Genomic DNA, 282,293 nt, shown 5'->3' on the forward strand with positions numbered 1-282,293 from the left:
GGGGGCTGCAGGTCTGTCAGCACTGGGAAGCTGAAGGAGAAAATGGAAAACTCAAATTCATAAATTTCAGCCCAAGGTGTTTATAGAAGCCTGGGGACTTTCTATGACCTTCCTAAAAGGCTTTGTTTCTAGCTCAATTGCAGGAGTGAGATAGTCAAACTCAATCATAAAGTTTAATCCTATAGGTAGTCAAATGACAAATTTTGTTAAAAATCACAGCTTCTCTACATTCCTAATGGGAAAGATAGGGCATTGACCAGCAAAGAGAGGGGCCCCAGCAGCTGGAATGAGGATGTGGGGGAAATTTGGAAGGATTTGAAGTACCCTGAACCTCTCACCCCCACTGAGTCTTGCTTGCCCGAAACAGTCGCTCCGTCCCCTCTGACTGATGCAGCTGTTTCTGCCTGTTTGGAAACTCTGTGTGGACCCACGATGTGCAGTTACCTTGCAAGGGGAGGAGTCACTACGTTTTTTATCTACAGAAGGAAAAAAAAAAAAAAATGACTGGAGGCAGATCCCAGCATCCTGGGTGGGGGTGGTAGTGGTTAATTACACAGTCAAACCCTGGAAGGGAAAATGTACACACCCAAATTACGACATGACATTATTAATTTGAGTCACCAAAAATCTGAAGAATTCAGGTGAAAACAAATTACGAGAGAATAAAGCCAAGGAGAAAGGAATGCAATATTAGATTGTCTAAATTTGAGAATTCTCAATTGAATGTCCCAGGCTAAATCACTAATTCTACGTTCTAATTCTGTCTGGTCTACTAAAGCATGGACTCCACATTGGTTCTCTCTAAATGGAGTTGATAAGCTAGAAGTTCCCTGGACATAGGGAGGAGATGTATAGAAGTTAGGGGGAGTGGAAATATGGAAATAGATTTATGTGAGACATACCCACTTATTCTGAGAGGACCCAGAAGACATTTCTCTCCCTACTGCCTTGAGAAATATATATTTACCATGATATCTAAGGGGCCATGCCCCTTAGATTATGGTTAAGGCCAAAGATTAGGACAGAAGATGCTAAGTATCATACATTCTAAATCTGGAGTCATCGACCCACCTCCATGCAGGACATGTAGGGGCGTATCGTCACCACTGACACCATACCTGTTCCCTGAATGTGCAGTGACACCTGAGAGACAGGTGTTAGTCTTTGAGGGGTGCAGTATTTATGATGAGGAGCTATTCCCTCCCTTCAAATGGGTGGAGAGGGGAGAGGCAGAGAAGACTGTCATTCCACATCCTGGTTGGATTTCTGCTTAGCTGATCTGAGCAAGGGAAAGGAGACCTGGGGAAAGATGGTGGGGCGAGGGTGGGCAGTGAGCTTGTACTGCTATCATTTGGCATGGCAAAGACCCACGAGCTTCCCGATGGTTTGGTGGGCATAGCAGAAGGGAGCTGGTCTTGAGTTGTATTGTTAGTGACCCCGCGTGAGGACCGCCTGCCCACCAAGGTCATCCTGGCAGCTAGAGACCAGTATTGAGGACGCTGTGCAAGGATTAAGGGGTGGTAGGGAAATAAGCCAAGCTGGAGTCGATCTCTTGGGTCAGGGAAATGCACAGGGCAGATCCCCAGAAGGCACCCCCTCCCCCTAAGCTCACATACGAGGGTCACATTTGGTGCCTGCCCCACAAGGGGCTTGATGACCTGCCGGGGAAGCAGGAAAAACTGATAGACAGAAAACTGCAGCCTCACCCAGGGAAGAAGGGAGATGTTTGTCCTTTTCCTTCCTGCTCCTCTACCTAATCAGATAACTGCCAAAAACTCCAGGAGCAGCAAAGGAGGCCTGATTTGAGCTAAAATGGAAAATCATGGCCCCTCACCTCTTTCACGCTCCTAAATCAGTTCACAGACATGGAGCAAAGGGAAGGGCAGGTACCCTGAGGAAAGATCCCGCAATCCCCCTGTGGTAATGCACTGAGTCTCCCCCGAACCTTCCCCGAAGGGACCTGTGGTCACTTACCAGGGTAACTGTGTATTGATCGGGTAACTGTATTACCCAGATCTTTCAAAGGTTATTAGACACCAGCTCTGGTATAACATTAATTCTTGGGGACCCAGAACACCACTTTTTGCATTGGTCAATGTGAGGCTTTGGAGGCCAGGTGATAAATGGATTTCTACCTGAGTCTGTCTCATGGTAGACCCACTGGGGCACTTAGCCCACCCCAGGGTTATCTTCTCAGCTCCTGACGACACAATCGGGATAAATAACCCGAGAAGCTGGGAGAATCCCTGCCAGGCTCCTGATCTGTGGACTCAAGTCTGTTGTCTGAGGAAGGACCAGGAGGGAGCCTCTGGGGTCCTCTCACAGCTGTGACGGGCTTGCAGCTTTGAAAGGGGCCAAGAGCAGGAGACGTTTCTGTGGCTGGTCCAAGTTTCAATGCAAGCAGCTCTGCCCGGTGCCTCTCATGACCCAGCAGATCCAATAGTGATCAGTGTGTGTGCTGGGTCAGAGTTCCCTGTGGAGCCATTGGAGGGTACCGGCTGGAGACTAGCAGTGGGGGCCCTCTGGGGTTTTGGAACAGCCTCATCACTTCTTTGCCCTGTAGCTATTCATGTAAGAAACAACTCTTGACTTTCTGCCAGAACTTGTAGACTGAGCACAAGAAGACACCAGGAGCTCACGCAACTCACATTGCCCAACATGAAATGGGGACGATCTGACCAATAAGCAGAGAAAAGCATGTCCAGCACCACCACACCGCCAGGGGGAAGCAGTGCATTTGGGACTGAGTCAAGCGGGGCCTGGAGACACATGCCAGTTGCACTGGGCTCACTCCCGACACACCTGTCCCCGTCCCGCTGCCACCCCGCCCTCAGCACTCACCTACGGCCTCATGGAGAGTGCCCCATTACCTGCTGATTGCAGAGGAATAAGTGAGTCTGACTCACAGATGGCTCTGTACAGTATTCTGGAATCACACAGTGAGGGACTGCTGTGGTGTCCGAGGATCCCTTGGGGCCAGCCTTGAAGGACAGCAAGGAAGGCAAGTCCTCCCAGGGCCAGGACCACCACAGATCCTCCCAGGGCCAGGACCACTGCAGATCCTCCCAGGGCCAGGACCACCGCAGATCCTCCCAGGGCCAGGACTACCGCAGATCCTCCCAGGGCCAGGACCACCTCAGAATACTTTGACCACTCAAATGAGAAGAGAGGACCTGAGGTAAACATCTAAAATGACTCATGAAGAGTAGCAAGCGGTTTGGCCCGAGGAGCAGGGATTTGAAAGGCACTACTTAGGAGGTTTAGAGAAGGAGTCTGTGAGTGGACCCATAGCCCCAAACCACAATACCCTCTAGTCTGCCTCCTGCCTCCCGTATGTCCCCACTCTGTCCTCCAAGTGACCTTGCTGACTGCTTGGGCTTCGGTTCTGGCTCTGTCACTTAACATTGGGCTTACACTTTCTTAGACTTTCTTTTCTTTTCTTGTCTTATTATTTTTTACTTAACCTTTCTGTGCCTCAGCTTCCCAACCTATAATAGGCAAGGCTTGCAGCACTACTTACAACAGCCAAAACACGGAAGCAACCTACATGTCCATTGACAGGTGACTGGATAAAGATGTGGCGTATCGACACAATGGAATAAGACTCAGCCGTAAAAAAGAATGAAATGATGCCATTTGCAGCAACATGGATGGGCCTAGAGCTCATCAAACGAGGTGAAGTGAGTCAGACAGAGAAAGAAGAGTACCATATGGTATCACCTATATGTGGAATCTAAGATATGACACAAATGAATTTATTTACAAAACAGAAGCAGACTCATAGACACAGAAAACAAACTAATGGTTACCAAAGAGGAAAGGGGGTGGGGGATAAATGAGGAGCCTGGGATTAGCAGATACAAACTGCTATATATAAAACAGGTAAACAACAAGGTCCTACTGTACAGCACAGGGAACTATATTCAATATCCTGTAATAAACCACAATGGAAAACAATATGCATATTTATGTATAACTGAATCACTTTGCTGTGCACCAGAAGCTAACACAAAACTGTAAATCAACTATACTTCAATAAAAATAAAGTAAATAAAATAGGTAAGGCTGGTGTGAGGATTAAATAATATATAAGTATTAATTATTATTATTGCTATATTTATAGATAATAAAACAGAAAAATATCGGTAAATAATACAGAAGCAGAAACATAAAAGCAGAATTGGGTCTGATGCAGAGTGAGCGCTCAGTACGTGCTAAGCAGGCGCTCTTTTCCCTGCCCTCCCCGGTTCTCCGTGCACGTGCCCAGGCAGACTGGGTAAGGGCACTCTGCCCCACCTCTGTGTATTTAGTCCCCAGCAAGTGCCTGGCATATAGCAGGCTCTCAGTAAGTACTTGTGGGATGAACAAATAGAGTCTGGACTCAGAATCAGAGATACAGTCCCTGTGCTGTCATTTACTAAAAAACCTTGGACAAGTCACATAGCAAGTAAAAACTTCAATTTCCTGAATGACAGCACAAATATTTAGCTGAATGGTAGGAAAGTACCACTCTTGTAGGTCAAAAACAACTGAATATTGGCAATTTCATATGCTTCCACCGAATTCTTACACCCAGGGCTGAAGGGAGGCCCAAATGAGGTGATGGCTGTGAGAGAGATTTATAAGCTGTAAAGTGCCCTACAAATGTTCGCTACTGATTATCATCAGATGTGTGTGGCAGCCCAGAGTTGATGTATTGGAGCAGAAGAGTCATTTCTCTTAATTCTGTTTGTATAATAAACAGCAATTTGGAGAAACAGACTAAAATTTTAAATTCACGCGACAGATGGCATCAGAGCTGGATCTGAACTCAGGATTCTAATTAAAAGGGCCCTGGGCTTGGATGGGCCCCTACGGGAAGGCAGGCGCGTTTGAGGGAGGCCTTGCAGAGAACCATGGGTCTGAGGGGCAGGGGCCTGCCTGTCCTGCAGCCTGTGAGAGGTTAGCATTCCGCGGCTCTTGGAAACCCCTCAGGGATTTATCCAGCACTCTGGTTCCTCCAAGAGCACACGCTATATTTGTTCACACTCACTACACACCTCTCAGAATCCCAAGGTGACAGCCTCCCCAGAATTCCTGATGCAATAGGAGTATTCCTGGTGAATGTTAATATGAACAGGTCCACGGGAGCCTACAGTTTCCAGTTTGGACCACTCCCTCCATCCCCAGTGACTCTGCGGAAAGAGATCTGATTATAGACTGGGGTTCCTGCCGCAAATGTCCTTCTTGTTGTCCTTTCACTGGCTCAGATGGGTGACCATGTCTGATACTATATGAGGAGTGGGGATGGGCTTAAGGACTCCTGAGATCCAGCAGAATTAACACTGAGCTGCCCTCAAGTCAGAGCCCTCCAATTGCTTCTTTTGTGTACATTTTGCCCTCTTTACGTCTCTGTATGAAAAAGACTTAAACTTAGTCTGAGTTTAAGTCATAGAATCACCCATCATTCAAGCTGGAAGGGTTCTCAGAGATCACCCAGATTAGCACTCTTGATGTCATGTGACGTGTTTTAAACTCTGGGCTGTCAGTGATAAGAATATAAGTGTACGACATAAGATAGTCCTGGGCTCATCTGAATCTGCCCCTCACCAGCTGTGTGACTTGGGGAGCATCGCTTGACCTTTCTGAGCTTCAGTTTCCTCCTCTGTAACAGACTTCTCAGTGTCGTAGAGAGTCGAATAACATGTAAAGTGCCCGTCATAGCCAGAGTGCTTATTAAAAGTTTCATTTCACTGTGGAATAAAAGACAACTTTCTTGAAGAATCAATGAGCAGGTAAGATTTTTGGCAGCACTAGTCAAGGGGGAAGAGAGGAGAGGCGGGCACGCCAACAAATCTGATGTCACACTGATTTATCTTGCTTTGGAATATGACTGGCAGTTTTTTTTTTTTTTTTTTTTTTTTTTTTTTACCAATCAGATTAAATTCAGAAAACATTTACCAAATGCTTATTATGTGCCAGACTAGGTTAAGTTTTGTGGGTGCGGAGTACACTAGGACGGTGTCCTTACACTTTGGAAGGTGACCCTTTAGCTTGGGAGACTGACGGGCGAACAAGTAACTGTGATGTTGTTCTGCAGAAGAGGTGCTCCAACAGAGGTATGTACAAGGGAAAGGGCATTCCAGGCAGAAGGAGCTGGTTTGAACAAGTGCCTGGAGGCATGAAAATCAATTTGGAGAATGTATCAGGTAGGCATAGGCTTGGCAGCTGACAATAGAAAGCTCAAAATAGCAGGGGCTTAAGCAAGCTTGAGGTTTATTTCTCTCTCACATAAAAGAAGTGCAGAGCCAAGCAGCCCAGGGCTGATGTGGCGCCTTCTCGGTCATCGGGAACCCAGGTGGTGCAAGGAGCTGCTGAGACCATGGTCTTCAGAGCCACATTGTCTGGATTTAAATTCTTAGGCCACGAGACAGTGAAGAACTTATCTTTTCTCTGTGTTTCCTCAGTTGTGAAATGAGGATAATGAAATTACCTGTCTCATAGAATTGCTGAGGATTCAATGATTTCATATATGAAATCCATTTTGAACACATGATGGTGCCATATATATTTTAATATTCTAATATTCTACTCTAACATCCTTAGCACTTGGCTTTCATTTGCAAGGTCACTTCATGGTCCAGAATGGCTGCTGGTGCTCCAGCCATTACACCCCAATTCTAGGTAGCTGCAATAAGAAGGGGAAGGACAAAGACCCTACCCTCCATCTGAGTCAGCTTTCTTTAAACGTTTTCCAGAGTTCCCATACATCACTTCTGCTTATATGCCACTGGTCTGAACTTAGTCACATTGAGACAGGAAGGAAGGGGGAAGGGCACAGCCATTAAAAGAATGACTGAACCAATCAGCACCAAGATAATGGTGGAAGATTCAACTCCCAGTAGACCTTGAGCTCCATTATACACTCATTGTAATATATTAGCATTATAAATGACACATCCACAGGTGCCATGACAGTTCCAAGGCTGACAATAAAGTTCAGAAAGTGGGCGGTGGCCCAATTCCTGGGAATCCCACTCCCTTCCCCAGAGTAGTTGGAATAATCCTCCCACTTGTTAGCATATGAAGTATCATGCCCCATTTTTCTGTATCAACAGGGCCTCATTTAGTTGTAAGGGAGGCTTGGAATCCTGGTCTTTTAGCTAGGTTCTCTCAGAAAGAGAAGGAATACAGATTTTGATTGGTATGATGTGATTTATAATAAAAAATGTCATTTGGTCTCCATTTCTGGCAAAGAACTCCTAAAACCTTTGAAATTTCCAGTGATAAGAGCAATAAAGGTGTTTTGTTATGTTAATGAGGTGACTTTGGGAATGTCCCTAGGTGATGAAGGCTGAGGGCTGGTTGCCAGGGAAACCAACAGAGTGATTTGAAGTTTGGAAGTTTCAGTCCCACCCTCTGACCTCCGGGAAGAGGAGAGGGACTGGAGATTGGGTTCTATCACCAATGGCCAATGATTTAATTAATTGTGCCTATGTAATGAAGCCTCCATAAAAACCCAAAGGCTTTGGAGGGCTTCCATGCTGGCGAGCACGTGGAGGTTCGGGGACAGTGTCACGCTCAGAGAGCTGCATGGGAGCGCCACACCCTTTCCCCATACCTTGGGATATACATCTCTTCCATCTGGCTGTTCCTGATTTATATCCTTTTATAATAAACTGATAATCCAGTAAGTTAAATGTTACTCTGGGTTTTGTGAGCTGCTCTAGCAAATTAAATGAACCCAAGGAGGGGCTTGTTGGAACCTCCAGACTATAGTTGGTTGATCAGAAGCCCAGGTGACAACCTGGATGTATGATTGGTATCTGAAGCTGGTGGGTGGCGGGGAGGAGTGGTCTTATAGGACTAAACCCTTAACTTGTGGGATCTGATGTTACCAGGGTCAAAACTGGGTTGATTTGTAGGACACCCAGCTGGTGTTAGAGAATTGCTTGGTAATGTGGGGAAACTACCCACCTTCCTCTCACTGCCTAGAATGCTTCCAATTGGCAAGTTGCAGTAGCTGCCGGGGAATAATAGATAAGCCCCAGCAGGTGGGCTCCCACACTGAGATCCCTGACACATCACAGGTATAGTGAGAAGAGGTGTGAGCGAAGAGATGTATTCGGGTTTTTAACCTCAGTGGATATCTGTCTGCCTGGGAGCAGGGACCGGATTTCTGGTTGGGGAAGGGCAAGTGCGTGCAAAGGCACCACCTCTGACAATCAGTCTCTCTCCACGTCCTCTGTAGCGCTGTTTTCACACTCTTTCTCCTCCAGCAGATTCCTGTTGGTCTGCAATCGGTGTGCAATATGTTACCTTGAAAAATGAAAGGTGCCACTTCTCAGGAATGTGCTCTCCTGCCCCCCTCCCCTCTTCGCAGACAGAGCCCTGGAGAACACCAGCATCTAGGGAGAGGAAGAAGGAGAGTCCATGGGTCTGCTTAGGACTCTGAGCACCCAGCTTCCTGGTTCCTTTTATTGAATAAACGCTACTTTGCATAAGTGAGTTTGCCAAGCACGGGGGTGGAGTGGGCCAGGATTGTTTCTCAAATGAAGCGAGAGGGACTCAAACATGAGTGTTCCAATGTTTACTCCAACTGTGGTTGGTGGCAGAGCAGTGATCCAATCGGAGACCCTTCTGGAAAGCATACCTGCTCTGGAAGCTCTATCTTTATGCTCCGGGTCCCAGGACCTTCCCCATCCTTTGAGAAGGTGGCCTCTCTGCTGAGCCCCTTCCAGGCTAAAAGATTGGGCTGGCTTTTCTTCAGGACCCCAAATTCTCTGTCCTCAGAGCACTGTTTCTGACCTGTCAGCCCCTGCTGCCCTCACCCAGGTCAGCAGGCAGACTGGCCACGATGATAAAAGCAGGGTGCCCAAGCTACACTTAACTTTAGGGAGACTGCAGTGTCTTTGTTATCTAATGCATGTCTACCCCAAAACTAGTAGCTTAACATGAGAATAAAAACCACACATCATTGTCACTAACTCAGTTTCTGTGGGTCAGAAGTCTGGGAGAGACTTGACCAGGCAGTTCTGGCTCAGGGTCTCCATGAGGTTGCGGTCAAGGTTTCTGTGGGGCTGCATCATCTGAAGGCTTGGCTGGGGCTGGAGGAGCCATTTCCAGGGCCACTCACCCATATGAGTAGGTGGTCCTGCTCTTCGGCAAGAAGCCTCAGTTCCTCTCCTTGTGGACTTCTGAGGGTGTTTGAGGGTCACATGGCAGCTGGCTTCCCCCAGAGCAGGAGAGCCAGGAGGAAGAGAACCTGGCAGGAGCTCTCCTTCTGATGACCTCGCCTCAGAATCACCTAGCATCGCTTCCACTACATTCTATTTTTGAGAATTGAGTTACTAAGTTTGGCTCACATTCAAGGGGAGGAAAATTAGGCTTCACCTGTTGAAGGGAAGCGTACCAAGGAATTTGCAAAAATATTTAAAAACCACAATATAGGGTTGAGGCCTGGGGGAGGCTGGGATAAAGGAGACCACCAGTAGAATTCGATGGAAACTTATTAACCTCATCCACAAGCCCCTAGGAATTTAAGCAACTGTGGAAAATTCTGTTGGGTTAGGGTCTTACTGGAGAATCCTGTGATCTAATCCAGAAATTTCCAAATGCCAGGTGGCTTTCATGTTGTCTCAGAAATGCCTCTATTTGGTTAATACTGATGCCCAAGAGGCCTCAAACCGCAAATTGGCATTGCTGCCACGGTTCATTGCCTTCTCACTGGAAAGCACCTTTCCATGCTGTGGAAAGGGAAACTGACACCCCAAGAGGTGGAGCAACTTGACTTCCAGTCCCCTAGTGAGGCCCAGGGAGGAGTCTGAGAAAGGTCTGACCTATAACCCACCTCTCCACACCATAGAATCTCCCTCTGAAAGATCCAGAAGCTAGCATTTATGGGAAACTTCCAACATGCCAGCAGTGCGCTAAGTGTTTTTATGCTATTTTATCCTCCTCCCAACCCACTAAGGCAGGCATGGATCCCTCCCATTTTACAGATGAGAAAACTGAGGCGCAGGTTCAAAAGATTATGCTGTAGAAGTAACCCAAGGTCATTCAGCCACTACCAGGTACTGTGATTCTCAGCTAGCCCTATGGACTCCAAAGCTAATGTTCTTCATCTCCACGTTCCCCCACCTCATAACGTTTCTAGCTTCTGGAACCACATCTGTTTTGCTGCCTCCATGGTACCTGGACATCTCTTAATTCCCTGTCAAAAAGCTGGGTTCTCCAAGATGTAGAAGCCAGAGAGCCACAATTCCTTTGTAGGGAAGCAGGTTCCTATCGCCAGAATCCTGTAAATGGGAGCCAGAATCCATCCCCTCTGGTTACTTAGAGCTCCCACGTCACCAACCCCCTTTACTAATGCCAGGACCTTGGGGTCATGAATGGCATGATCAGCTCGGTTGCCAGTCCTGGCAGCAGCGGCAGTCAAGGTCAACAGTGATGGGGGCCGATGGTCTCTTACTCACCTGCCCGAGTGCACTGCCCATGCATAGAAAAGAAACAGCTTTAATTGCTTTGTCAGACAAGGGGACCACAGTAGGCTAGTGCCTTTAGAACTGTGTGTCCACCAGGGATGGGGGTGTTTTATGGGGAGGGTCTGGGGTGCAGAGCAGGTGAGAAGGATCAGGGTGTGAGGGTCTTGCATTCTTCTTGCTTCAGAGGTCCACTCAGATGCAATTGCATCTCGCGTCATGGTAATCTTGTGTTCACACAACGGTTTCTGGAGTTCAGGTGGTCATTAGAACATGACCTTCTTTATAGAGCAAAGGAGCCTCGGGGTAGAGGGGAGCGAGAGTGAGTGTGATGGGAAGGTTAGGGGATGTTTAGCACAAAAGCAGTTGAACAGAGATGGGAATAGTCAGAGGGAGAAAAAAACAAGTTGCAAGAATTCCAAGTTGCTGGGGAGGGTATAGCTCAATGGTAGAGTGCATGCTTAGCATGCACAAGGTCCTGGAATCAATCCCCAGTATCTCCATTAAAAAATTAAATAAATAAACAAACAAACAAACCTAATTCCCCCCCCCACCACCACCACCTCGCTGCAAAAAAGGAGAATTCCAAGTCAGAGTGAATCCGCAAACAGCTTGAGCCTCAGGGAAGCCATTTTGGAACAGAGGCTAGTTTACCGCTTCGCTAATTGATTGGCCGGAGCCCTGGGATCCACACCCAGGAAGCCAGATCAGTGTGTGTAGGGGGGTCACATCCACACCGCCTCTAAGGGGCGCTCATGGACAAGTGCTGGTCCTGTAGGAAAGGCCGTGTTTCTAGACATTGAGGCTTCTCAGCTCCTCCGTGAGAGGTTAGTCTGATCAATTCTTCCTGCGTACTGGTGACTGTGATGAATCCCCCTTCCTCAGATGAGGCCAGTTTGTAGCCCTGAAAGATGATCAAGAAAAGGGGCGACTCCAAGCCTAGAGATAGGATTCTACTCTGCTGCCTTTGAAGCATCAACGTGGCCCCATCGCGCTGCTCAAATCCCACCACAGAGCCAACCACCAGCCTGGCCTCTGTCTGAGACACTTCAGGCTCCTCTGGTGCAAAGCAAGAGAAGCTCCTTAGCCCACTGCACGACCTCTCTTCAGCCGATGCCCGTGGAGGTGGGCTGCTCCCCAACACCCCTCCCCTTCTCCCCCCGCCATGCGGTCTGCTTACCTAGAGCCCGCTGTGTCGGGCCCCTAATCTGTGTGCCAGGCATGCCCTTCTGTACTTAAATATTTTAAGTAAATATTATATAAACTGATGCAGTATGAGCACACACACAAGAGGTGTTTCTAAGAAAATTAAGGTGAATACTCTGGAAAGAGCCCATAAAGGCAATTTACTTTTAAGAAAGAAAGCAAGAAAGGAAGGAAGGAAGAGAATTTCTATCTAGGTGTGGTTGAGTCATCTGTAAAAGACTAGTGAGAAAAAGGTTGGGGAGGTGAGTTCTGAGTCCCAATGACCCTGCACTCAGGTTACTATGCAAATGTTTTCAAGTCCTTGTGGGTAAAACAGAAATCTTTACTGACGCCTTATGAGTGTGACTCACGGAAGACAGAATGAAAAAACAGTGGGTCGATCCTTACGAAAAAGCCCATGACCTTACATGGAAGAATTAGCAAATGTTCACTTATAATTTTCAAGAGAAACCGCTGTTTAAGGTAGAAGCTGTTTGGCTGAGTCCCAGTTCAAATGAGGCTTTTGCCCCATGTAGGTGGCAGCCCGAGCTTATAGAGCCTAACAGGAGGCCACAGCCCTCACCGAAGGCTAATTAGAAAATCAATGCCTCCAGGCCCAATTGACAATGCAAATCATCCCTGTGAACTCCAGTGTCCTGGCTGCATTAGGCTCATTAGAGCCTGTCAATGGGAAAAGGGCTTCAGATTTCCATAAAGAAGCAGAGATCTTTACTCAGCAGACCTGGACTTAATCAAAACTTCCAATTACGGTGACCCCCCCGCACTTACTCCGGTTAACAAGTGCTGATGCTCCGTGATAGACGTCACACTCCCGCCTTTGCCAATGACCCCCCTTGCGGTGATGCTCGCTCCTGTTAGGTCCACCTCTGTGCCTCACCTGGGTCAGCTCAAGGTTGCAGAAAGAAAACCTTACCGTAAAAACTTCATGACCCTCAGACTGGTACCCAATACCACCTGGTGCCTCCACTGAGAGCTTTTTTCTGGGGAGAACTTTTCTTCCACGACAGGAGATGCCCATTTGATAGCATTTCTTCTTGCCTCAAGCCTCCCACGCTCGCTCCTTCACTTCTTACTTTATTGGGAGGATAGAAACCATGTGATGTGCACTCCCTCATTTTCCCAAAACTTCTTCCCGTTCTCCCCTTCTTCTCCTTCCCCCTTCCCCTGGTTATGATCAGGAAAGCTCTGTGAGGGCCAGGACCCCTCTGTTTCGTCCTCAGCACCCAGTACAGCGCCTGGGACACGGGGGGCTCTTCAAGATTGGTGATGAGTGAAAGAATCAGCTGTCCTTTCCTGGTTGACCAGGCCTTCTGGAGAGGAGGGAGGAAGAGCCCTTCACCTTGGCCTAAGCATCGAGATAAGATAAAAATGAAATCATTGCTGTCATTCAGCGTCACTGGCAAGGATGCTGCACTGAGCCCACCTTTCCAGGCTCATCTCGGTCTTATTTCCATCTGTCGCTTGCATCTGCGTGCACTTCTCCCAGCAGGTTACACTGCGCAGGTCTGAGTCCTCAGCGGGTCCACTGCTTGACACATAGACAGGGTCCATGAGAGGGTGCTGAGCTGTTGAGTGTCCCCCAAACCCCACGGTCCCTCTAGATCCCTCCCTTGTCTGCTCTTCCCACATCCAATCCGCTAGCAGACCCCTTCAGTTTTTACCTCTATGACAGGGATCAGCCAACTTTCCCTGGAAAGGGTCAGACAGTAAATACTGTGGGCGTATGGGCCACATGGTCTCCACCTTAACCACTCAGTTCTGCATTATGGGGTGAAAGCAGCCACAGACACTACGTAAGTGAATGGCACGGCTGTTACCATAAAGCTTTATTTACAAAAACAGGTTTGGACAGGATTTGGCCCAGTTTGTAGAACCCTGCTCTATAGTCTATGTCAAAACTGTTCTTAGCAAAAGAAAATAATGTTGAGGAAAAAGAGCCGTCCTTGGTGCCTTCTATTCTCTTCCAGAAGTAACCTGGGGAGGGCTGGTGTAGCCTTACGTGGCCAAGTGCACGTGTTTGTTTATATACACCCCAGAGCACCTAAGCTCCTTTCCTGGCCTTGGATAGAGCTCCCACTTTGCCCTTCTTTCCCAACAAGCTCATATATTCTAGACACAAAAGCTGGTGGCCCAGCACTGCTTGAATGCCCTTTTCCAAGTTACTTAACCATTAAGGACCTCTCTTGTGTCATTTGCAGAACTGGAGGAGCATCGCTGCTTTCCCCAGGTATATAAAATGCTTAGCACGAGGAGGGAGGGTATAGCTCAAACGCTAGAGCGCACGCTTAGCATACACAAGGTCCTGGGTTCAGTCTCCAGCACCTCCTCTAAAAATAAACAAACAAACCAAATTACCTCCCCCACCCTGCCACCAAATTAATAATAATAACAAACAAAACAGTGCCTGTCATAGAGCAAGTGTTTAACAGCAGTGTTCGTGTTGGTATTGTTGTGATCATTATATATGTTTGAGAACATGAGCCCCTGAGTCAGTCGGCCAAGGTTTGAATCCCAGTCTGTCACTTACATATAACCTTGGGGAAGTGCCTCCTTTTACCAAACCTGCCAGGGTGCTATGAATATTAAATAAATTGTATACAACATGCTTAGAAGAATGCTTGGCAAATATGAAGCACTGTGGAAGTGGTTGCTGTCATCATCACTATCAGGACCAGGACAGAGTCCCAGAACCCTCCAGCCTTCAGCATCCCTGGCGGCCAGGCATCATGCTCAGTGCTCAGTCCCTTGCAGAGCAGGATCCCAAAGCTTCCGTCATGGTCCTCTGCGTTTCCAAGAAAGCATCTTCTTTCTTGCCTGCTTTAAACCAGTGGATGATACCTTTCTCTCCCCATGATCTGCTTCCTCTCTTGCCCCTTCACCCTGAGGATACTTGTGTCCCTGGTATTTATTTAGCTCCGATAAGCAGGCTGCTTGTACTGTGGTGATTAGAGTCATACAAACCAGGTAAGCATAGAATTCACCATATTAGCTCCCTTAGAGACCTCACTCACTAGCACTGCTCACAGCCTGGCAGGTGAGGAACGCAGGAGGGCAAGGGGTCGGGGTTCATTCCTCTCCTGAGCCCTTCCTGCATCTGCTGAAGCAGCTCACCCTTCCTCCACATTAAGTAGCCAGAAGACTCCTTTCCCCCTTGTTTATACTGGGTAGACTCCACTCTACTGACGTGTCTCCATTGGGATACCTGTGATTTTCCCATCATGTGAGGGCGCTGAGGTTCCTTTAAAGGTCAACGGATGTGCTTTAACTCCAACAGATTTCTAGAGACGCAGATCTCCCCCGCGAGGAGTGTTGCCTGATTAAGTTAAGAACTAGGGCAGGTGGTCAGACTACGTGGGGCAGGGCTGATAGAAGAAAGGCAGGTAACATTCGGTACCTGCCCTTGTTCTCCATTTAAAACACGCACTTAATTATCTTGCGGCACGGAGACTGTTTTTAGAAGCTGTGAAAGGCTCCATGTGAGGGAAAGGTTAAAAGAAGTAAAACCTCCCAGTACAAATCGAATGCTTTGTCATGAACAAAACTTATAAATTCCCTTTCTCAAAACATTTGCTTGTTTATCTTTTTTCCCCACCTCCAGGCAGCCTCCAGCCTTTTCACAGGTCTGATGCAGGCTGTACGCAGTTTCTGCTTAGATTACAAATGTTAATTATCTCCTCGGCACCTCTGCCTCTTTGTTCAGAGCTCCAAGCCTCGGAGATCAGCTCCATTTTCAACTTCCCCCACTTCCCCCACGTAGCTCTGAATTTCTTTTTAAAACAGGTACTCCTTCCAGGGTCTTCCCTGGGCTCTTTCTAGTTTGCTCACTCAGGTTCCTTCCTCCCCACAAGAGTCTTCATTTTATCATCTGACTTCTAAGGGAACTGGGGCTTTATTCCTTTTGAACAGCCACCAAACAAAACAGAAAACGAATCTACCCTCTCAAACGGAGCTGTGCATTGTAAAAGCAGGAACTGGACCCTTCCAGTCAATGTGGTGCACTGAGCTGATAGAAAAAACCCTACCTTCACAGCCGCCCCCCCCCTCTCTAAAGTGGACGTGCTGGATAAAATATAACAAGAGAAAAATTTTAAACTGAGCCAAGCTCAGCATTAAGGGAGAGAAATCCCTAATGCTAGATTAACAAGGAGGAGACTCAAAGTCAGGGTGGTTAGCAGCCTCTAAACCAAAATGGCTCATGGAATTACAAAGCCAGCTGGGGGTGGGAGTGATGATGACTGCCTGGGGCGGGAGAGACTCGGCTGCAGCCCAGGGAGCAGAGTCGAGCAGTCGTGAAGGTAGTGATTGTGAAGGGCTGACCCATCCCGTGAGACAAGAATAGGACAATCTCTACCAACAGTCTTGGAAGTTGATGAGGGAAGCTTGATGTCCTGTCTGGCCACGGATGTACGAAGAGTCATTCTCAAGACATTGGCATAAACCAACTGGACAGGCTTGGGTTCTAAATTCCCACTATGCTGCATGGCACAGGGACCCCAGCTGAGAGATTAACAGCAAAATCCAGCCAGAAACTGTTGAATCCTATAGGACCCTGCAGATGCCTTGTGAGACGGGACACTTCCACAGCACAGGACATGTGGGAATCCCATGGGAAGTCATCCCCACTGAATCCTCACATCCTCACAGTCAAGTATTATATGTCAGATTGAGGAATATACACCCCAATATCTGGGATTAATGAAACATTTGATAGAAACTTTATTAAGTACCCCAAAATGTTAAAATAATGAAGAAGGAATAAACATCAGGAAAATATGAATAAGACCATATAATAAAAAAATGTAATTGTCAGAAAAAAATACAAAAATTCTAGAAATAAAAATACATAATAGTCAAAACTCAAAAACTCAATGGAAATTTGAACAGTAGCCTTTTCAAAGTCAAAGAGCGAATTAGTGAATTTTCACACTAGATCTGAAGTAGTGATTTAGAATGAAGCTCTCAGGGAGATAAAGAGATGAAACCCAGGCTCAGTAGCACAGAGGATACAATGAGCAGGCTAGAAACAATATTTAATGAGAGTTATGGAAAGAGAGAAAGGGGTAAAGAAAATGCTCAGGGTTGAGAACTGTCCACCTGGAATTCTATACCCAGTTCAACTGTCATACAGAAATGAATGTGCAATAGAGCTGTTTTTAGACAAAGATGGAGTTTGCTCCTCACAGACCTACGTTAAAATAGACTTTTAATGAAACTGAAGATAAAGAAGTAGGTCTTAAAAACTAATAGTAATATTTAAAAAACATATGATCCTAAAGCAAACCTGTGGCTAAGACCCTCAGATTCAGCCCAAAACCTTAATTTTACTTAAATGGAAACAGACTCAGAGAGGTAGAAATGACCTACCTGAGGTCAAACCCAGACAAATTGTATGCAGCAAATCCAGGTCAAATTGTGTGAAAGAGGCTGAGATACTTAAATGTTCTGATGTAATTCTCCAGCCGTCTGTCTCAGAGTTTGTTTGGCTTGGATGAAGGGGCCCTCGAACCCCCAGCAGTTACAGAAACTGAGAGGCAGGGCGCGTTGCTCCAGCACGGGGTTTGTTCAGTTATGTTCGGCGCAACATTTATTGGGCTGCTTCCTATTGTTTTGTATATGTGTGTGTGATTAAAGACATACATTCTATGTTTAAAAAAAAAACACCAAAAAATGAATAATGAATAAGGAAATTGGTTTATATGTTGGTAAATCTGAGTATCAGATATTTTAAATATCTAATTTGGGGTAGTTTATTTATGAAATGTAACTAACATATTGTTTTCACTGAAGATATCATTTGTATGAAATTGCCATTTTTATTGCTTAGTAATTCTTGAACACTGGTAATTTCATGTGGCTCAACTGAATAGATGGCCGTATCTTGAAAGACAGGAGGGGGAACTCAGATGCACAGCATTGTAAAGACCTTGTCTAGCTCAGGAGAAAGACAGAAAGGAGTCATGTTAGTACATATGTTAAGTACATATGTTAAAATGCTAAAGGTATAGAATTCAACAAAAGAGTGTATAAAAAATTACGTGTAATTCCCAAAAGGAAAAAAAAAAAAAAAAGAATGTATAACTCACCAGTCAAATTTTTAAAAAATGAATTAAAAAATCCTGGATCAATCCAATGGTAGGCAGGAAAGGAGGGAAAAAAGTGACAAAGAAAAGATTTAGTAAACGGGCTTTGAATTTGGTGAGACTGGAATTCAAAACTTGGCTTTGTCCCTTCCTAGCTCTGTGGCCAATGCCATGGGCAAGTTACTTCCTTGCCTTCCTACCTGAGCTTCATTTTCTTCAACTGCAGAATGATGGCCATCAAATCCCTGCAGCGTGGTGGTGAGCAGTGTATGACATGTGAAGTGGACGGCTGTGGCATACAGTAGGTGCTCAGTGGTTGTCAGCTCTGCCCTGTCTTCCGGTCCTGCACCACCCTCACTGCCTTAATCACACACGTTAAGGGAGCTTTCCCTTCTAGTGATGTTTGTCTTAGGGTTTTTTCATCAGGGTTCAAAAGGGAAGAAAGATGAAAGCTCTGTAAAGTATGAAATGCTCTATGTTGTTAAAGGAGACTGTTGATTCTGTTTGAAGCCTTTGAACCCGTTTCCAGGTCCAGTGATGCCCTGGCTCTCATCGTAGTGACTTCCACTTCTCCCTGGTTCACTGAGAAGGAGCTTTCTTTCCCCCACCCACATTCATTTATGCATTCATAGAGCTGAGTGTCTACTATGTGCCAGAAATTGAGGGTGCTCATGTGGTTTTTAACACTACTGGACGTTAAGAGTCCCTCTGAGTGGCTTGCTAAGAAATGCCAGTTCCCCCAAAGATTTAGATTCAGTGGTAAGGAGTCCCGGAATGTGCATTTTTAAATTAACGCGCCAGCTTCCTCTGCTGCAAGTCATTCTTGGCTCAGACTGAGAAAGGTAGGCCTAGCTCTTCGGGGAGTCAGGGGGGCTCGCCCTGCATCTCCTCTGTGCCTGCCAAAGCCTTCAGGCTTTCTGTTGAAACTGCGGAGCAGAGAGGGAGGGGGTGTTGGAATCTGTTTGGTGGCTTCATCCTCAAGAATGTGGGCCTCCTTTACCTCCCATCTTCCTCCTCCTCAGAGGAAATGAACCTAATAGCAAAAGCTTTAGGCCTGATGGATCCTGTCATTGGGCCAAGCGCCTGTGAAAGGCATGCTTGTAAGGAGTGGAGCCCAAGACTCCCTGCAGGGCTGCCACTCTACCTGCTCTTTGAGTCTGCTGTGGCCGCTGTGTTATGAGCCCTGACATTCCTGTCCACTCTGGTCAGATGTGAAGTCTCCAGCCACGTTAACTCAGTATCTGCCCGGGGCTGCCTGGGTTCTGCCTTCACTATCCTCCAAGGAGATCAGCAATTCTGCTTCTTGGTTTCACCGGACTGTAGAGAGAGGGCGAAGCCAGTCTTTCCAAGGGAAAGCCTGCTGGACCGCACGCACAAGTGTGTGATGTGTCTCTGTCTGCGGGGAGGCCAGCACCAGCGTGATGCAGAGGCCTGGAGTCCAGGTGCTGAGGTGCCCTGGTTCCCAAGCTGTTCTGATGGATCTCCTTCAGCCCTGGCCTCTGCAGGTGGCCCACTGTTTGTTCTGGGTTACCCTTTTGTCAGCTGCTTGGAGTCCAAATCCTTTCCCTCCTCCACACATTTTGCTCTTTCTAAATGTCTTGCCCACATCCCTGGGCCTGACTGGTCCTTAGCTTTTCACAGACATGGCCCACAACATGCAAGTTTCTCTTTAGGGAGACAGTTTATCAATTTACTGACTGTTAGACTGTAAAGGGCTTTCAAAATCATCTAACAGAACTGACTGCCTTGCTTCAACCTCCCCCTCTACATTTTACAGATGTGAAAACGATATGCAAAGGAAAAAGTGACTCCTGTTCATTTAGGTCACAAACATCCATTGACACCTCGTCCTCAACACCAGTTAGACCCAAGGCAGAAATGATAGCAGTCAGGTGCAGACGGAGGGGGAGGGCTGGGGGCAAAAATTTAGGGAGGAGAAGCAGCAGCTTCAGAGCTCTGCACACGGCCTACGCCGTGGCTCTCTGTGTGACTCGGTTGGCTGTCTTATTCTTCCTGTTTCTAAAAAGCACAGAACATCTTTCTTTCCATAGGATCTCACTTACTTTCAGAGCAGTCTTGGACGTCAAGAGGGACGTGGCTAGTTCTCCCCTCCTACATACCTGAGAAATCAGCTGAGTCCCAGAAAACTCATTGGATTTGCCCGTGGTTGTAGGGGCCAAGACTTTGAACCCAGGTCCCTGACTGCCAGCTCCACGCACTTTGCATCTCTGATTGCTCCCCTGTGAAGGGCCACTTTGTCAGCCCAGACTGGCAGTGCCCTTCCCTTTAGGGAAGAAGCAGGAAACAAAGGCACCTCCCATTGGCCAGTCTTTCTCCCAAGGTGGAGGCACGATTTGTCCCCATGGCAAAGAAAGTGAGGACCATGACAGGAGCTGCCACCGTGGGAGGGGAATGGCCCTTGTGCAGTGTCGCTTGGGGTTCTGGCCAAGTGGCGGGGACATGCCAACGTTCAGTTCCGCACACAGAACGTTGGGGGAAATCCCTCGATTGTCCAATCTTCTTGTGCCCAGCTTTCCCATTGTCACATAACCACAACACTGAGGTTTTTTTTCTTCCTCATTTTTTTTGGTCTCAAGATCCATGAAAATGTATTGTCTTCTTTCCACTATCTAGGCCTAAGAGAATCCTTCAGAACAGAAACCAAATAAATAACAAGAGGCAATTCAAGGGATTTATGTCCTAGTCTGTCACCTCTGTGCGCCTCAATTGTCCCAGCTGTTCCATGAGAATAACAAAACGTGCCTTGGCCCCCTCAAAGGGCTGATATGAGACTCAAATGAGAGCATAAATATGAAAGAGGCATGGAAACAGAGAGCACCGTATAAATACACAGGCATCATGGGTGAGCATCCATTAGCATCACAGCAATAAATCCTTAGCTCCCAAAGCTTCCTGCTAACCACGCTCCTCCTTCAGAAGGCAAATGCTGGTGAATCAGGCTGATCTCAGGAATTTCTCTCTTGATAAAGTATCTTCTGTCCTGTGCAGTTCATTCAGCCCCATCACCTCCCCTTTCTTTATCTACATCATCACCTTGAGACTTGGTCTTCCGGAAATAGTCACCTTGAGGGCCTTTAAGATCCCTGTTCATCAGAGAAGGCATCAACCATGCTCACTAGGCTGTGCTTACGGTGGGAAGGAAGGAGAGTCAGACGTTTCAGAAAGCTCTTTAACAAGAATTTTCAGAATAAAACTTAGTTATTTAGAAAGCTCAATTTACCAGAACAATCCATTTCATGAATGTTCTGTTAGTCAGTCATGCTGCCTTGTTACCTCCAAAAGCTTTCCAATAAGTGTTTGTTGGACTGAATTGAACTCCACAAACCCTGTCTTCTCTCACCAGGGCCGGAGAAGGATGAGGAATGGGATCCAGCCAGGTGCCTCCAGCCTGTGCTTCTCTGAGCCAACTGGAGGGTCGCCTCTGCCACTGACAAGGTCTTGGTGGGCAGCATTCGAGAGCCATCCCCTACAGGGCCCTGAAACAAGCAGTAGTCCTGGGGGACAGCAGCAGCCCAGTTTCCTCCTGGTAACTGGAACCAATCGCCTTAACTAGTTATGGAAACTCTTGCTCTGGCTGTTGGTTCAGTGACAAGAGGAGCCCCCAGTGGCCAGGGGGGAGTGTCAGCTTCCAATTTAATGGCACTGTGGCTATGTGTGTTCCCTGTGCAAGTATTCCTCCCCTGGGAGCTGAGATCTCAAAACCTACCAAGATGGAAAGAATGCACACATCAAGAAAAAAAATTCTGTAAATGTCTTCTTAGGTATAATCGTGAGCGGTGTCATTTTCACCTCTTCCACTTGGTTTTCAGATCTTTATGTTTTGGCTTGGAGGGAACTGGCACCACTGTTTGGTCAAGTTTAAAGCATGTATGGCATCCTGTAGGATGACGCCCCAGGCTCTCAGGGTGTTGTCACCCAGCTCAAGTCATAAGTGAGCCTCTGTTTGCTATTCCACTCTCTGTCAATCTCCAGATAATGAGGTCCATGGCAGGATCACTGAATGCCATGGGCATGAGCCTATTACTGCACAATTTTTGCATTGATATGAGTCCCTTTGTTGGAGGCCAGGCTGTATAAGATATCATGACAGTGAATAAGGGAATCTGTAGATCCCCTGGTTCCTTGATGACAGTGTTGGCAGAAAAATTTCAGGCAAGGAAGATAAATCTGTCTATAGACCAGATATCTATTTCCATGATGACAAAGAACTGCCCCTTCCAAGGTGGAACGAATGCAATAAAATTAGGTGATTAGCTGGTCCCCAAGGGAATGGTAGCCTTTCCAGGGCTCCGTGTTGCCCTCTGCTACTAGCAAGGTGGGCCCTCAGCCATGGTGATTGCCAAAAACCGTGGTGAGAGGAAATCCCGATTGTTGTGACCATTTCTGCCACTGTGGCCACTCTATACGTGGGCCCATCAAGCAAGCAGCAGGATCAATAGGGAAAGAAGCTGACTATTGCCACAAGGCTGGTCATCTTGTCTACCTTATTTTTTGAAGCTTCCTCTGCAGTGAATGATCACGGTGATCACTTCCTTGGATCATAAATAACTCCACAAGATATTATTCTAAGAGTTTCATCCACATATTTCTTCCCCAGTTCTCTTTGTCATATCAATCTTCCATTCTTGGTCTTTCCAAGTCCCTGACCAGTCAAAATAATATTTTAGCACTGCACACTAGACTGTATAGATTTCTTTTTCAGCCCATCTTTCCTTCCAAGCAAAGAGATATTCTTGTCCAAGTTTCTGCCCACTGAGAAGTTTTTTCCTTCATCACTGTCTTTCAAGGCTGCCCTTAGTGGGGCTGTACTGTATCAGCCACTCACCTCTGGCTGGTGCCAACACAGAAACAGGTTTACCTATAAACCAGGCTTACAGTTGGTCCTTCTTCTGTTAACTGGCCATGGAGTTTCCCATGAGACCGCTGATGTGGGTTGAGGAAGAGATGGTAAAACAGTAAGAGTAACTGCAATGGGATATGGCATTGTAAACTGACTATACTTCAATTAAAAACAAACAAAAAAAGAGTAGATGCAATGGGAATCTCAGTCAACCGACCTGCACCACCCAGACCCACTCAGGCCTGGCTTCCTATGTACCATCCCCATTTGATAATGGAATGATGCTGCATACACCTAACTTTTATGATTTGGCAGATAAGATAACACCATAATGAACAGCTCAGGTCACATCATCACTTGGTATCCTTTGGTCAAAGATTCCGATACTTCGAGGACGTTGTATCCACTAGGTCATGAGGCCTAAGTGGTGGAGCAACTTGTGCTTCGGCCTGGGCTTGGTATAGAGTCCTCTGTTGCTCTGGGACCCACCCTAAAATGGACAGCCTTATGGGCTGCTGAGCAAATGGGCCACAGTGGAACACCCAAATGTTGCTTTCAAAATTCAAAGAGGCTCATCAAGCATTGGGCCTTTTTCTTTTTGGCGCACAGGGCAAAGTGGAGCATTTAACTTCTAACTTCGGAAGGGCTAGCCCTAGATGATCTAGCCCACCGGATCCCTATGATACAAGAAAAATGGGGCGCAAGAGGATGGCCATGTCCAAAGCCCTAGGCGAGTCCCTGGGATGCACCCGCATTACGTAAGGATCCTTGGCTTTGCACAGGAAAGCAAGAGTGAGCCATAGCTGAGTAAAAGTAGATTTATTCAGAAAGATGCACACTCCACAGATAGAGTGTGGGTCATCTCAAAAGGCAGAAAAAAAAAAAAAATAGGGCAGGAGAGAGAGCCCCAGGATCCAGGGTTGTTGGTTTTTACCGGCTCAGTAGCTTCATATGCTAGCAGGTGGGAGGATTAGTCCAACTACTTTGGGGAAGGGGCTGGGATTCCCAGGAACTGGGCCACTGCCCACCCTTTGACCTTTTATGGTCAGCCTTGAAACTGTCATGGCTCCTGTGGGGGTGCCGTCTAGCCCGCTGTTGTATTTCAATGGATGCATATTGAAACTCGAGGTCTACTGGGAGTCGAATCTTCCACCATCTTGGTGCTAATAGCTGTGTCATTCTTTTAATGGCTGTGCCCTGCCCCTTTCCCTCCTGTCTCACCCAGACATCTCACCACTGTGTCAGGCTTCTAAATTTTGGGAGGTTTCTCTTCCTATCCTCTGACACGCCCACAGCTTACCGAGGCTTTAGGGGTTCTTGCTGCACCCTGCTCACCAAGTCCATTGACATGACGTCATCAAAGTAATGGACCAGCACGAAGCACTGTGAGGTATCAAGGCTCCTTTGGATTATATGAAAGCAGGAGAGTCGCTATAACCCTGAGGACCGTGAGTATAGACCCCTGTCTCAGCCAGGTGAAAGCAGGCTGCTTCTGATTGTTCTTACTAATTAAGATAAAGAAAAAAACCATTTGCCAAGTCAATAGCTATCTGCCAGGTGCCATCGCTCTCATAAAGACAGCACATCAGAACAGCAGCTGCGGTCAGCAACAGCTGCCTAATCGAATGTAGCATGATCTATAGTCATTCTCCACGACCTACAATGCATTTGCCCTGAACAAATAGGTACTAAACAGGGATACGACTGGAACCAGCATCCCTTCATCTTTCGAGGCTTTGATGCTGCCCCTAATCTCTGCTGTACCCCAGGAACGTGGTGCTGCTTTTGGTTCGCTCTTTTGGCAACAGGATGGGTGGTGGCTGGCTTTCCAGAGGCTTCCTCTTGGCCTTTCTCACCGAGTAGTTCTTACCTCATGGATCAGGGAATTAAAGCAAGGACTCTTCCAATTGCCTTTTTTCGTCTGTTCCATGGGCCCACTAGAGTTATTGAAGGACAGCTCACGCCAAGATTTCAGTTATCATCAGAACTCCTAAGTTCCTGCTCTGTCTGATGAACCATGGTGGGTTTTAGGATCCCCAGAAATTAGCATCAATTCAGAGCTAGTATCCAGTAACCTCATAAGGGTTGTGTATTTCCCTTTCTCTTGTGCCCAGTCACCCTGGCAATTGGCCCCTTAGGTACCTCTGGGGAAGGCGTGGAAGAAATTTACAGGACACGCTTTTGGTTACATTTTAGGCTTCCTTAGAGGAACCTGGCCTCTCTCAGTCAAAGGGTTCTGAGTTTGTGAATGACCTTATCTCAGCAAACTGGCTGGGAAACTAAGAATGATCACTACGGCTGCTTGGATCCGCTTTCTACCCACCACAATAATAATTTCCCCAATTATGTAGATCTATGCTGTCTAACAGGGTAGCTACCAGTCACATGTGGTTACCAGGTACTTAAAATATTACTGGTCCTAAATGAGATATGCTTGTGTGCAAAATACCCTCTGGATTTCAAAGACTTAGTACAAAAAAAAGTAAAATATTGCATCAAGAGGGTTTTATATTGATTATATGTTGAAAAGATAATTCTTTAGATATGAGTTAAATAAAATATATTAGTAAAATTATTATCATGGTTTCTTTTTTACCTTTTTAATATGTGGCTACTAGAGAATTTAAAATCACAGATGTGGCTTGCGTTATATTTGTATTGGACAGTGCTGATGTAGACCAGGCAATCTTACAGCAGGTTGCACACCTGTTTCCTTCCTTTGAACCCTATGATCACTTAGTCACCACCATAAGTCCATGTGGGACAAAACAACCTGATTACTATTCTACACTTGTGGTTAATTAGCGGAACCGAGCCTACTTTGTTTCCAGTAGACTGTCACTGGGGGTCTCATTTTTGCAATTAGTGTTAGAGATCCCAGTTCAGTGGCAGCATCTCCCACTGTTGTCTCTGACCTGCGGAGGATGGCCACCCCAGGGCTTTTCAAGGATGCTGTCTTCTTACTGATGAATTTTTAAATGCTTTTGTGAGGGGAGTATCCTCTGTGCCTTAATGGAGGGATTAATCAGGTTGCATGGAATAGATACATTTCAATTTCCCATCTCCTTAACCTTTGGATTCCTCTACAATGTGCTAGAGAAGTTTGTCAGTACTCAGCCTCATCAGACACAAGGCACTATTAAGTCCAGTATTTAATTACTCAACCAAGAAAACTATTAGAGCCACTCCCAGGTGCTTAAACTATATAATATCACACCTTGAATCCAAGGCAAATTCATCCATATTGACAAATTTGATCCAATCCAACTATATTTCATCCTCCTTGGCCTAATACTCTTGGCATCTATTCACATATATATATTCCCAAGGTTTTTGACAACACAAGTGGGAATGCAATTCCTTCACAGTATAACTGTCTCCTCCTGGAGAAGCTCTTTCAAATTCTCCCCTGGGCTGTGACGAGATGTGACTGTCACTGTGAGTCTGGTGGCGGTGAGACAAGCTGGGGCTCAGTCTTGAGGACAATGGGTGTACCTCTTGGAAGACAACTGCCCTGTATGACATAGGTAGGTCTTTATGCAAAGGACTGCTTTCTCCAGCAAGAGAGTCAGAGGGTCTAGGGGTTCACCTACCTCCGTTCCACTTGTGTCATTCCAAATGTCCTTACCCCAACTCAACGTCCAACTCCTGCCAAGCAGTGCTGTAACATTAGCATAGAGACCTGATAAAGTTGTACATCTCACAGGCATTGCAAATCCTCAATCCACACAGTTGGACTTTGGGCCTGACCCACAGTTATGTCTTCTCTGAGACTGCAGGAGATAAGGATTCTTTTAAGGCTACCACAGCAACTTCCTGGGTCTATACTCATGTCTTGAGTTGGAAGTTTTAGGTTTAAATCTCCTCGACCTCTTTCTCCCTCGTAAACTCTCTAGCACAATCAGAAGTAACAAGCTCTCCCTACAAATATTGTAATTACCAGGGTTACCGTGGTAAGTGAAGCAGCCATTTGGTCACCTAAAACTTTGTTTCCCACGGACTCTCCTTCCTACATTACTCTCAGTGATAATTTGAATAATTTTAGTGCTGCATCATGGTTCAGTTTACCAGGGTCCCACTTCATAACTGATCTAGCAATGAGGTCATTTATGCAGTCATTAAATAAGTGAGAGCCTGGTCCCTGAATCTTACTTGGAAGGCTGTTTTCTGGTACTACACTTATTACCAACTATCATATTATGATATATGGTGGTATAGATAAAGCTCTCTCTCTCTCTCTCTTTTTTTTATTGAAGTATAGTCAGTTACAATGTGTCAATTTCTGGTGTGCAGCACAATGTCCCAGTCATGCATATACACACATATATTCCTTTTCATATTTTTTTCACTAAAGGTTATTACAAGATGTTGAACATAGTTCCCTGTGCTATACAGAAGAAACTTGTTTTTTAATCTATAAAGCTCTCTTAATGAAGAACTGTGATGAGGTCTGAGCAGGGTTAAGGGACCAAATGAAGGCTGCCAAGGTGCTCAGTGCTGAGCAATGGTGTAAAGCCATCACTACCCAGGGCTGAAAAAGCAATGGAAGAAATAGCATCACCAAAGGAAAAAGTGGGAGGTGGAGATATGGAGCAGGGGACACATGGCAAGAGTTGTAGTCCACGGAAGGTCACAGCCACCGCCAGAGACATGACACAAGTGCCAGGGAAGGGGCAGGTGAGAAATACCCATTGGCAGGCCCAACTGGAAGCCAAAGGACAAAGGAACCCAGGTGATGCAATCCAAAAAAAGGATGAGCATCCTGGGCCTCACGTGACACAAAGAAGGGCTGAGAATAGAGTTGAGAGAGGAGGACAAAAAAGTTACCAACCCTCCAGGTGTTGCATTTTACGTGAACAAACTCTTCACCCTTTTAACCTAATGTCAATAAGGTGTGTACTATGATAATCCCCATTTTACAAATGAGGAAACAGACTTGCTCAAAATTATACAAATAGCATGTGGCAGGGCTGCAGTTTGAACCTGGGCAATTTGAACTTGAATTTTTAATTCATGCTAAGTGAAATCAGTTAGGCTGGAGTAGAGGGTTCAATTAGAGAAGTGGAGACAGAGATGGGCGCCAAAGCATGGAAAGCCTAGAAGACTGGTCTAAGGAATTCTTCAGCACTCTCTCCACATCTCCTCCCACAACGCTTTCTCAAGCCCTGTAGGAATTAGGAAACCCATCGACCCTTTGCTTCCTCTTCTAAGTAGCCTGAGCCAGAGAGTCAGCCTCGAGGAGCCTGCCGAGCGCTGCTGGCTGTGGTGGGCCCTGGTTGTCTGGGCGTCCGGTGACCCATTTCTTTCATGTAGCAATTATTCCATCATATTGTTCGGAGGGAGCTGTTGTGGGACACAGGGCAGACCGCTGAGCTGGTGACTCGAGGTGGAAAAAGAATTTACCAGAGATAAAGGAGACGAGCGAAGGAGTTGACTAGCGTGCGCTGCCACAGACAACAGTGGGTCACACAGACAAGAGGTGCCTGTGTGAGCCCCGAGGGGCGGTAGTTGGGGTGTTTTATAAGGCAGGGTGACCAGGTGGCTGATCGGCTTGTGCACAAGTCTGACGGGTTGTAGGTGAGGTAAGAAGTTTAGGGTCTGGGAAGGGTGGTGGTTTATGAGTCTGATAAGGTGAGCTGAAATGAACCAGCCTGATGAGACGTTATTTAGGGCTATTAGTTTGTCAGGGCAAACAATAAAGAATGTACCTTATCTGTTGAGGGACAGACATATGAGAGCCTGGAAATGGGGGTCATTGGACTTTGAAGGACATCCATTGGCCCCACAGGAACCTCCTTCCACCCCTCTCAGCTCACGTGGTTGGGGCTGAGGTCCTAAGCAGCCCCGCATGTTGCATTGCCCCAGGGACAATAATTAAAGATGCATGCAGGACCCAGGTCAGGTCAAAAGGTGCCAACAAAGGTCGATTTCTGAAATTTCATGAGAGAAACAAGAACCTGAGAGGAACTGAGGTTACAGCTTTTGCTGCCGGGTTTTCTACAAATGGAGCCAAGACTGAAGCCAACGCAGAGGACGACAAACTAAGAGGTGACCAAAATCATGTCTTTGGGCCAGGTTTGAGCCCTGAATCCAGCCATAGCCACAGATGGCCCATCCTTGGACTTTTGTTACATAAGCCATAAATTCTTTCTTTTTTTTTCCTCTTTCTTTTTAAAAAATATGTTTTATTTATTTATCATCATATTGTTTATTTTTTTGGCTGGTGAGGTAGGGGAGGTAATTAGGTTTATTTATTTTGGGAGGAGGTACTGGGGATTGAACCCAGGACATCATGCATGCTAAGCATGCACTTTACCAATTGAGCTACACCCTCCCCCTCTTTTTCTTTCTTTCATTCTTTTTATTTATTTTTTATTAAGAGAGTTTTCTGCCTTTGGTAATCAGAAGGCAAATGAGAGGAGCAGGCCCTAACCTTCTCTGGAAGGTGCTCCATCTTTGCCCTTTATCCCACAGATGTTTAGAAGCCTGGGGAGTGGGGCCAAGAAGGAAGAGATGTGTGTGAGATGGCAGAGGGTGAGAAGGCCCGGGAAGAGAAACGCACCCTCTGGGATCAGAGACAAGATAAACGCTTGAATCAACACACACCCCCACAGAGGTATATTTAGTAAACTTTCTTTCTCACAGGGCTTGAAAGATCAAAATTGCTTTTTAAAAAATAATAAAAAGGAAACAGCCACTGTGGTTTCTTCTGACACCAGCCCAATTTCTTGGCTGTCACAATACTTCCAAATAACATGTGTTACGACTTCGCTGGGCTGTCTCTTTCCCCCTCAAACCCAAGGCGAAAAACAGCAACAAAAGCCTGCAATTCAGCTGCATAATAATGTTTGGTCAGAGGCTTCCTGAGATCTCTAATATTCCGTGAAGGTTTATAGCCGGAATATAAACCTGATGTTTTACCCCACAACTGCAAGATGGCTTCCGGCAAATATAATTCAGGCTAATGGCACAAACCCAGGTTAACAGCCTGAACTACTGGGTTTGTTACATAGCCGTCTTGGGATAACCTTTGAAATCCACCTGGTCAACCTTTACAACTAGAAAAAGTGCAGGTCGTCATTGTCTTCCTTGTGGGAGACGGGCTGCTGGAGTTGCAAGGTTATATTTCCCTGTGGCCCTGAAAGATTTCTCCCTCCACCTGCTCAGACTCCTAAAGTCTCTCTTTTTTTCTTTTCTTTTTTTTTTAAAGACATTTGTCTAAATATTAATTTGATTTATTTTGATGAGCTTTAAAAAAAAAAAGGAGCTATTTCCCTCTTTCACAGACCCATAAGCACCCAAAAAGGATATCTGTATTCATTCACATGTATTTATTCATTCACATTTTTTCCTCCAGGTATAGCTCAGAGGAAAAAAATGCAGCTTCTTGTATTCAAGGTTAGTCTTTCCATCTATTGTTTTGATCCCATCTTACATTTAAGACTTAGTCCCCGCTTATTCTTGCTCTCTCCCATATTTTTAAAAAGCTACGATTAGCTTTATTGAAGTATAATTTATATACGGTAAAATGCAACAATTTTAACGAATGGGTAAGTTTAGACAAATGAATACACCTGGGTAAGCACTAGCCCTGCAATCAAGATGTAAAACTGTGCTGTCTTCCCCGAAAGCTGCCTCCTGCCATCAGTTCCCCAGCAATCACTGCTGAGAAGTGACAGATACGATTTCTGTCACCATAGATTAGTTTCAGCTGTAATAGAATTTCCTATAAATGGAATTGTACGGAATACATTTTTTTTTTTTTATGGTTGACTTCTTTTGCTTCTAACGCATTCTGAGATGCATCCTGCTGCGTGTATCAGTAGTTCACCCTTTTTCTTGCTGCGCAGTATTCCATTGTATAGATAGACTACTGTTTATTTATCCACGTACCTGCTGATGGATTTTGAGGGTGTTTTCAGCCTGGGGCTATGAATATGATTATATAATCTTTGTGTAGACATGTTTTCACTTGTCTTGGGTAGACACCCAGAAGTGGAATTTTGAGTTGTGTGGTAAGTGTATGTTTGCTTAATAAGAAACTGCCAAGTCTTTTCCCAAGGCGGGCATACCACTTTACGCATCTGTCAGAAATATGTGAGAGGGCTACTCACTTCGTATTCTTACCAACACTTGGTATTGTCACTCCTTTTGCCATTTTAGTGGATGTGTAGTGTCCCCCTCAGCATAGTTTTTATTTTTAAACAACTTCATTGTGATATGATTCCTGTACGGTAAACCACACATATTTCAGATGTACAATTTGATGACTTTTGATAGATGTGTACACCAATGAAACCACCACCACAATCAAGATAGCTAACATTTCCATCGCTCCCCAAGAGGTGCAGTTTTCAAATTCCCAATATTCCCTTCCCACCCCCTTTACCCCCGGGTAACCATGAGTCTGTTCTTTATGTCTGTGAGTCTGTTTCTGTTTTGTAAGTAAGTTCATTTGTGTCTTTTTTTTTTTTTTTAGATTCCACATGTAAGTGATATAATACGATATCTTTCTTTCTCTTTTTGGGTTACTTCACTTAGAATGATGATCTCCAGATCCATCCATGTTGCTGCAAATGGCATTCATTATCTTTTTTTTTTATGGCTGAGTAGTCCATTGTACCCTCATTGTAGTTTTAATTTTCATTTTCCTATTGGCTAAAGATGTTGAGCATCTTTTCATGTGTTTGTTGGCCATTGTATCTCGTCTTGTGAAGTGTCTATTCAAATCTTTTGCCTATTTTGTGTTCTCATATTACAGAGTTGTAACACTTTTACAACTCATAAAGATATATTGGTATCTTTATTTTAAAATATTATATATGTAAATATACATCTGTTAGTCTTTTCATTTTCTTAAAGGTATCTTTCAAAGAGCACACATTTTAATTCTGGATGGGTCCAGTTTATCTCTCCTATATGTCTAACCCTTGCTGGCTCCTTCCCTTCAGCACATAAATGTGCTCAAGTCCTGCAATAACTACCAAACCAAACTAAACAAAACCAAGACAACCACCACCTCCGCCTCCATCTCCAAAAGCCCTTTATTGAACTCGCATCCTTTACTAGTACTGCTGTATCCTTCTTCCTCATGCACAGCCAAGCAGTTCAAAAGAAAGACCTCATTTATTGTAGGTACATCTTCTGAAACCCATCCCCTCTTTAGCCTGCTCCCACCACTCCACTGTGAAATCTTGGGCAGAGTCATGGACCCCAAAGAACAGCTGGGTTCTAAGCTCTAGGAAAGCAGGTCCATATGAAATTCACCACCCTCGGCTTGCAAGGGCAGGGCTGGGGGGCAGAGCCTGGGTGGAGGTGGGGCCTGTGTGGTCTGGCAGACGTTGGTGGGGACTGGGAAGCCCTTTCACCACTCTCTCTTGGTGTTTCAGTCTTACTTTCTCTGGGTTTCCTCTAATGTCTTTGTGTTCCCATCTAAATAACCATGACATCAACGCATTCCCTCAAAGATGACTGATGGGGAGTGACCTTAGGAGAGCGCTTGGTGAGAGTAATCTTTCCTGGCCTCCATTCTGGTGATGCCACCGGCCCCAGCCCTTGGCTTCTCCATCACTCCACTCTCGTCAAGCAGGCTCCTGGAGCTTATCGTCCCTGACGCCCCTGCAGGTGCTGGCCAGCGCCCACACTCTTCTTCTCCTATTCGTTCCCTGTCTTGCTTGGCAAATTCACACTGAGTACCCGTTGTGCACAGAGCTCAGCAACAAAAACGCTGACTTCCAGTTGTGTGTCAGATGCCGCCCTCAAAACGCTCACGGTCTTGAGGGTGAGACAGCTGCGTCATGTGTCATCACGGTGCGACGCATGAGAGCACAGCCCAGTAACAGCCAAGGCAGCCTGGGGGACTTAGTGCGGGTAAGGAGCTCCACGCACTGGGACAACCCCCACCAAGGAGGGTGAAGGCAAGTGTCAGGGAAGTGAGGTGTGAGGGCACAGGCCTTTACGGTCAGCGGATGAGGGATGCTTAGGGAACCTGTGGGAAGCATCACAGGATGTAAGTACTGCAGGACGTTAAGTGTCTTCTCTTTTAACAGAAGTGGGATTGTAGCCAAATGTATGGCTGGACTACATTTCCCAGCTTCCCCTGGTGTTGGGTGGGGACACAGGGCTAAGTGGTCAGCAGCGGAATGTGAGCGGAAGCGGTGTGTGCCACTTGGAGCCAAGGCTTTGTGACAGTGGGTGTGCCTCCTACATGCTGTCCTCCCTTTCTGAGAGCTGGACAGGGACGATAACAAGGCTCTACGGAGACAGTAAAGCCACAACATGGAAGGAGCTTTGGCCTTTCGTGACTGTGGAGCAAAGCCACCCTGCAAAGCCAAATAATCAGCCAAGATTGTTTCATGAGCAACAAATACACTTCTAATGTGTTAAAACATGGGAACTTTTGAGTAATCTTTATTGTTGCAGTATGGCCTGCCCTACATAATACATTCTGATTATGATGCATTTGTGAAAACTCTACAAAATACTCACGTATGGCTAACCCTAACCCTAACCATAAACCTAATCCTAATGTTAAACCCTAACCTTAATCCTAACCCTCACACTAACGCTATACTCAACCCTAAACCCTAACCCTAGCCCTAAATCTAGCCCTAGCACTAACCCTAACCCTAGCTTTAATCCTAGCCCAAGCCCTAACCCTAAAGGAAAAAAAAAACCAAACTCATGTATGTGTAAAAAAGAAGTGGAATGAAATATACCGAGATGTTAATAACGGTGGTTATCTACAGGTGGTGGGATTATGGGAGGATTGCATTTTCTGCGCAATTTTCTGCCTTTTCCAAATTTGTGACAACGAGCATGTATTATTCTATAGTCATGACAAATATAAATTCTCTAAATTCAGGCAGTTACAGAGATAATAACAAGCTGAGAAAGAACCTCACTACCGGAAGGCATGTGGAAAGGCTATTCAAGTACAGAATTAAAGGACAGAAAAAGCAGCGGGAAAAAGCAAGAAAATAATTCAGTGCCACATTCACTGAGGACCTGGTTATGTAAAGAGAAAGAGCAGGGACACGACAGAGGACAGCCCCAGTCCACGCCCAGCCTGCCTTCCCACCCGCCTGCCCACCTCAAGCCTCTGTCCACCTGAAGCCACGCCCCGGCACTACTAGCAAGTGTCAGGAGGGAGGTTTTGTTTTACCTTCTGTTTGTATTTTCCTTCATATAGTGTAGGGAGCTGAGGCTATACATAAAGATAACAGAGATTCTAGGACCAGAAGGTGAGGATAGGAAAGGGGGCACAGGTGGGATGTAGAGGCCGCACGTGCTTCCTGAAACCTACTCCTCCCTTGTCTCCATGAGAACATGAAGTCCTGATGGTCCTTCCACCCTCTGGACCCTCGGGCCACTGGGTACTTTTTCTCAGCCCACCTTTCAGCTCCTCAAGTTCCATCCTTAGGCCTCTGCTAATACCACACTCCCTTCTGAAATGGTCTTATCCTCTCCAGCGCCTCCCAAGCTTACCCTCCATTAGCTCCAGATCCAGAAGGACAGCGGCCTCTGTGGTGTCTCCATCAAATTCCGCCACTTTCCACTTCCTTCAAGGGACCCTATCTCACCGCCATCCAGCCCAAAGAAACCTGGGTGTTTACATCTTTTTTTTTTTAATTGACATATAGTCAGCTTACAATGCATTAGTTTCTTTTGAGTGTATCCAGTTCCCTTCGTCACCATGGCCACGGCCTCTATTCGAGCTACCACACTGCTCTCATTTTTCTATAACAGTCCCCTAATCCATGTGCAGAAACTCAAGACCCTCCACTTTCCACACAGCCCCAAAAATGTATTTTTCCCTAACTTTAAGAAATTGTGAAAGACTTCTTATATATAGAAAAAGATGTTGGGAATAAACAATAAAATCAATATCTGTATACCTCCCCCTTACCCAGGATTAACAAATGAGAACATTTTCTGCCTGTTTTCTCACAGATAAATATTTCTAAAACATATTTACAACTTTTACAATGTCACTTTCTTCATTCAAAAGTCTCAGTGGATCTAAATTGCACTCAGCATAACTTCCAAACTCCTTGACCTGTCTGTCTTTTAAGACCATCTGCAGTATTGCAGTGGTTCAGAGCGTGGGCTCTGGAGTCTACCACTTACCAGCTTACTTAAAGTAGCTTATTAGTACGTAATTCTCTGAGCCTCAGTCTCCATGTCTGTAAAATGGGGATGATGCCATGGGGCTGTTTGAGGAGTAGCTGAGACATACAAGTTGTCGAGCATAGTACGGGGCACCTGTTAGATTTCTACTTCTATCCCGAATTCCAAGGCAAGAGAGAAAAGTGAAGAAAAGATGAGGGAGGCAGGGAGCTTTAAAAGAAACAGGAAAGGGAAAGGAAGAGGAAAAATTGAGTATAAGGAAAGAGGAAAGAGAGGGACTGAGAAGATGAGAGGAAGGACATCTAAATGGAGAAAAGGAAAAGAATGAAGGAAAAACATAGCAAAGGAGGTACTTTTCCCTGGACAAAAGAGGTCCTTTCAGGATGAAAGGGACTGCTGTGTCTGGGAGGATTTGGTGTGATCATTAGGGATGAGGAACTAGGGGTCAATGTCAGCGAGGGCTCCCCAGGCACCCCAGTGCCAGGGCTTGGTCACTGGCCCTGGAGCAGCTCCAGCAGGGGACAGTGTGGAGCAGCTCCAGCAGGGGGCAGTGTGGGGCCCTTGCTCCCTTCGCCCACAATTCACCTGCTCCCTCTGGACGCTGGGGAAACACCAATTCTGTTGATGCCAAGTTACTTGGATAGATTCTGCTACTCGCTGTTTGAGGAATAGGACAGGCATAGAGCTTTCTGGAGATTAATTTTTGATTTATTGGTGGTAACAATGATTTATTCTGATACACCCCAGGGTAAAGAAAGGGCTGTAAATATTTTAAATGCTGTTAGCTGGTGACAAGAAACATCGCTGGTTGGAGAGCAGGGCAGATGGGAATTTCAAATGCTTTCCCTAAATTACTTAAAAGCAAACTGTGAACACTTGCTAGCTTGTTTAAGATGGAGGCTGGGGGCAGAGGAGAGAAACGTATTGCATTGTTATCTTATTAACTCAGACAACATCTTATGTTTTCTCCGCAGAGTCCATTTGCTTTCCCCACAGATTGGATTGGATAGGCTTTCACAGCCTGCTGAGGCAATTTAAGGAGACAGCTTTCAGACTCTCACTCCTGAAGAGAGGAGTGATCAGGGACCAGAGCCACTGGACCCACGCTCTCCCGCAGGACCCAAGGAGCCCAGGACTGAGAAGCAGGGTGAGATGGTGGGGAAAGCCTTGGACCACGAGTCCCAGCCTGGCTGTACAACCCTGGGTGGGTAACTTTGACCCTGAATCTCAGTTTCTCCACCTGTACCATGGGATGCTGGCTCTGCTGGTGTGGCAGGCTGAAGACTGTGAAGTATTTGGTGTGATTCATGGAAGAAACAGCCCCCTTATGTTTGCTTTTACAGCCTTCTCTCACCTTGGTTCTCACATAAGCCCTGATTCTCAGGCAGAGAAGGGATGGCTATTGGCCCTCATGTGACACGGAAGCTGTGGCTGAGGGAGGGGAAGTGGGTGACGGTTAGTGTCAGGCCCTCTGGAAGCCGGGACTAGTGCGAGGCAGTAAGGCGCTTGCCCCAGATGTGCAAAATTTAAAGAGGTGCCAAAAAAGTCAGTAATCCATATGAACAATACTTTAATGCAATATTTTTAAAGATCAAAATTAATGCCAAAAATCCACAATGAACAAAATATGCAATTTTAAAAATAAAGACAGAATCAGTTCCCATCTCGTGAAACAAGCTTTCTCTTCCCCCTGAGCACAAAGGCTGGGATTCCCTGGGGCGGAGGAAACACTGCCTGCCGCTCGGTGTTGGGATTTTGTCCCTCTTGGCTTCTCAGTTCAGGTTATGACTCTTTCTTCTCTGACCTCCAGCTTTGCCCCCAGAGGCAGGAGAGCTGAGCCGCCCGCTTACAGGCTCTGGAGTATAGCCCTGCTGCCCTTCAGCCCCTGTCCCATCGTTTACTAGCTCTGGGATATTGGGATGCTTGCTTTACATTCTGTAAGCCTCAGTTTTCTCATCTGTGCCTGCCTCCTGGGGTTATTGTGAAGATTAAATGAGATAATGTGCAGAAAGCATTTGACAGAGGCCTAGGTCCATAGTAAGCACTCAATAAACATTAGTTAACATGTTTAGCCCTAAAACGGTATTATGTCCTCAGCCCCAAAGTGAGACAAATTATTTTCTAAAGAGACACGATAGTACCTAGAAGGAAGGAGAAATTCACTCCAGGACAGAGCTCCCTCCACTCCTGGAAGCCACCAGCAAGACAGTACTATCTGCTTGTTCCTGCAGCTCCTAAAAATTCCGGGCATGGCCTGGGCCTCTCAGCAGCCCTGCCCCGAGAGAGGCTCAAGGCTGGACCCTGACCTGCTGGACCACCTGCCACAGTGTCTGCTAATCCCCGCCATGCGGAGCAGGTGCTGCAAGCCCAGTGACAGGCCACCGTGGGAAAGCAGACATCAATCAGGGAGACTGAGATGAGGGTCCTGGTGGTGCAGAGCTCCCCGTGGACACTGTAGCTGGTCCTGCTTCCCTTTCGGAGTTGGGTGTGTAGCGTGGAGCTAAATTTATGGCCCGTCTTTAGCAAGCGCATAATCCTTCCTTTCGTGCATTTGGTTACGAACCTCCATCTGAGATGCACGTTCTTCCTTTGCCTTTGTCTCGTCTCCCCTCGCTTGTTTTAATTTACTTTAAGCTGCCTTAAATCCATTTCGAAACAAGGTGAGGAATAAATAAATACAGCCTATCTGTATTTAAACAGCTTCCCATTGTATATGTATATATTCTTGTGTCTCTTTTCCAAAAATGACTGCCTGCTGATGCCTGCAAATGGCTGTGTTTGTGTGTGCTAATTGTGTAACTGACTGGATTTGAAATTGAGAGCTCTGATGAGTACCTAGGAAGCAAGGAAACTGAGTGTTTTCATTTGCAGTATAAAAGGCTGGGTTGGGCCCAGGTGTCTGCCCTAGGAAGAGTCTATTAAAGGCAGTGGTTCTCAACTGGGGCCAACTTTGTCTCCCAGGGGGCATTTGGCAAGATCTGAAGACATTTCTGGTTGTCATAACTCCGGGTGCAGGGGAGGCATCTGGCATTGCTACTGATGTCCAGTGGGTGGAGGCCAGGGATGCTGCTAAGCAGCCTACAACACGGCCCCCAAACAAGAATGATCTGGTCCCAAATGTCAACAGTGCTTGGCTGAGAAGCCCTGACTTAAGGGGAGGCTAGTTCTGGGAAGAGGGGGAAGGGCAGAGGCTTGTATACATAGAAACCATGCAGGCAGACTTCCAGCAAGAGGGAGCAGCTGAGGGCCCGTCCCCTCAATTCCCAGGCGTCCCTAGGGCTCCCAGGGGGTCACAGGAGAAGCGTCCTTTCTGGGAAAGGATGGCCTTCTCAGTCCAGGAGGGACTGGGCTCCAGCTGGCTGGGATGGAGAGGGAGCCTTTCGCTCAGCACCGAGTAGATTCCAGTTGCCCTTCTGCCTTTGTCCAGTGGGATCTCAGCTCCACCAGGCCACCCTTCCCACCGTGCTGGCCTGGGGAGCCCCAGGAGGGGGCTCGTGGGTGGGAGAAGCCATCGAAGGGGCACCTCTCTCTGTGGGGTGGCGTCAGGCTGGCCAACTCTCTTCTCCAGGCAGCCACGTGCTCTGTTCTGCTAACAACCTGCGGCATCCCCGTCCGCCCCTTCTGGGACGGGGGCCATCAGAGCCCCTGAGCCAGTGCCGGGGCGCTGCACCCGTGGTTTCTCCACGCCTTGTCATTCCGCAGACTCTCCTGATTGTAGTGCATCACCCGCTTCTTTCAGGGATCCTGGCCGGCGCTCTCTCATTCATTTACCGAATGTTCACTGAACACCTACTGTGTATCCAGGCAGTGTTGTAGGTGCTCAGGCTACAGAGGTAAACAAAGAAAAGGTCCCGGCCCACCATCCTCTCACCTTCCACCTGCAAAAGCCTCACCCCTAGTGGGACGGAGCATCAGTGTGTCCGGCTCAGCGTCACACCTGTAGCGTGTGTGGCCTGAGTGAGGCAGCTTCCTGAGGCTACACCCCGAGACCAAGAGGCCATGCTGTCATCCTGCCTGCTACAGCTCTGCCACCAGCCAGCTCTGCACACCTGGGCCAGTCACTCAGCCTCTCTGGCTTTCATTTGCCTTGTTGGTAAGTCGAGGGGTTGGACCAGATAACCAAGTTGCAGATTTTCTGCACTGGAATTAAAACGTCCTGGCCTGGGTTGCTGCCCAGATCCTGGGTTGAGGGCAGCAGAAGCAGGCATCTTGTGGTAGCTGTGTACAGCCCAGGCCTTCAAGCGGGGGGCCTGATGTGCGGGGGAAGGGCTGGGACCTCCAGGTCCTGCTGTTGGCTGTCCTGGCTACCTTCTGGGGTGTGGAGATGGGGAGAGCTCCTCTGAGCCCTCTGAGGCCTTCTGACTCCTGCCCACCCTCCCCCGCCAGCCACATCTCTCTCAGGGCTATTGTGTTCTCCCAGGCCCAGGTGCTGCAGGCCAGGAGGCCCCGGGCCCCCAGCACAGCAGTGCTTCCTGCTGGTGCCAGCTGGCAGGCCGAGCAGCTTCCTCCCAAACTCGCACAAAGCTTTCTGGATGCTACCAGCTGGCAGGGCTGGCTAGAGACCAAGGAGGCCCCCTGCCTCAGGGCAGTGTTGCCTCCACCAGCCCAGACTTACAGGCCTTGCTCCTGCTCTGACGAACCTTCTGGGCTAGACCTTAGCAACCTCCCTTTAGAAAGTCGGCGGAGATGGAAGATGGGGCCATGGCGGGTGAGCAGTGCTCAAGTCAGGCATGCTGAGTCTGCGTGAAGCATGGTGCTCCATGACTGGCGCCTTCATAGAGAGAGCATCGCGCTTAACCTCACAAGCCCTTGGTGAGGTGGGTCTTTGCACAGCCCTTTCTCAGTGAAGCCTTGGAGCTTAAAGAGCTGACCTGACTGTCCCAGGGTCACACAGCTAGCAAATGGTCACATGACTAGACAGGGTTCAAACCCAGGACCATGGGCTCTGACAGCCTCCCTTCACCCCACACAGTTCACTGTACAGAGCCCACCCCATCCCTTCTCCCTGCAGGGTCCGGCGCACAGCTTTCTGGCCAGGCCCACCCCATCCGATGCCGGCAAATCAGGTCTTGTGGAGCATCTTCCATGACACCTTCCAGTGGGGCCAGGGTCTAAGGAATGTCCCACCAGCCTTGCCTCGACCTGGGCTGCGGCTATATGGGAGGCAAAGTTTGCTAGCCCAGCAATTGGGGACAGGGCCTCTTCTCCCCTTTGAGTCTACAAGAGGCCAAGATGAGAGAGTGTCCTTTTCTCTCCATCAAACTTCTTTTCTTGGCTGGATGAAGAGTCCCCTCCTCCCTCCCTTCTTCCTTCCTTCCCTCCCCTTCTCTCCCATCCACATCTTCCTCTTCTCCAACACACCCAGTCATTGACTTCCCTTGTGCTCCCAAGAACCTCGTGCACACCTTGTCACAGCCTTGTCACCTGGCTTTATAACTGCTTCTTATTGTCTGTCTCCCCCAGCCTCTTAGAGCTCACATCCCTGCCCTGGCCCAGTGCCTGGTAGGCTAAGGGCCCTTGAGAGAACCCAGCACCTCCGTTTGCTCCCTCCCACAGGTGCAGGGACTGCTGCTCTGTGCCCGGCTCTGGGCTCGGTGCTGGGAGGTGTTCAAGACCCAGAAGACTCCTCCCTGCCTTCAGACTCCTGGATATACATGAGGAGATCAAGACAGTCCATGGGGACTTTACAGTGACCTTAAAAATAGTCAGACTTTTGGAAAGAGAGTATGAGGACTGAAGCTGTCAGAGAAGTCACTAAGGAAGAGGGGGGCTCCTGAGGGATGCATGGAGTTGGATTGGTGAAGGGGGGTTTCTTCCTGGGGTGGGGGAAAGGAACGGACAATGAGGGCCAGGTGTGGAGGGGGCAGCTCCCCAATGTTGGCCAGATCAGAGGGTTGGCACCGGGGGAGGGGTGGGAGAGGAGGAAGAGGACTGAGGGCACTTCCTGGTCCACTCCTGCTTCTTAAGCACCCGCCCCTCCACATGCTGATGGAGGCCCGCGGATGCACACGCTCACTTTCTCCTCACGGCAGCCCTGTGGGGAGGCAGGCCAGGTGGACAGCAGAGCTCACAGAAGCTCCGAGAGGTCCAGCAAGGGTTCAAGATCAAGAGTCAAAGGGCAGAGTCAGCCTAAACCAAGACCTCTGGGTTCCACAGTAGGGGGTGCCCATGGACAGCAGCAGTGGCCCACGGGGTCCGCCCTCACTTGTTCATTCCCCAAGTATGTCTTGAACACTGGACGTCTGGGTGCCAGGGCTTTGCCAGGTGGGTGTAGCGTCTGCCTCCACAGAGCCTGCAGTCTAGTGATGAGACAGGCTGTCAATTTTTAAAAACTCTTATAAATATTTCTATATATATAATTACAGTATGTACTTTATTTTAAACATAAACCTCAATTTTTACACATATATATGAATTTTGAAGAAAAAGTGCAGGGTGTTATGAGAGCAGGTACCAGTGGAGCAGGGGCCTGGATTTCTTTAGAGGAGGTCCTTAAGGACGATGGTTGGGAACTTCTCCTAAAGCTCTGTGGGACTTTGTTCTTAGATGTAGTGATGCGCTGGTAAGTGGTTAGTAACCGGCTGGGGTGGGAGGTCGGGAGCCCCAGTTATTAACAATGTCAGTTTCCCAAGTGTGACTGTGCCCGCCGTGGCCGGTTCCCTGCTAACAAGGCGAAGTCACTGAGAGCAGACCGCAGACATGCAAGCACGGGCTCTCACGAGCTCCAGCCAGGGGCTCCAGCACACCACTGGATATGCTCACTTGGTGGGGGTGGGGGCTTTGAGGGGGCTGTTGGGGCTCTAGAGCACCCCAAGTTACTCCTCCATGCTCCCCTGGCCTGTCCTCCTCTCTGGGGAGATGGGAGAGGGTTGTTCCTGGCCTCTTACCTGGACCATGTTTGGGGACTTGCATTGTGGGTCACCGGCTGACCCCTACAGGTGAGCACGGAGTCTGGGCCTGGCAACCCTCTCACCCACCGTCGTGCTCCCAATCAGTGTCACATCTGGTGATTCTCCTTCCAGGCCTCTGTGCTGTGCACGCAGCACACAAGGACAGTGCCCTCACCCAATCTTCAAAGCAACCCTTGCAGCCGGAGGTCAGGATGAGCCGCATGCCCCCTGCAGACAGGGTCGTGACACTGCCAGTGCCTTCAGTGTCAGGGGTTGACAGGGCAGGCAGCTGTGTGATGGAGAAAAGAGCACCGGTCTTGGAGCCAAGACCTTGGATTTGAATCTCAGCTCTGCTGCTTCCAGACAAGTCATGTCACCGTTCTGAGTCTCCTTCTCCTCCTCCGTGAGCTGGGGGAGGGGCTGGTACCAACCTCTGGGCATTGTGGAGGGCAGGATGAGATGACCTCTATGAAGGCACTTTCTTGGTGCTGGACACTTGAAGCCTGAATCCTGGGCCTCTGCGTGTAATTAACTGTAAACTGCAGTGACCATTTATATTCTACAGGATCATGGCATCTGGGCACTGGAGTGGGCTGAGGGGGTTGTAGATTCCTCCTTTCTGCCCTGTTGAGAGGTCCCGTTACAGTATCCCTGATGGCGGGTGCTCTGCTTGATCTGATCTAGAGGCCCAAGTGCATCACACGTGGGAGCCCCAGATGGCACCCAGGGTTGGAACGTTCTTCCTTTCACCGATCTGAAATCTGCCTCTCTGTGTCTGTCAGCAGCCCTCCCCTGGATGCACACACACACTCTGACACACATCAGCAGGGGCATAAATATTTATGACATGTGGCTAATGCAGGCAGCTTATAGGATTCCCAGAGCTTCAGATGGGAGCTTTTTGCACAAGAAGCCTTTTATCTGGGGAGGGGTCCTGCACAGGGAGTGGTGGATGCAGGCAGCAGAGAGGAGCCTCGGCCTCTCTGAGTGTTTGGGAAGCCTGCCCCTCACTGCGGCAGCCCCAGTGTCTGAATTTGAAGGGAAGGTCACCTGGTAGCCACCATCTTGGTCTCTGGAGATTGATAATCAATCATATTTTGGAGGCTTTTACTCAAGAAGCCCCTTCCTGTCTCTGCAGGGCCAGCCTCAAAGTGAATAGGCCCCTAATCAGAGGGGTCTAAACGCATCTCACCTGGCTGCCCTGAAGCTGAGCTCTCCCAGGTGGTAGAGCAGAAGGTTCTCACTCCTGCCCTCACTGGCTTCCAGGTTTCCTCCAGAGCTGAGCCCAGGGAGGAGGTCTAGAAGTCTGTGCTAACTTCCAAAAGGCCCTCAATAAAGTCACCCTTCCCCACATCCCCGGCACAGGAAATGCACACATTTCAAAGACTTCAAATGGTGCAGCAAGAGCTTGTACACATGTGGGGTCAGTTCCTCCCGCGGCTGGCCAGCCGATACCCCCAGTGTGAACATACATACTCTGGAGCATCCTGAGGAGAAGATACATCATCCTCTGGACTCTGAGAGGGTGGTGAGGAGTGGTGGGCAAAGGGCTGAGAAGAGGGGTGGGACAGTGCTCAGCCTGTGCCTGGGCTTCAAGCTTGGAGCCACCCTGCCCAGGTGCCCCTCTCCTGGGAGCATCCACAGGGCAGAGCCTGAACTGGGCGGGGCGGGGGGAGTTTCCCTGGAAGGGAGTAGGATGACTTCTAGCTGGGCTCTTGATAAAGCAAGAGTTCATCAGCGCAGAGCCCATCTTCCATCCCCTTCCAACCCTACACCCTAAGCTACTGCCCCTCCCAGTCTTAGATTCTACACCCCTTTTGTACAAGTATCTCATTTCATTCCACTTCTCCCTTCAGCAAAACGAGTTTTATTTCCCCCACCTTGGACAGCTCCTCTTGCTGAAGAAGAAGAGGAGAAAGAAGGGTGATGAAGAGTGTGAGACTAAGAGCTGGGCTGGGCGCCCCAGATCCTCATGTATCATTTAGGCTGGACCACAGAACCTTCTCCACAGGAAATTGTCCCTCATTCCACCCAATCCCAAGATCAGGGCAATCCCTGCCCCGCGTTCTCGTAACGCCCCGGGCACCTTTCTATCACCACGCTAACGACATTGTATTAATTTTGCTCATGTGACTGTTTCCCCCCGAAGACTGTAAGTTCCTTGAGAGCAGAATCTGTGTGTTGTTTATTCATCTTTGAATCTGGCATGCCCACCACGGTGTCCAGCACACAGTAGGCACTTCATAAACGTTTGATGCAAGCTCCCCTGAGCTTGTGAAATTCTCGAGAAAAGAAAATGAGCTTGTGAAATTCATAAGAAAAGAAAATGAAGCCTCAGTACCCATGTATCAATGGTTAAGGTCGGGGGAGGGGGGAGGGGAGGGCAGTAATAGAGAAAAGAGACCGGCTGGCATTTGTCCATGTTTCCCCGGACACTGCGTGGGTGGAGCCGAGGGCGGCGACTGCAGCAGTGGGAGGACGTGCAGGGTTTTGAGCTCTTGGGGATGAGGCCAGCTGCAGGCTGCTGTCTCTGCGGGAAAGGACCACTCTCCCTGCAGCACAGAAAGTGACCGCACCCCGAGCCCCCCAGGACCAACTGCCAGTATAAGGTGGGTGAGAAGTAAAGACAGCTGAGCGCTCAAGACCTCTTTCAGGAGCATGCCGCTCTGGTCTTAGCACTGAGCAGGGCACAGAGATGAGTGAGGCCCAGGGCCCCACCTTCTAGGAGCTCCCAGCACCTCTGGGGAGGTGAGACTTACAGTGCTCAATGAGCAGCGCAGCCAGGGTACAATTACAGACTGCCTCATGTGGTGTGACTGTGAGTGTCCTAGGGTGTCAGGGATGAGAGGGGTGACTCATTACCACAGCCGATGGCATTCCAGGTGATGTAAGGAAGCACAGACACCTCTAATGGCACATGTACAGAAGGTCTGCAGATCCCACTAGCCACACGTTGAGAGGGGGGGAAGGTCACCTCCATAGGCTGGAGGGAGGGAGTCAGAGCCTTGCATGAGCTTTAAGAAAAGACAGCATTTAGTTAGGGAGAGAAAAGCAGGGCGAACCCGCGGCCACTCCATCCACTCAAGTCTGGGAGGAGGATGAGGGTGCGTGGTCTGCACCGTGGAGACCTTCCTCCCAAGGATGACCTTTTTTTTTTAAGTTTCAAATCAAATCATTTAGGAGAGAGGGTATAGCTCAGTGGTAGAGTGTATGCTTGGCATGCGCAAGTCCTGGGTTCAATGCCCAGTATCTACTATTTTTAAAAAGTTTTTTAATAAATAAATAAACTTAATTCCCCCCCAAATAAAATAAGATTAATTAAAAATAAATTTAAAATAAAATTAAAGCATTTAAAAACTGTAAGTAGTTTTAAAGGGTATTCATTAAAAGACTCAGCTCCCTGCTACCCTGACTAGCTTCTCAGATTCCACTGGCACCTGTCTCTTGTGTTATCATTCCAGAGATTTCTAAGAATATAAGAGTTTATATTTTAACACAAATAGCAACACACTAACTTGTTCTTTTTTTAAGTTAGAAATATGTAGGTGATTATTTCATTTCAGTCCCTATAGAGTTGCCATATTATTTTTGAAAGCTTCATAGTATTTTATTGCATGCATGTGACAAATGAACTTCACCAGAGCTCTGTTGATGTAAAATCAGGTTATTTCCAAGTATTTCCTATTGTAAAGGGCATATAAATAATATTCTTGAATATATGTTATTTTACACATGTGGTATATGTACAGAATAGCTGCATCAAGAATGTACATTTTAAATTTGAGATATTACCAGTAAACTCCACAGAGATAATGCTGTATGAGAGTACCTGTTTCCTTCCTTTCCTGCAGTGCTAAACTTATTTGATTTTTTGCCAATCTAAGTAAAACTGGTGTCTCATCATAGTGTTAATTTGCATTGTAAATGAATTGACCATCCATACACATGTTTAAGAGGCATTATTTTCCTTTCTTTTCTGTGAAATATTTAAATCCTTTGTCTATTTTTTTCTATGAAATTGTTGGTCCTTTTCTTATTGATTCGCAGGAGTTCTTTATTTATTAAAGTTACCTGTTCTTTATGATTTTGCAAATACTTTCCTAATCTGTCATTTGTAGCTTGTAGCTTTTTTATAGTGATTGCTTTATCTTGGTGGTTTTTTTTGCCAAGTAGAAAAGTGTGGTTTTTTTTATATCTGAGCTTATCCGTCTTTTCTTTCGTGATTTTTCTGGTTCTTGTAGAGTTTCCTTTTTATTTTTAAATATTTGATTGATGATATAGAACAAATTTTGTAGGAATGATTGCTTTTTTCATGTAACAGTGTAGCTTGGATCTCATTCTCACCAGGTTATGAAAGTCATTTCATTCTTTTCATTATGTGAATAGTTCTTCTATCATATGGATTTATTATAATTTATTAACCAGTTGCCCAAATTATAGCTAAATCATTTCCACATAAGATGCCATGATAAGCAATAATGTAATGAGTAAGCCCCTTAAAGATATCTAAAACGTAATTTAGTTTAATGCTTCTGAAACTATCACGTGCTTATGAGTCATATGGGGATATTGTTAACAAGCGACTTCTGATTCAGTAGGTCTGGGGTGGGGGCCTGCGATCCTGCATTTCTAACAAGTTTCCAAGTTATGCTATGACACTGATCTGTGGATTCGCATTTTGAGTAGCGAGAGTTTAACCAACTTCTTGTATGAGTCTTCAGCTCCTTGTAGCAGCTCATCCACAGGGGAGCAAGCAGCACTCACAGGCCGCCTCAGACCATCTCTGAATGGATGCATTTGAGGGTCTTCTTATTAACTCAAATCTGAATTTCTTGGCCCTAATTCTATATCCTGGATCTGAACCATCACTCACACACCAGCTCTTCAAATTTCTGCTAGGCAGATTTCTTTCCTGTGTCTTTTCTTCAAGCAGAAATCTCCTCTTCACCTGCTCCCCATAAGGCAGGAGTCGTTGGGAGGGCAATGGGGGACATGGGGGATGTGGGCTGCCCTGCCCCGGTGTCCTCTTTTTGAACTCCAGTCTCTATTGTAAGTTTTTCCATGTCTGCTTGTCCAGGAACAGTCATTAAGTCTTCTCAGTGCTAAAGGTCAAAGTCATGTCTTGCATCTCCCTGTTCTGAAAGACCCTCTCACACTGACGGGGGGGGGGGGGGGGGGGTTGGGGTTGGGGAAGCGATCGCAGAACTGGAGATAGGATGTGCTGACAAAGGCTTAACAACTGCTCTCCAGAAGAGGAAGGGGCCTCCCCGATCGGTAGCTGATTTCCATGGTGTAAATTCTCCCACCATGGCTGATTTCAGGCTAAGCGGTGTGCTGTCACTGTGCACAGTGGCACAACGTTATACAGCATTTCCACCCCACAGACTGAATAACGTAAATAACCTCAGGACAGAGGTAATAGACTGTATTATGGTAATTAGAAAGTGATGAGTTTTTAGTGTTTATTACCTTTTTAAAATATAGTTTATTTCATTGTAATTTTTAACAATGGCTGTGTGTTAACAATTGGCTTGCAAAATATTTTGGAAGTTCAACCATTGGCTATTTTTTTTTCTTTTGGTGGAGGTACAGGGGGTTGAACCCAAGACTTCGTGCATCCTAAGTGCGTGCTCTACCACTGAGCTATACCCTCCCCCAACCTTGGGCTCTTGTAAGCATGTATAGCTGCAGCGCTCTCCTGGTGGGCGCCTATCTTGAAAGTTGCAGTCTCTCCCCCGTCTTGAGCCTCCTGGGAGAGAGCAAGCCAGGCCTTCTTCTCTGGAGGCCCTTTGCTCTCTGCCGCCTCTAAGACCCCTTCACCTCTTGTTCCCAGCCTTGATGGCCGAGGCTTCATTTCCAACATCAGTGTTCTGCTGCCCTCTAGTGGCAACCCCTGCCCTCTGTGGCTGCCTCAGAGCTTAATCCCACAGCAGGACCCAGTGGCTCCGGCTCTGGGACAGGATCAGAGGCTTCTGGGGGCAAGTTAAACAGTCTCTCTCTCTCCCACTCCAGCCTTCTGGAACCCAAGGGGGCCCAGCCCAGCGAGTCCAGGGCCTTCTAGACCTGCTAGCACCGCCTCATCCCTGATTTATGGTTTCTCACTGCCCTCTGCCGTTCCGGCGGGGTGGTGATGAGCTGGGCAAATGACTCTTTCCCTGGCACTGTGGTGCCATCTAGTGTCTCTTCCCTGTCAGCGACATATGCACCTGCAATGACAGCCGAGTACTGGGCACCTCTGAGAGGGAGCGGCTCTAAGGGAATTCTGACTCCAGTGCTGTCGTTTGCTGTTGTTTTTGCTTTGGGGCCCCACGGGGAACTCTCGCCGGTCATCTGCATTAGAGCTCGGGCTTCCTGTAATCTCAGAGCAGCTGAGAAGAGGCGGGAAAGAGAAAAGGCCGCGTCAGAGCAGCACCCAAGCTTTCTCTACAGGGCGGGACCTTCTGGCTGGAATAGCCCCAGTCGGAGCTGAACTCTGCAGCTGGGAGGACCCTACCAGCTACTGGGGCTTCAAACCGTATTGGCCAAGGCCCTCAGTAAGAAATACGTTTTGTAACATAACAACCCAGGACACCCTGTGTAGAGAAGGTTCAGGGAGCAATATTTACTATATTTACATGTGCAATGCATTTTGATATCTCCGTAATTTTCTATCTTATATTTTCCATTAAAAAACTTTATAACAACTTAAAGTAGAATTCACCGCTCACGAATGAGTCACCGCCTGCAGTTTGCAAAACATTGGCCTAGGCTGACCTCCCATTTCACTGAGAAGAAACAGCGGACCAGGAAAGAACACACTTGACCAATAACAAATCAGGGGCAGACCCAGATCTAGAATTCAGGTGTCTGAGCTCGTCTGCCCTCACTCCGCCGCCTCCTCTGGGCTCTGTCCCAGGCTTCCCTTTGCACTGAAGTCCAGAGGCCTCACTCTCTGTGGTCCAGATCCAATTAGGACAGACCATCAGGATCTGACTGCAGGCTCCTCTAAGGCCCGGAAGTTGGGGATTGCCATCTGCTCTCTCTCAGGTCCTCCCATGTGAACTTCTCCTGTTCCAGCACAAGGTGGCAGTACAGAGAAGCAAACGGCTTTGCGTCTCGAAAAGGAAAAAAAAGGCGTGGTTGGCTCCTTAGCATCTTTGTCTGAGGTCAGGAGCCTGGAGGTAATATTTTACCGTTTGGAACTCACTTTCAAAGGTTCAAGGGTATGGGGTCTACTTTTATGACAAAACAATCAACAACAAGCGTTGACGGAAATATAAATCTGTACAATCTTCCTAGAAAGTATTTTGTCATTATGCTTAAAAATGTTTAAATGTTCAAACCCACAGATCCAGAAATTCCACTAGCAGGAATTTAATATAGGTGCTAATTATACACACAAAGATGTTCACCGCAAAATGTTATATTTTTAATGGAAAAACCTACATAATATCAACATGGAATTAGTTTTAAAATTCTGGCACCACCACCGCAAAAAAATGTACACTGTGCAACCATTAGATATAATGACGTAGAATGTATCAAGCCATTGATAAAATAGCGTGTGTGCTGTGACCCCATTTGCGTAAAGTGTCAGGGATTCTCTAGGTAGTGGGGTGAAGGCGGGGTGCTTCCTTAAAGAAGGGAGGCACTTGCGGAAGTTTTCAAACCATGTAGCCTTCCTCAACCCCTCACCCCAGGAAACTCCGTGATTTTCTCCTCCGGGAGAGAATTGCCGGAGGTGCACACGTACCTATTTGTGTGTGGGATGTGTGTGTGTGTGTAGGATGTTGGTGGACGTTCACCAGAAGGGGAGCAGGAGTTGGTTCTGAGTGGTGAGATTTTCAAGTGGTTTTTCAGTAGTAATAATATTACTTTGAGTAATTATGATAAAATATAGTTTACTTAAGCATTCACCCGTTCAGTAACATTTGGGTTGTTTCAAGTTTTGGGCTATTACAAATAAAACTGCTACGAATGTTCACATACAGGTTGTTGTGTGAGCATATTTTCATTTCTTTGACATAAAAGCCCAAGAGTGCAATTGAGACTTGTTTTATGGGCTGGTATATGGTCTGTCCTGGAGAATGCTCCACGTGCACTTGAGAAGTGTATATTCTGCTGTTGGGGAGAGTGTTTCATAGATGCCGTTAGGTCTAGTTGGTTTATGGTGTTCTTAACGTTTTCTATTTCCTAAGCTGATCTTCTGTCTAGATGTTCTATCCATTTTTGTAAAAGGGGTATTGAAGTCTCTATTATTGTTGAATTATTTTTCCATTCCTGTCAGCTTTTGCTTCAGGTATTTTGGTCTTCTGTCATTAGGCACATATGTATTTATAATTGTTATATCTTCCTGATGGATTGACCCCTTTGTCATTATGAAATGTCTCTCTTTATATCTGGTAATATGTTTTATTTTAAAGTGTATTTTGTCTGGTGTCAGTTAGTATAGCCATTCCAGCTTCATTGTGGTGGTGGTTTGCAGGATCTATCTGCTTCTTTCAGTCTGTTTGTATCTTTCAGTATAAAGGGTATCTCCTGTAGACAGAACATGGGTAGATCTTTTTTTTTTAATCATTATGACAATCTGCCTTTATTTGGATAGTTTGGTCTGTTCATATTTAATGTTTTATTGGTACAGTTGGATTTATACCTGTTATTTTGCTTTTCATTTTTCTATACATCCCATTTTTTTTGTTTCTCTTTTCCTCTTTTACGGCTTTCTTTGCATTAGGTGAATCTTTTTAATGTAACATTTTAATTTCTTTAATGATTTTGAAGCTTTTGAAAAATTATTATTTTAATGGTTGCTCTAGGCCTTTTACCACATGCATTTCAACTCATTACAACCAGGTTCAGAGTTACACTAGCTTAATTCTAGTGACGTTAGAAGTGTTACTCCTATATGGCTCAATTTCCTCCCCTTTTGTGGTACTATCGTTATAGCAAGGAGATTTTTTAAAGTACAGATTTCTACATCAAACTAAAAAGTTTCTGTACAGCAAAGGAAACCATCAACAAAATGAAAAGCAACATATAGAATGGGAGAAAAATATTTGCACATTATATATCTGATAAGGGGCTAGTATCCAAAATATGTAAAGAGCTCACATAACTCAGCAGCAACAACAACAACAAATCCATTAAAACCCAGCAGGGGATCTGAATAGACATTTTTCCAAAGGACGTGCAGATGGCCAACACAGTCATGAAAAGGTGTTCAACATCACTAATCATCAGGGAAATGCAAATTAAAACCGCAGTGAGATATCACATCACACCTGTTAGAACGGCTAGTATCAGAAAGACAACAAAGTGCAAGTGCTGGTGAGGACGTGGAGAAAAGGGAACTCAGTTCGCTGCTGGTGGAAATGTAAACAGGTGCAGCCACTACGGAAAACAGTATGGAGGGTCCTCAAAAAGTTAAAAATAGAGCTACCACATATGATCCAGCAGTCCCACTGGTGAGTACATGTCCAAAGGAAATGAAAAAATAAACTAAAAAAGATATCTGCATCCCATGTTCACGGCAGTATTATTTACAATAGCAAAGATGTGGGAACAACCTAAATGGCCATCAATCAGTGATTGGGTTGAGAACGTGTGAGGTATGTACACACAATGGACTATTATTCAGACATAAAAAGAAGGAAATCTTGCCATTTGTGACAACATGGATGGACCTTGAGGGCATTCTGCCAAGTCAGACAGAACAAGATAAATAAGTCAGAAAGAAAAAGAGAAACACTTTATGATTTCATGTATAAGTGGAAGTTTTAAAATAAAACAATTGAACAAACATAACAAAATAGAAAGAGAGCTATAGATACAGAGAACAAACAGGTGGCTGCCAGGGGGGAGGCGAGTGGGGTAAGGAAAGAAATAGGTGAGGGAGATTAAGAAGTATAAACTTCCAGTTGCAAAATAAGTGAGTCATGGATATGAAATGTACAGTGGGGGGAACACGGTCAGTAACTATGTAAAATCTTTGGTGACATAACTAGACTTAACTTGGTGATCATTTTGAAATGTATAAAAATATGGACTCACTATGTTGTGTAACAGGAACTAAAATAGTATTGTAGGTCAATTATACTTCAAAAACAAACAAATTCATGGAGAAAGAAGTCAGATTTGGTTACCAGAGGTACGGGCAAGGTGGGAGGGGAAATTGGATGAAGTTGTCAAAACGTACAAATTCCCAGTTATAAGATAAATACATACTAAAGATGCAATGTACAACATGATAAATAAAATTAATGCTGCTGTAAATTACATATATGAAAGTTGTTAAGAGAATAAATCTTAAGAGTTATCATAAGGGAATTTTTTTTTCTATTTCTTTAATTTCGCATCTATATGAGATACGTGTTCACTAAGCTTATTATGATAATCATTTCATGTGTGGGTAAGTCAAATCATTGTGCTGTCCACCTTAAACTTATGCACTGCTGTATGTCAATTAGATCTCAATAAAACTGGAAGAAAATGAAAAAAAAAAAAGAATATATGGGAAAATTTAACTTACACAAAAATTTCTATGAAGTGAATTTTTTCATAACTTACATGACGACAACTAATTTATTCTGAAGTCATTGGGTGCCCAAACTTGACCTGTCATAAGGCAATTAATTATAGCTGTATTCATCTCACCTAGTATGAGTGTTCACGCATTTCACTGCAGAAGTACTAATGTGTTTGATTTACAAGATGCTGCCCCAGACGTCACTGGGGTTGTTGTATAATGTATAGTATCTGCAACAAATTGTCTTCCTAAAAGCCTGAACAATGAATTCTAAAATACATCTGGCTTATCTTCCCAAAAGCTTCTTTTACAGAAAGGTGTTCACTTGTATTTCTTCAAGTCCTTTTGGTCCAGGAGGAATTCCAGAGGCTTGAAGTTCATGGCCATGGTGAAACCAGAACTCCCCATACGGAGCCTCTGAGTGACCACTGAGATTCCAGCTTCAGCTTCTGTGTGGATCAGTCAGACTGTGGCCCTTTGAACGTCACCTGCTGCAGAGCCCTGGACCATGCTTCACTGGGGGAAATTCCAGGGCATCCTGGCACTGGGAAGTGATGTGATCAACCTTGACAATGATAGCAAAGGGGGGGATATTAGTTACTAGATACGCTCACACTCCTGTGGGCAGTCAGCCACACCTACATGACTGGCTCCCAATAAGCTCAGGTGAGCTTCCCTGGCTGGCAATATGCTGTATATGTTGCCACTGTCTACAGAAATAATCAATAAACAACCTATAATAGGAACATAAGAGTTTTATTTGAGCCAAACTGAGGAATATTGCCTGGGAGATGCAGATTCAAGAAGCACTTGAATTGTGTCCCACCAGACTACTAAATGGGGGAGGCTTGCAAAGGCAAAGCCCACAAAATTACACAAATTATTTGTCGGGAATTAGAATTAGAGCTGGCAAGGAATAAGGGTATTTGTTAAGTAAGGATTGGTTGGGGTCCAAAATGGCTGCATAGTTACAAAGGGGGACCTTGAGGCCATAAGTTGTAGCTGGCAGCTGCTAGCAAATATGTTTTGAGAATGGCTGGTAGTGTCCTTGAATCTGATACAACTCAGAAAATTCCGGTTCTGAGTAATGCAGGAACGTGTCTGACACCACGTTGACAACGGCCACCCACCTCCATTTTGGATGCTTGAACCACAGTTAAACCATGTTGATGTTTAAATGCATCCTTTTCTGTGATGGTTAAAGCGGATGTAAAATGCATGTGTGGCAGGCCATAAAACAGGCTGTTTTGGTCAGCCTAAAGTTCAGGTTAAATCACGTACAAGGCTGAATGACTTCCGCATACCTCAGTATGTGAAAATTTCTTCCACCACCACAGATTGTTGCTGGGAAAATTTAGCGCTGTCCACGTGTCTCCTCTGGGAGACAGCATCTGAAAGTCTTTTCCTGCTGGTCTCCTGGGTCCTGCCCTATGTGTCTGTTCCCTCTGTTGATGTTAATCTGCTTCCTTTCACTATAATAAACTGTAACCATGAGTATAACAAATTTTCTGAGTTCTGTGAGTCTGTCTAGTGCATCGCTGATCCTTCAGGTGGTCTTGGGGGTCTGTGCGACTCCAGTCCCAGCTTCTTCCCCAAATCAGACTCCAAGTGGACCCTGAACACCAAGCCCTTCTGTCCCATTCTCAGTCTTCCACGTGCCCCCCAACAGTGACCAGCTGAATGCCTTCTGCCGATCAGTGTGCTGCAGCTAGCTGCCAGCTATCTTCATCCCCAAGGTCGGGGCCCATGGGAGCCAGTGCAACTCCCTGAGCTCCCCTTCAGCCCAGCAACTGAACACTAAATGCTGGTGGGGATGTGGAGCAGCAGGACCTCTCATTCATTGCTGGCGGGAATGCAAAATGGCATAGCACTGTGGAAGATAGTTTGGCGGTTTCATACAAGATTAAACAGTCAGATGGTTCCATTTCCATTTGTCACCTTCGCTTTCCGGCTCCTGAGCTGCTTCCCGGCCACAAGTCCAATTTTGGAACTAAAGTTTGATTTGGACATGGCAGTTTCTTAGCAATGACTTCATGAGATCCTATATAGAAAACTTGCCCCAAACCCCATGCAGTGGGAGTGCTGCATGGTCACAGCCTCCAACAAGTCACTTCCCTTCTGCAGGCTTCAGTTCCTTAGCTTCCCTTGGGAAGACTGCTCATAACATGTGGTGTCTGTAAGGGCTTCATCAGCTGCAAAGTGGTCTGCATACTTCAGGAAAGAATATTTTCAGAGAGAGCACAAAGTGTTCTGTCCTGACTAGCTATGGACAGAAGTCAAAATTCCTGTCTATGTTTCCTTTGTCTCCACTTTCCTTAGGAAAGAAATATTTTCTTTTATTACTAGCAAAGAAAAAGAAGATTTCAAGAAGCTTTGAAAAATAGAATGTAATACACTGTATCATATGTCGTGAGGGAAATGCAAATTAAAACAACAATGGAAAAAAAAAACTCAGCAACAACAGCGAGGTACCACTACACGCCTGATAGAATGGCCAAAATCTGGAGCATCGGCCCCAAATCAACGGAGCACGAAACGCCGGTGAGGATGTGGAGCAACAGGCCCTCTCATTCGTTGCTGGTGGGAATGCAAAATGGTAGAGCCACTTTGGAAAACAGTTTGGTGGTTTCATACAAGATTAAACACACTCTTACCGTGTGATCCAGTAATTGGCTTTTACCCAAAGAAGCTGAAAACTTTTTCCCATATGAAAACTTGCACACAGATGTTCACAACAGCCTTCCCCATAATTGCCAAAATTGGGAAGCAACCAAGATGTCCTTCAGTAGGTGAATGGATAAATACACTGTGGTCCATCCAGACGATGCTATGTTGTTCAGCACCGAAAAGAAATGAGCTATCAAGCCATGAAGAGACATGGAGGAACCATGTATATCACTCTGTGAAGGAAGCTGGAAAAGCTACATACTGTGTGATTCCAATTATACGACATTCTAGAAAAGACAGAACTATGGAGACAGTAAATGCATTCATGGTTGCCAGGAGCTGGGTGAGGAATGGGTGAATAGTCAGAGCACAGAGGAATTTTTAGGGCAGTGCAAACACTCTGTATGATACTATAATGATGAATACATGTCATTAATACATTTGCCAAACCCACAGAATGTACAAAACCAAGAGCGAGCCCTAAGGTAAATTGTGGGAGACAATGATGTACGTCGTAAGTTAATCAATTGTAACAAGTGTACTGTTCCGGTGAGTGATGGGATATGAGGGATCTCTGTACCTTCCACTCAGTTTTGAACCTAGAATATATATATGTGTGGATATATATATATATATATATAACTGAATCACCATGCTGTACACCAGAAACTAACACGACATTGTAAATCAACGATACTTTAATTTAAACGACTTAAAAAATCTTGAACCTAAAACCTCTGTTAGAATATAAAATCGTAATTTAAAAATAGATTTGGGCGCAGGGGACACACTGACTCGTGTTTTTATGCGTCCTTTGCCCTGTTTCTTTATGGGCGTATGTTTAATTGGCTGCAACTATAGGAATGCTCCCTTCCCCTCTCATTTGACGTAATCCTCCTCCCACCTTTTCACCAGGGCAAGTCGGCCTTGGCCGCAGGTTTTACTTTCACTGTGACCCCTGCCCCCATCATTCTAGGGGCTTTCCTGTCTTTTTGCCCCCTCCTGTGGTTGCCCCAGCAGGTCCCTGCATGGCAGAGCAACAGCACTCTGGTGAAGAGTTTCTCCAGAACCACCAGAGCCCAGGTGATGAGATGGGTATCATTGCCCTCCTGACTCCAGCAAGTGTCCCAGCCTCATCCCTCCCAACACCTCTAATGAACCAGAAAACAGAAAATTAACTTCATGAAGATGCATATGGCATTCTCCAGGATTAGGGTTCGTCCTCATCCCTTCCTCTCAAGACACCCTCATCCCTCCTCCCTCTGCACCCCTTTTTGTTCCCCATCCAGCAGACCAAACAGAGACCAGAAGGATTGGAAAGCCTCTCCACCAACCACCCCAAGGTCATAGCAGAGTGACCGAGTCCCCGCTCCCCCTCAAACCACCACTCCACCCCTAGGAAGAGAAGCAGTTCACAAAAGCTAAAACCTAAAGCTTTAGCTTAAACAGTCATCAAATGTTGCTTTCTGCATTTGCTCGAAGACATTCAGCTTCTGGTTAAAAGCACACACTCTGGAACCGCAGCCCATGGGTTTGAATCCGATTCTTCAGTTTGCCAGCTGGGAGGCCTCAGGCAAAGTACTTCACCTCTATTTTCAGCCTTGGTTTCCTCATGGAAATCAAATTCACTGATGTAATGAATCAGTGTGTTTAACAGACATCAGGTGTTTACACGAGGGACAGGCACACAGTAAGCACTAGCTGTGTGAGCTATTTTTCTTTGATGTAAAAATGTACAAAATTACTTACCAGCTAGATAACTAAAATTCTGCCATCCCATTTCTGTCTCCAGCAAGTTTGAGCAAAACTCCTGAGCCCTGAGGATATGCCATGTTCTAGAACTTTTGATACAGCACCAATGACCCCATGTTGTAAAGCATGGAAGTAGGGAAAAGTGGGCCCCAAACCAACTCCAGCCAAAAATCCCTGTAGCTGGGGGTTTGGCCCTGCTTCCTCCTGCACTGAGGCTAGAACCCCTTTGCCTGGCATCAAAGCTTAGGCCAACCTTGCTTAACTGTAGGTTTCCATCTGGGTCTCTTCCTACTGAACACCCTAAGGGCCTTGACTAATTACTAAAGGAGCCTTCCCCGTCCCCTAAACCAGTATTTTGAAACATCCGTTTTTATACCTTAGGGCAAGGCACCACAGTAAAAACTGAGAGAGATGAAGGATTTTCCTTTCTTTTGTAAGGGGAGAAAAGGGCTATCTTGAATGCAATCCCCTTCTCAGACGATTTGAGAGAAACAGAAACATGAAGGTTGAGGACCTAGAAATCAGTTCCCTCAAAACTGCTCCTGTGCACATACTTGGAAAGTCTTCTGCTATGTACAAAAATAGATGTACCCTGTCTTGCAGCCTTCTGTTCTAAGGTGCAATATCTTAAATGCAGAGGGCACTTACTACATTTAAATGTATTTATCTCAAAGAAGAAACAGCAGAATCAAAAGCACGGAGACAGGAAACCCAGAGCAGGTTTGAGGAACAGAGGGCAGTCTGCTCTGGCTGAAGTCGAGGGTGCAAGCAGAGAGAATCCTAGGAAATGAGGCTGGAAAGGAAGGTTGGATCAAAGCACCGGGGGCTTGAACGCCATGTCAAGGTGTTTGGGCTTCAACTTCATTCCATAGTCACTGAAGAGTCTTGAGTAGAAACAGTGGCTGTGGGATGATGGCAATAATCCTTTCTTGGGAATCAGAAGAGCTGGGTACAAAGTTTGCCCTGGTATCTGTGGACTTCAGGGAAGTCCCTCTGAGGCTTTGTGTCTTTGGTCAAGTTCCCTAGAAGCGGAGCCTAAGGCAGGGATTTGAATGCACGACTATTGAAGGTTTACTCTCAGACACAGAGCACGGGAAGCAGGATGAAGAGAAAGTGGCCAAGCCGGTAAAGATCTTGGTCTGATCCACAGCGGCTCTGGGTGTAACTCACTCCACGGCACAGTCCTCCCTGAGGTAAGGGGCCAGGCTTAGCATCCTGCGTGATTTATCACTGGTCATCATGCCCTGCAGGTATCCCCGGGAGCGGCTGCTCCTGTTAGAGAAGAACAAGGGGAAGCCATTCAACACCTGGCAGCTGGCGATGGGCGCACCGGGCTCTAACGGGGCAACAGAGTCCACTACAGCTGGTTTCCGCTTCTTTAAAAACAGATCTAACACATCAACCTCGCTGGGCTTGTGGTGGGAGCCATGAAATAGAAATTCTAGACTAGGAAGTGGCGACAACGGGGAACAGAACCGTGTGACTGCGCAGCTTCAGGGCAGTAGTGCCAGAGCCAGCCTGTGTCAGCTCACAGGACCCCACTGCTAAATTTTCAGGAACTTGGCTGTGACACAGAGTTGAGATAGGAGGAGAGAGGGTGGCTATTTCAGGGACGACCTAGCAATTCACACCAAGATGGCGGAGATTCAACTCCCAGGAGGCCTTGAGGACCAATATGGCGGGAGGTTTGACTCCTAGTAGACCTTGAACTTCATTACACATTCGCTGTAAGACATTAGCATGGGAAATGGCACTCCCACAGGTGCCATGACAGTTCCAACTAAACTTAGAATAAAGGTCAAAAAGTGGTGGTGGCCCATTTCCTGGGAATCCCAGCCCTTCCCCAAAATAGTTGGAGTAATCCTCCCACTTGTTAGCATATAAAGTTACCAAGCCCATAAAAACTGTCACCCTCCACACACTCTCCTTTCTGAATGAGACGGACCACAATCTGTCTACGGGGTGTGGATCGCTCTAAATAAATCTACCTTTACTTAACTGTGGCTCGCTCTTGAATTCTTTCCTCCATGAAGCCAAGGACTCACGCGTGGCAGGGTGCGTCCCAGGAACTCAACCAAGACCTGGGACGTGGCCATCCTCTTGCCCCACATTTTTTTCCTGTATCAGAGTCATTATTTAAAATTAAATTATATAAGCTTATAATTAAATAATTCTATTAAAAACTAAAGTAAGAAATAATTCAGTGGGGACGATATAGCTCAGTGGTAGAGTGTGTGCTTGGCGTGCACAAGGTCCTGGGTTCAATCCCCTGTGCCTCCACTAATAAATAAATAAATAAATAAATAAATAAATAAATAAGCCTAATTACCTCCCCACCTCAAAACAAACTAAACAGAAATAGTTCAAAATGCATCATTCCCTAATTATTCCACTACATTTTTCTGCTGCCTATGATACTGATATTATTCACTTCTGTGGTACGGGAGTGATAGTCAGCTACTGTGTGTCTCTTCCCACCTCCACATGCTGTGACTTCATACTGGTACCTTGACATTGACTATGGTAGGAGAATTGACACCATGGAAATCAGAAAATGCTACACATCAGGGCTTCTCATTTTTCCCCCAGTGAACTCATTGTTAAATATTTACCAGCACATTCCTTGCTTCAGACAGACTCATTCTCCCCTTAACATGCACACAATGGCCAAATATTTGACTGTCCAAGGAAGATTCTCCCTGGGCAAGGGGAGAGGTAGGTGAGAAGCTTTTGTTTGTTCCTGGAATTTTTACAGCTGGGTGTTAGTAAGGGAAGAAACAACACCTGGGGGAGTTCGCCTCCCGTCCCCCCACCAACCATTTTTGCAGGTAAGATCCAACTGGTCATGGTACCTGGTCCCTACGTAGCAGAAGGAGCTCATGGCATATGAAAATTTCTCAGATGCTATGAGTCACCTTAAGTTATGGCTGTTCATCAATTCATTTCAAATGCTCTCTGCATCTGAGAGGTGGGCACCATTCATTCCAGCCCCAGCAGGAGGGAGCGAATGACAGGGACTCACTACGACCCAAGAGCTCCCCAGCAGGAAGATCGCATTTCCTCATCTCCTCACACTTCAGAACTGAAAGATTTAGTCCATTTGCAACCCTGAGAGAGAGAGAGAGAGAGAGAGAGTGCGCGAGAGCAAGATTTCATTATGGAGGCTGTTTTATTTACAAAGTCATTGTTATCTAATAGAAAAATGCTTTGTTGTAAATGAACTCTCAGAGGACCCTTAATGGGAAGCCTGCACACATAGTTGTGAAATTGTGACAAATCTTGGGTTTAGGGCTTAGAAACACACATCAGCCAATCTGCCCAGTCAGATCTACTCTCCTGAGTCCACCCACCCAGAGGAGGTGGGAGGAAGAAGGGCCACCCATCTTGGGCCTGGCCTCTCCCACTGAGCTTACAGACATGACAATGTATTGACGGGTATTTAAAGCAGAAGTTTCCTCCTGCTCATTTCCCAGGGGGTCTGTGCTAATAAATTGGCATTCATAAGATAAACTAATTGAGGGTGGCCAGGCCCACAGGCCAGGTTCTCAGCTGCTACCTCCTGGCTCCCAGCTGATGCTGACGCTGGAAGCCAGCAGGAATTGTGCTGAGGGGCAGAGGGTGGTAGAGGGCAGAAACAGAGAAGCTTGGGTTCTGGAGCCTGGGGTCTGGAGTGCAGAGCCCTGGCTTGCTTCAGAATGGAAGTTCAGCCTGCTCTGCTTTGCCCCAGCCTGGCGGGTCTGGTCCAGTGCAGAAGGAAGCATCCTGTACCATTTGGACCTATGGCTCCTTTAGCAGAATGCAATCATAGCCACATAGAAGGTGGAAAGGACCTGCAAGATAACAACGACCACATTTTCCGGATAGAAAACAGAGACACGGTTGGACAAAGAATTTTTGTACATTTGCTATGTGCAAGAGGCAGTGACAGAAAGACAATTTGGAGGCTGAAATGTTGCAATGGGTAGGACATTTCGATGGTTTATGGAAAACAACAGGGAAGATTGTTGTAAATCTTACCTAGAAAATCAGAGACTACCATCTTCTATGGTTGCCACATAAAAGACAAATATCTGGGGGGTTGTGTTTCAGTAGCCAGATGGTTATTTCTGTCAAGTATAGTTATTTCTCCAAGAAATAATTCTAGCCAGGGAAAGTCCATTTCAAATATAAGAAAGGAAACAGACATTAGTTTTTAGGCTATGAGGACAGACAAACCTCTCTATATTTCCTTTCTTTGGTCTGTTCATTCTTTGTATATTTGATGATACCCAATAATAATTTATTTACTTCAGCTAACCTGTGTTTATTCATCAACAGGGCATTCTTTATACTTATAGATGTTCTCATGACTGCCTTAGACCATAAATGTCTGCGTGATTCTCTGAGCTAGCACAGCACCACCTACTGGGAGGGACTTGATTCATCAAGGCCCCCTCGGAACAGCTGAGCAGGTTGTGCACTGCACAACTCCAGGTGGCACCAGTCATAAGGTAGTCCAGTGCTGTTCAGCGAACTTTCTGTAATGATAGAAATGTTCTTCAATCTGTGGCTGAAATGTGGCTAATGTGACTGAACTGAATTTGTAAGTTTAGTTTATTTAAATTAAAAACCACCTGTGGCTAGTGGCTACTATCACTGGACAGTGTGATCTGTACTCACAGCAGCTCTGCTTTTATTCATGCATTCATTCATCTACTGAACAAATATTTATGGAGCTTCAGCTGTGAGCAGCATGCTATGCTAAGCTCTGTGGATGCACCGAGAGTAAGACACAGTCCCTGCTCTCAGGAAACTTCCGGTCTAGCTGGGGAGATGTGTCTACAAAGAAACACGCTATGAGGGGAGCTTTACCACATGCACTGCTGCCCAGGTGAGAGGCTGGGCCTGGCAAAGGGAGAGATTTTTTTTCCACTGGAGAGATGTGTAAACTGAGTCTTAAAATAGGAGGACACCCCAAAGATAGAATGAGCCAGAGGTTTCAGGAAGAGGAATTGTTTAATACGTTTTAACCATTTGGTTGCCATGACACGGATACGTCTGTGGTTAGCAGGGCACAATCCCTCTCAAGACTGCACAAATGCATCTGTAAGATAGCTGCATTGAAAAAAAAGAAAAAAGAAAAAAACCTCTGGGTTTTCTAAATGCCAGGATTCCCAGCTGGGAAGGGATCTTGTTCATTCCCACTTGGGGACAGGATTATGAAGCAACCTGCTTAGAAATCAGTCTTTAAAGGCTGCTGGAAAGGCCAGGTTTCCTATATTTAGAGAGATAAAGAGTCTGAAGCTGGGCTGTCTTCTTGCTGGCTGGCTGGTTGGAGGCAGCAGCAAGAGAAATGTCTGCGATCGTTACTCTTGTCAATAAACAGGTGTGGTCATTCATTGCAGTAGAGAAGGGCTCGAAATATTCTACTTTCTCTAATATATTTGTGTAGCTGAAATTTGCCTTAAATGATCATGGCGGGTCGACTTTAGATGGGGACACACGCCCTATACAAGAGTAGGCATTGGGGCAGCTGCAACCTTTCCCTAATTCCCAGATCACGGAGCAGGGGTGGGGCCGCAAGGCAGGCTTACACTTGGGGCTGGTTACCCTCTCTTTGCGGGCCTCACCTCTCCTCCACCTGCCTCCCTGTTCACTGCCCAGTCTACCAGCAAAGGGACTTCACTTGTCTAGGGTGGAAAACTGATTTCATATCTTGGGGAGGGCTCCAGATCTGGGAGCTAACAGTGTGAACACTGTGTGTGTTTTTCAAGTGGTCTTAGGGGCTCAGTTCTCCTGCTCTCAGCAGTAGATTTTTTTTTTCCTAAGCAGAAAGTGAGCAAGCAGGGAGAAAGATGGTCTCCAGCCTGGAACGAGACTCCACCTTTCCGTTCCTTTGCCTAGTCTTCAGAGTAGGGGGCTGAAGAGAATAGATACTGAAGAAGGTGTCAGATGTGGGGGCGATTAGGGGCTTGTGGAAAAGACCACCAGCACTGTGGTCTGGCCAAATGGGAGAAGGATCAGTGCCCATTTGGTTCCCTCTTTCCTTCCCTTAAATCTAGGTACACATTGAGATTTGAACTTCCCTCCTGACCTAGGGAGAGGGGAGGAGATGTTGAGGGAGAGGCAAGAGAGGAGATGAAGGCTTCCAGCTTCTTGGAGAACCTATGGAAAATCGGAGCACCCTAGTGGCTCCTCCCATTGCTTTTTCTGCACCTGCTTCCCTGCCCCTCTGCACTGCCTGGGACACAGATTTCCAGAGCGTTCTAAAATTTGCTCTTTCTGTACTCCCTCTGAGCATGCCACTCAGCTTGCTTTTCCACGTCCTCGCCCATCCACCTTGCTCTTCCTTAGTGTGGCCATCACTCTGTTCTCGTTCTTGCACAAGATGCCAGCGCCTGTCCCCCAGGGACAGTGTAGGGAGCGTCAGGAAGTGGGGAGGGGGCATACTCGGGAGTCCCGGAGATCTTTGTGTAACTCCCAGTTCCAACATCTTCAAAGTCAGGGGGCAGCCCCCAAGACCACCCGCACTTCTGACACCAGCTACAAGCTTGGCCCTTCCCAAGACCACCCCCAGGTTCAATAATTTGCTGGAAGGACTCACAGACCCCTCTGGACACGAGTACACTCACAGTTACGGTTCATTACAGGAAAATGACACAGATTAAAGTCAGCCCCAGGAAGAGGCGTGCAGGGCGGAGCCCAGGAGGGCTCCACACGCGGAACTTCAGGTCGTCCTGCCCCAGTGGGAGCGTGGGGACAGTGCTATGTCCCAGCAGTGATGTGTGAGGACATGCACAGAGTACTGCCAGCCAGGGAAGCTCACTTGAGCCTTGGTGTGAGCCCATTCACTGAGGCTCAGACATGGAGACGTGGCTACCACTCACGTGGTTGATCTGAGTCTCCAGCCCCCTGGAGGTGGTGCCCCAAGCCCCCATCATAAACCGCATCATTGACATGACTATCTACTGTGGCTGACCCTCCCTCCCACCCCCAAGGTAGACAAAGACGCTCTTGTCACACAGGACATCCCAAGGGTTTGGAGATTACTTCCCAGAACCCAGGGCAAAGGCCAGACCTCTCTTTGGACAAGGTTAATCCTTTACCACATCCCATCTGTGTGATGTTACAATTTTACTAACCTCACTGGGCCTCTATTTCCTCATCAGTAAACTGGAGACAATGATGCCCATCTCACTGGGCTTTTGTGCTGATTCAGTGATCTGACTCATGGGAAGGTCCACGTACATGAAAGGCGTCAACAAAAATCAGGTCCCTCCTGGTTTCCTCTAGGTGCTCTGTCCTCATCTCCTAAACTGGTCCAGAACATCAGTCCCTCTCTATTCTTTCAGCATCTTACACCAACTTGCTTTTATTTTTTTTTCCCCAGAAAAGGATAATATTCTACATGTTATTAAGCTGCCCCTCTTTTTAAAAGATGTGTGTGTGTATTGTTATTTTTTAAAGTGGCTTCATATCTCTCCATTGCACAGATTATCACAATGTATTTGACTACTGCCCTCTGAATGGGCTACACTGAACATCCTTGTGCATACGCATTTTTGTGATTTGTGGCAGTGGGTCTGCCGGCTAGATTCCAAGAGGTGGCTTTGAGGGGTCAAAGGCTGCATTAAAGTCTTGCTCTGTATCAAGTTAAACCTCCAGCAAAAAATTCACGGAACTGCCCATTTCCCCACACCTTCTGAGGACCATGCAGAGAAGGGTGACTCACTTCTCACCATGACAGAGGACACAGGGAGGGAAGTTTCAGGTCTGGGGTCAGCAGAGTCCACGCCTCCTGGGGTTTCAGCTAGAACCAGAGATACAGACTCAGGAGAGAAAAGGAAGCAGGAAGGCCAGATAAACCTCTGGAAAGAAGAAAGCAGCCATGTTCTGCCCTTGGCGTTGAGTCAGCCTGTTCCTGACACACTCGGAGACCAGCCTGCACTGGCAGGAGTTGGTCTCTGTCCCAAGTCTATCACCAGTAGGTGGTGCCCCTCCCCTGGTCAGGACAGACCAGCATCCTGGGGACATGGCGGCCAAGGAAACATCTGCTTTGCCAGCCGCAGGTCCTCTGGTGGCTCTGTACTCCCCTCAGGCCCAGAAATAATTTCTTTATGCTCAGGCCATGAGACTTGAGTTCTGGTTCAGTTTCAGCTAACAAATCACTGTGTGAGCTTCTGTTTCTCTAGGCCTCAGTTTTTTTTGTTTTTTTGAAAAAAAAAAAGGCAACGAAGAGAAGGCTGGGTAATAGCTAACATTCGTGCAGACCATTTTGGTTGACAAAGGGCCTTATCTCATTGGTGTTCACTTTACCCCCATTTTACAGTTGAGAAAAATAAGTCTTAGAGAGGTTACGTGGTCTACCCAAGTTTATCTTGCTGGTCAGCCAGGACTTGCTTGGCAAATCCTGTGTTCCTTCAACTTGACCATACTGGAAGATTCTAATATTGTAAATCTAAGATTTTTAGTTCCCACCCTAAAATAATTAAGTAGTTTTAATTAGGTGCTTTGAATTATTCCTTGAGCAGGTTACTTGAGTTTTGGTTTTCTGATCTAGAATAATCATAAGTAATATTTATTGAGCACTTATTATATGACAAACACTAAACTGCATGAGATGTTTCGTTTATCCTCACAACTCTCTATGGTACTAAAATTATCCCCATTTTACAGATGGAGAAACTGAGGCTTGGAGAGATCAACAGCAGTGCACTGGGCATAGAGAAACCAACAGAGACGGGAACACATCAGAAGGCTCTAGGAGAGAGTCTTCAAGAAGATAAAATTGATAGAATACCTGACAGGTCTGAACAAAGGGACATAGACAGTTGATAGAGAATTTAGAGTTGAATTATAAACAATTACTATATATCAAACAACACAAATAAACAAAAAACAACAATTCTTAAGTCCAGAAAAAAACCCCAAGAGTTTGGAGGAAATGAAAAAGTCAGTGGTGAATAGGATGTAAGTAGTTATAATAAGTACTAATTCTGATATAAACAATGTCAAGATACGACTAAATTGGGAGGCTGGAGAGGAGGACAAGAGGGGTATATGTGAGGTGAAGGGGGTCCTTCATAGGGTAGAATCAAGAGATAATGCCTAAAACAGAAGCAAGAAGTAGCAACATAGCATGTGATTTAGAGATATGGAGGCAAATAGCCAAAGAAACAGATTAAAAGAGTAGAGAGGGATGACTTCCGGAAAGGGGAACGCATGAGGGAAAACATATTTTATAAGAGATCCTATAGAATGATTTGGCTCTAATTCAACTACATGCTTGCATAGCTTTAATACTTTTCAAGAGAAATAAAAGGAAAAATAAATAAATTGCCCCAATTCATCCATATCTGAGTTGGTGGAGGTGGGATCTGAATCCCAGCAGGATGTCTCTAGAGCTAAATGTCACTGCCACTGTGCCATAGTACCTGACGTGTCTCCCTCCCAGCACTGTGAAAAGCCAGTGGATGCTCTAAACAAGAAACCCAGCAGCTGACATGCAATAAATGCTTAGAAAAGGGCAATTCTTTATTCCGTGGGGACACCCACAATTGGACACTTCCAGCAGGGAGAATAAGAAGGGTCCTGCCTTGGGTCCAGGCCTGAGGGGCCCTGGTGCTTTGAAGCATCTTCTAATTTTTTTAAGTGTTCTCCCAGTGCCTGGGGCTGGCTGGGGACATCTGGACGGGGCTCCTTCGTTTCCAGATTCTCCCCTTCAGAGAATTTTCTAGCGCTCTACATCCTCTCCTACATCTCTCCAATGGAGTTGGCCAGACAACCCAAAAAGCTCCAGGACTGGCTGCTATAGGGTCATCCTAGGGCCTCGTTCTGGGAGGATGCACCATTTTATTCACAGGATTGTGTGAGATTCGGTTGCCAGAACGATGTTGAGACAAGATTTTGAGTGAATTCAAATTGTTTGTATTGACAGGGACCCTGCAAAGTCTTTTCCCCAGGGTCCCTGACACCTAGGGGCATCTATGCTTTTAGGTCTTGCCTTATCAATCCCTCCCTTTCCCATCACAGAGCCTTTGCCCAATAGCTGTAATTGCAAGTCTCCGAGCAACTGTCTTGAAGAGTGGGGCATGTTGTCAGGTACTTGAACGATTTCATATATCACTGGCAGTCATTCGTTCCTTCAGAAAGTATTTGTTCAGCACCTGCTACGTTCTAGGGCTGGGGACAGCATGGGGACAAGATGCATCCCTGCTGTCCCAGAGCTCACAGGCTGGAGGGGAGACAGAGAGGCAAGAGGGTACAGCTCAGTGAATGGGGTACCAGGGCAGGAGCTGGGCTGAGCCGCACAGAGAAGGGGCCTGAACGTGGTTCTGAATGGGACCTCAGGGGGAGCTGCCAAAGGAACTGTGGTTTGGGCTGGGGGGTAGACTGGAAGCTTCTTCCAAGTGCTCTTCGTAGCCTGAGAGTCTGCGATGTCCCACTCCAGATCCTTCCACGGTTTCGGGTGATAATGAGCTCAGGCCGCTGCTTGTGCACGTCAGCCAGGGCCTAACAGAGTTTCCATTTCTGAGCTGGAAGGGACCTGAAGCGATCATCCAGTCAACTTTTCGTTGTTCAGTGGAGAAAACTGAGACCCAACAAAGAAGTGTCTTACCCACGTCAGAGAGTCACAGAGTCAGGAGGGGCCCTTGGGCCTCAAGCCTCCCAGTCCTGGGCTTCTTCCACCTTAACTCAAGGCTGGGACAAGGCCTGAGCCTCCTTCAGGGAGATGAAACTTCCCATTTTTAAAAGGGGACCATTCCACCCCCAGCAGGTGTCACATTTCTCACATCCCCAATTAGGGACCCAACAACCCTTCAATCAACAAACGTTCCTGGAGAGGCTATCAGAAGCAAGTCTCCCCGGGAACACATGCTGTCCGACAAATTTCTGCCCCCAAGAAGTCACAGTCTGATGCTGGAAGGGCACATACAGGACAAACACGTGATACCCCGGGTCTCCAGCGCATCTCCTCCCGTGTGCTTGGTGCGCAGTAGGCGCTCAGCGGACGGAAACGGGCACTAGTTATTCTCATTTTCAACGCGAGTCCGCAGAGAGGCCCGTGGGTCGGTGAGAAAAGAAAGGAGGCGCTTTTCTTCCTGGTCCAGGCTCTGCAAACCGCCCCCCAACGCGCGGGGCGGGGCGGGGCGGCGTGGGAGCATCCCGCCCTCCTCCTCTTCAGTCCGGGTCCTCGCTCGGCGCGCGAAGGGAGGGGCGCGGGGGCGCGCACGCAGGGTGTCGGGGCGCGCCGGGCTCGCGGGGACGCGCACGGGCTGGTCTCTGCCCTAATGCGGCGGCTGGCGGCGAGAGGCGCTGCAGCGGACGCGGGGGAAGCGGCGGCGCCGGCAGCGCACAGCGCCGACTGCGCCCAGGGCCGGAGCCCTCGCCCTCGCAGGTAGGTGAGCGCGGACACCGGCGAGATGGGGCTGGGGGTAGGACGGGGTTCATGGAAACCCATCCAGCGACACCCCCTTGTTCCCGCCCTCCTCTGTCCGTCTCCGTCCCCTGACCTGTCCCCATCCCCCTCCACCCACATCCCCGACCTCCTCTCCACAACGTTACCTGCCCTGAATCCATCCTATGTCCCTGTCTGGACCTTGCCCCATCCAGCTCCCAACCCCCTGCCCGCCCCAACACCTTTTCTGTCTCATTGGCCGTATCCCCTCCCCCTTCCTGCCCCCTCACTCTTTTCCCCTTTCCTCCTGCGCCTGCCTCCTCTGCGAGCCCTGCCCTTACCTGTTTACCTCCACACCCCACTTTGTATGACCCCATCCCTTCTGTTTTTCCTGCCTGGCACATCGGCCCCTCTCCTTGCCCTCCCTGTTCTGGTCCCCAGCTCTTACCCCCATCACTCCAGGTGCCTGACTCTCCATTAGCTCCTTCACAGTTTCTATCCTTCCCAGGTCCCCTCTGCACACCCTGTCCTAGCCCCTTCCCAGCTGCCTCTTGGTTTCCTCTCCACCATAGTCCGTCTCAGGAACCCCATTTTCTTCCCCTTGGCTCTTAGCTGGCCTGCCGCCCATCACCTTCCCCACCTGCCCTTCCTGGTGCTGTTCGTAGTCACACGGCTTGTGCTGAACCCCCTCACCTGCCACTGGGCCCTCCTTCCCTGCTTGGGAGGCGTAGGGCTCTGAAGGCCCTGTGTACTCGCTGTTGCAGAATACACTTATAACCTTTTTCTGTATGTTTGATCCTATTCATGGCTTGGGGGCAAAGGATGCTGGGTGTTAGCAGGCCTCTCTTATGTTCTTCTTCAGCTGCCCTCTGCCCCTAGTTCAGGTTTGTTTCCTAGATGGGCTGGGGGAGGAGGTATTAAGCATAGGGAAACCAGGATTGGGAAGAGGCAGGGTCCAAACAGATGGCTGAGCATTCTCTTCCTGGTCTTGATCTGAGCCCTGGGATGCAGAGGCCTGGAAGAGGAGCCCCACTAAGGGCTGGAGAATTTGGGATTTTAGAAAGGATTCTTCCTCAGCCTCCAAGTCAGCACTTTGGCATCGGGAGCTGTCATGAGTGGCCCATGGGCTGGGCTGAGAGTGGGCAGAGTGCTGAATCACCTAGACTCTGGTCCCCATGGCAGCCCCTCTCCTGCTCAGAGCCAAGTTCTGCTCCTGATTCCTTCCTTGGCATTTGGCAGTGGTGTGTGTGTGTGTGTGTGTGTGTGTGTGTGTGTGTGTGTGTGTGTGTGTGTGTTGGGCAGATACCCTCTTCCTCAGTTAGGGGAGTGGGTGACAATGCCCCTTTCTTGTCAGTCTGTCTCCCTGGGATGAGGGCTTGGTGTGTTTTATCTACCCTTGGAAATGTGAAGAGCCCTGCTGCGCCCCTGTCAAATCTCCTGCAAGGGCAGACCACAGGGCTTTGAGACCTGGTTGGGCAGGAGTTGAACTGTTTGTGTGGAGCTGGAGACTGGCTGGTTCAGAACCCACCAAAATTGAGACATAAGTAGGGGAAGCCCAGGGAAAATATGTGTGGAGAGTGGGAGCCCCTGGGGACGGGGCCATACCAGCTGTGGGAGCAGGGGGCAGGGAGAAGCAGCAAGGCAGAGACCTATCTCCCCCTGGTTTGGGGGTGATTGGATCTGGTGGAATTGCGTGGCAGGAAGAATTGAAGATGGGGGGTGGGTCTACCGGGCATCTAATACATTCTACCTTTTGTCCTGACAGAGCTGGCACTTCTGAGAGAGTAATTTCTTCCTCTTGTGTTTGGTTTCAGCTGAAGGGGTGTGTGTGTGTGTGTATGTGTGTGTATGTAGAAAGAGAGAGAAAGAGAGAGAGAGAGAGAGACAGAGAATAACACAGATGAGGAGGCTCACTCACACTTAGCCCAGAATTTGTGTTTGCCACCGTGAAACAGCGAATGGCAGCCCAATTTCCATCCTGGGGACCTTAGCTAAAATCCCAAGGCTTAAATTGGAGGTTAAGAGCAGATTGCTGACGGATCCTGTCCCTTCTCCTCAAGTCTCCCTCACTTTAAAATCTGAGTGGACTCCTGATTCAGCTCACGAGCAGCAACTCTGAATGGGACTCAGGCAGTGCCCAGCAAGGGCGGGTGGTGTGCGGCTGGGGCACTGGCTGTCCTCTGCTTTGTCAGCCTTCCGTGCCCTCCCATCATGAGTGGGGGTAGGGAGGGGAGCCTTCCTGGCATCAGTGCTCCCAGGTCTGCCTGCTATTCTTGGTCCAGGGAGGAGGCATCACCTGGAGCCGTTGTCGAGAGCTGATTGGATTAGGGTTCTGACGTTGAAATGCTTGATTGGGGCTCGGGTTAAATGGGGGATTCTGATAACAATGTACGTGTTTCTCAGTTTTGTGCAATGAATCTCACCCCTCATCCCTTGTTTGACATCACAAAGGCTACACAGGGATAAATTGAGGCACTCAGAAAGGGAAGCCAGCTCCCTGCAGAGCTGGAGCGAGAGCTGGCTAGCTCCCTGTGGGCTGACGCAGACCATGCTCACTGGCCGGATCTCTCAGGGGCACACTGAGGAGGTGGCTGATATCTGGGGGTTGGGTTCTGGCTTTGGATATCTGCGGAGGGAGGGAGGTGCAGAGGAGGGCCCTATTTCTGCAGTGACTGAGAGACAGGATTCCAAGGCTCCAATCACTCTGTTGCAATGTGTTCCCTTTTCCTGGTGCCACTCTTCTCCAAGACCATCCAAGAGCTGGGGTGGGAGGATCATCACTCAAAAAAAAAAAAAAGAAATTCTAGAGAGGCAGAGAAGTTCAGTACCCAGTCTGTTTGGCCTCGGGGAAGAAGGAGGAAGGAAATGAGAAGAATTTAAGGCTCGTTACATATTTATTCACTCAGCGACTGCTAATGAAAAGTGCTGCTCTGCTAGGTGCTGGATCGCAGAGATGAAAAGTAAGACAGGGTCTCTCAGAGTTGCCAGTGTCATGGGGAAGAGAGACAAGAAATCAGACAAATAACACAGATAAGCTTGAGTGCAGACATGGGGACAGGGATGTTGAACAGCAGCATCTTTCATTCTCGCGGCATCAGTCCCCCCTCCTCTGCAGCTAGGAGATGCCATCAGAGTGATGGCTCAGGGCTGACCCTGAAGTTGACTGTGAAGAAGGAGGTGAGATGCAAGATGTCACCAGACCTCCGGCTTGAGGGGGAAGAGAGGGTTCTGGTGTAGCTACACCCTGCTGGGTACTGCTTCAGCCTGATGGGAGGAACTCTGGGACAAGAGCGAGGCTGCTTAACTCTCCTATTCCCATTTCCTAAGCACTTGCATTTTAGGGGCAAAGTGTGGTCAGAATATGCTTAGAATGTCAACGTGAGTTAGAGGAAAGAAGCCCAGTTTCTGCCCTCAGGAGCTCCTATCTGGTGGGGAAACAGCAAAGACACGCACAAGTATGTGCTCAGAAACCAGGTGAGGAAACACATTGTGAGTTCTGGTGTGTGTGGAAGGGCCTTGGAGTTCTGGGAGGTTAGAGTCAGGTGGGAGTCGTCAGAGAAGTCCAGGTAGGGGAGAGGAGGTGCGTGGTGATGGGGGATCCTTTAGAAGTTATGCTCTTGAGCACAAGTCACCACAAACACCCAGCTGAACTGGGAAGGAGCCTAAGAACAGAGGCGCCCAGCCTCACCCTCGGAGCAGCCCCCTCCTCCCCACACATCTGATGTAGTTCATTTTTTTAGTGTGTACGGACCCTTGGGATGTATCCCAGGAACTAAGCATGTAAGTCGAGTTGGAGAGACAGAAATGAAAAACAAATTATAATTCAGTACAGGAAATGCTCTAACAGAGGTTAGCTGGGTTCCTGGCATTGTAGGAGCACAGCTTCACGGTCCCGGTGGGCGGCAGGACCTGGGTGGTTGCACCGCACTGTTTGGATGGACTTGCGCTTTGGCTCAAGCAGCCTGATGTCAAACTTTTGAGCATTTACTCCAAACGCCCAGCTGGAGACCAAGCCCAGCTGCAAGGGCAGATGTTACATGCATACGGCCTGGTCCTTGGGGCTGCAGAGGAGGGCTCTGGGAGCGAACGGCTGCGCTGGCTGCTTGAGTAGGCACTTTGACATCTTTGCTGACCTGGTCAGATTGTGCCAGCCAGCTTGAGAACTCTTACACCAGCCTCCTTTCCTTAGGTTTTGAGACAAGTCAGGAAAAATAAAAGTGACATGATACAATAGTCATCATTAGAGAGCGCTTACTATGTGCTAGGCACCTTGCTATGTGCTTTATATGCATCCTCTCATTTAATCTTCATAAGGATTAACCCTACAAAAAAAGTATTGTTAGAATCCTGGTTTTACACACAATGAAACAGACCCAGAGAGGTTGTAATTTAAGATTGTAGAACAGGTAAGTTGCAGAACTAGAATTTAAACCTATATTACTTTGACATCAAATTCCATGCTCCTGTCCTGTAAGCTCACTGCCCCTGGTAGGACTGGAATGCTTTATCCACTTGTGCAAGGCTCTCTAGGGAAATCTGTTAGAAGTTAGCAGGCATTTTTGAGTACCTTCTGAAGAATACAGAAATCTGGTTCCTGCTTTCAAGTAGGGGAAATAAGATGGAGACATGTGAAAACTCTTGGAACGTAACGTAAGATGTTGGACAGTAAAATTCCAAGGGAAGGAGTGATGCCTCAGTGTGGCTGTGGGAGTCAGGGAGGTGACATGGCACCGTAGAAACTTCTCAGCCTTTGACATCTGACAGACCTGCATTCAAATCTTGGTTCTTTCACTTACTGAGGATCCTCAGTTTCCCAGTCTGTAAAATGGGGGTATTAATATGAACCTTGAAGAGCTGTTACAAGGATTAAATAGAATAAGGCAGTGAAGGGCCCCACACCCTCCCAGGCTGGCAGTAAATACTCACCACATGCTAGCTGCTCTACACAGAGGGGTAGGAATGGACCTTAGCCTTGAAGAATTGGTAGAATTTTAAAACGGAAGGGATGATGAGAGTTTTCTAGATGAGGGCACCCACCAGGGGCATAAGCAAAAACTTGAGGGGGTTCAGGCTTTTCAGGGAAGAAGTGACATGCCTCACCCTGCCTGCTCTCCCCAGGTCCCTGCAGTAAATTCTTACATAAAAGTACATCTTCACGCAGAGCGTGAGGGGCTTATGTCTTACTTCTGGCTCCACAGTTAACAGAGATTAAATATGTTTCTCTCTCTGTAAAGCTAGAAGATTGCTGAAAGTCTCTAGTCCCAGAAGCCCATATCTCTGGGATTATGTCATTGATTAATTTCTTGTCTTGCCTTTCCTTTCCCAAAAGCCATGCCATGAAAAAGTTGGGAGTGCCTAGGGCCCGGTGGGTCATCCCCTCCTGGCCCCTGTGGCTCCCCTCCTCCGAGAAGCAGCTGCCTGAGCATCTGCCTTCTCCTTCACCTGCTCCTCCTCACTCTTCCCCTCCCAGGCTGGGCCAGCCCCTCCTGAAAGGCCTCCCTGGCAGCCCCTCTCCCCATCATTATGATGCTAATCGTGCTGTTAATTTTTCTGAGATGCAGAAAGAAAGCTCCAATCTGTTCTAATGAATTTAATTAGAGAGGGGCTTGGAGGGCTTCAGAACCTCTTACCAGGATCACAATAAACAGAGTTAACGAGATAAACAGCTTGGGATCAGTGGCTCAGGGCTAGGAAGGGAGGATTTCTGACTCAGTCCTAGAATGAGGAAGCCCCTGGCCCTGGCGGCGGAGGAAGGCTGTGCGGGCTGTTTTCCACCAGATGGGTTCCCTTTTGAGCTCCTTCTGCCCGCCCCACCCAACTCTGTGTATGCAGTTGCATACTAAGTTCTGCCCTTGGGTGACATGACCCTCTAGAGAAGTCTTATCCTTCTCGTCATCATCACTAAACATTTTTTGGGCACCTGCTGTGTGGGTAAGGAGTACTGCACCATCTTCTAGAGCAAATTGGAGCCTCATGAGACCTTGTCTCTCTCTACCCCAGAGGAGATAAGAGATATATGTTCAAACATAAGAAATATTTGCTAATTCCAGACAGTAAATGCCTGAAGGTTGACAGGAGATTACATAGGACTTCGAAGACCTGGAAAAACCTCTTGCAAGAGGAAGTACTTGAGATGAGTCTTGAGACATCAAGACTTGAAGACCTAAGAATCAGAGCAGCTGGAGGAAGAGCAGATTGAAAGGCAGGGATGCGCAGGGGATGTTTGAGTCAGGACGAATAAACGGCATGGCTCGGGAGGTGGGTGCATGTTGTTTGGTAGTGAGGGGCGTGTCTGGAACAGCGTATTGAGATGTGATCCTAGAGGACCCTGAGTGCTGGAGCCTTCACTCTCCTAAAGCGGGGTCTCACTGCTTTCTTCCTCTGAGCACTTGGGACGATCAGCTTGGGGAAGGGTTCAGGACAGGATGATTCTGCCCTTCATGCTGAGTTCACTTTCTTGGATCCAGCTGAGGCCAATTGGGGTGGGTTGACCAGATACTAAATTTTGTTCTCGGATCTTGTGACTTTCTGGGAAGAGAATGAATGGCTGGCAGAGGAATTCCAAGGACTTTCCCCACTAATGAGAGTTTCCTGCTTCTTTACTGATGCTGGCCAATTTGCTTTGGCAGTGGCTTTTTTTGGGCAAATATTCTGTGGAATCTTCCAGTTCCAGGGTCAGTGAGTTTCATAACTCGTCTCTTTATATGATTAAGAGTTCTCTGAAGGTGTGTGTGTACCTGTGCATGTGCCCTTGTGTGTGCATGCTGCTTATGTTACTGAAATTCTTCCAACTGGATTCTGGTTCTAGTGTGATCACTATTTGTAGTGCAAAAGTTTTTAAACATTTCTGGGCCTTAATTTCTCCATGTGCAAGAGGGAAAGAGTCATCCCTGTATCCTATTGTATATAGATCCGTACTCTGAATTGTATATAAATCCATAAACTGAATGCTTTGAGAATAGAATTTTAAACATGAGGAGGTATTATAACTGTCATTTCTGACAAGAAATACAATATTGAGCTGAAATTTTAAGTCAATTCTCTCTCCCGCTTGGAAATTCTTGACTTGTGAGAGACTAGCCAGAGTTTTATTTGGGGGCACCAGCAAAGACGATGCTGTTTGTTATTTTCCATGACTTATCTGGGCTTGTGCATAATTAGCAGTGGAGTTAGTACATTGCTGTCAGGTGTTGGCTGGCCTATCCATGTGTGTTTGTATGGCAGACATTATTACAATGCCACTGTTATGATACCCATTGTGTGGTATTTTTCCACATGTTGGATGTGACATGTTCTTTATGAAAGAAAATGCCTCTGAAGCCACAGGCAATTTTCCTATGCTGATGAAGCAAGGACAGAAACTGGAGCTCTTTCTGATCATCGTCACAGGCTGAATGGAAATGAAGCCTTTGCGACTCATGTTGGGAGTTAAATCGGAGTTCTCTGGCTGATCCCAGCCCTGAGCTGAGCCTTGGCTTGTTTTTACATAATATTCATTCCATCTGCAGTTAGTCTTTGAAGCCTCTATTTTGTGCATAGCACACTTCTGGGTGGCAACTTGTCTTGAGAGAATCTTCAACTCATAGAATGTTAGAGATGGTTTAGTCCCATATCATTATTTTACTGATTAAGAGGAAATGGAGATAAAGAAGGATGGCATGACTTGCTTATGGCTGCATGGCTAGTTGCAGGCAGGGCTAGTTCTTCCACGTACCAGACCACTAGGAACTTTAAAAACTACATAAGAACCTAGTGACTGTACAAGAGGATATGTAATTAAGTTCCCTAAAGCAAGATTTAGACTAGAAATCCTTTGGGGTGTCAGAGAAGAGAAGATACCAATGTAGACTAAAGTCCTTTGGGGAGATTTTGAAGAGAATCAGGAGCTGGTCTGGGTCTCTAGGGACTGGTAGGATTTGAATGGATAAAGTTAAGCAAAAGACATTTCTGGTGGGGTGAGGGAGCGTAATCAGAGGTTTAGAGGAAGGAAGGTATGCTTGGGCGTTGAATTGGCCAGGCTGGGACAGTGGAAAATGCATCTTGGGGGGCCAGTTGAGACCAGACTCCAGAGACTCTTGACTCTGACTAAGGAGTTGGACTTTGTCCTGGAGTTGGTGGGGAGCATTTGAAGCTCTTTTGCTGAGCTCGCTCTTGCTCTGAAGACAAGATTGTGGTGTTAGGAGAATTGAACGCGAAATCCCTTCATAGGCACCTAATGGTATCTGGGGATAGTTCCTTCTGTTGGAGTGTTTGGGGAAAGGGGGAATCCTGAAACTTTTTCTTGGGCACTGGTAGGGAGCTTGCTGCTGTCCAGGGTCCTGACCTGCCCTCTGAAAGATTTTTCTCCCAGTGATGCCAGGTTAGAAGGTAAAGCCAGAGAATGCTTAGAAGCACCCAAAAGGGATCTGGAAAACAATTCTGGCTAGGACTGGGTAGCATGTGGGCTTTCTGGCAGCGAATCAGTTTGCAGCATCTGACTTCACAGTCCTTGTGATGAAAGCAAAAGTTTGGGTTGGGGGAAACGAGTAATGGCCCTTTTAAGGAGGAGAGAGCATGTGTGTGCACATATGCATGCTAAAATGACCCAGTTTGTAGCCCTGTAAAATCTGCCTTAGAGTCTTTGTATTTACACGAGTATCCCAGTACATTGCTTTTCTCGTTGTGAAAATGTACTCTTTCTATTCAATGTTTCAGAGTACCTAAAACCTCTCCAGCACACATGGAGGGAGCAACAGAATTTCCCAGAAGACCTTACTCTGCTTCAAATGAAACATCTAAATGATCAACAGTAGTGCTGTCCAATAGAGCTTTCTGTGATGATGGACATGTTCTGTATCTGCACTGTCCAACATGGTAGCCACTAGCCACAAGTGGATACTGAGGACTGAAATATGGCTAATGTGGCTGAGAAGTGAACTTTTAATTTAATTTAATTTTAATAGCCATGCGTGGCTAGTGGCTGCTGTATTAAACTGCACAGCTCTAGCATCAGAATCCTTGTCATTTGGCCCTCATACCTAAGCCTCTTTGACTTGGGGTGAAAATGGACTTCTGGATGGGGATGAATTTGACACAGTGCTGGAGAAAAACCCCATGCTGAATGTGAACTGCAAGTCTGCTCCTGGGCTGTGAATTGTGCCCTTTTTACTTGTCCCAGTGAGAACAACCATACATGATGCACTGCGGTTTTCCTTTCAAGGGCAGGGAGAAGGCTCCTTGGATTCTGGCTCTGGTCCCAAGGACCTGATCTGAGACTTTTTGGAGCCTTGAGTGGGCCAGCAACACAATGTGTATGGCCCTGGACAGTTGACTCTGCGCTGAAGTGAGGGACAGATGATTGCTGTTATATCAGCACATCTGACAGTCAGCAGAGTGAAGTTCATGGTCTTGATCTATCTCCCTTTCTGACTCAAGGCATCATTTCATCTTGTTTACCTCGTTTAATGGATGAGGTGTGGGTCAGTGGTAGAGGTACCAGAGTGGGGAAATGTGTTAAAATGCCAATCAATAAACAAGTAACAATAACCTGCCAAAAGACTGGGGCAGAAATTTCCATGTGTTGGCATGTGCCAGTGCACAGAGATCTCTGTAACCTTACCCTAAACACATTTGGTTTTTCTGGGTCTCTGGTCTTAGGCTTGCTATGTAGAAGTCTGGTTTCCTAAACCAGATTGTGTGTGCTTTTTAAAGCCATGCCGTACAGTTTTCTTTCATAGAATCTCAGTGTTCTGATAGTAATCCTTAATAAATGCCTGCTTGTGAGTAGCTCTTTGTTAGCCTGGAGCTGTGGGTCTGACTCCTAGAAAATGTGTGCACATGAATACAAATAATATTTATCAAGCCGCTGCTGGGAAAAAGTCTCTGTACGTGGTACTGTGGGCAGTGACAAAGGAGGAGCCGGGGATAGTTGATCTCAGTCTAATGGGAGAGCAAAGGCAGGCACGTGTGAAAAATCATACACGCACACACACAACCGATAGACAGAAACAAAGACCGAAGTGGTGGCAGGATACAGGGCTGGGGGAGGGGTGCAGGATGCTGGAGGGGCCGTTTTATGTGTGTGTCTCTGTCTGGCCATCTCTCGAGGATTCCCTCCTTCATGAGGCTGCGCTGGTACCAGCCACCTCCATGCCTGCAGTGACAGTGCTGCCTTTATGGTGGGTCAGGCAGCTCGCTGTCTCACGGGGGCTGTGCTGAGGCGCTGCTGTCCTGAGCTTGCCTCTTCTGTGGTGAAGAGCGCTTGGGGGGTGGGGTGGGGGGAGTGGGAGAAAACTGTGAAGGGGGAAGGAACTCCTTTTCCTTCTTGTCACTTAAATGGTGACAGGGTCCGCTCTCAGCTTCCGTCCTTGTCCCAGGAGGGGCTCGTTTGGACTCCGGCAGCTCTTGTACGTGCAGATCTGTGATGCAGGCTCAGGTGCAGATCTGGAGGAGACAGGAAAAGCTGAGCTTAAGGATGTGGCTCTCCACAGTCACCTGAGCCCCCTGCTCTGCTCCCAAGGGGTGTGCACTGCCTGGTGGTGGGCAGGTGGGCTGCATCTCCCGACTGGGGCTGGGGAGGGACTTCTCTGGTTGACTCACAGGGAGGAGTCTGCCCTTTTCCGTCTTCCATGCGTGCATGAGTCACTGGGGATCTTGTGAAAGTGCAGAGGCAGAGTCAGCAGGGCTGGACTGGGCCTGGATTCTGCATTTCTAACCAGCCCCCAGGTAATGCCAGTACTCCCAGTCAGCAAACCACATTCTGATTGGCAAGGCCGTACACGTGTGTTCTCAACCTGGCAACACATTAGCCTCACTGGGCAGAGATTTTTAAAGATGCTGATGCTGGGGCCCACTCTGCACCAAATAAATCACGATCTCTGAACATTGGATTTGGGCACAGGAGTGTTTAAAGGCCCTCCTGGTGATCCTAATGTCCAGCCCAGGCTGAGAACCACTGGCTGTCTGGATGGTTTTTCTCCCCCACAGTACCACATACAGAGACTTATGCCCAGCAGGGGCTTGATAAAAGCTGATCTGCTTTTCACCTGGCTATTCCGTCCTTACCCTAGGAGACTAAGAGCCTCGAGGGCACAGAATGTCTCGTGTCACCAGCCCTGCCCCGCCGCAGTCCTCACTCGGCAGGTGGGCTCACTCTGTCCCTTTGGCCACTGCTCCCAGGGATGTACCATCAGCCATGAGCGACCAAAGAATGTGGCTGGTCTAGAGGAGGCCAGTTCTAACTCCCAGAACCAGCCAAGGTGGGCACCTGGTGCCTAGAACCATGCCCGGCATGTAGTAAACTTTCAAGAAATAGACATTGAATGGATGATTGTTCCAGTGTGAGGTGGCAGAAAGGGCACTGGATTAGGGGTCTGAAGAGCAGACGAATTAGGGATCTAAAAGGACCAGAGCAAGTTAGCTTTAATTTTCTCAGTTGTGAAATGGGGATAACGTGCCTACCAAATAGGACAATTTGAACAGAGTAATGTAGGAGAAAGGGCTCTGTAAGAGCTCGTGTTGTGCAGGTAAATGATTGTGCAGGGATTCATTTTAAAAGCAGCTGGCTAAGCTCTCGGTATTGGTCTTCCAACCCCTGCTCTAACAGACCCTCCCAGATCCCACGGTGCATGCTTCTGTCCACAGAGCAGCAAGGGGCAAGGGAGGAGCTGTCCACTGGACACCTGCTCTGGGTCAGGTGCTATGCTGGATGTTGGCTTTTATCACCTCCTTGATTCGTCACACCTTTGGATTGGGTGTTCTTATCTCCATCACATGGGAACAAATGGGGGCTCAGAATGGTCCTGAAGCAGGATATCTCCAAGTGACAGAGCTGGAACTAGATCTGACTCCAAAGTCTCCCCATCCTGGCTCACTACCAAGCGGGCAGCTCTGGGCTCTGACACGGGCTGACAGCTCCTTGTTTGAGAAGCTTTCTTGTCTGGGAGCCACGTGTGCTGAGAGTGAAGTAAGAACCTGGGCATCACAGAAACTCCAGTCTTCACTTAGGGAATGGGTCTGATGGTACAGGAGTCCTGGCCACCATGGCGCTGGAGAGTCGCTGCTTAGAGTTGTTGTCAGGCCCCAAGGCAGAGGCTGTGACGCCTTCCCTGTAGAAGAGTCACCATCTGTCCCCACCATCCCCTCCCTGCTTGACAGAGCCACTGAACCCAGCTCTCGTCTGTTTTGCTTACCTAAGCTTACCTTTCATTCTGGTACTGAAAGAAAATGGGAACCACAAAGGGAACAATCTCATGAGCCTCCCTTTATCTGCAGGTGGAACATCAGCAGAATATTTTCATTGTCTGGTGCTCACGCTCCCATCCCATGGTGTGTGTAGAGGGGTCTCCTCCAATAGACTTAGGCCCGGGAGGGGGTCCCAGTGTCTGTTATTCTCCCGCCCACCAGCTTCAGCAATGCTGCCCATGTCACAAGGGCACATCCCGCCAGGAGTCAGCCTGGCTAAGCTGCTCAGTAAAAGAGGAGGGAGGATTGGTTTGCATGGTCTGACCCGCTGGAGGGATCCGCCTAGTCCAGGTGCTTGTCTGTCTTTACCTGGAAGACTTCGTTAACTCAGGACCTTATCAGGTATTAGCTGAGACTAACTGAATCCACACTGAGGAAGAGAACTGTACAAGTTCACTGGACCGGGAGCAAGCGTGACCGCGCAGATGCTGCAGGTATCCCGTGGTGGGCTTTGGGTACAAATTTCTGATGCTCCTCACTGAGAAATGACTGGCTCTCTGTTCATATCTGGCCCACATTTGTCCTCTTGCTGCGTTCTAACTTGGCTGATTTTTCTCTTACGTATTCCCTGAAATTCTGTGCTGAGCTTCCTGCATCAGAACCAGTATTGCAACATCCAGAATGCTCTTAAACTTTATGAATTGTTCAAAGTTTATTTTTAAGTACAAACAGTTTATCCGTTGTGTTGCTTCAGTATGTCTCTGCTAAATACCCATTTTATATTTGGGTTTTTCTTCTTCTCTTTCTCTTTAAGAATCTCTAGTGTTGAGTTCTGTTTCCTGTCTCTGGCTCTGCATGGTCAGCTTGCTGCCCCTCTTATGGGAATGAAGACTTCCAGTTAGGCCTGGGCTGAAAATGCATCCCGTCACCCGAAAGCTTGGCCACCCACGACCTGTCTGTGTCATTTAACGTTGTTAAACACCCCATCTGACTGTAGAGGTCGGGGTCTTTGTGCTTCATCTTTTCACTCCCGTGGACTACGGCTACTCCAGGGCAACCTGCCCTGGTAGTTTAGGGATTGGCATGAGTCTGCTGGGCTTCTGGGACTTGGATGGGTTGGCAGGTGGGGCCTCAGGTCTCTGGCTCTATTCCTATAACATTTAGCCGCCTTCACAGCTGCGGGGGCCTCCACTCCGCACTGACAGCTGGGGACTGTGAGATGTGCACGTTAGGGGGAAGCCAAGGTGAAAGGAGATGCAGCACAGGACTGTGAATGCTGTGTGGCTGGGCCCTTCTGGAAGGTTCTGGAAGGCTGATGTGGGGCAGGAGGGAGGCGAGGGTCAGGGCCCCATTCTGCATCAAACTGGGAAAACCCTCTCTGAGCATATCCCCTCTTTCCTTTGTGTTCTTAAACCTTGAAAAATAAAGAGAAGGCTTTGGGATGGCATCCTAAAAGGTTACAGTGGGGCTTCTGAGAGCAAGAATGCTTTGTTCCTCCATGGGCTGGTGACGTCATCTGGGGTCAGCCCAGATGCTGGCATGTTGGGGACAGACCAAAACAAGCCAAGGACTACTCAGTGGTGGCTAAAGATATTCCGCTGGCTTGGACTATTTTTGCTCCAGATCATTCATCTGCCTTCTCCTCTTTCTGCCCTCCCAGGTCTGTTTTCCTCCGTTCCCAGTGTGGGATGCCCAAGGGCATGCATCTGGTCTGGGACGCAGAAGTGTACAAGAGCAAGACTGCCTGGGTTCCAATCTGTCTCTCTAGTCACTAGTTGAGTGATCTTTGGCAAATGACTTAAATCTTCACTAATTTTCGTCTATGAACCAGGGAGTTAAATAGTACCTATCCTGCATGGATTTGTTAAGGTTAGTTTAGATAATGCACATGAATTTCTTTGCTTAAAGCCGAGCAAATAAGAAGTGGCTGACGAAAGTGAGCCGTTGTGACTTCCCTGCCGTCAATTCCTCCTGGTGGCTTCCTGCCCTGCCTTAGTCAAGACACCTAACGGCTTTGGGGAGCAACCAACGATATTTCTGAGCCTCAGATAGGTGCTCATTTGTGTGCTAGGTCCTGTGAGAATTACAGTGGAGAAGAAGAGGCAATCTTTGCCCTCAAAAACCTCGCACTCTAACTGAGCAAGCACACTAGGCATCCATGTGTGGTGAAGACCGCTAACTACACAAGGTGATAAAGAATAAACGCACAGGCATGGTTTGGACCACAGAGCTCTTGGAGTCTGAGAGAGAGTTCATTTTCATCTTGAGCCTGGGAGACTCAAGGAGGAGATTTAGGATGGAGCCTTGAAAGATGGAGCCTTACTCTTTCTGTGCCCCTAACGAGCTCAGTAGGGAGAGTCTCCAAAGGGGAGGGAGGGTAATTCAGAAGAAATGGACAGTCTAGTGCCTTTAAGCCCTGATTTCCTAATTTCATGCCGGCCACATCTATAGAGAAAAAGGATGATGGGCCAAAAGGGATGACTTTTCTGAGGCACAGACACAGTGAGGAAACCAATATAAAGTTAAATCAACAAAACAGAGGTAGAAGTGAGATGCACGTATCAGGCCAGGGTATGAGGGTCCATTTCGCATATGAAGCCACTTTGGTTTCCTTGTTTTGCTTCCTATAATCTACTTGTATCCTTATCATACCCTTGCCACACCAGGTCAATACACTGAGCTAATGTGGTATTTCCACTGTAGACGTGGGAAAACCAAAATGTAGAGAGTTGGGGGACCCGGGGAGGAAGCAGCATCAGTCAGGGCAGAGCCAAGCCGAGTTGCCTCCCTCCTGACCCTTGGCCTGTGGATTCCTCGTCTCGCTCTCTCCTGGTCTTCTCCTGTGACACAGGTCTCAGGTGGTGGCTAGTGTAAGGCCAGCCCTGGATCCCGAGGTGGGGGAGGGAGGGCAGGCCACCACCCAAGGCAAGACCTTTTCCCGTTCAAGCATCTCTGGCCCAGAACACCATGTGATCATCCCTGCACCCTCCCAGCTCTGGCAGGGTTTCAAGTCCTGGTCTCAACAGCCACGGGACTTGGTGGCCAGGCCTGGGAACAGCCCATTGTCTTCTTGCATCACCGCTGGTTGTGTGGCTGCTGGTTAGCTTGCTTGTTCAGTTTTAATTTGTTTTGTGTGGGCTGCTCTGAGCCCTATATTCAGCCACAGCTGGGCAGCTGGCACCTGCTCAACGTTTGGCCCAGTCTAGCCTAGGATTCTCCATGGTACTGATGGAAGACTGCTGGCTGTGTGTGTGCGTGCATGCATGTGTGTGGTGGGGGACAGGAAGGTGTTAAGCCCCATGAAAAGCAGACTTCTTTCTCTACAGGGGGCTCGTTTTTTAGTGGAGATAACTCAGGACTGATGTGTGTCTTTTGGGAGCCCCTGTGGTTTTCTTCTTGCACGGGTGTGTTAATGGACCTTGGTTATCAACCTGGCCACCAGTGGGAGGACAGGAGGTGTGCTGTGGTCATGGGTTCTAGGCATTAGTAGCCCATGACCTCCCCCCATCCCTGGTTATGGTCGTCACAGCAGCAGCAGCAGCAGCAAGAAGAAGAGTGAGGTTATCATAATGACAGCTTCCAGATATTCAGAGCTTACTGTGAGCTAGGGGCTTTTAATAGATGTCTTATTCCACACTCACCCATGATGTATTTCTGGTGGCCTTGCTTTATGGGCAGGGAAAGGGAGGCACAGGAAGATTGATGGGTTTTTTCTCTGAGGTCGCTCAGCTAGTGAGCTGTGCGGTGGGGCCTCAACTCAGATCCTTCTGATTCCAGTTGGACTCATCTGATTGAGCTCTTTTTGGTGGGGGGGATTAGATTTTTTTATTCATTTTTTAAATGGAGGTACTGGGGACTGAACCCAGGACCTCGTGCATGCTAAGCACACACTCTGCCACTGAGCTATACCCTCCCCCTAAGCTCTTAACCTTCATGCTGTCTGAATGCTGAGAAGATCCTTCCCCGCAAGAAAGTCCACTGTAATCCTGACCACCACCCTGTTCCCTCCTGCTGGAGGAAGAAGAGGCAGAGGTCTGACCAGCTGATGGGTTCCTTGGTTATGGGGGAACCTTAGTATCTCGTGGGATTCTTAGACATCTGAGCTTGGGGAGACCCTGGGGTTATGTCAAGTTATGTCAAGCCCCTCACTTTGCATAGGAGGAAGACGAAGCCTGAGGAAGGGACTCACTCAAAGCTGGACAGCAACGTAATGGCAACGCGAGGAGTAGAACCCAGTCTCCCGGCTCATAGCCCTGGTTTGTCTTGCCATCGTCTGTTAACAGAGCAGCTTTGCTGCCCCATGGCCCTGCTGCCACCTCCCCAGATGCTGCTTTTCCTGTGAGCAGGAGGCATGGGGGCAAGGAGTGGTGGTGGGAGTTGTCAGGTTTGTCTCCTTCTGAGGCAGGCAGAAGCTCACAGGATCCCTCCAGAGCCAGAGGAACGCAACTGCATTAGTCTCAGCTGTGATGCTGGCAAGCGCATGAATACAAAGCCAGGTGGAGGCTGGTGTGGGCCTTGGGACTCACTTCTGGCTCTGCCTTTGTCTTCCCATTAACCCACTGGAAACAGTGATCATTTCCCCAAATCACAGAGGGGTACACTGAGACTGAGGGACCCAGAACCCCAGCCAGGGAAGTCTGGGAACTTACCCTGTCCTCGTCCATCCTCTGTCCAGGCACTGACACTGCCTCTTAGCAGGGCTCAGCGGGACCCAGTGGGTTGGATGCAATCCTACAATTCCCTTCGTCATTATTTTTTGTAAATCGTGTTAAAGTAAAACATGCATACAGTAAAGCACACGAATCCATGGTTTATATTTCATAAATGTTAGCTTGCTGATTATAAAGGTAAAAGTTATACAATTTGAAACAAATGAACAAATAAGGAAACCTAGTCACTTAGAAATAACAACTGTTAAGATCTGATGTTTATGTTTTCAGTTGATCTTATTCTGGTTTGAGAGTCATTGCTAGAAGTTGGCTGTTGGGGACAGAGGACAAGGACAGGGTCCTTCTTAGGATATTTCACTGGTGGTCCCAGCTACAGCTTGACTTCTTTTTTTTCCCCTTTTTAAAAAAATTTGAAGTATAGTCAGTTTACAATGTTGCGTCAATTTCTGGTGTGCAACATAATGTTTCAGTCATACATATACATACATATATTCCTTTTTATCTTCTTTTTCAAAATAGGTTACTAACAAGATATTAAATATAGTTCCCTGTGCTACAGCCTGACTTCTGACCTTTACCTGCAGCTTAGAAACATTATCATCCCCACCCCACTGTTAATAAGTCAAATAATCAGCAGTAACACCGTGCAGGCCATTGTTTATTGAATGGCCTGCATTGTTCAAAATACAAAAGTCAGGTTTGACGCTTTGGGAAGAGAGTCCTAGAGCACTTGAGGTCAGGTGTGTCCCCAGGGAGACCAGTTGGCTGGGTAAATGCTGGGTGTTTACACACATCTGAGTTGGAGCCTGCTTCTCAGGCCTCCCTTTGGGGCTCATGAGCAAGGCTTAGAGGGCAGCAGCCACTGAGTGGAAGGATGCGGCCCCATTCTTGGGCTCGTCAGTCTCAACTATTTGTGCCTGAGTCTTCCTACGGAGATCGGCTTCCACTGGGCATTGAGTCATTTTACATGAAGTGTTCAGAAGGGTACATGGTGCTGCCCGAGCTCTGCCAGTGTTTGCTGATCCCACCGTTGTCATGCGCACCATCTCACTCTCCAGGCTGAAGCAGAAACTGTCAGAGCTGCAAGGGACCAAACACGGGCTGCTCTGTGACTCTCAGACTTAAGCCTCATCAGGGCTTCTTAGAACACAGGTTGCTGGGCCCCACCCCCACAGTTTCTGAGTCAGGAGTTCTGGGATGGGGCCCAAGAACGTGCATTTCTGACAAGTTCACAAGTGCTGCTCCTGCTGCTGGTTTAAGGGCTGCACTTGGACAACCACTAATCCAACTCTTTCATTTTTGCAACGGTGGGCCTGCTATGGTCTGAGAGTCTGTGTCCCTCCAGAATTTCGTATGTTGAAAACCTAATGCTCGAAGTGATGGTGTTAGGAGATAGGGGCTCTGGGAGGTGATTAGGTCGCGAGGGTGGTGCCCTCATGGATGGGATTAGTGCCCTTATAACAGAGACCCTAGAAAGCTTAGCTCATCCCTTACACTGTGTGAGGACACAGAGAGAAGGCAGCTGCCTGCAACCTGGAAGGGGGTCCTCACTAGAACTTGACCACACTGGCAGCTGCCAGAGCTGTGAGAAGTCTGTTGTTTTTAAGCCACCCCATCCGTGGTGTTTGGTTGTGGCAGCCTGAAGGGTCTAAGACCACACCATGTCCTGGTCCATTTGTCCTCCGGGAAGTGCAGCAGCTGGGGGGTGAGGGACTGCTCTCTTAACGAGACAGAAGCTGTCCCAGCTCTGTGGAAAGGGGACAGGAGCAGACGCAGCATGACTCAGGGCTGAGGGATAGGGGCAGGAGTGCAAATCCTGGCCACCCTCCCCCCCACAATTTCAATTGTTCATCCAAGAACCACTTATCAAGTGTCTCCTGTGGGGAAAGGGCCACTCCTGGTGCTGCGTGGGGGGACCAGGCCAACAGGACAGTCTGTCAGTCTGTGTTGCCGCAGCATGTCCCCCTCTCCTCCTGTCTGCTCCGTTGACAGGGCCTCACCCTCCAATGGACTTTGGAGTCACCCTGTCACTGCTGGGTGCACAGGGAGAGGAGAGGGCTCTGAGTTGGGAGGCCAGATGCCAAGCCTCCTTCTGCTCTGACTCATCAGGGGACCTCAGCTCAGTCATCCTCTCTAGGCTTCAGCTTCTTCATCAGAAAATTCCGTGCAGCAGTAGGTGGGGTGATGGTTGCACAAGACTCCTTCCGTAGCCTGATTCGAAACCTCTGGGGGCTCTCGGATGGCTGATGTCGTCTGACTTCTTGTCCGTTGTTACTCAGTTAAGATCCTTACTCCATGCTTCCCTCCTTAATATGAAACAGATTGGGGCTCTCCTGGTGCGTGGGGTGTGAGGACTTTGAGAGCAGGTGCCGTGTTCCCTGCTGGACCCTGCCGACTGCAGGGCTGGTTTTGCCCTGAGAGTTTCACTTTGCTTTTCTTAGTCATCTATTGTTTCGTTTATCCACAATGGACTGTGAGTGGAGACAGGACACATATGGAACTTCACAGAGCTAATGAGGCGCACAGTAATAATCCTACAAATGTGCCTGAAGATGTTGCTCACCAGATTGTATTCATTTAACCAGAATTTTTATATAGCACATCAAGATGTTTCTAGTACTCAAAAAAAAGTGATAATTATCCCTAAAGTGGATTTTCATTCACTGGAAATAAACACTATTTACACCTATAACAGAGAAGTGCATGCAGATTAGTCTGAACGTTTCTCTCTTGCAGAGACAAAATTTCAAATTTACAAAGCACGCAAGATAAGAATTTCCAACTTTATGATGTGAGAGCAGCTTTTGACTATACCTTAACATTCGATTAAATTGCTACACTATAATTTGATCCCCAGGCCTGACATGATATAATATGCCATCTAAAAATGTGTTAACAAGTAATGCTTTTTCTTATCTAGTTAACCTGAGCTAAATTGGACAGGATATGCCACTTGCTAAATTGGGAAGGAGGAGAGTTGAATTTATGCAGGTAATAATCATTATTAAAGTTGGTGTTAAAACTACTCTTTATAAAAATTTTAATGATAACCTGATCTAAAATGGCATATTTTTAAACTGAAAAATATGCAAAAATAACCAAATCATTTTAGCACTTTCTTGGTGTGATTACAAGATAGCAAGATGGGAAGCGTTAACAAGAACAACCTCTAAGATTTCCTCTGGCTCTGACGCACTGGGATTCTAGGATGGCATGGGGTCTGAAAACCACCATGAAAACCGGAGAAGGTAGTAGTTTGACGGGGGTGGGTGGTGGACGCAGTGTGCCCCCTTCCCCGCAGATTGTTGTTGGAAATGGGATTAGACACGTTCTTTGAGAGTCCAGATGTCAGAACTACAGAAAACATCATTCTGTCGAACTAACCCAAGAGCTTTCTAACCATTAGACTCATTGGATCCTAGAATTGGAAGGGGCCTTAGACATCATCTGATCCTACTAGAGCTGCCCCAAATAACTGAACTGAGAAGCCTTGCGTGGTGTGAGCGCTGTGTCTCAGGGAGCGTTTAAGCAGAGGTCAGTTGCCCCCATGCCTGGGATGTTGGCCTGCCCCTCTGGCCTCCATGGCTAGAGCCTGCCCGTGGGGCTCAGAAATGAGTGTGGCCAGATGGACACTACTCTCGCCCCTTCTCTCCCATCAGCTGAAAGTTGCGTTTGGCAAAGATCACTCTGGGGATGGATGAGTTTGGGGCCATGTCCTGGGACTCCTGGGAGCTTTGCTGTGACACCATAGGGGCTTCCCGCGGCCTCGTAGGCGTGCCTCGACTGGGTGAGCAGGCCAGAGTGTCTTCAGTGGCATCAGAGTTTTAGCCACATGTCTGAAAGAGGCACTAATGACCTAGACTAGAGGAAAGGCCCTTGGACTTGGGACGCATCTGAGGCCCCACCTAGCCTAAAGCATCTTCTGTATGTGATGATGTGACAGTGTCAGTACACGCTGTCTCCGTGCCGCTTCCTCCCAGCCTGGCTTGCTGCTTTTCTGACCACTGAAACAGACGGGAAGCAATGTCGTGGAAAGCCCAAACCCTGGATAATCTACAATCCACGTTTGGTTTCCAAATGACCTACTGCATAGCATTTTTACACAGATTATCTTTCCTAATTTTTCTTTTGTTGAGGCTGAAAACAAATGCTTTTATATACTTCAAGTCCATATTAGAAGGGAGGTCCCCACTACATTTGCTGCAGATAATTGATTGCTTTTAGTTCCCCATAATCACATTAGCTTATATTCTTTTATGTTAATCCTCTTCAGCTTTGGTCATTTCCTCTGTGTGTGTGTCCCTCATATCCCCCACTTAGACTTGACTGGCTTCTCTGAGCCCCAGCCTAGAGCCTTCTTTCTGCATCTCTTTATAGTCAAGGCTCAGTAACCGGCTCTCATTACTTTGGGGTGCAGTTAGGATGAAGCCAGTTGAAGCACAGGGTTTATAACCCTGAGCTGGTCCTTTAGGCTCTGTTTCTGTCTGGGGGAGGCGTTTGCTGCATGTGTGTGTGTCCTGAACACAGCTGTTCATACAGCGCACACTCCTGATGAGGTGTCAAACCCATGCCAGCCGCTCCGTATCTCACTGACATGCTGAGAGAAGACTGATGCTCTTGGCTTGCCCGCTCGGAGAGTGAGAAGGGAATCCTCATGGTGAAGGTGCGAATGAGTTTCTCAGCTGGGTTCTCAGGACACCCTCTTTCTGCCTGTGGCTGTCACCATCAGGATCCTCTAGGCACACCTGGCTCTCCGTTGGTGGCCGGAAGAGGGATGGGGAGGGGCTGGAGAGGGGTGGGCCAGAGGAAAGCGGATTGGCTTCTTCTCTGCTCTTCTTGGTATGGAGGTGGGGGGGGCCGAGGCTCCAAGCAAGCTTCCTGGGTTTCTCTCAAACCCCGACCTGACCTGACCGTAGTGGAATCTGGCTACTAGATTGTTTGCTTACTGCCGCTAGGCTGCCTGCTTCTCACTCCAGTCTGCAGCCTTTCTGTCTGACCTGTGCATAGATGCTCACTGAGAGCCTCAGTTCTCGCCACTCCTCTCTCTCTTGTTCACCCAGTCCTTGGGCAGTGGGCTCATCCAGGGGGCCTGTGAGCCAGGGGTTGCGTGTAGGTAGCCTCATCTTCTCCCGTTTTCCCCACGGGGCCCCTTCATTTTGTGCCTGCTTGGTGAGTGCCTGTCCTGGGGGAAGGGGCCAGCTCAGCACCTGGGAGCCTGGCCTGAGACAGCAGAGCCTGGTTGGCTTGCCTCCCCCCACCCTCCCGACCTGGGAAATCCTCTAAGCTGACCTAATTACCTGCCACAAGGAACAGCGTATTGATTCCTGGCAGATGTTGCAGTTTGAGGAGGGAGTGGATCCTTGGACAGGTGGGTGTGTGCCACTCTGGGATTAACCTTTTGTTTGCTGTCTCCCTGGGACAAGTGTCTCCTTTCACTTTGCCATCCCTGTGGGCGTGAACCCTTTCAGAGCTCTTCCAGCCTGTCTGTCCTCCCTGGTCATCCATCCGTCTCTGGTACCCAGGAATCACAGGCCCAGCTCAGCACAGACCTGCCTCACCTGGGACGTTTCTGCTCCTCTGTCTTGGCGGGGAGCATCGTCAGGAGATGGTGTTTTCAGCCAGAAGCCCCAGTCTTTCCTCCTTCAGGGTCCCCTTCCACCCCTGTCCACATAGGAGCTGTTCAGTCCCCTGGGGAGTCCTTGGTGGGAAGCAGTTTTCCACTGAACCTTCTCCAGGCTTCACTGTGCTGACAGCTGCTCTTCCAGACCCCCCAGCTTGGGGGACGCTGGAACCCTGGGGGGTGTTGTGCAGGGCAGTTCACCTTGCTCATCAAGCAGCTATGGAGTGTGTGCTTTATGTTAAGTTTATGGAGCATGGTCTCATACAATTCAGCGTGCAGGGTTCTTTACCTGCAGGGCCTCCCTTGAGCTTCCATATAGTGGTTCAAGAACTCTGATTGGGAGCCTGGATGAGTACCCTTGGGACTCAGGCTCAGTCCTTGAGGGAGGCATGGAGCCAGGATCAGCTCTCAGCCCACCTGACTCCAGCCACAGGCTTTCGCCACCACCACAGAGGCAGCATTAGTGCTTGGCAGATAGACCGTATGTTTGCGACTTAGTCCCTTTCTCAAGCTTATAATCTCAATATGGGAAGAAGATTTACACGTGGAGAAAAGGACTCAAGAATGCCATTCCAGGGGGAAGGTATAGCTCAGTGGTAGAGCACATGTTTAGCATGTAGGAGGTCCTGGGTTCAATTCCCAGTACCTCTATTAAAACACAAAAATTAAAAAACAAAACAAAACAAAACAAAGAACACCATTCCGTTAACTTTAACTGGCACCTGGTTAACAGCAGTGGAGTTAGGAGGGAGAAGTCCATTGGTGACTAGGGTCGCTGGGGAAGGCATTGTGCAAAAGTCAGGCTTTGAGGTAGATGTTAAAAGATCAGTAACGTTCTGATGCATGGAGAAAAAGAGAGAAGATGATACATAAGGAGGCAGAGGGAAAAGGCAGAGTGAGGAGACCTCTAACTGCACAGTGAGATGTGTGTAGGGAGCAGGGGGTACTGAGCGATCACTGATCGTGTGCATGTGTGTGCATTCTGGATGTAAATGTCTGTCAAACATACATAAAGGTAGAGAGACTAGACCTCCCATATACCTAGGGCTTAACTTTAAGAAGTTATTTATTAAGATGCAATTTGCATGACATAACATCTGTATGGATTTGCCTGTTCTGGACATTTCATCTTAAAGAAAGCATTTAATATGTAGCCTTTTGTGTCTAGCTTCTTTCACTTAGTTTTCACTAATCCACATTGTAGCATCTATCAGGACTTCCCTCCTTTTTATTGGCTGAATAATATTCCATCATATGTATACACCGTAATTTGTTTATCCATTCATCTGTTGATGGACTTTTGGGTTGTTTCCACCTTTTGGCCACCGTGAATAGTGCTGCTGTGAAAATGTGTGTATGTGTACTTGTTTGAGTACTTGCTTTCAATTTTTTGAGTGTATGCCTATGAGTGGAATTGTGGGGTCATATGGTAATTCTGTGTTTAACCTGTGGAGGAACCACCAAACCAGTTTTCCCAGTGGCTGCACCATTTTACATTCCCACAGTGATGCACCAGGTTTCCAGTTTCTCCACATCCTCCCCCAGAGCTTGTCCTTTGACTTGAAGATCACCCCTCACAGTTTTACGCACTGGACTCAGTACAGCAGGGGCTGTCTCCGTCTCACAATGGGGCCCTAAGGCCACCCACCTTGTGCCAGGGGCCTTGGATGCTTCTGTCTGTTATCATTCTATGTTGCACACTGGTTCTGCCTTCAGGGCAGCCTTGTGTTCACTTAGGTTAGGAAACTGGGCCCTGGGAAGTGGGATGACTCTTCTGTGGTCGTCCTAAGCGAGAAACCCAGGACGGCTGCAGTCTCCCACATGGCCTGGCCCTGCCTTCCCGGCACCAGGTCTGCTGGCTGGTTTCTGGGCTGGGCTGTCCTGTCTCTCACGTACCTCTGTCTCCCAGCTTCAGGCCCCTGGAAGCCCCTTGTGTGAACACATGGGATCTCAGAGTTCTCTGGCTCTGCTCCTGAGATGACATTTTCATTCTGTGTGGCACCAGTATGACGGCAGGCTTTAAGGAAGTCCTATTTGGTTGGTGTATTTCTCGGGCTGCCGTAACAAAGTGCCACGGACTGAGTGGCTTAAACAACAGAAATTTATTTCCTCATAGTTCTGAAGCCTAGAGTTTCAAGGTCAAGGTATCGGCAGGGTTGGCTTCTTCGGTGGCCTCTCTCCTTTGTTTGCAGATGGTCCTCTTCTCCCTGTGTCCTCTGTGCGTTTCCCTCTGTACCTGCTCTTCTATAAGGACCTTCTATAAGGTGCCTCTGTCCGATCATATTGGATTCAGACCCACCCTAATGACCTCATTTTACCTTAATTTTCTCTTTAAAAGGCCAAAATGCAGTCCCATTCTGAGGTACGGGAGGTTCAGACTTTAACACATGAGTTCGGGGGACACAGCTCAGCCTGTAACAGGTGGGTAGGGCAGCAAGGGTGCATGATGGTGAGGGAGGCAGGGAGGCTGGGAGGGAGGGAGGGTTAGGGGGCCGTTGTGATTTTTCTGGGCTCCCGTTTGGTTTCGGAGTGACTCTCTTTCAGGCAAATATGGAACAGGTGGAGGAGGGGAGATTAGTAGTGGCAGCGAAGAGGGCGCTGGGGGCTTTGGGGAGGCGGGAAAGCAGTGTCTGAGATCAATAATTTATTCCCGGATCCCACGCAGGAGGGCGTCGTCATGGCAACAGGCCGGCTCTGAGTGGCTGGCCTGCCGGTTGCCTCTCAGGGCTGCCTCTCCTCACTCTCCCCTTGCCCTCCCTCCCTCCCGCTCTTTTTTCTCAGCGTCTCAGGAGCCTTCTTGTGAGGTGGAGCCCGGCTGCGTTCAGTGCGGGACTCTGGGCTCACAGCAGCTCCTTCCCCACCCTGAGTGCCCCTGGGTCGATGACTAGGGCCACAACCTGGCTCCTTTTTCCTGGAAAGACCCCCCAGAGGTCATCTCACTGGCTTTTCACGTGCCGGTCCTCTCGCCTTAGTGCAGGTGCTCCGCCTGCTCCTTTTTCTCTCAGCCTGCTTCACACCGTCTCCCGACACCTTCTAACAAGTGAGAAGGATCAACCTCCAGCCACGCCCACTGCGCTTGGTGCCTCCGTCCCTGGAGAGATCCCTTCAAGCAGGGCAGCTGGGCGCTGCGTCCCCCTGCCGTAGCCCCCAGGGGAGTCGTCCTTGCTCTGCCCATCACTGGCTGCCGAGGCCGGTCCGTCGTTCCTTCCTCCTGGCCTGAGTGCACGGGAAGATGCCAGGAGCATGCGGCTGACCAGAAAGTCTGTCCTCCCCACCGTACTGTAGGCTCCAGGGTGCCCAGTAAATACTGGCGCTCTGTCGTGCAAGAAGTGAAAGCAAGGTCTGAAAAAGGCCTCAGGTAACGACTGAGTCAGAAGCAGGCCTTGCGTGCGTGGGTCTCTTTCCACGTCTTTTCCTGGAAGCTGGGTCTCTGGTCCAACAGCTGCACTGAGCCTCAGCGATTAAGACCATTGAATTTTTAAAGTTATTTTTTCATATGTGTTCCCATTCACTACTCCCCTGATTCACTGGCTGTCACAGCTAATAAGGGATCTGGGTTGGTAATAACCATTTAAGACTTAATGTTATTAGTCTTGTAATTGCTGCTAAGGGTCTTGTCTGGTCTCTGAATTTGCAAATCCTTGCTCACAAAGATTAGGAAAACATACCCCTAAGCTGGAGGCTGCCAGCGGGGCTGGGTGGTTGGAGAGCACCCTCAGCTGCCTGGCTGGTGTGTGAGTTTCCTGCTAAAGCCTGGAGCTGGGCAGGCAGATAGGCCCGGGGAGCATCTGTGAGTCCCTTGGGGACTTGGGGAAAGAAGGGAGGGGGTGCCTTGGCGAGCTGATGACCTGGGTTGCCCTCATGCAAGCAGCTGCTGGTGGGGAGGAGAGTCTTCCCTCCAGGGGAAGGAAGGCTCCTTCCCTGCCCCCTCCCCAGCCCACAGGCTCACAGGCTCACAGGCTCACAGGCTCACAGGCTCACAGCCCCCATGACCCAGAAGAGATAACAGTGATGTCCTAATCAGATGGTCCTGATGCTGCAGGCAGAGATTAGAGCTGACAGGAAAACCAGCTGCATTAGAAATGGCCTCCTCTGGCTTTATCTCAGGAAATGTCCCGGCTTCTCACCACAGGGGATCTTTTTTCACACATGGCTTGAGCCCTCATCAGAAAGCATTTATTACGGGCTTGATGGTTTTGGGGGGGTGAAGGGCCAGGGCAGTGGCTGGTTGTCACTGGTGTGTGGGCCAGTGTCCCCGCACCCTCACCTCTCTCCCACCTGTGACGCTCTCAACACTGCCGCCAACCAGCCAGCGCTGCCACCCTCCGAGCTCCACTCTCCTGCCAAAGACGAGCATAGAAACTCTGCCTGCTTTTTTTCTTTTTCTTTTTTTTGTGGTAAAATACACATAGCATAAAATTGACCATTTACCCATTTTGCAGTGTGCAGTTCAGTGGCATCTCATTCATTCACAGTGCCGTGCGCCATCACCACCAGCTAGTTCCAGAACACTTCCGCCACTCCCAGAGGACACCCCCTGCCGACAAAGCAGTCCCTCCCCAGTCTCCCCTCCTGCAGCCCCTGGCAACCACTAATCTCCTTCCTATCTCTATGGATTTGCCTGCTCTGGACATTTCATATAAATGGGATCATACAGTATGTGGCCTTTTGTGTCTGGCCTCTTAGCATAATGTTTTCAAAGTTCATTCACATTGTAGCAGGTGTCAGTACTGCATCCCTGTTGTGGCTCTGGAATATTCATCTGTATACACCACATTTTGTCTTTCCATTAATCTGTTGATGGGCATTTTGGTTGTTTCCTGTGCATAGTGCTGTTATGAACACTTCTGTACAAGGTTTTGTTTGAGCACTTGCTTTCAGTGTTTGGGGGTATGCACCTGGGTCATATGGTAATTCAATGTCTTTTTTTTTTTTAATTGAAGTAGCATCAGTTACAATGTGTCAATTTCTGGTGCACAGCACAATGTCCCAGTCATGCATATACATACGTATATTCATTTTCACATTCTTTTTCATAAAGGTTATTATAAGACATTGAACATAGTTCCCTGTGCTATACAGGAGAAATTTTAAAAATCTACTTTTATATACAGTGGCTAACATTTGTAAATCTCAAACTCCCAAATTCATCCCTTCTAACCCCCTTTCCCCAATAACCTTAAGATTGTTTACTATGTCTGCGAGTCTGTTTCTGCTTTGTAGATGAGTTCGTAGTGTCCTTTTTTTTTTTTTTAGATTCCTCATATAAGTGATATCAAATGGTATTTTTCTTTCTCTTTCTGGCTTACTTCATTTCAAATGACAATCTCCAGGTCTATCCATGTTGCTGCAAATGGCATTATTTTGTCCTTTTTTTGGCTGAGTAGTATTCCATTGTATAAATATACCACAGCTTCTTTATCCAGTCCTCTGTCGATGGACATTTAGGTTGCTTCCGTGTCTTGGCTATTGTTTATAGTGCTGCTATGAACATTGGGGTACTTGTATCTTTTCAAATTAGAGTTCCCTCTGGATATATGCCCAGAAGTGGGGTTAATTTGATGTTTAACTTAACAAGGACCCACCAGATTTGCCCACATCTTTACACGTGCCAATCTCTGTCTTCTTTTGAAAGAGGGGGCAGCCTGCTGCCTATGCTCATCCTAGGCTAGGACCTTTGGCAGCCACTTTTGGAAAGGTTCTGGTTCCTAGCACCTGGTCAAACACAGTGATGTGGGTGGGCACAACTAAGAAATCTAGCTGTGAGACGGAGTGATTTCTCATTGTTATTAATGGTTTAAGCAGATCTTACTCATTCATGCAAGTATTGTCCTGCAGAGCTGCACCGTTTGAGGGTTGCACACTTGTTCCTGTGATGGAGACAGTGCTCAGAATCTTGTTTCATCCTCCCTGGGAATAGTCGTCAGAGATCTTCCCTTGATAATCACTCTTTGCTTTGAACACTAAACAGTATTTCCAACTGCGTCATCCACCATCTTTCCCATTGTTAGCTCTATCTTTCAACTTAAGGGGAAAAAAATCAAATCTACCCACATAAGATAAAAATTTGCCACCTTGGGGGCCCATCAAAAGAATATGCCACAGACTTTGAGAGCAGTTCCCAAAGAGAAGCTTCAGAAACGTTCTGGGCACAGGCAAGTGCATTGTTGGAATATGTATATAGCCTCCCAAGGGGACTTCTTTGAAGGAGTCAGGACTCATTTGAATGTATAAATCCTGGTGTTTCATTTAAAAGATCAGTCAGAAAGCCTTATAGACGTACAATAAAAAGACAATGCAAATGGTTATTGAATTATTGTACACCTCCAAGAAATCAAGAAAGATACGCATTTTAGGAGTTTTAGGGAGACAAGAGTCCAAAATGCAACCCGGGAGTGTGGTGGGATGGTTAACACAAAATGGTCTTGCCCAGCTGCTGGAGAGGAAGGGGTCAGAGGGCAGCCTCTCCCTCTTCACAACGGTTAGTAGGGCAGTTAGGTAATCCCAGCTGTCAGTCTGGCTGGGAAGGGGACCACGTACAGAACGCCCGTTGATCATTCTCCATCTTTGGAGACGATGTCTAGAGAAGGGAGGTTGGTGAGAAGTATATGTGAACTGGTACCTTGGTGAGTTGAATTTTTAAAATTTCAAAAGAGCACATCTCTTGCTATAGCCTGGATAACCCAGGGGTTCCCTTTAAAGGTTAAATATTTTAGCCAGCTTTGGAAATCTGGCAAAGAACTTTGGGCAAAGCTCCTAGGCCAATGTGCTGGATATATCTGACTTACTAGATGGTAGTGTTTTTCTTCTTTGTTCAAAAAGCGGAAGTGAGCTTCGAAGAGGATGAAACTAAAGAAATCTAGACAGTGGCCTGGAGGGAAGGTGGTGGGTCTGAGAAGCATAGTCTGGTTCTTCTGAAATTTCAGAGGCAGATTGAAGCCTGGTGACACTGTCCCCATTATACAACCAGGACCGAGAAGTGGATGACAAGCTCAGTGGAATTTCAAGACTAGATCCCTGTACCACTCCATCACCACAGTCACTCACTCCAGGGTTTGAAGACTATTGCCCTCTGGGGAAATAGTGCTTCTGAAGTCTGTTTCATGTCTTTGTCACATTTATTCTAACAATCATTTATTTGGGGTCAGATGTTGATGGGTTTGACAGCAAAGCAGGGAAGGATGCTGCAGCGATTTTTTTTTTTTAGTTTTTTATTTTAGTAAGTATACGTGTGTGTATATATACATATATATTTGATATAAAATTTTCCATTTTAATGATTTTAGGTGTACAACTTAAAATTCACAATGTTGTCCAACTGTGACTACTCTTCTATTTCCAAAACTTTTTCATCACCCCAAATAGAAACTTTGTAACCATTAAGCAACAACTCTCCATTCCCTGCTACCCCAGCCCCTGATAACCTCTAATCTACTTTCTGAGTCTATGAATTTGGCTATACTAGGTCCCTCATGTAGGTGGAATCATACAATATTTGTCCCTTTGTGTCTGGCTTATTTCACTTAGCACAGTGTTTTCAAGCTTCATTGGTGTTGCAGCACGACTCAGAACTTCATTCCTTTTTATAGCTAAATAGTATTCTGTTGTATGGATATACCTCATTTTGTTTATCCATTCATCTGTTGATGAACATTTGGGTTTTCTCCACCTTTTGGCTATTGTGAGTAATGCTGTGATGAACACAGGTGTATAGGTATCTATTGGAGTTCCTGCTTTCAGTTCTTTTGGGTGTATATGTAGGATTGGAATTATTGGATCGTATGGTAATTCTATGGATAACTTTTTGAGGATCCGCCAAACTTTCCCACAGTGGCTGCACCATATTGCATTCTCACCAGCAATGTAGGAAGGTTCCAATTTCTCCATCTCATCAACACTTGTTATTTTTTTTTCTTTCTGATTATAACTTGCCAGTAGGTGTAAAACTATCTCCTTGTAGTTTTTTCTTTTTAATTTTTTTGAGGAAGGTAATTAGGTTTATTTATGTACTTGATGGAGGTGCTGGGGACTGAACCCAGGACCTCGTGCTTGGTAAGCATGCACTCTACTAATTAAGCTACATCCTCCCCACTCCTTATAGTTTTTTTTTTTTTGACCAAGGTGTTTTTTTTTAATCGAAGTATAGTCAGTTTACAATGTTGTGTCAGTTTCTGATGCACAGCATAATAGTTCAGTCATATATATACATACATATATTTGTTTTCACATTCTTTTTCATTAGAAGTTACCACATGATATTGCATATGGTTGCCTGTGCTATACAGCAGAAATTTGTTGTTTATCTATTTTATATGTAGTAGCGGTATCTGCAAATCTGGAACTCCCAATTTATCCCTTCCTACGCCTTTTTCCCCTTGGTAACCATAAGTTTGTTTTCTATGTCTGTGAGTCTGTTCCTGTTTTGTACATGAGTTCATTTGTCTTTTTTTAAGATTCCACATATAAGTGATGTCACATGGTATTTTTCTTTCTCTTTCTGGCTTATTTCACTTAGCAATGGCAATCTCTAGGTCCATCCATGTTGCTGCAAATATAGTTTTGATTTGCATTTTCCTAATGGTTAAGGGTGTTTAGCATATTTTCATTTGCTTTTTGGCCATTTGTATGTCTTCTTTGGAGAAGTGTCTATTCAGATCCTCTACCCATTTTTAAGTTGGGTTGTTTGGCTTTTTGTTATTGAGTTTTAGGAATTCTTTATTAATATTCTGGATATTAAACCTTCATCAAATGTGTGATTTGTAAATATTTCACCCATTCTGCAGATTTTCTTTTCACTTTATTGATAGTGTCCTCTGCTGTGCGTAAGTTTTAAATTTTCATGAAGCCCAGTTTATCTATTTTTTGTTCTGTTGTTTGTGCTTTGGGTATTTAAGAAACTGTTACCAAACTCAAGATCGTGAAGATGTACCGCTAGTTTTTTAAGAGTTTTATTGTTCTAGCTCTTATCCTTAGGTCATTGATCCATTCTGAGCTAACTTTTGTGTGTTGTGTGGGATAGGAGTCCAACATCATTAATTTGCATGTGTAAATCTAATTGTCCCAGCACCATTTGTTGAAGAATCTGTTCTTTCCCCCGTTGAGTGGATTTGTACTCTTGTCAAAAATCAGTTGGCCATAGATGTATGGGTTTCTTTCTGAACTCTAAGTTCTGTTCCATTGGTCTGTCTGCCCTTACGCCAGTGCTACACTGATTTGCCTGCTATAGTCTTATAGTCAGTTTTGAAATTGGGAAATGTGAGTCTCTGGTTTGTTGTTCTTTTTCAAGATTGTTTTGATTATTCAGGGCCTTTTGCGGAATAACCACTGTAGTACATCCTTTTTTATGGATATGAGTGCTGACTTCTGCTGGGTGAATGCGCAGAGGTAGCGCTGCTGGACCACAGGGTGGAAGTATGCTGAGCTTTAGCGCACACTTTCAGTCTTCCAAAGTGATTTGCTAATTTATTCTTCTCCCAAGAGTGTATGTGTTTGAGTTGTATCACATCTTTATCATCATTTGGTGATGTCAGTTCTTTTGTAGACTTTCAGCCTTCCCAGTAGATTGCCTCGAAGTAGGAGTCAAAGACTGCTGTTGTCTTCAGTGCTTTGTTCAGGTGAACTTTGTCCCAGCACCCGGCCTTGGAGAGTGCTACCTGCTCCCTCCCCCATCAGCAGCAGCCAGGGTCTTGCTCCGAAGGCTGGAGATCTGGCTGGCTGGCTGGCGGGCAGGCAGAATAGGCTGCATCTTCATGGTGCAAAAGCTCAGCCTGCGTGAGGGAACCTTGGGATTCGGAGTCTGCGTGCAGGATTGCTAAAGGAAAATTGGTAACTGGACTCCAGCCTGGCGGCAGTGGCAGGCCTATGAATTCTGGTGTGGATGAGGCTTTTGGAGCTGTGCCCAGCCTCTGAGAGAGGTCAGGTTCTTAGGTAACCATGCTCCGCAAGAATGAAGAAGCTGGCAGGACTGTCCCACTTGACCTTGGGCATTTGTTCCCAGAAGATGCTCCTTCAGACAGTGCAGAGCCTGGGTCAGAAAATGGCAAGTGGGTTTTCATAGCCCGACAGCACACTAGGGCTGGGGACTCTCAGACCCATGACTTGTACTTGCCCAGTTCTAAGGGCCCCAGAACAGTGAATGCTGTTTCCGTTTGCAGCTTGCTGGGTAGCTAAACTCAAGTCGTATAGGTCAGTAAATATTTACTGCAGGCTTCTGTGTACCAGACATTGAACCAGGCACCTAGGGAGCTACAAAGGACAGGAGGAAGTTCCTGACTATAAGATCTTCATTGTCTGGTAGTGGAGGAAATACTTGCACACATCATTGCAATGGAAAGAGAACAGGATCTGTGCTTAGATGAGGGACAGACATAATTTGTTTGGAAGCCAGAGGCAGGAATGGTCACATCTAGCTAGAAGATTGGACTGGCCTCCTGGAGGAGGTGGCATTGGCACTAGTCATTAGGGGATGAGTAGTATGTTGTTAGGCAGAGATGGGGTAAGGGAATTCGAGGCAAATAAACAGAAAAAGCAGAGGTGAAGGTGCTATCTCAGGCTTTTGGAAAAAAACAAATGTAGGCAGATTACTGAATGCTGACAAGGAGTTCCCTAGATGTCAGCCTGGGAGAGGTGGGTTTTCTTCTGCAGAAACAGGGAGCCCCTGCAGGGTCTGCACGCAGATAACTCATTCTGTGTTGTTCCGACTGGGGAGCAGCAGGCAGACCATGGGACTGCCCCATCCCCTCCTGGTTCTGCGCCTCCACACACCTGTACGTGCGTGTACAGGCACACACACAGATATGGTACACACATCAAGATACAGGTACATACCACAAACAGGAGTATAGGAACTGGGACAAACACACGCGTTGAAACCCAGAGACCCACACATCAGTACACACAGCCGTATATCATAACCTGCACATATGTGTGTGCACTCACATACGTACACAGTGATACCAACCTGTATACCCAAGGAGACACACAGTCTGTGCCGCGTACATGCACTGGGACACCTGGAGCCATGCAGAGACAGGTACCCAGACATACGGAGTCTCACTAATAACCTAAGTCACATGTACCAGCAGACAGACACTCTGAGACAGTCATACACGTATGCCCACCGAGCCAGGCAAGTCGGCATGCTCACTTAGGTATACAAACATTGAGACATTTTCACACACACAGGGCGTACCCATGGCAACTGAAACCCCTCCCCAGAGACTCGCAGGTACGTGGCTTCATGCAGACTCACAAGCACACGCTCCCACGTAGGCACAACCACAGACAGACCCAGGCAGCAGTCACACCACAGCAGAGGGGGGCCCAGACTCAGGCCCCGCTGCTCTGGGGACTCCTGTCATTCTCATCCCAGGCTCCCTTCTAAGTGACTTGCTTCTCTCTGGCCTCTTCCAGCCTCATGTAATGCTGGGGCCTCAGCGCTGGCCCAGCGCTCAGCGGTGCTCTCAGCCCACCTGCCGCTCCGCGCAAGGATTTTACAGCCCCTCTGACAGCGGCCACCAGCTACTGCTTCAACACTCAGACGAAGTCCTTCATGACGGCACATTTCCTGTTGGAGTAGAAATTGCTTTTCATTCTGGAAAATGAGGATTATGTGCCTAGAGATGAGACTGGACCCTTAACCACAACAGTTAACAGTTCGCAGATGCGGTTTGATGTAGCACAGGGAGCTACATTCAGTATCTTGTATACACGAGAAATTGACACAACAGTGTAAAGTTACTATAACTCAATGAAAAAAAGGATAAAAAATAGCTTGTAGTCACCTATAATGAAAAAGAATAGGAAAAAGAATATATATGTGTGTGTGTATAACTGAATCACTGTGCTGTACACCAGAGACTCACACAACATTGTAAATCAACTCTACTTCAATAAAAAGAAAAAAAGCCAAAACAAAAACAAAAACAAAAAGCCAAATATGGTTTGAGGGCCTCAGGCTCACCCAGCCCTGCTCTGTCCCCACGATTTGTAATGGGCAGTCCCTTGGCCACGCTCTGGCAAGGTCAGCAGTCCCCTAGGTCATTCCACTGCTGTTCTGTGGGTGGGCTGGGCTTGGCACGCCAGGACTCTTGGAGGGGGCTGTGGATGGCGGGGGAGTGATCCTGGGGGTGGGGGGTGGAGCAGGCGGGAGCTCTCCCCCAGGCTCGCCAGCTGTTCTCACCGCCCTTCTGGGCTGGCGTGGGCTGTCCTCTGCGAATGTGACCCACATTCCATGGCCAGCCCCGCAGCTCTCTGCTCTCTACTGCTGACCCTCCCCACTCAGTGCTCTCCTCTGGTGATCTCTCTGGGTTGAGAAAGGAGCTTTTATCTGCAGGTGGCTCTGAGGGACTGGCCAGCATGGCTGCCTCCATGACAAAGAAAAAAAAAAAGCCAAGGGGACTCCAACGCAGTGGATGGCGGGGTAGGGGCAGTGGCTACCCTGTGGGTGCCCAGCCACCCCCTCAATCTGGATGCTTGCCTGAATTTCTCAGAGTCTTGCCTCCCTGTACTCCTCTCCAGTGTGAGATAAATGTGGTCTCTTTGCCCCTCTCTGCCTGCTGATGTGGAAGAGGGGCTGCCTCTTCCTCCCCCCTGAGAGGCACTGCTCTATCCAGCTCTGAGCCTTATGCCAGCACCTCCCACTCTGTGCCTTTTTCAGCTCTCCTTCCCGCACTCTTACAAGCTCCACCGGCTCCGTGTTCATTATAGGCAAGAGAAAGGGCTCAAAAGCAGCCTCTGGGAAAAGGCCCGGCCCCGGGCAAGGTGTGGGGCTGGAGGCTGCCAGGGCCAGGGGGCTGGGCTGTCGACTGGACCCTTCAGTACGAGGCAGCAGTGGGATGTGATGGTCAAAGGCAATGTCAGATGGGCCCCCCCCAGAGGAAAGGCAGCATCGGGGACGCGTTGGGGACCAGGGCTGCCCTGTGCTCTGTGCTGGGGGTGGCACCACACTGTTACAAACTGTTAACAAAAGTAATTGATGTTCTTTGCAGGAAAATTAGAAAATATAAATAAGCACAAAGCAAAAATGCAAATTATCTGCAATTTCACTACCCAAAGATAGCCATCCTTATCCTATTTTTATAATCTGCCCTTTTCACTTAAATTTCATGTTATTAAAAATATTCTACACTATTTCATCATTTGAATAACTGTAATATTTCATTGCTTAAGATGGTAGTAAGAATCCAAGCCTTTTTTTAAAAAGCATTCATCGTATGTGTCAGGCACTGTCATCAATGAATCTTTGTAACTTGAGTTGATACTTTTATTTTTTAAATTTTTTTGTGGGGGGAGAGGTAATTTATGTTTTGATTAATTTATTTATTTTAATGGAGGTACTGGGGATTGAACCCAGGACCTTGTGCATGCTAGGCACACGCTCTGCCACTGAGCTACCACAAGTTGATACTTTCATCATCCAAATTATACAGATAAGGAGAGAGAGGCACAGAGAAGCTAAGTAACCTACTCAAAGTAACACAGCCGATCAATGGCAGGACTAGAGCCATCATTTCCACACTCTATAGCCTGTCACGCTGTGGACGTGTCATTTCCCCTAGTGACGCTGTTCACGGTGTTTCTAATTTTTTCCCATTATAAGCAATGTTCTGATGAACCTTTGTGTGACTTACATACTCTTAATTATTCTTGATTATTTACTTAAGATCTACTCTTGGAATGGAATTTAATGGAACAAAGGGCGTAAACGTTTTAAAGACTTTAAAGTGTATTTCCAAACTTCCCTGCAGAGGGATGTTATCTGGGTTCACGCGCACCAGCAGGAGAGGAGAGCTGGGCCTTACACTTTAAGGGAAAGCCTGACCCTCGGGAGTTTGACCTTCTCAGGGGAAGCCGGACAGTGCAGAGACTGGAAATGGTTTCATGAGGGGCAGCTGAAGGGACTGGAGATAATTTGCCTGGAGAAGATTCGGAGTGTTGGAGGGAGGGTGAGGGCACACTCATGGCTGTCATCAAACGTGTGATGGGCTGTCAGGTGGGAGAGGGAAAGGTTTGTCCTGAGGCCCTAGAGCAGAAGTGGACCGGGGGGCTGAAGTTGAAGTTCACGGAGAGCCATTGTCCTGTGCGGGGCCAGCGCCCTGGCCTTGGATTTGCAGGGTGGGTGTTGAATAAATGTTACGTGACCTGCTGCGGGCCCTGGTTGGGTTCACACGGGGGAGGGCCGGTACCACCTCCACCGTACTGTGCTCCCCCACAAAGCATTATGTCTCCGCGTCTTAACTGGGGGGTCTGCTCCCCATTGCACCCTTGCCTCAGGGAGCCTGGCCCGGCCTGGTACATCTCTCCGTCTACTCCCGCGGAGCCTGAGCAGCACAGCCTTGCTTGTGTCATGGGCCACACAACTCCTCCATTATGCATGAGGGGACCCAGCGGTGAGCAAGGGGGGTGGGGGTGGGGGGATGAGCGGTTATTAATAAACAAGTGTATTGTGTGGAGTTCCATTCACGGCCCTCTCAGAGGACGTGGTGGGCTTGAGGTCATAAAGCCCTGTTTATGCCACGCAGGGCTGGGGAGGTGGCAAGTGGGAGGTGGCAAGGAGCAGGGAAGCCAGGAGTTATTTTGATTCCCCCGAGGGCAGGGCTGCTGTGTTTGCTCTGAGGCCAGCATCCAAGGGGAAGGTCTAGCTGGGATTTTTGCTCAGGCCTCCATCTGCCCCCTGGGATGGCCTGGGGTCTAAGAAACGCCTAGTTTCCCATCCCCACCTGTCCCCATGGAGGCAGACTGAGGACACACTGGATGAACTGGACCACGACTCCTTCAGGCCCTGCCCCTTGTCCTCCTGTCCCCCTCTCATTTCTCCTTCCAGGTGAGTCCTTCTGCTTTGCCCTCAAAAATCTCCCAAGTGGCATGTTTTAGAATTGCATAGTTTCCTAATGATGCTGGAATTGTGCTTGTGTGTAAGGTCTGCGAGAAGCTTCCTAGCCAGAGAGTGGGCCAGTGTGGCGTGAGGATCAGGAACACGAAGCAAGCAGGCTAGAGGGGAGAGGAGCGATTGCGATAAATGAGCTGAAATTTAAGAGAAAGAGAGGCAAGGGCGAGGGTGGGCAGGGAGCTTTGGCCTGACGAACAGGGGTGTCTGGGAAAGTGAGATGCTGAAGGGCGTTCTGGCAGAGGGAGAGCTGGGGGCCGTGGACCTGATTGGAGAGCCCACGTTAACTGTGACTCGGCCCTCTCCTCTGTTAGTCTTTCCTGAGCCTCTCCCTCTCTCTCCTCCAGTCCTTTGCGCCTGGATCCACCAGCCCAAAGCAGCCTTCTCCCTCCAGCTCAGCCTGTCTCAGTCTTGGCATCTCTGGATCTCAGGTCAGGAATGCAGAAGCTGCTGGTTGGAAAGAAGTGAGAACAGCCCATTTTGCTGTCAGTGGGCTTCTAGGGATGGAGGGCAGTCCCAGTTCAGGGGAGTCTTGGTCCCCTGTCACTTCATGAGGAACCAGAACAAGGGAGAAGTCAGGTGCCTGGGTCACCTGACTCCGTCAGAAGCAGGTGGTGTTCCCGCTGACCTCTGGACGTGGCTCTCACCAGGAGCTACCTTGAGTTAGGAAACCCTTTCATCTAAGAACAGCTCTGTCTAAGAGATGTGTGCTGGTTTGGTTGTCAATTGGGAGGGAAAAGGAAGGAGGTGGTGGGAGGCCTGTCCTGCCCCCTTCATTATGCGGGGCTCCCTGTGGCAGGGGTTTGGACCAAGGACCCTACTTAACCTAGGAAGATTTGAGACTGCATTAGGGCCAGAATGGGCTGATACTTGCTTTTTGAGTCATCACATCCTTGGCTCAAACCAGAAGGGATAACCTCCCCTAAAGCAGGCAGGGCCTCCCTCTAGGACTCGGAGCGTGCAGGCTGTTCCCATATCCATGGCACAAAGCAAACAGGGCAGGCTTCCTTGAGCACAGCGCATCCCTGGTGTCGCCTGCCCTGGTCCTGGACTCAGTGTGGTGGGGTGATGGGAGGCTTTGCTGAGACTGCAGCTCCTCCTGGGTGCTCCACTCCTGCGGACGCTGTGGTCACTCGCTTCCCTTCCCCTCCCACAGTCTGAAAAAGCTGTGACTATTTTTAGAAGCATCTGCACACTCTTGGGAGCACTATTTCTGTGATTTATCTTCTGGGCTGGATCCTCATCTACTTAGCTGGAGAAACAGCTGGACGTGGGGGCATGTGTGTGGTCAATCCAACCGGAGTCAGACCGGCTGGGCATCCTCCACCAAGCTTTTTGGGGGGCTCCTACTGGCTGTGTTTATGGTTGTCAGCTGCTGTGGGAGGTTCCTGGAAGGTCCAGGAACAGAGACAAGGGGCTTCCTCATGGAGGCAGGCTGGCTGAGTCACGCTGTGAACACTCGCTCTCTGAGGCTGCTGTGCTCATGGTGTACCGGGAGGAACCGGCAAGATGGCCTCCCCCAGTGATGGGAACACCAGCAACAGTCGTAACAGGGGCGACCATTCATTGAGAGCTTCCTCCAGGATCGGCACTGCTGGAGCATGGACGTCTGTCGTCTCCTATAACCCTTCCCACACCCTGCGCTGTCCTCTCTCCAGCCCAGCTGTTTCTCCAGCTCTCGCACCCTCTCTAAGTAGAAGAGCATCCAACCTGTGCTGTGCTTTGCTGGGATCCAGAGGAGCAAAGCATGTTGCCCAGCATCACGCCGTCCGCCCTGGCTCCAGAACCTGCTCTCTCGAGCCCTTGTGCTGCTCTGCCTCCCAGTAGGAGGCAACAGTGTGTGTTCTTTTGGTGACCACAAGGCTTGCGGTCAGATACAAGGAAATTCCCTGACAGTGAGAGGGGGCTATGTGGAGTGTTCTTCCTTAGAGATCTTTGAGAAACATCTAGTTCTTCAGGAGAGGGAGGAGGCCTTCCTGTAGGCCAGACTCTGGATTGATGGGCACTCGAGGGTTTTCTTTCCTGGGCTTTTGGCAGCTCTGTTTTCTGGACCCCTGATCAACATGGCCTGTTCCTGAAAGATGCCAGACTGTGTGCCTTCTGGGCAGCTTCTGGGCGTCTGGGCACAACAAGTGCCCACCTGGGATGTAGGATGTAGGAAAGGCTGGGAAAGCTGGAGAATTCCCCAGGCCTCGAGAGGAAGCCCTACAAGGGGCAGCTGCTCCTGGGAGCTCTGGAACAGCCTGTGGGTTAATAGACTTCCAGGCAGTTGTGCCTTGTTCACTTAGAAAACAGGACTTAGCTTTGCCAGGGCCCCTGTTCCCGGACCTTTCCACACAGGACACAAGCACCTGTTCATGTGTATTTAGGGATGGCTGCTGGGGCTGCTCCAAGCTGAGGCGGCGTAGGGGCCAGAGCAGAGAGCCCCTTGGTAGGATCAGTGAGCCATCTGGGCGGGAACGGGGGCTTCTTTTGGCAACCAGCTGCAGGGCTGTTTATGTGGCTTCTCCCCCTCTGTCACCCTGATCTGTGTCATGGGGCAGTCTCAGCAGGGTAGGGGATGCTGTCTCCTCCCCTGATTCGCTGCAGTGAGGAGGGGGTGTAGCATCCTGGAGGCAGTGTGATGGAGGGATCAGACACATGGGTGGTGGCGCCAGACTGTCTGGGGTCCAGTCCCGGTTCTGCCCCTGGCTGGGTGACCTCCTGGCTTCCTTGTCTGTCCAGTGCGGTATTAATAGCACCTGCGTCTTGGCCTTTGTGAAGATAAATGAATTAATCCATGAAATCCTTTAGCACAGGAGGAAGGAGGAGTAGGGTCCCTCTTTCCAGGACCATGTGACCACTTTGGTCTCGCTCTCCCACCCAGGGCCCGGTTATCACACGCTGGGCCAGGCCGTCATGGAGGTGGTTCTGTCCCCTGCCACTCACCTGGGCTCCGCTGAAATAGCCCAGCAATCCCCTGGCTGCTTCCTGCCGCCACCCCTTTTAGCTCTGGGAGCCAATGCTGGTCGGACACTCAAGGTCTAGGTCTCCTGCTCCCCTGGCTGCCTTTGGCCCCATTTAATTCGGGTCTCGGAGGTGAAAGCTCTCTTCTGTTTTATGCCAGGTTTCTGACTTTACCCATCTTCCTCACAGCTCAGCTGTCCCCAGCAGTCTGGGGGCCTGGGAATCGAATCATGACTTCTTTCCATCCCCTTTCTGCCCTGTGATGGGCTCTCCGGGGCCCTGCCTTCAGTTCCTGCACTTCCAACCCACCATCCTGCACCCACCTCCCTTCCTCCGCCTTTCTGGCTCCTGGTCCTAATGCCATCTGCCCCAAATCATGTCCTTTCTCTGCCAGCACCCTTCTCCCCACCTCTGTCTTGTCCCTGGTCTGAACCTCACCAAGTTTATTATTTTTATTTTTATTGAAGTATAGTTGATTTATAATGTTGTGTTAGTTTCTGGTACATAGCATAGTGGTCTGTTTATATATATTTTTTCTTATTTTTTTTCCTTACTGTAATCCACTGAATATAGTCCCCTGTGCTATGTAGCAGGACTTTCTTGTTTATCTGTTCTCTACGTTAGTAGCTTGTATCTGCCAATCTCAAACTCCCAATTTATCCCTCTCTCCTCCTTTCCCCGCCTGATAACCATAAGATTGTTTTCTGTGTCTGTGAGTCTGTTTCTATTTTGTATATAAGTTCATTTGTATAATTTTTTTAGATTCTACATGTGAGTGATATCACATGATATGTGTCTTTCTCTGTCTGACTTACTTCACTTAGTGTGATAATCTCTAGGTCCATCCATGTTGCTGCAAATGGCTTTATTTCATTCTTTTTTATGGCTGAGTAGTATTCCATTGTATATATATATACCATACCTTCTTTATCCAATCGCTTATTGTTGGACATTTAGGTTGATTCCATGACTTGGCTATTGTAAATAGTGCTGCTATGAACATTGGGGTGCAGGTATCTTTTCAAATTGGAGTTTTCTCTGGATATATACCCAGGAGTTGAATTGCTGGATCATAGGGTAAGTCTGTTTTCAGTTTTTTAAGGAATCTCCCTACTGTTCTCCATAATGGCTGCACCGAACTACATTCCCACCAGCAGTGTAGGAGGGTTCCCTTTTCTCCACAGCCTCTCCAGCATTTATTGTTTGTGACCTTTTGAATGATGGCCATTCTGACTGGTGTGAGGTGATACCGCATGTAGTTTTGATTTACACTTCTCTGATCATTAATGATATTGAGCATTTTTTTATGTGCTTATTGGCCATATGTATATCTCACTGAAGAAATGTTTATTTAGGTCTTCTGCCCATTTTTTCAGTTGAGTTGTTTGGTGTTTTTTTTGTTATTGAGTTGTATGAGCTGTTTATATATTCTGGAAGTTAAGCCCTTGTCAGTCACGTCGTTTGCAAATATTTTCTCCCATTCTGAAGGTTGTCTTTTCATTTTGTTTATAGTTTCCTTTGCTGTGCAAAAGCTTGTAAGTTTAATTAGGTCCCATTTGTTTATTTTGCTTTTATTTCTATTGCCTGGGTAGACTGCCCTAGGAGAACATTGGAACGATTTATGTCGGAGAATGTTTTGCCTGTATTCTCTTCTAGGAGATTGATGGTGTCCTGTCTCATGTTTAACCTCTTCCCATTTATACTTCTCAGGGACTCACGTACACTTTGCACACCTAAAGCAGACATCTGTTGACATTTAAAAGTACTTAAATGCCCACATTTTCATTTCTGTATAAACACAGCAAACCCTCTGGTGGGAAACTTAAAGGAGGCCCCTGTGATGTAGTCAGCTCGCATTTATAATCCCTTTTGAAAAGGAAAGGTAGCTTTCCACTTTGCTCTGAACTGAGCAGGGTCAGGGTGAGGGACTTGGGGGGAGGAGGCTGGTGTAACGCTTTCCGGCTGCTCCCAGTCACTGCCCTGTGCTTTTGCTATATATCTTCATTCAGTTCTTTCAATAACCTGAGGAGGCAGATACCACAATCCCCATTTTATAGATGGAGAAACAGAGAGGTTAAGTGACTTGCCTACGGTCACACAGTGATTAAGTGAAAGAGTCAGGATTTGAGTGTCTACTTGTTTCTCCTGGAATCATGCAGCCTCTAAAGAAGGTGGGTTGGATGGGGATGTTAATGTAAAAGTATCTGAATTTTGGTTACCCTGGAGCTGAATTTCTGATTCTGAGCAAATCCAGGCATTCTGTTTATGTCCCTTCCTCCTAACTCTCCATCTCTTGGCTGTGGACCTCTCTGCAGGGAGGAGGGGAGACCCCAGCCTCCCACTACTCTGTCGGCCTCCAGAGTAGACCAGGAGTGTGGGGACACTGCTGAAGCTGTCAGCTTCCCAGAAGCCACCCATGCCTGAGAAGAGACTATATTTTCCCAGAAAAAGGGGAAAGAAAAACGAATCTGGAAGTGCCTGAATGATACAGTATTAGAAAGTTCAAGTGCTTCTTCTCCCTAAAAACAGGCTATGAAGGCACGTTCTGCAAACTTCTTGCAGATTGTCCAGGAGGCCTGAGTGCTGGGAGCCTGCTCAGTTCACAGGAGTAACTGCTCCCAGTCTCCAGCCCCTTGCTCCCCTGCGGGGGGTCTTTGTAAGGGAAGCTGTGAGTGACATGGTAATGGGCCTCGCGCACGCACCTGCGGAGAGCCAATGGTAGGGACCAGCCGCCGGGGGTGGGGGGGGGGGGTGGCTGCCAATCCCCAACCAAGACAGGATGTTATTAACTAGTTCTGAGGGACCATTTGGAATTCTTACTTCCATCAGCCCAAGAAGAGGTCTGATGGGGTCTTTGTCTGCTTGACTCTGAAATTCTGGGGTTGGTGGGGAGACGTGGAGGAAGGAGGGGTCTGCAGGCTTCTTAGACTCAGCATAGAATTGCCCAGTAAATACACAGTCATTTGGGATGTATTGTCTTCCTTCCTGAGCCTTTAAGATTTACCTCCTAAATTACTACTAAAGCGTGTGGCTCTTACCCGGGCTCTTAGGGTTTTTTTTTTTTTAACTTTTAAAATGAATTGTATTGAGGTATAATTTACATTCAGTAAAATGTACTCATTTTAAAGGTGTAGTCTGTTGAGTTTTGACAAATATACACACCCATGCTACCCCCACTCCTATCAGGATGTAGAATATTTCATCGCCTCTAAAAATTCCCTTATCTCACGGGCAGTCAATCTCCCCAGGGACCTGGCCCCAGGCAACCTCTGAGGGGTTTCTGTCATCACAGACTGGCCTTGCCTGCTCTGGATACCTGTTTGTACATAGCTGGTCTCTTTGTGCCACTTCCAGGGTTTGATAAGCCTCAGGGGAGAAGAAGAGTTCTTTAAGTCACACCTGGGTCCCACCCCTGCCAGGAGATTTCCCCAGGTCCCTGCACCCTCTCCAGCCTTCTTCCCCGAGCCCCTCAGCCGACCCCCGTCCTCGTTTGTGGGCGCAGTACACATTGGCCAAAGGACCCTCCCCTTCTTCTGCTTGAGTCTGGGAGAGGCGATCTCAGGGGATTCTGGCCTCTGGCTGAGGAACTCAAGATGTGGGGGATTCCACTCTTAGCTGGGAAGTGGATGTGGGATCCGGGAGGGAAGGCCTACGGTGTAGGGGTGGGGAGGCAGCCGGGATGTCCTCTCTCCTCTGCAGGTTTTGCTGCCCCAGTTGCGGTCATTCTTTGCATCGAAGTGGGTGTGAAAGCTGCAGGGAACATTCATCCTGGAGTGCCAGGGTCCTTTTGAGTGGATTGAGGGGCAGGGAGGCAGAGGAAGCAGTCTTTGGAGGGCAGTTTCTGCAACAGGTGCTGGAGGGAACCGGCCAACTCCTTACACCTTGGTCAGGTCCAACCCAAGGGGTCTGGCACTGAGGTGTGTGTCCTGCCCACCCAGCAAGGAGGTGCCAGAGGACAGGCAGCAGGGAGCTTGGCTTGTTGGCCGCTCTGTGGGGCTGTCCCACACCACACTCTTGGGCGTGTGCTCAGGTCTGCAGCTCACCCTCTCCCTGGGCAGGCAGGAAGGCCAGCAGACGGGACTGCTTCTTACACAGCAGTAGTGATCCCAGGTGGCAGCCTGCTGGAGAAGGACACATTGCTAAAGATTTGCTGCAGTTTTTCTCACTTTTCTGGGACCCAGTTGACCCATGTTACAAGAGGGCCTATTTTAAGGGTATTTTAAGATTGCTTTTAGTCCTTGGGGAAAACCCAGACCAGAATGTTGTCATTATAGTATTTTTTTTTCTTTTTCTTTTATCATCATTATTATTATTACTTCATTGTGGTAAAATAGACACAATGTCAAATTTACCATTTTAACCATTTTTAAGTGTGCAGTTCAGGGGCATTAAGTACATTCACATTGTGGTGCAACCATCATCACCATCCATCTCCAGAACTTTCCATCCTCCCCAACTGAAACTCTGTACCCATTAAACACTAGCTCCCCCAGCCTCTGGTCACTGCCATTCTACTTTCTGTCTGTCTGAATTTGGCTACTCTAGGGACCTCCTGTAACTGAAGTCAGTATGTGTGGGTGTCTGGCTTGTTTCATTTAGCATAATGTCTTTTAGGGTCATCCATGTTTTGGCAAGTATCAGAATTCCATTCCTTTTAAAAGCTGAATAATATTTCATTGTATAAATAGACCACATTTTGTTTATTCATCTGTCAGTGGTTATCTGGGTTGTTTCTACAGTTTGACTCTCATGAATAATGCTGCTGTTACGAATGTTTGTGTACAGATGTCTGTTTGGTCATCATGGTATTTAAAAGTTCATCAGTGCCTCCTAGCAACAACTCTTGCTTAAACCTGCTGCTGACCAAGGGCTGGGAGTCAGATGCATTTCTCTTCCCCAGTCTGCCACCCTGTCCCTTTATACTTAATGCCTATAGCAAATGATGTGTTTCAGATACTTCAGTCATGGATGAGTATTGGGAACTCAGGTTTCCCAGGCAATGGAGTTGAGTTCCTTTTTCTAGAAGCTTTCTTTTTAGTGTGTCTTACTTACTTTTGACCACTAGCTCTCTTCTGGAGTTTTGAGTCCATTAAGCTTCTTAATAGAATATCTTTGTTTCATTAAGGAAGGAAAAGAAACTAAATTTTATCAGGCATCTACTAATGGCTAGGTACTGTTCAAGGTGCACACTTCACTTCCTTTGCCTCCCTGGGCAGCCCTGTGAGGCTGGGACAAAGCCTGAGTTTTAAGGACAAGGAAGCAGAGGAGAGGCTCAGAGAGGTTAAGCTACTTGCCCAAGCTCACAGAGGCCAATTTCCATACACCGCCTCTAAATACCACCTTGATCCTTCAAATGCAAACAAGCCAGAGAAATTTCCTGGCTCTTTTCTTTCACAGTAGAAATCCAGGCCTGGAGTTCCCCCTGTGATTTGAAAAGGGGGACCCTTTGGGCTTTGTTGCCCTAGTTCTGTAAAATACAGAATTATTAATCAAGGTTTTGTTTGTTTTTCCAAATATACGAGAGTAGAGAGACGAGGATCATGAATCCTCATGTCCCCATCACCCGGCTTCCACAAGTTGGACACTTGGCCAATCTTGTTTCATCGGTCCGGGTTCTTGTTTTTTATCTGTGGGGTCCCCCCAAGTGGAGTGGCAGCAGCTGGTGTTTTCTGGAAGAGGGAAGAGGAAAGGGCAGTCTGGGCATCGTGAAACTAAATCACTTCCCAGCTGGAAGAGTGTTAATTGCCACCGGTTGGAATCCCCTCTGATGGTTCATTATTCGCTTGGCTACAGAACACCGTCCAGGAGGCAGGGGGAGGGGGACACATCTTTTGAGAGGCCTGGCAAGACCTGGCGGGTGGCATGCAGAGAGGCTTCCCTTTCTTAGAGCTTCTTCCTCCTGCTGGGTGATTTTATTGGAATTTTTCTAAGTGGGAGGAGAGAAGGTTATGTGGGGATAGCCGTCCTCTGAGGGGAACAGCCAAGGCAGTCTTAGGATGGAGCAGGGGCCAGTGGGAAACCAGCCTATGGGCTCTTCAACTAGACTTATTTAACAGACATTTGAATTTGAATTTTTAAAAATATCTGCCATGTGCCAGGCACTGAGCTAAAAGCTGAGAATCCAACTATGAAATGTTGGTTATCTGCTCTTGAAAAATTTGTGGTCCCCAAAAATAACAGCTAATAGCAACTAACATTTGTGTGTGCCAGACACTTGATGTACATTATCTGATTATGAGTACAGAAAACCTGTAAGATGGGTACAAGAATGCCTACTTTATAAAGAAAACTGAAGCTCACCGCATCCCACGCAGCGAGCCAGGTGCTGGAGCGGATTATGCCGCGCTGCCCCGTCTGAGCAGGATGAGGAGCGTAGGGAGGGGAGATCACGGGGTGGGAGAAGGTAGGGAGGACAGGGGACCATCTCAGGCTGCAGGAATGTGCTTATAGAAAACCCTTCCAGATGTGCTTTCTCATGGGATTGGGGCAGCCAAATGGTACATTTTTCCTCTCCACTTTACAGAGGATCTTGGGATTTATTTTTGTTTTGAAGACAGGGCAGTTCCTTGGGAGGAGGGGAAGAGTGAGGACTGGACCTTGAGAAAGTTCTCCCCTGAGGCAGCAGGAAGGGATGGAGAGAAGAGAAGGAGCTAGGTTTGCTCTGTTTTTATTTAAAGGAAGACAGCATCTTGCAAGGGAGGGGAGGTGGGAATGAGAGGAGTCATTTTAGGTATAAGGAAGGGGCAGTTTCTGATCTGGTTCAGCGTGGTCCAGGTATCAAATGGCTTGGGGTACTTGTTGTAGGGGGCGGGTCCCCAGTTGCAGGAGCAGCCACCGCCCTCCAGGGGTGAAGCTGACTTGGTATGCCCGGTTTCCCAGTTTCTCTTGCATGGAGGACTGCTTTGTGCGTTTGGACATATTTTTTAGGGTCAGATCAGCTGCTATCTCTGTAACAAGAAACAGTAAATGATTTATTTTAAAGGAAAACCTGTGACTGTCTTTTCCACTCATCCCAGGAGGCCCCTCATCCCTGCCCATGTTTTAACCGTAACCCATCGGATAAGGTAAACTAGAAGGCTCTGCCTGTCTGACCAAAAAGGGATGTGAAACTTTGAAATGAGAGTCCCAGGCTGGGATCTCCTTTAAGTAACAGGGAGAAAAGGAAAGTATTTATTAGCATTTATTACCATTTTAATTTTTTTCTATTTCAATTTTTAATGCTTTTTTTTTTTGGTCATGAGACGGTGTGAAGTGCCACCTGGCTCAGTGGTGGGTGGATGGGGCCTCCCAAGTTTCTTCCAGCTGTGTGATTTGTTTTTTTTCTAGTTGTTCCCACCCTGAGTTCCAAGGTAATATAAGAGTGAGATTTTGTGTGGATCAGCTTCAACTAGAACCCAGGAGAACATCCCATCTTCAAGTCAGCGTGTAGTCACCGTTTGCACCTTGTAGACAGAGGGAAGAAACGGATGAAAGCGGATGAGGACACCTCTTTCAGGAGTTGAGGGCTTTCCAAACCCACAGGAGAAAAGCGTGTCTCCTCTCAACACAGCGGCCAGAGTGATGCTGCCTGCCTTCCCTTCAGGGACTGCTACTCACAGATGCCGGTTGCTATGGATACGGACAACTGAGGCTCCCCTGGGGCAGTGGTGGTGGCGGTGGAGGCCTCCAGGCTGTTTGTTGCAGTGATACAGGGCCTGGTGTCAGTGTGTTCCCCAGGATGGTACCTCAGCATGTTGGGCAGGGACTGACCTTGAACCAGCTCAGGGGACCCCAGGTGGCCCAGCCTTGGCGGAGGGTGGGGGAGGTGGGAGGTGTGTGCGCCTGAGATAAGCCACATCTGTGGGGAGCCGCTGCTCTTTACGTGGCAGGTGGGGGGCAGTTCAGGGTAGGAGGCCTGTTCGTTGGTGACAGATGCTCTGTTCCCTCCTCCTTTCTTCTGATTTTGGAACCTGGCAGAGCTAATACAAATAGCTGCCTAGCCTGAGTGCCTCTGGATTGGAGACGTGTCCCAGCGAAGCTTTGCTGTGAGTGGACCCTTCCTGAAGGCTGCAGGGAGGTATCAGGAAGAAGGAGAGACTTAGTTTGTGTCATCAGGGAACTCCCGGTTTGAGAAGGGAAACAGCTCCTGCGCTCAGGGGACTCCCAGTCCGATGGGGACAACCAGAGGCACAGGGTAGACACAGGGTAGAGGACAAAGACAGAGAAGGGAAGAACCAGTGACCTCCCTTCACACTTCCATGAAGTCAGATTCCCCCCCACGGTGCACACAGCACCGTATGTGGGCTCCTCGCGCCCCTTCCGTCCCCAGGCACCCTTGCTGCTGCCACACTGGGCTCTGGGCTCTTCCTCAAGATTCCAGCTGGCTCCTGCCTTGGGGCCCTTTCTCACTATTCCCTTGGAGCTGTTTTCCCCATCACCTGACTCCTCCTTCACTCTGCTTCCTGGCCACCCTGTGTCACAGCCCTTCCTTTCTTCCCAAACCCCTCACTTACCCTCTTTCCCTGCTCTATATTTACTTGCTCACTGTTTGATTGCCTGCCTCACCCACCTCCTCGCTCCTGGAAGGTCCGCTCCTGTGGAGCTGGGGCAATGTCCTGTTTACCCCTGAGTCCCGCTGCTGAGAGCATCCCCCGGCACAGGTGAAGTGCTCAGTGAATATTGGTGACTGAGTGACAAACTGTGGAGCTCGGTGGATTGCGTTAGATTCTGTGAGAATGTTTACAATGTGCTTCTATATTCTCCCAGTTGTAAAGAGAAATCTTCTCGGTTGCTATTCTCATTTGCATTTGAAAGGCATTGTTCTTAAAATTAGATTTTGGTTTCTTAAGACAGCACCTCTCACACTGGGGTGTCCAGACCCCTGGGGGTTCTTGGATATGCTCATAGGAGTTTGGGGATTTTTTTTTCCCTTTGGAAGATGTCCGTATATTAATCAAGTTTGGGAAATCCATGTGTAGCTGTTGGAAATCTTGCACCCGAACGCTCATGAGGTCAGGCGCATCGGAGGCGGACTCTGGAGGACTTTCTGGAAAACAGATCTTGAGCAGCAGTTGGAAGAATGGGACGAGACAGAAATTGAGTGACTCGCTTTGAGGGCCTGGTTTGTAATGCTGAGAAGACATGGGTAAAGCCCTCTCAGGCCACTGGGGAGCATGTGTGCCTGGTTGAAATGGAGTCTGAACTTGGATAGAACAAGGTGAAGCACTTAAGTCGAGGGCACTTCCTGCTCTGAAAGCCTGAATTTGAGTGACAGCTGTGCAGGGCTGGGACCGCCCTGGAGCGGTCACCCATAAGCTCTGCTTTCTGGCCCCTTCCTCATCACTTACGTCTCACTGAAGTCATGTTGGCATGATGGCCCCTCCAGGGAGCACTGCCCACCCCACCCCCGCCTCCTGTGGCCCATGCAGCTGGGGCGTGGAGGGTGGACGGGAGTCAGCTGGCAGGTGGAAGATGACCCAGCCCTGGGGAAGGCGGTCCCCGGCTCACCAGCTTGCAGCCCTTTGTTTAACTGGGAATCAACCAGGCCAGAGGTCAGCATTTTCCTTGGGAGACTGTCAGGGTTTGCCTGTGGTTGAGGGGGAGTGGGGTCAAATTCCCAGGGAGTGGGCCAGGATCTGGCCCTATCTCCCGCATCAGCTGTCCACTGTCTGCAGCCTGGCCGGTGCCAGCAGCGTATGATCGGCAAGGCGACTTCGGCAGTCCAGTCACAGCCTGTAGACCTGAGAAGCCGGGCAACCCTTCACAAGCCACCAGAGACCCACTGGTGGCAGGGGTGAGGTGCCCAGAGAGTTATAGAAGAGCCGACCCGGGCCTGGCTGTCCCGACACCCAGCTCAGTTCTCTTTCTGCCGTCTCCTGCTTAGGACAGGAATCCAGGTGGACAGTGAGGTCCGGGCAGTGATACATCAGCACCTTGGTTTCCGCCCGTGTGGCTCACTCAGAAGTACTGCGGTTTGCTTTGGGACGTTAAAAGTCAATGTATCCTGCTCTCTGCTGGAGTAACAGTTATTCTCCTTGGACACGTGGCTGTGATGTGTCTTCCTTACCCTGTCAGGCTTCAGGCAGGACTGTGTCTGGGGGACGATCAGCCCTGCAGTGAAGTCTGTGTATAGAGTGGCCCCCAAATGAAAAGGCACCTGGGGAGAGGACGGCTGTGCCCTGCTCTGTCCACATCTTCCTCGTTCAGTCTTTTACGGGCAGTCATCTCAGCGGTGGTTCCTAACATCATCACATGGGCTTTGAGGTCCTTTCCTCCTGCGGCCTCCCCCCAGGCCTGGAGGGTGGGAGAAGGTGGGGGTTAGGAAGGGAGCAGGCAGACCCGGCGGGGGCAGGGAGAAGATAAAGTCGGGGGTGTTCTAACTCCTTAATTTGAGATCTTGAGGAATGAGCCATGTCTAAGTGCTAAGAGCTCTGGTCTTGGAGTCTAGGAGACATAGATTTGTACCCAAGTCCCTCCTCTTAACCTTGAATGGGCTACTTAACCTTCTTGAGCCTCAATTTTCTCATCTGAAAAGTAGAGTTAATAGCTCCTGGCACAATGCACTGTGTGAGGATTCACTGAGCTAAAACACACCAACAGAGCACTTATCCGAGTGCCCAGCACCTAGTAGGGATGCAGGATAAGGTAACAGCATCCTCTCAGCACCATAGGTCGGCTGAGTGCCTACACAGTGCCCAACACCGTGCTGGATGCTACGGAAAATAAAGAGAACCAGACGTCAGCACAAAGTCTGGCTGAAGAGAGAATTACCCATAAAACAGAGGACAGTGCACAACATGCATATAAACCTAAAATGGGGAGGTTTAGATCATGAGGGTGTTGGGGAGAGAAGATGACTTTAAAGGCCTTTTGAGGATTAGGAAAAACCTTGATATATATTCAAAATAACATACCACTTTGAGTATCTCTCCCCGCTGCCCCTCCCCACCCTTCCCGAAGTGAACGCTTTGGAATAAATTGTGTGGAGCAAGGAGGAAGTCCTCTGGCTGAGGGGCCAGTAGCCTGGGGAACAGAACCCCTCACCTTCACGCTCGCTTCGCCCTCGCAGGGGCATGGTCCACGGGCATCTCCTTCCCAAAGACCAGCGTCTGCGTGGCTAGACAGACAGAGTCTTCCCCATCTTTGCTCTCACTGGACTCTGTGGGATGCTAGAAATATTTTTCAACCCACCGAAGGAGAGAGAATCAACCAAGGCTGGTGCCAAAATATTCAGTAAATTCAAAAAGTCTTTTGTTTGACAAAGAAAGCAGCTGGGCTGGAGCCTCCTCTTCTGATCTGACATCACAGCCTGGTGGGCTGGGCCTCCATTCTTGTCCAGCCCCCACTCCCAGGCTCAAAGGTCTTCGCCTATTCAGGGTTCTTTAGGAAAGTGCAATTCTCTTTCCACCTGTTCAGCAAATCCATCAGCCCCTCTGGCCTTAGTGGCGTCACCCGTGAGATGGTGATGACAATTCCACTTGCTCTGAAGGGCGAGTTTGGCTGAGTAGGGTGGGCTTTTGCTCCACCTCCAGCTCTCAGGTCTGAGCTTGGATGTGGCCCCTATCTGGATGGGCGCTCTGTGATGCCAAACACAAAGGTCTGTCATCATCCAGAACACGTGTGTGCTCTGCCTTGGAATCCACCTTTGAGCCTGTGGCACATTCATTCAGTGTCCTCAGTGACGGGCACTCTTCTTCCTTTTAGCAGGAATTTGATTTCAGGGAGCAGCCTAATCAGGACAATATAAGTATATGACCTGATTGAAGATCCTTTTAGTTGCAAACAAATGATGCTGATTTCATTCAGTTTCTAAACTGACTCAGGGAAAGGTTCCAAATAAAATTTCAAAAGTGTTTTCTACGAGGACTGCATCCTCAGAACACAGGTGACGGGCTCTTATTATTTTAAGGACCGTACTCATTTGGACATTAATTCTGACTTTTTAAAACATGAATTTGCTACTTTATATTTACCCTCATGTTTTTAAAAAGTGATTATCCTCTTCATTACTATTCATTTCCTAATGCATTTGTTTTATGTTGTTTGGATAGCTGTGCTTTTTATTTCCTTAAAAATGTGGCTTGCCCAGTTCATTAGCAGTGATAAAAACATAAAATGTTTTAGCTCAGTGGTTTTGAAACTGGTCTCAGCTTGTTCAAACCCAGGTGGCCGGGTCCATGCACAGGGCTGCTGATGCAAGAAGTCTGGGGTGGGGACTCAATAATGAGCATCTTCAATATGCTGCTCCTGGACCATATTTTGAGACTCCCCTGGCCTAACTGAAAGTGGCTTTGGTCATCAAATCCAACCCCTTCTTGTACGTATCAGTAAACTGAGGTATCAGGAGCAGTGACTCCATTACCAAGTGTTATATAATTGAATTAGTGACAGAGCTCAGTCTGAAACCCAGGCATTCAGTATATTCAGTCTAGTGCTTCTCAAATTGCTATTTCTTGGTTGGAGACAGGTTAACATGAGTGTAAGTTTTTCAGATTGTGTAGGATCCCTCCTGATTTAAAATAATCTGGCTTCTTTTCCCCTTTAGTACCACTGTGTCAGGATTTTTATTTCACCACACAAATAACTCGTGTTTGACTTGCTTTTTAAAAAATTATGATAAAATACACACAACATAAAGTTTACCATTTTAACCATTTTTAAGTGTTCTAAGTATACATTGTTATGCAGCCGTCTCCACCATCCACCTCCAGAACTTTTTTGTCTTCCCCAGCAGATACTCTATACCCATTAAAAAACAGCTCCCCATTTCTTAGTCCTCCAGACCCTGGCAACCACCATTCTCCTTTCTGTCTCTATGAATTTAACTATTCTAGGTGCTTCATCTACGTGGAATCGTGCACTATTTGTCCTCTTGTGACTGGCTTTTTTCACTCAGCAGTGTCCTCAAGGTTCATCTATGTTGTATCATGTGTCAGAGTTTCCTTCCTTTTTTCAAAATTGAAGTATGGTCAGTTACAGTGTGTCAGTTTCTGGTGTACAGCAAAATGTTTCAGTCATATATACGTACATATATTCATTTTCATATTTTTTTCATTATAGGTTACTATAAGATATTGAATATAGTTCCCTGTGCTATACAGAAGAAATTTTTAAAATCTATTTTATACATAGTAGTTAGTATTTGCAAATCTCAAACTCCAAATTTATCCCTTCCCACCCCACCTTCCTTTTTAAAGCGAATAATATTCTTTTGTATGTATACACTACATTTTGTTTATGCATGCATCCATTGCTGGACACTTGGGTTGTTTCCACCGCTTGGTTATTGTAAATAATGCTGTGAATATGAGCATGGAAATATCTCTTCCAGTCCCTGCTTTCAGTTCTGTGGAATATATGCCCAGAAATGGAATTGTTGGATCATGTGGTAATTTTCTGTTTAAGTTTTTGAGGAACCTGATTTGCTTTTGACTCTGGGAGCTTGAGGCTAGAAATATGGATCTGCTATTAACAAATTAGTGAGTACACAGAGCTGGACCAGTCCATGCCTCTTATCCATCTGGTGCTAATGTTGGAAGGTGAATCGGCTGCCCTGAGGCCTTGTGATAAAGAGACTCTGTTACTTCCAGTTTACTATCGGAGACTGCAAATGATCTTCTAGGTTTTCTCTCTTCCACTCCTTGGCTTTGCCCTGACTTCACTGCTGCCCGTCTGCATTCATATTTGTCTCCCTCTTTGTCTTTCGGCCTTTATCTGATAGTTTGTATTCCTGTCCATCAAATCTTGCCAGCCCCAAAACACTCCTACTGCATTGCAGAATGAAGTCTGGAACCAAAGGGTCCAACCCCATTGCACTGCATCTTAAATTCTGTAGTGAAATATGATTGTCATCTGGGAGGCAGTATGCCAGGTAATGGGGTGGGAAGACCTCACATGCAGTGGAGATTAAGAAATACTCCTAGAATTAATGAATGAGTGTGACAGGAGGGCTAGGATGCTGCCAGGCAGGGTTCCAGGGCTGGACATTTTGTAAGAATAACCAATGATTTGGATTGGTTTTTACCACCACCCAAGAGTCCTGGGCTCCACCACCACCAGGGAGTCTTGTGCTGCCCTGGAATTAGAGGTGTCCACTGGGAACCCTAGTGCTTTCTGCTTCCAAGTAGGTGCCAGCTTGAAGGTTGAAGCATGTGTCTTCCTGGGGTGCACTCTTGCCTGAAGGGATCCAGAATAGCGACTCCTGGAATTGTCAGCGTTGGGGGCTGAAGGAAAAGAAAGAATGGGCTCTAGACTTGCCAGCTCCCATGGTTCTAGCCCGAGTCTGCAAAACCCAAATATCTCTCCAGCTGACTCGAGAGGATATTGTGAAACTTCAGAACTCAAATTATTATATTTTTAAGTTTAAGGAAAATTAAGACCACACAACATTCTCTTCCTGGTTGATTTATAAAATCCTTCTATCAATCAGGTTAAAACAATAGCAACCCAGGTGTAGAACTCCTAAAAGGCGTGTTATCAGTTACCACTTTTCCATCCTACCCCAGGTGAGCAAACTGAGTGGCTAGGTTACTTTTAACATTTTTTTTCTTTTAAATTATAAAGCAGCAAGATGCCCATGGTTGAGGTCATCAGAAATGACTCTTTGGGTCTAGTTCTAGTGCTCTGTTATTCAGGTTAACAGAGGGGAACAGTGAAGCAGGTGTGGTAGTTAATCCACAGAATTCCTGTTGGCTCAGAATAGCATCATTTTCACTTGTTTTTTGTCAGTGAGATGATACTGCCTTTCTGTGTAGTTTCATGGTTTATAGTTTACTTTAGCCACGCTTCTACACAGCAGTAAATGTCTTGTTTGATCCTGGGACTTTGTGTTTCTCTTCCTCCAGGCCATTTTCCCAGAAGGAGGTAGTCCAGACATCTACCTCCAAATGTGTATTATCCTTGTTTCCTTTCAGTCAGCTTAGAATGGGGACTCGTAAGAGCTCCCAGATCCCAGGAACAATCAGGGATGGTAAACGTACTGGGTGGTAATTGGTGATCTCTCTCTGGTTGCTGGGAGCTGTCATCAGGTCTTCAAGAGTACAGATTTGTAGAATCCATTAACATCAATGCTTGCTACTAATTGTACCCAGACCCCACCTTATCTCAGCATCCTGCTGCTGCTTAAAAGGGTAATTCCCCTCTGGGAACTGAATACCCTTTCCTGTTGCTCCCTGCATAAAAAGGAGAGGATATAACAGAGTCCTCAGGGCTGTAACAGGGTCATCATATCAGACCAGCAAGGTCTTTGTGGGCCTCCCCTGTCTCTGAGAGCTGCCCTCAGACATCCGCTTAGGGTGCTGCAGAACACAGAGGCAAATGTGGCTGACTTGCTGCGTGTTAGACCTGGGAAGAGCTAGTCAGTGTTTTCAATCCCCTGAGACACCTCCTTGGTAACATCCATCCCTCCCAACATCCAGCCATTCAGATAGAGTTTGCTCAGCTTATGCTCGCACTGGGAGTGGTCCCAGGGCCAGAGGCCTGCCATGTGCCTTCACAGAGGCTCCAGGATGCTTGAGGAAGCCAGACTGCTCTACATGAAAACCTAGGCAGCAATTCAAGGCAGGCCTTAGGGCACCCAACCCCAGCATTTTATAGGTAAATAAAGGGAGCATGTGAAACTCAAGCTCTTCTTCCTAAACTAGGTGTGAAGTAATACCAGGAGAAGTGAAGTATTTTGAGCATCCTAAGTAAAAGGACTTAAGAAAAACAGTGCCTGTATCTTTGGAAAATGGGGGGCCCTATTCCAAGAGGGGTGGTAGTGGGGCATGGTGATGCACACATGCTCCGGTGTTTGCCCAGTGGCCTGGGGCCCTGGTCATGGGCCGGGCCTCCTTGAGCAAGCGTGGTGGGATGGCAGAGAAGGTATTACCTCATTTGAGAGCCAAAGAAATTGGGTCTTCATGGAAGCAGCTGGACATTAGATGTGTAATGTCCTACTTGAGAGGGAAATGCAAAGATCTACCCCCTGGAAGGATCCCAGATTACTTGGCATCTGGCCTGGAGTCCCCAGAACACAGAGCCTAAGGCTTTTGTGCTACAGCTTTATCAGGGAGTCCAATCCCAGAGAACAGAAGTAGGAAAAGGCAAGATGCAGGGAGGGAGGGCGAGCCAACGTGAGGCTGCATTGTTGATCTGGCCACTTGGTATCAAGCCCAGCCAGTGGTTCAGTCTGTCTGGACAATCAGGAGCAGAAGGCATCCCCTTTCAAAGGGTCAAAGGCTCATCCCACTGGGCCTAATTGCCCTACATCTCTGGCTTGTACATGCCTGGGCTTCCTGCGTAAGGCCTGCTGTGTCTCAACTTCCAGTGTCAACAGGAAGCTCTAGGGCCGGAAGCAGGAGTTACAGGAAGAGGGCACATGTCAAGGCGCTGCTGGGTGGTGCCCGTGTGAAGTGGGTAGCTCTCCCAAAGCTGGTCACCACAGCAGTGTCTGGGGCTGGGAGGAAAGGTCAAAGTCCCTAGAGAAAGGTGGGGCTGAGAGGCACTCAACGACACACCTGTACCCCACAATGGATAGGAGGCAAGATGGATTTTCTTTTCAATACCAGCCAGGGTGTGGGGCATAGAGTGGGGCTGCGGGGCAGGGGGTGGTACCAGAGCATGATTGGTTTCCCTGTGAGAGATGGAGAGGAAGAGGAAGGATGCCCAGGGCACCAACAACAGCCACCATTTGGTCTGCTGCGGCCCAGCTGCTGGTCACACTAAGCTAGTCTACAAGGAACTTCATCTTCTCCAGTCCTGGCCTCCGTGGAGTCCTGCACCTAACTCAGCCCTTGGAAAGAGGTTCTGTGGACTCCTCTGTTACTACTGAGCACCAAGGCCGTGCCATGCATCTGTGTAGGCATGTGATACTTTTTGGGGGGAAAAAATAAAAGAGCCCCATAGCAAGCAATACACAAGCCGAAGGAGGGAGACTCAGGGTTGGCAAAAATGAATCATTTTGAATAAAGTGAATGTCTGACACTGACTGCCCATTTGAACATTGCGTTTACTAAGTTACATTCACCCTTCCTTTTTTTTAAAGTTTACTTTATTGAAGTATAGTCAGTTATAATGCATCAATTTCTGGTACAGCATAATGTCCCAGTCATGCCTATACATACATACATTCATTTTCATATTCTTTTTCTTTAAAGGTTGTTACAAGATATTGAATATAGTTCTCTGTGCTCTACAGAAGAAATTTGTTTTTTATCTATCTTTATGTATAGTCACCCTTCTTTATACTCTTGAATAGTTAACCCCTTTCCTCTTTGAACTCGTAAGACATTCAGTTCTTTAGTAAAAGGAACAACACTGTCTCCTGCTGTTACCAGTTTTCTGTTGCTGCTTAAGAAGCCACCCCCAAAATTTAGGGGCTTAAAACAACAACCATATCATTTATTCACAATTCTGTGGTCAGCAATTTAAGCAGCACTTGGTTGGGACATTGTTCTAATGGTCACGCTTGGAGTCACTCACGTGACTGCAGTCACCTGGTGGCCCAAAGAGGACCGGATGATGTCAAATGACCTCTCATGTCTGGTCTGGGGCTGTGCTGTGTAATCCAGAAGCAGCTCACTGCACATGGCTGTTGAGCACTTGAAATGTGGCTGGCCTGATTTGAGATGTGCTGTCAATGTAGAATACACTGTATTTTGAAGACTTGGTAACTGTATCGAATGTAAACTAGTTCATTAATAATTTTTATATATTGATTGCATGTTGAAATGATAGTTTTTTAAATCTTGGGTTAAATAAAATGTATTAAGAGTAATTTCACCTGTTTCTATTTGCCTGTTTCTTTTTAGTTTTTTTAATATGACTATTAGAAAATTAAAAATTACATATGTGGCTTGCATTATATTTCTATTGGACAGCATTATGCTATATAAATGAAGTATGTAGTTGCATTACAAATGGAACAATGTTTACAAAACAGAAACAGACTCACAGGCATAGAAAACAAACTTATGGTTACCAGCAGGGAAAGGGGGTAGGAAGGGATAAAATGGGAGTTTGAGATTTGCAGATACTAACTGCTATATATAAAATAGAAAAACAACAAGTTTATACTGTAGAGCACAGGAAACTATATTCAATATCTTGTAGTAACTTACGGTGAAAAAGAATCTGAAAATGAATTCATCTGTGTTGCTATATGACTGAAGTATTGTGCTGTACACCAGAAATTGACACAACATTTTAAACTGACTGTACTTCGATAAAAATATATTTTAAAAAAAGCCCAAATGGAATGATGGTGTAATTTCAGTTTACACATGTGAATGATGGAATAGGTGAGTGGTCCTACCTTTCACCTCTGGCCCATACATTTCACTTTTGATAGAAGGATACAGAATTATTTAAGGTTGGGGAGCCTGAGCGAGGATGCAGAATTTTGCTTTGTAACACCTCTGTTTTGTGAAGGAGGGAAACAGAGACCCAGAGGGTAAAGCGACTTGGTGAGAACCAGAGCCCAGGACTCCTGCCATCCAGGCCTTGGCTATGCTGCGCACGACCCTCACTGACATTTGATTGAATCCCAGGCTTCTCAGTGGACCATCTGCTTTCCCAGCTGAGGTGCTTTCCTCTTTCTAGACATCCCCAAACCCTTCCCGACCCCCATCACATCTCATGCCTCCAGCCACAGGCAGCCCCACATTTTATATTCAATACTGAGCACCAGAAACAGATGTGGTAGCTCAGAGCCCTACAGATTGACATTCTGCTGTAATCAGTCGGTGTTCACTCACCTTGCCTCACCAGGTGGGAGAAGATGGGGAGCAGGGCCCCCAAACCAACCTGGAATGAAGAAGAGTAAGTAGAGACTGTGACTAGTGACAGTCACTAGGCTAGGTTAAAGCACACCCACCTAGCCTTTTGACCCCGGTGCTCCAGGTCCTAAGGACTTCTGCAACTTCTGCGGCCACAGCAAAGCAGAACTGTACCATATACCCTGCCGAAGCACAAAGATAAGTCCTGTTAGGCAGCAGGAAAACAGTTACCAGGTTTTGTAGTGATTCTGTTGAGACTTGAAATAAAGCACAGTAGGAAGCATGAATAGTGAGGGACAGAGTAGTTAGAAACTTGGGAGACAAAATAGATAAGAATTGGATGTGGGAGGCTTGGGGAAAGAGAGGAGTCTGCTTCTCAAGTCCAGCCAGGTGGTGTCATTCACTGATAATGTGACAGTAAGGAGGAGGAAGAGGTTTGGTAGAGAAGATCCTAGGTCTGGTTCAATGACGTGTTTGGTTTTGTCTTATTTTGTTTTTAATTGAAATTTGGTCACTTACACTGTGTCAGTTTCTGGTGCACAGCACAGTGTCCCAGTCATGCATACACATACATACATTCATTTGCATATTCTTTTTCATTAAATGTTATTACAAGATATTGAATACAGTTCCCTGTGCTCTACAGAAGAAATTTGGTTTTTGTCTGTTTTTATATGTAGTGGTTAACATTTGCAGATCTCAAACTCTCGAATTTATTCTTTCCTACCCTCTTTCCCCTGGTATAAGATTTTCTACTATGTCTATGAGGCTATTTCTGTTTTGTAGATGAGTTCATTAGCGTCTTCTTTTTTCTTTTCTTTTTCTTTTTGATTCCACATAAGAGTGATGTCATATGGCATTTTTCTTTCTCTTTCTGGCTTACTTCACTTAGAATGATGACCTCCAGGTCCACGCATGTTGCTGGAAATGGCATTATTTTAATTCTTTTTTAAATGATGTGTTTCTAAGGTACCTATGGGAGATCCAAGTGGAGATGATCAGTAAACAGCTGTAAATGTGGGTCTAATTGTGGGAGAGAAGGAAGGACGTGAGAAATGGATTGGAAGTCTTACTGAGTCGGAGGTGATTAAAACCGTTGGCAGAGATAAGGTTCTCCAGGGACTTTGTGTAGACTCAGAAGATACTGCTTGAGAGTGAGGCTCTGGGAAATAGCTGTGTTTAAAGTACAGGGAAGGCCAAGAAGTGATCTTGTTAACAGGGGCTGGTACTTAATCTGTAATTGCTGAAGAAAAGGAAAAAGAGATACCTGGAACGTAGTGGGCCATGTGTTTAGAATTTTATTCCCCAAAAGGCTTTGTACATAGGAGACGTGTGGTAATATTTGTTAAGTTAGATTCAGCCGCTTTGTATTGCACTGCACTGATTTGAGCTGAATTGAGTTTACTGCTTCCGTGGCTGCTCGAGCAGTTTTAGGCGTTTCCCCTGCTCCGCCCAGCTTCTCCCCTTTCCCCTCCGCTTGTTCACTGAGTCCAGTATATAGCAAGAACTTTGTTGCTCAATGAAATAGTTCAAGGTTTTAGTGAAAGGCAGTACAGATTATCTCACCAGTTACCATTTGCCGGCCTTCAGATGACTGTGAACAGAATGACCAGATAACGGAGGCTTAAGTAAAAGGACAAATTAATTACCTCTCATAGTAGGCAGTCTGAAGGTTGGTGGCTTCAGCTTTGGGGCAAGACTTACCTTATGAAGGACCTGGCTTTTGTGGTCTTTCCTCTTTGGTATCTTTTTTTTTTTTTTTTTTTTGATTTATTTTTAATGGAGGTACTGGGGATTGAACCCAGGACCACGTGCATGCTGAGCACACACGCTACACTGAGCTATACCCTCCCCCTGTTTGGTATCTTAAGTGTGTTGATTCTTAGTCCCCAGGTTTATCACTTCATGATTTTGGGATGGTTGCTGTACTTCCAAGCATCATATCCTAAAATAGTCAAGTTCTTGGTAGGAATAAAATGTCAGGTCTCTGCTGTATCTTTGACAGAGCTGAAAATCTTTGTCAGAAGTTTCCCTAGCTGACTTCCTCGTATGTCTCATTGGCCAACTTGGCCATCCCTAAACCAAGCACGAGCAAGGGGGATGGTGTTACTGTTGTGACTTAGCCAAATCGTGGCTCATCTCTTGGAGGCAGAGGAAGCTCCACCTACCCTGGTACCACCAGAAAAAAATTGGGGTCCTAAAAACTAGAGAAGAAGGAGGAATGGATGTTGGGTAGGAAACCAAGGGTATCTTCCATACCCATATTTCTGGTTCTTGTAACTTAGGCTTGAAAACATTCAATCCAGCATTTATTGAGTGGCTACTGTATAGCAAGAAATTTCACCACTAAGACAGGTAACAGGTCAGATTTTAAGATAACTGCGTAGACGCTTCTGCCTACCACCTTTTTTTGGCCTCTGTTATTCATTGGAGGTCTTTCCTGCTTGGGATACTGAACCAGCCCTCTGGGTTCTGCTCCGTTCTAAATCAGTATGACAGCCAATTTCCTCACCATCATGGTTGGTGCAACTAATTGACTTTGAAAATCCTGTATTCTCATCGTCCTTGTTCTGTTTGTCCTCTGTACTCCTGGTCTCTCCTTCAGCTCCTCCCCTTAAAATACTTTACCACCAGCTTTCCCTTCTGTCTTTGATCAGTCCCCCTCAGTCCCGCTTCCATCGGTTGGTCTCAGTGTCATCCTCGAGTTGGTTTGCTCACTCTCTTCTTCCTACTCCACTCACCATCTTCCACCTTGTGCCTTGCACAGCTCCATTATTAAGGAGTCACCTGCTCACCTCTGCTGACTGTTCCTGATTTGAGCACAGTCCCTGGCTTAGAAAGTTCCAGTGGGTCCCCGGTGCCTGTTACATGCAGTCTCCAGCCTGACAGCAGGATAGCTATAGAGCCAACAGCAGTGTTGTCTGTGCAGAAGAGACTTGGGTGAGAGAAGAAGGTGTTGAGGGGTTCGTTAAATTCATCTGTATTACTGGAATCTTTTACTGCAAAAATGTACTCTGTGTTACTTGCAAAATTTTCTTTAAAAAAAAGAAAGAAAAATCCTCTAGCCTAGCATTCAGAACTTTCCACATTCTTTCCAGCTTCTCTCCCACTGCTCTTCTGCACGAACCTTCCTCTCCATTCAAATTGGCATCTTTCCTGCCCTCAAGACCAGCCTTAAGTTGTTGCACAAAACACAATCCAGAATCGAATGACTCATGCCTTTTCCGCCTGACTTACTTCACTTCTACCCCTTCCTTAAGCTTCCGAGACCTAGACTGTCTAACAGCTTTGCTCAAAGCCCCCATCTCCCCTCCTGGCAACCCCCACTCCTCCCCATACGTCTCCCACATTCTCTTCCTTCTCTGAACTCCGATGCCCTTTTGCTGTTGCACATCGGGATTCTGAGCACGTCGGCCCCTTTGTGTCATTGGCCTCTGCTCTTTGGATACTAACAGTGCATCCATTCTCTCTGTCTCTGTGCAGTCACATTCTGATTTTTGCTGATAACACTGAATGTGGCTGGAGTGACTGAGACAGGATTTCACCTTACAAAAGTGAGCTTTAAGATGTGGTCTTTAGATCAACTATTCTTCAATTTTTTTTAAAAAGTTAAAAACAAAAAACAAAAAACACACTTCGGAATAGGGAGTGTTGCAGGGAGGGGAGAAGGTAGGGGTGGGGAAGATGTAGTCACCAGAAATGCACTGCCTATAATCTGGAACACCTGAACTGTCCATTTGGCTCTTAGATGTTTGCTTCATGGTAATATCTCTGATATTGTAGCCTTGAGGCATTACTTAAATGCCACATTGTTATTTACTATTTCTTATTTATCTCATCCTCCTAAAAAGATTGTAAACGTCCTGGACTGTATTCTATTTTACTTATTTCTATTTACCTGCACAGTGTCTTTCCTAGTAAATGTTTATTGGTGTGATTTTTAATACTATTTCCTTACAAAATTTTCTTCATAGTTGCATTTGCATCAGTGCTCAAGATGTCTTCATTTTTTAAATACTTAAGACCACACATTTGAATTTGAGGGTTGGTGTTTCCAAACCCCTTTATATAAGTAAGTGAGCGTTCTAGTGCTGTAATCACCTACTGGGAGGTACAAAGTCTTCAAGTGCCTTCTCCAGGTTTCTACTTTGCTCCCGAATCTGTAGGAGGTTAAGAATGAAGGGAATTGACTCTGCCAATGGGATAGGTTGCCTGGAAATGGCCCGATCCACTGGTTTCCTTAAAATGATTTTGTTTAGAAGCTTCTGAACCACACACAGCTCTGCCCACTCTGGCCTGAAGGCGACAGCATGGAGTGGGCCAAAAGGAACAAAGTGGAGGCGGGGGAGCCAGAGTAGGGGACTCAGAAAAGCTGAATGCAGAGAACTGAGGTTCATTGCCTGCAGTTGCTGCGAAATTGGTGGGAGGGGTGGCATTGCAGCCCTCGCCTGTGGCTGCTACTTGTCGGGTTTGGTAATTGTATTCTGAGTAGCTTTTAGACTGGCATTTAGACAGGCCTAGAATGTGAATTCTTGCAGGGGAGGCAGGCAGCACAATCCCTCTTTGTTCCTGTTCTTTGAGGACTAAGGAAATAATTTTTAAAACAATACCCTCCTTCCTGGGCTGTCACTTGTTTGTTTGCTCTGAGGACTTCTCAGTAACTCTTTGGTCTCTGTTATGCGTGTTCAAACTCTGGGCTCCTAACCACAGGCAGGAATTGGTAGAAGGGAGGGCTTGGGTTTATATGAAAGACGGGGGATGTATTCACTGTGACCTTGTACGTATGTTGGACACTCATATAGGGCCATGGACCAGGGTCTCTCATTCACTTGTTCCTTTAGGCATCCGTTCAATAAACACATTCCACGCCTTGGTTTTGTGTCCAGGACCATTCTAAGAACTATTTGGGGGTGGAAAAGAAGCAAAAGACTTGGTTCTTGGCTTAAGAAGCTGTAGGCAGCATATAATAATATTATTAATAATGGCTTACACCACTTACTGAATCTCTTTTACTCTGACCAGAAATCAGGCTGGAGACATTATAGATAATTGCTCAGTTTAATCAGCCAGCATTTCTTGAGTGCTTCTTGTCTAGGCACTGTGCTAGGGACTGGGGTGGGGAGCTTCGTCTAGCAGGAAAGACAGATGATGTTAAACAAGTGATGATGGGTTTGCGGATGCCTTGTCACTCTCAAGGGTGCTCCTCCCAGCAGCATCCGATCACCGGCAGCTTGTTAGAAATAACAAATGTAGGGCCACCCAGACATGCTTTATTTTAACAAGATCGCTGGGTGATTCATTTATATGTACATTGAAGTCTGGGAAGTGCTGGCCAGCAGGCTGGGATTAGCTCGATCTCCTTTCGTAGAAGATGAGGGAAGACCTCTCCAAGGCAGTGACTTTTAAACCCAAATGTCATGAGAAGCCAGCAAGAAAGAAGATGACAGGTGAGTGGGTGGTGGAGCGAGTCTCAGGCAGTGGGAACAGCCTCTGAGCATCTGGGACAGTGAAGTCCAGTGTGACAGCCCAGCACAGGGATGGGCAGGAGCCAGGTGGGGAAGGCCTTGTAAACCAGGGTAAAGAATTTAAATCCAGTAAGAATGGATTGAAGAGAAATACTGTCCCCAATTTATAGAAGAGGAGACCAAGGCTCAGATAAGGTGAGTAATTGGCCCATAGCCACACAGTAACTCACTGGTAAACTGCTAAGAGCTGAGATTTATATCCAGCGCTCTAATTCTAAAGCCCATTTTCTGAACCACTACATAATTTTGTCCTCCCGGGCCATTAACAAGACAAAATATACACACCATATAATTTTTAATGCATCTCAGTATAATTTAGGATTTGAAGAATGTTATAATGGCTTAAATAAAACACAATGATTAAATCTGGAATAAAATTAAACCTGTGAACCAAGAGGAGATATAAATTCCGCTTGAGCACAGATTTTTTTCCTCTAAGTTTCTTAGGAGATGTGATATAAAAGGAGGCACCGTAAGTTACACAGATAACCCTTGTTGTCTGAAAAACTGAAGGAGACCTCTTTTTCAGGAAGAGCCTTTTTCTTTTTCCTATCATTAACGGTAAGAGGAGGCATGAAATGATTAATTGTGAGGGTGGAGCAGTCTGTGATTACATGAGGGTTGTGTTGCTAAGCTGAGTGAGCCCTGGGAGCCTGCCTTTCTGTCTGCTCAGGGGTGGGCGGCAGGGCTCACGGGGGCAAGAAGGCAGGAGGGAGGGGCAGGAAGGGAGCAGAGAGACCCAGGGCAGCCAGTGTGGTCCACGTCTCAGTCCAGATCTGTGAGGTTTGGGCATCAGAGGATGATCTGAGTGCCTGATCTCCTCCCAGGAGACTCGCCGCCTCCCGTGTGGTTCACTGAATTCTGAGAGGTCCAGTTGGCCATCCCAGCCACTGCAGGGGAGGAGAGGGAACAGGCCCCTGTCCTTGGTTTGGGGGAGGCTGAAAGAGGAGCGCCTGTGTTTGTGATGTCCAGGCTGAAGGGGAGTAACAAACCCGCCCCGGGGAGCCCCCGGGCTGATGGGAAAGAGAAAGCACAGACGTAGGAGGGTAACTAAGAGCACAATGCTCCAAGTTACCAAGTCTATTTTAACAAAAGAAGTCAGAGCACTTCTGGCCCCACACTGCCACCAGAGGACTTTGAAACCTGACCGCTGGCTGCCGCTTGCCTTTTCCTGGCCAGCGGCACGAGCAGCCGTTGGCCATCACATCTGCAAAACGAGAAGCCGGCGAAGTCAGTGATGTCACAGATGGTGCCCGTCTTGGTTGGGTTGGTCTTCTCTGCCCAGGCTTCGTTTCAGGTGGCACTTACAGCCTTGGCAGGAGGGAAGGAGACGCTCCTGCAGGTAGCTGGGCGACACCCAGGTGTCTCTCCACTTCCCTTGTCCAACCCCAGCGTGGTTCACAGCTCACACTCCGCTGCACGGGCTGAGGTGGTGCACCGGGGACGGGCCCGTTCCCGGCCCTGCAGAACAGCTGTGACTCCCAGGTGATGTTCTAGAGCGCTGGCTAGCGTGCGGTGTGTTCCTCTGTCCTTGGCAGAAATGGACTCCTTCTGTCTCCCTGCCCTTCCTCCACAGCACCTCCCCCTGGAAACTGTGACTGCCCGTGTCGGGCAAGAGGGGAGACCCTGAGGTCTCCCGAGAGCGACACTGATTTATCAGGAGATTCTTGCTTTGTCCCACAAATGACTTATATGTCACCTTGAGCAAATTCTCCTCCACTCCTTTACTCTGCTACCAGGACCACCGTTTTCCCATCAGTGTTGAACTAAGGAGGCGAGGTGGACAGGAAAGACCACGGGATGTGAAGTCATGAGGCCCAGGTTCAATTCCTGGCTCTACTGTTCCTAACTGTGTGGCCTTGGGCAAGATGAGTCTATTTTCCCTCAGATAAATGCTTTCGTAAAAATCATTTGAGCCTTAGTGTTCTTACCTGAAAGATGGACATGATGACAATAATATCTACCATCCTGGGAAGTTATGATGATCAATTATAGTGAATATGTTGAAATACTTTGAAAATTGTAAAGCATTTAATAACCAGTGTTAGCTTTCAAAGAGGAGGTGGATACCGTTACCTTTCCTTCTCACATGGTAGTGGTGGTGATAATATTGAACAAAAGGTCATACACGAGAACAAAAAGTCTATTAAAATATAAGAGATGAGTATTAGCCAAAGTAAATACTGAGTCCACAAGGTTTGGGAGCCTGAGGGGCAGGAACAGCTCATCTGTGGTCAGTGCTGTGTAGGGCTAAACAGGGAAAGGATAAACCGGGCAGGTTTTAGGCTCAGAGAACGAGTCTGGTGAAAAAAGTAAGACTCAGAATCGTGGCAGTAATACATAATATGAACTGTTGCCTTTCAGACCAAGTGCTGGGGAGAGTCAAAGGAATCCAGGAAGCCTGCATGGAGGAAATACTTTTTATTATAGCTACATGGATGAGTATATTCACCTACTCAACAGATGCTTTTTGGCCACCTTCTATGGGCTGGGCACTGTTCTAGATGGCAGAAATATGGCAGTAAATAGACAAAAATCCCTGTATTTCAAGGAACGTACATTTTAACAGGGAAAGACAGGCAATAAACCGGGAAAATAAGTAGTTAAGATGCAGTACATTAGGAGGTAGCAAGTGCTAAGGAGTTACAGATGAGGCAGGTAAGGAGGATAGGGAGTGTTGCTGGGGCAAGATGGTCTGTGATTTTAGATAGGGTGGCTTAGGAACTCCTTACTGAGAAGGGGACGTGGAAGCAAAATCCCAAAGGAGGAAAACAAGATAGTAGGCAAGAGTGGTGGTGTGGATCAGGAGAACAGCAGAAGAGGAAGTGAGGAGAGAGCGGATTCCTTTTAAAGGAAGAGGCGATAGGATTTGCTGATGGCTCAGCTCTAAGGTGAGACAGAGAGAGCGGAGTCAGAGATGACCCTAGGGTTTGCCGTAAACACCAGGAAGGGTTGTCATTAACCGAAATGGGAAAGGCTGCATTGGCGGGGTAGGAGGAAGGTGAGATCAGGGGCTGAGTTTCAGACTCTGAGGCACCTGTTAGAAATACAGAGATGCCAAGTCGGCAGTTAGGTATGTGGGTCCGAATTTCGGTGGAGAGGTCCTGGCTAGAAATTTACAATTGGGAGTTTTCAGTGTATTGATTGTATTTAATGCTGTGAAACTAGATGGAGTCACAAGACAGAGAGCCCGAGTGGAGAAGAGACCCCAGGACGGAAGCTGGGGTGCTCCAGCATTAGGAGTTCCAGATGCCAAGCGAAGAAAGTGTTTCCAGGAGGACAGGGTGATCACTTGGGTTCAGCAAGAAAGATGAGAACAAGGAATGTGTTTACCATGAGACTGACACTACAGAGGTGACCTTGTTAAGACCAGTTTTGCCTGAGTTGTGTGTGGAGATCTTGACTGGAATGGGTTTAAAAGAAGTTTGGAGAAGAGAAATTGGAGGCTGTAAGTGTAGGCAGGTCTGTAAGGAGTTTTCTTGTAAAAGGGCATCCAGAGCCAAGAGAGAGGGCAAGGGAAGGCCCCAGGCGTTAGGTTGGGATAAATCACGACATGTTTGTAAGCTGATGGGAAAGATCCACTAAACAAGGAAAACCTGGTGAGGCCAGAGGACGAAAAGAATTGCTGGAGCACTGCTGCTGAGTGGGCAAGAGGGACAGGGTCCAGACACGGACACAGGAGAGAAGGTGGCGCGAACGGGACAGAAGCAGGCGGGTGGGCAAACGGAGCGGTGGCGCCCGTGGAAGGTCTCGCTTGTTGCTTCTATTTCCTGTCAAAGAATAAACATGGCCATCAGCCAAGAGCAAAAGGGTGGGGAAACCCCAGTTTCTTAAAAAATAAAGTATAAAAGAGAAAAGAGAAATGGAACCCCGGTTTCTTAAAAAAATAAAGTGTAAGGGAAGAAGAGGTGAAACTTACAGATGAAAAGAGACATAATAATTATCAGCTAATGTGTGGACTTTATTTGGATTCTGATTCAAACACTTAAAAAAAATGACATTTGTGAGCCAACTGGAAATTTAGACATTGAATGGATATTTGATAATAATAAAAGTTATTGATAATTTTGGAGGTATGATGTTCTTGAGGTTATGTTTTATAAAAGGGTCGTCTTTTAGAGACAGATGCTGAAATATCCACAAATAAAATTATACAATGGCAGGGGTTTGCTTCAAAATAACCAAACAGGGAGAAGTCTGTGTATGTGTGTATGTGTGTGTGTTAGATAATGTGTGATTGGCCTTGGGTCAGTAATTTTCGATGTTGGTTGATGTGCGTATGGAAATTCATTATACTTTTTCCTGCTTCATAATAAAAATTAAAACCAAGGGAAGAAGAATGGGGAAGGAGTGGTTAGGCAGTTAAGGAGAAAGGAGAAGGTATGAATTGCCATCTGGGGGTGGGGTGCATTCGATTGTCACATGCCATTAAGGGTCCACTTGAGAGTCAAGAGCATGAATTTAAAATGAAGCCAGACAGCATGGAGGTACGTGTGTCCCCAGCCATGACCAGCTGCACGTGTGTGGGCGCAGAACAGGCGGAGCGTCGTGGGCGTAGCCCACCAAGTACAGGAGGTGCCCCCATGACACTGATAAAGTCTTGAAGGACCAGGGTCTCGTCTTTGCTTCAGTGACTTCACGGCTGATCTGACTGGCTGATTCCCCAGCCCACTCACGTGGGTTGACTAAAACTCACACTGTACCGCAGGTACTTTAAAATGATTTATTTGGAGATGCTAGGTGGAGGAAGGAATGGGGATTTATTGTTTAAGGAGTACGGAGTGTCAGTCTGGGAAGATGAAAAAGTTCTAAGGATGGATGGTGATGATGGTCGCACAACAAGGTGAATGTACTTAATGCCACTGAACATTACTTAAAATGGTTAGAGTGGTAAATTTTGCGTTATGTATATTTTATCAGTTTTTGTTTTTTTTTAAAGATTTACTTGGTTGCATCTACAAGAAAAGAAAATAGTGGGAATAGAAGTGGTTCCAATTGCCCTGTGTCCCGTGCTCCTCCTGCTCGGTCCTAAATAGTGGATAATCTTGGTCTGCACATCCTCTCCCCATGTGCTTGTGGCTGGGACAGGTGCACTGTTAATGCCCCTCATGAACAATGTCAGATCCCCGTTTTCACTTGTTAGCTTGTTCTGTGGAGGATGTCATTGAGGTCCATTTGGGAATCAAAGCATCATCTAAAGATGCAATGTTCCCGCATCCCTCATGATGATTCAGCCTTTGTAGAGTGCTGCCCTCACCCCCTCCCGTCTATCAGTCTGTGATCTTTCCCAAGACTCTTCCGTCTGAAGCAGGAGCCAGTCTTTCATTGGATCATTTCTTCTAGGTCCTAGTCACAGGACTAGGGGTCCAGTGGCTATGACATGCCTGTTTTATCTTCCTTACGAAGAGATTTCTATAAATTAAAACATTTCTCTGGCGAGGTCATGTTACCATTGCAAATTTGTCTCTCGTTCACAGTATAATTTAAAACCAAGACATATGGAATATATAAACTAAGTAGGGTTATACCTCTTTTTCCTCTTCGGCATAATAACAATTTTCTGAGGTAATCACAAAGAGAACTTTTAAAAGTCCCTTGTATGGTTTGCTCATCTTTGCATCTTCCACAGGGCCACTCACAAAGTAGTGGTTGGACTGTTGCTCTATTGCTGTGAGCTAGGCTTCGGCATGGCATCAAAGGAGTGTGGGCTCTGGGGATACCCACCGACTTTGGTTTGAGTGTGGGTTCTGCCACTCACACAGCTGAGAAACCCTAGGCAAGTTTTTTTTAACATCGCTAGGCTTCAGATTTCTAATGGGTAAAATCAGGATAATATTGTCTTCCTTATAGGAACGTTGTAGGGGTTAAAAAGGATGGTTACTGTAGGAGAGGATGTCTGTTCTTAATTTTCCCTCATTGCTGCTGCCTATTTTGACAAACATGGCTAAGAAAGGATTGGAATGTAAATAGCTGTGTGACCTTAGAGAGATCATTGACCATCTCTGAGTGTCATTCGCATTTCTTATCTGTTTCTGCCTCACTTTTCTCATCACATTGAATGATGGAATTCAGTTAGAGATTTCTGAGATCTCTTTCTTTTAGGTAATCTAGGATTTCTTTGACTCATTGGAGCAGATTTTTTTTGGAGGAGGGTAAGACGGGGGAACCTCAGGTATATAACATTGGATTAACCATAATTCTCACTCTCATCATTGGTCCATACATTTCCTGCTGGTTTTCTTTCTTTTATTCTTTCTCTTTCTTTCCCTCCCTCCTTCCCCCTCCTTCCCCCTCCTTCCTTCTTTTCTTCCTTCCATTCTTCCTTCCTGTTCATCTATCTGTTTACTTATTTATTTATAATAATATTGTAAGTACCTGCAAACCACCTACAACAAAAGATAGGTCTTTGATAATTATCGAATATCTAATCCTGCATCGCACCACAACCACCAAGCTATCCTGTCTATCTCCTCCACTACCACAAGTAATCATTATCTTTTTTTTAATTGTGGTAAAATATACATGACATAAAATTTGCCATTTACACCGTGTTTAAATGCGTAGCTCTTTAGTGTTAAGTACATTCATGTTGTTATGCAACTAACCTTCAGAACTCTTTTCATCTTGCAAAACTGAAACTCTGTACCCGTTAAAGAGTAGCTCCCCATCCCTCCTCCCCCGGCAACCACCATTCTGCTTTCTGCCTCTGTGAAATCTGACTAGGTGCCTTGTGCAAGTGGTATACAGTATTCGTCCTTTTGTGGCTGACATTTCACTTTGCATGATATCCTCAAAGTTTATCCATGTTACAGCACACGTTAGAATTTCTTTCCTTTTTAAGGCTGAATAATATCTCATTGTATGTTTATTCCACATTTTCTTTATCCATTCATCCGATGATGGACACTTGGGTTGCTTCTACCTTTTGACTGTCTTGGATAATACTGCTGTGAACATGGTTGTGCAAATATCTCTTTGAGACCTTGCTTTTAATTCTTTGTAATATACAGCCAGAAGTGGAATTGCTGGATCATATGCTAATTCTATTTTTAATTTTTTGAGGAACCGCCATGCTGCTTTCCATAGAGGCTACACCATTTTCATTCCCACCAGCAACATAGGAGGTTTCCAGTTTCTCCACATCCTCACCAACACTTGTTATTTTCTGTTTGTTTGCTTGTTTTGGATATAGCCATCCTAATGGGTATGTGACAGTGTCTCATTGTGGTTCTGATTTGTGTTTCCCTAATGATTAGTGAGGTTGAGCATCTTTTCATGTGCATATGTCTTTGGAGAGATGTCTATTCAAGTTCTTTGCCCACGTTTTAATCATGTTGTTTGTTGTTGAGTTGTAGTAATCATTATTTTGAATCCTCTTTTCTTTCTTTTTTCTTTATTATAGTTTCATTGCATAGCACTCTAATTCACTTATTTTGCCTCCTTCATAATATTTCATTGTTTGCCTCTACCACAGTTTAATTATCCATTTCTATGTTGATGAACTTTTGGGCTATTTCTAGGTTTCTCCCATGGTGAACAGTGCGGCTAGGAATATTTTTGTACATGTACCAGAGTTCTTATGGGTGTTATATCTAGGAGTAAATTTGCTAAATCATAGTTTGTGAATGTTCAACTTGAGGGGGTGATCTTAAACTTTTTCCAAAGTGGTTGTACCCTTGTATAAGAAATCCTATGGCTCTTCAACCTCTTTCAGCACGTGATATCATCCGATTTAGTGTAAACTGATGTCTCATTATGGTCTTGATTTGCATTTCCCAGAGCACCAATATGTTTGCTAACTATATGCATTCTTGCTTGTCTCCTGCCTATATATCTATCGGATCATTTATCCTCTTATTTACTTATAGAACTTCTTTTGTTTTTTTTTTAATGGAGGGACTGGGGATTGACCCCAGGACCTTGTGCATGCTAAACAGGTGCTCTACCACTGAGCTATTACCCTCCCCATTAGAACTTCTTCATATATATATTATATAAAATTGAGGTATAGTTAGTTTACAATGTTGTGTCAGTTTCTGGTGTACAGCACAATGCTTCAGTCATATATGAATATACATATATTCATTTTCATATTCTTTTTCACCGTAAGCTACTACAAGATATTGAATATATTTCCCTGTGCTATACCCTTTATATATTCTTGATCATGATCCTTTGTCAAGTGTGTATATTCAATATCTTCTCCTAGGTTTTAATTTGTCTTTTCATACACTTTAAGGAATTTTTTCCAAGTCAGGTTTATTGAGGTATAATTTACATAGAATAAAATTCACTTTTGTTAGGCTGTACATACAGTCCTATGACTCTTTCAAACATGTACAGTTATGTAGCCACCACGATAATCAGATACAGAGCATTTCCGTCTTCCCATAAAGTTCTCATGTACCCTGTTTTGGTTAATCCTCCCACCCCCAACCCCAGCTCCTGGTAACCAGTGATCTTTATTAAGTACTTAGAGTATGTGTTTCCTAGAATGTCATAAAAATGGAATCATATAGTCTTAGTCTTTTGAGACCAGCTTCTCTTACTTAGCATGATACATTGGAGATGCCTCTGATTTGCTGTGTGTATTACTAGATCATTTCTTTTTATTGGTAAGTAGTATTCCATTGTATTGTGTGCACAGTTTATTTATCCACTCGCCTGTTGGCAGGCATTTGGCTTATTTCTAGTTTTTGGCAATTATGAATAAACTTGCCATAAATATTCACATGTAGGTTTTTGTGTAGAAATATATATTCGCTTCTCTTGGGTGAATATATAGGAGTGGGATTACTGGATCATATGGTAACTATGTGTTTCATTTTCTAGGAAACTGCTGAACAGTTTTCTAAAGCAGATATACTAATTTTTGCATTCCCCCCAGCAATGTATGCAAGTTCCAGTTGCTTCACAACCTCCCCAGCACACGGTAGTGTGAATTCGGGGGACGGGGAGGTTTGACTATTATTCTAACAGGTGTATAATGGTGTTTCATGGTCTCTCACTGTGGTTTTAATTTGCACTTCCCTAAGGACTAGTGGTGTTGAGCATCTTTTTGAGGGCTTATTTGCCAAATGTATCTTCTTTGGTGAAGTTGGGCGAAGATCTGTTTAGATCTTTTGCTTACTTTCTATTGGGTTATTTGTTTTCTTGTTATTCAGTTGAGAATTCATTGTATATTCAGCAACCAGCCCTTTATCAGATTTGTATTTTTGAAACCTTTTCTCCCAAGCTGTGGCTTGTCCTTTCATTCTCTTAGCAGTGTCTTTCAAATGGCCATGCAGCCCCCCGCACACCCCCCCAGCCTGTCCTGGGTGTTCCTCCTCCTTGCTGTGCAGCAGGCTTCATGCTGAGTTCCCCACTATCACCAGCAGTCACCCTGGGCACATGTTGAAGATACTGGTTCTTTACAGTGTTTACTGTTCTGTCTGGGCTGGTCTAATTTTGCTGGAACGGTGAGTGAAAGCGCTCATATCCATCATGAACTTTCCAGAGTGAATGCCCATCTTTCTTGCATTTAGAGAACCTCTTTCTGTTCTCTTCTTGCTGCAGGCTTCAGAATGCAGATCCAGCTGTACTGAAATAACAGTGCCCGATTTTAGCTGGATTTTTTTTTTTGCACATTTGGAATGTGAGACTCAGTGAAGCAAGTTATCAAGGAAGGCTAACAAATCTCTTTTCTTGGAAATGTCATTGTTGAACACTCAGGATGCTCTTAGAATTGGGCAATTTTTTTCTGAGGAGAAATAGCTTTTTAAATACAGCTGAGAAAGTGTTTTAGTTTTTAAAAGTTTGATCAAAATTCTGTAATCTGTGCTAGCCTGTAAGGGAGTATGTTAAAAAATTATTTCCATCCAGTCTGTATTACTTTATGTGGTAGCAGATTTTTCTTCCTAATTTGTTCTACCAATGCCTAACATTAAATTGAATCTGCCAAGAGAAAGACATGAGGTATAAAAATTGGAAAGAAGGCGATAATATTATAATTATTTACAGATGGTATAATTAGTTACGTGGAATAGAGGGAGTCAACTGAGAACTATTTTTAATTAAGCTTTTTATTTTGAGACAATTATAGATTCATATGCAGCTGTAGCAAATAATAGAAAGATCCCTTATATTCTTTGCCCAGTTTCCCCCAATAGTAGTATCTTGCAAAACTGTAGCATAATATCACAACCAGGATATTGACAATATACAGTCAAGATAGAAAGCATTTCCATCATTACAAAGACCTCTCTTAGTGACCTTTTATAGCCATACCGATCTCCTCCCACCACCACCCCTCTTCTTTGACCCGTGGCAACCACTAATCTGTTCTGCATTTCTATAATTTTGTCATTTCCAGAATTTCGCATAAATGGACTTACACAATATTTAACCTCTTAGGGTTGACTTTTTCTACTCAGCATAATTCTTTGGAGATTTATCTAAGTTATCGCACGTTTCAATAATTCTTCCCTTTTTATTGCTGAGTCATGTTCCGTGATGCGGGCATACTGCTGTTTGTTTAACCATCCGTCCATTCAAGGATACCTGGGTTGTTTCCGGTTTGGGGCTATTATGAGTAAAGCCACAATAAACATTCTTGTGTAGGTTTTGGTGTGATCGTAGGTCTTTCTCTCTCTGGGATAAATGCCGAGAAGTGCACTTGGTGGGCTGTACGGTAGTTGCATGCTTATTAGTCTTTCACGAAACTGCCAGACTGTGTTCTAGACTGGATGTTCCATTTCACGTTTCCACCAATAACGTACAAGTGATCTAGTTTTCCCACATTTTGTCAGCATTTGCTATTGTCATGGATTTTTATTTTGGACATTCTGATAGATGTGTAGTGATATCTCACTGGGTTTTTTTTTCTTTTTATTGTGGTTTTAATTTGCATTCCCCTAATGGTTAATGATGTTGAACATCTTTTCAAGTGCTTATTTGCCATCTGAATATCAACTTCAGTGACATGTCTTTTCATGTCTTGGGCCATGTTCTAATTGGATGGTTGCATCTCTGCTGCCAAGTTTTAAGGTTCTTTATATATTCTAGAGCTCGTTCTTTGTCACGTGCATGGTCTCTCCCACTCTTCATCTTATTTTGCAAAGTTTTAAGTGTTGAAGTCCTGTTTATCTAGTTTTGCTCCTAGGGATCATGCTTTTGGCATCAAATCTAAGAATAGTTTGCCTGGATTTTCTTTTGTTTTTATTCTACAAGTTTGATAGATTTACATTTTATGTCCACCATCCATGTGCAGCCCATTTTTGTATAAGGGCTTAGGTTAAGAATCTGGCGGGGTGAGGGGGGTGGCTGTGTATCCTGTGGATGTCCAATTTTTCCAGCACCATTTGTTGAAAAGGCTATCATCCTCCATTGCTTTTGCATCTTTGTCAGAAGTCAGTTGAGCATATTTGTGCCAGTCTGTCTCTGGGTTCTCTATCCTGTTCTGTCGATCTACATGTCTATTCCTCCACTAATACCATATCATTATGATTACTGTAGCTGCATAATGAGTCTTTCAGTTGGGTAGATGGATTCCTCCTATGCATTTCTTCTTTTCAAAATTATTTTAGCTATCCTAGTTCCTTTGTTTTCCCATACAGATTTTAGGATAACCTGTCTATATCTACTAAAAATCTCGCTAGGATTTTGATAGTGGTTGCATTAAACCAGTGGCACCAGTTTGGGGAGAATCTACATCTTTACCATTTTGAGTCTTCCAATCCATGAACATGGTATGTCTCTCCATTTATTTAGATCTTTGATTTATTTAGTCAGCATTGCATAGTTTTTGGCATACAAGTCCTGTACATGTTTTGTTCATTTTATATTTAAGTATTTAATTTTTAAAAAATGTATCTGTGTATGCATAGACAGTCTCTGGAAGGATGCACAAGAGACTGGTAATAGTGGCTCATGGGGAACAGAGGCTCAGTGGGACTGGGAGGCTGCAGGACAAGGTTGGGAGAGAAATGTACTTATGTCTACTGTTCTTCTACTGTGTAGTCTTTTGAGTTTCATATCATGTGAAAGGATTACCTATTCCAAAAACAAACAAAATAATTATTTTAATGTTTAAGTAAGAACCTTAAGTGAGAGACAGAGACAGAGTCTGTGTTCCCTGAACGCTCAGACTAAATATCCAGGGGGAGGAGGCCCATGAACCAGGACTCAGGAGATGTTTGATTTTGTACTTCTTCAGAAATAGGCACTTATAGGATCATAGAATTGTGAGGTGAAAAAGTGTTAGCGGTTCCCTGGACCCACTTCTCTTCTGTGGCAGAGGAAGGACAATCTGGAAATAAACAGTTGCTGAGAAGAAATCTATAAGTGCTCCCCAGACGTTAAGATAGAAGAGAGAGAGCAGTTTGGGAGCTGGTGAGCAGCCCCAGGCACCCCCTCCCCTCCTCAGCCTGACCTGCTTTGCCTTCTTCTTGTTACTGAGGAGCATGTTCATCTGTCTACTTTGCCCCCTGACAGCCCAGGCCTCATTCCAGGGAAGCCAGCAGGTATCTGACCTTCTGAAATCTGGAGGCAGTGCCCCAGACGTGCCCAGCAACCTGGCCATGTCCCTATGCGTCATGGAGGCACTCTTCTTGCAGCCTGCAGGGTATCAGGTGTCTTTCTTGATCCCTGATCTTCCCCAGAGCATCAGGTGTTCCTCCTGGAAACTTCCTATCCCTGGGCCAGGTGGACAGTCTATGCACTCACTTCTCATTTAGCCTGAAGTCCTGAGAGTGGTGATAAAGGTATTGAGGTGATGGTAATCTCACTCAGCTTTAAGGGTTCTCTGTCTGTCTGTCTTGATGTCTGTCCATCTGTCTTCAAATCACAATTCTCACTGGATCCTCACAGCAACCCCATAGGGCAGATCAGATCCTCAATTTTCAAATGACAGTAAGATATTTGTACAAAGATTTGTTTTCCAAGTACTTTCCTAAAATTATCTCATTGCAGCCCCCAATACCCTCATATAGGAAAGGAAAGTTTTATTAACACAGATGTAAAAGATGACAATATTAAAGAGGCAGCTGTGAAATAGTGGGCCTTTGGGAGGACATATGGGCTTGAATCCTGACTCAAAGGACTCTTCACACGTGTTTCCTCCAGTGTAAAGTGGGGATAATAACACCCATATCCTTTGTCCTCCTACTGGGTTGTTGTCAGGATTAAATGACTATGGCTCAGAAGAGTTTTAAGAATTAGCATTCTAAGATTTCTCATTTGTCAACCCGTTTTGTCATTCAAAATTTATTTTTATTTTGAAAATGTTTTACAAAGAGAAGAGAACAATATAGTGAACCTAAAGTACCCATCACTCTCTTCAACAATTACCAGTACAGGGCTGGTCTTGTCTCAGCGATATCCCTACCCACTCCTCCCTCTTTTGCTTTATTGTCCAGATTTCAAAAATGAAGTATGGCCCTAACATCTTCCAAAGGTGACTCATAGGGTTTAAAAATATTATTAGAGATTTGTAAGATTTAAACATATTTGTTATGTTTCAATTTATTGCAGTCATGACCCTTACTGATGCTCAGCTTGACCAGGGAAACCTTATCCTGGGTAGCTTCTGAGTCTTTTTAGCCTAACTCTTGTAATCGTTCACATTTGGTTTGCTTTTATGGTGCGACAAGATGTTCTAGACTCACCTTATGTATTTGCTGCATCAGACATTTCTCCAAGAAAGTCTGATTCCTCTGGAGGGATGGTGTATAGAGTTCCTAATCTGATTGCTAGGGGTGCTCACTCCTACTAGGATGATCCTTGTTTCTAGACCTTACAGAATAGGAAGTGTGTGGGGGTCTGTGTGTGTGTGTGTGGATGTAAGATGAAACATGTGGAGCTCATCCTGATACTCCCAGCTTAGCCAGGACTATATAATTTTAACCTGATCTCATCAAGCTTACATTTGTATCTTCTTTCAGCAGGAAACTCTTGTTTCTCAGTAACATAAATATTATTGCTCATTTGGTTTATCCCACAATACACATACAAAAGTCTCAGAATAACGATAACAATAATAATAATACCATAGTATCATCAATAATACGATTATTGGAAACAGTATAGGACTTTTGTTTGGGAGGGGCAGGTGATGGGGCAGTTCTTTTTACTCATAGGGTATATCCCTCCAAGGACATGCAGTCCAACTACTGTGGTTTAATTTCTCTATGTGTAGTTATTGTCAACCAACTGGACGCATGGACTCATTTGTTGCTTTTTCATTTTAGGGATTTATTTTAAAACTATTAATTGTGTCTTACAATCCAAAGTAAATCCACAAAACAAGGTATATTTAATGTCTCTGTTTCCTCCACCTCATTCCTCCCCCTCCCTATAGGTCCTTTAAATTTTATTTTATGCTTTAACTTTTTATCATCTTTTTAAAACATAAGCAAATACGTGTATATCTTTGCATTCATTCCTCCTTTCTTAAATAAGTGGTAGCATATTAAAACCACTTTTTCCTACCATGTTGTTTTTTTTTTTTTCACTTAACAATAATCCTGGAGGTCACAACATAGGCATCATATAAGAAACATTTCAAAAAGATTCCTTGAACTTAGACTGCTGGGTGAGAGTAAATGCATACTTATTTTAATAGATATTACCGCATCTCCTCCTACAAAGGTAAGTGTTACCGTTTCCTGCAGACGCCTTTTAATGTTAAAGCAAATGACGAAGTGAGATATGTTATCTGTACGGAGAAAGGCAAAAAGATCACCCAAAAGGACTGGAGCTGGGACTCGAGCCCTTGAAATACCGACTGATGGCCTAGTGGTGTGACCCTCTGTCCTGTACCTTCTCGCCATTTTACAAATGAAGAAACTGAGACACATGTAGGGAAATGATCCACCCTAAATGATATAACAAGCTAGAACTTAAAACCCAGTATCTCCTAATCCTAAAATTAGATCTCCTTTTAATATGACATAGATTTATTTATGGTGAACTCATTTTGATTATCTGTAGATAGGAGAGAAAAACATAGTAGTTCTCCTAAGTGAGAAAATTAATGAGATAATTATGGGTAAATTCTCCCTTGAGAGTAGGAGGACAGATTCTTCAAGATATGGCTTAACTCCTTTAGGTGACTAAGGATTCAACAGTTTGATTATGGTGTTGGGCCACAGTAATGATCTTATGGAGAGAGAGACGGTCCTCCTCCCCAGAGTCCAGCATGTTTAGGCACCTTGCAGAATCTTCCCATTTCTCGCAGAGTGCTTTGAATTTCTGTGAACAAAGGTGCCGTTATGCTCTGTAAAACTGCCCAAATGGGTGTGGACAAAAAGATGTAATTTCCCAGTGAATGAACAAGCTGCAAAGCACAGAGCCTTTTCTTTTTCCTTCCTGGAGTGACCCTGGGGTTTTTCTTTGTGCTTGCTTTGCAACAGGTTGATTGACTTATGTGCAATTTGGGACACTGGAGTTTTCGTTTCCTGCTGCATACTGGAAGGGAGCCTCCTCTGGTGTTACAAGAAGGAGGCTGAATGAGGCAGAGACGGTGAGTGGGGCCTGGGCCTGGGGCCTGTGTCTCTAGGGGAGGGGTAGTGTGGGAATTCTTGCCTCCTGCCCCTTCTCTTTGATGAGACAAGTTTCTTTGCCAGGCCCTTGGGTCTTCCGAGGGGACATCTCCTTCCTTCTCCTCGGAGTCAGCCGCAAAGCCAGAACTCAAGGCTCTCCTTTGCAAGGAGGCTGGCACTGGGGAGACACTTGCTCCTTTTTCTCCAGCCGATGCTGTGAGCCGGCATTAGCCCTGTCATTGTCCCAACTGTCCACTGCAATTAAAAAATTGGGAGACAGCTGTGTTTGTGGCCCGCATTCCCTCTTAGCCTGGCCTGCACACCTGGGAGCCTTCTGAGTGACAGCCCCAGCATATGGGGGGCAGTCCGAGAACCGCTCCTCTGGGCAGGGCATTGGGCCTTGGCAGATGGGCAGCTGTCCAGGGCACAGTAAGCAGCTGAAACACATCCCTGAAGCCACACCCTGTGTCCAGGGTCTACATTGTTCTGTTACTGGTTAGAATTTCCTGCTATTCCCAGCAACTCCTGTTTTAGTCTTAAGGCAGAGGTGGCAGGGGAGGACATGCAGGAAGCAAGGGCTACAGTTGTAACCAAGGAGTAATTGGCATTGAATCAACAAGCTAGCAGCCCAGAGGCTTCTGAGCCGGAGGCCTGAACAGAGAAAGGTTTCCCTTTTCCTGAGTTTGGGCATCTCTGCTTTATTGCTCCAGCTCCCTTTCCAGACGTCTTTTGTTCTCCCAGAAAGAGCAGGAGCTTCGGGCTGGGAGGATGCAGGCAGGGAGGGAGTTGAAAGTTAGAACAGAATATGCTGATGACAAGGCTTTTGGAACTGGACAAAATCTAGCTCTACTTGCTTTGTGACCTTAGGAAAGTTTCAAACCACTCTGAGCCTGATTTTCCTGGTTTATACAATGGGAATAATGAACTTCTTGTTGTAAAGATACAACTAAAGATTAAACATATAAAATACCACAATAAAGTTGTTTTAAAAATTACAAATAAAAAAAATATATAAAGAGCCCTGCACTGCCCGGCATATAACAGGTTTATAGTAAGTGTTCAGTAAATGAAAGGTATTACTTGTCATATCCGCAGCAGCTCAGACATACTTGTATTATGAAGGTAGTTTCTATGTGGGTTCCTTTAGGTCTACAACTTGCCATAGACCAGTGTTGGGTTTCGGGGAACACTTGGTAAATCCATCTGGCCACAGGGCGTTTCTACCTGATTATTTTTGTTAAGTATTGAACTTGAACATAGTGACAGTGGCGGGGGTACATGATGGCGGGAGGCATCTGATTGCAAAAGTAGTATCCAGCTTATTGTAAAAGGCATGTAAATCTATGTATAACAGCATGGGAACAGATCCCCAGGTTTGTGACAGAATCGGGAGTTCGTCCAGCTTTGTGTCACTGTGTCCCCTCTCTTGGCACTTTTTCATGTCCCCTCCCTACTTTCTATCTCTGTGTCCTGCTTAGACCCCTCCATACTCCTCCCTGGGCACGCACACTGTGGGTCACCTAAGCAGATCCCTGCCTAAGGGTCGCTTCACTGATGATAGCAGCATCGCTGCCAGCTGCACATCTGGCTGGAGCTGGAGTCACGCCCTGCTGCATCCTGCCCGATGCAGAGCAAACCTCTTCTAGCTGGCACCTCTGGGCACTTCAGATTTAATCTGCAAGCCCTAACATTGGTTCAGAGCTTTTATTTTTATACTGCGTTCCTTTATATTAGTTGTGTCCTTTGGCATTCAAGACAGTTCTGTGATGTGAGCCAGGCTGGTGTCACCATTCCCGTTTGATTGATGAATAAACTGAGGCTCAAGGAGTTATTTCTCTGAGGACCACAGAATGAATGAGCAACAGAACTCACACTAGAACTCAGATGTCCCGAATCATGGGCCATTTTCCTTGCCGAGGCACCCACCCATCAAGAAGGGTCAAAGGGTCAGAAGACTTTCAGACACACAGAGAAACTTGAAAAAAAGAAAAAAGAAAACAAGAGTGCCCACCTATAGCTACTGAGGGAACGAACAGTAAGTTCTGAGAGGAGGATGGCTGCTTTAGGTTCTTGAGAGGGTGGTAACAGTCCTTGTTACTATAATCAGCACTGGAGAACTCCCTGGGCGCAGGGCTTTGCATTTCCTGTTCAGTCCTCCTCACAGCAACCCTAGGAAATAGGGCGCATTATTACCTACATTTTACTGGTGACAGAAATATAGAGAGATGAAGGAACATGCTCAGAGCCCCAGTAGTGAGCAAGTGTCAGCATGTGAATTCGAATTCTAGCAGGCCAGTTCTGGGACCTGCACAGTTGACCGTTTGGGTTTTCTGGGTGCTTTGGGGCTGCATAGCTGTTTTTAAGAGAGCTTCCTGCCAGTTCCAGGTAGGAATCTGATTTTGTCTCTCCATTCTGGAAGCCTCATAGGAGCAAGTCCTCTGTTGCCTGTCCTCCTTCCCTCCAGCTCTTCTCCTTTTGTTCTGGGCCACTGCCATCTGGAGCTGCCCCAGGCATCTGCTCCCTCCCCAGCACACCCCTCCCTCCCTCCTCCTCCTGCAGCCCCAGTGTGAGACACCTTCCTGCACTCAGACTCATCGCCCCCCTCCTCCCTGCAGTGCTCCAGCTCCCGGTTCTCACCGGGCACTCAGAGCAGACACCTGCCCTCTGACACCAGGCAGAGGAACCATCCAGCTTCCCCAGGCTTTCAGTTTCTCAAATGGAGCCATTTGATTTATTGCTTTCACACTCCTCAGCCCCTCTGCCTGTTGGTGAGAAGCTGGGCCTTCTCTCTCCAAAACCATTGCAACAGGCCGCTGTGGCCAACGTGGGCTCAGGACATACCACAGGCAGCTGACCGGGGAAGGGCCGTGGAGCTGCATTAGGAACTGTTTTGCCTCCCCACTCCCTGCCCCATGACCGGTTCCGGGCCCCTGAGGCAGCACTCAGGGTGCCTGTGCAAATACCCATACTTTACTCTGTAGCCAAGGAGTTTATTATTCATTCTTGGAGCCTCCCACCGCTGGAGCCAACAGCGTCTTCGGTATAGGCATCATAGCTGCCAGCATTTTGCACCAGACTTCTAGACAAATGGTGCATCTTATAATGTGGGAAGCGATCTTCCCTGTCTGTTCCATGCGCCCCGCCCCCTCCTCCAGGCTCTCATATTTTCCCTTCTCCTCCAGCCTGTAGGAGCCTGCCAGGATGGCAGTTGGATCCAGACGGATGTCTGTATTGGATGTAAATGCAGAGGGTGGAGAGAGAGGAGGAACAGATGCGCTCCCTCCTGCTGTCTTAGTCCCTTCCTCCCTGCGCCTCCTTATCACATCAGACAGGAGTCTTAAAAACGTAACTGGGGTGTGCTATCCTTGGAACACCAACAGCTAGACCAATATGAACAGCAGGATGGAAGTCACCTCAGAAGAACTGACCTGGCTCCCCTGGGGCTGACTCCAGCCAGATGCAACTGATGTCAAGGTCATGGGAAGAAGCTGGCATGAACAGGGGTAGAAGAGAGGGTGGAGGGGTGGGCAGTTTCCAGGAGTGAGAAGTGCTTTGGTTAAGGAGGCCAGGATAGAGGCAGGAGAGAGGGGAGCCCAGAGCTGCTTTGGCTGGGCTGGAATCTTGCAGGAGCCCCCTGCTTCTCTCTGGTCCACAGTAGCTAACTCCTGTGTAGATAACCGTATGTTGGCTCTAAGAATGAATAACTCCTTGGCTGCAGAGCTAACATATGGTTATTTGCACAGGCACTGTGTATTTTGAAGGCCTACAAAGTAGATCTGTAGGTTCCGAAGTCCAGCTTGTTCAAAGGCACTTAGCAAAGCGGTGTATCAGCCATAACTTGAGGGGAAGGAGAAAGGACCAATAGTTTTTGAAAGCCACATTTGGGCCAGGCCTTGAATGAGATGCTATCCATATACATTAGCCCATGAATTCATTTAATATGAGTTAATTTATTTGATTAATAATCATCACAATACCCTTGTAATAAACAAGTGTCTTATCCCACCCAAAGACTAGAAAACTGGGGCTCTGAGAGAGAGAAAACAAGTTGCTGAAGACCACGCAGAGGTAAATGCCTAAGATGGGACTGACGCTCAAGTGTGTGGCTCCAAGTCCACGCCCCTTCCGTGTGCCAGACAGATTATGCTACGTTACTTCCTCTTGAGGCCGCGTCTCAGAATCCATGTCTGGTGTGTGTCTCCGGCTCTGCATGGTTTCCTTGTTCCTGCCCTGTTCTGCTCTGAGCTGGTGCTCACTTCTGTGAAGAGCACAAGAAAAGGAAAGAAGACACTGCCGCTCACCCTCAGGAAGCTCAGAGTCTGGTTAAGGGGCTGGAGGTCATGTCTCTTTCCTCCACCCCAAGCTTCTCCAGTAGACTTGCCCCACCACCGCCCCCCACCACCCCCTTTTTCTTTCTGCTTGAGCTCATCCTGTGGTTTTCATATGGCTTTAGACCCCTGGTCTGTTGAAACGGGGCTTGGAATCCCACAAATAGAGGGTGGAGTAAGCAGGCTTAACATGAGTGATGTCGTGAGCAGATGGGTCCAGATGGTAGGTCCTCAGATGGACGGTGGCCTGGACTCAGGGAGCCTGGGAACGCATTGGTCAGTGACTAGAATGAGGAAGCTGGGGTTTGGAAGGAAGTTAGCTGGGGGTTGCACAGATGTCACCTTTTAGGAAAGCTGCCGAGAGAGACTGGTTCCAGGCTGTTCTTTCTGCATCATTCCCTGTGTACAGCATTTTGCAGTTTACTGTGGAGGTAGCGACTAGACCTACTGTCACTTGTTTTGGGTGACATACAGGAACTTGGCTCTAGGTCTTTTTTTTTTTTTTAATGAATATTCAATATATTAGAGTTATGAATCCCAAAGCCTAATTTTTTTCTTAAGCTTTTCATTTCAACTGACAAATTTAACAGTTCTCATCACAACTCTCATAAACATTAACAATCATTTGTTTGATTCCATCAGTAAACTTAGTTAAATTCCTTGGGACATTTGAAACTGCATTTATAAATTTAATCATTCATTTCCCTTTTTGAAGTATCACAGTTTTCTAACAATGTCTTCTGAGTCCTTACGAAAGTTAATTCTTTTTTCTAACTAATATTTTCTGTTGTTGTAATTTTTGTTTTTTTCCAATGAAAGTACTGGGGATTGAACCCAGGACCTCATGCATGCTAAGCATATGCTCTACCACAGAGCTATACCCACCCTCCTTCTCACTAATATTTTAAGTAACAGCTTTATTGAGATATAATTCACATACTGTACAGTTCACCCAAATAAAGTATATAGCTCAATGATTTTGAATATATTCAGAGTTGGATCCCCATCACCACAATTAACTTTAGAACATTTTCATTACCTTCTCCTTCCACAAAAAAACAAACCCATACCCATTATCAGTCACTCCTCTTCCCCACCAGTCCTTGTCTTCTCCTGGCCCTAGGCAATCATTAATCTATTTTCTACCTGTATAGATTTGCCTATTCCAGAAATTTCATACAAATGGAATCGTATGACATATAGTTTTTTGTTTCTGGCTTCTTTTACTTAGCAGGATGTTTTCAGGGTTCATCTGTGTTGTAGCATTTGTCCATACTTGGTTCCTTTTTATGGCTGAATAATATTCCATTATTTATAGATATACCACATTTTATTTCTCTATCATCAGTTGATGAACATTTGGGTTGTTTCCACTTTTTGGCTCTCATCAGTTATACTGCTGGAAACATTCATGTACAGGTTTTCTTGTGGACATATGTTTTCAGTTCTTTTTGGTTATATAACCAAGAGTGGAATTGCTGGATCATATGGTAGTTCTGTTTCACCTTTTGAAGAACCTGAGGTCTTTTCCTACTAAATCCAAGCCTCCCTTTGAGGTCTTCTGCCTTCAGTCTCTGTCTTCTCTCCCACCCAGGTCCCTCCTTCTTACCCTCCTCAAATCTTGGGCTGCACCCTTGGGGACAGTGGATTATGTCACATAGGAGTAGGAGTCCTTCCTCCTCTAGTCTTCCGCTGAGCCACTTCCCTTTTCCAACAGGCCAGGGGAGCGGGCTCTGCTACCCCAGGCATCTTCTTCCCCACTTGGAGAGGGGTGGGTTGCTTCACAGTCCTCGCTCCTCTCTCTCCAGCTGTGAAGAAGATGTGTGTTGAATTGCTGTGAAACTTTCTCCCTGAGGTTAGAAGACAGGGAGATGAGTGAGAAGCTGGTTCTTGAGTTGTAGAGAGGTGGGGATCCTCTTCTCCTCCCTGGAGGTGGCAGAATTCCTCCCCAGCCCGAGGGAAGGTTGTTTCCTGTATCTTTAGCTGGTGGCTCCAAGGTGGAGGCTGTCTGCATAGCCTGCATGTTAACTTCTGTTTCCTTTACAATCTGCTTTATCTGCTAATAAGGGGACTGGTCAGAGCTCAGTTAACTCCAAGTAGGTCCAGTGAGTGGAGCTGGAATAATGAAATTCACAGATATCCACAAACCTCATTGAAGGCAGCCCCTGCGCAGCATGTCAGAGCAGCTGCTCAGACTACATTTGAGAGTCTTTTCCATTCTATGTATGTTTGCTAGTCCTGCCTCTCTCAGAGGATGAGCGAATCAGCAACAATAATAATGAGAAAATGCGCAGCCCCAAAGAACCTCAGACAGCTGGCCAGGGTTGTAGCAGCAGCGATGCTCCTCCCAGTGTGCCCAGCAACTGCCACCCTGTGTGACAGGCTGTCCAGGGCTGGGGTCAAAGAGGCAGGATGAAACAGCAACCCCTCTTCCTCCATGTACCAGGCTGTATGTACAGGGATGTTCATTGCAGCACTGCTGTGACGGGGGAAAAATAAAGAAAAAAAATCTAAAGGTCCACTACAAGCAAGTGGTTAAAAGATTTGTGGTAGACCCACACCACACAGCGAAGAAGCAGAAGGCAGCAGGTCTCCATGGCCAAGCTCCGTGTCTTAGTGACCCCACCAGCCACGCCCCGGCAGCGAGGTGCAGGTAGCTCCCACCCTAGAAGGGGGCACGTTCCTGGTGGTTGCAGCCTTCGTGTGGGGCCTGGCTGCCTGGAGGCTTATGAGCACCAGAGTGCCTGGCAAGTGCTTTGTGCCCCAGAGAGCCTGTTGTGAACATGAGAAATTCACTAGATATTCATGGTGGGCCCCTTGAGGGAAAGGTCCCTTCCCCCTTTCTTCCTTCCTGTCCCCACCCTCCCTCCCCCTCTGCCCAACTTAATAAATAGCCAACTGGTTCAGGTTTCAACCTATAGATTAGTTCTGGATGTTGAGTGGGAAACAGCTGTTTTCAGCCAAATCCTTAATCCTAAACCCAGGTGTCCCCCTCCACCTGCTCCCCAGGTGGGAATCAGGGCCACCTGATACGTTGTCCCCCCACCCCCTACTCCTGCTGAGACCCCGTGGCCTCTGTGAACTTAGCCGAGGCAGGGAGAGGAGGGGCGGGCCTGCTGGTGCCCCTGTCACCTCCACGGAGCGGATCGCTGTCAATGGTTAAACACACAGCTCCTCACTCCTCCCAGATCTCTCCCCCTGACAATGCAAGGGAGCCAAGCATGAAACACAGCAGATGGAGACCACCCCCCTCCAACCCTGAGAAGGGAGGAGGGGGAGAGGGGCTTGAATCCCATATACAAGGTGTCCTAGGCTATTGGAAAATCCTGGAAGACAACTGGTCCAACCCCGCAAGGGAGGAAGCGGGGTCTCCCCTCCCGGGCATGGGGAGAGGGAGGTCTGGAAGCAGGCTGGTGAGTGCTTTCTTAGACTGTCAGGTCCTTGGGCCCCAGAGGGTTTGGTGTAGTTACAGCCCTGAAAGGGGGTGGTGGGAGGATTGTGCGGGCAGACAGACTTTGCAAAGATGCTAAGATTGCGGTCATTTCACAGGAGGAGAAGAGGAGGTGGGTGAGATGTCCTGCTTCGGCGGGGTTCTCCGAAGAGGAAGGCAGGGAGCTCCTCCTGTGGCTTCTCAGAGAGCCCTCTGTCTTCCTCCTCCCTGCCTGGCGCTCTGTTTCTTTGGGACAGGCTGATGATCATCAATAGGGGGCATCCTGGGTTTCCTAGGAAACCTGCCTGGCCTTCGGGTGCCTGTGAGTGGAGGGAGTGAGCGGGCTCAGGTCACCATCTGTTGCGTCGTTCCTTCCATGGCAGGAGAGATGGAAGGGAGGTGGGGACCGGAGGCAGGGGGGAAAGCGGGGAGCAGGGTCGTCCGCGGCGCCCAGGGCAGTCCCTCCGCTGAAGGTGACCTCAGAACCAGGGCAGCTAAGGCGAAGCCTGCAGGATGAGGGGATGGGGAGGCTGGGAATGGAGGTGACGGCCCTTCTGGGGCCCTTCTGGAGCAGCTGGATCCCTGGATTCTGAGAGTCTGTCTGTGGGATGGAGAAAATAAGGTAGCTCTGACTGAGATCAGTCAGAAGCCCTGACAGGGAGTCGGGAGGATTTCAGGAGTAAAGGAGATGAGTGTGTCTGCTGAGCGGGGACAGGGTCCACTTCAGAGGATGCTTAACAGATATTATTATTATTAGGTTATTGTTGTTATTTGCATTACTCAGGCTTATACTGTAACAACGATTTTATCCTATATGACTTAACCAAGGGTTTATACTATATTGTACTTACTCATTGAGGATGCGTCTCTCTTAGGACGATCTTAGGAGTATCTCATAAGATGGCTGTTCACTCACCCTGTGAAAATGTATCGTACTGTCTTACTGCAGAGGGAAACACACCGTGGACTCTGACCTCAAGAAGCTCAGAGTCTGCTGCAGGAGATGGATGTGGGGACAACTGATCCCACGGGCAGGAGGACATGGCCACTGGAACAGAGCATGCTGGGGAGCGCAGCAGGAAATCACAGCCTCCTTTCTGCGGGGAAGGCAGGGTCAGCGTCGGGGAGGGGTTGCCACTGAGGGCCTTGGCAAAGAAGGGAATTTGCACGGTAGAGAGACAAGGGGATGGCACTTCCAGCCTATGCAGAGCAGGAGCAAAGATGGCCAGAGGGGCAGAAAGCACCTGCCTTGTTTGGGGAGAAGTCCGAGGCTGGGGCTGGGCTGGAGCCCGTGTGCAGGTGCTGTGGGAGCCAGATCACAGGGGCTTTTGGCTCTTAGGCCAGCTCCTTGACTACTTTTTCTACCAAAATAGACAAGATTGAAGACAGCCACAGGCAGGACACACACTGGCTCTTTCTCTGATCTTCAAGAAAGAAAGCGGAAAGTGAGTGAGAATGTGATGATTATCGTGGTAACCTGAGCCACTCTGATGTTATTTATGTATAAATCATTTGCAAGTGTTCCTTATCTGTCCTGGGAACAAACTGCTTGAGAAATTCCTTACATCCGAGTCCCGAGTTCCAGCTCAGAGCGTCTGCCTGCCTCTGGCAGGCAGCGCCCCACCCCACCCCACCCCCGCCCAGTGTGAGATGCTTCTGGGCTCTTTTCACATCTCACGTGGCCCTTCCCCACTCCTTATGTTCGTGTGCCTCTATCTACTCTTTTTGTTTCAGCTCCTCTGTCTGATTTCTGAACAGGTTGCTTCCGGGCAGCTATGGTAATGAACCCTGCTGGCGTGTTTGGTTTTTGTCATCGGATGCTGAATGGCTGAGTTGTGCGCTGACTCTGTTGGGCTTTTACTATCGCTGTGTTCCCTCACCATATCCTCTGGCAGTGATGTGAGTGTATCTGAGTGTATTTCTTGGTTGGTTCTTGTAGTGCTGTTCTAGTCATCTCATTAGTTTATTCTAGGAGCTGACTGCTGGCACGTGGCCCCATAGCAGTAACCTGTTGGTGTGCATATCTGTCTCTAGGTGGCAGTTCAGGAGCACAGCCTCGGATACCCACAGAGCTGTTTTGTTTACAGCTCCAGGCATTTCAGACTACACATTTGGTTCCAAGCTCATGATCGCCTTGAGCCCCAACCCCTTCCAGACTTTTCTCGTTTTTTCATTCTTTCTTTCTTTCTTTTTTTCCAAAATGGGGATGTAATTCATTTAATTTGTCTATTTATTTTAGTGGAGGTACTGGGGGTTGAACCCAGGACCTCATGCATGGTAGGCGTGTTCTCTACCACTGAGCTGTACCCTCTCTGTTTCTTTATTCTTGATGCCAGTTATTAGCATCATCCTAATCCAGTTTCCCCACCTAGAAACCTGATGCCATCCTTCCTCTCACCATCCGCTACCAGTCAGTCATCAGATTCTAACCCTGTTGCTTCTAACCCGGAAACTGTACCCAAATCTTAGGGAGGCTGTGGAAGCCATCAAGCCATCTGTCACGCGCACCTTCTTTCTCACACCAGCCCAGGGGCACCTGTAGAATCCGGACTCTGGGCGAAGGCTAATGGAGGGACGGGGAAGGAGGCAGGGTTGAGAAGCCTCACCCCGGGCTCTGCTCCCAGAGCGCGCGGATGCTGTAGGGCAGAGTGTGGCCACGCCCCAGGCCAGCCTGCCCCAGGGCAGCAGGACCGGCAGACCACAGGCCCTCTCTTGGACTTAGGTTTTCCTGATAAAGGTCTGTGCACGGTGGAGTCACTTGAATGGTGAAATGGCTCACGTTTGTACTATGCTTCGGGTGCCTCTGCATTTTCCATTGGATCCTCACAGCCATCATCTGTGGCAGGCAGAGCAGGAATATTTATTTCCATTTTTGAGACTTTAAAAAAGGCTTGGCAAGCAAGTAATTTACAAAAGGTAAGTGGCAGGACTGAGACCTTTACTTGGATCTTTCTTTCCATAAATATTCTCTCCCTGGGCCCCTGCCAGGCAGTGAGGACACAAAAATGAGCAGGGTATGGTCTGAGCCTCAGGCATCCACAGAGAGGGGAGAACGCTGCAGCCAGTGATGACCAACCTACAGCCCTCGGGCCAGTTCCAGCCCACTGCCTATTTTGTAAATAAAGCTTTATTGGCACATAGCCACGCCCATCCGCTCACTTATTGTCTCCAGCAGCCCTCGCACTGTGGTGAAGTTCAGCAGTTGTGACAGAGACTGCCTGTCTCACAAAGCCTACAATATTTACTGTCTGGACTGTTACAGGAAAGGTCTCCAACCCTTGGTTTAACCACATAGTTTGCCAGTGTGCTCAGTGTCCCAGAGACGCAGGTTTAAGCTACAGTGGAGATGGACTCAGCTCTGCTGGGGGCTGGGGGGGCACAGGGGAAGCACAAGGAATTCTTCCTCAAGCAGAAGATGTCTGAGCAGCGGGATCTTGAAGGCTGAGTAGGAATTAATCACGTGGCAAGGAGGGAATGCCTTTTCAGGCACAGGGGATGGCACTTGTACAGTGTAGAGGTTGTAAACGGTGTGGCATGCTTAGAAAATGGCACGGCATTCGGTTAGGAAGCATTCAGGGTTTGGATGGGGTTGGAAAGGCCTCCAGGAACCTGATCTGCAAGTGTCTTACACAGGCGTTGGATTTGATCTTACACATTGATGCAGAGATATGGAAAGGTTTCATCAGAGCACTGCTATGTTCAGGTGGGGGTTTAGAAATATCACTGTAACGGCAACACAGAGAACGGATTGGAAGCAGGCCGATTGGTAGGTTATTGCAAACGTCATGAGACATGGTGTGTATCAGACGTAAGCAGGTGGGAATGTGCAGAAGGGAGGAGAATGAGAGACACTCGGAAGGAGGCAGTCCAAGGGCTTTGGTGCCTGAGTGTGAGGTGTGAGAAGAGGTGAGATTTAAGGGTGATTCCGGGTGTCTGGCTCTGATGACTTAGCTGGGTACCACGAACAAAGACAGGGAATAGAAATGGAGGGTCAGGACTCTGATGGAGACACTGAGAACATCACGCAGAAGAAGAGGATCCAGCAGTGTGATCGGTGTTGCCACAGAGGTTAGTAGGGCCAGAGAGGAAACAAGGCTCCAAACTGGTGTTTCAGAGGCTAAGGACGAAAGGGTGTTGGGAGGGATGGATGGGGTAGTTGACGGTTAATGCCTCCAGGAGTTCGGGCGAGATAAAGACTGGAACGCTGGGCGTGGCCGTCAGGAGGCCAGTGGAAGGTCCCGAGAGGAGAGGAGGAGAGTTCCTTTTTTTTGGCCTGTTTGACGTATGTGTGAAACAATGTTGTCCAGCAATAAACCAAAATTTTATTTTGCCTAACAACAGCAAAGATGGAAATGCAGCACAGTGTGGCCTGAAATACTTGTTGGATGGGAGCTAAATAAACAAAGGCAAAAGCCATTGACCGTTTATTTAAAAAACAAAACAAAACAAACTTCCTTAAGAAATGAAAGGAAAAAAAAATCAGGTAGGTATATACAGGGCAGCTGTGGGATACAGAGAATGATCTTTTGGTTTCATTATGAGAGAAGCTTGAAGCTCTCTCTCTGGGGAGGCAGGGAGCCAGTTTGGGAATGCAGGAGAGAGCAGACAGTTACTGGTCCGCGTCCCTACAGGGTCGGGGCTGGGTCCAGGCAGAGGCAGGCAGACAGGAGGAGGGAGAGATGCTTCTTTAGTACAGAAGGTGGAGGTAACGGGAAGCGTGTGTGTCCAACCAACGTTCTAGGGGCATTTCTGATTCTGATAGTCCTGTCAGTTGCAAGTGATAGAAAACTCAACTCCAACTGCCTTAAAAACTCGAGGGAATTTTTCGTGTAAACATACATGGAATTTAAAACTCCACAAGTAGGGCTTGCTTCAGGAAGTGTTCGATCAGTGACTCAAACAGGGACAGGAAGGATCAGGTCTTCCTGTGTCTTCTCTCTGCCTTCGACAGTATTGGATTGTCCTCACATTACGCTCGGAGGCCCCCCTGCTCCCACTGCCTGAAGCTCCACCCTCTGCCTCTTGGGGGTTCCTCACTGGGTGTCTTTAGAAGAGAGGGGGAGACTGGTCTCTCCCAGAGCTTTCAGAGACGTCTCCATGAAGCCCACTGCCTCTGGCTGGATGAGTCGTTCCTAAACCAACTGCAGTGATGAGAGGTAGGGAATGCTCACTTTTTAATACTCAGCAGAGCCCAAGCCTGGAACTGGCGTAGGATCACTCTGAGAAAGAGATAGAGATGAATTCGCTATGGATATTATGGACTGAATTGTGCCCCCCACCCCCAATTCATATGTTGAAGGTCTACCCACAGTGTGACTGCATTTGGACATAAGCCCTTTAAAGAAGTAATTAATGTTAAGTAGTGTCATTAGGGTGGGTCCTAATCCAACAGGCCTGGTGTCCTTGTAAGAGGAAGAAACACCAGGGGTGCGTTCACACAGAGGAAAGGCCATGTAAGGACACTGTAAGAAGGCAGCCATTTATAAGCCAACAAGAGAGACCTCGGGATAAACCAGCCCTGCTGACACCTTGATCTCGGACTGCCAGCTTCCACAACTGCGAGAAGATAAATTTCCAGTCTACGGTACTTTGTAACAGCAGTCCTAGCTGGTGAACTCAGGTACAGTGGATGGGAGAAGGATAGCAAGGATGCTGGATAAACATCCAGCAAAGGCCCGCTAAGTTCTCTGTGTGCTTGAAATTGTGCAAGTTGAATAAGACACTGTCCCCAGCCTCCGGGAACCCATTGTGTAGCTGGGGAGAGAGCAGTCCACGCCAGGACCTTGCATTCTTTGCAGTGAGTATGTCCCAGAATTCTCTGAGAGCGCAGAGGGTGAAGTCCTCATCCAGCCTTGGGGAGATAGACTGTTCCAGGGAAACCAAGGAAGGCTTCCCAGAGGAGGAGTCACCTGCCCTGAAGCTGGAAGATAACAAAAAGTTGAAGAAAGAGCAGAAGAGGCAGACTAGGGAAAAGAAAGTGATTTAAGTAAAGTTAGTGTGAAAATAAACAAATGGCATCCAAATGAGAACAAGCAGGGGCTATTTCTTCAGAGGGAGCTCTAGCAAGGGAGTCAGGCACCATCACTTGCTTCAGCAGAGACTCAAAGACAGAGAAGGGAGAGGACAAATTCATAGTGAAGGAAAAGGAAGGCTTCAGGCATGCTTGGACTGACGTGGGCTCCTGGAGGCGGGCCAAGTGGAAGCGCGGCTTCCTGTCTGATCGGTCTGGGAAGCATGTTTGTCTTTCCCTGGTTGGACTTGAGTAGGCAGTATTGGCAGAAGATCGGGAAGCCTGCAGTCCCTGCCCCAGTCCCGGCCATTCTGGGCTGACTGCTGCAGCAGCTGTGGGCCAGGCTCCTGCTGTTACAGATGGTGTGGCTGTCTTCTGTGGGGTCCTCTCTCAGCGGCGTGGGTGAGCGGGCGAGGACTGCTGGTGGAACTAGAAATGATTCAGTAGAACTGGAGGTGAGTGGAAGTGGGGGGCAGTGAGACTGGGCAGGTAGGCAAGGGCCTGACCAGGGAGGGCTTTCGAAGAGACATACAGGACAGAAGCAGCTCTGGCGGGGATGGGACGGGAGTTGAGCAAGGGGTGTCGAGGACCGCAGAGAGTCCTGAGAAGGCACCCCAGGCCTCAGCGCAGCCATGCTAGCCCCGGGAAGCCCGGTGGCTTCGAGTCGGCGCCGCACTGCTGCGGGCCAGCCTGGTGTGCTAGGCTTCACCCCTGCGCCCTGCTGCTGCAGCCACGTGCGCTGGGCGCAGGGTTTCTGCACTGGGGAACTCAGGTTGTTGCACAAGGGTTTTCAGTTCTTTGTTTTACCAACAGAATCCTTTCTTCAAAGAAAACCTTTCGCAAGAGCCCACTGTCAAACAAGGACTGTGAAAAAGCCCACTGCCCCTTCCATCGTCCCCACCCCACCTTGCAGAAGGCCTGAGGCACGTCCGAAGAACCCACCCAGCTCCTCTGGACCCAGTGTAAAAACCCAGCTCTCAAAGATTCTTAAGAAATCTTTCAGCTATACCCTCACCACCTGGAATACTTGCTGTGAAATCCCAGGATGGCCATGAGGCTGGTTACATTGGGTGATTTCATTGAAATGGTGGGGCAGTTTCTGGGTTTTGGAAGCTGAGGGGCAGCACCTCTGGCAGGGTCTCCCTGCCTCCACTGTTGTCCATCTCCATTCTGCCCTCCACAGAGTAGCCAGAATGGCCTTTACAAACAGATCTCATCCAGTCAGTGCACCTCTTAGAACCCTGCAGTAGCTACCTGCCATGCTTAGGATATAATTTAACTCCTTACTTTGGCCTTCTCAGCCCTCCCTGAGTATACCCTTGTCTCCCTCTCCGACCGTGACTTGTTCCATTCTTCCCCATGTGCCCTTCAAGCTCCAGCTACACTGGCTTCTTCCAGTTCCGTGCATGTCCCCATCTGCTTCCTGCCACAGGGACTTTGCACAGGCAGTTCGTTCTCCCTGCCTAGAATGTTTCTCTGATGCATCTTTACAAGGTTAGCTCCTTACCATTTAGATCTTGGTCAGTTGTCACTTTTTCACAGAGGCCTTCTTTGACCATTCACTTTCCTTTATCTCATCACCCTATTGTGTGGCGGCTTCTTCTTTTTTTTTTTTTAATAGAATTTTTTTTAGAGCACTTTTAGATTCATAGCAAAATTGAGTGCAAGGTACAGAGGTTTCCCATATGCCTGCTGCCCCACCCAGGCACAGCCACCCCATCATCGTCATTCCCACCAGAGTGGCACATTAGTTACAACTGACGAACCTACGTGGACATGTCATTATCCCCCAAAGTCCACAGTCTACAGAAGGTTCCACCCCTGCTATTGTACATTCTGTGAGTTTTGACAAATTTCAGTGACATGTATCCACCGTCACAGCATCTTACAGAGTAGTTTCACTGCCCTAAAAATCCTCTGTGCACCACCTGTTTACCGCTCCCTCCCCTCAAGCCCTCATCTTTTTGCTGTCTCCATAGTTTTGCCTTTTCCAGAATGTTCCATAGTTGGAATCACACCATCCGCAGCATTTTCAGATTGGCTTCTTTCACTTAGTAATATGCATTTAGGTTCCCTCCATGTCTTTTCATGGCTTGATAGCCGTTTCTTTTTAGTGCTAGATAATATCCCATTGTCCGAGTGGAGCAGTTTATTTATCTGTTCACCTACCGAAGGACAGCTTGGTTGCTTCCAGGTTTTTGCAGTTATGGGTAAAGCTGCCATAAACCTTGCGTGCAGGTCGGATTGTGTTTTCTCCATTGCACTGACTGCTGCCTGATTTACTGTTGTTGTTGTTCGATGTTTATTTCCTGTCTTCCCTGCGGGACCGTGAGCTCTGTGAGAGCAGGGAAGCCTCCTGTCTGATCTCTGTGTATTCCCTAGACCAGCGCCTGCCACCAGGCCTGGAAGTGAGTGAATGGCCAGCTGACTGCTGCCCGGAGGTCCAGGGCGGGTTCTGTTGCAGGGGCCGAGGCGCTGCCAGCTGAGCCGTGTCTCAGCACCGCCAGTCTTTCCTCCCCGTCACTTCTGATGTGTTGTGACCACCGGTGCAGCCTGCCCGGGACGGGGCTGCGGGAGTGCGGAGAGCTCCCGACTGGCAACAGCTTGCAGGAGCTGCGGGCCTCTCATCCGTCTGCCGGGGACAGCTTGTGGAATCATCACCAGGGCCCCCCCAATCTGGGGAAAGAAAGCCAACCAGGACCCAGATAAAAGGGAAAATAGAAAAGCAGACTGTGACTGTGGATGTATAATTAGTATTGCTCCTCGGGGCTGTTGCTGGTGGGGTCCTGGAGGTAGCTGAGCGTTCAAAGCCCACTCAGTGGCAGCAGCTGACATCTCTTAAGCTTGTGCCCTGTGCTTCGCTAAGTGCTTAATATAGGTATATTGGGTATTCAGTCATAACAGCAGCCCTTTGGAATAGGTGCTACTGTTATCTGCATTTTGCAGATAGAAAATACAAAGCTCCGAAGGTTTAGTACTTGCCCCTGATCCCCACCTTGTAAGCGAGGAGCAGCTTCAAATCCAAGGTCTTGCTGCACAGCCAATGCTCTCGAACTTGACCAAGCGAGGTCGTTGTGTCCAGCTGTCCCCACCAGTGGCTGATCATCATTCAACTCACATATGCTTTCCTGGGTCCCACCTTAGGTATTTTGAATTTGAATCTCCCACAAGGCTTGCAAATTTAAAGGCCTTGAGTTCAGGGAGGTTGTCTAAGTGTATGAAGCATCCCCATGTGAGATAACAGAGATTGTAAGGGCATTTGAATTTAAAAAAAAATTTTTTTTTTAATCTACAGGCCTGGTTTGGCCCCTACCTGGGAGTTTGAGGGTCCAGGGATCTGTGTATTTACATGGTGCCTGTGTGATTCTGATAAGCATCCAGTTTCCTTCCTGCAGGGGCACATTGTGAGCAACACAGCTCAGCAAATGCCATTTGCATTCTTTATGGAAAACAGTGAGTTCAGTACTTATATGCAGAACACTTCATATTTGGGTGACTCTATTCTCTCTCTTTTGTCTCTTCTTTTCTTTCTTTCTTTCTTTCTTTTTTTTTCTTTTTTTTTTTTTTTTTTTTGGCTTCTCTTTTCACATAGTGGGTTAAAGAGCAGGGACCTCAGATACACAAGAATTGAATTAAACATATTTCCTGGTTCATAGGACACCATCAGTCCATGCCACATTTCTCTTCTGGTTTTATTTATTTTCCTTCTTTCCTTCAGTCTCTCCCCCTGCAGTAGAGTGATCCCCCAGTGTATTTTATATTTCACCTCTTGCACGTTTGATTTGATATAAAAGGAACATTCAAACACATCACAGTGGTAGCATGTACGGGTGGTGTGCTTCATTTTGATAAATGGTATTATAGAACGGCTGTATTTATTAGATTATTCTTCCTTGCATCTCAGAGCAGCATCTGCCTTTCCAGCAGGTCCTCCCATTTGATTCTTCTTGTGCCCTGTGGTGCTAAACAGAAAAATTCCACACCCTTTTCCAACTTTCCAAGATAGTCGTCACCGTCCCTTCTTCTGCAGCCTTGATCTCCCCTCTCGCAGGATATGATGGTGTCCTTATTCCTCCACGGGATGCCCCGCAGTTAGGTGACATTCCCCTTGAAGAGCCCTGACCACTCCATCTCCCCTCCCCAGCCCGCTGGGTGGTGTACCTCTCTACCCCTAGTGATAACCTGCATGCGACTTGTTTATTCATTCATCCATTCATGGACGTTTGGGCTGGTGGTGTCACCTCTTGGCTATTGTGAATGATGCTGCTGTGAACATGTGTGTATGTGTGCTTGTTTGAGTCCCTGTTTTTAATTCTTTGGGGCATATACCTTAGAACAGAAATACGAGGTCATATGGTAATTCTGTGTTTCATTTTTTGAGGTACTAGCAAACTATACATTTCTTTTTTTTAATAGCAATTTTACTTGGGAACTGTCGTGCATATTGAAAGACAGGGGAAATGGGTGGAAAAACCCTGGGCTAGGAGTCAGGAGACCTGGGTTCTATTCCTAGCTTTGCCACTAACCAGGTCGGTGACTTTGATCATATCACTTCCCTTTTCTGGGCTCTTGTTTCCTCATCGGAGAAGTAAGGGGATTGCAGGAAGCTAAATAATCTTTAAATTATCCTCCTCTTTTAAGATTTTATTGGAAAAATTGGATTCCAGAAGACGGAGAGAGAATTGTCAAACAGCTAAATGTGATTATTTCTCTGTTCTTTTCCTGCTGTGTTTTTAAATTTAAAGATACTCCAAGTAAGTGGGCTTTCGTCTTGCCAGTGTGTTTCTAGTTAATGAATAGCTTCTGGCTTCCTGTTTCCATCAAGATTCCCAGAAGAAGATTTCCTCTTTCCCACCACTTGGCAGCTCCTGAACAAAACATGGCGGCCATGGAGCCAAGACTGGAGCCATCCCGCTGTCCTCCTGGAAGGAATACCGAGCCTCCCCCTGGTGCTGGTTCCCTTGGTGCTAAGGTTTCAGTCGGCTAGCCTGAGTCTGGTCTTTGGAGATGTAGTAGCCGTGGAGAGGCATTAGCGGACTCTTTTTGAGACAGTGTAAGGATCATCGTAGAGCGTTAGGAGGAAGAACCAAAGACTCCTGTGAAGCCTTCCAGCCAGATGGCTCCCCCTGGAGACATTTTCTCCTTTCTGAGCTCTCTTACAGCTGGATGACCCCCTGGCCAGGGTGCCTATATATGGAGGGAAGTTTTTTCTCCCCTGAGTGGTAGCCTTCACAGTATTCTGCTGCCCAGGTCCAAAGCATGTGCTCTCCTGCGCCGCCTGGTGGTTTTGTGGGGAAACAGGCTTAGAGCATGTGATCCAAGTGGTTAAGTTCAGTCATTCATTTGCTCATTTTTTACCCATCAGTCACATAGTTTTGAGTGCCTGCTGTTTTAGGCACTGTGTTAGAGTCTAGGAATAAACAAGGGAAAAGTCACCTTCCCTTACAGTACCTCCCCTTTTATAGGGGGTACAGATGAGTGGCTTTTGGAGTGAATACAAAGTGACAAATGCTATAATAGGGGGGCTTGAATGATGTTCAGGAGCACAGATAAGGAGGTATATAAGTCACACTTGGCATACCCTAATGAGAGAGGGCAGATTCAAAGAGTGTTCTAGACAGAAGTTAATCTGTGCAGAAGTCAGTCAGCACAGTAGAGCATTATGCACTGAGACCTGGTAGAAGACCTGTGTTGGCAGGAACACAGAATGGGAGGAGGAGGGTGATAAGAAATGACCTTGCAGATGGGACTGTATCACACAGGGCATGAACTTTGGCTTCAACTTTTGGGCAGCAGTGAGCAAGTGTGTTTGACTAGGAGAATGGTGTATTTATATTAGCATTTGAGAAATTAATTTATATGGAATCACATAGACCCAGAATTGCCAAAGCAATACTAAAGAGAAGGAACGAAGCTGGAGGAACAACCCTCCCAGACTTCAGACAGTACTACAGAGCTGCAGTAGTCAAAAAAGCATGGTATTGGCACAAAAACAGACATACGGATCAATGGAACAGAATAGAGAGTCCAGAAACAAACCCACACATCTACAGTCAATTAATCTTTGACAAAGGAGGCAAGAACATACAATGAAGAAAAAGGCCTCTTCAGCAAGTGGTATTCGAAAAACAACAGCAGCATGTAAATCAGTGAAGTTAGAGCACTCCCTCACACCATATACAAAAATAAACTCGAAATGGCTTAAAGACTTAAACATAAGACAGACACTATAAAACTCCTGGAAGAAAACATAGGCCAAACATCCTCTGACATAAATCTCAACAATATTCTCCTAGGGCAGTCTACCCAGGCAATAGAAATAAAAGCAAAAATAAACAAATGGGACCTAATTAAACTTATAGGCTTTTGCACAGCAAAGGAAACTAAACAAAACAAAAAGACAACCTATGGAATGGGAGAAGGTATTTGCAAGCAATGCAACTGACAAGGGCTTAATTTCCAGAATATACAAACAGTTCATATAACTCAATAACAAAAAAACAAACAACCCAATCAAAAAATGGACAGAAGACCTAAATAAACATCTCTCCAGTGAAGACATACAAATGGCCAATAGACACGTGAAAACATGTTCAACACCGCTAATTATTAGAGAAATGCAAATCAAAACTACAATGAGCTATCAACTCACACCAGTTAGAATGACCACTGTTAAAAAGCCCATAAACATAAATGCTGGAGAGGGTGTGGAGAAAAGGGGACCCTCCTACACTGTTGGTGGGAGTGTAGACTGGTACAGCCACTATAAGGACAGTATGGAGGTTCTTTAAAAAACTGAAAATAGACTTACCATGTGATCCAGCAATCCCACTCCTGGGCAGATATCTGGAGAAAAATAAAATTCAAAAAGACACATGCACCCCCGTGTTCATAGCAGCACTGTTTACGATAGCCAAGACATGGAAACAACCCAAATGTCCATCAACAAATGACTGGATAAAGAAGATATGGTATATAAAAAAAATATATATATATATAATGGAACACTTCTTGACCATAAAAAAGGATAAAATAATGCCATTTGCAGCAATATGGGTGGACCTGAAGATTGTCATACTAAGTGAAGTAGGCCAGGGAAAGAAAAATGCCATATGATATCATTTATATGAGGAATCTAAAAAATAATAACAATAATAATAAGGACACAAATGAATTAATTATTTATAACTAAGATGATTGATTTCTTGAATACATGTAAGCACATCTGACTGTCCTTTATGATTGGATTACCGCTTTCTGTTGATTCTTATTTTGTGGTTGGCTTTATTCCTTTGATAACTATGTAAATTTAAAAAGCTAAAGCTCTAATCTGTTGTTAGAGACAATAATCAGTACATATATGTAAACTAAAAAAAATGTGCAGTATACTGTATATATGTATTTACATGCAATATAACATGTATGTGCATGTTATATTGCAGTTCGAATATATGTAATATTCTACCTAATAATAATTGTAATAATTCTATGTAATAGTAATTCTACCTAATAAAACTGTAATAATTCTGCCTAATAAAACTGAAAAAGAAAAAAAAAAGTCCATCAACAGATGATTGGATAAAGCAGTTGTGGTGTATATATATACAGTGGAATACTACGCAGCCATAAAAAAGAATAAAACAATTCCATTTGCAACAACATGGATGGACCTAGAGACTGTCATACTAAATGAGGTAAGCCAGATAGAGAATGAGAGATGCCACATGATATCACTTATATGTGGAATTTTTTTTAAAATGACACAAATTAACTTACTTACAAAACAGAAACAGACTGACGGACATAGAGAACAAGCTTATGGTTACTGGTGGGGGAGGGGGATGGAGGGATACATTGGGAGTTTGAGATTTGCAGATACTAACTACTGTATATAAAATAGGTAAATAAGATCCTACTGTATAGCACAAGGAACTATATTCAATACCTTGTAATAGTTTATAATGAAAAAGAATATGAAAAGGAATGTATATATATATGTATAACTGAACCACTAAGCTACACACCAGAAACTAACACAACATTGTAAACCGACTATACTTCAATTAAAAAAAAAAAAGTCTTTTGGACAACCAAGTTTCCACTCACCAAACGTCTGCCCCCCAGTGCTGCCGCCTTCACCCTGCCCCTCTCTCAGGATCAAAGGACATCACTGTGATCTTGTCTCTGTGCCTGTACCCCGAACACACTCGGCCTCAGGCCCGCTCAGCACATGTGGTTCAGAGAGGCTGGGAGATCGGGGCATCCCTCACTGGCTCCGTGCGTGGTGTCTTCCAGCGCTGGCCTGGGGGCCAGTGTTTGTGTTAACGACTGTTCTATGCAGACTTGCCCTTTCTTCTAGAATAGTGGTTCTCAGCTGGGGGTGGTTTTTGCCCTCCAGGGGACCGTTGACAATGTCTAGAGACATTTTTGATTGGGGGCAGGAGTGGGCTCTGCTGGAATCCAGTGAGTAGAGGCCAGGATGCTGCTTGACATCCTGCAAAGCCCAGGACAGTTCCCCACACAAAGAATTATTCGGTCCCAAAAGTCAGCAGTGCAAGGTGAAGAAACCCCGTGTTAGAGCATCAGTCTGTGACCAGGGGGACCCTTGGGTCCTCAAGGCCCTGCAGGATGGCTAGAGCAAACCCTGAGTTCAAGAAAAACTCACTTGTCATATTTCTTTCCGCAGCTGAGCTCTGTCCGGGAGGCCCAGTTACAGCGGCTGGACGCAGCAGGACCACGTGGGCCGGGGTGCAGGGAGCAGGGCCCAGGGCTGAGGATGGCCGGGCAGCAGCCGCCGCCCTGGGTCCACGCAGCCTTCCTCTTCTGCCTGCTCAGCCTCAGCGGGGCCATCGAGATTCCTATGGATCGTGAGTCTGGCTCTGTCCTCTTTTTTCCTCCTGGTCTGGGGCAGAGGAGCTGGAAGGGAGGAGAGGTCAGGGGAGAGTGAAGACCGTTCGAAGAAGGCTGGGGTCAGAGGAAGCAGTGGCTTCTGGATTCAGAGCTGGGTTTCTCTCCAGAGAATCAATGCAGGCGGCCTCATATTTGGAACCTGAGACCGTAAGTCGCAGGGCCATCTCTCAGGGCTGTGACTGAGCTGAAGGCTGCCTGCAGCTGGCTGAGCAGGACTGAAGGCAGCAGAGTTTGGAAGCCTGTTTGCCACTCAGGAGTTCTCCCCTCCACGGCCCGCCACAGTCTTGACTTACCTATCGAAGTGGAGTTTCCAGGGGCTGAATGTGGTGGACAGTTCTTATTTGCCTTTCTGATATACTCAGGTCTTCTTGACCAAAGTCATGAGGAGGACAGATGGCCTGGGGAGGGTCGGGAAGGAGATTATTTTGCGAAAGGCTGTGGCTAAATGAGACGTTAGCATAGAGCCCCATTACAATGCCCCTGTGGGAGAATCAGGCGTTGATTTCTTCTGTTTGTTTTCAACTTTCCCATGGTAGAGTTGAAAAGTAAAATCCGTGTCATCTGTTTCCCACTGTGGGGGCCTTATCTGGCCATCAAAACCATAAGGTAAGGGGCTTCGAATGCTGGCCTAACAGCTGTGCCTCCACCGGCCGTCTCTGCCGTTGCCTTCGTACACGGCCCATCGCTTGGCCCTGCATTTAGATGTGCACCACCTCGACCACAAGTGTGACACTTCTGCCAGGATGCCTTGGCATCCCAGTGCTATGCCGTGGACACAGCACCTCTGTCCCCTGTCCCCTGCTTCCAGGAATAGATAGGACCCACATGACGCCAACATTGACTTGGGCTTTCTCCAGGTGACAGGTGTCTGGGGAGGGGTGGGAGAGTGATATAGCCTCCGAGAGGTCCCCACTGAGCTCTCCAAGGCCAGACCCTGGGGCCTGGAATCAGCACAGCTTGCGGAAGAGTTACAGCTGTCAGCACCGCCCTCCACACCCCACTTCAGTGACAGTAGCTGCCCTGTGGAGTGGGCACTTCCGGATGAGAGAAGGCCAGGAGAAACTAGAAGTTGTACCCAGAAGCAAGATGGACAAGGGCCCTGTTGCCCTCCGATGGCCCCAAGTGTGTGTATGTGTATGTGTGTGCGCGTGCACGCACTTAGGGAGGGAGCGGGAGGGGCGTTTGAAGCGGACTGTTCCCATGGAGACCATCTGCACCGCTGGCTCAAGGATAGTTTCTCATTAACAGTCCCAAGCAGACAGTCTAATAAGGAGCATGATGAGGCCACGTCCCTGGAGAGGAGAGAGGGTGCAGAGGAAACTGGGTTATGGAGGAAGTGATGAAGGCTCATTCCTCTTCGGCCGCTTCCCCTCGCTCACTCACCTGCTGCTTTGGTCTCCAGGGCTGATGGTGAGGGGTTCCTGCAAGGTGAATGAACCTGTAAACGGATGGCTCTGGAGTCTGTGTCCGGAGTCTGTGTTTGGAATCTAGAATTTTGAAGCTCTGGGTGGGACACCTGCCTTCTCTCCAGAGCACCCCCCTTGGGGCAGAGAGCTACAGGGACCCTGACCTGCCACCTCAGTGCCCTGAGGAGGGCCTGGAGGACCCCTTCTCCTGTGTGTTCACAGGAACACCCTGCTCACTCAGGCTCACACAGCGAATGAGTGACGGACTCAGGGAAAGAACTCCCCAGTCTGGCACAGAATGGGCCGCGCCTCTCCCTCTGATAACCCTGCCTCCTTCCAGCTCTTGGAATTCGCTGTAATAGCATCTGCCATGTGCTTGATGGAGAGCTAAGTGCTTTCCAGGCATCTCCTGTGATTCTCGCAGCTAATCCACGAAGTCGGTATTATCTTTAGCTGACAGGTTAGAAATCCGAGGTGCAGAGAAATAAAGCTGTGTTCTCCGGTTCCTAAGTGGCAGGGCCGGGATGTGAGTCTTCAAATGAGTCTTCAAAAGCTGAACGCAAAGCAGGAGCGAGGCAGGCCCTTCAGAGAGCAGCCAGTTGCCCTGGGGAGAGGCCCTCTTCAGCCAGGAGCCTCCCTCCCAGCGGGCCCGCACGACAGACACCTCCCAGATGATCTGAACCCATCCTTCTGTCTCACACTGGGCTGAGGCCCATGGAAGGGGCCGGGGAAAGATCAGGTTTCTCCCCTCCAGCCCCGGTTTTACTAAGATATTACTGACCCATCACATGAGTCAGTTTACAGTGCACAACTCGGTGATCTGCTACACACACACAGTACGAAGTGATCACCACACCAGGCTTAGCCAACACACACATCTCCTCCCCTAATTACCTTTTTGTGTGTGTGGTGATAACTTTTAAGATCTCTCTTATCTACTTTCAGGTGTATAATACAGTACAGGTAATTATAGCTGCCACGCTCTACATTAGATCCCCAGAACTTACCCATCTTACAGCTGGAAGTTTGCACCCTGTGACCAACCTCTCCCCAGGTCCCCCACCCCCAGCCCCTGGCAGCCACCATCCCACTCTCGATTTCTTTGTTTGACTTTTTTAGGCTCTACGTATAAATGGGAACCTACAGTATTTGTGTCTGTCTGACTTACTTCACTTAGCGTAATGACCTTGACCTGTTGTTGTGTTGTTGCAAAAGGCAGGAGAGGTGTCTTCACCCCCCCGTGTTCATGCAGCGTTTTATTCACGATAGTAAGACGTGGAAACAGCTGAAGATCAGGCACCCTCAACTTTGTCTGTGTGTTTGCTGGGAGGGACTGAGGGGTTCAGCCCGAGGCTGCCCAGCCAGGTGTGCCCTCTGCTCACTTCCCTTTTGGGGGGCATCCTGTGTTCCTTGAGGACCAGGGTGCTGCTTCCGCCCTGGGAAGCTTGGGCACAGCAGGCTTCCTGGAACAGACCCCTGGGCCGCGACACAATCCCTCATTGAGCACTCGGCCTCCCCTTCCCGCCGCTCTGCCAGCAAAGTCACATGCACCCCCACCCTCACCACCCCGAGGAGAACAGCCTGACCTTTGGAAAAAGCAAAGGGTCGCCCCGTCAACCAGAGATTTTGCCAAATAAGTGAGTCTGCTGGCAGCTTGCCCCTCCGCCTCCCTCCCCGCCTCAAGGAACTCGGCATTTTTCTCCTAGGAGCCCGCAGAGGAGGGCAGTGGGTTAGGAGCAATGTGTTCCCCTCACTGTCTTCCCAGATAGTGCTGGAGGGCAGCCTCAACAGCACGTGCGCACACACACACACACACACACATACACACACTCTTACACTCCAGCCTCCCAGGGATGGCGCCAGGGGCCGCAGAGAGCAGAGCCAGGGAAAGAAATGAGGTGTGCGAGGAAAGAAACCTTGCAGACTGGGCAGGCAGCTCCCTCACCCCCTGCAGGGCCCATCGGAAGACTGTTCCTCCCCCTTGGAAGCCAGAAAAAGCAGATTCATTCTCTACTTGACATTGTCATCCACAATTTCCGTAGGAGAGAAGGGCAGGTGGGGTGACATGGGGGGGCGGGGGAGCTCACAGGACTAGCTGGGTCGCCCTGTCCCTAGGCTGGCTGTCCCCGCTGTCTTCTCCCTTGGCAGCGGGTCTTCTGGGCTGATTGTGTCCCTGTAATAAATCCCTCGGTAGCACAATGGTGTCTGCAGACGTCAGGACCTCTATGGACAAGGAGTTTCTCAAGAGGCCCCAAGCCTGGTTTCAGAGTGGGACTGGGGACAGCATCCTGAGAGTCTCCGCTCCCTCAAGCTCTGTCTGGAGTGTCAAGGAGAACAGAGGCCAAGGCCCCACCTGGCCAGCTCGCCTCTCTGGTCAGGGATGGGTTTGTGAAAAGAGCTCACGACCGGGAGCAGGAGAGCAGATGCTCATGCCAGTTCTGCCACAGACTCCCTATGTGGCCTTAGCTGAGTGGCCTCCCTTCCAAGAATCTGAGATTCCCTGGCCAACGTCTAGGCCTCTTTCTATTGAACCAGCCTTTGACTGTATGAAAGAGAGGCTTGAAGCCCATGTGGGCAAAGCAGAGCCTTTGTGAGGCTCCCCATCAGGGCGAGGCCAGAGCCCTCAAATGGATATGAGGACCCAAGAGACGCCAACTGTGAGATGAAGAAACCAGGGGCCTAGCTGGTGGCAAGAGGAGTGGGTCGAGGGGCAGCCCTGCTGCCCCTGACAGTGGCCCCTTCTCCCCACCTCCCTCTCTGTGCCCAACCCCACCATCTTTCCAGAGTTACCTTCCTTGGGCCCTGGCAGGAAAGGCATGGATGGGTATGGACGCTGAAGGAGGTTACAGATGTGTTCAGACACCAGAGATTTCTGCTGCTCCCCTGGCCTTTTCTTTCCTTTTTGTTTCCTGCCCCAGGCAAATGATAAAGCAGATAAAATTCCTCTTCAGTGCCCCAGTAGACCCCACGACCCTGGCCCACTTGAAAGAATTACTCTGAACCTTTTCACAGGCCTGGCTCTCCAGACTCACACTTACTGACAGCACGTAGAGCAGGGCACTCATCCCTGCCCCCCCCCCCCCGCCTCCCCTCCTGTCTTCTCTCTCCTGTGACTCCTCTCGCATCTCTAGGCCCTGTCTTCAGTCTGCCTTCTCCAGGCTCGCCCCTCTCTGAGCCCCTAAACTCCTCTTGTTCGTCTCACTGTGGTCCGGTCAGAAGGCTGTGAGGTCACCATGGCTTCTAAGAAGCACTCACTCTGAAAAGGTCAGCCCACCACACCAGCGCAGCATCCCCACCAGCGTGAAATCAGAGTGGCACGTAGTAACATAATCGCGTCATGTGTCTAATCATATCATCGTAAGGAAAAGACAGCACAAAAAGTGACAGTCACACCTGTTCTCTTTTCTACAGACAAGTTTTAACCAAGCCCTTCTCCCTACAAAGAATATACTCTCTAAAATCTCGCTATTCAAAGTGTGGTCCACAGACCACCAGCATCAGATGTGCAGTCTCAGACCCCACCCAGACCTGCTGAGCCAGAGCCTGCCTTTTAACCAGATCCCCAGGTGATTCATTTGCTTGTCGAAGTGTGAGAAGCCCGAGCCCCAAACACACACACACCTGTGCACCATCACATGCACGTCTCAGGCGAGGACTGGGGACAACCTGTGCCGCCTGCCCCTGCTCCCCACTTTGTAAAAAGCATAGAAAGGAGCGATGGGCTCTGCTCCCTCCCCAGAGTTGTCCAGAAGCAGGGTTGTACTTCTGCCATGAGCAGGCAACGGTAATTCATCTGTCCCTCGAGTTTTCCAAAGGATGGCAAAGGAGTAGGCGGCGAGGAGAGGAGAGAAGATGCTTTCAGGTTTGAAAGAGAAGAAGGTGCAAAGGGAGGAGTGAGGTCTGGGGACCTAGCTGGGTCCTCAGGCTTTGCCCTGAGCGGTGGCTCGGATCCACTCCTTCCCTGGTCCCCCAGCCACACTCTTGCACCCCCAGCAGAGGAGTCTGCTTTCTCGAGGGCATCTGGAAATGATGGGTGGCCCCTTCAGAGCCCAGCCTCTTGTGAGCAGCATTGCCACTTCCGATACGCAGGACTGCCCGGAGACCTCTTCATTTGATCAGAAGCTGGTCTTTCTGCTCAGCTGCGCAGTCTGGTCTCGTGGGGGAGGCATCACCTTCTCCATGAAGCACTCACTGGGTCTGTCCCCACCCCGTCTTGGCTGTTCCCCTGAGCTCTGCAGCTGGAAGGAGAGAGCCGCGCACCGTGCGCTCCCTCCCCAAGCCCTCCTCGCCCTCTCCCAGCGCGCTGGTGGATTAGTCGTGTCCGATAAGATAACGGATAACCATTGTCGTCTTTTCTCCCCCTCACAATGCTAACCCATCGGAACTAACAGCAAGCATTCAGAATGAGCGTAAGTCCCGGGCGCCTGTCTGCACTTGTGCCTCTGGGAGGTAGGAGGGCAGCACGGAGGGGTGGGAGAAGGCCAGGGGAGGAGATCCTGGGGGACTAGTGGCCTCGCCACCCTGCTTGCAGGGGTTTCTTGACACCAGAGCCCTGTGGTGAGGTCCCTGGCCACAGGGGAAGCGGAGAGGCTCACCGAGAGCATCCTATTGCTGGAACAGGCAGAGGAGCAGGTGGGGAGGAAGGACCACTGCTCCCCCATCCTCCAGGGGCCAGCACAGTAGCACCATGGAGAACATTGAAGCTCGGGGCTGCAGACAAGTCCCTGGTGACTAAAGTCCCTTTCTTCTCCAGCCTTACCACAGTTTGGCCAACTGTTGAGCCTTCAGAGCTCAGAACCATCATGGCCACAAGGTTCTGGAAATCAAGCTACTTATTGTTCCTTGATTCATTCAACAAACATTTATTAAGAACTGTTGTACTAAGCACTGGAATATAAGAATGGGTAAAACAAAAAAAGCCTGGCCTTCAGTTTCTTACAAAGATACTACAAGATCTTAAAGAGATTCTTCTTATGCTTGGTGTTTGACACACACCCCCTTTCCTGCAGCCCCTGTTAAGGGAGCTGGGTCTCTGGAATGGGGCCCTGTCCTCCCCCTGCTTGCCTGCTTGTCTGGGTGGCTCCCAAAGCTCTTAATTTCAGCCGTCCCCCGAGTCAGGGACCAGGGCAGGTCCCTGCAGCCCTGACTGCCCACTGTGTGTGCTGTTGCAGTGTCCCAGCCCCCGACCATCACCAAGCAGTCAGTGAAGGACCACATCGTGGATCCCCGTGATAACATCTTGATTGAGTGTGAAGCCAAGGGGAACCCTGCCCCCAGGTGAGCGCCCTGGCAGGTAAACCCATGGTCCTGCCCAGAGCTGTGAGCCTGGGAGCAAGTAGGGCCTCTCTGGCCCCCCACCCTGAGGGCAAGAAGCAGTCACCCTGAGGGGTCGGGCGGGGTGTCGGTGACCTTGCTTCTGAGGTTTGGCCTTTCTCCCGTGGTCTTTTGTGGGGACAAAAACTCTGTGACACTGAGGAGCCGCTACCACTCCTACTTCTTTTAAGGTTACATCCGGGGCAGCCGCAGACACACGCCCCCCCCCCCCCACGCCCCTAGGAGAAGCAGACCATGTTCTAGTCTCTCCATTCTGGGGCTCGGTTTCATTAAGGCTGCTTTTCCTTTCAAAGCTGCCCCTCCATTTTATCATCTACACTCACTGCACAGTGGCGTAGGTAACCTGGGCCATTTTGCTTTGACTAGAGTTGATTATCAAACAAGGGCACAGGAGGGGCAGAGCTGGCTCCCTGATGTGTTTGGGTCAGTGGAATAGGAATTTGGGTTTGCATTCCTAGTCAGAGTTTGGGAACGCTCGGGGGTGGAGCTGACTCTGGATTTTTAAAACATCAAAATGACTGCCTTCTCCTCCAACGAGCATAACCCCCCAGGGGGCTACTTGGGTCTCCGTCACCTAGAACCATGACCCCAGCCTTGGTTGGGTGAAAATACTAAGGTCTGGGACCTGCCCCACAGAGCCATCTGGGTGGGACCCGGGGACTCGGCATTTTGTCAGACATCCTAGGGGGGTTCTGCTGCTCAGCTAGGGCTGGGACCCACGGCTACGGAGGAGTGGTTGTGGGCCTGGGTCAGAGACTAGGGCCCCAAGATTCTGGCCTGGAGCCTGCCCTGTTACTCTTTGTCATCCCTGATGGTTCCCCCCGAACCCCCGGTGTTTGTCCGCAGCTTCCACTGGACTCGCAACAGCAGGTTCTTCAACATCGCCAAGGACCCCCGCGTGTCCATGAGGAGGAGGTCTGGGACCCTGGTGATCGACTTCCGCAGCGGCGGGCGGCCAGAGGAGTATGAGGGGGAGTACCAGTGCTTCGCCCGCAACAAGTTCGGCACGGCCCTGTCCAACAGGATCCGCCTGCAGGTGTCCAGTGAGTGCGGGGCGCGGGGCCCGGATGCCCTGCTCCTGGGTCAGTGGAGGGTCACTCCAGAAGGGCCACTCCTGCCCTTGGCCAGCAGGTGCCTTGGTGCCCTGCATGTCTTGCTGCTTTTCTGCCTCTGAGCAGGGATGTATCTCTCCGACCTCAAAAAGACTCCTGGAAAAGGAAGCTTCCAGACTAGTCTTGAACAGCTTCAACGGCCACTCCAGGCACAGCGCGGGGAAGGAGAGGAGCCTTTAAAGACGGGCATCCATTGAGACAAAAGGCCTCTCTTCTCCGGCCTCTCAGGGGCTGTGCTGTGCTTGGATTCACAGGCCCTGTCCCTCTCTCATGGCTCCCTCGTTCTCGCATTTCCTCTTCTCTTTGCCCTCCTTGCAACCTGCCTCTAACCCTGCTCCTCGCCCCAGCACAGACACCGCCCTCATTGCTTCCTCCTTTGTCTGTTTCTCCCCAGAATCTCCACTGTGGCCCAAGGAAAACCTAGACCCTGTCGTGGTTCAAGAAGGCGCTCCCTTGACGCTCCAGTGCAACCCCCCACCCGGACTTCCGTCCCCAGTCATCTTCTGGATGAGCAGCTGTGAGTCTTGGGGGCCCAGTGTTTTCCTTCTATTTTAATCTTAGGGAGTGGGTGGGTGTGTTAAATGGGGAGGGGGTCTTCCCAAGGCCAGAAGACGTTGACTTGTGAGAAGCAGGTATAAGGTGGCCATGTGGCTGAGAACATGGGCTTTGCAGAGAGAGATTTCTTGGGCTCACTTTTTAGCCTGGCTGCTATAAGCTGTGTGATTTTGAGCGAGTTACTTAACATCTCTGGGCCTCCATTTCCTCTTCTGGAAAAAATAGGGCTGATGACTGTACTTACCTAATAGAATTACTACAAGGATAAATGAGTTAATACATCCAAACTGCTTGTAACAGGGCCAGACACACAATAACTGCTCAGTAATGTTTGTGATCATGAAGAAGAGCAAGAAAAAAAGGAATGCGAACGAGGAGAAACTTTTTCAATAGGCTGGCTGAAGATGGGTCGATACCAGGCCTCCTCTTTCAATCTTTGGTTCATCGGGATTTACTCCAATTCACTCTTCTTGGAGGACAGAAGGGGGATTCAGGAAGGAAACTTCTGCTAAAAGAGTGATGGGGAGACAGGATGTTTAGAGCAGGGGGACAGAGTACCATCATTCAGAGCTTGTCCTGGCTCAGTTTTGCACAGAAGCTCACTTAACTGCTCTGGACCACTGTTTTTTTCCTGTGTTTTCAATCAAAATAAAGGGAGGGTGGTGCCTTATGAAGCTGGATAGAGGACTGCTATCTATCGGAGAATCTCCCTGGCTTTCTTCCTCCCTCCTTCCTGAATGCCTCCCCTTCCTCTCCTCCCCCACCTCCTCCCCTATCTGTCCATCCATTCATCAATCTATAGATCCTCCTCCCTGCCTATCATCCATCATTCCATTCATCCCTGAATTCTTACTAGCCTGCTTCCAAAAGAGGCTACTTTCAGTTGTCTTGCAAGATGCGTATGACTTTACGCTCAATCACTGTCCCTCTCTTGCCTCATCGCAATGTGTGTTTGTGGGGAAAGCCGCCTGGCCACGGGCTGGAGGCTGGCTTGCTAGCTGACTGTTCAGACTCCCCTCTCTCGTCCATTGCGTCACACTCATCACCAAGCTGTGTCCATGCTACCCGCTGAGAAAATCTCATGGCCCTCCTCTTTCCATCCTCTCTGCCGTCTCCCCAGCACGGGCCACCACCGGCTTTTCCCTGGGTTACAACATCACCTGTAACTGGCCTCCCTGACCTTTCTAAAAATGTAAATCTGACTGTTTCATTCATAGGCTCAAAGTCCTTCCTTGGCTCCTCTGTCACCTCTGACAAAGTCCAGACTCCTTTCCGGGGCACTTGGTTCCCTTCCTGATCTGGTCCCCTCCAGCTCCCCAGCCCTTCTCTGACCTCCTGCCCCTCCCCTCCTCGACTCCCCAGCTCAGGCTGTGGGTTCTTACCTTTAGCACAGACTGTTCCTGCTGCTTGGAAACCTCTTAGCTCCTTTCTTTTCTGCCTGGTAAATGTCATGCAACCTTCAAGCCTCAGGCCTAACCCAGAATGGACGGGGCGCTCCTCCCAGCTCACCCCCTTCTCATCTAGGGTTCTCCACTCACTGCGCTGCATTGCATTTATCTGCTATCTCTTCTGCCTGATCAAAGGCACTCTAAGGGTAGGAACTGTCTTTCTTATTTATCTTTCTTTCAGCAGTGCCCGACACATAGTGTAGGCCTACAGTAAATCTTTGACAAATGATGTGAAAAGTTTACCAGCCCATCATTGTAAAGTTGGCACCATTAATCTTTAAGAAATGCTTTAAGAAATGGTGACTTGAAAAACAGTCGTCAGGAAGGCAATACTAATGAGTAGTCAGCCTTATTGAGTATATTTTTACAAACCTAACCACCTGGAAACGCAGCCATTTGAGTTTACATCAGATGCAGTGCTTGCAAAAATAGAGATAATGTAGTCAATGTTCTTAGCCACTCCCATGATGTCATGAATTCTAAAAAGCACACATTTTCACGTTTTCACATCTCTGAGATTGGAAGGTGTCCTGAAATTGATGGTATGCGTCATTGATCTGTGTGCATCTTACAATTATAATTCATGATGCTTTTTTCTTTCTTGGAGATGGATGGAGGTTTAAAAAATAAAATAGGTGAATTTGACTCCCGACATGGCGAGCATCTGAAGGACTGTGTTTCCTCCCTCTGGCCTCCGAGCCAGCCAGATCTTTTGTGGCATGAACAGGAGATAGAAACTGTGTGGTCACAGAGCCTGGACGTGGTGGGCAGGCAGGTCTGAATTGAAATCCTACTCCCCCATCACTGCTCCTGCAACCCAGATGGTGCTAAATCCTCTGCTTGAGGAGTTGAGAGGATTAAATCAAATAATGTCACATTCCTGGCCCCCACCTGGCCCTCTGTAGGTGCTCAATTGCCAGAATTATGATGAACTTTATTACCGTCACCATTACTGCTAACTTCCCACTGTACCTCTGCTTCCGTACAGCCATGGAACCCATCACCCAGGACAAGCGTGTCTCGCAGGGCCACAACGGAGACCTGTACTTCTCTAACGTGATGCTGCAGGACATGCAGACGGACTACAGCTGCAACGCCCGCTTCCACTTCACCCACACCATCCAGCAGAAGAACCCGTTCAACCTCAAAGTCCTTACCAGTAAGTGCAGGCCCCTGCCCGGGGCTGGGAGATGAGCCCAAGCAGCCCCGGGCACCTGGGTTTGGGAGGAGCCTCGTCCCTGAGGCTGACCTAGAAATCCTTCCATTTCATTGTGCCTGAGCGACTTTGGCTGCCCTTAAGCAACATCTCTTGATTCTGCAGCCTTGCGTTAAACTCGTCCCACTCTAAGCCAGTGCTTCTCAAACTTTGGTGAAATGGGAGTCATCTGGTGAACTTGGCCCCCCCACACCCAGGCCTAGTGCTCCCCCGCCTGATGGTCCCAGGCCATCCAGGTGTTCGGGGGACACAGCAGAATTTGAGGAGCACTGCTGTAAGTGGACACCCGGCATCTCGCTCACGCAGTCAGCTTGATTGTTTCTTTTACTTCTAGTCATTGTTTGGTTATCTTTCTTTCTAGAATAAAGCTTTAGCGTGGGCTATGCAAATTCGTGGGTACAGCAAAATGAATTGTATTGGAGTCTGTAGTATGTATATGCTGGACCACATGGAACTGTTCCGTTTGCAAGTTGCAGGTTTATGTTTTAGCTTTATTTGTTTTCATTCTTATTCCCTGATTCTGCTTGGCTGGTACCAAAGTGAATGAGCATTTCCTGACCTATGCTAGCGTTGGTGGCCCTCCACCCAGGAGAGAGAGGAGCTAGTCAGTTGGGAGACGCACTGCTTGCCGGGGACCAGCTTTGGCTGCAAAGTCCCCAGCCTGCTCAGGACAACTGAAAGTGGCTATGTTGGTTTACACCGTGGATCTGTAACGTGCCTTCTGTAGAACAGCCCCCGCAGAAGTCCTTCATCTGTCTGCCTCTGCTGTGAAGGTTGTTTTCCATCCTGTGGACCGAGGTGGTCGTGGGGGAGGCCAGGCAGAGGGCACCGCGTTGGGCTGGCAGGTTCCACAGGTCGAAGGAAAGAGGCTGAGTCCTGACCTCCCAGAGCCCACCCGAGGGTGGTTGACGATGCCCCCTGGGTGGGCACAGGAGGAGGGGGAGAGGCTTGGGGGAGCTCATCCTTTGCTCAGGACAGGTGGGCACTGACCCCTCTGCATTCTCTCCTCACCTGTCCCTGGGGGGTGGGAACCGGTGATGCTGAGAGTCAGCCCCGCCCCGCACGCTGTTCTCACCACAATGTCAAGGACCATCACAAGAAGCAGCCTCCTTCCTGTGCCTTTTCTCCTGTTGTGGGCTTTTTCTCTTTCTTTCTTTCCTTCTTTCTCTTCATGTTCTACCCTTTTCTTTGTCACTTCCTTCTTCTCTGTTTCGCCTCCCTTTTTCTTTCTCTCTTATTTCCCCACCTGTCTCATCTTTTTCTCTTTGAACCCCATGTCACCCTCCTCTGATCCTCCCCCTCCTGCCTCCACAGCTCCCCACATGCTGCTCTGAGCTGCCCGGACTCAGATAGCTACCGGGATGGCCAGCAACCCAGGGACAAGCCCCGTGTGTTCCTGGCAGGGCTGCCCAGCTTCAGCCCGCTTCCTGCCTTCTCCCTGATTTCCTTATTCTGGACCCAGGCCCAGAGAGGACCCCTGAGAAGAAAGTTGGGCTGTCCGAGGTGTCTCCCCAGGGCAGGGGTGACCGCCTGCCAGCTGGCTGAGCGAAGGAGGACAATGTGGTCTGCCCAGGACCTCAGAGTGGCCTGAGCCAGGACAGGGCAGGCAGCATCGGGCGGTGGGAGGGGCAGGAATGTCAAGAGCAAGATGGTCCCTGGACAGATTTGCAAATATTAACTACTATGTATAAAATAGATAAACAGCAAGTTTCTTCTATATAGCACAGGGAGCTATATTCCTGTATCTTGTAGCAACTATAATGAGAAAGAATATGAAAGTGAATATATGTATGTATATGTATGACTGAAACATTATGCTGTACACCAGAAATTGGCATGTTGTAAACTGACTATACTTCAATTGAAAAAAAAAAAAAAGATGGTCCCTGGACAGCCTTTAGTGCCATCACCCGGACCCTTCTCTCCCGGCACGGGGTGATGCATAAAGTCTTCCTGCTGTTTGGGGACTGAGTCAAGCAACCCCCTGCAGTCCTGGGCAGAGGCCCTCACTGTCACACGGGGTAGAAGCAGGGAGATCGAGGTGGTACGGAGCCTTCCTCTGTGAAATTTAGTAGTTAGAGATTTCAGTAACATTGAGAAGCTAGACATTCCAGAAACATCCTTTTCTCTACCAGAGCAGGTAAAGGATTCTGCTTCACTTCTGGGTCCATTACTCCACTGAAAACTCTTTCCCCCAAGCTGAGAAATCCCCCAGGTGATGGGAACAGAACCCTGCCGGCTTCCTGGAGTTCTCCCAGGGGCAGCTTTGGCTGGGGGCAAGTTCTGGGCACCCGAGCCAGCCCAGAATTGGGCACAGGTGCTTAAAATAGCTCAGCTGTGCTCTCTCTACTTTCCTGCCTGGAAAGGACACAAGCTTTTTCTTGAATCTTCAGAACCAGGTCTGGGGATGGGAGGCACAACAGGCCAGCTGGGACAGCTTCAAAGCCTGTTCTCACCAGGGGTTTCTATCACAGTCTGCCCAGCCAGGAAGAAATAAATCTCATCACAGCCAGTTTTTGATTACCTGCATGAAAGGAAGGAGAGAAAGATGTCTAATACAAAATACTGGGTGATACCAAATCATTTTAAAATTTTGTTTTGGGATGCAGTCAAAGACGGACAGTGAAGTCAGACTAACAAAGTGATGCCTGTCCCCCTCTGCCCAGCCCACAGTGGTTCCGGTCTCCGGTTCGAGCCTACCCCCACCCCTCCGGGACCTTCTGCCACAAGAGGCAGCCACTGAGGGAGGAGGGCTGTCCTGAGGCAGACAGTGGAACACTAACCCTGCCTCCTTCGAGTATCTGTGTCTAAGTGACCTTCTTAGGGGAGTCAGAAAGTCTCTCTAAGTTTCTGAGATGACTGTGAGGTCAGTCCTGAGCTTGGTGGCTTCTTGAAAGAGAGAGGTTCTGATTCACCTGGTGGCCTGGGGGCAGGAAGCCAGGCTCCCTTCCCTGTGTGTGCCATGTCCTCCCCCAGGAGAGGACCGTTGCCTCCCAAGTCCAGTTGCTGCCCCCCCCCACCCCTTTGCCACCCTGTCTCTTCAATCCACTGCAGATCAATTTCCACCCTATAGTTCCATTTCAACCCAAGCCGACTTCCCAGACACAGGCTAGGTCTTTTACTACACGCCCCATTTTAAAGCATAGTTCTGAAGAATGAAACTCCTGCTGGGTATTAAGGACATTTGGGAAGCTACGAAACTCACAATTCAAAATTCGAAATTCACAATTCGCAATTCGCAGCAATTCGCAGCAATTCGCAATGCGGGTCCCAGAACAGCTCACGTTGCTCCCACCCTCCACCCCCATTAGTTGTAACAGGATTTGATCTGCCTTCAAATATGCAAATATGCTGGCAACATCTCTCCCCCGTCAGGCAGTTGGGCTTGGTCCAGGCTCTCAGGGCCGTCAGCTTGGCTTCCAGGCGGCTGTTCCGCTCCCCACCCCCTGCTGGCGCTGTCAAAACTTGACTCCAGTAGCTGGAAGGGGACGGTGGTAGGAGAATGGAAAGCTACTTGAGGATGTTGGCATGATTCTGTGCCCTATTCCAAAATGTCTTTTCCACTGAGGCTTAAATGCCCACAAGTTTTAATCACCTAACATTGGAACCGAGGCCACTGATCCCGTTCCTTAAGGAATGTCTTCATCCCAAGCTAGTCTTTTAGAGCTCTGAGTCTCCAGCTCAGTCAGCAGCTTTCTATGTTACAAGCATAGAGCTCACAGCTCACACACTCTCTCCTGTCCCAGGCTCCCCTCTTCATCGTAAAATCTGAACCTCAGCTTGGCTCCCCATGCCTCGCTGGATGAGTAGCCTCCTCAGAGGGGGGCCTTTCTGCCAACAGACACATCTCGGAGTCCAGGGCGGTGCCCACCTGGTCGGGGTGGGGAGTGCTCATTGCTGGTCAGCACAGGATTGTGGGGTGCTGCCAAACGGCCCTCTGTCCCTTTCTGTTGATGACCTGTTTCTCTGTCTTCTCCCCTCACTCCCTCCCACCCCACGCAAGTTAGCTTCCGCTCAGGTAGGGCTTGGCTCCTTCCCCAGGGCTCACTAACACTCCTTTCTCTTTAGCTACCCCAGGAGCTGGCCTGACCCAGAGGCCTAGGAACTGAGGGTTTGGTGGGGAAGGAGTTGTTCAAAAGATTGCTGTGAGATGCCACTAATTCCTGTCTCCTTTGTCAGAAAATACAGTAGGACCAAGCAATCAAAGGTCAAACCTAATTTTTTTTATTAAAAATGAAACTTATTATTGCCTTCTTTTGCAGGATTTAACCTTTTCTTTCCTTTTGGGGGGCTGTTTTGTGTTGCTTGTTCTTCACCAAGCGTATTTCCTTTCCGAATTTGCTGTGTTTCCTTTGCAAAAGCCCACTGGTGCTCCTCGGCTGTTCTGTGGCTTTGCATTTCTGTTGTTCTCTCCCGTTTATGCCTCCGTGACCTCTCCGTGACCTCTCCGTGGTCCCCGTTTGCTCACCCTCTTTTGTTTATTGCAGACCACCCCTATAACGACTCGTCCTTAAGAAACCACCCTGACATGTACAGTGGTGAGTCGCTGTGGTGACCTTGGGAGTAACCTTGCCTGTCCTAACCCCAGTTTGCCTAACTTGACTGACACCGTGTCATTAACTCATGCTGGGTGCCAGGTCGGACAGGTGCCAGGTCAGGGCACCGAGGCTCACCAGGAGGAAGGCGGCCAGTGTGGGAGTCGGAGGCAGCTCCTGTGGTGGTGTGGTCTCTTTGAATGTGCCAGCCTCCAGCTGTGAATTCTGGACAAGTTGGTCATTCCAGAGTAGGACTTCCAAAGAGCTTCTTGGACGGTTCAGGAGAAAATTAGGAATCAGTGGTGGATGGACGGAGAATCTCTGATAGAGGGGTTCCCATAGTCAGGAGGAAACAGGAAGTTGAGTTCCTATCTGTGGTTTAAGGGATACAGAAAGCTCTGTAGTGTGTGTTTAGTGAGCTTTTAAGTGTCTGGATGTGAATTGCCTGCGTTGTGCTCCAGCCTTAGTTACTGGGGTTCCCACATCGCAGGTCCCGTAACTCTTTAAAATCCATCTGGGAAAGAGGCATAAGAGGCTAGCTCTGAGTTCTCTTCCAAGGTAAGTAGAAATGAAAAAAAAAAAAGCTGGACCATCCGCTGCAATCTGTCACCTGGGCCTCTCCTCTCCTCTGGGAGCGCACGCAAATCCAGTGCCCACCCGTCCACACATTTGCAAGCCACAGAACCATTTCCGGGAGGCATATTTCTGACTCATCACACAACTGGTTGCCCAGACTGATGAGTAGAGTAATTGGCTGCTTCCGCACCTGCGCTAGCCCCCAGCCATGGCTCAAGAATGTCGCGTTTCCCTTGAGCAGCCGGAGGAATCATCATCTGCTGCCTCCGGAGAGGCAGCTGGTCCCCGTCATCAGTTACGCCTCAGAAGCTGAGGCTGCAGGTCCCCAGGGGGGTCGTTGTGGGCTGAGATAGATGGGAAGTGTCTGTATTGTGATGTGCTAATATAAACAATGATCCGTGTCTGAAATGGGGGATGGGGAGAGGGCGTGAGAGCAGGGGAGAGAGGCAGAGTCCTTAACTTGGCACCAAGCAGCCAGAGCCACACTGAGATCCTGCCAAAGAGATTTACTGCCCGAGGAAGCAGGGAACCTTTGCTGGATTCTGGGCATTGTTTGTTTTCAAAATAATGGGGCCAACCACCATTGTGCAAGAGCCCCAGAGCACTGGTGTGGAATGTGCTGCATTTTTTTAATTGGGTTCTGCGTACTGTATTATGGAAGTATTCTTAAAGCCTGAGTAGATCAGAGCCAGAAGGCTCCTCAAGCAGCATCAGGCCCACGCTCCTTGCTTTATATAAGACAAACCATTGAGGAGGACATACAGGTAGAGTTGTTCTATCAACGATGTAAGTTCGAGTGGTTTCAGCCACTTAAACCAGTTTGTGACCAGTGGCAGCTACTATTATAGGTGAATAAATGGGACTTATTAGGAATCAGCCAGAGCTATGAAACCAAGCAGAGCTCACAGGCTCTCACAGGAAGATCGACCTCATCTCCTCAATCCAGGGTAGCACAGAGCTGACCAAGTATGACACCAGCTGGAAAGGATAGGGAAGTCAAAGTGAGGCACATGTTGAACAAAGGACAGCTAGCTTGAATGCTTCTAGAGAGAAACAGAAAGGGAAAAGGAAGGAAAGAAGACAAGGTCCTTCCTGAGTTCAGGGAGCTGGACAGAGAGAGTCAGTGTGATGAGCGACGCCCAGTGCACCTCTCAGCTTGGCTTTGAAATGTGTCACGTCTCTTTTGTAATGGTAGGGCCACCCCGTAATTAGACTTTGTCCTAGTGGTTTCTCTAGTGGTTTGGTATCCCCTGAACATGTGCCAGATGCCCCCGGACCTGCTAAGTAGCAGGGGGAAGCTGGTCTGAGATTGTAACTTGCCACTTATTTATCCAGGCCAGGAGTCAGGAAATTAAGGGCATGCACTCTGAGGCAGACTGCCTTAAATTAAACTCAGGCTCCAGAACCTACCATTGAGTGATGCTGGGCAAGTCATTTAGTGTGTCAGAACTTTAATCACCTTATCTGCAAAATGGGTATATTCCCTGCCCCCAAAGGATTGTTGTGAAGATTAAACAGGACAGTGTGCCTATGGTTCCTAGTATGTCTCAGACACATCATTGGTTGATAAGTGTGACCACTGTTGGTGTCAGAGGGGATGGTTTAGTGTTGACTGTGTCCAGTACAAGTGTTCTTTGCTTCTGAAAATAAGAGAGGCATGGAGAACTTGAAGAGAAGCTTAGGGGAGAGAGGCAGGCACAATTATGGGAAGAGAGTACTCTGGTAGGAGAAATTTTAGAGCAGACCAGAAAAATGAAAGCTTTTCAGAATCTCAGCTGCACTGAGAGCCAGATAAGAGAAAAGCTCCAACTGCTCCCTCAGGCACTTGGGTCAGATTTATGGCAGAGATTTCCCGGCAGTAGGAAGTATCAAATGTTACTAGACAAAGAGTTTTTCTCATCTTCGGAAGTGGTTTGGCCAGCCGTTCCTAGAGCCAAGAGTCAGATGAGACTCCAGGGATCCAGCCCCATGAGTTCTCAGTTCTCAGAATCAGAAGCAAAGGTAGGACCCAGCCACCCCTAAAAACTGTTTTTGGCAAAGATTTTCAGATACATCTGATTCATTGAACTCTTTTCTGCTCACATGGAGTATTGGACAGAGCGGAGCCACTCGGATTTTCAGCAGTCCTGACCTGTCCTCTTGCAGGTGACAACTGGGGCATTTTTCATGGGCTCTTTAAAGCCGAAGTGGTTGACGCAGAGGCGTCTCCTGATGTCCTCCTGCTGCCCACATTCCCCTGGCAACCCAGGAGCCCACCCTTGTACCACAGCCTGTGAGAGCAGGAGAGGATGGACCGCCCTTGGCCTCGAGGTCAGATGGGCACACGTGGGAAGCTCTCCCTGAATCCCCACAGATGTGAGCTTTAGCATCTGGACTCTGAGCTTGATCAGATACTGGGTCCAATTCCAGCCCTAAGATGAGGGAGTGAGAGAAGTATCATCGAGCTGGAGAGGCTGAATCCCGCCTCTCAGATGTGGTGGGATCCTATGATATCCTAAAAGGGTGGGACCCTAAAAGACTCTGCCATCTTCTACCCATTCAGAGTCTCATGGAGTCATCAGCTTTGTCACCACGACTCTTCCTGGGTCTGCTTCTCCAGGGAAAGAAGTTAGCTGCCCTCCCTTGGGAGCAGTGGCTCCCAAAGCCACCAGCTGGATTATCCTTTGTAAATTTTCCCGTCAGTCTGTTTCACATAAGACCACACTTCTTCACGATCTTCCCTTTGGGTCCAACCTTCTCATCCCTTAATGATGCCGTGTGTCACCCTGACTCCTCTTCAAGCTTCCAGTGGCCTTAACAATCCTGTTGAGATGCCTTTGGAGCCTCTTAATTTCCAGCCCAGCTTCTTTTTTTTTTCCCAGTTTGGGCTTGAGTTTATTCGATAGCTGCCAAAGAGAGATGGCATCTTAGCTGAGATGGTGAGAACAATATTCAAGGAAAACATAGTGGAAGGACTTCACCAGAGCAGCTCATTACGACAAAAGAAAGATATATATCTTTCTCCTTGACCTCTTTTGCCCTTCAATTTTGGTTTTCTTTGGTTTGAGTAAGAAAGATATTCCCAAAGTCAGAAGTAGGAACATCCATCCAGAAGTGCATCCATCTTTCAAGAGAGAAGATACAGAATAGATGCTGGGACAGAAGCTTTGGCCCCAGGTGGTCCAGAATCCAAAACATAGCGGGCTTGTGACCTTGGCAAGTCTGTTGACTCCACTGAGCCTCAGTTTCCTCTGTGGAGAGTGGGACTAATACAACCCAAGTTTGCTGTGGGAATTAAATGTGATGATGATGGAGACGGAGCTGAGCCCAGCCCTTGACCCATAATGACTGCTCACCAAAGGGTAGCCCCAATTGGTACCTCTGCTTTCAGGATGTTCTTCCCCATATTTTTGAACTTTGGCTCATTTCCCAGTAGCTTCTCCTCCTCTGGGATGGCCCTGCAGTTGTGAGCCCACAGCCGACAAGTGAGGTGTTGCCGTAACCTTTTTATAGTCACAGCTGCAGCAGGTCAGGGCAGCCACGGCGGGTCTCGTGTTCGTCCCCCCCTTCCCCGTGCTTAATGCTTTGCTGGTCACGGGTGCTTGTGGGGCTGCACGCTGCGGTGTGAATTAAGTGTCCGCAGCGTCCCACGTTGGTTTCTGCAGGTTTTGTTCCCACGTGGAAGGAGTGTGCTGACCGAGCTTCCACATAACCCCAAGGTCCCCGGGTCTCAACAGATTCACCAAACTGCCACCAGAGCCTCCTGCCCTGAAATCTTTTCCTTATGATGCTCTTGACCTTGTGTTGTCTGACCGTTTGGGTGATTCTGTGACGATGGGCGGGAGGAGGCTGCTGCTTTGGTATCAGGCTTCTGTGGGACTGGGAGCTGGATGCTATAAGAGTTATAGGTAAAGATGGTAACCAATTAACCACATAATGGATTAACCCCTTCCGTAGCCACTGTTGTATATGTGTGTGCTGGGGGACAGATGAGGACATCTACAGAAAGAGAGAGAACGTGGGGTAAACTGACGCCTTCTTTTGTGTTCTCTTCTCGCCTTGCATTCATTCATCCCACAGACATCCACTGATCGCTTGCCATGTGCTGTAAATTGTGTCAACAGCCTCACTACCTCTGCATTTGTCTCCTCCTTCTCTTCCCCTTGACAAAAGGATAAAATAGACGCCACCTGTGTGAAATGCACTCCCCAGAGTGCCGATGGAGAGCTCCCCTAGGACAGGATCCCCACTGCTCCAGCCAGACTCCAGCTAGCGTAGCAAGTCCAGCGATGTCACAAAGATAGAGATCCCCCTGCCACTCTGTCCTCATTGTTGTCAGCACCCAGTGACAACACCTGCCCTCCGCCCAGAAGAGTGCCTTGTTCTCGCTCCAGGCGTGTCTGAGGGCTCCCAGTTCCTGGAGCTCTGCCTCCCCTCCCCCTCCCCCTCCCCCCTTTCCAGCTGAGTCAGAGACCCATTAAACCCATGAATAGGCCCAGCTTATATTTATATTTTCAACTTTTCTTGTTTACAATCATACACCTCTTGAGCAGGGGGTGACTCCTGCAGTTTCCCTTTGGCTTTGGGGTTCCTCATTGCAAAATCCTTGTCCTTCTCTGTTCCGTCTTATCCATCTCCGTGGAGCTGTGCAGAGAGCTCTGAGGGAGAGGTGAGGCTCAGGTAAGGTGGGGTCCACTGCGCTGCGGTGTTCCCAGGCTTGCATGACCCCTTCCACAGGGAAACAGCCTGCCTGACAGTGTCAGTCTCTGTGCGCCATCTGGCCTTCAAAACCTGCGCACACATGTCACTGATTCGAGCCCCCGCGGCTGCTCCAGCCTCGTTGAATTGTAGATCGCCTCCTCCATCTTGGCTGCCACTTGCCTCTCACCCCTCCCCCAGTCTCTCACATCCAATTAACACCCTCCTCCCCAGCCCCCTTCCGAAGTCATTAGTGAAGAAGCAGAATGGTCTTGGCCCCAAAGTGATTTCCTGTCATCCCTGTTTATTAATTCTCTCCATGTCTTTGCTAAACCATTAATAATACTCCCTGTATCTCTGATTGTTCATCTGAGTCTTTGTGGCTTCATCCCAGCTCCTTGTCTCCAGGGTCCCAAAGAGCAGGTTATCCGTCCTGTGACCCCAGTATGGGGGCCGTCTCTTTCTTCCACTGCTGCTGAGATGGCTTCCCCTGGGCCACCGTGCTGGCCTCTGGATCCTAACACAAGATGCTCAGGGAGTAAGCCACTCACTGCTCAGGCAACCCCTCCCCCATTCCAGGGGCAGAGAGGCTGACTGAACCCTGAAGGAAGCCGGGCTCCTCTCGGCATATCCTTTCAGAACTTAGAGCCGCTCACACACCTGTGCCAGTGGGGCCAAGGAGCCCCGCGCTTCCTAACACATCTCTCTTAATGATGCCCCAGCCCTTGGGGTGGTTTCAGCTGGGAGGTCTGGGGCTTGGCGCCCCTCAGGGTACGGGGGTAAGCAGGAGGCAGGATGACATTTCTCTCTAGCCGGACAGCTTTGGCCTAGCCAGGTCAGCCCTGCGGGCAATGGGCTCACAAGAACTTGTTCTATCCGATTTCAGCCCGAGGAGTTGCAGAAAGAACCCCCAGCTTCATGTATCCCCAGGGCACTGCAAGCAGTCAGATGGTGCTGCGTGGCATGGACCTCCTGCTGGAGTGCATCGCCTCCGGGGTGTACGTACAGTCTGCACCCCCACTTCTGGCCATCCTTCAGGAGGATGGGGTGGGGGTTGTGCATGATCTGTTCTCATTGCATTTTGGTGGCGGGGGGCGGTGCAAAAAGAGAAGCAGACAGCTCCTAGCGAGGACTCTGCAAATCATAGTCATCACCATCCCATTCTGGCCGCCTTCCTTTTTTAGAGAATGAGGAAAGGAGATGGCTAGGCTTCCCCTACCAGATCCTCCTGTGATCTCAGATAAGTCCCTCGGGCACCCTGTGGCCAAGCATCCCCTCTGCATAGGAAGGATCAGCTCCCAGAGGACATGCATCCTCCGGGGACTTTAAAGACACCTGGGTGTCCCAGGCTCTGTACAAAAATAGCAGAGCCACATTTAGTGATAAGTCCCTGTTTCTCACTCGGTCCCTCTTAGCCCAACACCAGACATCGCGTGGTACAAGAAGGGGGGAGACCTCCCATCTGACAAGGCCAAGTTTGAGAACTTTAACAAGGCTCTGCGGATCACCAACGTGTCCGAGGAAGACTCTGGGGAATATTTCTGCCTGGCCTCCAACAAGATGGGCAGCATCCGGCACACGATCTCGGTGAGAGTAAAGGGTACGTTGTGTGTATTTCTCATTATGAGGACTTTGCCGGCCCTACACTCCGTGACCACGCTTCCCTCTCTGGGTGGCCGGGGCAGGATGAGTGGGAGAATCGCCCAACACACTGATTAGTGGCGATCGTGACCTGCAGGAATGGTGTCACCCCCTGGATGTGTATGTCTGTGTGCGTGTGTGTGTGAGAGAGAGAGAGGAGGGTATTAAGGAAGGGAGATCCTGCCTGGCCATTGCCCGACGACTCCTTGTCCCTGGGGCTCCTTCAGCAGGTGCACCTTCTCCCGTGACCCATTTGAATCACCCAGAGCCTTTCCTGTCTTTCGTTTTGCATTCCAGGTCACGGTGTGTTGTCTTAGCCCTGTGCTGTCTGTGTACTTGTGCACGGTTCTTTTTCAAAATGAAGAGTCGTCATGGCCCAAATTATTTTTTTTAAGTCACTTCCCTCCCCCCAAAGCAGAGATGGCCCACCTGAACTACAGGAGGCAAGAGAGCACGTGGCTTTGCGGGTCCCAGCCATGGGTGGCGGGGTGCACCAGTCGCTTCTCAGCCTGAATGGTGGGGCTGAATGGAGGATGGGGATGATGCTGTCTGATGCCTCAGTGCAAGAACTTTCTTAGCACGTGTTCAGTTGACCTGTGACCGTGATTTCAGCACCACATTCAAACCAGGGGTTCTTAACCTTTCTTGAAGTTGCAAGCTCTTTGGGAATCTGATCCAAAGGACCCTCCTCTCGGAAAAATACACAGCCACATATTCAGAAAAATTTCCAAACAATTGGAATGGGTGGCCAGCTACGAGCTTCTGCTCTTACCAAAGCTTAGTGCCTAAAAGAATGAATAGCAGGCCTTTCCTAAATGGTCTGGTCTAGCAGCAGCAATGACAGAAATCTGGAGGGGACAGCTCCTCCCTTCTTTAGCACTCTCCCCAACCTGAGCCCTTGGGTGCACATCATGAATGCCTGGGGAGCTCTAAAAGCATTGGCTGCCTGGCTTCCCCAAGGATTCTGATGTAGGAGGTCGAAGATGGGCCCTGGCATCCATGTTTGTGAAAAGCTCTTCAGGAGGCTCCAATGAGCAGCTCCAGTTTAGAACTGTTGTTCTGTGAACTCAAAATAAACCAGTCAGCATGTGTGGCCCCAAGTCGTCGAAAGGCAGGCTGGATCGTCATCCTATTAGGATGAGCTCTGGGCAGTTGGCCAGGGCCGGGAGCTGACACTCAGGGGCTCCTGCCTTCCTAGAGGGAGCCCATTTGATTCCTTCTGCCTGCCCGTGTCACCTGACACCCCCGCCTATGCCTGTCCTTGTCTTCCAGCTGCTCCCTACTGGCTGGACGAACCCAAGAACCTTATCCTGGCTCCTGGCGAGGACGGGAGACTGGTGTGTCGAGCCAATGGGAACCCCAAGCCCACCGTCCAGTGGATGGTGAATGGGGAACCTTTGCAATGTGAGTAACATACCACTGTCCCACCTGCCCCTGCTCTGTCTCCTGTTGGAGGATTCATATCCCCAGCCCTGTGGGCCAGCCCTGTTGTACCAGAAGTAAGGGGGCAGCCCATCTCTTTGGACGTCTCAAGAGGGAGGGAGCCTGCCTCCTTTGTGTGGGAGAGAACAGGAGGCCTGCAGTTCTGTTCCCATGTTTAGAGATTTCTGCTCCCTTGGAGTTTTTAATCAATTTCTGCATTCTGCCCTTAACAACTGCAGAGCCCAGTTCAAGGGCTGGAGGCCTCGGCAGCATCCAGAGAGTATGGATGGGCTCTGAGTGATGGCTGGGACTCAGGAGACAGAGCAGAGCTTGGTAACTCATTGCCATTGTTTGCCCAAGTCCCTCTCACTGCTGAGGGCAAAATAAGAGGCAGGGTTATGCAACAATATGAAAGGTGTGGTCGCATACGAGGGGAAGCTTCCCCTTGAGCGCAGAGATGCATGCTGCAGTTTCATTCCACCCAGAAGGCTGGAGTGTGTGCCTCCAGGGCCCCTTCGAGCCAGACGTCTTGGTCAAGTTTTCACATCATATTCACTCCAGTTGTGTTTACATTTTAAATGTCATGTCCTTTCTCTAAGGGATCAGAGGAAATGCGAACAGTGCTATCCACCAGAGGGGGCAAAAAATAAATGGTGAGAACTCAGAGCAACAGCTGACAGAAGCAGGTGGAGAGGCAGGGACACAGGTGGAGGAGGTGAGACGCACCTCTCTAGACATCTGTTGTGTGCCAGGCACTGCACCTCCCTCTTACCTCTTTAATCTCAAACATTAAAGATGAGGAAGTGAGGCTCTGATGGGTGCAGGAACTGCCCGAGGTCACATGGCTGGTAAGCGGTGAAGCTGGGGACTGCTGTGACAGCGCAACACGCCTGCACCGTCTAGCACTGGGCGTCTAGCTACCCCAGAAAGCACCCTTCCCCTGGATATGAGCAGCATGTGCATGTGGCCTCCCTCTGCCCTTCTCCCTGTTTGGTAGCTGTTTGGAGACAAGGCAAACAAAGGTGCTAAACATCACAGCAGCACTGAATAAATGCAGAGTCCAGGATTTGCAGCTGAGCCGTGGTCCTGGGAAGGTCCCCCATCACTCAAGGGAGTGGCCCGGAGGAAAGCCGGTTTGTGAGAATTGCCGGGCAAGGAGGCATCAGGTTGTTGGCATCGGCTTTATTTGTGCCTTTTTGCTGAGTGGGGACTCAGGAAGGAGGATAAGGATGCTGACCTCAGCTTTGTTCGCCTCCTGCTGACACCCCAGTTCCGGCTCAGACTTGCTATCTGTCGGATGGCGCCCGCGAGGCCAGACCCTGTGTCCTCCTCTGCCGACTCCTGGGGTAGGTGTGATCCAGCCTGGATGAGTTCACGGATCACGCAAGCCAAGTCATCTGGCCCAGTCCAGAAATGTTACCGAGGAAAGGCACCTTCTGGAGGTGAAAGACGAGAGAAGTGATTCTGTACAATTCTAGAAAACTTTTATCTGCACAGTTCGTTATCCCGTCATCACTCTCTTATCTTAACTTTCCTCAGAGAAGGGGAAGGATGGCAGAAATGCTTCCCCATTTGGCAGCTGAAGGAAATGGGGCACAGAATGGGTTATATGATTTGCCTCGGGTCTTAGAGTGATACGGAGACAGTGTGAGAGCCCACGGGCACGCCCCGGCCCCTGCTCTCTGCTCCCTGCGAATGGGACCAGGAGGCCCGGAGGAGGGAGTGGTCTCTTAGTGTGGGCACACATCTTGGGAAGATCAGGGAGCTTTGGCAAATACAGGGACTCCTCTGGCTCCCAGCAGGCATCAGTCTTCGCGTTTAACCTTGTGAGTGTCTGCTGAGTACTCTGCTCAAAGGATGGGAAGGTGGCTGGTCCCGTCTAGTTGTATATTGCTTTATTCTTTTCAGAACACATTTGAGTTTAAATGATAACAATGATGATCAGTATGTGCTCTGCTCATACATAGACTCTCAGATCATCCTCCTAAAACCCCGCAAGCTGATATGTTATCCCCATTCTGCTGACAAGGAAACTGAAGCATTGAATAGAGCTGGCAGATAATGTGGTTAGGATTCAAACCTCTCCTACTTCCATGAATTGGGAGTTTGGGATTTGCAGATACTAACTACTATATACAAAACAGATAAATGGCAGGGGAGGGTATAGCTCAGTGGTAGAGTGTATGCCTAGCATGGACAAGGTCCTGGGTTCAATCCCCAGTACTTCCATCAAATAAATAAGTAAATAAGTAAACTTAATTACATCCCCCCAAAAAGATTAAAATAAAATAAAAATAAGCAAATTATAAAATAGGTAAACAACAAGGTCCTATCCTATAGCACAGGGAACTATAGTCAATATCTTATAATACCCTATGATGAAAAAGGATATATGTGTGTGTATGTGTGCATAACTGAATCACTATGCTGTACACCAGAAACTAACACATTGTAAATTGATTATACGTCAATTTTTGTTAAAAATCCATAATATGGGGGAAAAAACCCTCCTGTTTCCAAAGCTCATGGTCTCAGCCACATCTGCCCAACTGCTATGTAGGTCTGACTGGGACTCCTGTTCATATTGCATGGACTGAAATAAACTCCAGCAGGTTCAATGGTGGAGCCAAGATCACAGCCAGGCAATGGTGGGGCCGGACGCCAGGTCTGAGAGCCACCCAGTGCTGCTGCCTCCATGGCACCCCAGTCCTAGGAGGCCTGGCCAGGGTCCCAAGTGCCCTTCGCCCTGCCCTCCCCCGGTTCTCACCAGGAGCATCTTTCCTATCTGTAGCGGCACCACCCAACCCAAACCGCGAAGTGGCCGGGGACACCATCATCTTCCGGGACACCCAGATCAGCAGCAGGGCCGTGTACCAGTGCAACACCTCCAACGAGCACGGCTACCTGCTGGCCAATGCCTTCGTCAGCGTGCTGGGTGAGTGCGCCCCTCCCTCCGCTTGCCCACGGCGGAGCCTCCTTGGGGCTTGCTCACCTCGTGGGTACATTTTCTTCTCCGGAGGTCAGCCAGGCTGGTGGGGTAGGAGGGCAGCAGGATCGGGGAAGCACCGAGACCCAGGATGAGATTTGCAGGGAGGATGGAGGACTTAAAATCCACTGAGCTGATGTGCGGACCAAGTTGATTCCATGCTAAGAAGTCAGTCTTAGCCTCCTCCCTCCCCAGATGAGAGGATGGACCGTCTCATCTCCTTGGTGTGTCCAGGCTGACTCACCATGGGTTCTCCATGGTCTCAGGGTGGGAAATAGTCCCGAGTATGTTCGTGGCTCTCCTGGAGCAGGGAGAGGGCAGCGGGCAGGTGCAGCTAGGAGAAGCCTAGGTGGAGAACCTGTTGGGAGGTTTGGGGGAACCCTTTGTAAAAGCTGGACTGGGTGTCGGGTGGATTAAGAGCAGATGGATAAGCTTCCTCCTTCCTCACCTAGTCCTGAGAGGCTTCTTAAAGGAGGGCGGTTGATAGGGGAAGGTACCCTGGGGCTTGGGAAGCTGCCGCAAGGAGAAGGCATGTAGAGATAAGACTGATGCGCAGAGAGGAAGGGGAGACTCCCCACCCACGACCAGTTCTCTGGGGGTTGCAGACGTGCCGCCTCGGATGCTCTCAGCCCGGAACCAGCTCATCAGGGTGATCCTGTACAACCGGACGCGGCTGGACTGCCCGTTCTTTGGGTCTCCCATCCCCACACTCCGATGGTAAGTTCCAAGAGACCAGGCTTCCCCCACAGGGTCATTTGTCCCACCGTTCTCGCTCCGTCTGGCCCATGATAGGTATTCAGCAAGTCCTGGCAGCCTTAAAAGGTTGAAGCTGGGAGGAAGTAGACAGATCATCTAGGTCAACCTCTTATTGTGCCAAGAAGGAAACCGAGGCTCAGAGACTTGCCAGGGCCACCCAGTGGTTGGAGGCAGACCCACAAGGCTTAGGGCTCCGGGTTCCTAGCGCCGGGCTCCTACCCATCCCTGCCTGGGCTCTCGAGTGGCTGCCGCCCCCACTCCCTGGGCTGGCCCGTTCTCAGTATGCTGTGTGTTCTGCTGCTCTGTTGTGAGGTTTAAGAATGGGCAAGGAAGCAACCTGGATGGTGGCAACTACCACGTCTACGAGAATGGCAGTCTGGAAATCAAGATGATCCGCAAAGAGGACCAAGGCATCTACACCTGTGTCGCCACCAACATCCTGGGCAAAGCTGAGAACCAGGTCCGCCTGGAGGTCAAAGGTAAAGGAGAGGGTTGCTAGGCAGAGGGCGGGGCGGGGAGGCGAGGAGGCCATCTCCCCAGAGTTATCCCACGTGTTACTCACTTTGAAATGTCCCACACCTAATTCTTAATCCCCAGCAGGACCTCCCTCCAGGTCTGTGTGTCTTCCCCGTGGGAGTCCCGCGGCCAGGACCTCCCTCTGGCCTGGCGCTGGGAACACTGAGTCATTATCCGCCTGGCCCATGTAGAATTAGTCAGGGATGCCTGCTTCCCACACCAGCGCCCCACTACCACCCCAGAAGCTGCGCCACATGTTCCCGAGCTGGATAGAAAGGATGTGGGGATTGTCTACCATTTGGGATCACCTCCCCTACCATTCATGTAACCGAATCCTATTTCTGCCACCTTCCGTGGTCCTGCTAACCTGGCAGTCATGCGTGTCACACTGTGTGACCACACGGGGGTGGTGGCAGAGACTGTGTTGGTGATGAGCTCCCGGGGGCTTCTCCGCAGACCCCACCAGGATCTACCGGATGCCTGAGGACCAGGTCGCCAAAAGGGGCACCACGGTGCAGCTGGAGTGTCGCGTGAAGCACGACCCCTCACTGAAGCTCACGGTCTCCTGGCTGAAGGACGACGAGCCGCTGTACATTGGGAACAGGTCTCTGCTCCTCCCTTCTCCCTGCCTGCTGCTCGTCTGGGGCGTTTTCTTGTCCCCTGCTCTTGGTGATGCACTGAAGAATCCAGGGAATCCGTGTCTTGTGCGTCACTGCAGAACGCTGAGGAGGGCGTGACAGCCTCGGTGACTCCCCCATCTCAGAGAAGACCCACACCTGCACCCCTGCACCCCACTCTCCCATCAGCGCTCTGCTTCTCTCTCCTTTTCCTCTCTCCTCCTTCTCCTTTCTACCGACTCCTTTCTCTCTTTCCTTTTCTCCCTCTCTCCCCTCACTCCTCCTCTTTTCCTCCTCCTTTTGTTTCTGTCACAGCCAGGACCCCCCTCCCCGTCCCCTCGCCCTGCCTGCAGTGCCCCCAGTTCCCCAGCAGAGGGCAGGGTTTGCCCGAGCAGACTCTAACCGTTGTGTTTTGTGTGGTTCTCAGCCCTTACTGCTTCTGGGACGATTTATTAGGCACACACTGCCCCCTCCCTCATCCAGGTATGGATTTAATTGGAGTTGGGGGAGAGCCCAGGCATAGATAGTGTTTAAAAGTCGCCCCCCTCTGTTGTTTGTGATGTGCAGCCAGGGTTGAGAACAGCTGGTCCGAGCCTCCCTCACAGGCTCTTGGCTGTACCCTCTTCCATCTCCGGGACGGGTGGGACATGAGTACCAGCTGTTTCCAGCGATCATCTGGTTTTTTGCAGAGTGTACCCTGTGGGCAGGCACAGGCATTCTGACACTCAGTGATGCTCACAGTCCACCCTACTCTTGGGTGCCTTCCTGTTTCTGTGGGAGACAGTTCAGAGGAGCCCAGGGCACTTGGCCAGAGCATGGGCACCAATCTGGGCTGAAGACAGAGCTGGAAGTACAAGATGATCTGCCTTTTGGGGGGGTGGGCCTAACTGCGCCATCATTCAGGAGGGGAACACAGCACAGGAAAGGCGCAGAGAACAGAACCAGAGTGGGACTCGAGGACAGCGAAGGCGGGTCAGGGCCTTCCATCAGGCACTGTATGTGCTCAAGTTGACGTGAAGACCCTTGCCTCTCGTGAAGCATTGAGATGGAGCCTGGTGTCCCCTAGGAGAGGCTGTGGCCACCCAGACTCTGACGCTGCCCTCTCCTTCCTGACTCACCGTCACCCCTCCAGGGAGAAAGCAGATGGGCAATGCCTGGCACCCCCACCTCCCCCCTTCACTGCCCCCGACTTGCCCTCTTCCCAACCCCTCCCGGGTCCTTTGCAGGATGAAGAAGGAGGAGGACTCCCTGACCATCTTTGGTGTGGCAGAGCGGGACCAGGGCAGTTACACGTGTGTCGCCAGCACCGAGCTGGACCAAGACCTGGCCAAGGCCTACCTCACCGTGCTAGGTAACTGCTGCTGCCCATCCTGGCGCTGACCTCTCCCTCCCCCCTCTCCCCGAGGCCAGAGAAGCGGTGGATGGTTCCCAGGGCGGTGCCTGTGGTCAGCAAGCCAGCTAGGCGTGGTGGTCCTCCTGCCTTCTGACCTCAGGGTTAGGCAGCTCCTCCTTTTGGGAATGAGCTGGGCTGGATGCCCTGCCTCCTGAATGAGATCGTTAACTCACCCAAATCCTCAGTGAAGGGGGCCTGAATGAGAGCGGGAATGGACGGAGGTTCTCATTGTGGTCATTTTTTGCCAACGTTACAGCTAACTCTAAACCACTAAACCGATTAAAACAATCCATCCTTCAAACAAGACTGAACTTTGTGTTTGTCCTTCCGACACTCTCTGCTGGCCTTACTCTCTGCCCGCCTTTCTTGGTGGGATTTGACGGGGAGCCTTGCACTTAGGCGATCCCGTCTCACCCTGCCCTCGTCTCCAGGCCAGACTGTGAACACTAAGCCCTCCCAGGCCTGGGGAGGCAGCCTCTCCCAGGCAAGCTACCTCCTCCTCACCTCTGCGCGCTCTCTGGGCGCCCTACTGCTGTTACTGTCAGCAGCTTTCGTCCCTCCCCGGTGGACGGGCACAGTCACAGGGAGCGGAGGGCCCAGAAGTAGCTTTGGGACAGGAAGGAGACAGTTTCTACCCCCGGCTGTGGAGGAAACACAGGAGGGCCTTCATCGGGGGGGTTACTCTCCATGGAAGTTGGGGAGGGGGGCGGCGGTGAAGATGTGCAGGGGCAGCCATTCAAGCCGAGGCTGTCTAGCCCCACCCTCCCAGAACGCCTTTATCCCCAGATAACCTGCTAACCTGGATAACCCATCTTACCTTTGCAGCTGATCAGGCCACTCCAACTAACCGTTTGGCAGCCCTGCCCAAAGGTAATTCCTACTAATCCCGGGACCCCGCCAGGCGCTCCCTGGGGGTCTGGGAGGGCGGCGTCTAGGAGGGGGACGACGCTGCAGGACAGGGTGTGCTGTGAGCGGGCCAGCGGGCAGCACGCCCACCCCCAGCCAAATCCGACTCCTCTCCAGAGTCTCGTGTCACTTCCCTGAGCCCTGTCACAGCCCTACTCTGTCACCTCCCTGAGCTCCATCATGACCCGGGTTCCCGCTCCTCTCACAGACTGAGCTCCGCATGAGCGCCTGCTGCCTCGCCCCGCCCCTCACCTCTGGCCACGCCCACCACTCCCTGGGGAGGCCTGGTCTCTTCACCCAGCTAGGCTTCGGAAGTGTGTCCGGTCCCGCTGGGAAAGCCCACTTGCTTCGTTATCCATAGGCGCACCTTTTTTGTGGCCTTCTCACAGCTGCTGCTGTATGCCCATTTACAGCCTGCACACATGCATGTGCAACACACACAAATGTGGGCTCCTGACTCACCTTTCAGATCCTTCCAGTAGCCAGCCAAAAAATGTGGAAGTGGCTGGTTCCAGGATCCAGGATGGGGGAGAGACCATGCCTGCCCTCACCAGTCAGTGGCCCAATGGCTTTATCCCCAGGCCAGGACGGCACCCACTTAGGACATCTAATGAGACTGGGGCCCCAGAAAGATGCTGCCCCACCTTTGTTGGGGCCCCTCTGTCCTGCTGTCCATCACTGAAGCTTCTAGACTCAAGTCCCTATCTCGTCCCTGGCCTGGTCCTCTGTCTTTGTCCCCCCCATTCCCTTAACTGGTCTGCCCTGCTCAGCACCCCAAACAACCCTTGGACTCCTGCCCCTTCAGGGCTTGGCACACAGAGTAGAGGATTATTATGAGAAAATGAGACAAAATCTCATACATCCTCACCGGCTTTCCTAAATGTTGTGACCTTGGGTCTAATGCATGGGACAGCATTTTCCAAAGGCTTGCCCCCCAAGAGCATCCACAGAAGTGAGGGAGGGGGTGGTCCCAGTTTTCTCCGTGTCCTGCATCCTTCGATACTCTTTTGGGGGTGGCAGAATTTGCGGTTTCCTCTTTGTTCTTCCTTGAACCCTGAGGGAAGGGGGTGGCTCCTGTGCTGACCCTCCAAGGCCAGCTGGGGTTGGTTCCCGCTGATGGTGACCTCAGCCCATCAGGGACCTGTCCCTGGGACGGTGTCCAGGACTGAGACCAGCACGGGGACCGGCCAGCTCTAACTCGGGAGTCCTGCGTGATGTCTTCCTCTTTGCTGCCAGGACGGCCTGACCGACCCCGGGACCTGGAGCTCACCGACCTGGCTGAGAGGAGTGTGAGGCTGACCTGGATCCCGGGGGACGACAACAACAGTCCGATCACAGGTCAGCCGGGGGCCCCGCGCGCCCCTCCGGAGAGGAGGGGCGGGGGCAGCCTGGAAGCCAGAGGCCTTGCCCTGCTTTCTGGTCCCACTGCTGCCTCACTTGATGTGTGCCCTGGGCTGTTTTTTTTTCTTTTTCATCATTGGAGTGAGGGGTGGTAATTAGGTTTATTTAATTTATTTAATTTTTATTTTTTAATGGAGGCACTGGGGATTGAACCCAGGACCTCGTAAATGCTAAGCATGTGCCCTACCACCAAGCTACACTCTCCCCCCTGGGCTGTTGACAGGATGCAGGGAGGCCTCGGTTCCCCTTTCTGTGTCTTGCGAAGACCACCTGTGCCTTTGTTTACCCAAAGGAGATTAGACAGACTAATGGAAACCCAGAGGGAGCGGCCTTGAGAGAGAACTCGCTACCTCAGCTCCTCAAACAGCTGTCTCCCTCGCCCCCTCAGACTACGTCGTGCAGTTTGAAGAGGACCAGTTCCAGCCAGGGGTCTGGCACGACCATTCCAAGTTCCCGGGCAGTGTCAACTCAGCCGTCCTCCGGCTGTCCCCGTATGTCAACTACCAGTTCCGGGTCATCGCCATCAATGAGGTGGGCAGCAGCCACCCCAGCCTCCCGTCCGAGCGCTACCGAACCAGCGGAGCACGTGAGTGTTGAGGGCTAACGGGTCCGAGACCAGGCACCCAGACTTCAAACCGAGTGCCCTCCAGCCCCAGCCACACAAACTCGGGCACGTGACTTAACCTCTCCAAGGTTCAGCTTCCTCATCTCTGAAACTGAGAATACTATCATCCCGGGCCGGCTGTGAGGATTCCTTACGTTTGAAATGTAATTTGGGTTCTTACCATGATGCCTGGCATATAGCAAGCACACAATACGTGTTAACTGTCATGTTTGTTATTACTAATATTACTAATAGTATTAATAATTCTTGGTGATCTGCTTTAAAGGGAAAAGCCATGGCAACAGTTTGCAATAGAAACATACCTTCTGACATTGTGTCAGATTTCTCCACACACTTGGGTAGCGGAATGTTTACATTTCTGAAACCACACTCACTGGCTCACTGAGGGTGGAGACGCTTCCCCAAAATATTAAATGCTGGATAAACCAGTCTGGTATTTAACACATTTAGTGGCTAATCCACAAAGGGGATGATCCACATTGAATTGGCTGTATGGACTACCTAAAGTGTGGAAAGCCTTATGATAAACGCTGTCTTGTAAGGAATTAAAATTCAAAAGAAATCATCCCCGCTTTGGGGGTTTAAATCTTAGCTAGGAAGGCACATCATACATGTGAGAAAGCGGCAGAGCAAGTTCACTTGCTTATGGGGTAGAGTGTTTAGAAAGATGCTGAGAAAAGACAAAGCGCGGAAGGGACCAGTCGGGTTGGGGGAGAGGAGCTGAGTACTGTGCCCTGTGATGCACAAATCGGACTTGATATTTGTATCCATTTGGGTTCCAGCCCCTGAGTCCAACCCCTCTGATGTGAAGGGAGAGGGGACCAGAAAGAACAACATGGAAATCACGTGGACGGTAAGAGCCCCTCCCAGCCCACCCAGGAAGGGCCAGCCTACCTAGCAGCCTGTGCCTGGGAGCCCTCGCCCTTTATACCCGGACCCCAGGGCCGCGGGGTGGTCAGACCACCTGGCTGGTGTGGAGGCCACTCTTCCCTGCATGGAGCATCCAGAAACCAAGCAGGTGGATGTCTGAGAGCAAGATTTAAGACAAGAGCAGGAGCAGTGGTGACCGAGGAGCACAGACTGTCAGGTTGGCAAAATCAGAATCCGGCAGAATAAACGGACTTCTTTAGAAGAAGGAGGGATTTAGATGACTCTCTAGGAAAGATTTAGCCTAAACACCGGGACCTCGCTTTGGGGCGTTCTGGGTTCCTCCTACTGGACATTGTTGGGAGAGGGGAGAGACCAGTGGCTGACTAGTCCTCCAGTGCCGGCCACCTTTAAGTCCAGGATGGACAAGGTGACTCAAAAGATGCCCCCAGGCCAGAATTGGGAAAGTCCGTCTTCATCTTGGCTCACTGACCACATTTTCCAAACCAAAACTGGGATAGGTGGCCTCAAAATGACTTTTTTTCAAATCACTTCCAAACTTAAGAGATTCAGATTCAGCCACTGAAATATTAACATTTTTGTGCTGTTGCCATGAATAACGGAAACAGAGAGACACAATGTTTGGGATCACTGACCACCCCCATCTTCTGAGGGCCTGGTCTCACAGCAGACTTGACAACTGGGCTGAGCCCAGACTTAAGACACCGGGGCTCATCTTCAGGACCTCCCAAGGGTTGGTTCCTGATCCACAGCTCCCAGGGGACTGCTTCCTGGCCCTTAGGGAGTAAAGACAGAGTTACGCCCACTCTGGGTTCCGGCCTTTTGGGAAGGACAGGGCAGACACGCATGGATTCAGTAGGACTAAAATCTGGAAACTGAATTCGTTGACAGCAGGCTAAGCCAAAACTCCTTCCTTTCTGGCTTTGGAGATCATTATGTCACTGTCTATGTTTTGTTTTCTGGTTGCTCCATCACAGGAAAGAGTCCTGTTGCCAGTAAAGCTTTCGCTCCCTGTGCACCTGCCAAGGGGGTGGGAGTCAGAGTGACCAGGGCTTGGGGGGAGAATCTGCATGCTGCTGGCTTCATAGGACTGTGGGCTCCGGGGGGACTTGGCGTTGGTGGGTATGTTCTCCTCAGCTCTGCAAGGGAGCTGGTCGCTATTGGGCAGGTGGGGCAGGGTGCCGGGCGCAGGTAGACTGAAGGCTGTGGGAGGCCGGGCCTCCTCGCCCGCGCCCTCTCCACCCCTGCCATCTCTCCCTGTTCAGCCGATGAATGCCACCTCCGCCTTTGGCCCCAACCTGCGCTACATCGTCAAGTGGCGGCGGAGGGAGACCCGAGAGACCTGGAACAACGCCACAGTGTGGGGCTCCCGCTACGTCGTGGGGCAGACGCCCGTCTACGTGCCCTACGAGATCCGAGTCCAGGCCGAAAATGACTTTGGGAAAGGTCCTGAGCCAGACACTGTCATCGGTTACTCCGGAGAAGATTGTGAGTACCCTCCCCGCCCCCACCCAGGACCCTCACCGCTGGGCCGCTCAGGCCACCCTCACAGACCAGGAACACCTGGGGGAGTTGGGGGGCCGTGGGACTTCCGAGAACATCCTGGGAAGACAGCCAGTTCCCAGGAAAGAGAAATCCTCTGCAGTGGCCTACAGCAGACGGGCCCCAGAAAGCATCAGGAGCGGAAGCATTATCATCCAAACACTAGTTAGAATTACTGAACATGGTTCCCTAGGCCAATGCACTCATTTTATGTACGTGAAAACTGGGGCCCTGCAAGGGAGACCCCTGCTACTATTGCACAGTAGTAAATGTCAGCTTTGAAAATAGAACCCAGGCCTTCTGGTCTACCTTACTGCCAAGCCTTGCTAGCACCAAGAAAGACTTCAGGACCATGCATTGCAAAGGGCCATAATTAGACTCCTCCGTAGGGAGCAGGGCCACAGGCCAGACTCTTCCCCTGGGGTCCCAGGAGAATCCTTGAGGGATTGAGATCTTGAGGGACCGACATCTACAGAGCCCCCAGCCTGGAGCTCCAGACCAGTCACCTGCTGGCATCCCCACTGTTGCTCTTAACTCCTGGAATTGAACATGAGAAGAGAAGTTCTTTGGAGGCTGTCCCTGTACTGTCAACAAGACTCTGGGTGTATATGTAGGAGTATGTGCCTGGCTTTCCAGACGGTGGTGGCCTCTCTGTCCCCAGCACATCAAGCCTGTAGGCTGCTGAACAAAGCAGGAGGGTCGGTGGCACCCCTCCTGGTCAGAGCAATCCATGCCCTGGTGGGTCTAGGTTTGCTCCAAGAAGTCTTTAGGTGGACGGGGTGACCAGAAGGAAGGGAGGAGAGTCTTAGGGAGGAGCAGAGCCACATGGGCCAGTTCTGGGCTCAGGAGGAAGGCCAGTGGTGTTCGTAATAGTGAATGGGAGGAAGTGAGGGTTGAGCCCTGTGCCCCACTTTCCTGGAGGTGATTATGGATGGGACCCACTTGGGAGATAAATAGGGGGGATCAGCAGGCCTTCTGTCCGTCCCACTCCTCATCTCCATGGTGGCAGACACCTCCAGACAGAAGCCGGTGGGGACTCCTGGAGGGTAAGTATGGAAAAGGCAACCTCTCGCCGTGGACTTCACACACTGCCCCACAGCCTCCATCGCGTCTGTCTGCCCCGCGGGTGATGCTGTAGAGGGGAAGGGGCAGAACTGCTTTTGCAGCAGAGTAGAGAAAATGGAGATGAGAATCAGTTATAGAGGAGGGAGTGGCCCTTCCTTTCCAGGGAGCCACAGGATCAGAATCTTTTCCTGAATTAGGTTAGGGCGTCATCAGTCTGTGGGTAACATCCCCTGCAGGGCCTGGAAGGAAGGAAACGCCACTTAGAGGGGACCACTTCTAAGACGAGGACAGGGTTAGAGGGAAAAGAGCAAGGTCTGGCAAATGACCTGGAGGGCCAGCAGCATAGGATGCCATTATACCATTGGCCTGGAGGGGCAGGGGGCAGGTGAGTCTCCGCGGCCAGAGAGGGTTGCCTTTGGGTCGAAGGGTGCAGTGCTGTCATCCTGCAGCCCCGCAGAGAGGCAGCCAGGGGAACAGATACCATCCTCCCCTTCCTCCTGCCCTGGGATCTCCTGTTGGCGCCTCCTTTTGGGCAGACCCATCTGGAAGCCTGAGAGCAAGGAGCCGTGTTGACACAGTCCGGAGAGGATGGCTCCCGGGTCACGGGGCAGGGTGGGGAAGGCGGACAGTGCAACAGAGGGGCAAACTCCCGGCATACGAGGGCAGCACGTAATTGCCCTCCATACGTGTAGGCAGATCCCTCCACCTGGACTGCCATCCCTTTGTCCTGACCCTTCCCCGGCTCTTCCAAGTACAGGCTGGGGATGGAGGAGGCGTGGCCCCTGCCCTCGGGGAGTACCCAGTGTCCAGAGTGGAGCGGAGGTACAGGCCAGCAGAGAGCAAGTCTGAGAGGGAACTCGAGTCCAGGGGCCAGCCCAGCCTGCATAACTAGCTCTCTGTCCTGACACATTGCAGATCCCAGGGCTGCTCCCACTGACGTTAAAATCCGAGTCCTGAACAGCACAGCCATCAGCCTTCAGTGGAACCGCGTCTACTCCGACACGGTCCAGGGCCAGCTCAGAGAGTACCGAGTGAGGAAGCCAGCTCTGGGCCCCGCCTAACCACCCAGCTCGCTAACCAGGGTGAGGGGGTAGCAGACGCGGGCTGGCAGGTATCTGGAAGGGGTCCCAGGGAGAGTTGTTGGATCCAGAGTTGATTCAAGAAGATGATGTCTAGGGCTAGCTGTTCAAAAATACACCCAGAAAACAATGATATGCTCCCAGACGTACCCTGCAACAGGTATGCCGGGAGATTCTGGCTCAGCAGAAAATGGCGTGAAGGGCGCTAGGTCTGGGGGGACCTTACGTAGCACGTTATGCTCGTAATACGTGTGTGTGTGTGGACACACGTGTCTTCGGAAGCAGTGCTGAGGCACCGCTGAGCTGCACCCCTGCCCTCCCCTAATGGTCCCTGCTGGGCTGCTTGCCTCACCCGGTCTGATCTCATGAAGCCCCCACTAACAGGCAGAGACCCTAGAAGGATGGAAACGCCTTCCCTGTTGTCACAGCCAACTCCGATGATTGAGGTCGGTTCTTGGCCTCTCCTGGCCTTCTCTTCCACCCCTGCCATCTGTCTCTTTGAAAGTGTGAGCTGAGGTGAGGGAAGAGGGAGAGAAAACCCGGGGTGTGCGAGGCTGTCCCTGATGAGTAGCTCTGTTTAAAAGTTCCTGGGGAGGCTGTAGCCCTGGGGAAACACGGGTTCTGTGGCTTAGAGGTCATCGACAGTTGGCTGATGGACAACTAGGGGCACACAGAGGGAGTCAGTCTCCTCCTGGGCGATGAGTTTGGTAGGGGAAGGAAGGCAAGATGACGTATACAGCTTAAATGAGCTCTTCCCCAAATGTTGACTTGCACCCGTTAACCTACTTGCCTGGAGACTTTTTTGGCTAAAGCTCCCATCGGGTCCCCCTCTCAAGTCTGGACTTCCTCCTGACCTTGCCCTTGGAGGCACCGGGTGATGCTGGTGTGACAGCCTGACCTGGGGCTTCTCATCCCCTGCTCATCAGACCTCGTGTCTCAGGCTCTCTCGGCTGTATCTGTGACATTGCCCCTTGCACAGGCTCCCCTGCCCCGTCCCCTGCAGCCTGCTCTCCCACTGACTTGGACACACCACTATCCCATTCCTAAAGGTCTTCCAACAATATTAAAAGAAACCATTTGACTTCAAAGGATTCAATCAACCCTCTCTTATATTCAGACTTCTGGGGGTACCTGCTGCTTTTCAACTCCTGTCTGCTGCCAGTCTAAACCGTACTAAATCTAACTCAGGGTGACGCGGTCTTTGAGCCCAGAAAAGAGCTTTCCATGCCTGGACCCTTGGCTCAGATTTGTGGTTCTGGCACGGACTCCCTGAGCAACCTACCCCCAAGCTTGGAGATGAGTCTCAAGACGGAGCGGCTCAGCTGTACGTTTGGCTAACTTGCCTGGTCCCCAGAGAGGTGACGTGGCTCAGAAAATGACCGAAAGCAAAAACCTCTGCTCTGTTTGACATCCACTCTCTAGTGGCTCACGAAAGGGGGGCAGTCAGGCCCTTCCCCCAGCCTCTGTGGGACTGATGTGGCGAGCCAAGGGAAGACCAGTCACTGCCGCCAGCACTAACCACTAACCCGCCCGGCCCAGCCCCCCCTCACCGGCCTGCCTCTGTCCCGAAGGCCTATTACTGGAGGGAGAGCAGCTTGCTGAAGGGCCTGTGGGTGTCTCAGAAGAGGCAGCAAGCTGGCTTCCCCGGCGACCGCCTGCGGGGCGTGGTGTCCCGCCTCTTCCCCTACAGCAACTACAAGCTGGAGATGGTTGTGGTCAACGGGCGAGGCGATGGGCCTCGCAGTGAGACCAAGGAGTTCACCACCCCGGAAGGAGGTAGGTCTGGCACGCAGCTCCCCGGGTGGGGCAGGACGAGGGGGGCGCACCCAGGTGGGCCCGCAGCGGCTCCAGCGTGGCTTGGCCCGCACTGCACACATTGACTTCTGCGTGACCTCGAGGAGGGATGACCTACGAGCTGAGCAGCTCCAGCCGTGCCCCCAGAGCATCGTCACCGAGGTGGCCGCCCTGACAGAAGATTGGATGTCAAGACTGTGCGGGCTGCTGGTGTGATTCCGGACGAGCTGTGCATACGGACTCCCATGGGAGGGCACTGCGGGAACTGGGGCCACCTGCTCACCACCTCCTGAGGGAGCACAGGCACGCTGATCCCTCAGAGGCATCTGGTTTACCAGCCCCAAGGACCTTCACTCTTGTCACCACTGTAATCAAGGCTGTGCTGAGACAGTGCGCCCTGCAGGGGGCGCCCTGGTCCTGGAAGACAGACACTTGCAGAGGTCCCAGCCCATCTGTTCTGCCGGTGCTCTTGAACCAGCCTGGCATTTGCTCTGCCCTCTCCTGTCTCTCCTTCCTCCTTTCTTCAGTATTATATTCCCCATTCTTCTCTCTCTCTCCTTTCTCCCTCCTTTGTTATTCCCTCTTGTTTCTTTATTCCTGTCTCCCCTCTTCCTCGTCTGGTTTTCATCATCAGTCTCTCCCCATCGCTCATGCTCCTGGCACGTGTTCTGTCGTGGGTTACTTTCTCCTCACCCCTGAACCCGGCATTCTCAGCTCGGAGGCCAGCTGCTCGGACCCAGTGGTGAGAATCCTTGTGTGAGGATTGAGACCTGCTGCTTCTGTCACCAAACGACTCAAATTGGTACCCTGCCTGGGAATGGCTCTGCCCAGCTTGGAGGTTTCTTTGCAGGATCAGAGCCTCACATGTGCTACATCCAGGGTAGTTGCTAAAGGAGAACTTGACTGACTTCCTCCCCATGTAAACAGAGTCTGAGCCATGTGTGCCCTAAAGCTGGGGAAATGCCATTCAGGATGGGGCGATGGGCACCGGCCACCTCCCGGTTCTCCGGGTTCCGGCTTAGCAACAATCCAGCACGGGGGTTGCCCAGAGGTCAATGCCTTCATATTTGTGCTTTGTTTTCTGTGTTTTCCTCATCCTGCCCCCACTTCTCTCCCCCATGTCCCCCACTCTCTCCTCCTTCCCCAAGTACCCAGTGCCCCCAGGCGTTTCCGAGTCCGGCAGCCCAACCTGGAGACAATCAACCTGGAGTGGGATCATCCAGAACACCCCAATGGGATCCTGACTGGATATACTCTCAAATACGTGGCCTGTACGTTCTGCCCTTCTTTCTCTTGGATAATCTGAGAATCAGAAACCCTATTCTCACCACTTATCCTAAGGAATCAGGTAGCCAGCCTACGGGTACGGAGGGCATTGCGGAGGGATGGAGGGGCCGGGGGAGAAGCTCCCCGTAGAATGAGGGGAGGCAAGTGAGGCCCAGTCCCTGCTCTCCTGACACTGCTCCCCCAGCAGGGGGCTTCTAGTCAGCCCAGCAAGACAGAGAGGACTTCCAGTCTGATGAGGGATTCGGCCCCGGCCCACAGGGATCTTAGAGTCTCCAAGTCTAGGAGACAGAGTGCCTCACCTGGTGTGATTTCTATCCGATGGGGCAGATAGTACATGCATAGGAATCCACATGACACTGACACGTGGAGATACCTTAACAAGATGCCTTTTTTGGGAAGGCAGCTGTCTGTACAGCTGCCAGGGAATTTGGAGCAGCTCAGTCAGGAGCCTGGGTTGGGAAGACCTCACCTAAAGAATTCAGCGTCACCATTCAGGGGCAGGAGTGTTATTCATTTGAAAAACTTTCAGCCTTCTAAAGTAGGTAATGTACCTACAAAGGGCCAGGTGTTGTGCTGTTAAGGATTTTAATAGCCAACTGTGTGCCTGTATGCTATTCTGAATCCATCTCTAGACCTGACCTTCCCCCTTTGAGTTATACTGAATAAGCCTTTTCCAAAGAAGACATTAACAATCAGAAGTTCTAGTGGTTTTGACCTAGTTCTATTTGAAAGGAAGAAAGGAACTCAAGTTTTGTCCTTGTTGAAAAGGCTTGAGTTGAAATCTTTCAAAATCAGCCTCATAGCTCTGCAGTGAGCCAGCGATGAGATCAGTGGGAAAGTGTTACCCTGGGGAGTCATCAAAGCACCGGAAAGGAGTTCTTGCCCCGCACTCGGCCTTTGAACCGTCTCCCATCCCCAAGTCTTTAAGGTCCTGGGTAGGCTCCACGGGGTCCCCTGTCCAGCAGAGTCAGTGAGGCTTCCTCCTTCCAGCTGCAGACTGTATAACCCGTCACGGTCAATGTTGCTAAAGTTCAATTCCACTTACCTATCTCTCCCCAGTTAATGGAACCAAAGTAGGAAAGCAGATAGTGGAAAACTTCTCTCCCAATCAGACCAAGTTCACGGTGCAAAGAGCAGACCCCGTGTCGCGCTACCGCTTTTCCCTCAGTGCCAGGACGCAGGTGGGCTCTGGGGAAGCAGTCACAGAGGAGTCACCGGCGCCCCCGAAAGAAGGTAGGTGCACTGGGGCAGCCTCGGAGCAAAAGGGCCCAGATAATTCAGATGCCTAGAGAAACACTGACTTGGTCTGTGGCTGCCCAGCCTCTTGGGATGGAGAGGAAATGAGGCTGCAGGCCCTCAACCCTCCAAAGGAGAGAGCCCTCCTGCGTGCTGAGAGGTAGGTGCCAGCTGTGTATCTGCAAAAACGCATCTTCTTACTGTTGCTACCAGACCTGGGTCCCCACTCGGCCTTGATGTGCTCAGCTACTCAACCCCTGTCATCTTTTCTTCTAGTGGGGGATTGAGGAGGGGAGTGTGACTCGCAGCTGAGCTGAGGGCATGAGAGAAAGCGTGCTGGAAGCAAACGTGCTTGTGGGCTCCAGAGAGCAGGGATGGTGTTCGCCTGCGGAGGGAGGCAGCCATATTGTCGAGATGGCCCCACGAGGGCTCTGGCGACGCCCCTTCTTTTCCCAAGAGTGCAGGGCACCCAGAAGGGGAGGGAAAGTCCGCTACTGAAGCTACTTTCTGGGATCGAGTAAAGCAGGAAATGTCATCCCTCCTTGCAGCCTGAATTGAGTTGAATTTCAGGCCGGGGAGAGGAAGGGGAGTTGGGAAGCAGCTGATTTGCCAAACCAGCTCCACAAACAGCAAATGATTTTCTCTCCCCGTTCTGGCGTCTTCAGCAGCGCAGCCTCCTGCCCCGAGCTGCGCCCACCTTAAATCTCCGCCAGAGGGCGCTCCGGGCCCACCTGTGCCTGTGCTGGGAGCCCCTCAAACCTGCGAGGCTGTAAGAAGCCTTGGTGTTGGCCAGACCGCAAATGAGAGGGGACGGGGGCTCTGCCTCTCCAGAGGTAGGGTGGTCTGTTCAATAGCCATTTCTTGAGCATCTAGGACATGAGGTGCCAGACACTGTGCCAAAAACGAGGGATATGAAGGTAATAAGCTCACTCAGTCTAGAAGGATAGACAGCCACAGGACTATCTAATTGTAATTCAACATGAGAAGTGTTATGTGTTTAGATGACAGAAATGCAGTGGCTTGCAGGGGCGGGGGGTTTATTCTCCAAGCGAAGACCAAAAAAGAGGGGATGTGAGTAGGAATCCTTGAAGCTGACAACACGTTACGTGTCTAGTGCTTTCCGCGGAAGGCTGAGGCCCGGCGGCCTGACCCTGCTCGGGATCGCACCTCCTGAGCGCCCTGGCCCCCATCCCAGGAGTGCCTCCAGCCCGGTGCCATCTTATCCCCGGCTTCCCCGTTCAGCTTCATAAGGAGCCCTGCATCCCTCCCCAGCCCCCAGTTCCCTGGCCAGCAGACCAGGCAGAAGCTGGAGGAAGGCCGACAGTGTTTTCTGTGTCCCTCCCTGCCCTTGTATACCAGGAGTGAGCCACCCAATTATTCCCCTCCTAGTGCCCGCTTCCAGCCTCCCAGGGACTTGGGCCATTTACTAGGGCTGGGGGGGCTTTGGGTAAGTGGCTGTTAAATGCCTATTACCAAAGGGCAGACTGGGGGTGATGCATTTTCTTGATTACTTAATTCTCTAAGGAGACACATAAAGAGTCTCCCCACTCCCCATCTCCACCCCCCATCTCCACCCCAGTACAGAACATCAGGTAGACAAAGCCCCCTGGCCCAGCCCCAGCGACCACCACAGGGAGGATCTGCAGCTCCAGGGGACAAGAGAACAAAGAGACTCTTCTCAGCTCAGGGATTTGCAGCAAATTCAAGAATTCCTTTTAGGGTTCTCAGCCCACAGCTGGGTTTCTTATTTTGTAGGATGTAGCGGGGCAGCAGAACATGAGGACGGGGCTCAGGGCTCCAGTCCATTGCAGTTCCCAGGCCTTCCAAGGCTGGGATGGTTTGGGGAGAGCTCAGTCAAATATGCACCCCCCCAACCCCAACACTATTCAACAATAATGGAACCTTCCTTTTGACTGGGGTTGGTGTCCTACACCACCGACATCTTATGCCCTCAATTCCTGGCATCACTGAGGGTCACCCAGCCTCCTTCATAAAGGTCAGCCCAGCCCAGCAAGGGAAGGACACACCCTTGGAGAAGGCCCTGGGAACATCGCACTCTGAGTAGACTGTCCCTGCTCCCACCTCTTAGGTGTCCTTGAGTAGAGCTACAAGCAGAGTATATTAGAAAGGTCTCCAAGGCCCAAGGAAGTTTTCTGTGGGGACATACCAGACCCCAGTGGAGTGGAACATGATCCCCGAACAGCAGGTGGCAGCCTCAGGGCGGTGGCCACCACCCTGCCACACCGTCTGGGCCAGTTTTGAGCCAGAACCTTCTCTGTCCTGTGGTTGCTTGTCCTGAGGTTTCACCTGTGCTCTGTTTTCTCTTCTCTCTCATCCTTTCTCCCTCTCTCTGGCTCTCTTGGGCGCCGTGTTCTGAAGCTACTCCAACCGCAGGTACCGTACCAGCAGCCGAGGTAACGGGCATGGCATGGGGCACGCAGGTGGAGCCCAGCCTAGCCAGGGCGAAGAAGGAGGGAGAGGCTCGGGGTGAAAGCATGCTCCAGGCTCACCCTTTCAGTGCGTGGCAAGCCAGGCTGTCCAGGAGGATGTGTGTGGAGGATGGAACCAGAGGACACCAAACACATTTTCCTCCCTTCGCTACCGAAGGAGGATGGCATAGGCGGGGCCCTGCCCTCACGGGCTCCAGGCCTGTTCTCTGGAGCTGCGTGATTGCTCCCCCTGAATCACCCGAGCCTTTGCCCGGGCTTGACACCTCCGAGCCCAGAGAGAGGGCCCACAGCCTTTGGGTGGCCCACTGTGCCCTCGAAGGAGTAGGGGCAGCTGGCTCCCGTCCCCTGGTCAGGCTGCCGCCCCCTGGAAGGGTGGCCTGTGGGTGAGCACGCTGCGCATGCTGGCCCTGCATGCGGCATGGGGCCCGGCACCCGCTCTGCCTTCCATCACGGGTCCGGTCAGTGAGGACGAGGGAGCATGTCCTGGGAGGGGGCCAGGTGTCCCAGGACCTGGAGTCGCAGCAGACGCCGTGGGCAGATTGTCCCCTCGCCCCTCAGAAACTCACCTTCTCAGAGTCTCTGGTGTTAAGTCCGTCTCCAGTCTCGGGGCCTGGGAGGTGGATGCACTGTGGAAGTGAGGAGTTGGGCGGGCAGGTCCACGTGGGCGATAACCTACCAGCCAGGTCCCTCCTCTCAGTCCTCAGGCTGTGGGTTTGAGGAACATCCCCAAAGAAGGCCGGTCCTCTGGCTGGAGGAACTCGGCAGGGACCCCAGGGTTCCTTCCCCGGCCCTCCTCTGAATCAGAGCAAAAGCTACGGGGCAGGGTCTGCCGGAGCCTCCTTAAGCTCGAGGCAGCAAGGTGAACCTAGAGCCAGGCGAGGAATCAGAGTTGGCTTGTGAAGAGGATGCCGTCTTGCCCGGTTTGGTTTCCTTCCTTCCACTCATTTACCGCCTCCCCCCCCCCCCCATTTTAGGTTGGCTCTATTTCTGTTGCGCACCCTGCTTCCTTCAGTTTGTGTTTGCTCCACCAGTGAGATCTGTGGGTGGTGCACTGCCATCATCCTTCCCTTCCCCAGTCCCCTCCATCCCCCTCCCAAATAACCCAGGCTGGCAGGGCTCAGTGCTTCCCCACCTCTTCCGGGACGTGAGGCCGAGAGGTGTCCTGGGCCCGGAGACCAGGAAGAAAGCTGTCCTTGCTTGCACTCTGGGGGTTGTCCTGACTCCCTGGTTCAAGTTTGTGTCGGAGATTTCCCCTGGGACTGTTACAGTAGGTGCTCAGTGTAGTCTGAGCCGGCTCAGGGGAGGTGGAAGGCGAGATGCAGGGAGAACACTGCATGAGTCACCTGGAAGCTTTTTGGCCAGGCACCTTGCGGTCCACCTCCCCCATTCTGGCACCCAGGACCCAAGGCAGGTGGGTCTGGTGGCAGGGAGCCTGCCCTGGTCAGTGGTCATCTGCGCCGGTCTCACTGCCCCTCTCATGAGTGGCAGGTGTGAGGGGGAGGGGTATGATTCCAAACACCCCACTTCCTACTTCCGTGTGGAAGAGATCCAAGCTCATTGTGGGGTGCCGAGGGAGCCAGGGCCTCTGTCCATCAGTCAGATGTGTTTCTCAGGCTCCGGCTTCCGCAGGACCTGGTGGGAGAGGCACACTGTGCTTCTTGGTGAATAAGTTGTGCGGATGACATCAGCTGTTCCCAGCTTTAAGTGCATAAGAACCTCCTGCACCACATGCAGGTGCCAAGTGAGGGAGCCCAGACTGGACACTGCTGACACGGGCCTGGTGTCCGGCCCTCTGCTCCCTTCCCTCTCATCCTCTCTAAACCTGGAAGTTTTTCCCCGAAACTGATCTGGTCGTATCTTACCCAGTGAAGATAATATCTGCAGTCTCTGAGGATTGCCGCCCGTCTGCGCCGGCCATCTGTGGTTTAGCCAGGGTAGGCTGTGCACCATGTGGACATTTGTGGACTGAGCCGTCCACCTTGGAATGTAGAAACTGCCGGCCTTGTCTTTGACTCAGATCTGCAAATGCTTGGTAGGCAGTTGCATGGTGGCTTCTGGGGAATGAAAGGTGAATAAGAGCCATGCTGTCACTCTCAATTTTCTCCGTCTCCTGCATAATGTCCCCGAAAACTCTGGTGGAAAACCCTTGGCCACGGCTGGGGTGCTTTCCAGTGTGCATTAGGCAACCCATGAGGTTGCCGCTGCCTTCGGTTAAGGGTCGGGTGCTTCCAGGTCCAGGCCCACCCTGGGTCCCCATTACTCTCAGTTGCCAGGCTGGTGGTCTCCACTAGGCCGTGACCAGCATGGTTCTCCAGCCCATAGTCCCTGCTGTGGCTGGAGATGACTTCCCAGCCCAGCAAGTTGTCTGTCCAGCCCGTGGGCCACTCTGCTTACAAACCCCATTTCTGGGACTTACTCTCTTTTTATCTGCTACCCCAACCCCGCCCCGGGGGTTGAAATCATCTGAATCCCCTTGGACCCGTGCACTGGACAGCTTCCCATGGAACACCTGCCCTCCCTTCCCGCCTGTGCAAACCGCTGACAACTCACTCACCTGACTCTTGTGTCCCTTCCCTCGGAGCCTTGCCCTCTTGCCTCTGCCCTCTCGGTCTCTGTGACCCGGCCCGGCCCTGGGACAATAGACACAGCGAATGAGTGGGTCAGAGAGGATGCTGTGTGGCCGGCTGTGACCTGAGCCAGCTAAGGTTGCCTCCTCCACTGTGACTGCTCCGGGCGCCCTCCGGGAGGATACCTGGGGAGCTCCTCCTTTCCTCCTCCTCCCTCCTGCTCCCCTCGCGCTAGTACCTGACTGTTGCTGATGCGCCAAAGGAAAAGCATCGAGGTAGCCATCATCAGAGAAAACCCTTCCTCCTATCGCGCTTGGCAGAGGGAGGGGACGAGACTCTGGCCGCATCCTCAAAGTCGTTTCTCATCCCGTCTCTGCCCAGCTGGGCCAGCACGAAAGTCGCTCTAGCCTAGCCTCTCTCAGCATCTCTGTTTCTAGGGCTGCTCGCCCGAGCGCCCAGGAAAGCATGTGTAAGCCTGGCTGTTGGCCCCGCGTGAGTGTGAGTGTAGTGTCTGCTTGTACGAGGACCAGGGGCCACGTGAGTGTGTACAGCTTTGGGGACATTATTCAGGGGGCTGGGAAAGGCAGCACCACTGTGCGCATAGGAAGGGCGGCTGAGGTGTCTGCGCCGCACCGAGTGGGATGATTTAGGTTAAAAGGGAGTTGAAGGGGTTTGATGACACCTTTTAAATAGTCACAGCAAAAGAGAGCATTGTGAACGTTGCATTTGCCAGAAGTTATTAGAAAATATAGCACTGATAAGGAGCCAAATCAGAGCAGTCCTGTCCAGATCGACAAGATAGCTTCTCAGGGTTCCTTCCAGCAGCTCGGAGCAGGGGGAAGAGCCCACGTGTGTCCTTGGCACCAGGAGCTGCCTTTGCTTTGTGGGTCTCTCAGCCTCGTGTGTGTGTGTGTGTGTGTGTGTGTGTGTGTGTGTGTGTGTGTCTTGGTGGGTGGGACATGCGGATCCCCTCGGGCTTACCTCTTACAGCACTGAGCTTACATTCTAGACCAGGGGCCGCCTTGGACTGAAATACATCCTTGAATAACGACCGTGAGAGGGAGACTTGTTCCCACGGCACATCCCTCACCTTCCTGATGTCTGTGAATTGACTGGGGTTTGGGGAATATAGGCACTGTCTGCCTTGACCTTGTCCAGGAATCTCTGGAATGCATGGGGCACAGTCAGCTGCCCAGTGTGACTTCTGTGGTCAGTGCCCTCAGGGCCCAATAATGCCTCTGACCTTATAAACAGGGAGGTGCCTGGGATCCGGGAACAGTCCCTCCTTCTCTGTAGGGGACTTGTAATACTGGAAGGCCCAGGGGAATGAAAGGGCTTTTGTTGGTCAGGCTCTTGTTGAGAAGGCTTAGGATCTTATAATTCTTTCCTGAGAAAAGCTGTCTGGCTGTTCTCTCTCTGGCTCCCTCCCTGCCCTGGCTCCCTTCTGAGAGTTAGGGGTATTGTTTTCCTGATCTTCTGGCGATCTGAAGTGATGTTGCTTGGGTGGGATGTCGCTTTCCCTTGGAAGTTATAGTTACGTTATGTCTTAACATCCACTCCTACTACCCCATTAGCATCGACAGTAGAAAGTAGACTGCGGTCAGATCACAGGAGATAGAGGGCAAGGAGGAGAGGTAGCGCTATCTCGCCCTGATTCACCCATCATTCTTCTCAGACCCTCAGCTTTGGCAATCCTGGAACTGAAGAGTAATAGGCCAGCCCTGTGTTAGCATCCGTGACTCTTTTGTAGAAGGAAAGAGGGTCTATGGAAACATTGTCACAATAGGCTTAGCCCCCTGGGGCTGACCAATGTCAAAGGGTAGCTTTGGATGGGAGATGAGGACATGAGAGTTAGTGCAGATTTGAAATCCTCTAGAGACTTTTGCAAAAAAGCAGCCTGGCATGTGTCTCACTCGCGTCCTGGGATTCCTCCATCCACTGTGGGCTGGGAAGACGGTGCTACCGAGCACAGGCCACACGGTGGTTCCATTAGTGCCCCTTTCCCATGCTCTAATAAAAGGGAAAGGACTTGGGGTGCCCAGACCCCAAGTGTCCTAGAGAGAAAGGCAGTTACTACAGGTCAGGGTGGATCGGGGGTAATTACACGAAGGCCCATCACTGGGCAGAGAAGAGAGGCGAGGCCCGGGAATAAACCAGAGCTGAGACCCTGGGGAGAGGCTGAGCAGTGGAGGCAGGAGAGGTGAACCGTGGTACAAGGCTTCCCCGCAGACTGGGGAGCCTTCTCCCTTTGTGGCTGGGTTTGGGGGATGTTAGAACTCAAGCAGGCTGGAGAAAGGGTCCTTTCGGAGTGAATGGCTGGGAATGGCAGGTCTCCCAGGGCACCTGCAGGACAGGGGCTGGACTCCTGCCCACCTTGAAGGCCGGGGCTCCAGGCCTGGGCCCAAGTGGTGCTGCTTGGCCTGTGCTGGGTGGCGCTTGGCCTGGGACCCCAGATCGTCCCTGGGGTCTGAGCAGCTCGGTATGTGTCCATCTTCATCACTGCCCTTGGCTGGATGCATGCTGGGTGCTTTGAGCCACACAGACCATGAGAAGAAAATGAAACGCACCGGCTTCATTCTCTTCCTCCCCCACGGTCGTGCTCTCTTCCACCGCGACCCGTCTGAGCCAGTCCGTCCTGCTTGGGGTATGGGAGGGGCCTGGTTACTGAGCTGCATCCCTTCCGCGGGCTGCCTGCCTTGCACACGGGGCCGTGCGTCCAGGCTGGGGACAGCCAAACCAACCCAGACTCGGCTGTTTTACGTTTCCCTCTCAGCTCCTCCCACGTCGCCCCCGACCACGGTGGGTGCGTCCGGCACTGTGAGCAGTACTGAGGCTACTGCCACGGCCGCCGCCACCACCGAAGCCACCACAGTCCCCACCACCCCAACTGTCGCACCTACCACCATCGCCGCCACCACCGTCGCCACAACTACTGCAACCACTGCCGCCACCACCACCACCACCACCACCACGGAGAGCCCTCCCACCACCACCAGGACTAAGATACAGGAATCCGGTACTGCCCGTCGTCCGTGCTCCCCAGATAGGAGGGGGGGCTGGGGTGGTGCCCACCAACACCTCCCTTTGTTTCTGCTTTGAAAACACAGGTGGTGAGACTCTCAGTCTGGCAGCCTAGAGGTTCAGAGCATCCTGCCCCACACTCTGTGGGTGGTCCCCACTGCTCATACCCCCGTTCTAGCCTCAGATCTCTGTTCTTCAGCAGAGGGCTGTGCCCCTCGGGCAGGACCCCCGGGTCCTGGATGGTAGGGCTGCCTCTAACTAGATGCTGAGTGGTCAGCTCAAAGGGAGAGAGTGTGGGGAAGGGAAAGGGCCTGACACTGACCACCTGGCCTGAGAAGGCTTCCTCCCCCCGACGTGTTTCCTCCAGCCTCGCAGCAGAGGGCTGGGGACCTGGGAGTGGCTGGCCGTGCCAGGCAGCTCTGTTCCCGGAACCCTGTGCCTCCTTTGCCCCTCTCCCCCTGAGGCACATTTATAGATTTTTCTTTTAAAAAATCAGAGCTTCCAGTAGATAGCCTTGCCAAGGAGTCCCGTCATGCTAGAGGCTGTTCTGCTGCTCTCCCCCATGCACCCTCCCCCCGGCCCAGCTACACACACACGGAGGGAAAGTCACAGCCTTTCTAGGGGCCCTGGGTGAGAATCGATCCCCTGGCCAGCCTGCTGAGCCCAGAGAAAGTGCTGTTCCTGCATCACGCAGCCAGGCCAGGAAGCTCTGTGCTTCCAGCGCGAGGAGACCCCTCGGGAATCCAGCAGTACCTCTAAGAACAGGCATCAAACACTCTTATTACCACGGAGGGGGGCCCTCCAGTGCGGAGCCCACGGGCCGGCTGTAAAATCAGCACAATGCAGTTGGCAGGGCTGGCAGGAAGCACCCAGAACCTTCCTCCAGCAGCTGGAGAACTTAGGTCCCCTCCGTGTGCAGGGCAGTCCCTTCCCCTTCCGAGGCCTTGCCGTCACCCGCCGCGCCCCACTTCCCTCAGCTCCTGAATGAGGATGGAGGCTTACTTAATGCACGAGCGAGTGTTTTCTTTGATTCAGTTGCGCGGAGCTCTGCGAGCCACAGGAGGAGACACGGCATATGTAGGTGACATTATACTCCTCAGCCCTTGAAAATGCTGATTGGCTTGAAAGCTACAAAGTTGAGAATTTAAACAACATGTTCTTTAGGAAGAAGCTGGCTGAGGAGAAACCTGCTAGGCTGTTACAAGCTGCCACCAGTTCGGAGTTTGGTGATGGGTGTTCTTGGGGCCACAGGGAGGCCTCTACTGCATTAAGGTGGGCCTCCGTGCCCCACTTTAACGCTTTGAGTTCACAGAAAAGATGCACCAGGATTCCAGACGGTGCGGCCTTGCTGCCACAGAGGACTAGCCCCGTGTCTCACACCCCAGCTTCTAACTGCCTGAGACACCTCGGGGGGCCGGGCCACGCTCTGACCTTATTCTTAGAGCACAGGGGGGCTCCCCTCAACATCCTCACCTCCCTCGAAGCAGCAGAATGACTCTGTTATCCGGGATTTTCAAAAGGAACGTTCCTCTTTGTTGTGTCTTACAACTTAGGACAAAATGTTTCCTAAGTTTACTTACTCCTTTTCGGGGTGAAGTGGAACTTTTTATTTGTCTTTAACTGGTCTTTTTCAGATTTCAAGGGATAGTCCTTAAGTCTCACATCCCAGGAGTCAGCAGAACAACCCACGTTTCCCCTCACTCCATCCTTTTGTGTGTATAGAAATTGCTGGCTTTTCTTCTTGGCGACTCTTTGAGCTTTTCAGTTCCTTTATGATCATCATCTTGGCCTCTCTGGATGGCAGTACCTTCCTCCAACTCCCACCTCTGAGTCATTGTGGCTCCCCATTGCTTGACTTTATCTAACCGTGCCCTAGTCTCCATTTAAGACAGTCAGATTTGGGCCAGGATTGTACTGGTGATCAAACTGTTGAAACCCAAGGTCTCTGGATATTTCCAGGACCCAGAGCTAAAGAGGAAGAGAAAAAAAATCTCAAGTCCCCAAATCACAGCTGATCATAATTCATTCCCAGTAGCAGGAGCCATGAGAGTCTGAGGAGCTGGGGTTGGGGCTGACTTAAGCAGCCAGTACAATGGGAACTTGTGGCAGCTCAATGAAGAAGCAAGCTTCTGCCCTCCCCCTGGAGGGTGCATGGTGCCTTCAATGGAATCTCTTTCTTGGCCCCTCACCTAACATGAGTCGAGTTCACCTACAACTGACAACGTTGTAGTAGAGAAGGTGCTTGTTTGAAGTGAAGACCAGGAGATCTTTGATCACTTCCCCAGCCCTGCAGACTCAGTCCCACGTCAAACAGATAATGAATAAATGCATCATCAGTGTGCTCTAGTCATTTAGTTTTGACAAGTGAGTTGGTGACAGTGCCCCCTTGCATGCTGATAAAATATACAGGAGCCACGCTTATAAAGTCTTTGAAATACAAGGCTTCATGCTAGTACTCCACTCTTCAATCTTTGCTGGGAAATGGGGTAATCAGACTGCTGGGACGCTTGAAAATGATTACGTTTGAAGATTAGTGCCATTCTCCTGTCCACAGGCTATGGTTTCAGACAGCGCGATGGCTTTGATAAAGTAGCTCCCAGCTCATAGGAACTAGGTAATTAATGTCTTCTGTGTTCCATGGAGATCAGACCTCAAAGGTGTAGTGCTGAGCAGCCATCAGAACAGGATTCTTCTGGTGTCTGGACCACTGAATACTGGGTGTCAGGAAGGAGTTACCGCTCTGGCCCCACTGCGCCCATGGAAGGGAGAGGACGGATTCATTCTGTCTCTGCTTGAGGTGCTGAGTTTTAGGCCCCAAGTCCCCTTAGACAATCTGAAGCTATTTGTCACATAGTTCAGCGTCTTGGTGACCAAAAATGACCCCCAGGGCTCCTCAGACCAGAGTTAGTGGCTAGGTTACCATTCTCCACCCCCAGTTTCAGGACGCCATTAAGGCCCTCCCCTGTTTGGTCCTGTCCTTTCTGCAGATCAGGACCCCCTTTTCTCCTTCCTGTAGACCGTCTATAGTTGAGGTGACAGAGGCTGGCACACCTCCGCCCTCTGTCTGCATCCTAGCTAACACGGCTTCTCCCTGGCCCTTTTCGCTGCACCGTTCAAATTCATGACAAGGGACCTAAAAAGGGAATAAACGCAGGTTAGAGCCGCCAATGGCCTGGATCAAACTCACTCTTTCATGCCCACGCCCATCTATGTGGACAGACGGTTTCCAGCTTTCCCCCACCTACGTGTCCTCCTGACTGTATCTGCTCGTACCTGGATGGCAACCCCTGGCCTGGCCCCCAAGGCTGCAGCTTGGAACTCTGTCGGGCCCTGTGCACAGCCACTTCCTCCTCTGCCCCTTCCTAGCCGCCTGTGTGTGTGTGTCTGTGTGTCTGCGGTGCTGCCTCCCTTCCTCACCACTAACTCCTCTTCTAACCCGCCCCCCAGCCCCCGACGAGCAGTCCATATGGAACGTCACAGTGCTCCCCAACAGTAAATGGGCCAACATCACCTGGAAGCACAATTTCGGGCCCGGAACTGACTTTGTGGTTGAGTACATCGACAGTAAGCATTGCTGTGTGGGGTGGCGGTGGCGGCGGCAGCTGCAGCTGCAGCCCGTAGCGTAGATGCTGTTAAAAAGATCCGGTGAACTCCCCCAGGCTCAGGGAGGCCTTTCAGCCGGCTTAATTATGGCCTTAATGAAGTCGATTTGTGCTCAGGTGGTAGCCAGTGAGGTGGGAAGCGCAGACGCAAAGAGCAGGAAGGGGTTTCTGCAGCCATTAGCGAAGGTGCCTGTGCTGGGGTCGGGCGGCCTGGGGAAGGGGCCCTTTGTCTGTTTCCTGCCCGGGATGAGGGCTCTGATGGCCCCCAGTGAGCCAGATCTCGCCTCTGCGTGGATCTTCCTAACTTGGGATCCATGTTTTCAGCTATCTCCTCTAGATAAGGCTGGCCAGTCCAGTCTTGAGGGTCCAACTGTGCTTTGCTCCCAGAGGGACACCAGCTGCCCACAGTACAGAGACCCCAACCAGAGTCATTTGTCTCAAAGAGCTGGTGGCTTGAGCTGAGCTGTTCGCTCCTCACTGAGCCTTGGGAGCAAGCGTACAGGCTGATTAAACTGTAGAGTGTGGTCAGGACATCTGCCTTCTCTGAGCGGTTCAGACCCACCATGCTGGCCTCTTTGGCACCTGCTGGAAGATTCACCCAAAGCTCTCTAAGGAAGAACAAAGCCAACTCTTAGTTCTCTGTGGTTGGAGAGGGCTTCACATCCACATAATCTGGAATCTCTAATTCGGTCCACGCCCCCCTCCCCCGGCCCCCAGACACCCAGGCCCTCGCTTCTCCTCATGTGTGAATTCACCACACGGCTAGAAACGAGAGGGCAACCCAAGGCCGAGAGCCGAGAATCAGGGCCGAGAGCTGAGAATCAGGGTCCTGTCTCACCTCCAGGTACCGTGGGGGTTGCTAACTGGCTCTCTGACCCTCTCCAGGGTCACAGAGCGCTGGCCAACACCCTAAGAGCTTAAGGAAGCAGGTCATAATGTGTTTAATGCTTAAGACTGTGGTGAGAAAGAAAACTTCAGGAGAGGGAACGGTGTCCCTCAGCTGAAGGGCCGTGGGGCAGGAGAGTCCGCACTGTGCGGGAGGACTGGCGGAGCTGCCCGGTGACCTCCCGGTCTGCATGACGGCCCGGGCCCTCCCCCCGTGCTGCCCCTTCGACAGGTGCCCAGGAAGCTCAGCGCTGCCCCTCCGGCTCCCCGTGCCTGGCCGCGGGCTGACTGAGGTTTCTGTTCCCCAGGCAACCATACGAAAAAAACTGTCCCCGTTAAGGCCCAGGCCCAGCCCATACAGCTGACAGACCTCTATCCCGGGATGACATACACGTTGCGAGTTTATTCCCGGGACAACGAGGGCGTCAGCAGTACCGCCATCACCTTTATGACCAGCACAGGTGAGAGGGCATCTGGCCCGGCTGTCCCCGGCAAGCATGGGGCATGTCGTTCTCATCCTCGGCTCCCTGCTTGTGTCTTCTCCGCGGGAAGAAGACCCACCCCCCCGTTCCTCACCTTGCATGGCGGGCTCAGCTCCTCTTATGTGTCGGTCTGCGGCTCCCGGGAAGACTCAGAGGTGCCGGAAGTGCATGCCAGGGGAGAGGAAAGCACGCGTCCGACCCTGTGGGGGTGAGTGGGACATCAGACGAGAGGCAGAGCGCGTAGAATGAGGTCAGAGGAGAACGCCTGGCCTCCACTGTCCTTGAACCCAAAGGGCTTGGCGTGTGCACAAACGTCGTCTCTGCGTGTGGGTCTGGGGGCAGCCTGCCCCGTAGGCACAGGGGCTGGTTTCCTGCACGTGGGGTTAGGGCATAGGACCATCCAAGGGTCTCAACCCAGAAATCTTCCCAGGAACCAAACCAAGGGTCAGCATGTGTGTCACTGCCTTGCCACTGTCGTCTGTTGTTTAAAAATTCCGAGGGGTGTGCCACCAGTCATTTGGAGCTTTGTTTTGGTTTCATTTTGCCCAAGTTTGTCGTGGCTTAAAAGTAGTTGAACTTTTGTCGTGCTGGGGTGGGGGAGACGCTTTCCCAGCGCTAGGAGAGTTCTGAATCTATCAGGGCTTCAGCTGTGGATGGAGAAGCTTCTGCATTGTACCCAGCGAACAGGCCAACGGGAGCTCAGGAAAGGGTACAAGGTTCAGAGATCTCCCTGCTGGTCAGGGTGGCTTGCAGTCTGCAGAGCGTGAGGGCGTTGGCTTGTCTATGTGTGTGTTTCTTTAAAGTCAGCCAGGCAAGGTGGCCAAGTGGCCGGTTTGCTAAGCCATGGGGTAAGGGTGAGTGTGGGGAAAGACACTGAGAGGAAAGGACCAGTGCCTGACCCCAGGGACTGTCCTAGTCAGATGCAGGTTACTAGACACAACAATAAAGAAAAAAATAAAAACCCACAGTGGTTTATATGAATTGCTGAATGTGGACTGCTCTTCCCGTGCTGGCCTGATGAGGCTGATCCTGGGAGCTTGCGTCTTGAGCTCACTGCCCATGCATAAAAATGCCTCACTCCACCCCTTCTAGCCTGGTCCCTCTTGGTCTGGGTGTCCTGGCCTCCCTGTGTCTCTGCCTGTCCTGCACGTGCCCATGCCAACAAGACTCAGGGAGTCTGAGAGTCCAGCTGCTGCTTGAACCTAGCCAGGCCAACTCAGGCAGGATGTCCACAAGCAGCCAGGCCATCCTGGGATCCAGGCCAGGGGACTGGACAGTGGACTGAGCGGAGCAGGTGGCTGAACTCTGCCTGACTCAGTCGGGGTCCCAAGGTGTTGCTCACCGGTGCATGCATTTGACGTTGCTTCATTACAAACTTGAGTCCAGCACAGAGACAGAAAGCAAAGATGAGATTCAAGGATGGAGGTCCATCCTGCAGAATGCAGCAAAAGCCAGCTCAGCCTGCTTTCAGAGTTTGACTTCTCCCCATGCTGAGCCCTGGGGCTGTGGGCCAGGCCCAGGGAGAAAGCCAGAGAGAAAAGGACCAGTATCTGCCCTCAGGGATGTCCCAGTCTGCTTTGACAGATTAAACGTGCAATACAGAAAAAATAATAATTGCCAATACCCTTCTGGACATTGACTTAGATGTTCATTTCTTTAAAAAAATTTTTTAATTATTTACTGAAGTGTAATTGATTTACAATGTTAGTTTCAGATGTACAGCAAAGCAGTTCAGTTATACATACACATATTTTTTTCTTTCAGATTCTTTTCCATTATATATTATTACAAGAAATTGAATATAGTTCCCTGGGCTATGCGGTAGGTCCTCAGGTGTTCACTTCTCTTTTCCTGTGGTTGCTATGGAGAGGCTGGTCCCATATCTTGCCCTCGGAGTAAGTGAGGTATTTGGCACTTGCAGGTTTTCCCGACTCCTCCCAGTGCGAGCTGGAGAGGGCAGGTTTAGGACCCTTGCCCTGAGTACATACCGCTCACCTTCCTCACTGGCTGGCTGGAAATTACTATGTGCAAAGCACATAGGGAAGGAAAGTACTTTCTCTTTCTGAAGTTCATGTGTGCCTGTGAGTGTGTGTCCAAGATCCTTTGAAAAATCCACAAAGGAGTGGGTGGACTCCAGAGCCAAGTTCACAGAATCTCCCAGGTCCTTGTGTCTCATCGAAGCAAGTTTATGATCATCTCTGGGCCCAACCACTGGTCATTTAGGCAACCACAAGCCATCACTTTAGTCCATAGACTCAAACCTACCACAGTGGTTCAGGCAAGAAATGAAAGAAAACCATGAGGAATGCTAACAGGCTCCCTGACTCCCACCAGAAAGACCCAACGTGGAAATTTAATTACCTTCTTGAAGCTTTTGTAGCCAAAGAGACCCGAGGGGCCACAGACACATACCCTGGACTCTGAGAGACCTGTCATCATTTCCGTCCTGGGCCGGCGGGATGGGGTAAGGCTGACAGTGGGCCAGCAAGACAGACAGCAAACTGCCTCCGACCTCAGGGACACGGGGATGAAGAACATTAGGGGACCTAACTGTAGTCAGCCTCTTCCCGCTGTGTCTGAGAGAAACCCGGGGTGGGGCGAGGTGGGGTGGAGAGGTGTGAAATGATGTTTAAGTGAGAGTAGGCAAGCCGGACTGCATTTGGAGAAAGCCCATCCCTGCATACTCGTTCATCTGCCCCATTTCTGAAATAGAATTCTTCTGCCGACTTTGAGTGGCTGGCCTCTCACCCGTGGCCAAACCAGTTTCCTCCCGATTAGAGCTAGGAGTCACGGGAACCGCCTTGCAGGGGAGTTGTCCGTTTCTGAGCGAGGCTGTAGGACGTAGCGTGGAAGTTGCACAAAATGTGGCCTCTAGTCCAGAGTGAGAGGCACTTGGACCTGTGCTCGCCTGATGAGCAGGTGCGGCCCTGGCATTAGTCCTAGCAAAAGTGCTAAGTGTCAGTATACCCTGGCCTTTCAGAGTCGCTGTTACCTTGTGCATTAGGAACCTGGAAACGCACTAAATGGATCAATTAAGAATGGTGTTCGCAGACCGGGGTAACTGCCCTGCAGCCTTGCAAAAATGCCTTCCGCCATTCAGAGTCCATGTGTGGGGTCACGTGTGACTGAAGTCATCATGTCCTCCGTTTCCTTTGGTTCTTGAGAAACTAAGTCACTTTGATGGGATCTGGCTGAGCCCACCTTACCCCACATCCCACTTGGTTTTTGCTTTGTTTGTTACTGCGTATCATTGTCGTCGGTGAGTTTTTGGTGTACAGCATAATGATCTGAGATATGTGTATATTGTGAAATGATTACCGCGGTGAGTTTAGTCTGTCACCACACATAGTTACAAAGTCCACTTGGTTTTGAACAGCCTTTTGTGTCCAGACTTCACAGAAAATTCTTTGACTTTTGCAGTGAGGTTTGAAGGTCATGTTTGAACTTCACAGGGTACCGTCAGGAATGGAAAGCTACATTTAATTTCTAAATTGTCCATATGGCCCCTTTCCTGGGATTGTGACTTCTCTCCCAAGAGAAAGGAGTCTTGTGGAGATGGCTGTCAGGCTGTGTCAGAACCAGCATTGGCAAGGTGGTGGAGCAAACAGGTCTTTGCAGACGTTAAACCAACTTCTCTGCCAAAGGTGGGGACCACCATCCACACACAAATTGAAGTGACTCCTTCATCCCAGTGCCCAGCTGGCACGAGGTCAAGCCAGTATCCACGTGACCCCCAGCTGGCATCAGAAAAAAACACCCCAGGTTTACCATAGCATATTGGGATTCAATTGGTTGTTAATCTGTAAATAGTCAGTGACCACCTGTTGTGTGACCAGCATCGTGCAAGCACTAGGGGGTTCGAAGAATCTTTGATAGTCAGGACCCAGGAAAGAGAACAATTAAATGTTACATCATGTGGAGTACTTGGGGGTGAAATCAGAGTATGGAGGTTGGTGTGGGCATTTGCTGAGGCAGCCATCTGAAAACAGGAGCAGCAGATGCAAAGGCCCTGAGGCAGGACTGGGAGTGTCCCGTGTGGCTGAAGTGTACGGGATAGTGGGAGATGGGGCTGATGGAGCCCGACAGGCCAGGATACAGTATGGAGGTTTTTTCCTAATAGTAACGAGCAGCATTGGAGATTGAAGCGAGAAAGCGAGCTGATCCTACATGGGAGTTGGGAAGATCTCTGACACTGTGTGGGAAATGGCCTCTGGGAGCAGGCATGGCAGCAGGGACGGGACTTCCCCACAGTGTACCTGGGTCAGGGTAGTCACGAGCCACGTTCTTCTGGGACTCAGCTGCTTTTCAGCCTGGGGCCGCCTGGGCAGCCAGAGCACGGAAAGCCTGGAAGAGCTTGTTTATCAGTCTTCATTGTTTATTAAGACCATCTCAGTTCAGTGCACTTGGCTGGATGCTGCGAAGGCTATAAAGACAGTGTCTCTGCCCAAAAAGAGCAAAGGGTAGGATCACACCCAGGTACCTGCCCCCACAAAACGGCGTGGGATGCAGATCCTGGAGCATGGCAGGGATCCCTGGTCTGCCCTCTGTCTCTTGTGCTTCTTCCCCGGAGGAAGCTCTGAGCCTCGGCTCTGACTTTGTCAGCTTTCAGTTCTCCCAGGGTTGTCTGGTTCTCCCAGGGGCTGTTCTGCTTGCTCTGCTGGCCCGAGGGTCACATGGGGTGTGTTCTGGCCCTCTGATACTTCCAGTCCTCTGAGTCTTGGTTTCCATGGAAGGCTGCATCTTGGGAGGTGTCACTTTTGTTCTCAAGTCCATAGAAAAGAGGAAGGCAAGTGACTCCTACCCACCCCACCCCTCCCGATCCTTAACCTTAGCCATTGGTCATCCAGGACCCCATCAGATGGCCCCTGAGCTCCTGGTTTCCAGCCCCGCCCACCTGCCCCTTGCATCACGAAAGGGTCTGCCCACTTTGAGACAGGTCTACACATGTCCAGACAGGGACGGCAAGGGGCTCACTGTCAGGGGGTCTCCACGTGCAGAAGTGGTCTGGAAGCAGCATGAAGCCCCAACCTTGCTGCCAGCCCAGCTTGGGGTACCCAGGCAGGGGCCATCCTTGATGTCAGGGAGCACACAGCCCAGCTAGGGAGGGGAGACGTGAGGAAGCACAGGGCATCCCAGATCTGCACCCTGCCTGGGACCCACTGCCAGGAAGCCTGATTGGCTTCAGGGCTGTGCTGGTGGGAAGCGTCGCTGCCCTGGGCTGCGCAGGCCCACGAAGGTGTTCTTACAGGGTTTTTGCCATGAGACCACTGCCCCTGTTCCCTGATGGGTAGTGTGCCGGCTCCCATTTCTTCACTCCTGACTCGTCCAGGGGGCATCATAGCCAGTCCTTGGCCTCCCTCTGTCCCCACCAGGCTGGGCCCAGCCGTCTGGTGTGCAAGAATGCCCGGCCTCGTCCTTAGGGAACTTCCCTTCCTAAAGGACCTGCTCAGCCTTCTGCTGCTTATTCTGCTCCCTGCCCCCCTTTCCCTGCTTCTTTTCTGACCTTTTGACCTTGGCTTTTTAATTACTTTCTCTCTGTCCCTGTAGCAGGGTAGTTAGGGCCAGAGGGCTGCTGGGCGGTAGCATCAGGCCACAGGAGCAACCCGGACGTGAAGTAGCTGAAGTTTTTCCCTTGCCTCCCCGTCCTCCCCTCCTCACCTTCTCAGTGTGAAATCAGTCATGTGTTTGCTTCTGGCCCTCCCCCGCCAGCTTACACCAACAACCAGGCGGACATCGCCACCCAGGGCTGGTTCATCGGGCTCATGTGTGCCATCGCGCTCCTGGTGCTGATCCTGCTCATTGTCTGTTTCATCAAGAGGAGTCGAGGCGGCAAGTACCCAGGTGAGACGTGTGGGAGGAGCGGGCGTGGAGGGCGGGGCCAGCCAGCTTTCCTATGAGCCACCAGTGAGCCCAGGTCCCTGGCCAGATCTGGGGGGCTCCATTCTTTCAATGAGCACAGCCCTTGCCAAGCTTGGACATCCAGTCCTCTGGCCTGTTCTGTGCATCTTAGAGTTGCCAGAAAGCACTTGAGTTAATTAAGTTCGCCTGAGGTGGGCGGATGGTGGAGCCCAGGCAGCCAGAGAGGGGATAGAGGAACCCTGGCTCCCATGAAGAACTGGCCTTCCCTCGCCTGACTCACCACCCATCTGCTCAGTAATTGGCTTTTTTCAGCCTGAATCTCATTAGGATCCTCTGTCCCAAGGGAAGGAGGAAGGAGAGATGCATTTTCTCTAACCATGAGACAGACTGGAGCGTGGTGGGGTCTCAACAGAAGCAGCACATCATGGGAGGGGCTGCGGAGCTGGGCCCTCAGCGCGACTGGGTTGAGATCACAGATACCTGAACAGAGGGTCAGACGCTCCGACATGAGGAGCAGGCAGAGGCTGGGGGGTGGGGTGCAGTGATAGGGACCCTCAGCCCTTAAAGAGGGCTTCGGGCTTCCGCAGAGTCCCAGAGAGGCATTTCTCTTCTGTTGCCTCAAGATCGTCCAGCCCAGACAAACCAAGGTCAAGGACAAGGACCTCTGGCTTTTTTGTTTCTGGAAATATTGATTGTTTTTCAAACAGGGGCAAGAAAGCCATCTGTCTGATGGGGTGGGTAGGGTGACAGGAGACAGGATAATGGATCACCCTGACACTGAATGTCTGGCTGGACTACAAGATGAAATTGCTCCCTGCCCCTAGAGCCATTGCCAGACACACCCTGTGCGCCCCAGATGCCAGCTTCTCCCGCTCTCCGTGAACAAGTCCTCCCCCACGACCCCCCAAAACTCAACTCAGAGCAGAGATTCTGGTTTCTTTTCTCCCCTGCCCACATACCCGCAGGCCCTAGGATTCTAAAGAGTCATGCCTCTCCTTCAACTGAAGGAGGGCAGGAGTTACACTTCTTTATTGGTGAATGATGGGTTTTGTTTGTTTGTTTGTTTGTTTTTTGCTTCGTTGTGCTGCACTGGGGTTGTTATCCTTCTGTTAAGAGAGAAAGACAGAGTCAGGGAGAAGGGCGGCCTGACGGAGTTCACCCCCTGCTCCCAGGGGAACTGGAACTGAGAACTGATCAGATAAACCCTGAGCCTCCTCTGCCCATTCCAGAAAGTTCTTCTCACAGCTAATCTTTCCTCCAGCTCCAGGGGAAGCCCCTAGTCCATCAGGAAGATGAGTGAACCAGGATCCGTGCGGCCTGGGCTCCTTTCTGGACTTTGTTCAGTTACTAATTAGTTATGTGACATCTTCAAGGCCTCGCTTCCTAAAATAGGGGTGATTTTCCAGCCTTGTACCTCGGAAAGAAACATTCAGAGTCGTTCACCTAAGTGTCTGCTGTGTGCCAGGCCCTCCAAGACAGGGCCTTGGAGGACGCAGACACATCTCAGAGAAAGCGTGGGACAAGGGAGTCACACAGAGGGCAGAGTTAGGGGAGCACCTTCCATTCCAGTGGTGTGTGTGGAACGTCCCCTCTGCCCAGGGCGCTTTGCTGGGAGCTTTGAAGAAACACGCAGCTCCCCATCCTCAAGAGAAGAACTGGCATTCTGTTACGGGCATAAGAAACGTGCACAAAAAAAGTATAACACAGAACAGGATGAGAACGATGCCAAGGAAAGACCACATCCCTTTGGGGTTTGGGGAAGACCTCATGGAGAGGTGGTGGGGAGCCACGTGGGAGGTTTTCGTTGTCAGTGGAGATGGAAGGAAAGAACCAGTGATGGGGAGGAGGAGGCAGATGCTCTTGGCAGCTGATTAAATGTGAGAAGGAAGAATGAGGCGGGCATCGATGTGCCTTTTCGGGAGGGAGTCACTGGACCCAGAGGCGGTGTCTCCTGGAGGAACAGTCAGGGCCCAGCGGAGCAACAACACCCTTAATCATCTGTGTCTCTTCTTCTCTTACTGACCAAGTGCGAGAAAAGAAGGATGTTCCCCTTGGCCCCGAGGACCCCAAAGAAGAGGATGGATCCTTTGATTACAGGTGTGTGATCTCCTGGGCTCCTGCTCACACACAACACCCCACTGTCGGGTGGGCTCTCCCCACCGCCCCGGAGGCAGCCCCCTCCCCTCCGAGCTGCTCAGCCGGCCTGAGAGGCCACTGCATGGATGTCCCTGCCCTGTGGGCTGTCACCTCTGCGTCTCTGATAGCGCCCCACTGCCCAGCCCGGGAGGGAGCTCTGCCCACCACACATACACTCATTTGATGAACAGCATTTCGTTCATTCAACCACACAACTCAGATTAATACTTCGTTCTTTATATGTGTGTTTCCACCTTTTTGCTCTGAGAGTGGGTTCCAGGCCCACCCTTGCTGTGTAGTGAGCTCTGCTCTCGGTTTCCTCTCTGCCCACACTCCACCCTAACCCTGAAGATGATGACCCAGGAAGTCACATTGTCCTAAAGCCTCGACTAGGTGAGGGATGGAGGCCGGGGGAGGGCAGGGGCGTGGTGTTCCAGGCCTTCTCCTCACGAACGGGAATGACCTCTCTGGGCTGCAGCCTGGAATAGGGCTTGGCGAGGCATCTGGTCCAGGGCCCGTGTCCCAGATGAGAGGACCGAGGCCCCAGCTGGGAAGTGACGCGCCCAAGATTCCCGCACTCGCCCCCCTGTGAGCTCGTGGCAGAGCTGGAGAGGCCAGCGACTGCCTTTGTCCTGTGCCCATGCTCCCTCTCAGATCTGGACGGGCCTTTGTATCTGGCTTCCCAAAGTTGTAATCTGTCCATTTTAATGGCAAGTGCACTTTGGGCCAAGGAACGATGCAGAGTGGGTCGTGGAAGTCTCGTTCCCAGACCAAGTGTGAAGGGAGGAAATGCTTTGATCAAAGCCCTCTTTCCCCACCCCCACCCCATCATCCTCTGGGACCAAGTCACCCCATCGTCCTCTGACCTCGCCTTATCCTATCTCTGGCCTCTGCCACTCGCCCATCAGCAGCCTCTCTAGCAGGATCAGACCAAGTGGGCAGCAGAGCCACTGCGCACATAGGAGCCCATCTGGTGGCTTATAGACAGCATCTATCCATCCAGTCCCTGCATCCCCGTGAGCTCCCCAAAGGGCAGGTGTGAGAGGCCCACCCCCGGCTGTCCTCAGCACCCCTGATGGGGCCCAGCTTCCCCGTGGGTCGAGAGCTACTCCCTGGCCATCAGTTCTAAAGGCCTTCTCCCCTCAGCGCAGCCCAGGATGGGGTGAGGATGTCCTCAAATAAAGGGCTGAGTAACCTGAGCTGTGAGAAGCTACTTCCGCAGGCACCTCTGCTCCCCCGGACACCAAAGCTGTCAAAAACACCTGCCTCTTCCCCACTCCAACCCTCTGGCCCACGGACACTGAGGCTGGGCACACACATGTTGGCGCATGCATGAGCTCACGCACCGTGCACACACATGTACACACACACACACGCCCTTTGGCTTTGGCTCTGAGGAGGCCTGCAGTGCCCAACCGAGAGCCCCCACTTGGATGAGTCCATGAATCTGAACCTGGGAAAGGGCTGAAATTCACACATTAAGGGGTAAAACCAAGTTTCTGGGTGGGACAGGCCAGAGGGCCAGGCAGATCGGCTCACCCTGCTGTCTGGCGCCACGCTGCCCGTGCACCTCTCTGGTGGGGCTCTCCCTGCTTCTCTCTCCTTGTCTGTCCACCTGGTTCTCGAAGGTCTCCTGGAAGGTAGGCTGAGGTGACTAGACCAGGGTCCCCCTTGTCATTTGGTTTCTTTCAAGCTTCCCTTAGGGGAGGTCTGCTCTTTCTAGACCTAGATCCCCTTTCCCCGAGAGAACTGGACACACAAAAACCCCTCCCCCTGCCTCCCACCCAGGCTGGGCCATCCTGTCCAGTGGTTGCATTTAGCTTGGGGGGCCTGGAATTCCTGAGAACCACATAGACACAATTGGCACGTCCTGCAGGGGGTGTGGAGGGCTCTAGGGGGAGGGTGCTTGTGCAAAAAGATTGGCAGGTGGGGTAAGGAGCCTGGTCATTAGAATCTACTGATTCTCAAAATGTGAGTTCCACCGCCTGAACTGATGCAGCCAGACCCGGAGACCCACTCGCCTCCCTTGGCCGCCTCCCCCACGGCTCTGCCATCACAGAACACAGTTAGGCCGGGTAATGGGGCCACAATCGCTCAGCGTGTGGCAGGAGTGGGCTGAGAGCTTTCCATCCACCGACGCCCAGCTCCCCCGGCTCTGGCTCACCGCCCTCCCCTGCCAGCTGTCTTTGCCCAGCTCCGCGGTTAGAAGCAAGAGCTCACTGCTCACCACAATGGCAACCCAGCCATCGTTTGCCACAGGCCCAGGAAGGGCTAAGTGTGGCCTGGGGCAGGGGAGGGGGTGGGGTGTCTGCTCAGACTGCCTGGCACCTGCTGTGGTCCTGCCTGCTGGCACCCAGACTCCCACTGCTGGTCCGGCTGCCTCCTGCCTGGGACCTTCGTCTCTCCTCTGAAGAACAGCCAGCAGCACCTGGTCCCTGCCTCTGAGCCTAAAAGAGCAGAGTTTTCCAGTCAGGGAAAGGGATGCGGTGCCTGAACAGATGTCTAGCCCACTCGGAGTGCCTCACTTCCTGGGGGCACAGTGGGCTTCTCAGCGGGTAGATGCCTCTTTAACTCCCAGCTCTCTTTGCACAAAGGGGGCTTGAGGGCAGGGCCTGGGGCTTGGGAGGACCCTCTGAGCCGTGCTAGTTTTGTCTCAGGTGGCTGGCTCCCCCTCCCTCTTCCCCTTGCTAGCCCCTAAGCAGCAGTGTCTGTTTGTAGATGAACCAGAGCTGGGAGTAAACACCACCAAGACAGAGAAGGGAAAAGGCTGGGGAGAGGTTTGTCTCTTTAAGGCCCAGACCCTTGCTTTTTGCCAAGGGCAGAGCTTTCCAGAAAGAGTCTCAGATTATGGAGAGTCAAAGCTAGTTGAATCCTCTTGCTGGAGGAACTGAGGCCCAATGAGAAAGAGAGGCTTTCCCAAGGCCACAGAACCACACAGTGATACCTCGGGACCAGAACGCCAAGTCCTTGACAGCCCTCAGTCCTTGAGCCTTCCTGTCCCGCCTGCTCTACAAGCAGTTGGCTGTGCCTCACCATGGGGCGGTGTCCTCTGCCTGCTCCCGCCCCAGAGAGCAGCCCACCCCCACAGAGAGGACCCCAGACCAGGCGTCCAGGAGTCTGGCCCCATCCCAGCTCTGCTCCGCATTCCCCCTCACCTGGGAGAAGATGCCGTCCTTCCTAGGCCCCAGCGTCCCTTCTGTAGAACTGGTCGGCCAGGGAGGGCGATGGAGGGCTGGGCTGGGTCAGCCCTGGGGTCCCGTCCTCTGAGCTGAGGAGCACTCATGCCTGGCAGGAGGCTGGAGGCCCTCTCCCGCCCCACCTGGGTTTGGGCTGTCACTGGGTGGGCCTGGCCCTGATTCTCTGTCTCTCTCCGGCCAGTGACGAGGACAACAAGCCCTTGCAGGGCAGCCAGACATCCCTGGACGGCACCATCAAACAGCAAGAGAGCGATGACAGCCTGGTGGACTATGGCGAGGGCGGTGAGGGCCAGTTCAACGAGGACGGCTCCTTTATCGGCCAGTACACGGTCAAGAAGGACAAGGAGGAGACAGAGGGCAACGAGAGCTCGGAGGCCACGTCGCCTGTCAACGCCATCTATTCTCTGGCCTAACAGAGCCCCCAAGGCACAGCCACTACTTTGCAAGTGGGAAGAAGGGAGAGGGGGAGACGAGCCACTGCAGACCGACCACAAAGCCGCCACCACCTTCAGGGACAAGGGTACCACAGGGACGTCTGCCAAGCTGTGAGGATCAGTGACCACCCAGCCAACCGCTAGCCCCCTCCCGATGACCCCCGGCATCCCGGGGTGCCAGCTGTGGGCGAGCTGGAGCCATGGCTAAGCTCTGCTGGAGGGAGCCCGGGCCCCTCGCTCAGCCTCACAGCCACCCCGAGCCTCCACCCACGCTGCCCGCCCTCGGCCTCAGCATAGCCCCTCACCAGTTTCTCTTGGTTACAGTACTTCGCGTTGTCTTTTATTTTCGCTTTGTCCATCTTCCCCTCCAAACCCAACATCTCCCTTTTCTCTTCCCTTTGAAGAAATGTCCCTGGAAAAAGAAAGAATAGGTGGATTCTCCCCCAGGAAACTGCAAAGATAGGCAAAAAGGACGGATCCGTAAATGAACATAGTATTCAAACCGCTGCTGGGCCAATGTATTTCCGAAGGATGCCTTTCTCGCCATATGCCTCCCCGGGCCCCCAACCCATCCGCCTCAGCCTTGCCGGTTTGCTGAGCTGGGCTTGGCTCCTTTCTGGAAAATGACAGTATTTTTGGCAGGGAGAGGGTGGGCAGGCCTCCTTGCCTCGCTCTGGTTCGGTTGGGAGGTGGGCTTACCTCTTGCTCCTTGCTTACCCTGCCCCTTCCTCCAGAGTGTCCAGTACAAGAGCTGCGCTGACTGAAGGAGTTTGAGGAACAGGAGTGGGTGATGACGGGAAGGACTTCAGCTCCGGTGACCGTGTACCTCAAGCAGAAGACAACCAGGCATCTGGTCCCTGGGGAGCTGTGCCCACCTCGAGAGACAAGGAAGAGGGCTGGGTTTGGGCTTCCTTCCTCTCCATCAGTGAAACTCAGGACGTGGGAGAGAAGGCCATGCCCACTGGGTCCAGAGTCGAGGGTGCCCCCCCACCTGGCGGGGTCCGTGCTGCCCTCCAGGAGCTGGACCCCTGTGATGTGAAGTGTGCTGCTTGGGGGTGGAAAGCACTGCTCCCACTGTCGTCTCTGTATGATGTTGAAACCAGGTGTCTTACCGTGTGTGGATGGGGCCCTGCTGCCCCCGAAACTGGGCCGCTGTGTCCTTCCCTTCGGGTGTTCACACATCAGGAGACCCCTGCAAGAACGCGGCACCAACAGGAGGACTCAGTGCTCTTCGTATGCCTTATGCAGCTCTGACCTGTCCCTGCAGTTCCCAGCCCCTCCCTGCAAGCCTTGAAGCCTCCAGTGACGTCTGTCTCAAGGAGAACGGGGTGGCCTATGCAAGTGTCACAGCAGAGCCAGAAGCAGCCACTCGAGTCGTGCCCAGCAGCCCGTTGCCCCAGATGGAGACACTCACGGACCTGCAGTTCTCAGAGACCCAAGGCGCCGCCTTCATCCTCCCCACCTAATCCATTTTAAAACCAAAGGTACCTAGCCTCAGAGAGAGAGAGAGAGATCTTGAGCCTAAGAGTAACCCTTCAGCTGTTGCTGCAGCTAGCGTCGGTTTCAGGAGGGTGAAGCAGACCCCCAGGACTGGACCACCTGCCACAGACACAGCCTCTGATTGGAGCCTCCAGCTGCTTGCCAGGGAGCCTGGGCAGGAGCAGGGCTGTATCTTTCAGAGATTTTATTGAAGCATTATTTGCCAGAAGTTCAAGCCGCAAAGGTATTAGCAATGCTTGCATCACTTAATAATCAGTCAGCTGAAGGTCAAGCCCACTGACACACGTACTCTGTCTGCAGGTAAGAAAGTGTAGCCCAGAGCTGAGCCAGTTTTGTTTGAACCTGAGAGCGAGTAACCGTCCTTTGGCCCAAGCCATAGCCAGGTGTGCTGCCCGGAAGCCTGAGGGGCAGCTCTCTCTTGGCGGAAGGGGACAGGGTGAACAGTAGGGGGCTAGGGAGCCACTCTGGGGTCCCCTCCCCTGGTTTTCCTCTGACACCTGCCTAGATCCAGCTGGGCATTCCTGCAGCCTAGGCCCAGCCTCCCTGAAGGGACTGTCAGGGAAATGTGCCTGTGACCTGAATGAAAAGACTGGCTTTTCCAGAAAACACTCTGGATCTGAGCAGAGTCATCAGTTTCTCAGGCCCTCATCCCACACTACACCCTCTGCGCCAGGGAACTCATTGCACCAGAAACAGGCTCTTTGGGCCAGAAGGACTGTGGGATGTCGTCACACCCATCCCCTGCCTCTAGAAAGTCCCCCACACAACTGATAATGGGGGAGGGAGAGAGAGGGCTCCTGCTGCCAGAGGATCTTGGGCAGAGGCAAGTCCTCAGCCTGTCTTTGCTCCTTGGCTGTGCCCTGCCAGGCCCTGTACCCCCACTTTGCGTACAAAGATAGTGCCGTCAGCCCCCTCCCAGGTCCGTCTTGCTGAGATGTACCCATCCCAACACGTGATCACGACTTTCCTGGCAGGCAGGAGCAGACCCGGGCCTGAACAACCAAGTGTACCCCAAGCAAAGATGGCAGGTGCTCAGAGAGGTGTGTGTGCTGCAGGGCTAGGGAGGCAGCCCCCGTCAGGAAGAGGAAAGCCGATTTCCCATGGAGCCCAGAGTCCACCCGGCTCAGTGGGAAAGCAGTATTGTCCAGCACTCCCTGCCGGCTGGGGCTCTCAAGCAACCACCCCAAACATACCAACAACAGTGCCAGGAGAGGGCGATTCCATTGGTGCTCCGGCCTGTCTGCGGGGGCAGGAGACGTAGGTCATCGCGCAGTGGCTCCAGGAATTCACTGCCTGTGCTGTGGTCTCACATTCCGTGCTCGGCCGGCAGGGCTGCGGCTTCCTGGGCTCTCATTTGTCCTCTTGTTCACTCAGCACATACTCTTGAACAGCCAGTCTGAGCAGGGGACACCACGGTGAATAGTCAGGTGTGGCCCCTGCCATCACAGAGCTGGCAGTCCTGGGGTGGAGTCTTGGGACACAGTGGGCACTGACTGGCAGCACTCTGAGTGTTTAAGCTGCCAGTGGCTCCAGGCTCAAAGGGAGGAGCTTTGGAGGGAGAACTGGGTCCGCAAGGCTGGGCAAGGCAGGGACAGTCCTCCTTCCTGAGCTGCTTTACTCTGCCCCTTGGGGCAAGATGCTTAACTTAACTGTATTTTGGTGCCTCCATCTCCCCTAGTCAGTCCCTCCTTTGAATACCTCTCCCCACAGAGGGGCGGGGCCGGTGTCCCGGGAGTACGCCACTGCAGGGCCAGGGGACAGCTGCCGCCCTCCTTGCCTGGGTTATGGTGAATGTGACCCTTCTTTTTTCACCTTGCTTTTGAGGAGATGGTTAAGTTTAAACTAAAAACTAGCCCCTTCTCTCTGCCCTGAGGGCTTGGAGGCATCTGGTCTACCCCCTTCCTGGCAAGTCCCAAGGCTTAGAGAAATGTCTACCTGTCCTCAGGGCCACAGTGCCAATCCTACTCACCCCACAAGGGTGATCCGCAACCTGGGCCCAGATGATGCTTTCGTAGTTTCCCTGAACACAGCTAGCCTTAGTAAAGGGTGGAAACAGATCTGAGGACATTTGTGGGTTTTCCAGCTAAGGGACCACCTCCCTGCACGCATCCAGCACGCACACAGGAGCACGCCCACACGGACACTTGCACACAGCAGACCGGGGTCCCACTGCAGGCCCGCGCTTTCAGGGAGAACAGTCCAGGTTCTGTCCTTGTCTTGAAGAGGGTGAGTCCACAGCCAGGCCTGCTGGAGGCGAGATGTGACAGGCTGTGTGGTGCAGTTCCCAACTCAGGGCGGAGGGGAGGGGCTGCCCACACCGTGCCCCATTTGGGCGATTGCTGTGGGCAAAACCAAGAGAGAAAGAGTCTGATCAAAGAGGAGGGAACCTTCCCCAGGAACAGCACAGGCAGCAGATCTTTAAGAGCCCCAGTCACAGGGCAGCCCAAGCAACCTATGTGAGGAAAGCAGTGAGGATTCCACACACTCCTGCCTCAGTCTTTGCAAGGCTGCTCCGCAAACACACTGAAGCGGGAAGGTCTCCCAGGCTCTCAGCTGGAGGGAGCTGGTGCCAGGAATCACTTCTTAGTGGGTGGGCACAGAGCACTCTCCCCACTGGAGACACCCCGGCCACCACTCCAGCAGCCCCTGCCACACACGCACAAGCCCATGGTTGTAATTTGGTCCACCCTGTTAGATCCTCTGGAAAATCACCCGGTGGATCCTGTTTGAGCTTTGCCTGATGGCTTAGGAATAGCATATAAGGAGCGCCTGATGTTAAAAAAAAAAAAATCAGAGGACTCAAACGAATGAAACATAGAGCTTGAAATGTCATGAGGACACTCAGTGCCCTGAGCAGAGCCCAACTCCTAGGCAGCCCCGATTTTAAACCAGGCAGGGGCCACCCCATGGGAGTTCAAGCCAACCTGTGGCTGTCCCCAGCCTGCCCAGCTAACCCTTTCCTTCCCTCCACTACTAAGTATGGGCCTTCCTGTGACAGGTTTCAAGAGGAATGAAGGGAAAGGAGGATAGCCATCCAGGGAAGCCACTGGACCCCACCAGTGTCTCAGTCCACACCCGAAACCAGTGCTCCTCTATCAGTATATTAGTATTAACTGGATGTTTCTTAATTGTAAGGATGGAAGTGAAATAGACAAAAAGGTCAGATTAGGACAGGGTCAGACTTCAGCGTGCAGAGGAGTCACAGAGCTGATCTAGTTGCCGGGACTCGTGGTACACTAAAATCTCGGGACTTGCTCGAGGTCACACAGCTCGTGAAGCAAGGTGAGGTTAGGGCTTCAACTCAGGCCTCTGACTCCTTGCCCAGTGTTCTTTCATCTCACCGCAGCTGCCACCCAGGAAACAGAGGTGTTACTTAAGATGTGTCCTGCTGGTTCACTGTCTCGTTCCTCTTTACTGCTTCTCCCACATCCCCGTATACCTCCCCAAACGAAAGACACAGAGGATTTTCTGAGTCCAAGAGCAGTCAGTCTGTGCCAGCCAGTGGTGAGCCTGGCTGGGCTGTTAAGGGGAGACCCAAGCCAGGACCAGAGAGTGACAGCTGATTGGTGTTTGTCACTGTGAAGCCTGCACTGTACCCTAGGGTGGTGTCTCTCGCTTCGTGACGCATCGGGCCACCAGCATGCAGTGCCCCTCGGGAGAACAGGCGTGGAGGGCTTTCTCCCCTCCACCCTTGGCCGCAGGGTGCCGAGGGGCAGCAGGGCCCGTGGAAGCTCTGCCACCCAGGGATCTGCTGGGCTGGAGTTCAGCACATGTAGACTTCAGTGAAGCAATAAACACAAAAATCTGGGAGAAGAAATCCAGAATTTTGTGCACTTCTCTGTTTCTTTTTCAAAAAGGATGCAGATCAGATGACCCTGCCCTGTTCCCTTTTCTGATTCCCAAATTCGACATCTTCAGTCAGTGTTGTCCCTTTGCCCAGCTCCCAGCTCTCTTTGCCAACCTCACATTCCTCCTGCACTGAGCATCAGTCGCCTGTGACGTGGCCGCCTTCTGTCCTGGTCCCACCCTCACCCCCACCCCAACCCACACTGGGTCCCGGAGGACCTCTTGCCCTGCACCCTTCCCCCAACACACACACACATTTTCCAGTTTGTTCCTTTCAGCGGGGAAGTCTCCCAACGTCTCCATTCCTTCCCACATACCCACACACCCACAAATTGGTCTGATCTTCTTTTCATTGGTTAAATATTTAACTCGCCATGGCACACCTTGTTTTAACCCCTCTCACATCACATTCTTTCCTTTTTGCGAGTTATTTTGCATTAACCAACGTCAGCAACAGATGAGTATCTGAGGGTGTCACGCACGACCTTCAGCAGGGAAGGCTTCTGGGCCGTGGAGGACCATCTAATACGTGGACTTATAAACTGACTGCATGAGCAATGAAAAGGCCAAATTATTTGGAATTTTTTTTTGTTGAATCACTGTAAAATTAAAAACTGATTTCTTTTGTATAGAGAACACTAAACGTATAATAAACGTTGTTCAAAATGAACTCTGGCCACGTAGTTTGTTCATTTCCTTCCTAGGGAGAAGAGGGATGTTGGGGGCGGTTAATGACAGAAATGGGCACCAGTCAGGATAACGCACAGAATTCTGTGATACCGGCCCCCATCTTGAACTTAGTCTTATCTTGGAGAACTTGTTGGCACAATTTGTGTTTTAAACATAGAGGGACTGGTATAGGGATGTGTACAGCCATAGAGACACCCCTGATTCAACACAACTGCATGTGTGCTTGGGCACCACCACTTCTTACAAAGTTCTGTGTTGGGACGTTGGGAGAAGGAAAGACGTACAGTGACGCTCTGCCTCCTGGCCGCTCCTCTTTTGCTCCCCTGCCCTGAGACGGGAGAACACTAGCGTATGCCCTGCCTTGTGCCTGGCACAGAATAGACATTTAATATTGTTGAAAGAATGAATAGAACTGCTTACAAAAAAACCAAAAACCCCTCCTAATAGACTGAGGAATCTCAATCCACAAGCAACTGGAGAAGGGAAAGAAACAGAGGGCGGTGTTGGTTAGGGACTCTGCTCGAGCTTCCCCACCCCTCCTTTCTTGAAACTTTGGCCTGTAGTTGTGCAAATTCCCACTGAGGAGTGACCCACGACCATCGGCCAGGCAGGGTGCATGGTAAGAGACGCACCCGGACGTGGTAAGCCCCCGCCCTTCCCTCAGGGGAACAGAGAGGGGGCCCAGCTGAGCGGCAGTTCTGTTGTGTGGAAAGATAATGAACGGTTTATAGGCAGTAATGGAAAATCAGGGCTAAAAGTTTCCCATGCAAATGCAGACTCAGATCTCTTGGTCAAAGAACCACCAAGTAACTGCCTAACTCACCTGTGTTTATTCTCCCTTCAGAAGTTCTCAGAAAAGATCATTGACTTAAGGGGTTATTGCTTCATTAGATTAAAATAAGACCTTGTTTCCAGGTCTGGCTCCTCCTGAATCATTGAATGTATCACACACCAACCCTAAACCTCCCCGTTCACTTGTTAGAATACGAGAAAGGTCTTATCAATCTCAAGTTCACAGACTGTCTCAGAAATTTGCCCTTCATGTCCACTGCACTGTCCCACTGTTAGTCCAGGATCTCGTCCAGAATGGACAGTGTCATTGCCTCCTGTGGAACACCTAATCCCCCTTGAAACTGCAACCAAAAGGATCTTCTAAAATACCAATCTGATCATGTCATTCCTTTCCTTGAAACCTTCAAGTTTGCTTCAATACCAAAGTTTGTTACGATAGGATAAAATCTAAACTCCTTGATTTGACATGTTAGACCTTTCATGATCTGACCCTTACCTCTGCAGCCTCATTTTTGTTTTAACCACTCCTCACATATACACTAAATTCTAGCCATTCCAAGCTATTTCCAGCTCCCCTGACTTGCAATGATTTCTCATACTTCTCAACTTTGGCAATTCAGTTCAGCTAAAAAGCACAAATTCATTAACATACTCTGGGCCAATTAGTGACATAAAGTAGTAGGACAGAGTTCCAGTCCTCAGGAAACTCAGACTGTCATGGGAGACAGGTAGGCAAAAGCAATGCTATAGCGTCCAGGACAAAGGGCTCCGTAAATGTGGGTTGAACAAATAAATTGTGGCCCAAAGGTGGGTCAGCTTGGAGCATCCTCCTCTCCACCTTCCAGACCCCCCTTCTGGATTGTTCATAATCACTGGAGTTGACACTCACAACCAGGCCTTGTAACACCTCACTCTAGTCTCGTTCCTCTTTCCCAAACCTCTCTAAACACCTTTTGCCTTACAGAGCAGCTCTCCTGGCCTCTTGGAAGGCAGGCTATGACCTCTGTGCTAGGTAACACACATTTAACAACCAGTGCGGGTGACACTGCTTCAGGAAGTGTTCCCTGATACCTGATGTGGCCACACAAGTACACACACACACACACACACACACACACACACACCCCAGCACAGTCTGAGGTCCCCTCTCTGTGTCCCCAGATCACCTGTTTTATGTCTCTCATGGGGGGTTGGCATATGACATTTATTGTCTGTTTCTTTCACTAAATTATGAACTGTGAACATTCTGAGTGTAAGAGACCATTTTTTCATCTCTGTGTCCGCAGGCCAGCCTGGCACACAGCAAGGACAAAATGAATGACTATGAATGAATAAGTGAATGAATGAATGTCAGAGACAGCTAGCTGTGCCTTTGAAGAAAAAAGATGTGGCCAGGTGAATTCAAGATTTTTGTGTCATCCTCTGTGAATATGGGATATTTGGATTTTGAACTTAGATATGACATTTCAGGGGCAGAGGGTGGCCCACTGGCCCATTTTTAGAGCAGGAGACCCCACCCAAGGGGACAGAAGTGGGGAGATGTAGAGAGCATCTTATTTGAACAACGTTGATCTCAATTCAACTGAGGCCAAACAAAGAGAGGCCTGCCTCTCTTCAGAGCCCCCAGGGACCCCCAGAATATCTGTCATCCCTCATCCTTGTCTTCTGAAGGCTGTGCCTCCCAGTCCATTAGAAATGCTAATCTCCAGCATGGAGTTGGATTAACTGACCCAGTGGGAGGGGACAAGTCATCTTCCAATCTTTATTAAGAGTGAAGTCTATTCCCCTCTTGCCCAGCTGACCCCAGCGGGTTGGAATCTGGGAATTCGTTATAGACCCTCTCATCAAGGCGGCCTGTACCGCTCAACACCATAATATTAGGTGGAGGCAGGGGCGGGGGGCATTTCAGCCTCCCCCGCCCCGCTTAGTGCATCAGAGCCCATTTGTCTGATATCGGTTCCTGCTGGAGCACGGACCAGGCAGTGGGCCTCAGAGCAATTTGGAGCCACAGCTGCGGCCCAACCGCCCAGGTCCCCACCCCCACTCCCACCCACACCCCCCCCAGAACTTGCTGCCAATTCACCCCAGGCCCCACGGCAGAGAAGCACGGCTTTGTGCGGACTGGGAGCAGTCTGCAGGGTCCCAGACTCTCAGTCCTGGCTTGGGTCCCCTAGGAGCTCATCTAACCCACCCTAAACGGGAATCCTGACCCACCGCCTCAAGTAAGGGACCACAGCAGAGGGCAAGCTGTGGCTGGAGGGCAGGGGGAGGGGGGGTTACTATTCCACTCTGAAATAAACCAAATTATTTAGCATATATTTAAAATCACAGTTGCCTTCTAACAGGGCTGAATCCTGTTGGAGGGTCCAGGATTGATCTGAGTAGGGAGTTTGCAGACAGCAGCAGGAGAAGCCTGTATCAACAGGGAGAGATTTTAGAACTCTGGGGCAATTCAGCATAAGGGACAGCTGAGGAACAGACACAGAAGAAAGATTAGAGTAGTGGTTTCAAAGCATGGTCCCTGGCACTATAGAGCACAACTGTATTCAATTTCTTGTAATGAGCTGTAAAGGAAAAGAATCTGAAAATACACATATGTATGTAAGTGTGTAACTAAATCGCTTTGCTGTACACCTGAAACTAACATTATAAATTGACTATAAGTTCAGTAAAAAACAAGAATTAAAAAAACAGTATGGTCCCCAGGCCAGCAGCATCAGAATCATCTGGGAATTGACAGAAATGCAAATTCTTGGGCCCCATCCCCTCGATTAGAGGGACACAATGAGAAGGCTGGGCACTCAGGGATGTGGCCCTGCCCGGCGCCCCCAAATTACCAGTCAAATCTACCCAACTGATGAATTAGCTTCTTGTGAGTAGATGTTTTACACAAAGTAGGAAAGATGGTGAATTCTCCATCCAAATGGATGCAGGGTGAAGCAGAGACCACAGGAGAATGGAAGAGGCAGGGCACAAGCCCCCAGGAGTCAGCAAAAATTATGGGAGAGACTCTGACATCCACCGACCATGGAATTGGCAGGGAACTGAGCCATTTATACACTGATGTCAAAGAGGCAAGAGGGCACCAGATGGTATTTGGGTCACAGTGCATTTACATGAGGTGACTTAGGAGAAGAGTAACTGATAATGTTGACACCAGCCAACAGTGCGAGGCAGAGTGCTGCACGCTCTATGCAAATGCTCCCCTAAGCACACACCAGCTCTCTGAGGCAGGTAGCTTTCTATCTTGTTACGCGTGAGGCAGCCGCAGCTCCAAACGGCTGAATAACTTGCCCAAGGTAGATGGCAAAGCCAGAACCAGCTGCTAGGTCTGTCTGACTCTCAAACCTCAGCCTTCACTGGTACACTCAGGTATGAATGGGCATCTCCGTGAAGACTTAGCCCTGGCGTTGTGATTCGAAGGCTTCATGCCAGTGCGGCCCCTGCCAGCTCTTCCCCGGGATCTGGCAACAGTCCGCCCCTTCCTCCTGCTCTGCTGTGGTCACCCATGTGGCTCCGGACTCCACCCCAGGAGAGCCCAGGAGACGGTTATGGGTGCCATGCCGACCCTGGTCATGTGATGCGGGGCAGCAAAGCCATAGGCACACTTGTCCTCCTGCAACTGAGCCTTGAGTACTGAGGAACAGCCAGGTCTCCACCAGCAGACCAGGCCCTAGCTGTGTGACCCCGGGCAGGTTACTTAATCTCACTTTGCCTCCCTTCCTTCATCTATAAAACAGGGATAAATGTGGGAGTTTGAGATTTGCAAATGATAACCACTACATACAAAAATAGATAAAAAACAAATTTCTTCTCTATAGCACAGGGAACTATATTCAATATCTTGTAATAACATTTAATGAAAAAGAATATGAATAAGAATATATATATATGCATGACTGGGACATTATGCTGTAACCACATTGTAACTGACCATACATCAATTTAAAAATTAATTTAATTTAATTTAATTTAAATAAACAAGGGTTGTAATTGTTAGCTACCTCTTAGGCTGTTGTAAGGATCAAATTAGTTAAAATATGAAAAGTGCCTGCTGCGTGGTAAAGTACTATATAATAATTTGTTAAATTTAAACCAATGAATGAATCTCCTTACACGTTCCCTTTCTTCTACCTTCTGGAACGTTCTCCCTAGCCTCGACTTCTTCCTTCAAAGTCCTTCCCATCCTTCCAGACAGGCTGAAACCCCTCCTTTCATAAGTGCCTTGGCCCACAGGGCTGCGTCTCTCCAAATTCTCGTGACCTTCCTGCCTCGCCTGCCCCTTGGCCTTCCGCATAAGCTCCCAACTTGTCTCCTCTATGCCTGGCCAGTCTACCGACATCTGGAGGAAAGGCCCAGCAGCTCACGCCTCTGCAGCTTTGTGGTGCCTCGTGCACAGCGAGTGGCCTCCTGATCGTTTGGACTCAGAGGTCCCTGCAGAGTGAGGAGGCCTGTTTGTTTTCAAGCTGTCTGCGTTACTGTATTTACTGCCCAGCTAGTTGTTTAGTCCATGTGGTATTGACAGGGGGGAGGGAGGCAGGCAGTATTTGTCTTCCTAAAAGCAAGTTTACCAGGCTCCAAGTGGTTGGCTGTAAGGGCCGGTGATGAGTACTGAGAGCCAGAGGTTCATTCTACAGCCCCATTAATTAACCTTCCCAAAGTCCCCTAAGTGCTCTTGTCTCCCTTCCTATAGCCTCGGAACCCACTCTCATTTATCGGAAAGGACTGTCCATCTTTCACCTTCCTCCCTCCTGCCCCTTCTAGCTCTAGCCTGGCTGTTAGGACACAGCCCGAACCCTCTATCCACTGAACAGCCCACGTGGCAAAAGAGAATGAGGCTAGACATCCAGAACGCCTGGATTTGCACCAAGAGAGAATGACCACAGGACAGAGCTTAGCCAGTGTCCTCTCCACGAGCTCTCACAGCCCTGATCCAGACGGAATTGGGTGTGATTGCCTCCCTGGGACCACTTCTCTTAGGTTTAGGAGCCCAACTCCCAGGATCAGCGTAGGAGAAACCGCCTCTACCAGGCCACAGATACAAGACTCTTGACTCCTTCCTTCTCAATACTGACATCACCGCTCCCCTAGGAGGGGAGTTTGGCAAAGACCATCATTGATGCGATCAGCTCTGAGGTCCAGAGAAGCTAAAAATCTGCCATCCTTCTCCCTCCCAAGGCCCAGCAGCAACCTCCACGAGAAACAAAAAAGCAAAAGCCCTTCCTCCTGAGCCACATGGGCCTCTTTTCCGAGTTTTCCACAGGGTCGTGCGTGGTGTGGCTAGGTAATCAAGGGCACAGGCAGCCGCAGGGGGCAGAACATGGGCGGGACTGGACGAGCACAGGCGCACACTTCAGTCGGCAGGGTCCTCGGAGTGACCCTAGTCCCCGCTCAGTTGTGTGCGCCCGGCTCGGACCCACGGACTGTGAGGGCTGGTGTGAGCCCTGGTCCATCCCCTCGTTCTATACATTCCCCTCCCCACGTCAAATACAAAATCCAAAACTGGCTCCCCCACCACCCAGCAAATGCCCCACCCCTGCCTTGCGCATTAGCTAAGGCCTCGTTGGGGAAAGCAGGCTCACATTTCAAATGAGGGCCACCCAGACTGCATCCGAAAGGGCTGACGGCTTTTCTAGGGGAAACAAATATATATACAGACTTATAAATAGACTCATTCTGAAGACAGGTAGAAACAGTTTGGGGTTTTCAGCTGCCCTAGACTCCCCCTGCCCCTTTATCACCACTGAAGCAGGCAGCTGGGAGCCGTGCTGGGTTTAGGAAAGTTGGGGGCAGAAGAGGCAATGTGATCATTCTTAGGAGTCTCCTTCTATCCTAAATTGAGGAATACGTAGGTACAACTTTAGTTCCCAGGAGCAAGCAGACCCCGGACCAGGGCGGAGCCTCTGCACCTCCTTTCCCTCCCCCACCCGACACCCAGCATCTCCCCTTTCCATTTCCGTCCGATTCTCCAGCCCCTCTTCCGAGCTGTCAGGCACACTCTCGCGGGTCCATCAGTGGCTTTTAACGGAGCCCCCGGCTTTCATCCTATTAGTGAGACCGGGAGTAATTACGACTTCATTAGCCAAATAGATTCGTGGTTCAGAGACTAACCCCCCCCCCCCACAAAACAAAACACACACCCGCTTCCCTCCATCTGAAGTCTGTCCCCTGAGGCACCAGCTAACAATATAGCATGCTCCAGGGAAACCATCAGGAAAGGGGGAAAAGCCAGGGATGGCTGGCCAGTGGGGAGGGGGCCTGGCAGCCCCCACTCCTCGGAGGTACATCTGTTGGCTGGCTGGTCCCCCGGAGAGATTTTTGACAGGGAGAGGGATGGCACTCCAGCAAATGAGGGGCATGACCCCTCGCATCTGTCTGCTGCCCCTCGCCTCTGGCCCTGCTCGTCTCTCAGTCATGGCTGGCCATCAGTTGATGACCAGTTCACTACCCGGATGGACAGGGCAACTGCCCCCTCTAGGGGTCTCTCAGGCCAATGCCCAGAGGCTTCCAGAGGGTCAGAGTCCCCGGTTCCTCCACCCCCAGTCTCCCATCTATACTTCGGCTGCTGCAGCTCCAGGAACAAGGAAGAAGAGGGTCTGCCAAGCAAAGACAAAGCTGTGCCGCAGAAACATCTGGCTGGGGGATCTTTAGCCAGCCCCAGCCACCAGACCAGGCAGGCAGGTCCCCTACACCTGGGAGAGATTCCACCGCTCCCCTGTCACTTGTCTGGCGTCCCACACCTCAGAGCTGGAAAGCGTTTTCTTTAGATGAATGGACCTAGGAAACAGCATCCTAAGTGAATGCAGTAAGTCAGACAGGGAAAATATTATGTGATGTCACTTATATGCAGAATCTAAAAAATAATACAAGTGAATTTATTTACAAAACAGAAACAAGCTCACAGACATAGAAAACAAACTTTTGGTTACCGAAGGAGAAAGGGAAGAAGGGTGGGGTAAATTAAGAGCACAGGATTAACAAACACCCCTGCCTATAAAATAGATAAACAAGGACTTAACTGCATAGCACAGGGAACTACGTTCAATAGCTTGTAATAACTTATCATGGAAAATAATCTGAAAAAAAATATATATGTATAACTGAATCACTTTGCTGTACACCTGAAACTAACACAAATTTTATATCAACTATACTTCAGTTTTAAAAAAGAACGAAAAAAAAAAAAGAGAGAGAGAGAAAGGTTTATTTGGGCCTAAATTAGCTCCACGTTGCAACTAAAACCATCCCCACCTGGGAAATTGCTTATTGTCCTTCTCTTTTCCTGTTCTTTTAATAGGTTTTAAGAGCACAGAGTCTAATGCTCCCACCTCCAAGCTGAACCCAGGGAACTCGATCTGGCCGACCTTCCTCAGCCACTCCCAGCCACAGCGTTAGTCACAACCCGTTTCCTCTCCCAGGTAAGCCTCCGGGATGAGGCCACACCAGCTCCGGCCACACCCACTGCCCCCACCCTCTACTAGGAGACCCTCAGGCACGTGCCTCTTTGTCCAAAAAGCTTCCAGAGAGAGAGCTGGCTGCTTCTTCTGGGGACTTTGCAAGTAACAGCTGGTGAATTCTCATCCCTGCTGAGGGTCCCTCTGCTTGGATCCCAGCCGGCAAGATGCCGTCTGCTGAGGCTAGACCTGGAGGCAGCAGGATAGATGAGATGACCCCTGAACAGCCCTGCCACTTACCAGACCCCAGGCTCCGTGCAGCCTGGCCCTGACTCTGACCTGACTGACCCTATTCTGCCCCCAGGCCCCACAGCTTGGCCTCAGCCCTCCCTCCCTCCAACCCCAACCCACAAGCAGCCCAAAAGCCAGGCAGGAGGACCCCTGCTCTCTGCCCTTCCAGGAAAGGGAGTCCCCAGAGGCCAGCCCAGCTGTACACACGGCACCCCTGCTTGTGTTCCCTGAAAGCAACCGTCCTTTTGTTAATTTTGCAATTTCCCAAAGTGCCAGGAGCATCTCATCTGCCAGTCACGGCATCTGCTCCTCTCAGTCTCCAGAAGGCTGGGTGGGAGCTGCGCCAGCCCCTTCCCTGGGGCTCCCCCTGCCTCACGTTCCTTCTGCCAGCTTGGACACCCTGCTCACCTCGTCCCCTGGGAGCACCTCCAGTTCCTCTACATGCCTGGCCCTGGCACCCTTCCCTACGGCCTCAGTTGACAGCCTCCATGACCATCTCCCCTTCCGGGATCAAGCTTACCTGCCCACGTGGACAGGCACCTGTTCTGTTCCTTAGGGGCTACAAAGGCCATTCTTCCTTTGGATGCCCATCCAGGGCCCTTAACAGGTAGAGGAGCCTCAGAGGGCCAAGGAAAGAGGAGGCCTGCCCATTGGCCCCCTCTCCATACACACAGTCCCTGGGCTGCTCAGTTCCAGGGCAGTGAAAGCTCTGGCTGGCTCCTCAGCCCAGAATACCAACCAGGAATCTGGCCTGCCCCGTCCTGCGCTTCCACAGAGGGGCTCTCAACCTCAGCACTGCCGACCTTTGGGACTGGGGGATTTGTAGGCGTGGGGCTTCCCAATGCTTTACAGACTGTTTAGCAGCATCCCTGACCACTACCCCCAGATGTCAGTAACACACATTCCACTCCCCATCGACACACATGTGTCATGATAACCAAAAATGTCTCCAGACATCGCCAAATGTCCCCTGGTTGAGAAACACTGAGCCAAAGCAAAAAAGAAGACTGACATCTGAGCATCCGGGACTGACACACACACCCCTGCTCCCACACTTCTGATTCCCAGGCTCCAGGTGACAAAGGAATAGCTCAAACGAGGGCTTGGAAAACATTTTCTGTACAGGGCTAGATAGTAAATATTTCCAGCTTTGCAGGCCATGTACAGCCCCTGTTGCAATTATTCCCCCACCCATGTGGCATGAAAGTAGCCAGACAATGCTAAATGAACAAGTGTGGCTGTGTTCCAATAACTCTTTATTTATGAACATTGAAATTTGAATTGCATACTCTTTTCATGTGTCACAAAACATTTTTCTTCTGTTCAGCCATTTAAAAATGTGAAACCCACTCTTAGCATATGGACCCAAGGATCTCAGAGGAATCAAAACACCAGGACACCCAGGGGGGAGAGGGAGGGAGCCAACCGTGGCCCAACATGGTCTCCTCTGCCCCATCCTGAACCCAGAAAATGGATGACCCACCCATCAAATTATTTAACAAACACACTGAGCACCGGATACTGTGCTGAGGGTGCAAGGATGTAAGACACAGGGTGAGACACCCCATCCCCAGCAGAGTAGGGAGAGGGATGCTTATGAGGTGACAAGGGCGCTGAAGAGGGCCACCTAGCCCCCGAGGGAGAGTCAGGGGCCAACTGGGTTACCTGGATGTGTGACCTCTGGGCCAAGTATTGAAAGCGTGGAGGATTTAGCCAGGTATACCTAAGGGAGAAAGACAGCCATTCCGGACAAGGAACGGCACCGAGAGAGTGAAATGAGAGGGTCCAGCCTCTTCCAGAAAGGGCAGGCGGGTCAGTGCCTGGAGCGAGTTTGGGACACGCAAGACAAGAGGGCTGAGTTGAAGAGGGGCCAGATGACAGTAGCCTGCGTGTCACCGGATGGAGCCTGGCATCAACCTGGAGGCAAGAGAAGCTGAGGAATCTTTAGCAGGAATGTTACATGATCTGATTTGCATTTTAGGACGCAGTCTGGAGGGGGAATGGGAGGGGGTGAAACTGGAAACAGGAAGCCTGGTGAGGACAGATGGTAAGAATTCAGGTGAAAACAGGTGAGAGTCAAAGCTAAGACTGTGGGAGGGAGGCTGGGGAGGAGGCACGCGTGGGAGAGGCCCTTGGGAGGCAGAAGTGGCAGGACCGAGTGGTTGGCAAGACACAGGAGTGAGGATGAGGGAGGGGGGTCGCAGAGGTTGTAAAGGCCTGGAGGGTGCCATTCACGGGGCAGGGAACCCAGGAGGAGAAGCAGGCGGACAGGGCAAAGGAGTGTGTATCAACCAGGGTTCTCCCAAGAAACAGAACAAGTAGGATGTGTGAGCCCACATGTGTGTGTGTATAGAAGCACACACACGTATATACACACGTTCCGCACGTTATGATTTATTTCAAGGAACTGACTTACATAATTGTGGGGGCTGGCAAGTCTGTTTTCTGCAGGCAGGCTGGCAGGCCAGAAACTCAGGTAAGAGTGGTGCTGCAGCTTGAGGGCAGAATTCCTTCTTCCTCGGGGAAACCTCAGTTGTGCTTTTAAGGCTCTTCAACTGATTGGATGAGGCCCTCCCACTTTATGGAGGGTAATCTCTTTACCTAAAGTCAACTGATTGCAGATGTTAACCACATCTACAAAATACCCGGATCAGGGTTTGACTAGACAACTGGGTACTGTAGCCAAGCCAAGCTGACACACAAAACTGACCATCACGGGACTGGTGGGGTTGGGGGAGCGCCATGTACGGATGTGAGCGGCCCGTAGGCATCCGAGTGAAGACTTCTGGTGGGCCGGTGCAGGTCTGAGCCCCTGCCCAGGGATTCTTCCTGGTCCCCGTCACTTCTCCTCTGACCATGCCTGACTAGCCCACCTCCCAGCCTTCAGGTCTGGGTCTACTCTGTGCATTCTACCCTCTCTGCCTCCCCAAAGTGGACTTTCCAAAGCAAATATCTCAGCCCATCTCTTGCTCACTCAGACACCTCTGACAGCTCTCCATCACTCAGATAAAGCCTCTTCAGGGCTGATTAGGCTCCTTGTGGACTGACGGCAACTTTCTTCTCCAGCCTCATCCCTTCCCTGCACCCTTGACTCCAAACTCGCCTTTGCACAAACTGTTACTTCTCCCCGGAACCACACCCTCTTTGCCTCCTCCCAGCCCATGCCACGTACACCTGGTCTACCTGGTGAGCTCAGCGTCTTCCTTCAGGACTCAATTAAAATGTTTTCTCTGTTCCTGAACCTCACTAGGCCAAGGCAGGTACCCCTCCATGGTGCTTGATGCAAACCTGGATTACAGCACTCACCAGATTGTGCTTTGATTATTTTTACGTCATCCCACCATTACACTGTGAGCTCCTCAAGAGCACATACCATGTCTTACTGTCATCAGTATTCCCAGCACTTGGCACAGTGCTTAGCATAAGAGGTATTCTGTATTTGCCTGTTAAATGGGGATGAAAGGACCGATGGATGGGTGGGTGGGTGGATGCAACAATTATCTAACAACGTCTGGCTTTCACTTATTGGGCACTTCTTTTGTTCTAGGCACTGTGCTAAGAAGTTAAAGTCCTGAATCAGTCCGGTTCTTGGTTGTAGGCAGCAGAAGCAGACTTTGGCTGTCAAAAGCAGAAAAGAAATTCACCAGGTTATCAGATGGATCACAGAATCAGAGCAGGCTTATAGAAACCAACTGAGAACTGGGCAGAAACTGAAGGAGGCTAGCCAGCAGAGACACATCGAGGTCACACCTCGGGAACAGTCTGATCAGGACACCATCACTGGCATCGCCCACACCGGACACACTTTCCAAGGGTGCCAAAACCTTGAGATTCCCACTGCCCCTTCCACAGCTACCCAACATGAGTACATCTCCTTGTCTGATCCACACAGCCCTTTGAGGCAGATAACCTCACTTCCATTTTGCAGATGAGGAAACCGAGGTTTAAGAGAAGCCTAAGGTCACCAGCCAATCAATACAGTGGGTGGAATTGAAATCAATACTGTCTGACGCCAAAGCCCATTGCCTTCCGCTCTGCTCTGCACCGTCTCCTTCTGAGGGTACCACCTGCAGTTCCCTGGGTGGTGCTCCACAGCAGCTCTGAAGTTCTGATGTGCTAGCTTTTTTGCAGCTATAGATTTGGGGTCTGTCTGGGTCCCTTACAAATTGTAGGGGGGAATATAAAGATAGCAAAATCAGAGCAGGAAGACTGAGTAATTAGAGAGAGGGTCTGTGCACGGATGTGGGTTGATTGGAGCTGCTTCCAGGAAGTTACACAGCCATCCAGGGGTGCTGGATAACAGGGTCCTGGCCTGCGGCTCAGGGAGGACTGCAGAATCTGGCCAAGGACTCCCCATGTCCTCATCTGTCCCTTCTAGCTCCCATGCTCCCAGGTGGCTCATTAGCCACCCTCAGTAGGCTTTGTGAAGAAAGCTCAGAGGCCACCACTCTGCAGCACCTCCTCACGTCCAAAGTCACTTTGGCTTTGCTAGAAGTCCCCCACCAAGGATGCCCTAGTCAGACCCAGATGCCCTGGAGAGCTCGCAGGCAGAGCTCCAGGAAGGGAACCCCAGCACCCAGTCCTAGTCCCAGCTCTACCTCCACCGTTCTGCGACCTTGGCCCAACCTTTCCGGGCTTCAGTTTCCCCATGACTCAATCCTTTCTCTGCTGCCTCTTCCCTCCCACTCTAGCCAAATTGTTCATAAAAAAAGATCTCAGGGTTCTTTGAGCTCTTTGGAGAGACCACATAAACGCCGGGCATTATTAGCATCATTACTATTAAATATTAATAATGACATTAGCATTGTCTATTATAAGCCTGAAAAGAAGCTGCGAGAGCCCTGGGTTGAAATGGCTAAGAGAATAATTAGGCCCCTCTGGGCCGCAGACCCTCCAGGCCCTCAAGTGAAATTAGGAAGGCAAATGAGGATGGAGTAGGGAGATTTCCCCTCCAGCCCCTGCTCAGTTCAACCAGGCTCTTCCCGGACCCACACAAATTATGTTCTTTCCAGTCTCCAACACCCCTGTGCCAGGAATGCATCCCCCACCTCCGCTCCGTCCATCCAGGCCCAATTCGAGAGGCACACCCCACCGCCACCCCCACCGCCACTGACCACAGCCTTCACCCACCTCCCAGCTCCCTCTCTCCCATCATCTGAACAGTCACCACAGTTACTGGCCACCATTCATTCACCATCAGCAAACAGTTACTGAGTCTCTGCTGGGTACCAGGCTCTATGCTAAGGGGGTGGGGAGGGGGTTGGAAGAGAGACATGAATGACATAATCTCTGTCTTCAGAGACTGCACAGTTGAGGGGACAACAACCAGTAGTTCGCACGGCACTTGTTCATTGAAAAGGTGCTTTTAAAAATCATTATGTTTAATTCCCATGTCCTTACGACTCTTCTAAGTAGGACTAGGATTACTCCCATTTTACCGGTGAGGAAATGGATTCTCAGAGCAATTAAGTGTCCTTCAGTGACCTGCCAGTGTCAGGAGTGACAGGGCCGAGGCAGAGTCCACCTCTCTTGGGTGTGAATCCAGAGTCATCCCAACCCTCAAAGCAGAGAAGGGCTCAGCCTCGTGGGCGCACCCCCTTGTTACAGATGGACAAGCTGAATCCCAAAAGGGCCCAGACGGAAGGACTGACGCAGACTCAGCATTTACTCAGCACTTACCGCATGCTTGGTGCCACACTGGATTCTTCGTGCGTAATTCAATGCTCCCACCAACCCAGCGAGGTTTATGTCTTAATCTCCATTTTCCAGATGGGGAACCTGGGGCTCTGAGGAGGGAAGTGGCTTGCCCAGGGCCACACAGCTCGGACGTAGCAGGACTGTGGGACAAGCTGATCTGTTTCAGAGCTTGGCTTGACCTGCCTTGTCACTCTGCCCCGAAGCTGCAGGTGGACAGTCCTGCTACCACTATCAGACTGCTTCCAAAAAGGTCACAGGCAAATTGAAGACAGACCACATCCTATGGCTCTTGAAACCCCCACCGTTCTAGGCAGAGACACTGCTCCATAAACATGTAAACACTCCTGGGAGCTCTAAGAAAGTCTGAAGCCTGAAACCGGACGTGAAGAGGCTGCTGGCAGGAGGGGCAGGGTAGGATCTGTGAGGCCTGGAACTGATGAGAGAACAGATCGACACCATCAGAGCTCTCGGGCCCAGGGAGGGTCTCAGCTCCCCCCATCACTGGTCCCCTGGGGCTGGCCTGAAGCCCCTCCTTGACCAGTGGAGACCCACTGGTGGGGCCTCCTGAGGAAGGAGCAGATGGTCCAGGAAGTGTTGAGTGGCCCTCAAGATGCCTTCTGGGAGCTCCTGCTCTGGGGTCACCACATGTTTACAGGCAAATCAGTGACCCATCTTATTAGCCACCTGATCGTCTTTGGCTGGCCCATCTCTGCCCCGTCTGGGAGTCTGTGGAAACTCAACTTGGAGATGAAGTGTCTCCCTCTGGACAACATGGAGACACGACACGCTGATTGGCCACAGAGAGGAGAGAAGCCCCTTATAGTCAACTGTGTGGGGGATTCTGGTATCCAGCAGGCACCAAAAAGGAGTAAAGCATCCTGTCCCCTGCTTCACGCACCCCAGAAGGGCAGGCTGCGGGGAGCTGGAGAACCTGAATGCCAGAGCCAGACCAGCAGCGTCTGCGTCTTCACTTGTTCACTTTGAGCAAGTTCCTTAATCTCTCTGAGCATCATTTGTAAAATGAGAATAATAAAAATAACGAACATACCCCTTGGGTGAATCATTCAGGTAAAGTACTTAGTACAGTTCCTGGCATGCTGGAGACACTTAAGTTATTATTAATAATTTATACAATAATTAATAACAATATTAGAAAATATTTTGTCATCATCAAACTAATGGACCCACAAGCAAAACTCAGCCTGGATCCCCCAAACGCTCACCCCACTCTCTTGTCAGAAACAGAAGACCTTAGGAGGCCAGCAGTGAGCACCCCAGTAACCCCCAAAATCCATCTGTTCCAAGCTCAGCTGAGATGAAACTATGGGAAATGTTCCCCCAAATCGAGGGCTAGGCTGAGTTAGCACATTTGTTGTCACTTATTGTGGCAGCCAGAGCCCACCTGGGTGGGCAGGAGGTTGCAGAGGGATCTGAGAGCATTTTAGAGACCCTGGTCACCTGTGCTCCTGGGGAGGGAACTGTGGTCCTCCTCAGGGACCCAGCCCCACCACATGGGCAGCAGCTGTCCGAAAACAGAGTCACAAAGACAGCGGTCTCAAACTAAAGCAGTCCTCCGTGCACGCATTTCCAGACCCTTGGCCCCTGAGTCAGCCAATCCCTGACCTGTCAGCTCCAGGACGTCAGATGAGCCATCCTCTCTCCTGGCAGCTGTTTCTGCTCAGAGAGAACTCGAAGCCCTCTCTTCAGAACTTGGGCTCACCTGGGTGGCATCAGAGAGCAAAGCACACCTCAGGAGCTTGGGGCCAACGTGCCAGCCCCAGGAAGACAGACAGACAGGCAGGGAACCTGTGGGCAGAGGCAGGAGAGGGAAGGACATTCTGGAAGGGATTTGCACAGGAGCATTCCAAGTTACCCAAGAAACGTTACCTATACAACCTCCATCAGAAGCAGTGAAGACTGTCTCCTGAGTTGGGAGAGCTCTGTGGAGGGGCAGCAGAAGCACGGGAGGGGAGAGCAAATGGGACCTGGGCAGGCCTTCAGGCCTTGGAGGCTGGGCAGCAGAATCTCCTCCACACCACGTCTCCATCTCCTTTTCCAGGCCCCCCTTGTCACCCGCCCCGTGCCCTGTCCACTCAAGAAGACACGGAGCCACGATCCAGGCTTGACAGGTACGCCCATTGAACACTCTGAGGCTGGCCTGGCCCTGCCAGCTGTTTCAGCATCTGGGCCACTCACCAGACCTGCCTGTGCGAGCTGGACAGCTGGTGGGCCAGAGGGGGGTGAGACAGCAGTGACAGCCTGACGGGGCCCACTGCCACCGCAGATGGCTGGTGCCTCCCGCTCCAGGCCCCACACCTGCCACAGGACAGGAGCAGAGCAGAAGAGATGTGTCACTCACCTGGGTGAGCACCTAGAAGCTCAGAGTTGGCAGGGACCTTGGCCATCTTTAACCCCTTCAGGTTACCAGTGAGGCTCAGAGAGGACCAAGCACTTACCTAGAACTCACAGTCAATCAGCAACAGAGCCCAGACTGCCTTTCAGAAATTCACACTCCCAATCCAGTGATCCTTCCACAACATCACACTGCTGGCTGATTGAAAATGGGCTGGGATCCATACACATTGATGTGAAAAGGTGTCCAAGACCTCTTATATAGTTTAAAAGATATTTTGCAAATCACAATGTATTGTGTGATCAATTTGCATAAAATTATAGTAATAACCCATACAATTACATACATGAAAATAATAAACCTGGAGGCATGTAGCTCAAATTTGTTAAGGTACTTTCACTATTGATTTTTTAAATTTCCTCTAATATTTGGGTGTTTCGACCAAGAGCCATGTCACTTTCATAAGCAAGGGAAATAACATAGATGAGCGTGCAGGGTGGGCACCGGAGGCAGCCTCCCCCCACCCCCCCACCCCCGCCGCCCCGCACGTGGAGCGGGCGATTTCTGATTCGCAGCCCTTCCTCTAATAGGGAATTTCTGGGGGAAACGAAGAGTTTGCCTCCATGGCTCTCCAGGGCTCCCGGAGCGAGGGTCACTTTCCTTCCCCTCTTCACCGCACCCCTCTCTAGCCCCTTCAGCTCTGGGCTGGGCAGGGGAGGTGGGCGCCGGCAGGCCATACAGCCCGGGGAGCGGGGCAGAGCTGCCCATGCATTATGGAAGACGCGGGCGCCCTGGCTCGCTCCCCGGGGCCTTAAATGACAGCAAATGAGGTAAAGCCGGGAGGGTGGGGACAGGAAAGGGGTGGGGGGGGGGGGGGCAGAAGGAAGCCGTCTCCAGGGCCCTCGAGCGTTGGCTGAGGACCGGAGCCAGCCAGTGAGCGGAGCCTGGGAGAGGGAGGAGCACATCTTGATGCAGAGATGCTGCAGTGGCTCCCGCGCGCACACACACACGCGCACACACACACATACGCGCGCCCTCACCCGCCACCGCCACCGCCACCGCCACCACCGCGGCGGCCGCACCAGGACAGCAGCGAGCGGCTGAGGCGAGCAGGGAGGAGAGGAGGACAGCGCAGGGGCTGGCGGCCGGGCTGGGTCCCCGTCCCCGCCTGGAGCAGCGTTCCCCTGCCCCGGCCAACACCCTTCCTCCACCCCAGGTAGGTGCCAATGGCTTTTGTCTTCTCTGGCTGGGGGGCTTCCCAGGGCGCTGCTGTGGGCAGGGGCTCCGCGCTCAGTTCCCTTGCAAGTTGGGAGGGGCAGGGCAGGGGCAGGGCTAGAACCCAGCTGGCTGGCAGGGCCAGTCTGACTTCTCACCCCAGCCTCACGGGGCTGCCAGTGCCAGAGAGCCCCTCCGCCCTGTCACCCTGTCTACGTGGGTGGCATCTTGCAGGGCCCTGGCAGGCCGAGGCTGGCCGGGAAGCTAGACCCCAGCGGTGTGTCCAAGAATTCCAGCCAGCCACAGGCTGGTAGCAACAACTGTCAGAGAGGGCAGCAGCTAGAGGGCCTGCCCTGTGACCCCTCCACCCACCTGCCCGTCCCAGGGCCTGACAGTCCATAAGGCCAGGCCCCAGACCTTGACCTACCCCTAGAAGTCCCTGGATGGAACTGAGCCTGACTGCCCAGACTGGAGGTTGCCCTGCGTCCGCTTCTGCAGGGTGACCTCTTTGCAAAGTCTTGCTTCTGTTCGACAGAGGGGGAGACTGTGAGAGAGAGGGGAGAAACTGGAGCACAAGTTTGGGCAAAGGCCTGTCCAGGAGCGGGGACTTAGGGAGAAGAAACTGAGGCAAGGCACATCCCTTCTGCCCTCCCCAATCTAATCTTCTCCTCATATCCCTCCCCCTCATCCTCACTGGTGGGAGAGAAGGATTTGCAGAAGTTTGGCTTTCCAGGGAGGAAATGGGCTGGGCTGGGGGTGGGGAGGGGCACCATTTAGGGTCTAGAAAGAGAGGGCATCCTTCTGTTCATCACCTTGGCTTACATAATAGCCAGAGGTGGGGAGAGCAGCCCAGCCAGCATCAGAGCTGAATTCCCATCATCTTCTCCAGGAGGGGTTCCCAGGTCTGGGAAGCAAGGAAGTGGTTAGATGAGAAAGGAGAGTGGTTAGATGCCTGTGGAAGGAGAGTCCCGGCCTTACACGGGAACAAAGCCAGGGACCCCTCATCCGCAGACCACTGGGGGCTGAGCCTGCGTCCCAGAAGGAAAAGCTGTCAGTCCAGGTTGTTTGGAGGTTTGGGAATCTAGACAGACCAGGATAGGGTGGGCTGTGCATGTCCAGGACCCCTGCCTGGAGAAGGATGGATTTTCCAGCCCCCAAGACACCTGCCCTTAACTCTCCCCTGCCCCACGCCCAGCCTGGAATTGGTCAGACTTTTACCACCCTTTCCTTTCAGCCTGGCTCCCCAGGCCCCCAAACTCTCTTCGCAGACCAGCTAGCATTCTTTTTCTTCTGCTCAAAGGGAAGCAGGAAGAGGAAGAGCCCAAATAACCCAGGAGATTTGGTGATCTGATCTCATTCTGGGCAGCAGTCTCAGTCTCTTCCTCCAACCTCCTGGCCAGAGAGCCCGTCAGTCCACTTAGCCTCTGAGTCTCCACCTCCCAGTTGCTCTCAGAGGGACCACACTTGCCCCCCACCAGAGATCAAGGGCAGCAAAGGGTGGGCCACCTGTGGGAGAGGCTGGGGACGGGGCAGGGAGATGGTGCTTCTGGCCTTGGGAGGAGGGAGCTCTGCCCTGAGAGGAGGCAGCATCCAAGCCCTTCCCCAGGGTACCCTCCCAGTTAACCCTTTCTAGCCAGGCTGCAGGACCACTCAAGCAAGTCTTCTGCCCTAACGTCAAAAGTTCTTCCTAATTCCTGGTGGGATCTCTCAGGAGCCCCAGCCAGCAAGAGGGAGACGGGAGGTGAGGGAGATGGTAGGTGAGGCAGACAGGGAAGGGCCCCTGAGCCCATGGCATCAGTCACCCAAGGTCCATCTGTCCTTCCGGGGCTCACCATGAGCAGAGAGGGGAGCAGAGGACATGCCCTAGGGGAGGAGTCTCCTGCTGGCTCTTATTTCCCGCCCACTTTCTACTCCCCACCCGGCCAGGTTCTCCCCTCGCCCTCCCTTCCTGGTTGAATGCACCCCTCCGCCTACCCCACACCGTTCCCCCTGCTAGATTTCACTCTTTGTGCAATTCCATTCCAGCATCTTCTCTGCCAGCAGTTGTTCAAACAGAGACACACAGAGACAGGGCCTCTGAGGAAGTGTGCTCACGGGATGCTTGTGCACACATGGTCTCTGACTGACTGACCAGACTTACCCCTCAGGAGCGAGTACACAGAAGGGGGTGCCTCACAGGTGTCCCCTCTGCCTCTAAGGCTGTCAGGGAAGAAATACATTTGGGATGGTTTGGAGAATGCATTGTGCTCTACGTCCACCACCCCAACTTTTCCTCAGGACAAATGTTTGCAAGAAAGCTTACCACAAAGACACCTTTAAGCCTAACCACGGGGTTGAGGGTTGAGCAAGAGATGGTTGATACACAGAGAAGGAAGAACCAGAGCAAAGGATATGCCAGTGAAGCAGGTGGGATTGAAGTTAGACTGCAGGAGACACTTCCTCACCAGGAAGATGAACCATGAGGAGGTGAGGCAACCTTCTTTCCAATGACTCTTTGAGAGGGTGGAGAACTGGAGTCTGGTCCGAGCTCAGAGACTGACCTGCCTGGAGGCAGAGGTTGGGCTGGATCACCCTGTCAATTTCTTCCAGCCTCAGATTACCCTCTTACAAACGGTACAGGTGGAGGCAGGTCCGTCTTCTTTGCATGTTGGTCACCTCTCACCGTTCTGGACCATCCTAATCTAGACGAACCCCCACCCACCACCAGGGCTTTGGTAACTTGGAACATTCATGGGAGTTTCCATGGGTTCTATGCCCTGATGGTAACCATCCTAGAGTAAAGAAATCCTTCCATGGGTTTAATGACTTCTCTTGCTACAAAATGAGCCCGTGTTTCCTTGTTTACCCAAAGAGGATGCAAACAAAAGCAAAGGTGTGTGATGTTCTCACCCCGAACTGAACACACTCTACCCCAGGACACACGCAGATCCAACCGCACCTCAGCATCTGTCTGATCCGCCCCACCCCACACTCAGGGCACCCATCCAGAAGAAACCTGCTGGTCTCTCCAGCCCCAGCCCGCATCCTCTCAATGTCTGCCGACCTCACAGACCAAAACGCTCCCCCACCCTGGCTCTGGCTGAAGGGTGGCCCTCCTGCAGCGCAGCCCAAGAGGTGCAGTTAATTAGCCCCAGAACATACACTAGCCTGAGGAAAGGAGTAGGTTCAAACCCACCTCGACCAGGCTTGGCTCTGAACCAGCTTATGCAGGAATTGGGGGAATCACCTCTCAGCAGAGATGGGGGGACATGCAAAATTATTCCACTAATTTCTCCCTGATGTGGTTCTTCCAAACCAAGTTGAAACAGTTGCTCCTACTCCTGATGTCTGAAACAGAGCCCTCCTCTCAAAGCCCTCGCTCGTTCTGCCCCCCCCCCAACACCCTACAGGCAGGCAAGTAGGGAAACTGAGTCTGGGTGCTACTTGCCCCAACCCCTGGGTCTTCCCAGGAGAATGCAAGGCTTTCCTCTTCTGTCTGCTCCCCACTTTGAGGGGTCTCTACAGTGGGGAGGGTGGGGACAGGAGGGCCAGAGACTCCAGACCACAGATCAAGGGCCAGACTCCCCCAAGTCCAGCGCTGAGAGCGCAGGCAAATCCACCAGCCTGGGGGACACAGCTTTCCCCAGGGGGCACAGCAGGGGCAGGGCTAGGGCCTCAGGGAGCCAGCTGCAAATACAAAGAGCTTGCAGAGAAAACCAAGGGGTGGGAAGGGAGGGAGAAAACAGAGGTGGCTGGGGAGAGACCCAGCTGCAACGTTGCCCTGTCACCATCCAGTCCCTGCCCCCCCCCGAGGACTGAGAAGGTCCCAATTCCACCCAAATATGCCTAAAGGACCTCCTCCAACTCAGGGCACCAGCCTCCCGCACTGAGGCTTCCCAACTACAGTCTGTTCCTGCCAGCTCCGTCCCCCACCCCCAGCACATGGCCCCACCAGGCCACTGCAGACCCCTGTCCTCCCAGGGTGGCACTGGGATGGTTCAGACCTTCCTGGAAGACAGTGTAGGTGACAGTGCCTTTGGTAAGCAGCGTCCCCCTCCCATCTCAGACCCCATGGGCAGCTGGTCGGGGTGATTGAGGAGGACTACCTGCTTGGGAGAGCCCACGTGTGTGTCTGGGCCAGGTGCTCTCCTGAACACACCGTATCTGGGTGTGACTCTGTGTGTCCTTGTGCCCTCGCCTAGAACGGTACGCCTGCTGGCACTTACTCAGGCGCACCAGACCTGTGGGGGCTAAGAGACAGAGGCACCTGCTCAGGGAGACCCTCAGCGTCCTAGACACCCGTGAGTGCAGCCCAAATGTGACCATGCCAGACACAGTGTCTGGGACACACGTATGTGTCCCTGTGTGCCGGGCCCATGCCCGAGGGCCGAGAGGACTCTCAGCCATAAGGTCTCATCTTTCCCAAGCACTTACTTTACTGTGGGCGAGGAATAGGGTTGACCTCACACGAGTCCCAGGAGGTGGGTACTACCCTTATCATCCCCATTTTGCAGATGGGAGACTGAGGCTCAGAGAGGTTAAGTAATGAACATAATAACTGGGGTTACTCTACAAGTAAGTCCCGGGCCTGTCAGCAGGAGAGGCCACCCCGTCCAGCGTGTGCTGTGCTGCAGGGGGGTGGGGGCGGTGCTGAGGGGCTCCTGTCAGCTTATAATAAGTCATTTAGTCTCTGCCCTCAACTGGGATCCAAACTCCTTTTCTCATCACCACCCATCTGAAAGCTGCCAAATCCTTCAATGCTCAAACCTCCATCGTCCAGGGAGAAGGAGAGGCAGGTTCAGGCCAGGAGCTGGGTATCCCAAGTGGAAGCACTTGGGTGGAACGTGTCTTTCATTTTCTGGCTGGCTCCGTGCCGGGGTCCTCAGCCCAGCAAACCCCACTGTGTGCTGGAGTTCAGCTCACAGCCTTCCAACCCCCAGCTGTCCCCCAGCCCCCTTGTCTCCTGGGCTCAGCAGTTCAGCCAGCTCCTTCTGGTGCCCCTGAACCCCAACCAGCCTACGAACCCCCATGTTCTCCCAGGACCAGCCCCAAGTGGTGACAGCCTGTGCCCGCCCGTGCCAGCCAGTGCCTGCAGCCCTGCACCGGGGCAGCTGGCCGGGGCCAGGCTCGGCTGGCTCAGGGTTCACGGGGCCAGCTCTGGGCCTGGCATAGCTCCACTCCAGCCTTGCTCCTGACAAAAGGGCCTCCTCCATCCTGGGCATTCTAGAATGTGTCACTGGACAGATGGTATGGGGAGACGACTGGCCCATGCGGCTTGTGAGCACAGCCTCTGGCTGCACTCAGCTGGGAGTTAATGCCCTCTCCCCAGTGCTCAGCACAAGGCTTGGCACTTGGTGATAAGTAGTGCAAAGGAAGTAGATCCAAGGCAAGCTTGGGTGTCTTCAGGGAGACAGTAAGCTCCAACCTTCAACCCATGTGCTGTGTGTGTGTGTGTGTGTTGGGGGGGAGGATGTTCACACACAAGGCCTTGGCACACAGTGGGACTCAGTGCACATCTGATTGGGCTGATCAGTCTCTACTGCCCCCCGAGGACAACACCCAGTGCTTCTGGACCCCAGCCCCTTCCCCACCATGTCTCCTCTGAGGCTGCTGGTCTCAGTCCTGGGTGGGTGGGCCCAGGGCCTTTGAGTCCAGAGGTGACTGATAAAATTCTGGATTAAACTGAAGTTAGGATGAGCAGTGGGATTACATTCTCCACGATGTATGCTAATCACCTATGGTAAAAGAGACAACGGATAATTCTGACCGCTGTGGGGTGGAGGTAAATGGCCCCAGGTGCAGGGCTCCTGGTGGATCCTGGAGAAACAAGGCAAGGCTGGGCCCTCACACCCTGTGCTGGGCAGGGGCACAGACACACACACACACCAGATACACCCATATGCAGACATGTGCACATACACAGAGACACACAGACAGGATACACACAAACATCACATACACGCGTACACACGTACACGCGCACACCCACCCCACTCTCTCCAGCACTGCTGGTGGGCGGCCCCAGACTCCTGTCCCCGAGTCTTCTGCCCCGGCCACAGGTCCCCTCGCCTCTGTCTCTGCTTTGCCCACTCCCTTCCCCCATCGCTGAGCTCCCAGGACTGGCAGGCAGACAAAAGTCAGGAAGCAAATGATGACTGAGTGCCGTCTCTGTGCCAGACTCTGCGAGGAGTCACCCCTGCACCAAGGGGACATTTTCAAACTGTTCAGAGCTGTGGAAACTTGGAGGGAAGTCCAGCAGATAAAGCAAGTGGAGCTCCGGTTGAAGTAGGGAAGGAGTCCGGGGCCCCACCCTTTTTCCACGCCCCCATCTCCACCACTACCCTAAGGCAAGTCCAAATAGCCCCAAGACTTACACTGCAGGGCACTCCATACCTCGTCGAACACTTAGAACAGCTCTGTAAAGAAAGTGTTATGATCCCCACTTTACAGATGAGAAAACTGAGGTTCCGTCAGGGGAGATAACTTGTCCAAGTTCCCAGTGTTGTTAGGAGATGAAACTAACGTCACCAACTCCTGTCCATCCATTCCAAAGCCTGTGGTTGTTCCCAGTACCCCTGGGTCTCCCTGTGCTAAGAACAGCTCCCTGCACTTGTGCACCATTCGGGGCCCTGCTTCTAGACTGTCCCACGACTAAGCACTCTGCCAACCCTAGCGAGAGGGAATGAGTGAAGGTGTGTGTAGGAGAGAAGGAGTGTGTGATTGAGAGAGGATGTGCGTGCGGGTGTGTGTAAAAGTGTATGAGAAGATGTGAGAGTAAGACACAGAGTGTGTGTGTGTGTGTGTGTGCACGCGCATGCATGCACGCCCTGGGGTTGCCCTTGGGGAGCACTGAAGACTGAGTATGTGAGAGTGTGACATGGAGACATATGATCATAGCTGTTCTCAAGCAGTTAAATGCGATACACAAGTGACACCCGTTCTATGCCAGGCACTTTGCTACACAAGGTGATACCAGGATGAAAGAGACAGTCTCCCCCTTGGGGGGCTCACAACCTTCTGATGGATGCGCCTGTGCTGGCAGGGCACCAGGGCGCCATCAAGAACAGAGCTGAATTCTCTGTGTGTGGGGGTGCATCTTAGGGCTTCCTGGTTGGGGCGAGATGTGAAGGGGACCTTGAGGGTGCAAGTGCCTGTCCCAGGAAGGGCACTACCTGGGAATGGAGTCGTGTGAGCCAAGGTCCTGAGACGGGGTGCTGGGGGAGCGTCAGAAGAGCTGGAAGTGCTGAATTTCTGGGTCTAAGTCTGGAACTGAAAGTGGCAAGGATAGGGAGGGGCAGGTGGCGGTGCAGAGGACACAGGGAGGCATGAGGCTGAAGGTGGGGCTGGAGAGGGACTGCCATCTGTTTAAACATCGCTCCCCTGACTCCCACTGGAACACCCAGCTTCTCAGCCTACATCCTCCCTGACAGGCCCTGGGCCACTGCTCCCCCTACCCTTTCCCCCACCAGCTCCTTGAGATGCCAGCTGTGGTGACAATCAGTGTTGAGGTTCAAAAGGACTTGGAAGCCCTTTCTTTCCCAGGGAATAGGACCCACAGTGAGACAGAGAGATCCTGAGCTTGCACTGGTCTTCAGACCCTGCACTGGCCCCAGTGGCAGACTCTTAAGTCCTCTGCAGCCTTAAGTCCCCTGCTGTCCCCACCTCTCCACTCCCATCCGGGGGACAGCATTCTCGGGCCCTCGGCCATCCTGCACTCTCTGGGAGCGTCACAGTCTCAAAAGAAATCTTAGCACCCATTTTACAGATGGGGATGCAGAGACACGAAGATGGAATGGGTCTTGGAGCCGGTTAGTGGAGGTGCCCCCAGCCAGGCTCTCTCTTTCATCCTTAGTCTCCCTCCTTCTGCTCTTAGGATTCTGCAAAGCAGGTAGCCAGACAGAGAAGCAGAATCTGCAGCAGGGTTATCTGGCTCCCTGTGGCCACTCCAACAGGATCCCATAGGAGTCCAGTGACCCACACTCACCCTGATAACCAAAAAGCAGGCCCTGAGATTCCACACTCCCCTCGCCCCAAACTGGGTATGTCTTCCCGGAGATGAGGAGTAGGTGGAAGGCTGGCCCTCCCCTCTCCTCACCCAGGAAGAAGCCCCAGTCTCTCAAGCTGATGGAGGGGGGCTCTGACTTGCTCTTGGTGCCCCCCCCCAGGGAGCAGATTCTCCAGAGCTCCAAGATTTAACCAAGTCTCTGCTCATCTCAGCAAGAGGGAGGATCCTTTGGGAACTGGGTTAACTTTTTCAGCCCAGAAAGCCATCTGGACCCATTAGGCCATCTGGTTGGGGAGCCTTGCTAAGTGGGCCAAGGTTATGGGTCCATCACGCCCAGTACGTAAGTGCCTTACCTGGTGTCCTGGTGAAAGGGTGTGGTGACTCAGTGAAACTCGCCTTCACTGCTAAAAAAAACAAGGCTGGTCCCCAGAGACTTGACGCAGCTTCCAGAGGGGCTTATGACCCCCCTACCCAGGCAGCCGTCGGGGAGAGTGGGCCCCAATTGCTAGGAGATGTTACTAGTTCCCCAGATCCAGGCAGAGGACCTGCCCTCTTCTGGCCCTATGCTGAGAGCTGTTACCGGGTGAGCAGGCCGCGGCTTCTTGCCTCCCAATTAGTCACTGCTTCTATTTCCTGAGCAACACCCTGCTGGCTGCAGGGGAGGTGGGGTGGGGGTGCCAGGCAGAGCCAGACTCCCAGGGGGCCAGCAGGAGGCACTCAGCCCTGGAAAGAGCTCCTCGGTAATAGCCAAGCCCCTTCCCCTGGGGTCCTGGGGAGGGTGAGGGCGATTCCGGCCTCTCCCTGGGCTGAGGTAAAAGCATCGCCTGCCTAGATGTGCCTGGAGCTGGGAGGGGCGCTCCTCAGCTCAGAGACATGCCCCTGTCTTTCTGCCTCTCTAGGTCCTTCTCAGCCTCCAGCCAGACTCTCCCTGTGCTAGGCTGAGGCTCCTCTCCGCCCCTCTGCTCCCCACCTCGGCCTGGAACGCCCACCATGGGGACACCCGCCCGGAGGCAGTCACACTTGCTAATGCTGGTCGTTGTGGCCCTTGTCTCCACTCCAGGTAAGAAGGTTTGTCTGGGCTCTAAAGCCTCACAGGGCTGACTACGGCATTCTGTCATTGCTGTTATGTTATTGAGGGCTATGGAAACAATTGACTCTGCATTGGTCTAGCATTTCACTTTGAAGCCATTTCCTTGTAAAATTTTCCTGTTTGTGGATCTTACTTTCCCTTTGAGGTTAGGAGGAGAGGAAATGGGTCTTTGCCATAGTGTAGATTTTTTTCAAATAAAAAGCATGATCCAGAGAAGGTGAGTGGCTTGCTCTGGGTCACACAGCAAGACTGTGGCACAACCAGATCTCCACGCTATCAGCCCGGATTTGCAGACTCCTAAAGCCGCAAGATTAAATTTAAATTTATTGGGAGTGGGTATAGTTCAATGGTTGAATGTGTGCTTAGCATGCACAAGGTCCTGGGTTTAATCCCTAGTACCTCTAGTTCAGAAAAAGAAGAGGAAAAAAATTAAAGTGATATTAATACTTATTAGGGGGCAGGGGGTAATAGCTCAGTGGTGGAGCACGTTTAGCATGCACAAGGTCCTAGATTCAATCTCCAGTACCTCCATTAAAAAATGAATAAATAAAATGGATTATTTGGGGCTTAAAAAATAACATAAAATTAGTTTCTTAGTTGCACTGGCCTCATTTCAAGGGCTCATAGCACAGATTATAAAGTATTTCCATCATCACAGAAACTTCTGTTGGACAGCATGGCTGTGGAGTTCCCTGACCACACAACTCTGGGAGGGTTCCTCAGGGCAGCGCTGAGGCCTTGGCAGATGGACCAGGTGTGGAACAGGATGTGGGAAGGGATGAGGCAGAGCAGGGGGTGGCCCAGGAAAAAGGCAAGAGGGACTCAAAGGTTCTCCTGCTAAGGGTGCTGCGAGGTGGGAGGAGGGAGGAGGAGGGCTGGCAGAAGGAAAAGGAGGACACGGAAAAGGGAGCAGTGCAGGCGGAGAGGCCCGGGCTGGCTGGGCTCTGGGAGAGCACTGGGGAGGAGGTGCCGGAGTCCCAGCCTGTCCCAGGGCTGGGGGGGCGTCCCTCGGAGGGGCCTGCTGGGACGACTGCTTGGCCTCTCGGCCCTGACCTCCAGCCCAGATCCATAGACTTTTCTTTTCTCCACGAGAGAAAGAATCCCCATGCTCCGCTGTCCTGGAGTCCTGGCCACCCCACTCCCCACCCCCCGCCAGGCTGCAACCAGCAGATTTTCAACTCTGTCTCACCAGGGAAGGACTCACTGGCACACTTTCAGTTATTCTCAGTAAGCCTTAACTGCCTCCCAGTCCTGCACCCAAATCAGTGAGGCTGCTGGGAAACAGGGCTGCCCCAGAGAGTGGGGAGACTCTCCCAGCACCCCCAGCCCCAGACCACACTCCCTATGCCAGGGCCCCCCAGGCCCAGATGAGCTGTGGGATGGGGAGCCCAGACTGCATGGGACTGCATGGGACTGCATGGGACTGCATGGAACAGAAGACACCCGCCCCAGAGAGAGCGGAGGAGAGGCGCGTGGGTTCCTCTCCCCTCCCCACCCTCAGGGACAACAGTGCTGGGACCCCACCATCTGAGGCAAGCAGTACAGGCAGCCTCCAGGGTCCTTAGACCCAGAGAGGCAGGAAGGCCGAGAGAGACGAGACCTGGTCTGCCACCTCCAAGAGCTGCAGAGACAGGAGTGGAACATCTCATCACTGTTCCCACCCCCTAGGAAGGGGCCTCAGTTCTTGGCTGTCTTTGCTCACCCACCCAGGGATGCGGCTTTGGACTCCTGCACCCCAGTGCAAGGAAAGGCAGCATGGATTCCCCTCCACGCTCTCATGTCCCCAGTCCCCTTCCTCTGTAAGGTCCTGATGCCTGTGTTTGGGGCCGCAGAGTTGCCAGGACAGGGTATCAGGAGAGAATCAGAGAGGATGTCAGACAAGGTCAGCACACAGTGGGCGGCTTTGCCTGGGAGTGGGTGTGTCTGTGTGTGTGTGTGTGTGTGTGTGTGTGTGTGTGTGTGTGTGTGTGTGTGAGTGCATGTGTAGGTGGATGTGTGTGTAGCCTCAGAGGGAGCTGTGGGGTGAGGGTGTGTCTGTGGATGTTTGAGAGGGTGGAGATATGAGTGAGTTACTGCATGGGGGGTGTGCTACGTTTGTGGGGGATGAAGAGTGTGGACAGAAGGCCTTACAGCGCAGTGCCATGGCTCTCCACCCCAGCTGCCCTTCAGAACGCCCACGAGGCCCTTTCAAAGTCTAGATTCCTGGGTCTCACTCCTAGAGATTCTGATTCAGTACCTCTGGGACGGAACAGTATCTCTGATGGTTCCGATGGGAAACGGAGGTCAAGAAACCCGAGCACCGTGGTTCAGGACCCCGGCTATGGGGGCGAGGCTGGCCAGAGTCCGGATGCCTACATCTGCTCCTTCTTGCTGAGTGATTTGGGGCAAGTTATTTCTAAGTGTCCGTTTTCACATTAGCCAAATGAGTAAACGGCAGTACCTGTCTTCTCCAGAGGTTATGAGGAGGAAATACGGAGTGTGGTGTCTGATAAAGAGGAAGCACTTAATAAACAGCACCTATGTTAACTAGTATGCATGCAGGGGCATGTATAAATAAAGTGCACAGGGGCACCTGTAGCCGCATGTGCTCGGGAGTGGAGTGCGTCTATAAATGTGCGTATCTGGCTGCTGGAGTAGCTTAAAGCAGTATGCGTGATCTATGCGTGTGTGAATGCGTGTGTGTACAGGGAGGTGTGGAAAGTGTGCATATGTGGATATTGGGGTGAGGGTGTGTGTATGGCTGAGTGCAAGGGAGAAAGCTTTTTCAAGAAGAAAGCCTATCGTAAAGCATCACTCTGCCCCGGGCCCACTCAGCCACCCCCACCCCCACCCCCACCTCACCACCGTCCAGACAGAGTTACTGGAAGCTGCTATTATGCGAGGTTGTTCCCAGCAGCCTGGCTGCCTCCGCTACCCCTCCTTCCCCTCCCCTCCCAGCAGTCCCAGCTGGGGCAGGGTCCCTACCCTCCACCACCATCATTAACTTGGGATTAAGCTGGGCTCTCCAGCCGAGATGATGCTGCCCGCCGCCATCTCCGAGGCCTGGGGCGGCAGTGAGGGCGAGTGATGGGTGGTGGGGAGGGGCGTGGGGGATGCCATTTCAGGGAGTCCTGCCTCCTTCCTCATTCTGAGAGCTGCTTAACAGCTGCCCTCACTCCCAGGGGTCCAGGGCTGGGCCTCAGCTGTGGCATGGGGCCCATCCCTGCCCCTGGGAGAGGGCTGACAGCTGGATGCCCTGGGAGAGGAGGCACTAATTGGTTAATGGGGACCCCACCCCCCAACCCACCAAGGAGCGCCTGAAATCAGCTGCACTGAGGGGTAGGAGTCAATTAGGGGTGGCCGGGCTCCTGCCTGACACCACAAAGGCTGAGTATGCCCAGCCCCACCAGTCAGCAGACAGAGCCAGCTCTCCACCCCTGTGGACAGGCAGGTGCGAAGCACTGCCCTCTGGGCCTCAGGGCCCCCCGCCCCAGTGAGGCCGGACAGCGGTGCATGAGGAGCAAGGCCTCGGGAAGGAGCTAGGCATGAGAACTCCAACGGCACATGGGATCTCCATTCACTCAGCAAATTCAGGAGCCCAAGGTCTAGACCTGTGTGCACCACAGACCTGCCCTGTGGCTGTGGGCAAGCCGTTCTCTTTTCTGCGCCTCTCTGGAATTGTCACACTGGAATTTTATAAGAATGCCCCCAAAGCCACTTGCAGGCCGCCCACCCACCACTGAGCCTGCCTTCTTCCCCTGACCCTCAGCCCACCCCTCACTTGGGGCCAGCAGACAGTGGCTGAGCACACACATTATGCCAGGCTGAACCCTCCTACGGACCCTAGGAGGTGAGTTTGTCTTCTTTCCATTTCACAGGTGAAGAGGCTGAGGCTCAGAAGGGTTCTCTGACAGCTAATAAGAGGCCCAGAGCCACAGCATGTTGTCCTGGGACGCACTGCCCAACAGGGGCACTAGGCTTCAGTGCCCCACATCCTCTCCCCCACCTTTCTAGCCGGTGACTTCCATGCACCGCTCAAGTCCCATCTCACACCCTGCCGATCAGCTCCTCTGCGAGGCTTCCTGACTTCCACCCTGAGGGCCTCCTGCACTTGAACTTAAACTATTACGGCTCTCCCCTCCTTCTTTTGTCAGTTTTCTGTCTCCCTCCCTGGACTACAAGTTCCTTGAGGAGGAGAGAGTGTGTCTTACTCATTTTTGCTTTAGCTCAGTGCCAGGTATACAGCAGGTACTGAGCACTTGAGTGTAGGATGGGTGATTGACTGAACTAACTTGACTAGATGGGTTCTGCTCAACCTATTGAAATTCAAATTTTAATTAACTAAAATGAAATAAGGTGAAAAATCTGATTCCTCAGCCGTACTAGCCACATTTTGTGGGCACGATAGCTAGTGTACTGTATTGGACAGTGTGGAAAATGGAACCTTTCCAGCACTGCAGGAAGTTCTATTGGGCAGCACTGCACTGGAGGCCAGGCTCCAGCTGGCCCCTAGGCCCTGAGACCTCTGGGGTGTCCCCCATCTGCAGCTTGGAGCTCAGCCCAGGGATCCCCGGCCACCTTTGGGCCTGTCTTTGAAGACCAGCCCCTCAGCCTGCTATTCCCAGAGGAGTCCACAGAGGAGAAGGTGACACTGGCCTGCCGCGCCCGAGCCAGCCCTCCAGCCACCTATAGGTGAGACCCCTGCAGTGGGTGCTGGGAGGCCCTGGGCCGCCAGGCACTTTTTCCTCACGTCAGCCTCCTCCGCCCTCACTGCAGGTGGAAGATGAATGGCACGGAGATGAAGCTGGAGCCAGGTTCCCGTCACCAGCTGGTCGGGGGCAACCTGGTCATCATGAACCCTACCAAGGCCCAGGATGCTGGCGTCTACCAGTGCCTGGCCTCCAACCCAGTGGGCACCGTTGTCAGCAGGGAGGCTGTCCTCCGCTTCGGCTGTGAGACCCCCCGGGGTGCTGGGACACTTTGAGCGTGGGGAAGAGGGGCTGGAAAAAGTATCCAGAAAGGATGGGTGACAACTTCCCCAAGGGGGCTGAGCTGGGGAGGGGCCCCAGGCTTGGAGCACAGCGCCTGAGGGCCCGGTCTCCACCACCCCCAGTTCTGCAGGAATTCTCCAAGGAGGAGCGAGACCCAGTGAAAACCCACGAAGGTTGGGGGGTGATGCTGCCCTGTAACCCGCCTGCCCACTACCCAGGTGAGTCGGCCCCTAGGCCACAGTGAGACGGAGGGCATGGGAGGGGCTTCCAGCCGCCCAGCAGAAGAGGGATGGAATAAGGTGGTGAGTCACCCTGGGAAGCACGGACCCCTGGGGTCCCCCAACTCTAAATGATTCTGTGTTTCCTTTATAGTCTGTCATCCTCTAGCTCCACGCCCTTCCCACCCCTCCCCCCACTCAGACTGGAAGGTCCGGAGGGCAGGGCTGCTTCCCCAGCGGACAGCACTCCCTGACGGCAGGAATCAAGTCTTGTCTCCCCTCTTGGTCTCCCCTCAGCCTCAGTTCAGAGCATGGGGCTCACAGGACAGGGTCTAGGGATTCCCAGCAGCACACTGGGGTCCCTCCCAGAGTTGCTCCATTAGCCCAGCACCCCATTTCCTCAAACTCCCCACCCCAGGCTTGTCCTACCGCTGGCCTCCTCAACGAGTTCCCCAACTTCATCCCGACGGACGGGCGTCACTTCGTGTCCCAGACCACAGGGAACCTGTACATCGCCCGGACCAACGCCTCGGACCTGGGCAACTACTCCTGCCTGGCCACCAGCCACATGGACTTCTCCACCAAGAGCGTCTTCAGCAAGTTTGCCCAGCTCAACCTGGCTGCGGAAGGTCAGGGGAGCGGGGGCGCTGAAGGGGTCTGCGGGCGTTGGGAAAGGGGTTTTTCCCTTGGAAGTTGTGGAGAGCAGCTCACAGGGCACAAGGTCGGGGCCTGGGCCCCCGGGGTCCTCCTGCTGCACGGCCTTGGACCCTTGCCCCAGGCCCCCCAGGGGAAAGGGAGGCAAGAAAGAGTGGGCCCTGAGTTGTGCTGAGACGGTAAGCAGAGGAGCGCTTGGCCTGGGTCATGTGCATCTGACGCAGCAAACTCCCTCTCTCTCCCCAGACACCAGGCTCTTTGCGCCCAGCATCAAGGCCCGGTTCCCGGCAGAGACCTACGCGCTGGTGGGGCAGCAGGTCACCCTAGAATGCTTCGCCTTCGGGAAGTGAGTGGTGGAGGAGGGAGGGGGCAGGCCAGGGCCCAGCCTCTCAGAGCCCCTCAGGGGCCTGGGTGACCTCAAGGGGAGGGCAGGCAGGCCGAGCGCTCAGTCATCCGGGCGCCCTTGCGCCAGAGCACCAGACCCACAGTGGGTAGCGACCACCGCTCACTGGGCAGGGTGGGGACAGAGAGGGCAAGGAGGCTTCAGGGCACAGACCACACACAGCCTTAGCTGCACTATTGTTGCTGGGGAGAGGAGGGAGCAGGGGAGCCCACTTCTTGCCCCTTCCCTGCCTTTGCTCTGAAGCCTGCCTTGGAGAGGCCCCTCCCTGCCTCCTTGCTTCTGTCCCTGTTTCTTCCCAGGCCCTCCTCCCGGTCACCACCTGCCAGCATCTCGGGAAGGCCTGGGTTGGGTGCAAGGAGCTTCAGGTACGGGGAGTCTCCCAAGCTCAGCCCTCCTCCTCTGGCTTTGTGTCCCCGCCAGCACCGTCCCCAGGATCGAGTGGCGCAAAGTGGATGGCTCCCTGTCCCCGCAGTGGGCCACAGCCGAGCCCAACCCTGCAGATCCCCAGCGTGGGCTTCGAGGACGAAGGCACCTACGAGTGTGAGGCGGAGAACTCCAAGGGCCGTGACACGTCCAGGGCCGCATCATCGTGCAGGGTACAGAGCCGGGACTCCCTCGCCCCGCCCTCCCTGGTCCTTGAGAAAGCAGATCCAAAAGTCAGGGAGGAGACTGGGCGGCCCCTTGCTTAAGCCTCCCTGCGCACGGATGGCGCTGGGCATGGGAACAGAAGACGGCAGTGCTGTGGCCAGCTCAGAGCTCAGTAAGGGCTGCAGAAAGCACATGGAAAGCATTAGAAGGACTTAAGTCGCTAAAACAGCTACTGGCACAGCCATAAAGTGCCAGCTTTCTTGAGCCTCTTCGCCCCACACTTCATCCCAGAGTGCTGTTGGCGCCCTCTGATGTCTGGCACAGGAACTGCAGCCCCGCTAGTTCCGACGAGTTAATTAGCTGGAGGCTCCTCCAAGCTCATCTCCAGCCTCTCTCTCTCTTGCTCCCCACAGCTCAGCCTGAGTGGCTCAAGGTGATCTCAGACATGGAGGCTGACATAGGTTCCAACCTGCATTGGGGCTGCGCAGCCGCTGGCAAGCCTCGGCCCACAGTGCGCTGGCTGCGGAACGGGGAGCCTCTGGCCTCCCAGGTAGGAGACCTGGGACTTCCTCCCACACACCCAGCACACCATCCTCTGCTCACCTGCTTCCCTTACCCTCCTAGACCCCCTTCCCCCACCCCCCCACACCACTGGCATATCCTCTGGGCCTATTAGGATGCTATAGGATGGTTCTAGGTGCTTCTCGCCATCCCGGGGTAACATGGCTTCAGGCTGGTCACTGGATAGAGTCCTGACTGAGGATGCAGGGACCTCGGTCCAGGCGCAACTCAGCCACAAAAAACACTATGTGGTCCTGAGTGGATCACTCACCCCTCTGGCTTCAGTGCGCTGATGTGCAGGGAGGCCTGGGGAATCTCCAAGTCCCGGGATTCCAGGCTGCCCTGAGCTAGAACTGGGCACATGAGCCCCATCCTGGAGGGAACAGCAGCCCAGCCTCCACTGCACGCGCCCCGTCAGCCCCCCGCCCTGGTCCTCCTGTGGTCCTGATCCCCCTGCCCCGCCCTGGGTCGGGCTTTTCTGCACAGTCCCGGATAGACGTGCTGGCCGGGGACCTGCGGTTGTCCAAGCTGAGCCTGGAGGACTCGGGCATGTACCAGTGTGTGGCGGAGAACAAGCATGGCACCATCTATGCCAGTGCCGAGCTGGCCGTGCAAGGTAAAGGGCCCAGGGCGGCAGAGGATGGCCCTGGGGACACAAAGGTGATGGCCTTAGGAGTTCTGAGTTGCAGCTTCTCTAAACACACACACTTACCTGCCAGTTTTTCTTAGTCTTCCGACAGCTTCTGAGTAGAACTCAGGGATTTAAGACAGGAGATGAGACACTAGACAGAGAACCCCTAGAGGATGGGGTCTCTGGTTGTCCCGTGTCTGAAATGAATGAAGTGACTGTTTACTATGGCAAAAAAAAAAAAAAAAGGAGGGGGCAAAAGTCACTGGAAGCCAAATCAGTTAGATTTGGGTTTAACGCAGCCCCTTGGCTATGTGACCTTTAGCAGGTTACTACTCTCTTTGTGACTCAGTTTCTTGATTAATAAAATGTGGGCAGTGATCAGCACACAGTTGCAGTGAGGATGAAAGGAGATGGTAGGAACTAAAGCACAGAGGACCTGCCTGTCACGTAACAGGTGCCCAGTAATGTCAGCGGGTGCCAGCATCCGTAGCTGTGTGACTTGCGCTTGTAAAACCTATTTTTCTCATCTGTAAAATGGACACAATGATACCTTCTTCATCAAGCTGTAGTTAGGCTTAACTAAGACTCATTCATTCATTCGTTCAACCAATATTCCTTCAACACCTCTTCAGAAGTGAACATGAAAGATAAGGTCTCTGCCTTCAACTGTCTTACAATCCAGTGGGGAGAAGCAAATAAACACAAAATCAAATAATTAAATAAGATAATGCCACAACAGCCATAAAAATACAGTGTAAAAAAAATCCAGCAGAGCGGTGGGGGTAATGTGGGCCAGTCAGATGGAATGGTCAGGGAAGACCTCTCTGAGGAATTCACGTTTGGGATGTGTGCTGAGTGTTAAGAAGAGGCCGGTCATGTGGAGATCTGGGGGATTTCCAAGTAACATGTACAGTAGGTGCAAAGGTCCTGAGGCAGGAAACAAAACTTGGTATCTTCATAGGATAAAAAAAATGGCCCAAGTAATTGGAGCACAATGAGTGAAAGAGAGTGGAGCAAGATGTGATCAGGGTGGGGATGGGTGGGGGGAGCTCTGCTGTGAGCCCTTGGGAGGTGTTGGACTTCTTTCTGAGTGTCTGATTTGCATTTGTAAAAAGATATTCCTGCCTGCTGCCAGGTGGAGAAGTGACTGTAGAAAGAAAGTGCAAAAACAGGAAGACTAATTAGGGGGATTTTCAACAGTCCAGGAGAGATTCGGTGGCTTGGACCAGCACAGTGGCAGTGAGGATGATGGGAGAGGGCTGGATTCTGTATGTATTTTGGAAGTGGTGCTGCCAGGAGTCACTCATGGATTGGCCATGAGTGCTTAGCATGTAGGCAGGTGACGTCTCAGTCAGGGGCAACAGGTACTGTTTTGATTCCCTGGGTGACTAGGCTGCTCCCCCCTTCCTTCCAGCCCTCGCCCCCGACTTTAGGCTGAATCCTGTAAGGCGTCTGATCCCTGCAGCCCGAGGGGGTGAGATCGCCATCCCCTGTCAGCCCCGGGCAGCGCCCAATGCCATGGTGCTCTGGAGCAAAGGCACCGAGATCTTGGTCAACAGCAGCAGGTACAAGCCCCACCCCACCCAACCCGAGCAATTCCCTGCTCCCCTCCTTCTCCCGGGAGGCAAGTCCCCTTCCCGTGACTACAGTGTGCCCTGCGTTGGCCAGATCTGCTTTGTCTTTGCTGCAGAGTGACTGTAACTCCAGATGGCAACCCTGATCATAAGAAACATCAGTCGGTCAGATGAAGGCAAATACACCTGCTTTGCTGAGAATTTCATGGGCAAAGCCAACAGCACTGGCATCCTGTCTGTGCGAGGTAAGTGCTGTGGTTTGGTTGAGGTTGGTGGCTTAGCCGCGTGGTGCCATTCCTCCTCACCAGCGGGCTCTTGTGTTCCCACGTTCCTCCTAGTTGGTTTGGAGGTGACCCCAGGATTTGGTTTCACTTGGAACCACCCCCTCTCCGCCCCATCCAGAATCTGCTTCTGCCTCCCTCCCACACACTTGTGGGGCTGCTGGCCACCCTGCTTGTTCTCTTTCCTGGGGCTCAAGACAAACCCTCTCACCCTGCCCTGCTGCCCCTGCCTGGGCCTATTTCCTCCCCCTCTACTAAGAGGTCTTGTTTGTCTTGGCAGATGCAACCAAGATCACCCTAGCCCCCTCGAGTGCCGACATTAACTTGGGAGATAACCTGACCCTGCAGTGCCACGCCTCCCACGACCCCACCATGGACCTTACCTTCATCTGGACCCTGGATGGCTTCCCCATCGACTTCGACAAGCCTGGGGGCCACTACCGAAGGGCCAATGTGGTAAGGCCTGAGGCCAGAGAACCCAGGGCTCCTCCCTCCTTCTGGGGACACAGGGGACCCAAGATGTCCTTAACCATCACCACCCCAAAGCCTTTCCCCATTCCCCTAGGAATGCCATGCATGGCAAGCTCCTCCCTGGGTTCATAACCACCCTCCCTTAGACGGGAAGCTCCCTGGATTCCACGTGAACCTATGCATCTAGGGGAGGGTTAGGGACAAACCCGGAATCCCAGGCCCCCAGCAGGACTCTCTCCCTTACTGTTCTTGTTATCCTGCCCCCAGTGCAGAGATTTATCAGCTTGAACCGTTGTTGACTGTCTTGGGTGAAAAACTGTTGTTTAATTCCCAGTGGTACCAAATAGAGAGTAGCTGATTCCTCCCACTGAACAGAGAGGAGCAGCCAGACCCAGAGAGGCCCATGGAGGGACTCTGAGCCCTGCCTCCTGCCTCACCATGCTAGCCAGGGCTGCTGCCCCTGACCTGTCCCCTTTCCTGTCTCCCGTTTGTAGAAGGAGACGGTTGGGGATCTGACCATCCTGAACGCCCAGCTGCGCCACGGCGGGAAGTACACGTGCATGGCCCAGACGGTGGTGGACAGCGCATCCAAGGAGGCCACAGTCCTGGTCCGAGGTGATGGGGTTTCCCAACCCCAGCCACACCCCGACTCCCTCAGGCCAGCTGGGCTATTCTGACCTTCGCTCCCTTACTCCCTCCTCTCCCTGAAAGCTGTCTGCTTTCAGGGCTTCTGACAAGTCTGTTGAGCTGAACTCATCCCATGGTTCTTCCCAGGTCCTAAAGGAATAGAACATTCTTCCTCCAAAGTCAAAATTGTAAAAACCCACTCCTAAATACATCCCAAGACTGGAGAAATTTGCTGAGGCCATAAGTTCTCAAAGCCTCGTGCTGGGAAATCTATGTACTTCTCTGTGTGAGGGGCTCTGTGACCCCTCCAGCCTTGGACACATCCCCCCACCTCACAACCCCCTCCCGCCAATGGGCCCACTCACTTCCAACGTGCCTTGCCCTCCCACCCGGTGTGTGTTTGCCGCGCCCTCTGCTGCTCCCTCTTGGTACTGCACCAGTCCAAGCCATCCTGAAGGAGGTTGGCTCAAATTTGAAGCTGCCCAGTTCTGACCTACTGTGCTCTGTCCTCTTGGTGCAGGTCCGCCAGGTCCCCCAGGAGGCGTGGTGGTGAGAGACATCAGTGACACCACTGTCCAGCTCAGCTGGAGCCGTGGCTTTGACAACCACAGCCCTATCGCCAAGTACACCCTGCAAGCTCGCACGCTACCTGCAGGGAAGTGGAAGCAGGTTCGAACCAGTAAGTGCGAGGCCCCCCTCCCAGTCAGGACTGCTTAGGATTGTGTGTGTGCTGGAGGTGGGGGGTCAGGGGTCGGAGGCCATGGCTGAGCCTGGGGCTTCAAAGAACAAGTGTGGCCTCTGCCTGCAGGGAGCTCCCAGGCCACTGGGGAAGATGGTTGCATGGCCAGCAGGAGAGTGGGGGAGAGTTGGAGGAGGAGACACTCAGTCTGCGCCCTTAAAGCATTGGCAGGACTGTTACTGGGGTGGTGAAAACATTTGTGGGGGTGGGGGGTGCACACAGTATCTTAAAAGGCTCCAAGGCTGGGGAGTGTACCAATTTTCCAATCATTTCTGAAAAAGGTAGTGAACACTTAGTATACAGCAGGCACCACCATGAGGGCTGGGTATAAAAAAATTAATTCAGACCCAGTCCCTGTCCTTTCTATCCAGGCCAATAAATGAATGCCAAACACTGACTCCCTGGTGCCTTA

At 50.0% G+C, this 282,293-nt stretch overlaps 2 protein-coding genes across 16 annotated transcripts in view; both read left to right on the forward strand.

Moving 5' to 3' along the window:
- The first annotated feature begins 67,800 nt into the window (after window positions 1-67,800).
- NFASC (neurofascin) lies at window positions 67,801-241,621 on the forward strand. Of its 15 annotated transcripts, none has more exons than XM_032466995.1 (32): window positions 67,801-67,926; window positions 147,860-147,969; window positions 170,443-170,623; window positions 176,464-176,481; window positions 177,244-177,349; window positions 178,253-178,449; window positions 178,913-179,035; window positions 181,510-181,680; window positions 192,412-192,523; window positions 192,941-193,125; window positions 194,439-194,570; window positions 197,380-197,523; window positions 198,180-198,291; window positions 198,643-198,809; window positions 199,303-199,450; window positions 200,690-200,814; window positions 201,682-201,726; window positions 202,999-203,100; window positions 203,552-203,749; window positions 204,571-204,641; window positions 205,942-206,164; window positions 208,199-208,314; window positions 209,934-210,138; window positions 211,305-211,427; window positions 212,503-212,676; window positions 215,059-215,073; window positions 220,470-220,712; window positions 224,165-224,281; window positions 225,513-225,665; window positions 231,396-231,527; window positions 233,573-233,642; window positions 237,060-241,621. In XM_032466995.1, the coding sequence occupies exons 3-32, from the start codon at window positions 170,533-170,535 to the stop codon at window positions 237,289-237,291; spliced, it is 4,050 nt and encodes a 1,349-aa protein (XP_032322886.1). In that variant the 5' UTR covers window positions 67,801-67,926; window positions 147,860-147,969; window positions 170,443-170,532; the 3' UTR covers window positions 237,292-241,621. The 15 variants fall into 15 exon arrangements, with proteins under 15 accessions (XP_032322886.1, XP_032322887.1, XP_032322889.1 ...); XM_032466994.1 differs by lacking the exon at window positions 67,801-67,926 and adding an exon at window positions 104,895-105,202 and having other exon boundaries at window positions 237,060-237,291; XM_032466996.1 differs by lacking the exons at window positions 208,199-208,314; window positions 209,934-210,138 and adding an exon at window positions 186,225-186,275.
- A 19,172-nt stretch (window positions 241,622-260,793) lies between these two features.
- Window positions 260,794-282,293, forward strand: part of CNTN2 (contactin 2) — a 45,658-nt gene continuing 24,158 nt past the window's right edge. Inside the window, exons 1-2 of the mRNA XM_032467009.1 lie at window positions 260,794-261,091; window positions 269,974-270,084. Of these exons, the coding sequence (XP_032322900.1) occupies window positions 270,065-270,084 (20 nt within the window). The 5' untranslated portion in view covers window positions 260,794-261,091; window positions 269,974-270,064. The remainder of the gene's footprint in view (window positions 261,092-269,973; window positions 270,085-282,293) is intronic.

The sequence above is a fragment of the Camelus ferus genome, chromosome 23 (assembly GCF_009834535.1).
Source record: "Camelus ferus isolate YT-003-E chromosome 23, BCGSAC_Cfer_1.0, whole genome shotgun sequence".
NCBI classification, from domain to species: Eukaryota; Metazoa; Chordata; class Mammalia; order Artiodactyla; family Camelidae; genus Camelus; species Camelus ferus.

What these genes read in the sequence shown, in the direction of transcription:
- NFASC (XM_032466995.1), top strand. Translation starts at nt 170,533, where the DNA reads ATGGCCGGGCAGCAGCCGCCGCCCTGGGTCCACGCAGCCTTCCTCTTC. An exon ending in GATCCGCCTGCAGGTGTCCA is followed by an intron (nt 178,450 to 178,912) that starts GTGAGTGCGGGG and finishes GTTTCTCCCCAG; the next exon opens with AATCTCCACTGTGGCCCAAG. An exon ending in CCCATCCCCACACTCCGATG is followed by an intron (nt 198,292 to 198,642) that starts GTAAGTTCCAAG and finishes CTCTGTTGTGAG; the next exon opens with GTTTAAGAATGGGCAAGGAA.